At 54.1% G+C, this 256,642-nt stretch overlaps 21 protein-coding genes and 1 long non-coding RNA gene across 83 annotated transcripts; 9 read left to right on the forward strand and 13 right to left on the reverse strand.

Annotated features, from left to right (window-relative positions):
• Window positions 1-732: 732 nt before the first annotated feature.
• LOC117033872 (cysteine and histidine-rich protein 1) lies at window positions 733-13,724 on the reverse strand. Its single transcript, XM_033126333.1, has 4 exons — window positions 13,215-13,724; window positions 5,790-6,028; window positions 4,923-5,134; window positions 733-3,377 (listed from the first exon to the last, which is right to left on the reverse strand). Exons 1-4 carry the CDS (start codon window positions 13,533-13,535, stop codon window positions 2,986-2,988), a joined length of 1,164 nt encoding a protein of 387 aa, XP_032982224.1. The 5' UTR covers window positions 13,536-13,724; the 3' UTR covers window positions 733-2,985.
• Window positions 13,725-14,604: 880 nt separating this feature from the next.
• On the reverse strand, window positions 14,605-16,221 carry TMEM276 (transmembrane protein 276). The gene is made up of 2 exons (XM_033126357.1): window positions 15,539-16,221; window positions 14,605-15,361 (listed from the first exon to the last, which is right to left on the reverse strand). Exons 1-2 carry the CDS (start codon window positions 15,629-15,631, stop codon window positions 14,876-14,878), a joined length of 579 nt encoding a protein of 192 aa, XP_032982248.1. The 5' UTR covers window positions 15,632-16,221; the 3' UTR covers window positions 14,605-14,875.
• A 489-nt stretch (window positions 16,222-16,710) lies between these two features.
• On the forward strand, window positions 16,711-23,797 carry KIFC2 (kinesin family member C2). 5 transcript variants are annotated; one of them, XM_033126238.1, is made up of 18 exons: window positions 16,711-16,893; window positions 17,138-17,219; window positions 17,404-17,555; window positions 17,672-17,810; window positions 17,985-18,109; window positions 18,190-18,255; window positions 18,336-18,464; window positions 18,800-18,877; window positions 18,989-19,103; window positions 19,180-19,289; window positions 19,711-19,819; window positions 19,928-20,085; window positions 21,666-21,770; window positions 21,853-21,974; window positions 22,079-22,202; window positions 22,320-22,449; window positions 22,537-22,793; window positions 22,901-23,797. In XM_033126238.1, the coding sequence occupies exons 1-18, from the start codon at window positions 16,795-16,797 to the stop codon at window positions 23,150-23,152; spliced, it is 2,352 nt and encodes a 783-aa protein (XP_032982129.1). In that variant the 5' UTR covers window positions 16,711-16,794; the 3' UTR covers window positions 23,153-23,797. The 5 variants fall into 5 exon arrangements, with proteins under 5 accessions (XP_032982129.1, XP_032982127.1, XP_032982128.1 ...); XM_033126236.1 differs by having other exon boundaries at window positions 22,320-22,793; XM_033126237.1 differs by having other exon boundaries at window positions 19,040-19,103; window positions 22,320-22,793.
• A 107-nt stretch (window positions 23,798-23,904) lies between these two features.
• On the reverse strand, window positions 23,905-27,100 carry FOXH1 (forkhead box H1). Its single transcript, XM_033126341.1, has 3 exons — window positions 25,271-27,100; window positions 24,838-24,942; window positions 23,905-24,726 (listed from the first exon to the last, which is right to left on the reverse strand). The coding sequence occupies exons 1-3, from the start codon at window positions 25,442-25,444 to the stop codon at window positions 23,935-23,937; spliced, it is 1,071 nt and encodes a 356-aa protein (XP_032982232.1). The 5' UTR covers window positions 25,445-27,100; the 3' UTR covers window positions 23,905-23,934.
• Window positions 27,101-27,461: 361 nt separating this feature from the next.
• PPP1R16A (protein phosphatase 1 regulatory subunit 16A) lies at window positions 27,462-46,463 on the forward strand. Of its 3 annotated transcripts, XM_033126309.1 has the most exons (11): window positions 27,463-27,596; window positions 40,412-41,450; window positions 42,559-42,629; window positions 42,709-42,854; window positions 43,946-44,049; window positions 44,117-44,241; window positions 44,327-44,452; window positions 44,534-44,609; window positions 44,688-44,817; window positions 44,949-45,114; window positions 45,281-46,348. In XM_033126309.1, the coding sequence occupies exons 2-11, from the start codon at window positions 41,192-41,194 to the stop codon at window positions 45,653-45,655; spliced, it is 1,578 nt and encodes a 525-aa protein (XP_032982200.1). In that variant the 5' UTR covers window positions 27,463-27,596; window positions 40,412-41,191; the 3' UTR covers window positions 45,656-46,348. The 3 variants fall into 3 exon arrangements, with proteins under 3 accessions (XP_032982201.1, XP_032982200.1, XP_032982202.1); XM_033126310.1 differs by lacking the exon at window positions 44,534-44,609 and having other exon boundaries at window positions 27,462-27,596; window positions 44,641-44,817; window positions 44,953-45,114; window positions 45,281-46,463; XM_033126311.1 differs by lacking the exons at window positions 27,463-27,596; window positions 40,412-41,450 and adding an exon at window positions 42,053-42,478.
• Window positions 41,458-43,939, reverse strand: LOC117033875 (uncharacterized). Of its 4 annotated transcripts, none has more exons than XM_033126339.1 (3): window positions 43,735-43,939; window positions 43,005-43,191; window positions 41,458-42,055 (listed from the first exon to the last, which is right to left on the reverse strand). In XM_033126339.1, the coding sequence occupies exons 1-3, from the start codon at window positions 43,808-43,810 to the stop codon at window positions 41,467-41,469; spliced, it is 852 nt and encodes a 283-aa protein (XP_032982230.1). In that variant the 5' UTR covers window positions 43,811-43,939; the 3' UTR covers window positions 41,458-41,466. The 4 variants fall into 4 exon arrangements, with proteins under 4 accessions (XP_032982230.1, XP_032982229.1, XP_032982228.1 ...); XM_033126338.1 differs by having other exon boundaries at window positions 43,005-43,211; XM_033126337.1 differs by having other exon boundaries at window positions 43,005-43,313.
• Window positions 46,464-46,487: 24 nt separating the features above from the next.
• GPT (glutamic--pyruvic transaminase) lies at window positions 46,488-50,458 on the forward strand. Of its 2 annotated transcripts, XM_033126325.1 has the most exons (12): window positions 46,488-46,728; window positions 47,746-47,905; window positions 48,033-48,122; window positions 48,194-48,302; window positions 48,445-48,578; window positions 48,724-48,967; window positions 49,111-49,190; window positions 49,262-49,398; window positions 49,486-49,660; window positions 49,771-49,926; window positions 50,024-50,136; window positions 50,207-50,458. In XM_033126325.1, the coding sequence occupies exons 2-12, from the start codon at window positions 47,780-47,782 to the stop codon at window positions 50,295-50,297; spliced, it is 1,455 nt and encodes a 484-aa protein (XP_032982216.1). In that variant the 5' UTR covers window positions 46,488-46,728; window positions 47,746-47,779; the 3' UTR covers window positions 50,298-50,458. The 2 variants fall into 2 exon arrangements, with proteins under 2 accessions (XP_032982216.1, XP_032982217.1); XM_033126326.1 differs by lacking the exon at window positions 46,488-46,728 and having other exon boundaries at window positions 47,764-47,905; window positions 48,232-48,302.
• A 128-nt stretch (window positions 50,459-50,586) lies between these two features.
• MFSD3 (major facilitator superfamily domain containing 3) lies at window positions 50,587-53,969 on the forward strand. Of its 4 annotated transcripts, none has more exons than XM_033126315.1 (5): window positions 50,691-52,743; window positions 52,935-53,166; window positions 53,249-53,373; window positions 53,438-53,547; window positions 53,629-53,893. In XM_033126315.1, the coding sequence occupies exons 1-5, from the start codon at window positions 52,065-52,067 to the stop codon at window positions 53,815-53,817; spliced, it is 1,335 nt and encodes a 444-aa protein (XP_032982206.1). In that variant the 5' UTR covers window positions 50,691-52,064; the 3' UTR covers window positions 53,818-53,893. The 4 variants fall into 4 exon arrangements, with proteins under 4 accessions (XP_032982204.1, XP_032982205.1, XP_032982206.1 ...); XM_033126316.1 differs by having other exon boundaries at window positions 50,700-52,743; window positions 53,019-53,166; window positions 53,629-53,890; XM_033126313.1 differs by having other exon boundaries at window positions 50,587-52,743; window positions 53,249-53,547; window positions 53,629-53,969.
• Window positions 53,970-54,066: 97 nt separating this feature from the next.
• Window positions 54,067-60,213, reverse strand: RECQL4 (RecQ like helicase 4). Its single transcript, XM_033126229.1, has 23 exons — window positions 60,074-60,213; window positions 59,976-60,009; window positions 59,754-59,854; window positions 59,384-59,524; window positions 58,493-59,055; window positions 58,300-58,399; window positions 58,099-58,225; window positions 57,874-57,978; window positions 57,647-57,772; window positions 57,478-57,570; window positions 57,266-57,402; window positions 56,870-56,953; window positions 56,621-56,800; window positions 56,370-56,549; window positions 56,182-56,296; window positions 55,816-56,081; window positions 55,474-55,744; window positions 55,271-55,400; window positions 55,020-55,189; window positions 54,765-54,945; window positions 54,533-54,680; window positions 54,340-54,448; window positions 54,067-54,244 (listed from the first exon to the last, which is right to left on the reverse strand). The coding sequence occupies exons 1-23, from the start codon at window positions 60,155-60,157 to the stop codon at window positions 54,093-54,095; spliced, it is 3,597 nt and encodes a 1,198-aa protein (XP_032982120.1). The 5' UTR covers window positions 60,158-60,213; the 3' UTR covers window positions 54,067-54,092.
• A 146-nt stretch (window positions 60,214-60,359) lies between these two features.
• LRRC14 (leucine rich repeat containing 14) lies at window positions 60,360-64,677 on the forward strand. 4 transcript variants are annotated; one of them, XM_033126280.1, is made up of 5 exons: window positions 60,401-60,441; window positions 60,759-60,789; window positions 61,958-62,311; window positions 62,508-63,092; window positions 63,176-64,537. In XM_033126280.1, the coding sequence occupies exons 3-5, from the start codon at window positions 61,983-61,985 to the stop codon at window positions 63,741-63,743; spliced, it is 1,482 nt and encodes a 493-aa protein (XP_032982171.1). In that variant the 5' UTR covers window positions 60,401-60,441; window positions 60,759-60,789; window positions 61,958-61,982; the 3' UTR covers window positions 63,744-64,537. The 4 variants fall into 4 exon arrangements, with proteins under 4 accessions (XP_032982169.1, XP_032982168.1, XP_032982171.1 ...); XM_033126278.1 differs by lacking the exon at window positions 60,759-60,789 and having other exon boundaries at window positions 60,360-60,441; window positions 63,176-64,677; XM_033126277.1 differs by lacking the exon at window positions 60,759-60,789 and having other exon boundaries at window positions 60,399-60,441; window positions 61,943-62,311.
• A 15-nt stretch (window positions 64,678-64,692) lies between these two features.
• On the reverse strand, window positions 64,693-69,338 carry LRRC24 (leucine rich repeat containing 24). The gene is made up of 5 exons (XM_033126312.1): window positions 69,209-69,338; window positions 67,105-67,367; window positions 66,695-66,973; window positions 66,368-66,536; window positions 64,693-65,703 (listed from the first exon to the last, which is right to left on the reverse strand). Exons 2-5 carry the CDS (start codon window positions 67,270-67,272, stop codon window positions 64,799-64,801), a joined length of 1,521 nt encoding a protein of 506 aa, XP_032982203.1. The 5' UTR covers window positions 67,273-67,367; window positions 69,209-69,338; the 3' UTR covers window positions 64,693-64,798.
• Window positions 69,339-69,497: 159 nt separating this feature from the next.
• On the reverse strand, window positions 69,498-71,532 carry C14H8orf82 (chromosome 14 C8orf82 homolog). Its single transcript, XM_033126355.1, has 3 exons — window positions 70,993-71,532; window positions 70,354-70,402; window positions 69,498-70,088 (listed from the first exon to the last, which is right to left on the reverse strand). The coding sequence occupies exons 1-3, from the start codon at window positions 71,152-71,154 to the stop codon at window positions 69,643-69,645; spliced, it is 657 nt and encodes a 218-aa protein (XP_032982246.1). The 5' UTR covers window positions 71,155-71,532; the 3' UTR covers window positions 69,498-69,642.
• Window positions 71,533-71,939: 407 nt separating this feature from the next.
• ARHGAP39 (Rho GTPase activating protein 39) lies at window positions 71,940-131,169 on the reverse strand. 3 transcript variants are annotated; one of them, XM_033126230.1, is made up of 12 exons: window positions 131,046-131,169; window positions 107,460-107,622; window positions 97,960-98,391; window positions 92,167-92,247; window positions 86,778-88,146; window positions 85,170-85,731; window positions 78,986-79,078; window positions 76,142-76,215; window positions 74,907-75,106; window positions 74,164-74,255; window positions 73,566-73,735; window positions 71,940-73,437 (listed from the first exon to the last, which is right to left on the reverse strand). In XM_033126230.1, the coding sequence occupies exons 2-12, from the start codon at window positions 107,537-107,539 to the stop codon at window positions 73,243-73,245; spliced, it is 3,348 nt and encodes a 1,115-aa protein (XP_032982121.1). In that variant the 5' UTR covers window positions 107,540-107,622; window positions 131,046-131,169; the 3' UTR covers window positions 71,940-73,242. The 3 variants fall into 3 exon arrangements, with proteins under 3 accessions (XP_032982121.1, XP_032982122.1, XP_032982123.1); XM_033126231.1 differs by lacking the exon at window positions 131,046-131,169 and adding an exon at window positions 109,919-109,959; XM_033126232.1 differs by lacking the exon at window positions 78,986-79,078.
• A 2,317-nt stretch (window positions 131,170-133,486) lies between these two features.
• ZNF251 (zinc finger protein 251) lies at window positions 133,487-145,501 on the reverse strand. 13 transcript variants are annotated; one of them, XM_033126245.1, is made up of 6 exons: window positions 145,424-145,496; window positions 144,903-145,328; window positions 143,712-143,759; window positions 143,338-143,509; window positions 142,755-142,868; window positions 133,517-135,863 (listed from the first exon to the last, which is right to left on the reverse strand). In XM_033126245.1, the coding sequence occupies exons 2-6, from the start codon at window positions 145,074-145,076 to the stop codon at window positions 134,404-134,406; spliced, it is 1,968 nt and encodes a 655-aa protein (XP_032982136.1). In that variant the 5' UTR covers window positions 145,077-145,328; window positions 145,424-145,496; the 3' UTR covers window positions 133,517-134,403. The 13 variants fall into 13 exon arrangements, with proteins under 13 accessions (XP_032982133.1, XP_032982134.1, XP_032982136.1 ...); XM_033126254.1 differs by lacking the exons at window positions 144,903-145,328; window positions 145,424-145,496 and adding an exon at window positions 144,484-144,894 and having other exon boundaries at window positions 134,983-135,191; window positions 135,829-135,863; window positions 143,338-143,519; window positions 143,712-143,819; XM_033126255.1 differs by lacking the exons at window positions 144,903-145,328; window positions 145,424-145,496 and adding exons at window positions 140,681-140,759; window positions 144,484-144,894 and having other exon boundaries at window positions 135,740-135,863; window positions 143,338-143,519; window positions 143,712-143,819.
• A 545-nt stretch (window positions 145,502-146,046) lies between these two features.
• Window positions 146,047-148,277, forward strand: COMMD5 (COMM domain containing 5). The gene is made up of 2 exons (XM_033126349.1): window positions 146,047-146,185; window positions 147,384-148,277. Exon 2 carries the CDS (start codon window positions 147,440-147,442, stop codon window positions 148,112-148,114), a length of 675 nt encoding a protein of 224 aa, XP_032982240.1. The 5' UTR covers window positions 146,047-146,185; window positions 147,384-147,439; the 3' UTR covers window positions 148,115-148,277.
• Window positions 148,278-153,487: 5,210 nt separating this feature from the next.
• On the reverse strand, window positions 153,488-162,722 carry ZNF7 (zinc finger protein 7). Of its 9 annotated transcripts, XM_033126260.1 has the most exons (6): window positions 162,595-162,647; window positions 161,489-161,592; window positions 161,276-161,318; window positions 160,775-160,934; window positions 158,970-159,086; window positions 153,488-155,389 (listed from the first exon to the last, which is right to left on the reverse strand). In XM_033126260.1, exons 2-6 carry the CDS (start codon window positions 161,494-161,496, stop codon window positions 153,612-153,614), a joined length of 2,106 nt encoding a protein of 701 aa, XP_032982151.1. In that variant the 5' UTR covers window positions 161,497-161,592; window positions 162,595-162,647; the 3' UTR covers window positions 153,488-153,611. The 9 variants fall into 9 exon arrangements, with proteins under 9 accessions (XP_032982151.1, XP_032982156.1, XP_032982154.1 ...); XM_033126265.1 differs by lacking the exon at window positions 161,489-161,592 and having other exon boundaries at window positions 160,775-160,901; window positions 162,595-162,722; XM_033126263.1 differs by lacking the exon at window positions 161,489-161,592 and having other exon boundaries at window positions 162,595-162,722.
• A 9,549-nt stretch (window positions 162,723-172,271) lies between these two features.
• LOC117033888 (uncharacterized) lies at window positions 172,272-174,847 on the reverse strand. The gene is made up of 3 exons (XR_004424977.1): window positions 174,821-174,847; window positions 174,431-174,510; window positions 172,272-172,330 (listed from the first exon to the last, which is right to left on the reverse strand). It is a non-coding gene; the product is annotated as an uncharacterized LOC117033888 (long non-coding RNA).
• A 61-nt stretch (window positions 174,848-174,908) lies between these two features.
• Window positions 174,909-177,336, forward strand: RPL8 (ribosomal protein L8). The gene is made up of 6 exons (XM_033126344.1): window positions 174,909-175,021; window positions 175,249-175,395; window positions 175,475-175,616; window positions 175,896-176,114; window positions 176,859-176,974; window positions 177,140-177,336. Exons 2-6 carry the CDS (start codon window positions 175,258-175,260, stop codon window positions 177,296-177,298), a joined length of 774 nt encoding a protein of 257 aa, XP_032982235.1. The 5' UTR covers window positions 174,909-175,021; window positions 175,249-175,257; the 3' UTR covers window positions 177,299-177,336.
• An 853-nt stretch (window positions 177,337-178,189) lies between these two features.
• ZNF34 (zinc finger protein 34) lies at window positions 178,190-191,248 on the forward strand. Of its 11 annotated transcripts, XM_033126297.1 has the most exons (7): window positions 178,648-178,676; window positions 181,293-181,417; window positions 182,030-182,079; window positions 182,401-182,486; window positions 182,701-182,827; window positions 183,115-183,234; window positions 184,900-191,248. In XM_033126297.1, exons 4-7 carry the CDS (start codon window positions 182,454-182,456, stop codon window positions 186,258-186,260), a joined length of 1,641 nt encoding a protein of 546 aa, XP_032982188.1. In that variant the 5' UTR covers window positions 178,648-178,676; window positions 181,293-181,417; window positions 182,030-182,079; window positions 182,401-182,453; the 3' UTR covers window positions 186,261-191,248. The 11 variants fall into 11 exon arrangements, with proteins under 11 accessions (XP_032982191.1, XP_032982186.1, XP_032982194.1 ...); XM_033126300.1 differs by lacking the exon at window positions 181,293-181,417 and having other exon boundaries at window positions 178,190-178,676; window positions 182,244-182,486; XM_033126295.1 differs by lacking the exon at window positions 181,293-181,417 and having other exon boundaries at window positions 178,638-178,676.
• A 185-nt stretch (window positions 191,249-191,433) lies between these two features.
• On the reverse strand, window positions 191,434-204,865 carry ZNF250 (zinc finger protein 250). Its single transcript, XM_033126307.1, has 5 exons — window positions 204,805-204,865; window positions 198,981-199,076; window positions 198,612-198,738; window positions 198,317-198,430; window positions 191,434-194,435 (listed from the first exon to the last, which is right to left on the reverse strand). The coding sequence occupies exons 2-5, from the start codon at window positions 199,020-199,022 to the stop codon at window positions 193,114-193,116; spliced, it is 1,605 nt and encodes a 534-aa protein (XP_032982198.1). The 5' UTR covers window positions 199,023-199,076; window positions 204,805-204,865; the 3' UTR covers window positions 191,434-193,113.
• A 2,333-nt stretch (window positions 204,866-207,198) lies between these two features.
• On the reverse strand, window positions 207,199-225,496 carry ZNF16 (zinc finger protein 16). Of its 13 annotated transcripts, none has more exons than XR_004424955.1 (6): window positions 216,325-216,415; window positions 215,993-216,121; window positions 213,399-213,610; window positions 209,606-211,448; window positions 208,834-209,043; window positions 207,258-208,479 (listed from the first exon to the last, which is right to left on the reverse strand). XR_004424955.1 is itself a non-coding variant. In XM_033126149.1 (4 exons), the coding sequence occupies exons 1-4, from the start codon at window positions 225,492-225,494 to the stop codon at window positions 209,031-209,033; spliced, it is 2,382 nt and encodes a 793-aa protein (XP_032982040.1). In that variant the 5' UTR covers window positions 225,495-225,496; the 3' UTR covers window positions 207,199-209,030. The 13 variants fall into 13 exon arrangements, 2 of the variants coding, with proteins under 2 accessions (XP_032982040.1, XP_032982042.1); XR_004424964.1 differs by having other exon boundaries at window positions 207,259-208,479; window positions 216,067-216,121; window positions 216,325-216,405; XR_004424959.1 differs by lacking the exons at window positions 215,993-216,121; window positions 216,325-216,415 and adding exons at window positions 224,681-224,825; window positions 225,181-225,320 and having other exon boundaries at window positions 207,260-208,479.
• On the forward strand, window positions 225,406-227,448 carry C14H8orf33 (chromosome 14 C8orf33 homolog). 2 transcript variants are annotated; one of them, XM_033126153.1, is made up of 6 exons: window positions 225,406-225,498; window positions 225,587-225,632; window positions 225,732-225,913; window positions 226,108-226,192; window positions 226,335-226,481; window positions 226,853-227,448. In XM_033126153.1, exons 1-6 carry the CDS (start codon window positions 225,493-225,495, stop codon window positions 226,987-226,989), a joined length of 603 nt encoding a protein of 200 aa, XP_032982044.1. In that variant the 5' UTR covers window positions 225,406-225,492; the 3' UTR covers window positions 226,990-227,448. The 2 variants fall into 2 exon arrangements, with proteins under 2 accessions (XP_032982044.1, XP_032982043.1); XM_033126152.1 differs by having other exon boundaries at window positions 226,850-227,447.
• Window positions 227,449-256,642: the final 29,194 nt, after the last annotated feature.

The following is a 256,642-nucleotide window of genomic DNA, read 5'->3' on the forward strand; positions in this document are numbered from 1 at the left end:
TGGGAAAGAAGGAGTGCGAGATGGATGCCTTTATTTCCTATGGATATTGAAACAGACCTGATGGGGTAAAACCCTCAGCCAGTAGATGGACAGCAAGGTCTGTTGGGATGGGAGGGATATGGAGGGTGGAGGGTCCTGGGGCCCAAGGAAAGCGGCTCAGGGCCACTGCCTGCCCAGCCCACACAGTGGGGTCAAGGCAAAGCCTGAGGAGCTGCAGGAAGTGGAAAGTTAGACCTGATGGCCCTCCTCCTCTACTCAAGAGTGTGAAGCTTTGTGGGACCCCCAGTATGGTCCGAGGTGTGAGGGGCAGGCTGGTGAGAGTCAAAGTGGAGGTGGGAGCAAGGCCACGCAAGGAAACTGGCTGGCTCAGCTGAACAGGCGAAGGGCAGAGGGCGCCTCCCCAGAGCAGCTGGAAAGGTGTGACCAGCTCCCCCTGCAGCACTTCTCAGTCCTGGGGGCTGACTCCCATTCAGAGAAGACCCAACTTCTCTATGCCTCAGTTTCCCCACTGATCAGACAGGGATGTGTAGATGAGGTGGTGCTGAGCAGGGGCTGGACAGGGAAGCCCATCCATGAGGAAACAGACAAAACACAGTTTGGAATTTTTTTAAAACTATAGTTACATACAGAAAATATCCAAAGAGAACGCAGACCACAAAAGTGACATGTAAGTCATTTCCAACAGCGGGAAAAACACCTCTCGCTCCACTCTTTAAAAAGTTATTTTTATTATTTTTGTAAATGTGTCACTTTGAGTGAACTGAGGATGTAGTGCTCACAGGGGAGTGGGGATGAGAAGGGGACAGAGGAGGGGCCGGCTTGGTCTGTGCCCCCATGCCTCCCCCCACATCTGCAGAGGTTGCACTCCCCCCAGCTGCAGGTCAGGATGCCAATATGGCAGGGGTCCTGGAGATAGACCACTGGTGTCTCTTCATCAACATGGATGACATCCCCCATAAATCAGTGGGCCCCAGTGAGATGCCCACGAGGTTTGTGGTGCCAGGCCCCGGCTGTGGCTGAGACATTACAAATTCCCAGGGTGCCCGGTGGCCACAGGCTGTGACAGTCACAGGGTGGGGGCCGTGCTGGGACAGTGACACTGGGATGTTAGTCTTCTTGGGCACCCAACACACCCCCTCGGCTGCAGGACGCTGTGGGCTGTGTAACCCTGGCACAAGGCGGACACTGGTGCCACAGATCCCAGCCCCGCCTGTCCGCCACCCTTACACGCAGGGCTGCAGCCACACACAGAAATCCGACATCTCCCACCCTGCCCCACCCCAGCAGAGCCAGCAGGGGCTGCTGTCTGCTGACTCAATCTCTCACAGATGCACCCAAACACAAGTGGGAGAGCTACCCCGCCCCTGCCTCGGCTCCACTCACAACACAGTCATTTGGAAACCAGGAACTCCCCAGAGATGCAGTGACAGGGTGCTCTCTCCTCCACACAGACCTGACCTGCAACTACCTGAATGTCATCCTCTGTGCCCGTCCGGTGGGGGACAGCCTGAGGGTAGTGGGGCTGAGTGTGCCCAAGTTGAGATTGCTATGGGGGGCTGGGCTGGGGGTCTTCCTTTGTAGAGGGCAGAACACCAAGCACAGTGCATCTCCTGGTCTCCTCGGTGGCCAGGCCATCAGCCTTGCAGGAAGGGACCCTCCCAAGCCTCATCTCCTGGGATTGGAACAGGAAGCCAAATAAGCTTCTGAGTAACTTAAGGAACCGCCCTGGTGGGAGAACCGACTCCACTGTCTCAGCCCCCAACTCGAGGGCCAGGACAGGGGAGACCCCCCAGAGGCAGGCCAGGCCTGTGGCTGCACTCTTGCTGCCAGGGCTACACTGCTGCCTGCTGAGCCCTGCTTGGCTTGGGCAATGGGGCCAGGCGGCAGGGGCTGCTCCGAGGCTTGGAAAGGGCCTGGCTAGGGGCAAAACGGTTCTTTGGTACTGAAGCAAAGAAAAGCTATCACAGAGGAGCCGTGTCTCCTCAGCAAAGGGGGCCAAGCTCTCCAGTAGCTCCGAGGGTCCTGGGGTCTTCCAGGCTCCTGCTCTCCCGGACCCACACTCTGGGCACGCTCACTGTAGCCCTGGTGCCGTGGCAGCGGGAACAATAGTCAAGGCTAAGAAGAGACCGACTCTCAGGCGAGTAAGCATGCTCGCTGCCCAGGCGCTGACCTCCACAGGGTACCCACGGACACAAGGCCAGCAGCCTATCCCTGAGAGCAGCATGGGGGCGGCTGGCCCACTCGGACCTTCACTAGTCAGACAGTCTCGCTCACCACCAGTGGCCCCCCGAGTTTTCCTCACAGCCTAGGGACTCTGTGCACTTGAGGCTGAATACAGAAAATAGATTCTAACTGAACTTGCATAATTTACAGAGGAGACTGTAAAGAGCTTCATTTTTTTTTCCCCTGGAAAGAGACAGAATTTCACCCTGCATTCCGAAAAGTCTGCTGAGCCCAGTGGCCAAGTCCTGCCGCTTGGAGCAGCTGGGGCAGGGGTGGTGGTGGTCAAGCTGCTGCAAGACCCGGCCCTGCCCACTCCCGAGGGGCGGCATCTCGGAGTGTCTCCTGGGCAGCACACAGAGGGGCAGTAACAGGGATGGGTGGGCTCCGACCCCAGGCCAAACCATAGCTCCAATCACAGCCACACCTTACCCTCGAACAAAACAGAAAGTAGGAAACAAGGGTGCCTTTTTAATTGCAATCAAATATGCCGTCTGAAGCCAGTGCCCCCCCCGAGCCCGGCCCAGGAGCCGCGCGTGGCCCTGGGCAGACGGCGCAGCCCCATCGAGTGACGAATGACGGGGGCCGGGCAGGTCCACTGCGCTGAGCCTCGCGTGTCCCTGGGCTGCGGTAGCCCGGCCTCCGGTGCCCTGGGCAGGGGGCGGGCGGAGGGCGAGGCGCTGAGTGCTCACACCTTCGCACACACATGCACTTTCCCAGGGTTTGCCGGCTCCCCGAGGCGCCCGGCGGCGGCGTGGTGCCCTCCTACTTCTGTATCTGGAACAGGAAGAGCCGCAGGTTGATGTTCTTGGCAGCCAGCAGCTTGTTGCACTCCACGGAGTCGGCGATGGGCAGCGGCACATAGTCCGTCTCGTTGCTGTCGTTGGTGAAGACGAAGTGGTAGATGACGGGGCTGATCTTCACGTCGTCGTAGGGGCCCTTGAGCAGCAGGAAGGAGCACTCCAGCGGCGCAGTGACCTTGCTCTTGAGAAGCAGCTGGAAGGAGAGGGTGCGCTTGCAGGACAGGTTGGGGTTGCGCTCCGAGTCGTTCACGCGCGCCTTCAGGACCCATGTCTGGCTCAGCACCGTGAACCGTGGTGTCTCGTAGTACAGGCGTGTGATGAAGTCGTCCGTGCGGTACGGCCGGAACTGGACCTCTGTGGAGACAGACAGGCCGGAAGAGCCGGCAGTCAGTGTGGGCCGGGCCGGTGGTGGCGCCTTCCAACCAGCCAGCCAGCCGAGGACTCAGTCTCGGCCGGGGGGGAAGGCCACTTACCAGGATGGGGCGCCCTACTCGGCACAAGGCAGACCGAATGCAACTATGGCAAGTGGAGGCGGCGCACACAAGCTTTGGGGAGGTGGCTACAAACAGCGGTGACAGCATCAGCTGCGGGGCATCCTGAGGCTGCGGCCCCCGCTGGCCTCCCCTGGCCCTTGCCCAGGTCCTCCCCAGGGGCGTGGGTAAGCAGACACACAGACAGGATGCAGTTCTGAGAACAAGTACACTTTATTGGTTCCCATACAGAGCTGCCAGAAAGCCGGCGGCAGGCTGGTGCGTGTGCCGGCCAGAGTCAGAGCGTGGTGTGTGGCCCCCTGCTGGGCTCTGCCCAAGGCCTGCAGGGCCATCGTCAGTCAGTGGGTGACTGCCATCACACAGTCCTCTCAGCACAGCCCGTGCACATGGCTCGCTTGTCCCTCCACGGAGGCAGCCAGTCCTTCCTGCATGGATGGGGCTCCCTGCCCCGACACCGCCCAAGTCACGACGCCTTGGCCAGCCTGGACCCGTGAGGCCTGGCCTGGCCTGTCTGTGCCACGGCACCCACAAGGCAGACTCAGGCTGCGACTAACCAGGGGCCGTGGCCTTGTGGCGGAGGCCCTGGGCCCTCAGCCTCTCGAGCCTGTGCAGGCCCACACTGAGCCAGGTCCCGTCCAGGCAGCGTGTTGTGACTGGCTGCCAGGGCCTGCCATGGATGCTCTAGGCCGGCCACCTGGCGTGGGTGGGCAGCAGAGGGCCAGAGTGTCCCTGAGCGGCCCCAGTATCAGCAGGTGCTTCTTGATGTTCACGTCGGGACCAGGCTCTGGCCTGGCTCCTGGTCCCCAGCATGTCCAAAGGCAGCAGTGGCCAGGAGAGCCCATGAGATCCAGTGGGCCTGAGTGTGGTCCAGCCTGCCTGTCCCTGGGCGTCCACTCCCAGCTCTGCCTTTTGAGCTGCACACACTCAGTTTGTTCTGGAGCCCTGGCCCTGAGCCTCTTCTTGCTGGCCTCCCAAGGCCTGTGGCCACTGCAGTGACCGCCTATGGGCAGGACCCAACGTGACGAGTGCTCTTCTTGCCCTGGCTCTGCAGGGCAGGCCCCCAGCTCCCGGCCCCCCAAGACACACGCACTTTCTGGTTAGACCCTGGAATGTCCCAAGGCCGAGCAGCCCCACCTTGCTGAGGTGGCAGGGCTGGCGTGGGGAGGACGGGTGGGAGGGGCCTCAGGGAGAGCCATGCAGGTGTCCTCGGGGTCCTGCCCCGGCCCCCGCACAGCTCAGCCTCTGATCCACCTGCTCCCCCAAGATGCCCTTCCATCCACCAGGAGCTTGTGCAGAGCCTAGCCATCTGGCGCGGCCTGTGCCCACTGCCCAGAGACGGGTGCTCTGCAAACTCCCCGCCGCCAGCCCCTAGCCTGCGTGGTGTGCAGCGGGCGGCGAGGCAGCTCACCTGTGTAGCCAATCTTCTCAAAGCTGAGCAGGCTGAAGATGCTGTTGTACAGCTGCATCTCCTTGCGGTGGCTCTGGTCCATCTCGCCCAGGATCTCCATCAGCTCATTGCCCGTCTTGGTCGGGTGGGCGCACGCGGCCTCGTGCACTGTCAGCTCGTGGAAGGGGCCGTGCCACGGGCAGCCGATGCGTTTGTACTTGCACTGGGTCACCCTGGGGAGGAGGACAGCACCGCAGTCACATTGTGCAACCCGTGGGCCTCCGCTCAGCCCTGGTCACGCACGAGCCACTCCCCAAGGGGCACACTCAGCGTGTGCCAGCCCCAGGAAGAAGCCAGTGTGTGTGTGAGGGACGGAGAGAAGGCGCCATGCAAGCTGTGGACACACCAGCCACCTATACCCACTGCTGTGGGCTGTCTCCTGCTGGACAGTAGCAGCTACCAATCCCCACCTGGTCCTGCACAGCCTAATGCCCCGCCCTGCCCCACATGGTGGCCTGGCATCCCCTGCAGGTGGCAGTGTCGAGCAGCGGGGACTGGGTGCGGAGCCAATGCAGCCTCACACCTAGTCCAGAGCTCGGAGTGGAGCTGGCCAGGGATGCCAAGGACAGCCTCTAAGAGACCCCCACACAGCCAAAGAGAGCCAGGGTGACGTGCAGACAGCCACTGGGTGCAGATCCAACCCGGTGTGGTTGCCCCACACCCACCGCACTGCAGCTCCTGGACCCTGAGCAGCTCCATGCCAGCCCAGGCCAGCAAGGCGTTGATGGGCTGCGTATGCAGGACCCGAGGCCCGGTAATCAGGCCCAGCCAGGGTCCTGCATGCTGGGGCCTTGCCCGCAGCAGGTGGCCCCCGGCCCCAACAGTCACCTGTCTTGGCACTCCTCTTTCTGGTGCCTCTCCAGCAGGGAGCGGGGGAACTGGCGCAGGCAGAAGCCGCACTCGGAGGGCAGCTCGCTCACGGCCTTCTCCACAGCCAGGTTGCGGCAGCAGAGGCTCTTGCTGATCTCACAGCGACAATTGGGGCACGTGGCCTGCTCCTCCTTCAGCCGGGCATCTGCTAGTAGGTGGATAAAACAGCCAGCGCACATCAAGTGACCGTTAGTGCACTGCGAAGAAGCAGAGGGAGACGGAGCTCACAGACCTGCGGGACGCGCACGCCCGCCAGCTCCAGCCAGGGCAGGGCCAGGCGTCCTGAGGGCGAGAGGCGCAGGCGTGCTGGCGCTCAGCACACACAGGCCGCTGCTCAGGAGGGACGGGCAGGCCTCTGCCTGTGGCACAGCTGACAGCTAGCCGTGCTCCTGAGGAGAGGCGGGTGTCTCTGGGTGGCCCTCATTGGATCGCAAGTTATGGTTCTTCACTGTGGCTTGGAGCCTGGCTTTTTCCCATCCCTGGGGTCAGGGACTGTCCTCAGTCCCCTACAGGCTCTGATTTCAGGGTGGCCGAGCGCACCTGTGGCACGTAGCCAGCAGCTGCTGGGGCACAGTAGACGCTGCTCCTGGTGCCGAGGCAAGTATGCCCTGTCCCCGGCCTTCAGAAGGGGCATTCATGCTGGGGGCTGGGGACCTGGCTCAGATCGACCCCCAGCCCGGCCCCTCCCCTCTGGACCTCCCCGACCAGCACAAATGAGAAGGCAGGTGCCACTCACCCAGTGATAGTGGTTACCCGCAGGGGCCTTCCCCAGACCTGGTGGCACAGAGCTGTGGCAGGTGGGGAGGCCGAGTTGGCCTGGGACAAAGGCACGTGGGCGGTGCATGCCTGGAGGAAGGGTCAGGTGGGCGGCGTCGCTGAGTTGGGTCAGTAAGAGCCAGGCCCCCTCCCTTTCTGAACCTGAAGCTCTGAGGCCTACAGGCTGCTGTCAGCAACCTGGCCCTCCTGCTGGGGGTTCCTGCAAGTGTTGATGGCGGGCTGCCAGCTCAGCTCCCATCTTGGGTCTCTCACTGGTTCCACACACACCTGCTGAGCACCCACTTAGTGCTGTCGAGAGGGGCACCCAGTGGACTGTGGGACCGGTCCCCCCAGAGGCTGTGTGGGGGAGGAGAGACCCACACAGGAGCCAAGATGTACAAGAACAAAGCGAGCTGAGTGTCCTCGTGGGACAAACAGCCCCCCTCAGGCCCAGCCCCGGGACAAGTGCAGTGGTCTCAGAGCCCTGGGAATGCTGAGGGAAGTGTGGGGACTGCCAAGGCCTAGCTGGATGTCCATTTGGAGACTCTCCCACAGCTGGCTAAGGGAGAATGGGCAGGCACCAGCTGGCCTGGGTGCACCGGCCGTGGCACGCCTCCAGGAAGCCACCGGGCCACAGGCGCTGTGGGAGGCTGAGGGAGCTCTTAGCACATGGGCCAGGCCAGGGGTCTAGTGTGACAAGACCCAGTGCTGAGGACTGACAGTTGGATGGGGGCTGGGGACAAAGGCCTCATTCAAAGTATCCATGTCCACACGTGTACCACAGATTATGTGCACTTAAGCCTCACGTCCCAAGTCAGGTCAAAAATTAAGATGTGTAGAAGGAGGGAGGGGAGCCGGCTGGGCTCAGGCCTGGAGGAACAGAGTCTGGCAGGGGCCGGCCAGCACCAGCTCTGGACACACGCTGGTCCACAAGTGGTCAGGGTGAGCTGAGGTCTGCCCACAGGAGGAGCAGGGTGGAAAAGCAGGGTGTTCTGACCAAATCCCCAGGGGTCAGTGGAGGAACCAGAGAAGCGGTGAGTTGGGGAGATGGGCATGGGGGCTCGTGGGAGGTGCAGACCCAGGGCCCAGGTCACACCTCTTCTCATAGCCCTCACCCCCCCAGGGCCTGAGCTGACAGCCATGGCCTCAGGAGGGTTGTTATAGCTTCCAGAAAGAGGGGGACAAGCAGCAGACACCCTCTCCAACCAGACCACCTCTCAATGGGGGGAGCTGCAGGCCAAGCCCCATGGCACTGCGCTTGGTGAGGCCTGGCAGGACAGCAATGCCGAGGCCCCCCACCACTGTGTGGCCAGTTCTAGCTGTCTCCCGGTGAGAGGCTGTCCAGGCAGGGCCACCGCCTGAGCAGAATGGACAGCACTGTCCTGCGCCCCACCCACATGGTCTCTCCCTGGGTGGAGTCCTGGGACCTCCTGAGGGACCCCCGAAGCTGCCAAGTGTGTGACTGCTTACCTCCCAGCACTGCCCTGAAAACCCATGGATCTGACCTGCATAACCTTCCCGTCAGGCCTCTCCTAAGATCCTGGGGGGAGGGGTGCTATAGGAACCCCTCTAGGCCAGCCCCCACTCCTTCCTCCCGGAGCCTCCAGACCCAGTAAGGCTCACTCGAGTGACAGTGCCACTCACTGCCCCTTCACCTTGATAGCTCAGCTCTGAGTCAGAACGCGGTAAGACAGCAGACACTCTGAGTGCCGCTGGCCCAGCCAAGGGCAAGCCCACACCCACACGTAGCCAGCCCTCAGCAGCTACACAAGGGACGCTCTCTGCTGGACATCAGCTGGGTGGTGGCCTGGGCCAGCCACCACCCAGCACAGGGGGTCTGTCCACAGCAGGGCAGTCACCGTGCTCCAGGCCCCTCCCCCATCCAAGCCTCCGTAAGCCTCCCAAGCAAGACCCCAATTCTAAACGCAGGCCGGGCCACAGGGTCGCACAGACTCTGCACCTGCCCCAGAGGACTCTGGCCACACACCACACCTCTGACAGACAGTACCAGTCAGGGAAGGCTATGCCTCTAGATCCTGGGGCGCCCCAAGCAGTAGCTCCTCCAGCACTTGGGAAGGGTAACTTCCTACCACCTGCCAGGAAGCCCTTGGTGGTGGGGAAGGGAGGGGGCCACAACCCAGGAAAATTCTCAGCAGCCCCTCCCTCTGCCTGGCCACAGGCAGCTCATGGGCACCCGGGCTGTGCAGGCTGGGGCCTCCATCTGGGCCAGCTTCTCCCTGGGCTAAAGCGGAGCTGAATGGACCGTGTGGACTCACGAGGAGGAATCCTGACCCCTGGGCCTTAGGCTAGAAGCAGGTCTTAGAAAACGTCCCCCACCCCCAACTTCCGGGAACCACACATGGTCAATAAGCTCTTAGGCCCTCTTTCAAGACTGGAGTGCATAGTCCCTCAAATCCTGGGCCCAACCATACTTACTATACTCCTCCTCTAGAGAAGGCTTGACCCAGGTCCACGTGAGCAGCCCTCCCTCAGAAGCACAGCTGGAAGACCCCTCACCCCACACGCTCCACCCAGGGTCTCCTTCTCTTTAACCAAGGAGCCTGGGAGGGACCACACAGCATCCCAGGTACACAGTTGTTTCAGTTGGAAGTCCTGGACCAGTGGCTCCTGATGTTACGCCACCCTGAGAGCCAAGACTTGGGTGGGAGTCTGTCAATCCCGCAGCCAGGCACTTCCTCAGAACCTTAGCACTGCCTGGAGCACAAGGTAACTTTGGTGAGAAACAAACAGCACAAAACACACAACTCATCTATCCAAGTCCAGAAACCCTCGCTTTGCTCTGGTTTGGGACAGCAAAGCAGGTGTATTTTCAAAGCTTTTTCCGCCTTTCTCACCTCAAAGTATGAGCCTGAGCAGCCGGGGAGCTGGGGAAGAGGATCCCGGGCCATGGGGAGGGTGGACCCACTAGCCCTCAAGTGTCACTGCACCAGAGAGCAGTTGCTGAGAGGACGGGTGCACCTGGAGGCTCTCCGAGGCCTGCGTCCACACTGGCTGCAGCCTGGGCAGACATGGAGCCACCTCTCCTCCCTGGCTTTTTACCAATGTGACCACCAATCAGGTAACCAGTCCCCTGGCTGAGCTGAGTCCTGGGGTAGACAGGCAGTACGCACCCTTCCCACGGCACAGTGGCCGGTGCCTATCATCCTGTAGCAGGGAGGGGACAGCCACAGCATAGGGGCGCTGCCTCAGCAGGGCTACAAGGACGAGCAGGACAGGACAGCCAGGTGGAAGAAGCACAGGGCTGAGGCCAGGAGCGGCAGGCCCTGGGGCTCCTTCCCCAGAGGCTCCTTTCCCCTGATGGGTCACAGGGAGCTTTAGTGGCTGAGAACCAGGAGGAGTGGGAGAGCTGTGTGGCCCCTCCCTCCACACGCCAGTCCTCGGCTCAGGGCCTCAGCTGATGCCAGCAGGGTTAGGACCAGATGGAGGGCACACTGGGCTTCATGTGAAGGGCAGGGGACAGCCGGAAGGGAAGGCAGGATCAGGCCATGGCTGCAGCGCTCCAGGCACACTGAGGCTATTTGCCCCAGGGAAGGCACTGTCTTAGCAGAGGAGCTGGGTGACACTGCAGTGACTGCAGGGCTGTGTCTAGCGCAGATGCCAGTGAAGTACCGGTTGCCCACTCCTGAGGGTCCCTGCTGCTCCTGCAGCCCTCCTGCCTCCACCTGACTGCCCGCCTGGGACTCCAGGAGGTGGATGCATCCCTTGCCAGGCCAGTCACCGCGGCCACACCTAACACCCACACGGCGAACATCAAAGCCAGCATCCGCTGTACCTGCTTGGGCCCTGACCTTGCCTAATGCCGGCTGTGATGACAGCCATCTGCATGGGTGCTGTGTTCTGACACTGGAGTGAATTTCCCAACCCAGGCATGTGGCATGATGTGCCAGGGACTCTGACTCCAGCACAGGACAAGCCCACCGATCGGCACACACCCGCTCGAGGTGAGCCCTTGCCACCAGCAAGGCTTCCCCGGTGAAACGGAGGTGGGGTCTGGTGGCCAGTGACCGTGCACCCAGCCAACTCAAGGCCCATGGCGTTGTGGCCCACAGCCCCAGTGCCAGGCACAGCATGCCAGGATTAGCACGACCACCAGCTCTTCCCCTCAGCTCAGAGCTGGCGGCGCCATCTGCGCAGCCCTCCCAGGCATGGTGTGGCTGCCGCCCGCCTCCCGCCACGCTCCTGATGGGGTCGGGCCAGTGTTGCCTGGAGGAACAGACAGCAGAATGTCCCTCGTGCCTGAGACCAGCCCCCAGAGATGGCCAGGCAACACGGCTCACCAAGGACGGCCGGCAGAAGTGAGGGCCTGAGTCCAGGCCCACAGGGGATGGCCAGCAACGGCCTCAACCGGGGACATACAGGAGGCTGTGTGCCCGCCATCTGCGGGCAGCATGTGGAAGCCATGCTGTCTCTGGCCAGACCCTCCTGGGAGCAAATGCAGCCCCACTGCCCACCAGGCAGGCAATGGCCTGTCCCAACCCCAGCCCTCAATGTCCCCATGCAGGGTCACTGTGGAGGTGAAGCGGGATGCTGCATGCAGCAGCAAGCCACCAAGAAGCCTCCCTCCGTCCCCAGCCCCAGCTCGGCACTGCTGGACACCCACCCCATGGCAGCTCTTCCAGCAGCCAAAGTGAGTTCTGACCCACGCCAGGGCTTCAGGCAAGCCTTCCAGAGAACATCAGGCCCTCCTACTGACCGTATGTCCGGAGCTTCCTCCGGGCCTCAAGATGGGAAAGGAACCATTCTGGACCAAGGCCCAGGGGTCACTGGGGAGAACTGGGGTGGGGCGGGGGTCTGGCGCCCTTCCTGCCGCTCAGTGTCAGTGGGCTCTCCCTGCTTTACAGCTTATTCCCCGTGAAGATGCTGAGCAGAGCCCACTGGGCCACGGGAGGGCCATGTCAGGGCTGCCCAGCACCTTCACTCTCCATCACAGCTGCTCAGCTGCCTGCTTCTGGCCTGCCCAGGACAGAGCTCAGCTCCCAGAGCAGTGTGGGCCGGTTTGAACCAGCCAGGCTCAGAGGCCGGTTACCAGCAGCTCCGGCCAGAGGCAGAGCTGCAGCTCTTGGTGCTGAGTGGACCAGAAGCCAGCACCATGTGGCCTATCATCACGCCAGGCCCCCTCACCGGAGGGGGATGAGGAGACCCCTGAATTCCCCTGGGCCTGCTCACCATTGGCTAGGCTTCCTGGGCTCTCACTCAAGTCCCCCAAAGAAGGAAGAGTTCTCCCACCTGGGAGGATCACAAGGTCCCGAGCAAGGAGAAGGCGGCCAGAGAGAGGACACGTCCTGAGAAGCATCCCTAAGGCTGAGGAGGTATGAGAAGTGTTCCACCAACTGGCTCCGGGCAGAAGGCCTGTGGCCAGGACCTTCCCAAAGCCCAAGTGGTTGGGGTGAGAGCCAGTGCCCTCTTCCCGAAGAAGTCAACTCCCTTCCCTACCAATGCCTTTTCTTTCCTGTCTCCATCACAGGCACACTGGGGGCCTCCCAAGCAACCTCAGCACCGCAGAAGGACCTGAAGATTCAGGGGTTGGGGAAATGGCAACCTACATGAGCCCCCATAGGTTACTACAAAAACAGCCCTCTCACCCATGACCCCTAGTTTGAGTAGAAGCTGGGAGACAAGGCCCCATCAGCCATGTTCAGCTCCTTTCAGTGCAAAAAAAAGTGACAAGGAACCTGCTTCATTCCTCGAAGGGACTCTGAGGAGACAGGGTACAGAGGTAGGGGGGTTGAAGTTGAAATAGGCAGACAAAAGAGAAGGCAGGACTCTGGAGCCAAAGAGTGGTCCCTGTTGCCACGTGGTGCATGAGTCAGACCCACTTGGGCCAGGGACCCTCTAACAGCGTGGACCTGGTTAAGGACTCTGAGACCAGCCACCATGCTGGATCCTCAGATGGGTGGTGGCTGAGCAGACCTCCTGGAGCTAATAGCCTAGAAAGCCAGGCCTGGTGTGGGTGAGGCCGGATGGGGTGGGAGCTCAGCCTGGGGCACAGCACCTCCGGAAGGCACAGGGTCAGGTTGGGGATAGAGAAGGGACCAGACTAGGGGGCTTGATGCGGGTGCTTCACCCAGACCAGGGATGAGGGGAAGGGACAGGGGAGGGAAGACAGGCACCCCTTTCCTTCTCCATGTTCTTCCAGAAAGAAAGGGACAAGACTAAGGGGATTCTTCCTCTCAGGATGGAGGAGGGGTACAGAAGGAGCCTGAGGACAGGTTTGGGGGAGGGGCTTGCTGCTACAAACACAGAGGAGCTCTGGAGCGGACAGGGGAGCCAGGGATCCCTGAGCCTAGGCAGCTGGGCAAGGAGAAGAGCAAGCTCTGAAGCGGGGGCGTGGGCATGTCACCAGCTTTCTCTGGGGTCAGCTTGACAGGGTGGGCTGCAGGGGAGTGCTGAGGGGACAGCAGGGGGAGGTGAAAAGAGAAGCAGCATCTAAGTGGGAGACAGATTAGGAGCGCGAAATAAGGGGAGTCAGATCAAGAAAGCAGGGGGTGACAGAATGGGGAGGTTTCGACCAGGCGCCGGGGTCCTGACCGCGGGGCTCGGGCTCGGGCCTGGCCTCAGAGGAGACGCGGTGCCCGGGGGCCGTCGGGGTCGGGCCGGCGGCCCTACCTGGTACACGGAGGCCTTGGGCAGGTCCAGGCAGACGGTGCAGCACAGCACCGAGTAGAGCCGCTCCTCCAGCTTCCCGCTGCCCGCCGCCGCCTCGGCCGCCTCGGCCGCCCGGAGCCGCTTCTTGGGCGGCGCGTCAGGGTCGCCGGCCGCCTCCTGCAGCTGCCGGGCGCCGGCCAGGCCCGCCTCGTCCGGGATCCCGGGCCCTGCCGCCTCGCCCAGCGCCGCCGCTGACCCCGCGGCCGCCCCGGCCCCGGCCGGCACGGCGCCGGTGGGCCCTGTGGCCGGGCCGCCCCCGCCGGCCTCTTCTGCGCCGGACATCCCGGCCAGCCGGCCCGACGGGCGGGTGCGGGCGCGCTCCCGCGGCTGGAGGTTAAGGGCGCCGCGCGCTCCCGCAGCCCTCTCGCCGCCGCCGCGACCCCGCAGCCCCGCTCCCTGTGCCGCAGCTTCAGTGGGTCCGGCCCGCGCGTCGCCCCGCAGCTGCCGCGGACCCCGACCCCGGCGCGGCCGCCATCTTTGTTTTCGCTGCGCTGCCCCCCCGCCACCGCCCCCTGGTTCTCCCAGTCACGTGACACGGGCGGGACCAATGGGAGCTCCGCTCGAAGCTAGACGGCGCGGCGGCCAGAACCAATGGGCGCATGAGGCCCCGCCCCTGCAGAAAGTGGGTAGGCAGAGGGCGGGGCCCAGGAGGGCGCATTTTGAGCGCCGGGACCCAGCGCCGCGTTTTCGTCCGGTCCAGGGCGCGGCCCAATGGGGCTGGAGGGCAGCCCTGGACCCTCACGTCGGGGTGTGTCCGTGACTTTGGACCCCAACACTGGAGCTTGGGTGTGCGGGGCTCTGGCCTGGCTCACCAGAGCGAGAAACACCACTTGCCACCCTTTTCCTGTGCGGCACCAGATGTGCTTTCACAGGACGCAAGCACAGGGACTCCGGACCCGGAATTTAACCCATGCTCTGCCCAATCCCGTTTCCTAATCCTGGGGTAGGGAGCTGAAGAGGGATCCACTGAGGAAAGTGAGGGTCTTAAGAAATCAGGACTTATCTTGCACAGGCCAGAGAGCAAACAGGGAGGTTGAGTCAACCTTGGGAGGGGATGTCCCTTTCTGGGAACAGCTGTGGGACAGCCTTCTCCTATCCTGACCCCAGCTGGCAGCCTGTGAAGGTCACTGCCCCAGAGGGCCACCTGCCAGGCCCGGCAGGGGTGTTCAGAACTCCACCATGTCCCAGGAGAGCAAGGGCCCAGGATGGGGGCCAGCAGGAGGCCAGGCTAGGTGAGGCACCAGGGTGCTTCCAGGGCATCCCCTTCGTTTGTTCAAAGAAACCAGTGGCCGACCTGGGAGCCTTAGGAAGCTCAATCCCTCTCAAGAATGGGCACATTCCATATTCCTGCTGAATCCCTAAGATTTATTAGAGACCAAGCCTCTTTCTGGATCCACAACCATGGCCTACCCAGAATCAGGCCCCAAAACCTGCCTGGACCCTGTTCCCTTCATTCTGGTCTAGGCAGGTCCCCACACTCTGCAAGAGGAGGGGCAGTGTCCAGACTCTGCCCCTGACCAGTCATCCTGAAGCAAACACACTTGGGAAGGAGGCCCCAGGAGAAGGCCCGTGGAAGGGAAGGTGGTGGCCAGGGCAGAGGCCCTGCTTGTTATCTCCAACAATCACTCCCACTGCACGCGCTGTGAGTGCAAGGCCCGATGGTAGGCCCAATTGCCTGCAGCCAGGACCCAGCGACAGACGTCCTCCTTCGGCAGCAGCAGCAGTCTGTCCTCCTCCAACCGGCTCAGGAGCCCTGCAGCACCCAGCATCAGGCCCCCCCACATTCCATAAGTGTTGGTCGTGAAAACAGCCACAATGAGGATGGTCACTGCCACCACCAGCACCACAGCCTGAGCAGCCACAGCACGGCCCTCAGCGCCAAGGTGGCCACCAGCCACTGCCAGCACCATGCCTCCTCCCAGGAGCAGGTTGGCAGAGGAGCGGTCCCCATTCACCCAGTGGAAATCGAAGGCCAGAAGGGGCAGGCCAATGACGGTGGCCACCCAGGCTCCAGCAAGACAGTCTTCATCTGTGTCCAGCCCTGGGGCCAGCACGGTGGCAGCAGCCAAGGCCTGGAGCAGGAAGCCAGCAGCAGCCCCTCGACTTGCCTGTCAAAACAGGGAGGGGAGAATATGTGGGAAAAAGAGACCAGGACCTTCCTTTAAACAGGATATGGTCTAGGAGGTCTCATGGAAGCCTGGCCCCCAGACTCACCTCACACAACCTAGCTAGGTCCTTGGGGTTTGGGGATGGGAAACGCCCCTGCCCAGCCCTGGTGTACTCACCTGGGCAGTCTTCACGGCTGCATGCAGAGACACCATTCCCAGTGCCAGGTGGGACAGGGCCATGCTCCACTCAGCCCATAGCTTGGGTGCCATGGCACCTCAGGTGGTAGTTTCAGGAGATAAGAAGGGGCCCCTCAACTTTGCAGAATAAGAACGCAGAAGCTTGACTTGGAGCCCTAATGTCTGATCTCCAGGACTCCCAGTTTCTAGAGACCCATTTCTTAATGTTAGGGTAGACTCATACGAAACTTTCCGGAGCTCTGAGGCCACTGGACACAACTGTGGGAAAGAAAAACCCAATTTGGCCGAGAAAAGAGAAAGCGATGGGGGACTTGGGCTGGGTGGACGTGAGCCTTAGGGCCTTGGAACCCACGTAGGGGCGCCGAGCATGGGGGAAAGGGATGTGGGGCGCGCGTAGGCCCACTCGGCCTGGTCCCTGTGTTCGGGGAGGCGTTGTCTTCGGAACCTGGCCCCGAGGGAGCGACGGCACAGAATATCAGGGACGGCCCAGCTGCGCGGCCCCAAGAGAGCGGCGAGTAGGAGGCCGGAGCCTGGCTACCGCACGGCCGGCTCACCCCCGGCCGCCCCTTTTTCTGCTCCCAGCTTCTGTCGTTCCGACACGAACCAACGAGAAGAGCGGAAGCTAGAGCGCCCAGGGGCGGGGCCTGGGCAAAGGGGGCGTTCTAGGAGAGCGAGGTGAGGCCGAGGAGGGCGGGGACTGGGAGGAGGGGCCTCTGCATAAGAGTAAGAGTATATTGGTCCAGTGGTTTGCAGGGATCAGTGGTGAGGGGCGGGGCTGTGAGGGAAGAAGTCTGAGGAAGGGGCTGTGAGGGGAGGAGGTGGAGCCGTGAAGGGAGAGGCGGGAGGGGGATTGGGCGGGCCTTGAGGGGAGGGGCTAAAAGAGGGGAGGGCGGGGCTCTGAGGGAGGGGAGGTCGGACGCTGGTGGGCTCTAAGGGGAAAGAGCGGTGGACCTAGAAGGGATTCCGAGAAAAACGGGTGCGGGGGCCGTGGGCAATCTCAGCCCGGGGTCTCCACGAAGTAGGGGTGGGGGCGCGGGGCAGGGGTCCCGGTGCGGCCCGGGGATACCTCTCTTTGGCACCCCTTTCCTCCGGTGCGCGCCCTCCGCCCGTGGGAGCGGGGCCGTGGGGGCGACCGCCCCGAGCATGCGCACCCGTTCTGCTGCGGGTAGGCGCCGAGTCCAGGCGCGGGGACGCGGGGCGGCGCGAAGCGGGGCCTTCTGCCGCCCCGCGCTCCCATGTACGCCTTCTACTCGCTGCTCATCTACATCTTCTACAGCCTCTTTCGCAGAGATGGCGGGGCCGCGGCAGCCGCTGACCCCAGGGACACCGCCCAGGTGAGCGGGGGCGGACGCTGCACGGCCGGCGACCCCCTTCCTGAGAGCGGGTTGTGCAGGCCCGCGCAGCGTACGTCCCCAGGGCGCTGACGATGTGGAGGGGAGCCGTGTTGAGGACCCCGTCTCTGTTTTGGTGTTGAAAGCAGAGACCTCAGCCCCAACTCCTTTGGTTCAGTGTCTGGAGGGAGAGACCCCCCCCAGGCTGCCCGGCGTCTCCTCAAGGGTTCCCCCGCTCCCTCCCTAGAGTGCCCGCAGCAAGCCTGGGGGCCGCCGCCGCCCCGATCAACCCACGGCAGAACTGTGGACCGAGCTGACTGGCCTGGTCGGTAGGTGCTGTCGTGCATCCGGAGCGCTGCGTCCCCGGGGCCGTGAGGGAACTCCTCCGTTGGAGGGGAAGGTGTCCATGACCTCATTGCGATGGAGGGACCCGGCACTTGCCATCTGGTGGTCTAGCCTCCAGCATGTGACCCAGCACGCCCCCGCACCCCCCCTCACTAACTGGCCTCGCAGGCTGCTCCGAGTCTGAGGATGCGCCGACAGCGGGAGCCGAGGGCCGGCCGGCCGAGGTCTCCCTGGAAGAGGCTCTCGTGCGTCTTGCTGAGTTCCTCTCAGTCCAGCTGGGGGCGGAAGAGAGCTGCGGGTATCCTCCGGATCTGAGCAAGGTGAGCCGGGCTGAGGCGTTCTTCTCCAGCGACCCGTCCTTTCTTCTCAGTCCGTGTGGTCTCCACACCCCTGTTCCCGCTCGTCTCCTGCATTCTGATTCTTATCTTCTTCACAGACTGGTGATGTCCCCCCACTGTTGACTGTGACTGGTCAGCTCTTGGCCCTCCTGGCATGGACTCAGAGCCCCAGGGGGAGGCAGGCCCTGCCCCAGGGAACTCAGCCAGCCTCAGGAGTGCAGTCCCCCACTCCTGCTGGTGCGTAAGAAGTAGCGAGTTGAAAAGGGAGTATGTTGAGGTAGTGAAGCCCACCAGAACCTGAGCGGCCTGGAGTGCGGGGGGTGGAGGGGTTCCCCAAGCCTCACCCTCCTCCTGAGTTGCCCCCGCTTCAGGCCAGAGATTTCAGTCCTAACTGGGCCCACCCCACCCCAGGAGCCACATCCCAAGAAGAAAGCCCTTCCCTTTCACCGAGGAGTGAGGCCCAGGGGCAGCAGCCCCCCCAGTTGGAGGAGGACCAGAGAGCTTGGCAGCGGCTGGAGCAGTTCATCCTTGGACAGGTGAGGGGCCCAGGAGGCAGCAGGGAGTGGGGGTGGGCTAGGAGGAGGCGCCCCACCCTGTACCCCTTTCTCCTTCCCAGCTGGAAGAGCTGAAGCAGCAGCTGGAACTGCAGGAGGAGGAGCTGGGCCGACTGCGCCTGGGAGTGGTGAGGCTTTGGGGGCGGGGCTCAAGGAGAGAGAGGGCCTGGGCTTTCAGGTGAGTCCAGAGCCCTTCCCTGTCCTCCAGGGGGCGACAGACTCCGAGAAAAGGGTTCAGCATCTAACCCTGGAAAACGAGGCCCTGAAACACAGCTTGACCCTCACTCGGGACCTCCTGAGACACTGGGGTCCTGGACCACCCGCCAGGGCCCCCCAGGTATTCTGCTTCTTAGCTGCCACGTCCTTGCAGTCTGGGGCTCCTGCCCAGGCTTCCTCAGGACCTCGTGCTCGCTGGAACAGAGGCTGGGGCCCAGACTGCACAGGTCCAGGGATGGTCTATGTAGGTCAGGCCCATCAGGGAGATTGATGCCCGTGGGAAAACCCCTCCCCACACCCTGTGGCTCCTCTGAGTGACCCCAGGAGAGCAAAGGACTTGGGGAAAGAGCCCTGCATGGATTCCTGACTGGCTCAGCCCCATCTGTGAACCAGGGCTGCCAGAGTGCCCTCTCCCCCAGGTCCCCATACCTCATGGGGCCCCTACCCTTCTTGCAGGAGGAGGCAGAAGCACTGGTGGAGCTCCAGGGCCGGCTTCAGGAGGCCCAGGACACCACAGAAGCCCTCCGAGTCCAGGTGGGCCCTGGGCCCAGGGGCAGGGATACTGGGGCGCTGGGTGTTGGGCGTCTGAGGCAGGGTCTGGTAAGGGCCCATGCCCTCAGTGACGGGTGGGGTGGGGCGGGACAGCTGGGGGTGCAGGAGGTGCAGCTGCAGGGCCTTCGGGGGGCCCTCCGGCAGCTCCAGCAGGAGACTGAGCAGAACTGCAGAAGGGAACTGCAGCAGGTGCACGGGCAGCTGGCAGGTGAGGCCTGGGGCCTGGGGCTCATGGGATGGCCACGGGACCTGGGCTTTCCCTCACAACAACCTGCCCCCATCAGGACTTCGGGCACGCATGGCCAGCCTGCGTCAGGGCTGTGGGGACCTCCGAGGCCTGGTCAGCACCTTTACCCAGAGCTGTCAGGGTTCACTGAGCGAGGCCCGCGGCCAGGTCAGGACCACTGCTCCCCTCTATTATGTGCTTTCTATTCTTCCCTGCCTAGACCCAGGGAATTGCCTGCTCTAATGGAGGTAGTAGGCTCTGGAACCAGGACAGCTCCTGTGACTTGGGGTGTGTTCTCACTTTTGTCCCGTGCAAACTGGGGTGACAGTGAACCCCTCGCAGGCGTGGTTGAGAAGCCTAGAGGACACAGATGACGACCTTGCCCGTGGTCCTCCTGATTCCTGGGCTTCTTCTGGGGCGCAGTGAATAATGAATGCCCCTGAGAGTGTCAACCACCACAGCTGGTGGCCACATGGTGGCTCCATAACACCCTCAGTGCCCCACCCCCACTTCACCCCCACCTCACCCCCAGCTCCTTGGCTGCCCCCCACTGCCTTTCTCACATGCGTGCCCCTCCCCGCCCTCCCAGGTATCCTGGGCCTTGGGGGCACTGTCAGCTAGTGGAGGTGGTACTCAGCTCCCCAAGGAGCAGCAGAGGCCCCCAGCTGGATGCCCAGGGCGGCTGCTGGAGCTCAAGGGTATGGCCACCTGGGGAGCAGGAGGTGGGACGGGCACGCTGGAGGAAGTGGGGCCTCTCCATGCTTCAGGGACTGGCAGGTGACCCACTGAGATGATCTCTACCCCAGGAAATATCCGTGTGCTGTGTCGGTTGAGGCCAGGGACACCCTCCAGCCTGGTGAGCTCGGAGCCAGGCCCGGGCGGCACTGTCACTACCTGCTATCGGGGGCGCCGGCACTGCTTCCGCCTGGACTGGGTCTTCCCTCCAGATGCCAGCCAGGAGGAGGTGATGCTCCACCCTGACATCTGTGTTCACCCTCCCTCAGAGTCCCCAGGGGGCTCTGGGTCCCCTTCCCTGTCCTGCCCTCCCAGGAGGGAGAGTGGGTAGGTTCCAGCCAGGAAGGCAGGCAGGCGGTTTGGGAGGTAGGACTGGCAGCTGAGCTAGGCACCTCCTTTCCTTCCAGGGATTTCCCAAGCTCTGCAGGTCCCGGAGAAACAGAGCCGTTGGTTTGGGCAGGAAGGTTAACATTTTCAAAAATAAGTTTTTACCAGGAAAATGAACCTGTCTAATGTGCTCAGTGCTCAGGCAGGGCCTGCTGCAGAGCATGGCTGGGGTGCTGCTGTGGTGGGACAGTGCTGAAGCCCTCCCCCAGGCTTCACTGGCCGCTGACTGCCCTCTGGGGGTGCAGAGCCGGCCCCATGTGAGGGCAAGCACAAGGTGGGCAGAGGGGGGCGCTGGCGAGTAGACAGCCTCCAGCCTCAGGGCTGCTCCCCCTCGCCCTGCACAAACTCTGCCCTCTGGCTGGACCCAGCCCACCATCCCGCTTCACACACACCCTCACCGCTGTTCACAAATGCTGCCACTGCTGCCAGAGTTTGCAGAGCTTTGGCAGGGGAGGTGCAGGTCTGGGAGCTGGTTAGGGAAGGGGCAGAGCTGGTGAAGTCTCACCCCTGTTGGCCTCAGAGGGACCAATGGTGTGATGAGTCTGTCGGGTGGCCAGGTATCCTTTCTCCACTTCCTTGGGTACCACAGCTGTTTTCCACCTCCCTGTGTTAATCCCACATACTACCCCTAGCGTCAGCCCCACCCCAAACTGCAGCCCTGCACAGGGCACCCTTGTATTGGACAGGGCCCTCCAATTCAGCACATGTGAATGAAAGAACCCAAGGTCTCTGTCACCAACCCCATCACTCGAGTCCTGCATCTCTGCAATGGCACCACAGTCACACCCAGTTCTTCCTTCCAGTCATGGGATCTTAATGACCTCGAGAAATTCTGGATTCTGCCCTCACTTCAAGCAGAACTGACAGCCCAGTCAGTTACCAGCACATTATGGGCACGAAAGCTGGCAATGTCGTTGCTCAAAAGGCTGCTGTTGGTGTTCAGTTGCCAACAGGACACAATCCCAGCCCCATCTCCCCCTCAGCCGCCTCTCTGCACCCTCCCAGGGCCCAGGTTCTAGCAATCTTGATGGTCCAGCATCCCACAATGCCCCACCCATAGGCCGTTCTGGGCTCATCCTTTATGTTGCACAGGTTACCCCATAACCCTCACAAATGTCATTACAGCCCCTACCTCACAGAGGGACACCTCCAATCACACCCAGGGCCTTGAACCTGGCAGTCTGGGCTCTTGACTTGCTCCCCAGGTCTCTCAAGTGGTGGTCAATACCCTGCATTGCCTGATCTCGCCTCCTGTCAGGCCCCTTGCCTTTGCCTGGCAAATTCTTGCAAATGCCGTCTTCTCCAGGAGCCTCCTCTGCCTTCCAGGGAGCTCCCCCAGAGCCATCCTCTCAGGGAAATGAAGTCTATTCACACCTTGCCCCAGGCTCCAAAGCTCAGGACCCCCTCCCCCCACACCTCTAGGTCTTCAGGGAGTTGGAGCCCTCTGTGCTGTCCTGCCTCCAAGGCTACAGCGTCTGCATTTTCACCTATGGCCAGACTGGGACCGGGAAGACCTACAGCATGGAGGTGGGAAGAGGGGAATCTGGGTGGCTCCTGGGGCCAGGGGCTGGGACGTGAGCACAGATGTGGCACCCCACCTCGTCCCCAGGGCCCACCTGAGAACCCCGGCATAGCTCCTAGGGCACTGCAGTCACTGTTCCGGGAGATGAGGGCTGGAGGGCAGCACCGCGTGACTCTCAGCATGGTGGAAATCTACAACGAGGCTGTCAGGTCAGCCATTCCTTGCTGCCTCCTACCAGCCTCTGGCCTCTAGCCCTTCTGCACCGCCCTGTCCTGCAAGAACCCCGGAACCAAGTCCTCCCCTTTCTCACCAGGGACCTCTTAGCCCCGGGGCCTCCCCAGCGCCTGGCTGTGAGGCAGGGCCCAGCAGGCCAGGGGGGAATCCAGGTGGCTGGCCTCACCTACTGGGACGTGCCCAACCTGGAGACGCTGCAGCAGGTAAGGCTGCGCAGGGGGCCGCGCAGACCTCCAAGGCTCTGCCCTGTGCTCGCCCCTAGGGGTGTGGACCCTACAGCAGCACCATGCAGCATGCAAGCCCTTTCCTCGCGTCCTCAGATGCTGAGCCTGGGGAGGAGCAACCGAGCCACTGCGGCCACCGCCATGAACCAGCACAGCTCTCGCTCGCACGCGCTGGTCACGCTGACGCTGCGCGCGGCGTCCCCTCCGCGCGGTTCAGGCACCGCAGGTACCACGGTCCGGGCGCTGCCCTGTGGGGGGCGTCCCTACATCAGAGACCGGAGCTCCCTCCACGTGGGCTCCCCCGCCCCTGCAGGCACACTGCACCTGGTGGACCTGGCTGGATCGGAACGTGCCTGGAAGGCGGGGGCCATCTGCAGGGCACAGGGAGACCCTGACAACGCCCAGCGTCTGCGGGAAGCCCGGACCATCAACCGCTCGCTGCTGGCGCTGGGAGGCGTGATGGCTGCGCTGCGAGCCCACCGGCCACACGTGCCCTTCCGCGACTCGCAGCTCACGCGCCTGCTGCAGCCGGCGCTGGGCCCCGGCACCACCGCGCTGCTGCTGCTGCAGGTGGGGACCGCGGCCCCGGCGTGGGGCGGTGCCCAGGGCCACGGGAGGGCGGTGTGCATGCTAGGCGCCACCCACTCGGGCCCGCCCACCAGAGCCGCTCCCCGCAGATATCCACGCGGCCCGAGGATCTCGGCGAGACCGTGTGCTCTCTCAAGTTCGCCGAGCGAGTGAGCAAAGTGGAGCTGGGGCCGGCCCGGCGCCGCAGGGTCCCGCGCTCTGGGACGCCTTCCTCCCTTAGCACCGACACACCATTCACGGGGACACCCTGCACCCCCACACCGTCCCCTGGCAGCCCAAGCCCCGGCCCCGACAGCTGCTCCAGCTCGGCCCTCGTGCACCCAGAGGACCTGCCCTCATAGTTATGCCCAAAGCGTCGGGTAGCGCCTCTGCCGGCAGAGGCAGCAAAGTCCCTGCACCTCCACAACCTCCTTGACTTGAGCTCCCCTCCCCCGCTCCCGGCGACGAGTGTTCCGCCCCGAGGAACAATTGCCGGCCCCCTCAGCCCAGGCCCTCAGTTCCCTCCTTATCACCATTTGCTGTTATCACAGCACCCGGCAGGGGATCCCAGAGCTGCCACAGTCGCCATCAAAAATCAAGACTTGGCATTAAATGTTGTCTGTTCCTTTACTGTTATCTTCCCCACTACCACCACCAAAACCAGGTATGGTCCCTGTTCCCTATGCCCTTTCCCCCAAAAGGTGCTACCTCCTTCCCAGACAGTTGAGGGAAGCCAGGACTTCAGGCTGGAGCCGCCATTAGGTTCTCCCTCCCCCAGCCCGGAGCCAGGGGAGGGGAGGTGACAGATGGTGATGGATGGATGGATGGATGGATGGATGGATGGACGGAGGGCCAGAGAAGGTGAGACCAGGAAGGGCTACTCTAAGTGGAGCCCCAGTCTTGCCTCTGGGAGTAGGAGAGGCATGGCTGACCATCAGGTCCAGGGTGGTGACCAGAGGGTCACCACAACCCTTTGTGGGGTAGTCCAATAAACATTGTGGACTCTTGGCAGGGCTGGTGCCTGGTATTTCAAGGCTGCTGTGGCCACAGACACCTCTTGGTCCTCTTAGCCTTGGTCCCCCCCCGAACAAGCCACTGGTGGCAGGAGGGAGTGGGAGAGCAAAGCAATCCCTGGCCTGCAGCCTCACAGGCTGTACCAGGAGAGCAGCCAGCCTGGGGTGGGAGCAGCCAGCTCCCGGGGGTGGCTCACCCATACATCGTAGATGCTCTTGTTGGGTGGTACCCCCTGGAAGAGGGCATCTAGGTCCCAGAGCAGTCCTGGGGGGCTGTGGGGTTCAGGAGCCCCCCAGTAGGCTGGGCTGGTTGAGGGTGGGCACTGGGGGCAGGAAGTGGGTGGTAGTGGGGCCAAAGGTATTACCACATTGGGGGTGTATATGGGCAAGTAGGAGGTGGGTAACTGCCCCCAAAGTGAGGTCCTGTGACCCCCACCGGACAGTCCCCCAGGGTCTGGGGTACCCTGCAGTAAGTGGAGAGGCCAGGCTCTTGGCTCAGGGGAGAGGGGCGAGGGCCTGCTGGTTCCCACCTGGGAAGTCTCCCCCTCGGCTCTCATGGTCCCCTGGAGGGGGCAGAGGGGCCACAGAGGCCTCTCAGAGGGCAGGGGTGGTGTGGGCACTACCTCTTCCTTCCTTGGCAGGGAACCGGCCCGATCTGGGCTGTTCCTTGGCGCTCCCTCCCCGGGGTCCCCCAGCAGAGACTTTATGCTGAAGCCCTCGCTGGGCGGCCTGGGAGGTCGGTAGGGCCGGCCATGGAGCACGTAGGGGCCCAGGTCCTTGGCGAAGGCCCCCCGGGTACCCCTGCTCTGCCAGCGCCGGCACAGGGCCGTGTTCTGCAGACGCAGTGCCTCGGCGGGAATCAGGCTCACGTCGACGGCCCAGAAGTTGCCCTTGGCCTTGGGCTTCGCAGGATCCTTGGGCACCTAGGGTGTAGGGGTGCAGGCTTGGTGGGGCCTCGCGACCCGGATACTCGAGATTTCCGCCCCCGCCCTGGCCCCGGCTACGCTCCGACCCCGACCCTCGCCCTGCCCCACCTTGCGGAAGCATCGGTTGGAGGAGAGATTGTGGCGGATGGAATCCTTCCAGCCCTCGTAGTCGTCCCTGAAGAAGGGGAACACGGCCTGGACCTGACGGATGATCTGAAACCATGGGGCGGCGGGCAGGCGCCGTCAGCCCGGGCGCCGATGGGGGCAGCGCCGCCCCTCCCCCACAGCCGGGCTTGAGGCGCCCCTGCGCCGCTCCCCCAACACCTTTGCGCCCGGGAGAAGAGGGCACTTCACCGGGAAGGGTCCTGTCTGAGCATCTCAGCTCTCTCTCGGGGTGCCCAGGTCGGGACTGGACCCACTGGCATAGCTGGCGAGGCCAGGTGGGGGTGGAGATCAGAGCCTGAGCGTCGGAGTAGGTAGGGGACAGGTCTGGGAAAAGGTCCCACCAAGGAGTGTGAGGGACAGCGGGGCACCCTCTCACCTGGGCCAGCTTCAGCCTGCGGGAAGGTGCTGCCTGGATCACCAGGGCAATCATGGCCAAGTAGGTGTAGGGGGGCTTGTCGTGCCGAAGGTATCTCTTCTTCCTCCTCTTTGGGGCCTGGGAGGGTGAGTCCCTCCCGGGATGCCCCAGGCTTGGGTTGCTGCAGGGCCCCATGAAGGGGAGGCCGGCAACGTGGACAGGGGGCTGGCCCGGTGGAGGGCACGGGGAAGTGGGGCAGTAATGGGGAGGCAGAGCCTGGGCCTGAGGCCGGGTGGGGGCAGGCCGGCTGGGCCCTTTATCATTCGGATGGAAGGGGGAGGGGAGGAGAGGCAAAGGGAGGGTGGAATACAGCAGTGGGGGAGGGGAGCATGCAGAGGGCTGCCACAATTAGCAGGTTTCGGTTAATCTGGAAGGGAGGGGCAGGAAAGATTCCAGAGGGGGTTGCAGGCAGCCACCCAGGCCTCATTTCTCGCTCCTGGGCTGCCTTTGCCCCGGCACAAGCTGGAAGAGCCCCTGGAAGGGGCCTGTGACCCATGGTTACTTTATCAGTCTGTCTGGGCTGGGTCCCAGGCTCCCATTTAACAGACAGGAAAGTGATTTGCCCTAGCTGCCAAGGAGGGGTGGAGTCTACCCAGAGTTCAAGGCCAAGCAGCTAGAAGGACTTTAGTGGTGGTCTGGGAGGGCTTCCTGGAGGAAACCTCAGGAACAAAAGATGAACACAGTTGATTCAAGGGATTTTCCCAAGGGGGTCACTGGCCACCTCTCTGGGCCAAGCCTCACGGATACAGATCCATGGGTCATGGTCTCTGCCCAGGAGAACCTTCGAGGACCACCTGGCTCCACCCTGGGTGGGAGTGAGTGCAGGTGTGTTGTGTGTGTGCACAGGGAGGGCTTCCCAGGCAGCCACAGGGCCCTGAATCTTAGTCTAGAGGGAGGGAGATGCTCCCCAGACTGGTGGAAGCTGGCCTCAGTGGAAGAGGAGCACTCTAGGAGAGGTAGTGAAGGCTCAGGCTGGGGAAGCCTGAGGGACCAGTGACCCCTGCTCAGGCCTGGTCAGAGCCTCTGAGGACTTTAGCAGGGAAAGCACTGATCTGAAACTGTGGCCCTAGAAAAACACCTCTGGCAGCTGCCCAGAGACTCACCACACCCTCTTCTGTCCCCTCACCTCCTTCCTGGCTATGGGATCGGTGGCTCTGCCCTTGAGGTCAGTCAAGGCCTGTGCTCTGTACCCTGCCTCAAAGCCCAGATTCCGCCCACACACACACTGGGCAAGTTTGTCCAAGGGATATCAGGCCCAGGGCACTAGCAGTGGTGGCTGGTGTTGGTATCAGGGCCCTCAGAACTGAGGGAGGCTACAGGAGCAGAGATACACTTTATATCACTTTACTCCAATAATCCAGCTTTTCTTGTGCAGCTCCCCCACCCTGTTATACTCTTAGAGTGTTGAAAATCTGCAGCATAGAGTGTGTGCCTCCTCATTCTGAGGCACTGAGGAGGGTGGGTACACTGGAGGAAGGAGCCTGGGGCTGAGATAATGTGTGTTTGTGGGGTACCACTGTTCCCCCACTATCTCAGACTGTCCTTTCAGACTTCACCTGGCTTCCTCTGAACTCCTGTCACCTGCTCTACTCCTTTCTATTCCCAGGTTCTCTAGTTCAGGGGTTGTTGTGTCTCACTAGGCTGTTACTACCTATGGCCTCCTAGCCCCCCTTGGTCAGCAAAGAGGTCTTTTTCTCCTACACGTCTTAAGTCACCCTCTCTCCCCACTGGCCCTCCCTAGCTTCCAGGATAATGCCCAGCTCCTTGGTTTGGCGGTCAAGGACCCTTGTGTTCTCACTACTCATCTCTGACCACACTCCTCATCCCCCGCCCCCGCCCTCTTAAACCATCACCTCTGCTTCCCATTTCCCCCATGCACTGGGTCCTTCCACCTTTGCGCTTGCTGTTCCCTCCGCCCGTCATGCCTTTGCTTTGTCGGGTGAACTCCGGCCCTTCCTTAAAAGCCCAGCATAAATAAATGACCTCCCTCCTGGGAGCCTTTGACTACTTGCCCTTCCCGCCCCACCCGGACCCCATCCACGCCAAGGATGCCCCTGCCAGAGAGAGGCTCACAGGGCACGGTCCGCAGAGACCCACTAGTTGCTCCGGGCAGGCCCCGCCCCCAGCTCCCACGGGGCGCCTCGGCTTCCGGTTCTGGGCCGCGCGGGCCGGAAGTGTAGCGTTGCCATGGCGACGGCCGGGCGCGGGGCCCGCCCCTGCGGCGCCCGCAGGAGCGCGGGGCTGACTGACCGGTGGACCGGATCCGATCGACTGCGCGAGGCGGAAGGTGAGGCTCAGACTTCCGGGGCCTGTGGCGGGAGAGAAGGACGGGTCCGGGGGAGCGAGGAGGCCGGGCTCCGGGGAGGAGAAAGGAGGCCGGGCCCCGGGGGAGAGGAGGCTGGGCCCCAGGGGGGAGAGGAGCCGGGCCCCGGGGGAGAGACGAGGCCTGAGGGGAGGCTGAGCTTAGAGAAAGGAAAAGGGGGGAAGACCAGATTGAGACGGGGAGGAGGAAAGCCCAGATGGGGCGTCCTCAGGAAACACCTGGCCAGCGCGGAGAGGCCAGGGCAGCAGTCTCTCCAGGCCCCGCTCGGACGCGGTGGATGAGGCCCAGGGCAGTAGGTGCGAAGGGTGGAGAACGGCTTCTGGCAGTGACAGCCCGTGAAGGCCACCGGAAGGGCTTCTCGTGGTTTACCTGTATGTGGAACGGTTTGCATTCTTGCAGCCTGTTGGTCGGGCCGGCAGCTCTAGAATGCTCTCCATTTCAGCGGGGAAATGAAGGCCCACAGGGAAGTGACTCGCACGGGCTTTGTGTGGGCTTTGGAGGTGGGCCAGCGGAGAAACCGAACCTGTCTGGGACAAGCTCCTTAGCTTTGCGTCGGTTCAGGTGACCTCACCTGCAGTGGGGATCCCGGGCCCCACCTCACAGATGGGGTCAGGAGGAGAAGTACTCAGGCCCCGTGCTGTGTGGGAGGTGCTCCGTGAGTGGGTTGGGCCCCTCGCTGCCCTGAGGCTGTCAGAGGCCGAGGTGACCAAGGGATTAATTTCCATGGCTGCAGAGAGGGGAGGCGTGTGTGGACTCACTCCAGAGAGAGGCTGGCCCTCCCCAAAGCTCTGGGCCTGCCTTTTCTTCCTGGACCCTTAACTCGGGGGTGGAGGTGGCTGTAGAGGCACCACACTGCTCCCATCTCTGCCTTGGCCTAGCAGTGAGCCTTCCTGGGCATCCGGACCGCCAGGCGCCCCCCGGCAGGACTGGGGTTTCCCTGTGGGACATGTGAAGAGGTCTGGTGCTCCTGACCTTGCTGCCTCGTCCACTTCAGGGGCACCGAGAGAGCCCCCACCTGGGGCCGCGTTTCCTGAAGGGCTGGTAGCTGCCTGAAGGAGCCTGCACATTGGCCAGCCCTGTGTTCTTCCTTGTGATGGGTGCGTGTGGCTCTGAGTGGCCAGCTGCCCCCCTCCCCGACCTGAGCTCCTCTCAGAGGCGGGCGAGGAAGCATGAGCAGGTCCCGGCCTCCCTCCTGATGCCCAGGCTGGATTTCCTCCCTGTTGGCTGGAGCCCCTTCCCCTGGCCGGTCCTGGCCAGTCCTGGCCTCTCCCTCACCTGCTTGGGGCATGCCTGAGCTGGCCAGCACCTAGGAAAGAGGTTACCTGTGGGCTCAACGTTGGGGTCTGTGAGGGATTTCTGAACCCCTGGTCCCACTGCATGCAGTTTGGGAATCTGAGTCTTGGGTGAACCCTTGGTGACCCAGCATATTGTGTCTGCCCCAAGAGTGCCCGCCCTGGTGCCTCTGCCAGAGTCCACCCGTTAGCCAGAGCAAGACATCTGGGTGGCACTTCCAAACTTTTCCCTCACCTCCAGGTTCTCCCAAAACTTCCTTCTAAATGTCCCTGATCCGGGCCATTCCTACCCATCCTTCAGCCAAAAAGCCTGGTGGCAGCAGCTGCCCCTGGCTGTCTTCTTGGCTCTTGCCAGCCCATTGCCTTCATCTTCCTCACGTGAGCGAGTGAGTGACCTGAAATGCAAATCTGATTCTCGTATCTCCTCCATGAAATCCTTCCCCACAGATGTGAGGATAACATGTTCCTGTCTTTGCAGAGTAGCCCCCCAAACTCTGTCCCGACCACCTTTGCAGGCGTGACACCACGCACCACCATACTGAACCCCTGCATGGTGGTGGAAGGGAGAGCGAAACTACCCCTACCCTTTCCAGGCTCTGGCCTTGGGCAAGGCCTTGCCAGCACAGCAGGCTGAGAAAGGAGGGCGAAGAGGTGCAGGAAAGCTTAGTTCTACAGACGCCCACCTCGGTGTCAAACATGAGAGAGGGTGGGGAGATAGAGGGTGACGGTAACCACAGAAGACCTCTGAGGAGGTAACACTCAAATTATGATCTGAGTTACAAAGAGGGGAGAGCGATCCTAAGATCTGGTGGGAGAACTTTCCCAACAGAAGAAACGGCCAGTGCCAAGCAGGAGCCGTGCTGAGGACAGCGTCGCACAACCCTGATGGAGCAGGGGTCACACGCGGTCTGTGAAGGGCCACATAGTAAACATATAGACCCCGAAATTTCAATCTCATGTCATTTTCATGTGCCACAAAATATTCTTTTTTGGTTTTTCCTGACAATTAAAACGTGTAGAAGCCATTCTTCACTCATGGGCCACATAAAAACGGGTGGCAGGCCGTAGTTCGCTAACCCCTGTGCTAGACACTGAAAATGCTGCATGTCTAACTCTTCAAATCCTCTAAGACCCGTTTAGGGAAGGTACTGTTATCATTCCATTTGTAGATGAGGAAACTGAGGCCGAAGAGGTAAGAAACTTGACCGATCTCCTCAGCTTCTGCCCCTGCTGGACCTGGAATGACTTCTGCGGGCCAGGGAGTGAGTGCTGGGTGGGACATGGATGGGAGGGCCAGGAGACACAGGCTCGGACCATGCAGGGTATTAGAAGCTAGGGCAAGACTTTGGAATTATATACTGTTACTGTTTTACAGCAAACTTATTTGAGGTATAATTTACATATAATAAAATGTACTTGTTTTAAGTGTATAGTTGGGTGGGTTCTGCTAGATGTGTACACCCTGGTAAACACCAGAATCCTGATGTAGAACCTTCCGGTCACCCCCAGAAGCTTCCTCATTGCCTCGTGGTCGGTCCGTCCTCCCTCCACCCGGCCCCAGCAGGCACTGCTTTCTGTTTCTGTAGATTCAGTGACTCTTTTAGAATTTCACATGAATGAATCCTAAGAATGAACACTTTTTTTTTTTAAGTGTGTTTTTCCAGGACCCATCAGCTCCAAGTCAAGTAGTTGTTTCAGTCTAGTTGTGGAGGGCGCAGCTCACAGTGGCCCATGTGGGCATTGAACTGGCAACCTTGTTGTTAAGAGCACCGTGCTCTAACCAACTGAGCTGACCGGCCTCCCCGAATGAACACTTTTGTGTCTGACTTCTTTCACGTGACAGAGTGTTTTGGAAATTGATATGGTTGCCTTGTTCAGTGGTTCTCTTATTTGCCAAATGGTTCGGTGTTGTGTTGTGTGGGTATCCCACCATTTAATCGATGCACACACCCGTCGGTGGACCCTTCAGTTCTTTCCCATTTTTGGCTGTTATAAGTAAGGCTGCTGTAAACATTCATACACAAACGTCTTTGTGTGGACATATGCTTTGTTTCTCTTGCCTTTATTTCTTGCAATGATAGAAACGATGAAGTGTGTGCTTGACTTCACTAGAAAGTGCCAAACGATTTGCCAAAATGCCTTCGCGTTCATTTTACATGCCCGGTTCCATATTCTCTTTAACTCAGTATTGTCATCTTTTTCAAGTTCAACCATTTTCTCATGTGTGTGGTGTGGCTTACCATGGTTTTAATTTGCATTTTCCAAACGGATGGCGTGAAGCATCTTTTCATGAGCTTATTTTATTGGCCATTTGTATATCTTCTCTGTGAAGTGTCTGTTCAAATCTTTTACCCTTAGAAAAATGTTTTTTTTGTCTAGGAAGTTTTAAGAGTTCCTTGTGGTATGTGTGCGCTCAGGCTGTGGCTGGGCTCGGAATCTGCACCACTGTCTTCAGTAGCAGATGTTTTGGTTGTGACAAAGTCCGTTATGGTTTGTGCTTTCTTGTGTGGTGTGAGTATAGGTCAAGGATCATTGTTTTCATGTGGACATCCAGTCATCCCAGAGCCACCTGTGGAGATCACCCTCTCCCCATTGTTTCAACTCAACACCCTTGTTGAAAATCAATTGACAGTACATGTGGGGGTGTCTTTCTGGACTCTACTTTAAGTAGTCATCGACCGTATGCTAACATCACACAGATTTTGCACTGTAACTGTACGATAAGTCTCAAGATCAAGTACTGTAAATTCTCTAACTTGGTTTCTCTTTTTCAAATCATTTGGACTCTTCAAGATATTATGCAGTTCTATATAAATTTTAGAGTTAGCTTGTCAATTTCCACAAAAAGGCTTACCGGGATTTTGATTGGGATTGTATTGAAGCTAAGCTCTACTTGAGAAGAACTGACATTTTAAGACTATAGAATGTGGTATATGTATTTCTCCATTTATTTAGGTCTCTTTTTTAATTATTTACTCCTTTATAACAGATTGCCCTAAAATGGAGTGGCTTACAATGGTAAACAGTTATTATGTCACAGTTGCTGCTGGAGCTGTGTGGTTCTGGTTGTACTGAGCCTGTGGTTCCAGTGAGGGTGGTCAGCAGGACTGCATATCTGAGGGCTGGACTGGGGCTGGACCGTCGACTTACGGAGTGGCCCTTCTGTAGACGGCTGACCAGCCTCAGCCCGGCAGCGACCTTCCTCCAGCGCCAGCTGTCCAAGAGAGCACAGCAAGAGGCTGCCTTGCCTTTGATGACCGGACCTCTGAGGTTACGCACCACCCCTTTTCCGTGTTTTGCTATTTGTTATGAGTGAGTGAATAAGTCCAACTCAAGGGGAAGGGGATTATTTAGGGGTGTCCAAGTAGTCCATGCTTTTCAAGATTAGATTTGTGTTAAATGGCATTTAACGTGTTGCATTTTGCAAACACAGAGACATACAGTTGATTTTGACATATTGTCCTTGTATCCTATACACTTGCTAAATGTACTTATTTATTTCATTAGCCCTACTGTAGATTCCTAAGGATTTTCTCCATACCTTCTGCATTTGAGGAGTTTTATGGCTTCCTCTCCAATCTGTGTGCTGTTTATTTCTTGCCTTAGTGCACTGGCTAGGACCTCTAGTACAGCGCTAAATAGGAGCAGTGAGAACTCATGCCTTTTCCTTGGTGCCTTTCCAGGGTAAATACTTGTTTTTCCCCGGTAGTCACGATTTAGCTGTAGGGTTTGGGGAGATGTCCTTTATCAGGTTGAGGAGTTTTCCTTCTAGTCCTCATTTTCTAAGTTTTTTGTTTCTGTGGGATATTTTTTTTTTTAAATTTATTTTTTAAAGGATTTTTGCAAGTATTCTTGAAGAAATTGGTCTACAGTATTCTTAATTTGTCATGTCTTTTGTTTTGGGGTCAGGATAATACTGGCTTCATAAAATGAGTTGGGATGTGTTTCTTCCTCTTCTATTTTCAGAAAGGGTTTTGTAGATTTGGTATGATTTCTTTAAATGTTTGATATAACTTACCAATGAAGCCTTCTTGGCCTGGAGTTTCTTTGTGGGAAAGTTTTTAACTGTAAATTTAATTTCTTTCATAGATGTAGGGCTATTTAGGTTTTCTGTTTCTTCTTGAGCTCATTTTGATAATTTGTTTCACTCAGATTATTTGCCCATTTGTCTAAGTCAAACATGGCAATCTTTTTCTATAAAGGGCTAAATGGTAAATATTTTATGCTTTTCGGGCCATATGGTCTCTGTTGCAACTTCTCAACGCTATTATTGCAGTACAAAACAGCCATAGACAATACATAACCAAATGAGCACGGCTGTGTCTTAATAAAACTTTATTTACACAAACATATGGTGGGAAAGATTTGGTCCGTGGCTGTAGTTTGTTGATCTTTGACCTAATTTGTTGAATGTATTGTGCTAAATCATTCAGAGCATTCCTGTTTTTATCCATTAAAGGATGTGTAGGATCAGTGGTGATGTCCCCTTTTTCATTCGTGATATTGGTAATTTTTGTCTTTTTTCTTGATCAGTTTAGTGAGAGTTTAAGTTTTATCAGTATTTTCAAAAGAAGAACTTTCAGTTTCAAGATTTTTCTCTATTTGTCTATTTTCTTTTTCATTATTTTCTTCTTTTATTAATATATATGCTTTTTTACTTTCAGTTTAATTTTCTCCTCTTTTTCTATTTTCTTAAGTTGGAAGCTTTGGCTGTTGATTTGGCCTTTTTCTTACTTCAGTTTTCAAAGGTAGAAATTGCCTTCAAAGCACTACTTTAACTGCATCTCACATATTTTAATATGTTTACATTTTCGTTCAGTTCACAGTGTGTTGTAATTTCCATTTGATCTCTTCCTGGGCCCCCTGATTTCTGGGGAGAGGTCCTTCCAGGTTTTCCAGCCCCATCCTGTGTTGGCTTTGAGATACTGAGAGCCTAGAATGGCAGGTGAATGTTTCCAGCCAGTGGCTGGAGCAGTGAGAGTCACCAGAATCCAGGGCACAAGGAGTGGCTCAGTGGGGTTGGGGACGGGGCTGTGTGGCAGGGGAGTGGCCAGACAGCCCCCGCGCTGGACCCTGCACTGGTTTACTAGTCCTTGCAGTCTCCCAGGGCTTGTCTCTGAAAGTGCATTCTGACTATGCCAAGCAAGCAAGGGTCATGTGACAGCTGACCCCCATTCTGCTGCGGAGTCCTGGTGGTTCCCTACTGCCAGACCAGCTGGGAAGGCCATTCGTACCCCTAATCTCTGAGAATGCATTTCCTGCTGCTTTCACCTGGTGCAGCAAGAAGCCTCAGGGAGCTGGACAGCTAGGGCACTTTAGTTCATAGCTGTCTTAGGAATGTCCTTTACAGCGATGGCCCCCAGAATAGATTCAGTGTAGGACCCCAGCCTGTAGTGGGGTGGCCAATGGGGTCACAGGCTCTGCCTTCCCTCACTCGGTCTCCATTCAGGTGGGTGTGTCCTGGTGTGTCCCTGGTGACTAATGGCCTGGGCACCTTTTGTGATTTAATGATGGGAAGTGGCTGTCAGAGCCTTTGGCCCATTTTCCTATTTGGTGGGGTTTTCAATTTGTTTTTTAGTAGTTCTTTTTATATCACATGTTGGCTGCGTATTGCCAATATTAATTCCTACTCTGTGACTTGCTTTTTCACTCTTTCTATTTTTAAACTTTATTTTGAGATCATTGCAGATTCACAAGCAGCTATAAGAATAGTTGGGAGAGACCCCTGCTCACGTGCCAGCCCCCGAAGGCACATGACTGCAGTGCAGACTCACCCAGGACACTGACGCCGATACACTCCGTTGACCTTGACAAGTGTCACCAGCTTTACATGCACTGTGGCTGTGCACGACTGTGTGTGTGTACTTCTGTGTAGTCTTATCACACGTGTAGATTTGTGTGACCACACAGCCAAGGGTCCTGTGAGAACCGGGTGTTGAATTGAAACGCCTGGGTGGGGGGCGGAGCGGGGGGAGAAATACTGGTGGTGACAGGGTCCAGAGTGTAACTGGGGCAGAGGACGAGGTCATTGGCAGGAGGACGAGGTCGAGACTGGGGCAGGGAGTTGCAGGATGGTCCACGAGAACAGAGACCACCAGGAATTCAGACCTGACACAGTGATGGGGGCGATGCCCAGCGTGGGAGGGTGCGACTGCCTCCCAGGGAGTGGGTGTGGAGAGCGGGTCGGAAGCCACAGCTCAGTGCTGCTTCTCTGACGCCCGTCTTACCTCTTTACATCTCAATCAGGGTTCTCGGGGGTAGGGCCCCCCATCACATCCTTGCCTACTGTGGGTCCCTCCCTCCATGTGGGCTTTGCTGAGTCAATCTTCTAATCCCTTCTTTCTTTCTTTCTTTCTTTTTTTTTTTAAAGACAAACAGGTTTGTTGTTCTTTTGAGAAGGATCACCTGTGCAGGTAGGTGTACCTGCTGTGTGGTATCTTGAAATAGTGTTGGGTCTGAGGCTGGTACATTTCAGTCGAGGCCTGAGGGCCACCCTTAGGGGCTGGCACCCAGGGTGTCTGTGGTCCAGCCACATGTGCTGCCCAGCTCATGTCCAGGTGTGTCCTGCTTCTAATCTGCATTTGTTAATTATTAGGGAATCCAGCGTCCGTCTGCATGTTTTCCATGGGATCTGTCCTTTGTCCTGTGAGTTGTCTTGTCCTTTGCTCGTCATGATTGACCTGAGGACCCCTTTGTCATGTTTATTGTACATGTTTTTGCCCAGTCGACCATCTGTCTCTGACCTTGTAGGTTTTGTTTTGTTCTTACAGCGCTCTTACAGACATTTGGAAAATGTTGTGTAATCGGATTTAGCAGTTTTCTTTTCAGCTTTGGGTTTCGGTCCAGCTTAGAAAGGCTTTTCCCTTTGCTAGGATCGCACGGACTTCCTTCCTGTCCTTTTTATCCTTTGCAGTTTTAGTTTTCCTTACAGCTGTGTCTGTGACATGTGAGTGGATTTTGGTGTGAGGACAGAGCTGGGGCCCCTGCAGCCCGTTCCAGCAGTCGTGCCCCCTTTGGCCCTGTGCGGCCCTTGCTCGTTCCCTGCAGTGGCCACTCTGGTCTTCGTCTCTCACCTCTGCTGACTGCTCTCCCCTGGCCTTCTGGCCCTGGAGCACCCTGGACACTGTGGGTCCCACGTCTCAGGGCCCTTCTAACGCCTGCCCCTCACTGTCCCTTCCTTGCATCGAGTGCCTGTCTACCCCGACCTGGGTGCTCTCGTCCTCTCCCGTCCATTCCCTGCTGGGTGGGTGTGCAGGTCTCAGCGCTGCTCCAGTGAGGTCCCCATCACCGCCCCAGATCTGATCACATCACTCATTTGTCTGAAAGCCTCTGGCTCCCACAGCCTGTTGGGCAGAGGCCAACTGCTTGTCCAGAGACAGAAGACACTCCAGGGAGTGCTATGGCCCTGCCTTCCCAGGCCGACCTGATACCCACAGGTGTGCACATATGCCCTCCCAAGACAGTGCTTCAAGTCGTTTGGAAGAGTTTACCTTCTCGTGGCTCACAAGCCAACAGAAATGACCAGCGTGTGCCCCCTGCCTACCTGCCCCTCCAGCTGTCCTGGGACCACTGTGTCATTTCTCCTGTATCTTTCTGGTGTTTCTCATGTTCCTTATATAGCTATAAATGCATATTCTTGCTTTACTCCTTCTTTTCCATAAAAGGTAGCATATCGTACAGATTCTGTGTACAGATTCTCTGTCCCCTGCGATTCTCAGTAGCCTTTCCATGGGAGTCCGCAGGCAGCATCCTCAGAGACCCACAGTAGTTTATGTAGTCGGTCATCCCAGTGTTTTGTCATCAAGGTGCGGCAGCCAGGGGCCTGGTGGTAGTGCTGTGGAATAGCTTCTAGAACCGTCTACAGAAGGCCTGCGAAGGGCAGGTGCGTGCACCCTTGGGATGTCTGCTCTGCAGTCACCAGCCATCAGTGGAGAGGGTGCCCACGGCAGCACCCCAGATCTGCTTACCCAGTGTCTGCACGCCCGTGCGAGGAGCCACCTGCGTAACCACCTCTCTGTCCTTGCCGCTCACACTTCCTCAGCCCCCTCGGCCATGCCGCCAGCCCCTAGACTGTTCCTGGAACTTGCCAGTGGGGCTGCCCTGGCTTGCAGCTGGGCAGCTTCCTCCCCTCTCTGGGTCTGGGTGCAGAGCCGCCCCCAGGGGCCCTCACCTGACTCACTGATGCACATCCTGCTCTTTTGCCTAAGGCAGGGCCTGTCCCGTCTCCACCTCCAGAGCAGAGCCTGGTAGAGGAGGGGAGCGAGGAGAACTTGTCATGTGCCCAGAGCATGCACATTGGTTGGCCTGTCGTGAGGCATGTACTGCCTTTCCGGGTCGGGGTCAGGCTACCTCTTCGTGGCCTGATGCTGCACTTGGCATGTTTCAGGGTCTCTGGACATCTGGCCCCTTCTCTGGGCGGCGAGAGTCACAGGGCACCTCGGGCCTGAGGTGTTCTGTGCCTGGCCTGCCCCTCGGCCCCTCACAAACACTGACCGAGGGCCCCCCCCATGGACAGGGAGTGTCCTCCAGTAGAACACAGTGCCCTTGGCATCTGGCCTTTGCCCGCCCTGGAAGCCGCTGTGAGGCATGTGCCTGCAGGGGTGGGGATGTTTGCGGGAAGAGTGGAGACACAGTCTTCCAAGCTGAGCCCAGCCAGGGTGGGAGAGGTGCTAGGGGTGGCTCACCCTCTGCTTGCAGGTGTCCCAGTACCCTGCGTTTAGCCAGGATTGCAGGGAACGTGGGCGCCACCTACACTTCTCTCTGTTTTTCTCCAGAATGCCTATACACACTCAACTTTTCTAGAGTGAAAGGCATCCAGCGAGGTTCCTGTTTTTCACTATTACAGACAATGCTACAAAGAAAACCAGCTCTTTTGATCACAAGTTACAGGAACCCTCTCCAACAAGTGAACCGTGTGTGAAGTCCCACGAGCCCGAGGAAGGTGGGTGGGCGCCTCCCCACCCCTTTCACTTCCTCTTGCTCCCGTCTCTGGGAGTAAGGTGACACTTCTGCCTCTCACAGGCTCTGGCTCCTGTTGCATGGGCTCTAATTCTCACAGACGCTGTGCCGTGGGCATGAGAGGCAGCATGGCACTCTGTATTAGGCAGAGCCTCAGTTTCCCCAGGTGGAAAGGGCCTGCACGAAGACTGCTGTGGCAGTGGGTATGCAGGGGGCTGCTGAGACACTCAGGCCAGCGTGGACCTGTCCACACTGGGCCTCCCATCCCGAAGGCCAGGTGTCCATTGGTCCTCTCGGCACAGTCTTGGGGACAGCCCAGTGGTACAGGCCAAGAGGACGGTTTCAGTGATCACTGTCCTCTCAGGGGGCCCCTCCCACCTCGGTCCCACACTCCCAGGCAGTTTGCCGGGCAGAGCTGAGAACTGGAAGAAATCGCACAGATTACCTGTCTGACATTCCAGGGAGCCTTATGTGGGGATGGATTTGTGGATGGAGGCAGGAACTGCCCTGCTTAGCCCCCCTCGGCCTGGGGTGGTGTGGTGGCCATCGGTGGGACTCCACGAGCTGGCCTGGCCTTCCTGGCTCAGCTGAGGGGCGACTCCTTCAGCTCCAGTGCACTGTTCCTAACTGGCTGGGAGGAAGAGGCTGCGTGGGGCTCAGTGAGATGCCCCTCAGTGAAGACAGTGCTGGGGTGGGGTGCCCACTGCAGTGGGGCCTGGCCCTCCCCACGGTCACCTCCTTTCTCTCAGAGGCAGTTGGGCTGCCCAAGGTCACATGGAGACCACCTTCAGGTGGCTTCCAGCAAGAAGTGCTGCCAAAGGGGCCCAGAGAGGGTCTGCGGCTTCATCACAGTGTCGCACCACAGTTGGGGGGCTCAGGACCCGTGTGAGCTGCCACAGCCCAGACCAGGAGCCCTGCGTCCCCTGTGTGTGCTACCACAGTGCCGGGTGCCAGCAGGGCCAGGTGTCAGCCCCAGCCGTGCCCTTTCCCCCTTTGCAGCCTGGACGGGGAGGGAGGCTCTCCGGGTCCTGTTCTGGGATGCAGTTTCACAGATGGCCTTCAAAAAAGAGAATCCCAAGGCAGCATGTGTTCAATTTGAAAAACTAGTTAGTTGCTATTCTAGGTTGTTTTTTGTAGGACATGGGCATCAGACACTTTTTTTGGGTAAAGTGATGGGGTAATTGACATCTCCTAAATCTCGCTAAACTTAAAACCAGGCCATGGCTCTGATGTCGGCGCCCATCTTGTAGAAGTGAAACGAGTCCCCAAGATCCTGGGAGCCCATTTCTGGGAAGCCTTGGCCCATGGAGGGCTCCTTCGTTGTGGACAGGGTGGGGGTAGTCTTCTCTGTGAGTGCTTTCCCACAGGAGGGCGGCCTGCCATGCTCCTCGCTCCTCATCTCCTAGGGTGAGCTGTTCGGGTTGGCTTCCCTGGTGAGCCCAGGGACTGATCACAGAGGTGAAGGTCCCATCTTGCAGCCTCCTGTGTGCATGTGTGTGTGCGCGTGTGTGATCCAGGTCTCTGGTGAGGGCCCGAGGGGGGCTGTGAGCAGCCAGCAGGGAAGGAGAGCCGAGCAGATGGCTCAGAGCTCTCCATGCCCCAGGGCACCTGCAGGACCTGGACCCCAGCCTGTCTCGGTGCGGGGCAGCCGTGTCCCAAAGGGCAAAGGCAGGACGTGGGGCCCGGGCAGGGAGTCTGGACAGCTTGTGTCTGCCCTGACCCCAGCAGTCTGCAGAGGTGGCCGGCTGGGGACAGGCTGCCCAGAGAAGGGGTGCTACCTGGAGAGCTCTCTCCTGGGCCTTGCTGCTCCCCAGTCCCGTCCCCAGGAAGCCTCCAAGGCCTGGCTTTCAGAGGAGATGGGAGGGACTTGATGTGGCCCGGACAGTTCCCTTCCAGAAAGACGGGGGCACTCCCTGAGCCCTGAGTACAGGTGTGTCTAGAGGAAAGTGGGGTCACTGAGTGTGAGAATGGGGTCCTGTGCAGTTGTGCTCAGCACCTTCTGGATGGAGCACGGCCCGGGCCCCGTGACCACACCAATGACCCCATCGGGTCCTGGGCAGGACAGTCGTAGCAAATCCAAGCCAGACGGGCCACTTGGGCCTGTGTCCACATGATCTATTGCAGCCCAGGATGGCACGGCATTGACTAGACTGGCTAGGGAGCCTGGCAAGGAAGAGGCCCAGAGGCTGGGCTGTGAATTGTTGGGGTTGGAGGCAGGGCGTGCCCTTGGGGCCGTTCTGGGAAAGCCCGAGGAGAAGGTGCCTTTACCTGGCCCAGCCTGGGGCAGACAGGTCACGTAGCCCTGGGGACCAGGCCAGAGCCAGGAGTCTGGAGAAGGTGCACAGAACGACTCCCAGAGGCCACCGCCTGGCCCTGGAGGGGCAGCCTCCAGGAGCCCCACCTGCTGTCGCTCAGCTGCCCAGCAGTGCTCGATGTGGGCATGGGCTGGGCCTCACCTGCCAGCCAGCCGCCCGGAGTCCAGCCTGCCCCGCCCGAGCCGGCCTTAATGTGCTTCCTCTTCCTCCTCAGGCCAGTGGGAGCCACCTGATCGCCCGCCCAAGGCTCCTCCAAAGGGGCCACTCTCCTGAAGACCGTTCCAGACTCACTGCGCTTGGTGCCCGGCTGCTCAGAGCCTCATCCCCGGACTCCAGGTCTGGGACCCCAGGACTCAAGCACAGGCCCTGCCTTGGCCTCTCACAGCTGCTGAGCCCGCCCTCCGGCCACACCTCCTCCTCAGCGCTGATACACTGACCCTGGAAGACACACCGAGAAGGGAGAAGGGAAGGACGGCCAGGCCATGGCTGCTCCCAGGCCCCACCCGGGCTCCTGAGGCCCGGAAGGCGAGGGGTCTTGCAGGACTCCCAGGGGCCTCTGCTCACTGCCTGGCCCCCCGGCCCCTTCGGTGAGGTGCCAGGAAGCTGCAACTTTGTTATCTGGTGACTAGCTGCAGAGCTGGGACTGAGGCGGCTGGGTCCCACACTGCTCCCCACAGGCTGTGCACCCTGAACCCAAGAGGGAGGGAGGGAGGCCCTGCCCGGTGAGCTGCCAGGCTCCTGGGAGGCAGGCTGAGGTGCCCTCCCACGCTGCCCTTTCTGCCTTGGTCCTGCACCCCTCAGGGCTGCCTGGGCCTGGTCACGGAGTGGAGCCTCCTGACCCAGCCTTGCCAGGGGCAGAGTGCTCTGAGCCTTGGGGAGGGGATGCCCCCGAGGGTGCCAGTCCAGTCAGCTGCCCCACCCCTCAGCGCCAGCCTGGCCCCTTTGCTGCCCCATCTGGTGCCCCGAGCAGCGCCCCCAGCAGGCAGCCCCCGCCATGGCCGAGCACCTGGAGCTGCTGGCAGAGATGCCCGTGGTGGGCAGGATGAGCACCCAGGAGCGGCTGAAGCACGCCCAGAAGCGCCGTGCCCAGCAGGTGAAGGTGTGGGCCCAGGCTGAGAAGGAGGCCCAGGGCAGAAAGGGCCACAGGGAGCGACTGCGGACGGAGGCGGCCGTGGGCAAGCCCCGGAAGCGGGTCCTCTTTCCTCCCAGCGTCACCCTCCTGGAGGCTGCTGCCCGGAATGACCTGGAGGAAGGTGAGTGTGGCTGACCTCAGGCCAGGGCACGACCAGCAGCCCCGTCAGTCACCCTGGCACAGCCCTCATGAGATTGTCTTCTGGTGTCCTGGGGTCTGGCCAAACCTCTCAGCTTTGGGATCCCAGCGATGGGGCGGCAGGCAGGGAGGGGTCCTGCTGCCGAGGTGGGGCCCACGGCGGGGTTTCCTCGAGCCTGAAGTGCCTGGGGCTCAGCTCCAGTGGCCGGGGCGGGCCCGGAGCCTCTCGCCTGGTGCAGGGGAGCTGGACAATCTGCTGGGGGCCTGTGTCTCAGCCTCTGTAAAGCAGCACAGGGATGCCCAGCTGTGCAGATCAGAGTGTGGGAGCGGGGCCTCCACCCCGGCTGGCCACCGAGACTTCTTCCTCCCCAGGAGAACCTCCTGGTTTGACGACAGGCCTGAGCCTTGGGCAGACTCCCCGTTCTGCCCTGTACTGTACATGCTGTCCCACAGAGGCTCTTGAGGGCTCTTCCTGCCCCCCTCGAGGGTTGGGGCCTCCGGTGTGGAGGGCCTGGAGGCAGGGGGAGTGGATGGTGCGGTGGGTGTGCCACAGGGAAGTGTTGGAAGGAGGGCGTGTCCTCGTGCTGCCTGCTGAGAGAGAGCACGTCTGGGAAGCCCAGGCCACCAAGGAGGTCCCAGGTGACCTTGGCTCTGCTCATGGGGAGGAGACCTGTGGGGGAGAGGGGCATGTGTGGGGGCCCCGTGGTCTGCAGGTGGGGAAGGCTGGGGGGAGCATGGGACAATGTGGGGACAGTCAGGAACCCAGCGGGGGTCTGCTCTCACAGGAGGGGTCCATTCTGGGTCTGAGGGGTGGAGGGCCATGGTTCAGGAAGGGTGGGTCCTGCTGGGCGCTGGAGGCAGAGAGCCGCTGTGTGTGCCCCAGTGGGGCCGGAAGACGCCAAGCAGCTCCTGAGACCTTGGCCTGGTGTCCCTCCTGCACCTGTGCCATCACCTCCCTCGTCCTGCCGTGCTCCCTGCCTGTAGCATAGTAGTCAGCCCAGATGACCTCAGGTACAGGGCGTGACTGGACAGTGCTGGCCAATGGCAGGGCCTCTGCTCCTGCACCCTGACCACACCTCCCCTTCTTTCAGTCCGTCAGTTCCTTGCGGATGGGGTTAGCCCTGACCTGGCCAACGAGGATGGTCTGACAGCCCTGCACCAGGTCAGTTATGTGGGGGTGCTGGGGAGGCACTGGTGGGATGCCCTGCGGGGCTCTGGTGCTCAGGCTGCCCGGTTTGCAGAGCTGCATTGACGACTTCCGGGAGATGGTGCAGCAGCTCCTGGAGGCTGGGGCCAAGGTCAACGCCCGTGACAGTGAGTGCTGGACACCCCTGCACGCCGCAGCCACTTGCGGCCACCTACACCTGGTGGAGCTGCTCATTGCCCGGTAGGGCCTGCTAGGAGCAGGTGGCCAGAGTGGACACCTGTGTGGGAGGGGCTGCAGCCCGGTAGGCCAGGCAGGAAGGTTAGGCTTTCCCTGCAGAGCCAGGCGTCTCGTCCACACTGGCCTCTCAGGATCCCACTCACCCTTGCTTACCGCCTGTGTCCTGGCACGGACCGCAGGGCCTGGGCAGGGGTTGCAGGTGCTGCGACCCTGCGACCGCAGGAAATGATCCTCTGCTGCTCACTTGGGTGTGTCCTCTTGCCAGGCACCGTTAGGAATTTGGGAAGTCCTTGGGGGTAGGCCTTGACCTCCAGCCTCGGCCTCCGGGCCTCCCCAGAGTCTGTACAGAGAAATGCCATCCTGGTCAGTGATGGAAGTGGAGTTGGCAAGGAGGCAGTGGGTACCTGGACACAGGTGGGGCCTTCAACAAGGAGGATGAAGCAGGACAGGACTGCTGAACACCTGCCTCGATGAATGGGAAGGTTGTCAGCGCCACCACAACCCAGGAGCCCCCCCGCCAGCGTCCCTCAACTCTGACCCCTTCAGTAGGATAGTGGGTTAGGGGCTCTGGCAGTCTGGAGTGGTGCAGGCATTGGTGGGGCTTTCAGGGTCCCGAGGCAGTGGGTACGCACAGGCGGTCCCAGGCCTCACCCACGCCTTTCATAGCGGGCGCCCACCCTGTGTTCTGAGCCCCTCTCACCTCCCACTGGAGCCCTGCTCCCTTCAGCTCTGGGTTCTCTCGGCGCCCAGGCTCTCCTCCCACACCTGCTCCCGGAGGCCTCCAGCTTCCCGGCACCCTCTGGCAGGTGGGCCCACTGTGCACACTCATGGGGGCACATGGGTGCCGAGAACCTGGAGACAGGTGAGACTGCAGGACACCTACCTAGCTTGAAGACAGGATCCAGGGCTGAGGGGCAACCAGATGGGCCGAGGGTCAGCTGGGACCCAGGCTTCCTCATTGACGGCTCCAGTGTCCTGGAGGGCAGCCCTAGGCTGAGGGCTTCCGCAAAGGGAGGACCTGTGAGGGGGCTGGAGGCCTCCCTGGGAGAAGGTGAAAGAGGTCCTGTGGCCAGCACCGTCCATCCTCCCTGCAGTGGTGCTGACCTCTTGGCAGTCAACACTGATGGGAACATGCCCTACGACCTGTGTGAGGATGAGCAGACGCTGGACTTCCTTGAGACAGCCATGGCCAACCGCGGTGAGTGTGACCCCACATGCCGGCTGGGGGTGGGGTGGGGCTGGAGCCTGAGCCTGTGGCCCTGCAGGCATCACGCAGGACAGCATCGAGGCGGCCCGGGCCTTGCCGGAGCGGCACATGCTGGAAGACTTCCAGAGTCTGCTGCAGTCGGGGGCCGACCTTGACGCCCCAGGGGACCACGGGGCCACGCTGGTGAGGATGCGGCCGATGGGACACAGGTGCGGGAGGTTGCTGCTGGAGGGATGGTGGGACTCAGGGCTGGGCGGTTTGCCTGCAGCTACACATCGCTGCTGCCAATGGGTTCAGCGAGGCGGCTGCCCTGCTGCTGGAGCACGGGGCCAGCCTGAGTGCCAAGGACCGCGACGGCTGGGAGCCACTGCATGCAGCGGCCTACTGGGGCCAGGTAAGTGTGGGGCTGGCGCAGCTGGGGCTGGGGCAGCTGCAGAGCCGGAGTCTTCAGCAGCCTGGGCTCGCTGGCCCGCAGGTACACCTGGTGGAGCTGCTCGTGGCACATGGGGCAGACCTCAACGGGAAGTCCCTGATGGAGGAGACGCCTCTTGGTGAGCTGGGGGCTGCCTCCTCCCTGTGCAGGGGACCAGCGGGAGGGCTCCTGTGACCCTCCGCCCACTTCGCTGCAGACCTGTGCGGGGACGAGGAGGTGCGGGCCAAGCTGCTGGAGCTGAAACACAAGCACGATGCGCTCCTGCGCGCCCAAGGTCGCCAGCGCTCTCTGCTTCGCCGCCGCACTTCCAGTGCCGGCAGCCGGGGGTGAGTGCCCTGCTCCCTGCCCCGCCCCCAGGCCTTTACTCTGCCAGAGGCCGAAGTGCCAGCTGGAGCCCTGGGCAGAGTCCACAGGGCGGGTGGTGTCCTCCCCCCACCCTCACCCTGCCCTCCCCCAGGAAGGTGGTGAGGCGGGTGAGTCTGACCCAGCGCACCAGCCTGTACCGAAAAGAGCACGCCCAAGAGGCCATTGTGTGGCAGCAGCCACCACCCACCAGCCCGGAGCCACCCGAAGTGGATGACGACCGCCAGACAGACGCGGAGCTCAGGCCCCCACCCCTGGAGGTGAGCTCTGCCCTCACTGTGGGGCAAGCATGTGACCCTGTGCCCATGGAACAGGCTAGTGCCCTGGATGGGTCACCCTTGTACTGACTACCCGCAGTGGGGGGCTCAAGGCCAGGGGAGACCAGTGAGTGCCCTCCTAATAGCCTCTGTGGTCCACACCTCACAGGAAGAGGACCCTGAGGTGTCCAGGCCGCACAATGGCCGAGTGGGGCCTCCTCCGGGGCGACACCTGTACTCCAAGAGGCTGGACCGCAGTGTCTCCTACCAGCTGAGCCCCCTGGAGAGCACCACCCCCGATGCCCTGGGCCGGGCCAAGGCCCACCACACTCTGGCAGAGCTCAAGCGCCAGCGAGCTGCTGCTAAGCTGCAACGTCCCGTGCCCGAGGGCCCTGAGGCCCCCGAGTCTGGCCTGCCTTTGGACACTGAGACACCCCAGCCCGAGTGCAGCCCCAGGGCTGGTGGAGACCCGCCCCTGCTCAAGCTCACAGCCCCCTCGGAGGAGGCCCCCATAGATAAGAGGCCGTGCTGTGTGCTCATGTGAGGGTCCCGCTGCCAGGCCCAGCCAGCAAGGGGCCTCCCCGCCTCCCCACTCAGAAATGGACCTGTGGCAGAAGCCATACCTGGGGGGCACCTGGCTGCACAGACCAAGTTTCATCCTGTGACTTGATAAAGGACCCTTCTGCCACCTGCATTGTGTATCTCAGCTGGGCCACCATCCCTGTGGTGGGGAGCTATTGTTACTGGGCCAGGGTGCACCGTCCCTGTGAGCACCTGTCTGGGGCCTGTAGGTGCGCTCTGGGGCTCGCTGGTGGTGGCCCAGCCCCTGTGTGGCAGTGAGGCCCGTAGCCACTGGGCAAGAAGTCTGGCGCTCACCGCCCCCTGCCTGCCCAGCCTCCTGGAGATTCCTCTGTAACTCTTTGCTTTCCTGAGGGGAGCAGGGAGCTTTGGAAGGACACTCCTTGGGGACCAGGACTGGGGGAGTCTATCCCAGAGCAGGGATCCTGGTTTGGAAAGGGGGGTCTGGAGGTAGGGGGTGAAGCCTTTACAAGGCTAGTGTCAGAAACCGCCCTGGGGGGGTGGGTCTCCCCTTTCTGGCATGCAGCCTGATCCTGGGGCCTGGCTGCCAGCTTTTGCCTGGGCTGGCAAAGGGGGCGAGCAGTTGGCCACTCAGGCTCTGAGCTGGCTGGGCACCATGTGTCAGGATGACAGGGGCCTCGAGTGGGAGGGCTGAGGGCACTGCCAGCTCATCTGTCCATGGTGGGCAGCTTTGCGTGGCCAGCAGCCCTGGGTGGCATGGGTTCAGGTCACCTTCTGCTCCTGTCAGTCCCAAGTCTGCAGGGCCCTAAGCATCAGTGGTTGGAGGGGTGTCCAACCTGGGGGAGGGCCAGAGGTAGGCTGCTTGTTAAATTTAGTGTGTGGGGCGGTGCAGCTGCCCACGGTCCACCTGCCACCACACTGCCACTTGGGCCCTGCTGCCAGGAGGCGGGCCAGGCTGGCTCCGCCTGGGGCTGGGCCCTTATTAACCGGTGCTCTTGCCTGGGGGCCAGAGGGGCTGTCCAGCGTGCAGGGAGGCCGGAGTGGCAGAGAAGTGGCAGCGGAGTGGACAGGTGTGAGGTGAGAAGCCAGCTGCCTGGGCTCTTGGCCGGCAGGAGCAAGGCTCCCCTCAGGCCACAGCCCAGCGAGAGGGCCAGCCGACCCTCTGATGCCTGCCTGTCCTGCCTGCGGGCAGCTGGCTGCCACTCCTGGGAAGGCCCTGTGGAGGTGGGGCCCTGAGGACCTATCACTGCTGGCTTCCCACTCTCCCCACCAATCAGGAGCAAGTGGGAAGCAGAGCTTAGGTCACCCTGTCTGCCATGTGGTGCTGCCCCAAGGGCAGCCCCAGGTTGGCCTGGTGAAAGGGCAGAGCAGCAGAGGTGTCCAGGGGCCCTCCGCCAACACCCCAGCCCAGGGACTCGGGCCCCAGGGCCAGCCATAGGGCTCTCCCAGACCATGGGCCTTGGCCACCAGCCCAGGAGGGGCCGGATGGAGCCCCCCTGTCGGAGCGCCTCACTCCCCTCCCCCGACACCCCCAGGATTCCTGAGGCCTTGTTCAGTTACCTGGGAGACTGGCCCAAGCAAAGATGGGGGCCTGAAAGGGCTGTCTGCACTGAGCCCTGCTGGGGTAAATCTGAGGCCCCAGGCTCCATTCTCCCCTGGAGCGCAGCCTGCCCACCTCTTCCAACCACCGGAGAGACGCTCAGCCCATCTCCCCTCCCACGGACACAGTCCCTCGGAGCTTCTTGAACTTTCCGTGCGTCCCTACCCCCCATGTGGGTCTCCTGCTCCCAACATGGGGACACTGGGCCTTGCCCCAAGCCCCGCCTGCCTACTCATCCAGTCCCTGTGGCTCCCTGGGGCAGAGCTGTACCGACGGGTGGGGCGGAGCCCGCTGGCCCCAGCTCCTCCTTCAGCCTTTGCTGTTCCTTTCAGTGGGGCCAGCAGGCTGCCGTGCAGAGGGTGCCCTCTTCCCTTGAACTCGCTCCCCACACTCCTCCTTCCCAGCCCCGTCCACTGAGCCTGGACCCAGCTGCCCTCATCCCCACTTCTGAATCCCGCCATCTCCTAAGCCTCCTTCCTGCCTGGTCTGAGCAGGGCCTTGAGAGCAGGTGACCACAGCCAGGCTGCAATGAACGACGTGAGGGAAAAGGTGCTGACGCTGAACACCATGAACCTATGTGTTCGGAGGGTGGAGTATGCCGTTCGTGGCCCCATCGTGTTGCGGGCCCTGGAGCTGGAACAGGAGCTGCGCCAGGTATGGCCCTGGGCCCCCCACTGCCCTCCAGGTGACACCTGAGCAATCCAGTCAGCCCCATCCCCAGTGTCGCATGGGACAAGGAGTGATAAGGCCCGTTGTCACTGTCCTGCCTCCACTCTCCCAGGGCATAAAGAAACCTTTCACTGAGGTTGTCCGCGCCAACATCGGGGATGCACAGGCCATGGGGCAAAAGCCCATTACCTTCCTGCGCCAGGTGAGGCTCGTACTGCTCCTGGGCCCCTCCCGTCAGCCCAGTGCCCTGGCCTCAGCACTCACTCTTCCCAGGTCTTGGCCCTCTGCGTCCACCCGGACCTCCTGAACAGCCCCGATTTCCCTGCGGACGCCAAGAGAAGGGCGGAGCGCATCCTGCAGGCCTGCGGGGGCCACAGCCTAGGTGAGAGCCAGAACCCGGGGGAGGGGCAGGAACTGCAGGGAGGCTGAGCGGGAGAGGGGTGGGCCAGCCTGCTGGAAGGGGAGGATCTCGTCGGGAGGGCTGCTAGAGCACCTCACGTGTCCTCCCCCGCCCCCTGGCCCAGGGGCTTACAGCGTCAGCTCCGGCATCCAGGTGATCCGCGAGGATGTGGCGCGGTACATCCAGCGGCGCGACGGAGGTATTCCCGCGGACCCCAACAACATCTTCCTGTCCACGGGGGCCAGCGACGCCATAGTGGTAGGCCGGGGCCAGGGCAAAGGGACACCGTGGCTGTTTGTATGCAGCAGGGCGAGCCTGGCTCCTCTTGGCACAGCGGCGCGGGGGAGCGGGGGGCGATGCAGCCCCTGGCCCCGCCAACGCCACCTCCCCATCCCGCCCGCAGACAGTGCTGAAGTTGTTGGTGTCCGGCGAGGGTCGCACGCGCACGGGCGTGCTCATCCCCATCCCTCAGTACCCGCTCTACTCGGCCGCGCTGGCTGAGCTCAACGCTGTACAGGTGGACTACTACCTGGACGAGCAGCGAGCCTGGGCGCTCGACGTGGCGGAGCTGAGGCGCGCGCTGCGCCAGGCGCGTGACCACTGCCGCCCGCGCGCGCTCTGCGTTATCAACCCCGGCAACCCCACTGGTGCGCCGCCCGCCCCTGCCCCGCCCCCTCCCGGCCCCGCCCCCCGCCCCGCGGCACCTGGGTCAGCCTGCCCCCCGCCGCCCGGCGGAGAGCAGTGCGAGCTCTCGACTGACCGCAGACGTGCCGCGTCCCCTGCGCCCCAGGGCAGGTGCAGACCCGCGAGTGCATCGAGGCCGTGATCCGCTTCGCCTTCGAGGAGCGCCTCTTCCTCATGGCTGATGAGGTGCTGGCAGGGGAGCATGGGGTGGGCGGGGGCAGCAGCGGGCGCCTCCCGTGACGCCGTCGCCCGTCCAGGTATACCAGGACAACGTGTATGCCGAAGGCTCGCAGTTCCACTCGTTCAAGAAGGTGCTCATGGAGATGGGGCCGCCGTACGCGGCGCAGCAGGAGCTAGCCTCCTTCCACTCGATCTCCAAGGGCTACATGGGCGAGTGCGTGTGGGCCCGGAGGGCGGGTGCTCGCAGACCCCGGCTGGCCGCCTCTTCCGGCCCTGCCCCGACGCCCGCCCGTGTCCGCAGGTGCGGGTTCCGCGGTGGCTACGTGGAGGTGGTGAACATGGACGCCGCGGTGCAGCAGCAGATGCAAAAGCTGATGAGTGTGCGGCTGTGCCCACCTCTGCCCGGCCAGGTCCTGCTCCACGTGGCGGTCAGCCCGCCCGAGCCCTCGGACCCCTCCTTCGCGCAGTTCCAGACGGTAACCAGGAGGGGGTGTGGAGGGGCGGCTGGGGCGGTGAGCGGGCGAGGAGTGGGGGAGGGCGCGGCGCCCCCCGGCCCGGCCTGGCCTGACGGGCCTTCGGTCCGCAGGAGAGGCAGGCGGTGTTGGCCGAGCTGGCGGCCAAGGCCAAACTCACGGAGCAGGTCTTCAACGAGGCTCCTGGCATCCGCTGTAACCCGGTGCAGGGCGCCATGTACTCCTTCCCGTGCATGCAGCTGCCCCCGCGCGCTGTGCAGCGCGCTCAGGTGTGGTGTGGATGGGCGGGGCGAGGCCCGCGGGGGTGAGGGGCGGGGCTGGGGAGCCCGGTTCTGACCGCTGGGCCCGCCCCTCGCCCGACCCCAGGAGCTGGGCCTGGCCCCTGACATGTTCTTCTGCATGAGCCTCCTGGAGGAGACTGGCATCTGCGTGGTGCCTGGCAGCGGCTTCGGGCAGCGCGAAGGCACCTACCACTTCCGGTGAGGCCCGACCCGCACAGCCCCGCCCCGGCGGCCCCCAATCCTCCGCTTACCTGCCTCCCCCTTTTAGAATGACGATTCTGCCCCCCATGGAGAAGCTGCGGCCCCTTCTGGAGAAGCTGAGCCAGTTCCACACCAAGTTCACCCGCGAGTACTCCTAAATACTGCCGGGGACAAGGCTGGGCAACCCTGGACTGACAGTGCCCTGGGCCTCTGGAACCCTCCAGACTTGCTGCCTGTGGGGCTGGGCCCCTGCCTCTCTGCAGGCCTCTAATAAAGCTCTGGCGCCGCCTGACTGCTCGGTGGCCTGCCCACCGCCTCCGCCTTTGTCTCCTGATTGTCCTTCTGTGCTGGGGTTCAGTGCTGGCTTGGGGACCCAGCCTTAAGTGGAACACTGGTCTGCCATCAGGAGTGGTCAAGGAGTGCTTCCAGAAGACGTGACCTGCTCCAGTTCCAGCGCGCCTTCCGTGGGCTCAAGGATGAAATCTTGGTTCTCCTAACTGCTATCTGGGGCCCCTGCTGGTGCAGCCCCACCAAGAGAAGGGATGGGAACAGGACAAGTGGGTCTCGCTCTGTCTGTGTTGTTTGAAGTGTAGTGTGTGTGTGACATCCCAGTGCAAACATAGCCCTTGGGCTGGGGCCAGGGAGGAGAAGCCCCCCCCAAGCTGGAGCAGCGAGGGCAGGTGTGGGTGAAAAGCAGGTAGAGGCTGGGGAGAACTGGACTGGAGGCCCCAGGTGGGGCAGGTGGTCATCCCTGTGTCCTTGCCCCTGGAACACAGATGAGCACCTACTGTGCGCACGCCAGACACTGTTGTGGGTCAGTGCACAAATGATCCGTGGAGGTAGGCAGGGTAGTCCCCATTTTATAGACTTGGGCCTCCAAACTATGTAGAAATGATAGGAAACCATGGCCGCAGCACAGCTGAAGGAGTCATTGGATCAAATGCCTGCAGGTGGGCACAGGGTTGGAGCAGCTTTAAGGACCCAGCCTTGGAGACAGTGCTGGCAGAGGCTCCAGCAGTTTCTCCACTCAGGAGGTCGTTCTCACCCACGGGCCATGCCCCACGGGCACAGCTTTGGACAGGACGGGCCGCAGGAGACCCCACAATCAGCTTCCCTTTTGGATAGGCCTCTCTTGGCAGGGCCTGCCTGGCCAGGCTCTCCTGGCCCTTGTCACTGGACACTAGAGGGCATCAAAGGCAGCAGCTGGCTGAGGCTGGGCCCTGACCTTTCCACAAACCTGCCTTCCATGGCCTGGGGAAGCGACTCAGCAGAGATGAGGGGCTAGGGGCAGACGTATTCTGTAGTAGTAGGCAGTGAACCTTAAGAGGCCAGCTCCACCAAGAAGATTGCTGGGGAGACTCCCAGGAAGCGCTTCTGGAGAGTTAGGGTCTGGGTTCAGGTGGTCTGGGGGCCGGATCTGATAACCCAGGGAGGGACCAGTATGGGTCCCGGTTGGCCACTTCCTGTGTTCGAGGCCAGCCCTCCCTGGCACCACAGCTGCCCATGGCGGCCCCGCGAAGCACTCCGGCCTATGTCTGCGATTCACTGGCAGCACCCAGGTGGGCCACCGGGGGCGCCCGAGGACTGCCGGCGCTCTGGCCCGCTCGGGTGCTCTATGGCCCCGCGTACTCCGCTGAGCGGTACCGGCAGCTGAGGGCAGCCTGCGGTCCCGCGGAGGACGAGCGCCCCCAGGATCCGAGGGCGCGAGTGCGGACGCCAGCCAGTACAACCCTAACCCCGCCTGGTACAGTCCAAAGGCCATGCTGCCGTGTGATCCCTGACCTCACCCTGACCGGACCAGACCACACGTGGAACCGCTCTGCACCGCTTGGGTGCCACTTCCGGATCCCACCCCAGGTCCGGCATTGATCTCAGTCAGCTCCGGCTACCAGGGCCTGGGCCCGGGCCGAGCCGGAGAGCTGACCATGCGCCGGAAGCTGCTGCCACTGGCCGGCCTCTACCTGGTGCAGGGCCTGCCCTACGGGCTGCAGTCTGGCCTGCTGCCCATGCTGCTGCGCGCTGGTGGCCTCTCCCTGACACGTGTGGGCCTGGCCAAAGTGCTGTACGCGCCGTGGCTGTTCAAGTTGGTGTGGGCCCCACTGGTGGACACGCGGGGCTCCCCGAGGGCCTGGCTGACGCTCAGCACAGCTGCCCTGGGCCTGGTGTGTGGGCTGCTGGCAGCCCTGCCTCCTGTTGAAGCTGGCCAGGCCGGGCTGCCTGTCACAGTGGCGGGGCTGCTTCTGTTGCTGAACCTGGGTGCAGCCGTGCAGGACGTAGCCTTGGACACGCTGGCCGTGCAGCTGCTGGAGCCCGCTGAGCTGGGGCCTGGCAACACCGTGCAGGTGGTCGCTTACAAGCTGGGGGCGGTGGTGGCAGGGGGAGGGCTGCTGGCTCTTGTGCCGGCTCTCTCCTGGTCCCTGCTCTTTCTGCTCCTCGCTGCCACCTACTGGCTGGCTGCTGTCCTGGCCTGGGCAGCGCCTGTCTTGCAACAGCTTCCCAAGCCTCCGGCCTCAGAACCACCCCCCCACACCCTGCACCTTGGAGACTTGCTGGCCGTGTCTGGGACCCTGTGGACGGCAGGCTTCGTGATCACTTACAAGCTTGGTGAGGCTTTTGAGTTCGGCAACAGCAGGGGTGGGGGTCTGCCCTCTTCCTGGGTATGATCTGCAGGCTGGAGCCCAGCCTGGCTCTGCCTCAGCACCTTGCTCCTTGTCCTCCAGCTCTAGCTCCTCGCCCAGTCTGAGCTCCAGCCACACCCCCCGAGCTTGGTTGACGCCCTTAACGCTGTCTCCCAGGACAGGAAGGGCAGTGGCCTGGCTGGGGAGCAGGAGGCCCCAGGTGGAGGCATGAGGGTTGCGCTGCTCACGTTCTCCCAACAGGAGAGCAGGGTGCTGGCAGCCTGTTCCCACTCGTCTTGCTGGATCAAGGCTTCTCCACCCCGGAGCTGGGGCTGTGGAACGGTGTGGGCACTGTGGCCTGCTCCATTGCGGGCTCGTCCCTGGGCGGGGCCCTGCTGGCCAAGCACTGGTGAGCCTTCCTGAGCCTGCCCGGCCCACCTGCTCAGCCTCTGATCTGCCCCACACCCTGACCTGCCATCTCCCCATGCCAGGCAGCTGCTGCCCCTGCTGAGGTCAGTGCTTCGGTTCCGTCTCGGGGGCCTGGCCTGCCAGACTACCCTACTTTTCTATCTGGACACCCCAGGGGCCAGGCTGGGCCCTGGCACAGTTCTGAGAGGTGAGGGGCTGGCCATGGGGGGAGGAGCATGGGCCCTGCGCCCTGCTGACGTCAGTCCCCGCAGGGGCAGCCTTGTTGAGCCTGTGCCTGCAGCACTTCCTGGGTGGCCTGGTCACGACTGCCACCTTCACACTGATGATGCGTTGCAGCCAGCTGGCACCCAGTGCCCTGCAGGTGAGAGGTGGGGCTGGGACGCCAGGGGCTGCAGGGCTGGGCTTCCAGCAGGTCCTCACCTGTTTGCTCCCCCCACCCCAGGCCACACACTACAGCCTCCTGGCCACACTGGAGCTGCTGGGCAAGCTGATGCTGAGTGCGCTGGCAGGAGCCCTGGCCGACAGCCTGGGGCTGCCCCTCTGCTTCTCCCTCTTCCTTGCTCTCTCAGCCACACCCATCGTGTACCTGGGCCTGGCGCCCAACATCCTGGCCTCCAGCACCCTGGCCTGAGCTGGGTGGCTAGACTGATCAATAAAGCCAAGCGCAAGTGGCCTAGCTGTGTCTGTTTGGGACATGTGGTGTCCTCAGGCTGTGGGCACTGGAAAGGAGGGTCCCTAAAAACAAGTTGAGCATCTTTTATTCTGCATGTTGCGGCCTCCGCATCCCCACATTCCTGGCGGTGGGCTTTGCCCAGGGTGGTTCACTGTCCTGGCCATCAGTCGCCCCTTTGTCTTTGCCTCGATAAGCAGCTGCACCTGACGCTGTCCACTGTGACGCAGCCCTGCTCATGCCTGTGACGTGGAGGCAGGGCAGTCAGTGACCCCCAGCAGGACCTCCTCGGTGGCCAGGCGCTGCAGGGCATGGAAGCTGAGGTGCAGGTACCTCCTCCAGAAACGCTGGTCCCGCCCATACACATGGGCCGGGTAGCAGGGGCTTCCTGCAGTGAAACAGAGACCCGTGCTTGAGGACCATCGCCTGGAACCCAGAGGGCACCCAGCCCACACCGGTCGGGGCTGGGCCTCCCAGCCTCACCGATGCCGTGGAAGACGCGGGCCACGGCCCTGCCTGAGAACCGCTGCTCTGGCCACAAGGACAGGAAGTGACGGATGTCCCTGCGGATCTGGGGCTCCCAGTCCTGGAACTACATGTGGGGAGGGGGTGCAGTCAGGCGGAACTGAGCTTCATGGCCCAGGCCCTTTGCCGCTCCCGCAGGGCTGGCACGCACCATGGCCTGCCCCGGCTCTGGGTCCCGCTGGTCCTCCATGTCCCCCGGCCCCTCCTCCTGGAAGTAGTGGCCAAGCAGGGCCTTGAGGCGGGCGCTGCGCTCCTCGTCCGGCTGCTCCAGGCACGGCCCGCAGCTGGGGAAGGCAACACTGTGGAGGACGAACAGTCAGAACTGCGAGTTGCCCCGGGGGGGGGGGGGACGAGGGACCCCACGCTGTGCTGTGCCCCTGCACCTGTGGAAGGCCTGGGAGATGCGGCGCAGGCGGGCCAGACCCTCGCGCTCTCGGGCCTGCACACGGCTGTACAGGAAGTCGCAGATCTGATCCTTGTCCTGGGCTGTCAGGTCCCCGGGGCTGTGCAGGTGGAAGGCCGGTTCCCTGAACTCCAGCAGCACCCCTGAACCCCGACGCACACCTGCCAGAGAGCATGTCAGGTGGGCAGAAGGGTGGACGGGCAGGTGGTGACATGCAGAGTGGGGGTGGGTGCACCTGTCCTGGGCTCCTGGTCCCACTGCAGCTGCTGGAGGGCCCGCCTCACAGGTGCCAGCTCCCAGCCCCGAGAATCCACCAGCTCAGCCATGTCCAACTCCACTGTGCTGCTTCCCCGACCTGTGTTCTCAGGCGGCTGCCGGGCCAAGTATACAGCCAGGGGGGGACACCTATGCCAGGGGAAGGGACGAGTGACTGGCAGCCCGGGGCCTCTGTCCCTGTCCCCAGCCTGGGGTAGGATGCGTCCTCACCTGCGGGCCAGGGCCTGGAGCTGGGTGGGGCCCCCAGGGTAGCGCAGGTGGCAGTGGGTGTAGGTGGGTGGCAGCAACTCCAGCCAGCGCTGTGGGTGCAGCTCCAGGTAGCACAGCAGGGTCTCAATAGCTGGGAGCAGAACACGGCTCAGGGGTCGTGGGATGTGGGATGCCCCGCCCCCACTATCCTCTGGGATTCTCACCCTCTTCAGTCATATCTAGGGCCTGCACTGTCGGCTGCACGGGGAGGACTCGCTCGTGGCCTGGGCACCGGGCTGTGTGCTCGCGGCTGGGTTGCTGGGCCTCCTGCGGGGACTTCGCAGAGCACCTCTGGGGGCTCCCTCCTCCCGCCTGCTCCGAGATCCGCTGGGAGCAGGTGCAGGGCGGGAACACACGCTGCACCAGCTTCTTCACAGCCAGGAAGTCGGTGGCATGGGCGTGCACGTGCCTGCGCAGCTCCCGCAGGTCCTCGCCCTGCATAAGACAGTCGTGAGCGCCGGGCCCAGCGCTAGGGGGCGGGGGAGCTGGGCGGGGCGGGCACACACCTGAGGCTGCAGGAACAGGTGGCAGTGTGCAGGCTGCCCGTCACGCCCGGCACGGCCCACGGCCTGCACGTAGCTCTCGAAGCTCGGGGGCAGCCCTAGGTGCAGCACAGCCCGCACGTCTGGCCGATCAAGCCCCATCCCGAAGGCTACCGTGGCCACCACTACCCTCAGCTGGCCCTCCATGAATGCTCTGTGCACCCGCCGCCGCTCCTGGCTGCACATGCCTGCGTGGTAGGCTTCCACCAAGGCCTCCTGGGCGCCGCGCCCTGTAGGTAAAGACAGCCAGTGGAGGCGGAGCCTCGGGGGCGGGTCTGAGGCATAGCCACGCCCCCACCTCCTGGCCCCACCCCCGGGCCCAGGCCTCACGCAGGCAGGTGCGGAGCAGGGCAGAAATACGCTCAGTGTCCTGTCGTCTGTTGCAATAGATGATGACAGAATCCAGGGTGCGAAAACGGTCACTCTGCAGCAGTGTCACCAAAGCCTGGAGGCAGACAGTGGTCAGTGTGGGCAATCGGGAGGCAGGGCCTCTACCAGGCCCTGGTGTGCATATTTACCTGGTCTGGGTCTCTGTCCATGGACACAGAGAGGTGCAGGTTGGTGGGGATGGTGACTGATCCTCTGAGAACAGCCTCTGCAGCTATGCCCAGGTGCTGGGCCACTTCCAGGGCAGTGCTGTGAGTGGCCGTTGCCGTGAGACCCAGGAAGCAGCGCACACCCAGCTGTTCCCGCAGCACCTGCATACAAGGGGCAGTGAGGATGTGCCTGCCTGCCTGGCCTGTGCCACAGTGCCCTGGACCAGGCTCACCTTGCAGACACGCAGGTAGCAGGGCCGGAAGTTGTGGGACCACTGGGAGAGACAGTGGGCTTCGTCGATGCAGACAAAAGCGACCGGGGGCAGCCGAGAGAGACAGGCAGGGCCTCCTGCCCCAGCCCCAACCAGAGCTTCGGGTGACAGCATCAGCACATGCACCTGGGCTGTGCGAGCCTGGGGAGGGCAAGGTCAGGACCACAGCCCAGGGATCCGCCCGCCACCCCACCCCGGGAGGCCCCTCACCTTCTGCAGGGCCGAGTCCCTCTGCTTCCTGGTCAGGCCTGAGTGCACACACACCGCCTTCAGGCCGGCTGGCAGGCCGGACACCTGCAGATACAGCACAGCCTGTTGCAGGCCACCTGGCATGGCTCTTCCCCAAATGCCTGTCCAAGTTGCTCAGCACGACGGCTACCGCCGCGTCCACCCAGGCCCCCAAATCCTGTACCCCAGCCCTGAGAGCTGAACCACCTATGGGCCTGGGCCCAGGAGCAAGGGGAGCAGACAGGACCCACTGGGGGTATGCCCCTCCCAGTGCTGCTCCTCTTGGGGGAGGACCGGAGTCTGGCCAGCCACATCCCTGCTGCCCTCATGGGTGCCTATTCCTGCTTTCCACCTGTGCCGAGGGTCCTGTCCACACACCTGGTCGTCCATGAGTGAGACAAGAGGAGAGATGACCAGTGCGAGGCAGGGGCTTCGCCGGGCGTACAGTAGCGCAGGGAGCTGATAACACAAGGACTTGCCAGCACCCGTGGGCAGCACCAGCAGCGTGGACATGCCTAGGTGGGCCTGAGGTCAGCAGCGCCGCTCTGTGACCCTGCCTTACCCCCCCACCCCACGGCAGCAACGCTTACCAGACAGGATGCGCATGACCGTGCACTCCTGTCCAGGGCGGAAGGCTCGGTGGCCCAGCTGCTCCAGGGCTTGCAACACCTCAGCTGGCGTCTCTGTGGACACAGAGGTTGGTCAGGATGGCCCCGAGTCACCCCACCCCTTAGGAAAGGCTAATACATGTCTGCTTACTTGCCACCTGTCCTGAAGGCCCTGGCAGGTAGAGTGGTGGCACAGCTAGGGGCGGGCAAGGTGGCGCAGGCTGTTCCACAGGCTCCAGCAATTCAGGTTGAGCAGGTTCTGTGTTTTTCTCACCTGCTTGGGGCAGACAGGAGAGGGTGGTGTGGGAGCTCCAGGCTGGGCTGGTATCATTCCAGCAAGAAGGCCGCTGGTCACCTCTCCTCCACCCCTCCACTCACCAGGCAGCTGGCAGTGGGCAGTGTCCGTCCTCTGGACTATTTCCTCCAACGTGGGCAGGCTTTGCCCGTCCCTGTCTCCGTCCTTCTTGGGGGCCACGGTAGGTTCTGGGCCAGGAGTAGGGAGTTAGTGGGGCCTTTTTCTGAAGCCTCACTGTCCCCATCCCAAAGAGCATAATACCTCTAAGCAGTGTCAGCCCAACCCCCTACCCAGGGCTGAGGGCTCACCTGACTGGGGGCACTGGGGTGCCCAGTGGCCAAGTTGCCCACACTGGAAACAAGCATCCTTGCTTGTGGTTCTGGGCTGACCACCCCTAAAACATTCCTGTTTTTTCTGCCACTTCTGTTTCCACACCTGGGGGAGGCCACAAAGCAGTGTCACAAGGCCAGACCTGGGAGGGGTGAGGGATGCGCCTGCCACCATCTCACCTGCTTGCGGAGAAGCCTGCCACGCAGGATCGGGCCCCGCACATAGCGTTTCTGCTTCATGTTGAGCCGGACGTAATTACCTCTGTCCCAAGAGGCTGGCCTAGAAGGTACACACAGGTGGGGACATGACCAAAGCCCTCCCTGCCCTGGCCCCACTCAAGGCCACCTTGCTGGGAGGCTGAGGCTGTGGTACCTGGAGACGGCAAGGCCGCGGGGGGCCTGTGCCTGCACAAGCGCCGCATCCCCAGGGCTCTCAGGCAGGGGTCCCAGTTGGCTGCTGTCCTCCTGGGCCTGGGCAGGGCTCCCCTTTAGCTCCCCACTCCGGCTCCGCTTCTTGCCTTGACTGTTGCCATGGGGGGGGCTCCCTGCACTGGCTGCAGCTCCCTGCACTGATTCCGGAGCCTCTGAGCCCTGTAAAGGTGCCTCGAGGCCAGCGCTGGGACCAAGAACACACGGGACACCTGAAGTCAGAGGCTGTGGTTCCTCTGCACCCACAATGGGCTGGCAGGCCTCTGGGGTCCCACTGTCACATCGCTGCAGCCAGCCAGGGTCTAGGGAGCCCAGCCGCAGGCTGAGTGATGCCCGCAGCTGCTGCAGCCGGCCTTGCCTCAGCTGGGGCCTGGGAGGCTGGGGGAGCCCCTCACTGACTTCTTCTGGAGAGATGGTGGGAGTCCGTGCACTTGGTGGCCCCAGGGAAGGCATCTTTGGGGAGGGTCTTCGTGAAGGCCGGGGTATGCGACTCAGTGCTGGCCCAGCCTGCAAGGGGGAGGACAGACAAACCAGCAAGCAGGAACTCAGGCCCTGGGCAGACCCAGACTCTGAAACCTCCCCGAGTCCCCACCCTCAACAGTGGGGTAGGGTGAGAAGCATGAGGCTGGAAGAGAAAGGAAGCTGAGAGCAGACACTGCCCTGAACCCTTTTCAGAAGTTGCGCCCTAGTTAATGCTGGAAGCACACACGTGGGCTAATGCAAGCATGTGCACGTGCAGAGAGACTGACAGGAAGGGGTGTCTGGGGATCCTGACCCTGGGCTGAAGGCAATACTGGACCCAGGCTGGACCACCAACCCGGCCCTTACCGCTCACCTGCAGAGTGCTCTTTAAATTGGCCTTCAGCCTCTCCCCGTAGTCCTGCCCAGACACCCGAGGACTTGGCCCTGCAGCAGGATGGCGACTCAGGGTTGCAGCCCGATTCAGGTGGGACCCCCAGCAGCTAGGCTCCAGCACCTGCAGGAGAAGTGGGGCTCAGACCAAGCAAAGGCTGCTGTGGAGCAGAGGGATCTTCAGCACCTCGCCCCAGCCACTCGGACACCTGGAGGGGGGCCTGGCCCTCCTTCACCCTATGCAGTCCTTCCCCCAGGCTCAGTGCTCCATCGAGGCTTGGCCACGACTCCTCTTGGCTCTGCCATACAAAAGGAAGCTAAACCGGAGGGTTGGGGTATCGGGGCCCGGGTACCTCCTCCGCTGCCGCCGGAAGCGACTGCACGGTGCCGCAGGGCCCAACGCCGCCGGCCTGGCCCAGGGTCTCCTTCAGGGCGCGGTACTCCCGGTAGAGCGCTAGGGGCGGGGTCAGGGGTCAGGATTAGGGGGTCGGGTGGGTCCCGCTCGGCTCCCTCACTCCTCCGGCCCTGCTCCTGGTCCCCCCGCCGCTCCCTCCGCCCAGCGCCCACGCGCTCACCGCGGGTCTCCTCGGGCGCCGCCTCCACGTCCTCCTGTGAAGGGAGCGCGTCAGCTGGGGTCCGCACCCTCAGCCCCCGCCCCCCGAGCAGCCCGCACCTGGCCCGGCCGCCGCCCGTGCAGCCGCCGGAAAGCGCGTTCCCACGCCTGCAGCTGCAACCGCACGTCCCGCAGCCGTTCCATGGCGCGCGCCCGTCCGACCGGCTTGGCGCCCGCGCCCCGTGAATCTCCCGCCGCGAGGGTGACGCCGGTCGCCAGCCAATGGGGGCACTCAGCGCGGTTGGAGGTGGGGCGTCGCTGCGGCCGCCAGGCCGGGACAGCCAATCAGCGGGGTCCTGGCGGGGCAGCCAATTGGGGGTGAAACGTCATCGCGGCGCGCGGCGCGCGGCGGCGCTGGGCGGGGCGCGGCGGACGGCGAGGCGGGGCCGTCGGCGGTGGAGGCGGCTGCGGGGGAAGGAGGCCCCCGGGTGAGCGCGGGCCGCCTGCTGGGGACGGAGCGGGGCGGCGCGAACTCTTGACCCTGCCGAGAGCCCGGGCGGTGTAGCTGCGGGGCGGGGAAGTACCCGGATCGCCGGCTGAGCGGCCTCGTTCCCGGGGGGCGACTCACTGGGAGGCAGAGGGCTACGGATTGAGTGCCTCTCGCGGCTGGGAGCCGGGAGGAGCCGTGCGGGGGCGTCTTCGGAAACGCAGGGAGCCGCGGGCCGGTGGGAGGGGGCGGCGGCCACCGCATCGAGGCTCCTCCCCCAGTGACCACACTGGCTGCTTTCGTTTCCTCTCGTGACAGGTGCTCGGTTGGTCTGTCTTGTCACAGCGAGGTATGAATCGTCCTCGCGAGATTTGTCCCCAGGCAGAGCGAGGCTGAGGCTTGGCGTCCGGGGCTTCTCAGGAACCGGTGCTCTAAGGGCTTAATGTTGTGTGTGAGGCCTGGAGCCAGACTGCCCGCTACCCTGAGCTCATCACCCAGGCTGCGACTCTAGTCGGGGAAGGTGTAGGTCTTAGTTTTCTAATCTGTTTTCAGGAGGATGACCGGGAGGCAGTTTTGGGGATGAGGTGCCTGGCGCACAGTAAGTCGCCTAACTCTTGCTGTTACTGAAATCAGCAGAGCTGACACCGGGTATTCTGTGTGCACTTTCTCAACTTGGATGCCCCGTTGGCAGCTGCTTCTAACCATCTGAGCAGTCTCTGGCTTGGGATCTTCTGAACCCATGGGTTTGAAACTTGGTCTCTCAACATGGTTTTTCAGGGAGGAGGGAGACATTTAGATAGGTGACAAGGCCCTCAGTGGGTGAGGGTTGTTTTTTCTCTATCTCTATGCTTGGCAACGCTACTTGACATAGTAATTAGGACTGGGGCTCATGTTGAGGGCTTGGGTTATTCAGGCCATGTGGGCTCTGTCCCTGGGTCCTGGTCCTTTTTACCTGCCCTGGTGTTAAGGTGCATTTGTGCTTCCACCCACTCTCTGCAGTGCTGCATGGGATCCAGGGGCCGATGGCCTGCAAGAGCCTCTGAGGAGGGCAGGGGAGGGAATTGTGATGCAGCTTCCAGGCCCCTCCCCGGTATCTCCTCCCCTAGTGCCTTGGGGGGAGGGGCTGGAGCCTTATTCTACTTTTGAGGAAGAGAGGATCTCTAATTAAAGCCGCTTTGTGACTCGGGAGGCGTGAGGTATAAGATGGGGGGCACTGCAGAGCATCAGCGGTCAAAAGCACATCCTGGTGGGCTGGTCCTCTGCTGCCATGCTATCGTGTGCTGCTCTCATGGCTTTGTTTCCCTCAAGGGGCCCCAGTGCTTCTGGAGGGTGGGAACTAGGGGGTGGCCTTGTCCCCCTTTCCACTCCGCCCAAGCCATTGCTAGACATCTAGCTCTTGCTCTTCGGAGTAGTGGCAGCCACTGTAATGGGCTGTCCCACCACCAGTGTGTAGAGGGGTCTGTGACCAGATGGTGACCTGGGGTCTGTCCTTCCCGCTGAAGGTCCCTTCCCTGCAGGTGGCCTCGTGCCTGGCCCAGCGCCATGCACACACTTGTGTTCCTGAGCACGCGGCAGGTGCTGCAGTGCCAGCCAGCTGCCTGCCAGGCGCTACCCCTGCTGCCACGCGAGCTCTTCCCCCTGCTGTTCAAGGTGGCCTTCATGGACAAGAAGACTGTCGTGCTGCGCGAGCTGGTGCACACGTGGCCCTTCCCACTGCTCAGCTTCCAACAGCTGCTGCAGGAGTGTACGCACTGCAGCCGGGCCCTGTTGCAGGAGCGGCCTAGCACAGAGAGCATGCAGGCCGTGATCCTGGGGCTCACAGCCCGGCTCCACACCCCAGAAACTGAGGCCGGCACGCAGCCCCTCTGCAGGTATGAGCTCACCGAGGAGCCCTCAGGCCTGGGGGACAGGGGTGGTGATGGTGGTGCAAACAGGGTTCCCTGAGAAGTTCTAGGCTGATGTCAGAGCTCAGTGCAGGAAGAGGGATGTTGCTTCTGTGCCAAGGTGGCTGGGAATGGTGTGGGCTCTGCCCGCTCTTCACCTGCCTCAGCCCATCTGTGCTCCCAGGAAGCACGCACTGCGGGTGCTGGACCTGACGGGCCTCCTGGATGACGGTGTGGAGCAGGACCCCGGCACCATGAGCATGTGGGACTGCACTGCAGCCGTGGCCCGCACGTGCATCGCACAGCAGCAGGGTGGCGCTGTGGAGCCCGGGCTGGCCCCCGTGCCAGTGGAGGTGCGTGTGGACCTGCGGGTGAACCGGGCCTCTTACGCGTTCCTGCGGGAGGCGCTCCGCAGCAGCGTGGGCAGCCCACTGCGGCTGTGCTGCCGGGACCTGCGCGCAGAGGACCTGCCCATGCGCAACACCGTGGCCCTGCTGCAGCTCCTGGACGCGGGCTGCCTGCGCCGCGTGGACCTGCGCTTCAACAACCTGGGCCTGCGCGGTCTGTCTGTCATCATCCCTCATGTGGCCCGCTTTCAGCACTTGGCCAGCCTGCGGCTGCATTACGTGCATGGGGACTCGCGGCAGCCCTCCGTGGACGGTGAGGACAACTTCCGCTACTTCCTGGCCCAGATGGGCCGCTTCACCCGCCTGCGGGAGCTCAGCATGGGCTCCTCTCTCCTCTCCGGACGGCTGGACCAACTGCTCAGGTGGGCGGGCCCCACTGCTGCTCTGCCCCTCCCCCCAGACCCGCCCCTGGCCCTGCCTGTCTGTGACCCCGTCTCCCCTGCAGCACCCTGCAGAGCCCGCTGGAGAGCCTGGAGCTGGCCTTCTGCGCTCTGCTTCCTGAGGACCTGCGCTTCCTGGCACGCAGCCCCCATGCTGTCCACCTTAAGAAGCTGGACCTGAGTGGCAACGACCTGTCCGGCAGCCAGCTGGAGCCCTTCCAGGGTCTGCTGCAGGCGGCAGCAGCCACACTGCTGCACCTCGAGCTGACCGAGTGCCAGCTCGCCGACACCCAGCTGCTGGCCACACTCCCTGTGCTGACGCGCTGCGCCAGCCTCCGCTACCTCGGCCTATACGGCAACCCACTGTCCATGGCGGGCCTCAAAGAGCTCCTGCGGGACTCAGCGGCCCAGGCAGAGCTGCGCACAGTAGTGCACCCCTTCCCTGTGGACTGTTACGAGGGCCTGCCCTGGCCACCACCTGCCTCCGTCCTGCTGGAGGCCTCCATCAACGAGGAGAAGTTCGCCCGTGTGGAGGCCGAGTTGCACCAGTTGCTGCTGACCTCAGGCCGTGCCCATGTGCTCTGGACCACGGACATCTACGGGCGCCTGGCTGCAGACTACTTCAGCCTGTGACCTCGGGCTATGGGTGAGAAACAGGCTGTCCCGGGGGCCAGGGCTGCTGGAGGCCCCCCCTTGGGTAGGCAGAGCCTCGGCTGGGACCCTGGCACGAAGGCACTGGTCTCTCCTTTCCTTGTTCCTGGGCGCACCTTGAGCTCCTCCTTGTGCTTTCTGCAGTGTCCTGTGCAGCTTGTCCTGCACCTGCTCCCCTGACTGGCCGGCTGTCTGTGGGCCTGGGCTCCAGATTCCAGGCCTGCATAGCCCTGCTTAGTTTGGCTGCCCTCTGGTACCCTGGCCCTCTCTTCAGACTGTTCCCGGGGTCTCAGCTCTGAGCTGAGGGAGGGTGTTCTCTTGGGGCCCTTACCGAGAGCAAATTGTTCTGGGGTTGAAGTTGGGACAGGGGCCTGCTTCAAGCAGGGTTGGGTCCTCAAGCACTCTGTCCGGAGCCTGTCACGGTTTTCCCTGCCCTGGCACCCGGGAGACTCAGTCGGCCATGCTTTGGGGCCAGAGGGTGTCATTAGGGCACAAACGTGCAGTGTGTTTGCAACTTAAATCTGTGACTCCTTTTTCTGTCCTAATGGATCAGAGTGCCTCATCCTGGCTGTGCTGTCGCCCAAGTACCGGCCGCTGGCTAACATGTCTTTCGGTCTGCTGCCCCTTCTCCTCCCCCGCTGAGGACCCTCCAGCAGCACAGCCCTTCTGGGCATTTCCACAGTCTGGCGCCCAAGCTCCTCCAGCGGGCTTGCAGAGCCAGAGGCAGGCCCCGCAGAGCTAGCGTTCGGGGTGATTCTAGGAGGGGTCTTTTCTGGAGGGTCTCAGTGGGGTTGTCAGCAGCCTCCCTGGCCATCCTCCGTTTGCACCCCAGGGTTTCTGTCTGCATAGCTGGGGGTCTGCAGACACTCGCGCCCCGCCCCACCCCTGAAGCCCCCAGAGCCCACACACTGTTCGCCGCACGCACACTGCGCAGCTTCCACCCTTTACTGACCGCGCCGGAGCGTGCGCGAGGCGAACCCATCGGCCGGCCAATCCGCGGGGCTTACGTCATCAGCACGCGCCGCCCGCCCCGCCCCTCAACAGTGGATCTCGTAGGCGGCCGGTGGCTGCAGCGGCAGACCCTGTGCGAGCCCCGGCGCGGTTCCCTCGGCCGACTCGGCCGGACCCTCGGTGAAGAGCGGCTTGGAGCGGTCGATGACGAACATCTCGTGGCCCCGCTCGTCGCGGAGCTCCTCGAGCTGCGCGAAGGTGCAGGGCCCGTCCGAGTAGTCGTTGACGAACAGCGCGCCCTCCCCTGGTGGCCCCGGCGCCTTTTTCCGCCTGCGGCGCCTGCGGCAAATCAGACTCGCCAGCAGCAGCGCCGTGAAGGCGAGGAGCGCGATGGCTGCAACGACGGTCGTCTGCGTGGCCAGGCCCAGGGCGCGGAAAGCCATGCTGCCCGCCTCGTGCAGGGGCTCCGGGGGCGGCGGCGGTGCCAGCTGCAGCTGCTGCTGCCGGGACAGGTTGACCAGGAGCTGGAAGGGCACGCGGGCGGCGCCGCCAGCATTGGAGGCCTCGCACTCGTACTTGCCGGCGTGCGCCAGGGTGATGTTGGTGAGGAACAGCATGCCGCTGCCCGTGTCGGAGGCCCCGTGTCCGCCTGGGCCCCGCGCCCGGCCTTCTGGCTGGGCCTGGGCCGGTGGGTGTCCCTCGCGAGGCTGGGCCACCTTTCTCCAGGTTACCAAAGGCTGCGGGTAGCCTGAAGCCTGGCAGGCAACCCGCAGATCCTCACCCAGGTTGGCTGTCACCTCCAACGGCTCAACGTGCACAGAAGGCGGGATGCAGATGAGGCTACCACCAGACACATCCAGGAGACTCCGAAGTGCCAGGCGTGGGGGCTCTGCACACATAACCTTGTCCCTGGGACTGAGCAGCCTCTGGCCTCCCTCCTTGATCCAGGCCCCTAGCCAGAGCAGGGCACAGTCACAGCGCCATGGGTTCTCTGTGGGCAGAGAGTGGTGGGCAGGTAGCGCGGGTGGCCCCAGATCACAGCCTGTAAGTTGGGGTTCTGTTGCCCAGAGCAGGAGCTCCTTTGCCACCTCCCACAGAGCGGGGGACCTCTGCACCCTACTGGTGTGGGCAGGCTCTTCCTTCACCCTTTAGCTCTGTGATGCACGTTCAGTTCACTTTAGCCATCTCCAAGGAAGCTGCTGCCTCTGAAGTCTCTCCCTGCAGGTTCTCCCCCTAGGTTGGGGGAAGCTTGGTAACCGCCTGGACACCTCGCCAGCCCTGAAACCTTGCAAATCTTGTCAGATTTGTCTTCAGGTGCGGTCCTCCGGACACGCCCCTAGTCCTGGTCTCGTCTTGCCACTTTCTGCCTGCCTGCCCTCTGATGGCCTCCAAAGGATGCAAGCCCCTTAACTCTGTATTGTCTGTTCAGGGACTTCTACCTTTTTTGTCTTCCTTACACAGGGTCCCCAAGCTGTGCTCTTACCAGCACCCCGGTGCCTAGCAGGGTTCTATCATGGTTCCTGCTGGTGTAGCCTTCCAGAATGCTCAGAGCCCCTGTCATCGGAGGCCCCTCCACACCTGGGCCTACTCCCTACTGCCACCTCTGTGGCCAAGGAAGATACGTGCATGAGACCCCTTGTCCCCGAAAGAGGTACCTGTGAGTCGCAGGACCTGCAGGCTGGCCAGGGGCTGCAGGGCCTCACGGCTGATGGTGCCCAGCTGGTTCCTGCTGAGGTCCAGCAGTGCCAGGGATGAGAGCCCAGCCAGGGCCTGGTCCTCCAGCAGCTCAATGCTGTTTTCCTGCAGGTGCAGCTCCTGTAGTCGCTGAAATAAGGACAGCAGATCATCAGGAAAAGGGGCCCTCCGGGACACGTCCCCTTACCAGGCTAGGGTGGGCTGACTTTTGTCCCCTTCACTACTGCAGCCCTGCAGAGCATTGTAGTACCACAACACCCCTCCCCTTTTCCCCGTTACCCCCTCACCGGCAGGTGCAGGAAGGTGAAATCCAGCAGCTGCACCAGCTGGTTACCAGCTAGGTAGAGTATGCGCAGCTGGGCCAGGCCGGAGAAGGCACCCACACGCAAGCCACGCAGCCGGTTGCCTGTGAGTGCCAGCTCCAGCAGGCGTGACTGCGCACCAAAGGCGCCTGGCTCCAGGGCGCGCAGGCTGTTGTTGTGCAGGTAGAGACGGCGCAGGGCGGCAAGAGGCGCCAGGATGCCTGGCTCCAGGCGCGCGATGCTGTTGTCCTGCAGGAATAGCGTCTGCAGGCCAGAGGGAGGGAGGGCGGTTGTTCCAGCCACCGAGGGAGTCTCCCTCTAGCCTAGGGGCCCCGTCCACCCACAGGACGTTCACACACACCCCTCCTGTCGTGGCGGCCCCTCCCAGTGCCCACCTGCGTCCCGGGCGGGATTCCAGGCGGGACGACACGAAGCCGCAGGGCCCCGCACTCCACCGTGGCGCTGTAGCAGCGGCAGGCCGCCGGGCAGCCAGTGGCGCCGGGCGAGAGACTAGGCAGTGAGAGCAGCGACAGCAGCAGCAGTGCTGGTGACCCCGGGGCCATCTCCCGTGGGTCCAGCTGCGGACCAAGAAGCTGCAGCCTCCTCACCAACTTCAGTATAGTCGGCCCGGGTGGGGTGTGTCTCCTGAAGCCTGCCCCTAATGTTTGAGAGCCAGGGAAGGGCATGGATGGAGGCTCACCTCATGTCTAATGTTTGAAAGTTTACAAATCAGTTTAAGAGACTGATAAATAAAACGTTCGTTTCCTTTACAAAACCAGGCCAATGCTCTGCTCTTCCTGCCCCTGCCCCTGCCAGATACTGAGGCTTCCTGCTCAGGCACGTGGACGTCTGGGCAGCACGGCTGTCTACCCTCTAGCAACCAGTCACTGCGGGGATCTGGGGTGCAGAGGCTGATGCAAGATATAGACGAGACCATGTGGGTGGTGAGGTCCGGGTCAGCAGGGAAAGAGCAGGCTTGGGCTCACATGTCCCCTTGTGCACGTGGACTCCTCACTCTGGGGCGGGGCACGAGATCTCGTAAGGCACAGACTCCAGAGCAGAAGGCCCTTTTGTGCTCCCAGGACAAGGCCTGAGGCCCCACACTCAGTGTCCCTGCCCTCGCCTTACCTTCACCCAGTGTTGTCTAGTCCTTTGATCCCTACATCTCATGCTGTGTCCCCCACCATGGGATTCACCTATTGAGACTTGATGGGGGACAAGGGCAGGACTGACCATAGGGGAGCCACCAGCCACATCAAGGCACAGCTTTGTGCAGCCCCTGCCCTGCTGGGAGGGAACACCTTAGTGGGAATGAGGGCTTTTTCTCAGGGAACTTGTTAGAGAATTGGGAGAATGAAGCAAACAGTAGGAAAGTCCTTTCAGGGGCTATGGGCATGTTATTCATGCTGGCCCCCCCACAAGTGCCTGTCTTTGGGGCTTGGTTGGGCCAGGGAATGGCTGGGGTGTGAAAGAAGAGTCTTGAACCACCAACTGGTTTCCTAGTGTAGTTTCAACAGTGACCTTCCGGACTGTACAGGAAGGTGTAGTGTGTGGGGGATTATGCACATGCAACTGTGATCCTAGAGACATGGGAAGACCCGGGTCTAGTTCTAGGTATAATGAATCCAGTTTTAAAGGTGGGGACCTGGGCTGAGGGTGTGCTGTCACCCAGCCTCAAGCCCCACCTGAAATGGTCCCCACTCTGAACACCCGCCTGTTCGTCAGGTCTCCCCACTAGTGAGTCATGGGGAAAGGTACCAAGTAACTTTGGTGTTTGTTTAAATCTTGCCCTAAGGTGTAACTCATGATTATTTAAAGTCACTAGAGATGAGGTAGGCACAGCAAAAGTTTTAATGGAATAGCTTTGGCCCAGGCAGAGGCAATTCCCAGGTGTCTCAGGATGTGTGTGAACCCCAAGAAGCTGGGGGATTTCTCTGGACCCTTGGCATCCATTTTTTGAGCAAAAGGGCTGTCCCGGGGTCCGCCCACCCAGCCTCCGGGCCTCTCAAGTAGAGAAGGTGCTTGGCTTCTTCCTCAGGACTCAGGGCACTGCAGCTCACAGGACACCCCTAGATGCCAGTCCGTGTCGAAAGGCAGGCCTGGGCAGGGATGAGGGCCCAGGCAGGAAGAGCAGGGGAGGCCTGCCCAGAAATCCTTTTACCCAGCGGATAACCCCTTAATCCGATGGGGCAGGGGGCGGGGCGTCAAACACGGGCTTCAGCGATGGCTGTCACTGTCTCCGGGGCGCCCATCTGTGAGGGGGATGGAGTGGAGAGGGAGGAAGCCATGCGGCGCCCTCGGGCGCAGGGCCAGGCCCAAGCCGGGTGCCTAGGTCCCCCACGGAGTTCCCTGCAACACGGGTCTATCGCGGAACATTCAGGGCAGGGCGTGGTCCCCGCTAGGTCGCACGGCCTTCTCGGTATGCGCTGAGCAAAGACCCAGGAAGGTGCCCCGATACCGCCCCCACACTCGCTGACCTTGTGTCGGGCGCCCCCTCACCTGACGCTCCCGCGGCGCGGCTCCCCCGCAGAGCCCGCGGCGCCCCGGCCGACCGAGCAGCGCCGGGAGGGGGAGGGGCAGGCGCCCCTCGCGCACGCGCACTGGAGTTCCCGCGCCTCCTGCCCGGCCGCCCGGGCCTTCCGTCCTGAGCGCGGACGGAACCAGAGGGCGCCCCAGGCCCAGGGTGTGGGGAGTACAAGTGCCCGTGACCCCGCCTCTCCGCGCCGTCTGTAGGTGCCCCCGGGCAGCGGCAGCACCTCGGACAGCGCCGGGCGGGGCGGGGCTGAGGTGGCCCTCAGCTGCGCACGCGCACTGGGCCAGCGCGCTCTCCGAGTGGCGCGTGCGCAACGACGTGGGCAGGAGATGCGGGAGCAGCGGCGGGGTCGCGGGATGGGCGGTGGGTCCGGGGGTGCCCGCAGCCGTTCGTCTGACGCTTAGGGCTGCGGGGAGGCGAGAAGCAGTGGGGCCAGGTCCATGGTGAGGGCGAGGCGGCGGCCCTCCCAGCGAACGTGCGAGGGCAGCGCGGACACGCCGGGGGCGTACTCAAAGCAAGCACTGAGCTCGAAGGCCAGGGCGGAGCGCACCAGACCCACGCCGCCCGCGCGCTCTGGCGCGGGGTGGTAGAGGCGCCCATTGGCGGCCAGGGGCAGCAGGCGCGCAGGCTCGAAGGGCACGGCCAGGGCCTCCCCGCCGCCGCAGTAGGAGAGGCGCGGGGCCCCGGGGCCCGCCGCCAGCAGATGAGTGAAGACCACTGGCTGGTCCTCGCAGCGCAGGAAGTTGCGCTCCCTGCCGCAGGGCGAGAGGAAGGGGAAAGAGGCCTCGTAGCGCCCGCTGCGGTTTCGTCTCAGACGGGAGAAGAAGGTGACCAGGAACTGTGGGTCTGTGGGAGTAAGGGTGGACAAGGGCGCTCACAATGCCAGGAGCCCGAGATCCTCGGGCCCTGTTCCTCCAGACAAACGGCTCGCCCTTGGCCACGCCAAGGGCCGGCACCGGCTGTCGGAGGGCCGCCCTGGTTTCCCCTAGATAGCGGGGTTCTTGAGCTTAGGATACCCATTCCCCTGCTGCGGGTGGGGTTGGGGAGCGGAGTCCTCCAGGGCCTTCTCGGAAGGGATAAGGAAGGTGAGGGAAGGAGGGCGCAATAGTACCTTTGAAACAGGTGATGAAATTCTTCATTTTGGAGTCATCCAGGAAAAGCTGTAGACAGGGATAAGCCGTGGCCCCATGAGTCCTAGCTGGAAGCGCCCCAAGGCGGGGCGGTCCAGGTAGGCCTGAGCTCGGGCCAGTGTCCGTTTTCCTTGTTCGTCTGCACATCGTGCCGAGAGAGGCGTGCAGAAGGTAAACCTGGGTGCCCTGCCGACACGCCCGTATCTGCTCCCAACCCCTGGCTGTGCTTCCTCGTGCACAGTTTCACTGAGGTGCCATGCCATTCCCGTGCCTCTTCCTTCTTTTTAAGTTTATAATCTGATTGCCACCTCCTTTGTGGAGGCTATCTGACTTGCTTCTTTTAGAAATGGCGGTTGCCCCCGCCAGGGCTTCCAAAGCAGGCGGGGCATCCCAGGGCTGGTGGCCGAAGGGTGGGCGAAGAACTGGGGATGCAGAGCGCGCGGGGCGTGTGTAAGGTAGACAGCTGGGGGAACCGACCCTCTTGAGCTGCGGACGGGCGCCACAGTCTCCTGAGCGCTCCCCTAGCTCAGCAGAGCCAGGTCCACTTACCTTGGAGACCCAGCCCACCCTTCCGGCCCGCCCCTCCGCAGGGGCCCTCTCCAGCCCCGCCCCCAACCCACCTGGCCCTGATGATCCACGTAATAAAAGTACTCGCGTGTGCGGGACTCGGGGCTCTGGCCCTGAGTATAGGAGACGCCCCTGATCCCACCGCAGGCCCGGACCCTGGGGGACCTCGCCAAGGGCAGTGCCCAGGCCCGGAGCGCTCCGCACGCCGGCCACATACTTGTCTGGCGCCGGAAGCGGCCGTTAGGTCACGTGACGGAGGTGTTGCGCGAACACGCGTCCCCCTGCAGTGGAGCCCTTGCACTTTGGGTTCCGGCGACGGCCGTGGAGTTTGCCCCGGCTTTTCCGCGCCGGTTTCCCGGATTCCCGGGGGCCCACCCTGCCGTCGGGCTGGGGATAGGGCCGCCTGACGGCGGAGTGCGTGAGACGTGGGTGCAGGTGGGTTCATGAAGTTGGAGACGGGCTGGGGACGGGGCTCGGGAGCGCGCGGACTCTGTCCCTCTGCCTTCAGAGGCTGGTCACCAGCACGTCGGCGAGGTACTTGCACTTGCCTGTCTCCTCCCCCATCCGCTGGGCAGACAGCTCGTTGCGGCAGTTGCGGGTCCAACTATGTGCTGAATAAAGTGGTGAATAAATACTGCCTCGATGCTTATGCCAGGCTGGGGTAAGGGCGGGTCAGAAAAAGCCCACCTCCCCGGGCAATCAGGGTCATATCCAATACCCCAGGTGGCGGCAGACGGCCCGGAGCGGCCTCGCAGCTTGCGCACCTACCTGGAGCCTCCTTCCTGGCCCAGCACCTCCGGAAGCAGCCTTTGTCTTTTACTCCACCCCACCTTCGCCCCTCTCTCTTCTCCGTCCTAACTCCTGCTGGCCGCTTTTCACGTTCTCCCCTGACCGATCCATCCAGATGTCCGTATCAGCAACCGGTTACCCACTGTGGTAAGTGGCCCAACCCCCGACTAGACTCCTGTAGCCATGGGAGAAAACAGGCAGCGACCATGGCTCGAAAGTTTCCATATGTACTTTATTCACACAAAGAGTTGTCACCTGTCAGTCTGTGGCCAGGCCTTCCTGGGCCAGGCCCTGAGACCACCTGACTAGGACGCACCCCCAGGGTCACCTGGGGCCTCTGCACGGCTGGGCTTTTTTTTTTTAATAAATAAAAACTCAACTCTAAAAAATATATATATATAAAAACTGGGGAGAAATTAAGTTTTATAATTGGAACTCAAAATTCCAAAGTGGAAAATGTACAAACTGAGAGTCTTGGTACCCCCTCCCCCAGTTCTGGCCTGCAGGAAGGGCAGTCCTGGACGCCCTCTGGCCCCCCAGCTCGGCTCCTTCCTGCTCATCTGCTGCAGTTCCTGAGTGGGGATGGAGCAAGGTTCGGTTTTTGGTCGGACGCCAAGAAAGTGGAGAAGAAAATAAAGGAATGATAGCAACTCGCTCTGCACAGAGGACGGGCTAGTACGGCTCGGAGATAAATAGCATTTGGGTTAAAACTATGTCATTAGCAAATTTAGTTCTTATATCTTTCACTATTTATATGTCTATACACAGGCGGGTTAGGGTGCAGGACAGATTCTGAATTTATAGTCACACCAAGAAAAAATACTCTCGCCCCTCCCCCACCCTGCCCCAAGAATGCCTGCCCAACCCTGACCCCCAGAGGACTTTGGTTTGGGGGCCCCTCCCCACCCAGATAGTCCGCCGGGCCCTGGACCAGCTGGGCCTGGCTCTGGTGGAGGACAGCCCAGTGACCTGGAGCCCCCAAACTCCTGTGCAGTGACTACGATGGAGGCCACAGGTGGCGGGGGAATGGGAGGGCAGGGGCTGGAGAGGGTGGAAGCTGCAGGCCGCGAGGCCGAGGGAGAGATGGGCAGCCTGGCAGGGCCCAGGCCAGAGCCAGGCTGAGCGCAGGAGCCCCTGGGAGGCAGCTCACCCTGGGGAGGTTGGCGTGTGCTCTCGGGTGCCCGGGAGGGGCAGTGTCACTTGGCTCCAGGAAACAGAAGGCACTTTCTCGGGGCTGACCTACGGCCGGCGGTGGGGAGGCAATGCCCACGGAACTGGCCACGAGGCGGGGGTCCAGAGGCACCCTTCCTGTAGCCCCTCTGCCCTGGCTGCGCCCTCAGGCCGAAGGCCTGGGTGGGGGAGATGGGGGGTTCCAGGGCTGGGGCGGGCATGGGCGGAGCCTGGCATGCTACCTCCGCGGCTGGGGCGTTCCCTCCCCCCTCCCCGCGTGCTCCCCTGCCCGGGCGCACCCGAGCTTCGGCTCTGTCCCCACCCTCGGTCCCTCGGCCCACGTGCTATAGCACGCCCTCCATGAAGCTGGTGTCCAGGTGCTGGATGAGCACGCGCAGGAATGACATCTCCTTGCGAGTGTTCTCGAAGATGACACGCGGGTCGTCCGATCGGCAGCGCAGGCAGTTGGGCGCCATCACCATGGCCAGGTTGCTGACGTCCATTTTGGTGATGGCCACGTTGGCGGGCTGCACGAACACCTGAGAGGGGCAGCGGCTGGTGGGCTCGGGCGCGGCGTAGGGAGCGCCCCGGATTGGGTGGGACGTGGGCGGGGCGAGAGGCGGGGCCAGGGTCCGGGGACGGGGTCGGGGCGGGACCCTCAGCGCACCTGGAGAAAGCGGATGAGGTAGCACAGCACCAGGCGATTGATACGCGGCAGCGCGTGCACCACGGCCACGGCGGCCTCGGGGCTCTCATAGTGCGCGATGCACTGCTCGTAGAACTCGTGCGGGATCAGGGGCTCCTCCAGCTCCCGGTACCACAGCTTCAGCAGCGACGCTGCGGGCACAGCACGGGGGTTCAGCCAGGCCCGGGGGCATAGAACACGGTGCGGTGGAGCACTCGCCTGAACCGCGCGGAGGGCGTGAAAGGGGCAACAGGCGGCCTGAAGGGCCGGTGGCCGGAACCAGACTGGACAGGGTCCTTCTGGTCAAGGTGGGCTGCGCGGGCCCAAAGGCTAGCGAGCTCCTGGACCTGAGGGGGTGGGCTGCTCCTGGAGGCCTGGGGGATTATGCCGGGATTGATGCGCAAAAGGACTTTTCCGAAGGGCTGTGCAGCTGCTGTGAGTAGGCAAGAATGGTGGGAGGACCCCGGGGGCGGCTGTCCAGTGGACAGGGGGACGTCTGTGCCGGAAATAGGCTGGGAACAGAACGTCTGAACTATACGGATCAGGCCTGCTCCTGCTACCCAGGGATCTGGGGGCTCACCAGGGACATGGGGGTCCTCCAGGCCTGTAGGAACCTTCCACTGGTCCACCTGTAGTTTCAGGGCGTTCACTTCATCAATGTCCCCAGGAACTCTGCGGAACACAGGGCGGGCATCAGGGAGGAACCCGAGTTCCTCCAGTCTGGGCTGCTCATCCCCTTCCGACCTGACTGGCTTCCCTCTCACCAGGGAGGTATGTCTTGGGGCCCCTGCCCCAAGCAGATGCATTCCTCTGCAGGGCCACGGAGGCCCAGACACACCAGCCTGTTTCCCCAGTTGTCCTTCTAAGGCCTGTGTAGGTGAGTCATGACAGCAGGTGACTGGCCATGTGCCACCCCCCAATGGGGCAGGGACTGTCATCCCCACTCACAGGTGACTGGTGGAGTTGGTACATCTCTCCAGGTCATATCGCAGGCCCTACCCACGGTTGGTGTCCCCGTGCTCTCCGGGCCCCTGGTGACTATTTCTGCAGTGACACTGTCCCTAGCCAGTCGTCCTGCCTGGGTTTGGGCGTGCTGCCATTCAGGGGGACAACCCTGCTGAACTGCCTCCTAAGGGCAGGCCCTTGCCTGTCCTGCCTCTCCTGGCCACACAGTGGCCTGGCTCTTCCACTAGCTCCAGGGCGCCTCTTCTCACCCACACGCTAGCCGTTCAGGGCCGTACTGGCTGACTCCGCTACCCAGGCCTGGAGCCCAATGGCCTGTCTGCCCGAGGCCCCACACCCAGGGCCCAGGTGGCGGGGCACCTGAAGATGCCTTCCGTCTGGTCGCCGTTCAGTGCCAGCACCTCCTCAGACAGCCGCGTCTGCACCCAGGGCAGCTGGCGGTCGGGGTAGCGCTCCTTCTGCATGTTCATGATGTCCTGCAGTGCGCTGCCGAACATGGACGGGCTGAACACGGCGTTCTTGGCATGCCGGATCTCCTCCACGTTGGGCTTCCTCAGCCCCTGTGGAGACAGCCGCTGTGCTGGTGGCCCCACTGCCCGCCTCTGCCCACACCCCTTTGAGGGCCGCCCTTGTCTCCCTTCATCCCTGAGCTCCAGGTTGCTGACCCGCCAGAGCTCCCTGTTGGGCCACCACCAGCATCCTGATGTTTCAAGGGAGCCAGGTGGGAGTGACTCCTAGGTAGGCCAGTCTGGGAGCTGCCTAGGGCCAGAGGGATCACGTGAGGTGGCCTTGGGGTGGGTGCAGTCTGCTTGTGGCAGGGCTGGGGCAACGCACTCTGGGGTGAGGCGGTGGGGAGGGGGCGCCAAGCTCGGGGACAGTGAGGCAGCTGTCTTCCAGGAGTGCAGGAGGGTCCAGGGGCTTCCTGGATGGGCAGCGGGTCGAAAGGTGTGTGTGTGGGGGGCAGATGCTGCACTGTCCAGGCAGCAGGAGGGGAGGATGGCCGCAGGTCCCAACGGACCAGGGGAAAAGGCCCAGCCGTGTGGTGTACTGAGGCCTCCCGTCCTCTATGGGGCCAAGGAGGATGGGATGGGCTGTGGGAGGGGGTGGCTGCCACGCTGCCAGGTGTCAGAGCAGCAGTGGAAGGTGCTGCTGGAACCATCTGCCTGTCTACCTACCTGGGACCGGCTCACCTGTCTGTAGGGTGGTGCCCATCCCTGGCAGGTCTGTGATGCGTCTGGGCCCAGTGTGAGCAGAGGAGCACGTGCTGGTCTTCTGAGCCCACCTGCCAGGGGTGAGGGTCCCCTCTGGGAGCCGGGCCTGCCCTCTGCACCTAGCCACACCAGCCAGATGGTGGGAGTCCTGGGGCAGCTGGGGTCGCTGCCGTCCTCACTAGGTCGGGACCTGGTGCCCTGGCCTGGCACACCCCTTGGCCTGCACTGGTGCTTGAGCTGGGGGTGTGCCCCTGCCCGAGGCCATCCCTGCCAGCCTGCCAGGTGGGCTCCCACAGCACTGCCCCCACCTCCCTTTAGACCCTGCTAGGCGTCACCAGAACAGCCCACCCTCTCCTGCCTGGCTGTCCTGGGAGAAGCTGGTACCTTCTTGGCCCCAGTCAGGGCCGCCTTCTGCAGCTTGTGGTAGCAGTACTTGGCATACGTGCTGATCGCTACCCCTAGAAAAGAATGGATGCTGGTCGGCCTGTTGTGTGTGTGGGGGGCACAGGGGCTGCAGGCCAGCCGTGGCTGGGGCAGGAAGCAGCAAAGGGATGAGGAGAGGCAGCTCCTGCCAGCCCCTTGCCAGGGCAGTGGGCCATCATTCCCCAGGACTGTCCTTTGGAGCAGAAACCCACATAGAGAAGGGGGCACTTCTGTCACCTCCGGAAAAGCCAGGCTGGAGAAGGAACCCCTCTGCCAGCACTGCCCACCCCCCACATCCAGGAAAGGCAGTTTGGGGATGAGACTGTCAACACTGAGGAACCACAGGCAGGACGGGGCTGGGCCTGGGTCGCAGGGGCTCAGAACACCAGGCTTCCTCCCCCAGCTGGCCCTGGGTGCCTGAGAAGGGTCATTTCCACGTGCAGAAGGCCTGGAGGCATTCAGAGGCCAGTCTGGGCCAGCACATGGTCCTGCTTGGTTGAGGACTGCCTGAAGCGGGGGAGAGGGGAAGGGAGGCCCTGGGCCTGGCCCACGGTGGAAAGGGACAAGTGTGGACAGGTGTCCTGTGTCCTGAGCTTGGGTGTCACTGGGAGGGCAATACCTTTGGGCTCTGCCTGAGGCTGGGGGCTTTTGAAGACTTCACCCCTGGCAGAAGTTCAGTCGGTGGTCATGGCAGACGGCTGTGCCAGAATTCTGAGGCCAAGGACCTCACGGACCTTGGCCAGGGGGCTGTCCAGATACAGGGATGAGGGGAGAGGAGACGCCACAGGGCGGGGTCTGAAATGTATGGAGCATTTTTGCTGGCCCAGGGAAAGGAAGGGAAGAGGAAGCAACAACAAGCCAGAGAATACACTGAGGCCAAACATAGAGGAGCCATCGGGCCGCATCCATAGACCAAGGGACAGACAGACAGAGGGCTGGACACGTGCAGGCTCAAGACAGACCCTTTCAAGGCTCTGCCCCTGTTGGGCCCGCCTGCCCATGTGCCAGCTGTCTGCCAGGGCGGGGCCGACCCAGGCCTCAAACCCAATTGCACAAATCTTCTCGGAAAGGAAGCAGTTTCTTCTGGATGTCTGAGGACATGGGGATCCTTGGACCCCAGTGTGCAGAACACAAATATGTCTTAGTCTGTGAAAATCTCATTTCTAACTTTCACAAAATAGTTCTGCTGTTATAACTGGTAAGGGGATTTTTTGGAGTAATCAAAATAAAAACCAAACATTTCTCACAGATGTTTAAACCCTGGAAAATGTTTCAGGTCCGTGGAGACCCATAGATACCTGGCAGAGTCCCAGATGCAGCCTCTGATCAACTAGCTGGGAACACAGTACCTGTTACCATCTGCCATAGGCCGACGAGGCCCTTCTGGGGGTGCTCTTGCTTTGGGGAGAATGGATGGTGCTTGAGCAGTGGGACCCAGGCTGTGCTCTGACCCCTGGGAGCCCAGGGAGTACCTTGCAGAAGGACTCGCTCTACCTCACACTGGGGTTGTGCCCACCGACCCCTCGGGCAAGAGCCTCCTGTCCCTCATCGTGGGGACGACTGGGGAGACATGCCCTGACCTGCGTCTCCAGCAGGCTGTAATCTGAAAAGGCTGTGCCTGCAGCCTCCTGGCTGCTAATGGCCAGAGGCAGCCATTCTGGGCCTGAGTTTCCTCCACTGTGGGACAGGGACAGGAACGACACCTGTGTCACAGGTGCTGTAAAGGGCTGACCGTGCAGCCTGGTGCCCATCGAAGGCCCAGCAAAAGCAGCTGCTGGTGTCAGTTTTGTGGGCAGACCAGGGACTGGGGTCACGCGTGCCTGGAGCCCTTTGCACCGTGTGCTGCCATGGGCAGACTCCTGGGCCAGGACCATGGGTGTCTGAATGCCCAGGGGGTCAGGCAGTGCCCATGGGCAGCCCGGGGAAACCCTCAGTGGTGTGGAGTGCTCTGCTCCCAGCCCACTGCCCCATCTGTTTTGACAGGTGGGGAGGCAGTGGCTGAACCTGCCATTTCTTGGCACTGACCTTGGGGGGTCAGGTGTCCAGCGTCCTCTTCCCCACTCAACACCACCTCAAGCTGCAGTGTCCTGCTCGGCCTAGCCCAGGCCGAGAGGAATCTGCCCGCTGTGCCCCCAGCCCCACCTCTCTGCGACAGCCCCACTCTTAGGAATGGGCTCAGGCAGAGGCTCAGAGCGCCTTCCCCATCCCAGACCAGAGTGGCCCAAGGGCAGCTGGGAATCCTGGGTCACAGCTGCCCCTTCTCCTGCCTGCTGAGGTATCGTGGTCTTAGAGGAAGAGGGGCAGAGCCAGGTTGGACGACAGCCATGGGACCACCAGTAGTCCCAGCAGGGAGGGCACAGCCTTCGGTGGGCAGAGCTTCCCTAGAGCTTGGACAGAGTGGGGCTCCTGAGCCAGGGATGTGGGGCTGGCAGGGAAGGCGGAGAATCCTCGGGCAGGTAGTGCCAGGCTCTGCCCCTGCCCCAGTGACACCAGGGCTTAAGGTGAAGCACTTACCTGGGGCGCCCCCAGCAGTCCTCGGCCCCCTCCCCACTGAGAACCAGCATGCAAATTGGACACTGTTCTGAGCACCACAGAGAAAGGCACAGGGCAGGTGTGGCCTCTCCCGGGAACTATATCACTGGTCACTGACCCGGGGCCTCCAGCCAGCTCAGGAGGAGGCCACAGGCCTGTGGGTTAGTGCCCACCCCCAACCCCCAGCCCAGAAGTGGTTAGAGAAGAGGCAGGCGGCCGAGGCCGGAGAGCAGAGCTGTGCAGACGCAGCCCAGGGCTGCAGAAAGGCCCTACCATCCGGCTGCTCAACATAGGGCTTGGGTTTCTTTCTCAACTTGGACTTCTTCTTAGTGTTCCTTTCCAGGAGCTCTTTCATGTGCTGTGTCACTGGGGAGCAAACAGAGCCATGAGGACTACAGAACACAAAGCTAGGAACACACGCCCACAGGAACCCCACAGGTGGCGGAGAGGAGGCCTGCCAGCCCCCAGCCGCAGCCCTGCTGCATTCCACTGGCCAAGGCCCAGCTGGGGGTTGGGGGCCGACCTGGGAGTGCTGGTGCAGGCGAGTGCCCTGTAAGCGGCTGCCTCCTGCTCACACCCGAGGACAGGCAGGGTCCGTGTGTGTACCACGCAGATGTGCGCATGTGTGTGCGAGCATGTCTGGCTGTGTGGCTGGGGGAGGCGCCAGGGGTCCTTCTGCACACAGGAAGTCCGCTCATGACCCTCGAGCCCCAGAAAGGCAGGGGTGCAGCTCCCCTTCTTTAATGAGCTGGTGCTGGAGGCACTGAGAGAGAGGCCCGGGCACACCTCCCAGTCTGCAAAAAGTAACAGCAGTTGATGTGGACCCCTTCGTTACCCCTCCGTTGGGGACTCCACATGGAAGTCACTTTGCACGTACACACGAAGGGTGGAGTGAGTTCTGACTCCTCCAACAGTGGGCCACCTACACAGCGTGCGGGAGATAGCTATGTACCTATGTGTCCATCTATCACCAGACATTTGTCTATTGTCTGTCTATCATCTATCTATCTATATCTATCTATCTATCTATCATCTATCAATCTATCTATCTATCTATCTATCTCTATTATCTATATCCTATTAACCTATCATCTATGTATTTATCTTCTATCATCTATATCCTATTAACCTATCATCTATGTATTTATCTTCTATCATCTATTTATCTACCTATTATCTGTCATCTATCTTCTATTATCATCTATCTTCTATCATCATCTACCTATCATCCGTCCATCTACCTATCTTATCTTTCCTTCCTTCCTTCCTTCTACTATCTGTCTATCTGTCTATCTATCTATCTATCTATCTATCTATCTATCTATCTATCAATCAATCAATCATCATCTAAGCACTCTAACATCGCTATGGAATTACAGACATTGGTTTTACACTTTGGGTCACAATCTAACATAACTTTATATTGTTACTCAAATTGCTCCAGCTCTGGGCACAGTGAGCTCCTGTCACTCGCCCGACATCCCCTCGCCCTCCAGCATGTCTCTCTCAGGCACAGCTCCAGCCCTAGAAGCAGCTGTTTCTCCCAGGAGCTCTGGTTCTTTTAGTAGAAAGAGGGGTTAGAAACCAAGATCTGGGTGTCAGGTGTGCTCACTGCTCCTGGGCTGACAGAGAGCGCCAGGAAAGTCACGTGTGTACTGGCCCCTGCACACACATCGCAAGTGTTTCCATGCTGATGCCTCCCGCTCTAAGCCATCACCACACGGATCCCTCCAGACTCCTCTCCGTGCCTATCTGCTTTATCTTAACTGGCTTATCTTCTCATTCTCTTAGCAGTGCCTTTTTAAGAGCAGATTTAATTTTGACTAAGCCAAATTTATCAGTGTTTTTCTCTTATAGGCAGTGCTTTTAGTATCATATATAAAAACTGCCTAACTCAAGAAAACAATGATTTTCTATGTTTTATTCTAAAAGTTTGTTTTCGGTTTTACATTTTGGTTTTGTCAAATGCTGCTTCTACATTTGAGATGATCATATGGTTTTCCTTTTTTACTCTGTTAATGGTTCAAATTACAACTGACAATTGAATGTTAAACCAACCTTTGACTTAATGAATAAACCCCATCTATTCAAGATGAATTATCTTTTTATATACTGTTGGATTCAATTTGCTAAAATACTGTTAACAATTTTTGCTCTATGTTCATGAAGGATAGGGTCTGCGCTTTTCTTTCTTGTAATGCTCTTTTCTGCTTCTGGAATAGAATGAATTGGGAAATATTCCCTCTACTTCAATTTTCAGGATGAGTTTGTAAAGAATTGCTAAACAAACAATAAAAATGTTTGGTAGAATTCACCATTTGGGCCTTGAATTTTTTGTAGAAAAGTTTTTAAATGTCAAATTTCTTTAATAGATATATGATTCTTCTGGATGTTTGAGTGATCTTTGGTAGTTTGTATCTTTCAAGGAATTTGTCAATTTCCTTTAAATTGTCAAGTTTATTGGCATAAAGTTGTTCATAACATTTTCTTATTATGCTTTTAACATCTGTTGAATCTGTAGTAATAGCGTCTGCCATTCTTGATGTTGGTAATTCTTGTCTTCTCTATTTTTGTCATGATCAGTCTAGCTTGAGGTATATCAATTTTATTGGTCTTCTCAAAGAATCATCATTTTATTTCATTGATTTTTCTATGTTCTCTTTGACTGTTATCTACTCCGATCTTATTCCTTTCTTCTGCTTATTTTTGACATAACTTACTTTTTAAAAAAATTTCTTAAAGTAGAAGCTGAGGTCATTGATTTCAGATCTTATTTTTCTAACACATTTTTCTATGCGCTATAAATGTCCCTCTAAGAACTGCTTTGGCTGCATCCTACAAAGAATGTTTTGTTTTCATATTCTTTCAGTTTAAAATACTTTCTAATTTCCCTTTTGATTTTTATTTGACCCATGGGTCATTCAGCAGTACAAATACTGTGGGATTTTTCAGATATCTTCATGTTACTGATTGCTAATTTAATTCCTTGTAGTTAGAGAACACACTTTCTATGATTTACATTCTTTAACATTTATTGAGATTTCTAAGGCTCAGAATATGGTCTATTTTGAAAATGTGGCTTGGATTTGAGTCCAAATGCCCTGGATTCAGAATCTATGCTTTCCGTCACTCCACTGTAGCTGTTTTTTGTTGTTGTTGTAAACAGATTTTGAACTAGTCCTTTTGCTTTCATCTTCAAGGTCACCTCCTTCCCAAACCATTGTTAGAGGAATAGTAGTGGTTCCACCCACCACTGAGCTTTTAAAGATTTGCTACCTGCTTTGGCTTCTGAGCTTTCCTGCCATCTGCTCCACCTGTCTTGGTCTGCCAAGTCAGTTTTCTGCGACTTGTCCATGGGCTTCTCAGCTTCCAAAACATAGTTCTTCCTCCTCCTTGTCCGTTTCATTTTTTTTAAAATTGTGGTGAAATATACATAACATAAAATTTACCATTTTCATTATATTTGATCATGCAGTTCAGTGGCATTAAGTTCACTTACATTGTTGCACAACAATCACCTCCAACTGTCTCCAGAACTTTTTCAGCATCCCAAGTTGAAATTCTGTAGCATTAAACAACTCTCCATTTCTCCCCGCCCCTAACCCATGGTAAATACAGTTTTACTACATTCTGTCTCTATGAATCTGACTCCTCTGGGGGCGTCAAATGAGTGGATGCACAGAGTATTTGGTTTTCTGTGATGGGTTCTTTCACTCAGCATAATGTCCTCAAGGTTCATCCACGTGGTAGCCTGTGTCAGAATTTCCTCCCTTGTTTAGGCTTGAATGATGTTCCATTGTGCGTAAACACATTTTGTTCATCCATTCACCTTTCGATGGACTGCTTCTACCTCCTGGCTACTATGAATATACTGCTGTGTACATGGGTATGTAAATACCTGTTCATGTCTCTGCTTTCAATTCTTTTGGGTATGCATCCAGAAAAACTGCTGGATCTTATGGTAATTCTATGTCTAATTTTTTAAAGAATTGCCATTGTTTTTCACAGTGGCTGCATTATTTTACATTCCTTTGTGACTTTTGTTTTTTTGCCTTTTATAAATTCCTTCACTGTTCTTTTAGCAGGAGTTCAAGATTAAGTCCGATTAAATGCATGTGTTTGATGTACGGTCTCTACCTGGAAGCCAATAAGTGCTGCTGAGGTGTGAATGCAGGAGACGCACGGCAGTGAATGGAAGCCCCACGGTCTGCAGCCCTCACCATGCTCCTTTGCAGAGCAGATGGCGGAGCTGCTGGCTGCTGTGCCCACCACCAAACAATGTCTGTGAGAGCCTGCTGAGGGGGGTCTGGGGAAGATAAGCAGTGAAGTCACCTTGGGGGCTGGCAGAGCACTGTGACCACGTGTGAGACGAGGCTGAGGGGTGGGGGGCACATGAAGCAGGGTTCACCACGTAACCTTAGTCCTGCAGGGTGGTGACCACACAGATGTCACACACAAGCTGGCAGATGAATCAAAAGCTTTGGAAGCGGAGGCTGGAAGCACGGTTCAGAATGAGGTGCCCGACAGGGCAGGCTCAGCTCTGCCCTCACCGGCATTCCCAAGACAAGCTGCAGTTTCCTTTTCTAAGCACAGGCTCCATCGTCTGGGGCAGAAGGGCCTGCCTTTCTGATCAGCAGCCAGCACCCACGTTCTTGACACGGCCCAGTGGGAGGGAGCACAAGGCCTCTCCTGAGGGCTCAGTGCTGAGCGGGGCCTGCAGCACACGCCCACTTGGGAGCGGGTCTCAGGGCTGGGGACAGGCTTCTGGTTGGGGGGACAGCCCCATGCCACAGATGTGAGACCAGCTACCACAGTCCAGACATGGGTCTTTGCCTGCGTTACCACAGAAACCCATCTTCCTCTATGGTCCCAGATCACACGGCGCTCTGAGACCACCCGGCCTCGGTCAGCCATGGCTGCCTAGGCTGCCCTGAGTCCCTCTTACACGCCGGCCAGGCTCCCACAGCACAAATGCTAGAACAAAGGCACACAAATTTCTGTGCCAAGACAGTGTCCTGCTGGGCCCCGCTTAGGGCCTGCAAGCCAAGATCGCCATAGAAGCCCTGGCCGGTAGGAACGGCTCTGAGAGCCTCCAACCCCAGGACACTGCTCACTCACCTTTTACACTCTGCAAGCTCTCCCTGGGGACCTGCAGGCTGCATGCACACTCTTCCAAGCCTCCAGCTCAAGGCAGTGACATTGCAAGGCCTTAGGAAGAAGCTGAGGTGAACCAGAAGCCATCGGGAGCCTACCTTCTCCTGGAAAGGCCTGAGAAGAGCAGGCAGAGCCAGGCTGCCTGCCAATCTGTGTGTGCATGTGGCAGGAGCTGCCTGGAGAGACCTGTCTGCTGTGGTAGGTGATTCTGCTTCAAAAACTGCATGCATGGCTGAACGTATTATGGCTTTTAAGATCTGCTCCCAAATGGCTGACATACTGGATGGTGCTGTACTCAATGCCCCTTCCCTGGGACCGAACACTGCCCTGCGACCCCATCACTGTGAACACACGCCCTGGCCTACCACACCTGGGCTGGGCAAGGCCCCGCCTGACAGGGTGCATGGTCACTCCTGCAGAGCAGGCTACGGCATGTCTGACCTGCATGGCCGAGGTGAGCATGTGAGTGTGTGTGCGTGTGTGTTTTCACACGTGTGTACAGATGCTGGTTCCACGGCTGTGCTCTATGTATACCCATGACCACTGGTGTGGCAGATGGTGTGCTGCAGACACAGGCGCTCTTTCGGGTCCTGTCCCATGCTTACTTTGCCGGGCCCAGGACTCAGGCAGCTGCTTGGTTGGCACAACCATGGCACTGAGTCCTCCCTCGAGCAGGCCAGGCCTGGGCCCAGATGAACCCGAGGTGTGGCCTTCAGGAGCCCAGGGCAGAAGCTGGTCCTGCACCTGGCGCCAGGAAGTTGTCAGCAGGTGGCCACCTCTGCTGGTCCTAACCTCTGACCCCTTGGGGCAGCTCAGAACCCATGTGGCCTACAGCACCCCGGCAGCCTGTTGGACTTCCCAAACCCACTGCTGGGCCACTCTACGCAGCTGTCACCACGACCTCCCTGCTCTCAGGAACACCCCCAGGCTGCAGGAGAGCTGAAAGCGAGTGCAGTAAGAGCAAATGGGCAGACTGTGGCCTCATTGCCTCGTCAGGCAGGGCAATTGCCCAGTGTCCTTGGAGCAGAGTGGACACTGGCAGGCTGAGACGTGGATGCCATGCGTCCTCGTCCTGGCTCCCACCTGTTGGCCTGTGGCCAGAGACTCAGGGCCTCGGTGCCAAAAGAAAGGCTCCCCAAGGACTCCCACGTCCCAGTGGAGACCCAGGATGTGGCCCTCAAGGGACGCATGTGTCTGCTTGGAGGTGCTGCATCTATCCGCACGTACCTGGTAGCTCTGGCCCGGCCCTTGCTGGCTGGAGGCAGAGCCATGGTGGGGGCCACGGGCCGCGTGCCAGGCTTACCTTTGGTGTCGTTGACCGGGTCCATGTGTCGGTAGATGTAGCCCTCCAGGTAGGAGTGGAACTTCGGCGTGGGTGGGAAGAAGGCCAGGCAGATGGCCATGAGCTCCCAGCCACGGGCCAGGCTCTCCAGGCGGAAGTTCTCGGTGGTCTGCCGGCACAGCTGGATGTAGAGCTCGTCTCGCAGGCCCTGCACGCTCCAGCCCTTGGTGGCGATCTCCAGGGCCACGTGCAGCGGGTCCGCTTTGGCGCGCCGGTCACCCATGTACATCTGGATGAGCTTAAAGATCTCGCAGGCTTCCTTCTTCACGTGGCGGTCGCTGGTCACGATCATGGGCTTCTTGATGGGCTCGCTGCTCCAGGCCAGCATGTTGGCGATGGACACTTTGCGCCGGAACAGGCCCTGCGTGTGCTTGTTGAAGTGCTTGGAGGCCCAGTTTTCGATGTCCGTCTCTGAGGACGGCTTGCGCAGAGTGAACGTCGGGAACACACAGCTGGCGCTGGGCATCACGCTGCGGGTCTGTCGGCCGCTCTCAAACTGGGCACAGGTGCCGAGGTCCTCAGACTGGGGGGGACAGAGGGGCCGTGAGGGGATGGCGGCCCTCCATGACCCAGCCAGGGGACAGGCATGGCTGCCCTGCTGCCCCAGGGTACGGGCAGGGCTGTCAGGCAGGGAAGCGGCACTTGCTGGTCATCCCTGGGTGGGGCCAGGCCTACCTTCCCAGCTCTGTGCCCCATCTTGTTCTGTCTGCCGCACAGACGGGCTAGCACCCTCCTGCAAGGCTGGGTCAGGGACCCAGAGAGGCCCACCTAATCACCTTTGTCCTGGGGGTGCGACCTCCAGGAGGTGCCCTCCTTGCTCCCAAAACCAAGGGTTAGGGGACCTGTGCAGGTCTGGGGGCGGAAGGAAGCCTCTTCCTGTCTGCTGTTCTCCTGTGTTACAAGCCGTGGACAGAAACGTGCTCTGAGCTCTCCAGCCTGGAGGGACACTAAGATGGCCCTGTCATTGGGACAGTGGGTCCTCGTGCACATCTTCCCTGGCAGGGTGGGGAGTGGACAGGAAGAGACTGACACTGGATGCCAGAGCAGAAACTCCGCTGTGGCTTCATAAAGTAGACTAGTGTCAAAGGTCAGGGGTCAAGAGGTGAGAACCAGAGCATCCACCCACACCGAGTCCTGGGCACAATGTTCCTGGCATGCCACCCGGACATAAACGCCTAGCCACTGGCTATGCCTGGTGCTGCCCAGGAAGGGCACATCAGGTGAGCCTCTGCTTCAGCCCCAGCTGCACCCTGAGGTCCTGGGAGCCACTTGGGACCCGCTGAGTGCATTCTGGCCCTCCCTGTGTGTGGGAGCCACCTGAGAGCCCATTCACAGGTGGGAGAAGAGGCTCAGGGGCTGTGGAGGAAAGCTGCCTGCCCACCTCCCCTGCCTCCATGGTGTGGAATCAGGGCACAGCCCGACCCCCAGGTGACTTGCCAGCACCCAGCCGGGCCTCACTGCAGATGCCCTGCCCTGGTGGGGCCCCTGGGGGGGCACTGGCTGCCTGTCGGCACCTCCACTGGGGACCACCGCCTGCCCCACCCCTACGAACAGGCTGCGCACACCTACCTGCGAGGGGTGGAGGTAGGGCTCCGGGGAGGCCAGGTTGGTCTGCACAGAGACGCTCTTCTCGAGCAGGATCTGGGGGAAGGCAAGCCTCTCCAGGGCGCCCCTCTGCCAGTGCTTGCTCTCCTGCTGGGCCAGTGCCTCATCCTCGCTGAAGGCACGCACCACGGGCCCAGGCATGGGGAGCGGCACTGCCCCATCGCTCTCGTAGCCCGAGCCGTCCTGCTGCGAGTCCCAGCTGCCCCGCTGCTTCATGTGGAAGTGGGCCTGCTGCGCCTCCCAGGCCAGCCGCGCATGCGCCAGGAAGGGCTCAGCCCCACCCCGCGCCCCATCTGCCTCGCCGGCCTTGGCCTCGGGGCGCGTTGGGGCCAGGCTGGGCCCACATGCGGGCCGCTCTTCGGCCAGGGACTGCTCCAGCAGGTCGCGGTCCCCAGGGCTGTCGGTGGACGAGGCGCTGGGGGCGTGACACAGGGAGGGGTTCCTGCTCTTCCTCTTGCGGGTGCCAGGCGAGTAGCCTGTCGAGGACATGGTATCCTGCTGGCTGGACCAGGACATGGCGTCGTCCTGAGCCTGGGGGAGCTGCGTGGGCGGAAGGGCGTGCCGCAGCTCGGGCCCCTCCATGCTGCTGTAGTCCCCAGATGTGACCCCCAGGCGTTGGTCCCGCAGCAGGCAGGGGCTAGGCTGCAGGGAGAGCGAGCCACCGCTGGGGTTGGGCGCGTACTTGTGCCGGGGGCCTGCCCGCAGCCTGGGGCTCGAGCCGGCCTGCTCCACGTACACCAGCTGCCGCACGTACTCCTTGCCAGCGGGGCTGTACTCCAGGCTCAGGAAGCGCTCCGGGCACTTCTGCCGGGTGAGCACCAGTTGCTGGAAGGGCGAGGCGGAGGCCTGCTTGGGCGACTGAGGGAAGGCCAGTGGCTTCCGGACTGGAGACCGCTGGGGTGAGCCGGCCTGGCAGGCCCCGCTAGCCTCATACTGCACGTCCATGGGGGGCTCGTCGTAGATGGGGGCCTGGTACTCGATGGGGGGCTCCTCGTACAGGGGGGGTTCATAGGCGTAGCGCGGGGAGGAAGGCTGCGAATCGCTGGCAGGCTTGCGGGGCTGGGCCAGCAGCGGGGAGCAGCTTCCCAGCTCAACCCTCTTCAGGAAGGGTGATGGCCTCCGCTCTGGGAAGAAGATGGGGCCATCTGTGTCGGGAGCAAATGTCTGCAGGCTGGGCGAATGCTGCCCACCTGAGGGTCTGCGGGAGCGGCCTCCAGGCTGGCTGTCCAGGGGGTACCCATTGCCCTGGGGGGAGAGGAAGCTGGGCTCCCTGTCGGCAACTTTGATGAGCACACGCTCCTTGGTGCCCGAGTTCCACCGGAGGGAGGAGGTCCTGGTGGGGGGGGGGTGTGACAGGCACAGGTTACCAGGTGGGGAGGTCCTGGGGGGGGTGGGAACAGGTTACCTGGGGGAGGCAGAAGTCTGACTCCACTGCCAGCCTAGACCCACTACCCCCCTGCCCTGGCCGCAGGGGTGTCTGAAGTCAGGGCCCAGAGGGCCCGGTCATTTCTCCTCTTCCTCAACCCCCCCATGGGGGTTGCAGCCTGTGGGGGGACCTGGAAATGGCCAGAGGGCTCCCGGTAAACGACCTGTGTACCCTTCATTGCAGGGGCCCTGAGTCCTGGGCAGTGCAGCCTGGAGTAGCTGCTCTGCTGCCTTGGGAGCTCCCGTCACATACCTCCTGACTCAGCCCTGTAGCCTTCCCCCCAGGGAGCTCCTCCCAGGCCCCCACCTGGATTGCTGCCCATCATGACACTCCCAGCAAGGGCCTGTCCATGGGTGTCTGCTCTGGTCCCAGCACAGCACGAAGACAGAACTATTTCTACAACGGAGAGCTGGGACCTCCCACGAGAGGCCTCAGACTGGACTCCACAGGCACACTTCCTGCAGGCCTCGCGCCCAGCTCAGACCCTCAGGTGGCCAGCTCCTGCTCCTGTGGCAGGAGACCGCTGTGCCCAGTGCACTTGTATGCATCTCTGAACCAGAGGCTCCCATGAGCTCCAGAAACCCTCTAAGTGCCCTCACAGTTAGCACTCTGCGCCTGGAGGGAGACGACAGGACTGCCCCACACTGCCTGCAAAACCCCGACTCAGACTAAGGGCAGCCAGGACCCTTGGGAATCGAGGGACACGAATCCTGGGCCCCTCCACCCAGCAGGGGGCCATGCTGACCTCTGCCTTTTCTGAGCCTCACTGGCTCAGAGACAACACGGGCAATACTGCCCCTGGGCGCTGCTGGCAAGACACTCAGATTCAAGACCCACACTGCGCTCTGCCTGCCCGAGGGCAGCACAGCATCCCACGTCCCATGACCCACAGCAGCACCACCCACTCAGGGACCAGACCTGGAGTTCAGGAGAGATGAGCAGGGCTCACCTCTTGCCACCTGCTTCCTCCCAATCGACTTCTGGCTGCTTTTATGCTTTTCCTTTTGTGTTTAGCATTTGGCACATGTCCTTACGTGTTTGAGATTCACAGCACTTCCTCAATCTGTGGCTTGACATGTTTTGTGACTTTTGGAAACTCCTGACCATTACCTTTTCAAGTATTACTTTCTCTCATGTCTTCTCTCTTCTGGGAATTAGTTACTGTCCTTTCCATTGTGTGCCTGTGGTCTCATGTATCTCCCATCCCCTGGCCTCGCCATACTTCACAATGGGTATCTTCTCTTGATCTACCTTCCAATTTACTAATTTTCTATTCAGCTATATTTAACCTGCTCTTACAGTTATATGCTGAGTTCTTAGTTTTTGTTATACGAAGGGTGCCCAAAAAAAATGTATAGAAAAATTTTAAGAAAGGAAAAACACTATTAAAATTTTAATAGTCAATACATACCAATAACAAAAGGTGAACACAAGTCACATTTGACTTCTGCAATGACAAGAGGTGCTCGAGTGGTTCCCATCAGTGTCCAGACACTTCTGATTACCACGAACTACTGGTTGAGCAACGGTGACTAAAGTGTCCACTTGTATACCTTTTTTTGGTACCCCCAGTATATTTCAGTTTATCTATTTACTTCTTCCTGTTTTTTAACAGGCATTGTTTCTTAGAGCACTTTTAGATTAATCGAAAGTGGAGTGGAAAGTACAGATTCCCCTGTGCCCCCGCCTTCACTCAAGCCTCCCCATCATCGGCATCCACACAAGAGGTTGCACCGGCTGAACCTACACTGACACGTCATCCTCACCCAGCGTTCTCGTTCGCTCTCGGTGTTGTGTGTTCTGTGGTTTGGACAAATGTACAATGATATGTGTCCACCATTACAGTATCATACAGTATTTTCACTGCCCTGAAAGGCCTCTGTGCTCTACCTGTTTATTCCCCCCTCACTGCCCCCGCGTCTAACCCATGGCAACCACCGATCTTTCTGTCTCCATAGGAGCCAAATCTGAAGCCAAACCAGTGAGCAAATCTTTAGCCTCTAAAGCAGCCAATCTGAAAAGGTTGCAGTCTCACTGTGGGCAGCCGTTATCAGATGGGCTTCTCTCACTTAGTAATAGGCACGCAAAGTCCCGCCATGTCTTTTTGTGTCTCAATAGCTCACTTCTTTTCAGTGCTGAATAATATTCAAAATTTGGGATGGACCACAGTTCATTTGTCCATCACCCACTGAAGGACATCTTGGCAGCTTACAGGTTTTGGTGATTATGAATAAAGCTGCTTAAACAGCCATGTTTTTGTGAGGACATAAGTTTTCAACTACTTTAGGTAAGTACTAAGGAGCACAACTGGTGGTCCCTATAGTAAGAATATGTTGAGTTTTACAAGAAACTGCCAAACTTCCAGAGTGGCGGCACCATTCTGCAGTCCCACCAGCAGTGAACGAGAGTTCCTGTTGCCCCACATCCTCGCCAGTATTGGGTGTTGTCAGTGTTCCAGATTTTGGCCATTCTAATAGGTGTGTCGCGGTATCTCATTGTTTTAATTTGCATCTCCCTGATGACATAAGATGTGGGTCATCTTTTATGTGCTTATTTTCCATGTGTATGTGTTCTTTGGTGACATGTCTGTTTAGGTCTTTAGCCCATTTCAAAATCAGGTTGTTTTCTTATTATGGAGTTTTAAGAGATATTTTTGATAACAGTTCTTTATCAGATGTGTCTTTTGCAAATATTTTCTGTTTCCGACTTGTCTTCTCCTCTTCACATTGTTTTTCACAGAGCAGAAGTATTTTATTTTAATGAGGCCCAGCTTATTAGTTCTTTCTTTCATGGATTGTGCCTTTGGTGTTATATCTAAAAAGTCATGGCCATACCCAAGGTCATCTAGGTTTTCTACTATGTTATATTCGAGAAGTTTTGTGTTCCTGGAGGCCACATGTATTAAGCTGCAGCCCCTCTGGGGTGCAGAGATCCAAGACTTGGCTTCCATCCGTAAGTTCCCTTAATAAACTTTGGCTTAATTCTGGAGTTGTCAACCTCTTCCTTTGGTCTCTCGGCCCCATGCTACTTGCGAGCCTGGTTCCAGTCCACCTCGGGAAATTTTCCCAGCACTGCCACAGGGCAGAGGCCCCACCCAGTCGGCCCCCCACACCCCACTTGACTGATGAGGACACAGGGAGGGGCACAGGGAGGCTGGGCAACACGCCCACAGCCTCACAGCCAGATCGCAGGGCCACGGCAGGCTCAGATTCCCTTCCTGATGTGTTGATGTACAAACCCAATTACCACTTCCAAGCTCAATCGTTAACACTGTTAGAGCAGCAAAGGCCCTCAAGTCTTCAAATCCTCCCCCCCCAGCACTGCCATCACTCCTGGTCTGTGCTGGGGGCACCCAGGCCACCCAGAGGCACACACCCGCCTGGGCCCCCCACAGCAGGGAAAGGAGGTGCCTGTTCCAGCATGGACACACGAGCTGCTCAAGGGATGGCCTGGCCCAGCCTAACTGCTGCTGCACCCCAGGGCCCTGAGGCCCTCCAGAACCTTCCAGCACCCGGCGAGGCCAAACCAGGGCCAAGCAGACCAAAGTCCACTCCCTCCTCCACGACTAAAACCAACAAGGAAGTGCTGGAAGCATGGCTGGAACCCCAGGACGACCACGTGCTGAGAGCCCCAGGCTTCATTCCTCTGCCAGGCTCCAGGGAAGGGCCACAGGCTCTGATTCCCCAAAGTGGCCAGTGACAAGGTTGTCCTAGGACCGAAAGCTGCCACATGAGCCTCGGGGCTGCTCCAGGAGGCCTGTGCCCAGGCGCCAGTGGCCCCAACAGCCGCTCCCCATGCCCCCACACTGTGCTCGGCCAGCGAGTTGCTTCCTGCTGAGCCTGACTCTTTTCCAGCTCACCCAAGAGCTGCCAAGGAAAGCACCCTCGCGAGGGTCAGGAGATGGCCGAGCCTGAGAGCGGGCTGTACCTGTAGTGAAGAAGCTGGCCGTCTGCTGTGTGGCCCCGGTAACCCTCATAGTCCTTGTCAAGGACTCCTGGTGGCGGAGACCTGAAATAGCAAAATGAAAAAGGTGCGACGTGAGTGCAATCATTTACATGCACACTACAGTGAAAATAACATGCCTTGCCCTTTTAGTTTCTTTGGGACAAGTCCCGTGTGCTGGCTCCTGTCCACAAAGCTGCCCCTTTCATCTGCTCAAACAGGTATTTTTCCTGCCCTCAGCACGCCTCCCTGGAACTCGGCCTGGATGGAAGGGACTGCGACCCACTAGCCCTGCAGCAGGGACAGCCCCACTGAGGCCCCATCCAGAGCCAGGGGGGCAGAGAAGGACACCGACTGCCCCGTCCTGGATTTCAGGAGCTTGAATGACGAACTGGGGCTACTATTCTAAGGGCACAGGGAGGGGGTCAGTGAGAATCAAAGCTTCAGCCAGATGTGACCAGATGACCTGAGAAAGAAGCAGGAGTAGGAATCCCCTATGGGGATGGCAGGCTTACGGGCGGGGGCTTGGAACACAGCAGGCACCCAATACCTGGGAAATGAATAAGTGGGTGATTATCTTGGCAGGTGTTCAAAGGCATGTGATCAAATTAATATTTATTTATAATTTTAGAAACTCTAAGTAATTCAGAAGTAAAAGAAAATTTAAACTTCATTGAGAATATCTGTATTAAAACCATGGCTTTCATAATATTCAGTAGTAAAAGGCCAAAAGCAAACTCATTAATGGCAGGAAAGAACATCTCTCACCACTGGTATGTCATAGTTTTGGAAATGCTAGTCAGTGCAATGAAATTTCTTAAAAAGAAAGAAATTTAAGTATTTGAAAGAAAGCGATAAAATTGTCATTAATTGGCAACCCAGAAAAACTAAAAGAATCAACTGAAAAACTACTAGGAGTATTAAGAGAGACTGCTAATGCAGTGTTCAGTTACATAATACTTTTGCCCCATGAACAACGTGGCCTTGAATTCTGAGCCCACAACAAGCTAAGCATCTGAACTACAAACAGGAGTGAGACTTTCAGAACGGACGTGGTGCACCACCAGGTGCTGGGTGGCGCTGATGTAAGAACAGACGCACATGGGGGTGGTGAAGGGACATGTGCTGTGGGGCAAAGGGGCTTTAGGAGATGAGCATGGATCCCTCCTGGCCCCCCAACAAAGGTGGCTCCAGGAAGATTCAGGTCTTAACATGAAAGATAAAAGTATAAAGTTATCACCAGATATGAAAAAGAGTATCTTTGGACTTGCATAGGTTGAGGAGGAACTTTTTAAACAAAACATTAAAAACATCACCTGCAAGGAAAAAAAAAAAAAAAAAAAAGAAAGAAAAGAAAAGAAAGTAATTGGTACACTTGGTTGCATCAAAATCAAAAGACACAAGAGACCAGAGAGCAGGCAGCTGACCCAGTATTAGATCCTTAAAACGTCTGAAACCAGTGAGGAAGTGACATCTGGAATATGCAAGCAACTCTTGCAAACACAGAAAGTAAGCCAGTAAGTCCAGCAGAAAAATGACTAAAAAGTGTAACCACGCAATTCACTTTGGAGAGAACTCAAAACGTAAACTCACGACGAGAGAGTAAGAATCTTGACAAACAAGAAAGGGAAACTAAAGTGCTGGTGATTTCCATCCAACTGATTAGATCAGCTGGGTAAAGCCCAGTGCTGGGGGATTGCCTGCAGCCCACTCCTGGTGGTACCACAAACCCCAGGGACACCCCCAGACCCCCTGGGGAGATAAGGTGCACAGAATGCAGGGATGGAGCTTAAGAGTCGGTGCCAGGAAGAAGGTGGGCTGCACAGGAGCACCTCTGAACAGCATGTCGGCCAGCCTGCGGGCATGGCTGGCTGCAGACAGAGAAGAAAACGATGAAAAGCATGCACATGAATGGATGCAAAGATCATAAACGAAATCGTCCCCCTGTAGCAGCAATCTCCATTGTCACAACCCTCCTGCCAAAATAAAGACAGGCATTCGGAAAAGAAGAAAAAGAAACATTACTTATAAGAAACACACCCAAAATATCAGTGTAAAGGACTAACGTTTAGAAAAGATGGTAAGAGGCAAATACTAACCAAAGAAACAGTGGCATTATGTTAACAAAACAGGCATCGAGGCCAAAAGCATAAGACGAGGGGTCAAAAGGATGACTATGTAATGACAAAAGGAAAAATGCAGCAGGAAGACGTAACAATTCCAAACGTGAGGCTTCCACGTGAAGGAAGCCTCAATGGACCGACTGAAGGAGAAGCTGACAAACTGCCCATTCCAGTGGGAGGCTTCACCTCTCAGGCAAACAAAAGTAGTGAGCAGCTTCATTGCTACAGTTCACAGATGTAATGGGCACAGAGAGAATCCTAGACCTAACAGAGAATGGAAATTAGTTTTGAAGTGATCATAAAATCATTAAAAATTCAGGGGGCCGGCCCGGTGGCTCAGGCAGTTAGAGCTCCATGCTCCTAACTCCGAAGTCTGCCAGTTCAATTCCCACATGGGCCAGTGGGCTCTCAACTACAAGGTTGCCAGTTCGATTCCTCGAGTCCCGCAAGGGATGGTGGGCTCCACCCCCTGCAACTAAGATTGAACACGGCACCTTGAGCTGAGCTGCCTCCCGGATGGCTCAGTTGGTTGGAGCACAGGCTCTCAACCACAAGGTTGCCAGTTCAATTCCTCGACTCCCTCAAGGGATGGTGGGCAGCGTCCCCTGCAACTAAGATTGAACACAGCACCTTGAGCTGAGCTGCCGCTGAGCTCCCAGATGGCTCAGTTGGTTGGAGTGCATCCTCTCAACCACAAGGTTGCCGGTTCAACTCCCGCAAGGGATGGTGGGCTGTGCCCCCTGCAACTAGCAACAGCAACTGGACCTGAAGCAGAGCTGCACCCGACACAACTAAGACTGAAAGGACAACAACCTGAAGCTGAATGGCACCCTCCACAACTAAGATTAAAAGGACAACAACTTGACTTGGAAAACAGGCCTGGAAGTACACACTGTTCCCCAATAAAGTCCTGTTCCCCTTCCCCAATAAAATCTTTAAAGAAAAAAAAAATTCAGGATTTAGATCACAAAGCAAGTTTTAAAAAAAAAAATGCTTTCTGACCAAAATTAAATTAAGTTGGCAATCAAGAACAAGAATGAAAAAATGAAAAATAACCTACAGTTTGGAAATTAAGACATTTCTGAGTTACAAATGAATCAAAGAAGAAATCCTAATTAAAATTAGAAAATATTTAAAATTGCACGACAATTCTACATCCCAAAGTTGTGCAGACAGATGATTACCATCTCCAAGTTCATTTTACAAGAAACAGTGGGAATGAGCTAAGTTTCTGAACAGTGTGTTAGGAAAGGACTGAGAAAATAATGTCAAACAAAGTCAAACAAGAGCAAAGATACAAAAGAGAGGCCCAGAGAAGCCGAAAAGTGGTTCTCTGAACAGACTAGTGAAATAGAATGCTCTACAAAGATGAACAAGAGAGAGAGAGAGAGAAAGAGCGCGCGCGCGCCCAACCTCAGGTGGTACAGGAGGAAATTTCAAAACAGAAGAACACTATGAGTAGCTTTATGCTCACATGTGTATACACAGATAAATGGACTGTTTAATAGAAAAACATTTTACAAAATTTGATTTAAGGTATTAAAAAACCTAAATATTCCTGCAAGCATTAAAGAAACTGACTCAGTAGTTCAACACCTATCCAGACAAGCCACAGAGCTGGACAGTGCACAGGTGCGCTCGTCACACACCCCGAAACAGCTAACGGTTTGGAGGACAAAAAATGGAGGCCATGCTCCCGTGTTGGCATGAAAACCAGCCAAACAGAACAAGGAGGAAAGCACAGGACATCGTTACTTACCAACACGGAAAAATATCCTATGTAAATGTTAGCAACCTGCATCTATTTAAAAAATTACACAAATCGAGTATCCCAGGAATGCGAGAAATACAGAATAACAATTTTTTAAAATGCTAATTGCAGTGGGGTCCTGCAGTGGGGCCGCAGTTACAAGGTTCCACTTGTAAGACTGGGTGTCTTCAAACAACAGAAACTCGTGCTCCCACAGGTCCGGAGGCCAGAAGTCCAGGATCCAGACGCCAACAGGGCTGGATCCTGCTGGAGCCCGTGAGGAGATGCTCTTCCAGGCCTCTCTCCAGCTTCTGCTGGCACTTCTGGGCTTGTAGACGCATCGTTCTAAATAAACTCTGTCTGCGTGGTCACTCAGCCGCTCCCTGTATCTCCCTCTTCTTCTAAGGATGCCAGTCCTACTGGATTAGGGCCCACCCTTCTGCCGGTGACCTCATCTCAACTAATGCCATCTGCAAAGATCCTGTTTCCAAACAAGGTCACAGATGCTAAGGAGGAGGACCTCAGCATACCTTTCAGGGGGACAAAATTCAACCTCAAACACCAGTATCAATAGACTCAGAAAATACACTTGATAAAAGAATACACCCATTCATGATGAAAAGCCTAGCAACAGGAGGGGACTTCCCAAGTCTGAATGACAGTATCACCGAGTTACAGGGACAGCAGGCCTGCAGCCTGAGCATTGGGACAAGATCAGGGTGCTGGCACTTCTTGGTTCAGTCCTTGCCCTCATGGGGCAGCCGACCAGCATCCCAGGAGATGGACGATGAATCTTTAATAAGATTAATGAGAACTCAACAAAACTATAAAAAACAAGACTGACATAAAAATCAATGTCTGTTTACCACTGACAATCAGAAAATATGACTTTAAAAAGAGATATAATTCACAAAAGCCAGAGCTATAAAATTGATAAAGTACCTAGAAATAAGCCTTAAAAATATGCAAGTCCTTTGTGAAGAAGAGTGTGAAACACATCGTTCTCCATTCATGGGACAAGACAATATAATAAAGATATCCATCTCACCCAAACTGGCGCATAAATTCAACACAACTCTAACCCAAATCCAAACAGAGCTTCTTGTGGAAATCTCGACTCCAGTGACCTTGTCCTCTTACTTCCCTCGGAACATCTAAGACACTTCTGGAGAAAGCACACTCCCTTGCCTAGACATCGTGTGGCGAGCCTGGAAGGTACAGGGGACCAGGGAGGGTGGGGCACCGGCTTCTCAGGGCACAGTCCCCAGAGTGTGGGTGACAAACACATTTGCCAACAGAATCCTGAAAGAACCCAATCCCTCCAGTTAATTACACAGATGAGTCAGCAAACATTAAAGAATTCAAAACCATCACAATCTGATAAAAATTAGCCAGGCCTGAGCCCTGAATAAGAGGAAACACAGGACGGACAGCCTGCGGGCTCATGGAGAACACCAGAGGTCACTCACAGCTTTTTCCTGCTCTGGGAAGGTCTGCTTTCTGGGGATAACTTCCAGGTGACCCTCCTGAGCCAGCTCAGAACTGCCTGGCCAATGACACCTTCTTGGCTGGGCCTCTGATCCCTGGTGTGTGTCCAGCGTCCACACTGATCTGAACCCCCGTATGTGTCCCAACCTCCCCATCCCCATGCAGAAACACCACAGCCAGCTGTGCAGTCCCCAGATGCACTGGAATCAGCCTGCGTGCCCACCTATGGCCACACACAATGACACGCCCACTCTCTCAGTGGCTGCCACCCTCCCGTTTCCATGTCCGGCCCTTGCGTGTCATTCCCAGAGAAAGACGGTAAACCCCACAGTGCAAACCAGATCTCAGTGACTCTGTGGTTCCCACTGTCCCTGGTGAAACCTCTCCTGCGCCCCACCCGCCCCTCCAGCGTCTCACCTGCCGCTCTCCTCCCTCACAGCCGCAAACGCAGCCTGCCGGCTTCTTCCAGGCGGCTCCTGAGCTTTCTCGCTGGCATCCAGCTCCGGCTCCAGGGAGGAGCTGGTGCTGCCGTCGCGGCTGACGCTGCTGCCGCGCCCGGGGCTGTTGTCCGCCGAGGCGCGAGGGGACTCGGTGTTCTGCTTCAGGGTCTGCAGCTTGGCCAGGGGGATGATGTCGCAGCCCTGTGGCCGGTGCCACACGGTGCGCTGTGTGGTGGCGCTGTAGTAGTAAAAGCGCGACGTGTTGGGGTCGAAGAGCTCCCACCACTGGTTCTCACTGGTGCGCTTGATGCGGACGCCGGCCGGCGGGTCCCACACGCACTCGCCCGTGACCAGGTTGGCGTACATGCGCTCGCGGGTGCGGGGCTCGATGATCTCCACCCACTCCAGCCTGTGAGAGAGCGGGACAGCGTTAGCGGGTGGGCGGCAGGGACAGTGGCCGCCCGGCAACTCGACCTACACCTCCCGCCCTGCACCCCGACCCTACACTCCCAACCGCTGCACCCGGGGCCCCGCACCCCAACCCTGCACCCCCGCCCTGCACCGAAGCCTCAAGCATCCAACCGCGGGACAAGTCTGCATTGGACACTTTCTCACATCCTCCAGCTTCAAAAGCAAGACACCTGACACATAATAAAACCTTCTTAAAGCTTATTAGCGTCTCATCACTTACAAATTCCACGTTGGGGATGACAGCCAATCCATAACTAAAACAATTTCAGATTTACAAGAAAGCTCGAAAAAAACCTTCTTCCAGATTCCCTACACAACACACGCAGGTCAAATTCAGGCAGGAGGGCAGCGGGCGGGTGGGGCTCGCTCTATGCACAACCCGCCGAGCATCCCGGCCTCCGCACCTCACTGCTGCTTTCTGCTGAGGCTGGAAAGGGTGATGAGCAGAGACGCCGCACGTGGCTGTCCTGTTTCCCACCACACTCTCACCCACTGAATCCTGCCCGCAGCAACCACAGTGCTGCGGGCCAAATGCTGACGACCTGCTTCCGTCACACCCACACGTGTCCGAGCTGGAATTCTGTCCTACGTGTCCATAAGAAAGAGATCGTCGTTTAGCAATGGCAGCGATGTGGCATCACACCTCTTTGCTTTGCTGCAATTTCCAAATTTTCTACAACGTGCACTGACTACTTTTGTAATTGGACAAAAATTGATACATTATCTTCTATAAAATAGTGTATTTTTCCAACTATGGCATACAGTAAGACTGTCAAGAGTCAATTTCTACAGTTTTAAAGATTTAGTGCACAATATTTCCATCAACTATCCACATTCTATTTGACCTGTGCAGCACAACCTTCAGACTGACACTGGTCTCTCCCCTGCGGTGTGGCCAATGGTCTCTTTGGGGATGTTGACCACATTGACCAACCCCCCCCCCTCCCTGGGGTGTGGTCAATGGTCTGGGGGGTGTGGGGGTGTGGTAAATGGTATATCCCGGTGAGGATGTGTGTGGGTTTTTTAAAAAGATTTTATTGGGGAAGGGGAACAGGACTTTATTGGGGAACAGTGTGTACTTACTTCCAGGACTTTTTTTTCCCAAGTCAAGTTGTCCTTTCAATCTTAGTTGTGGAGGGCGCAGCTTAGCTCCAGGTCCAATTGCCGCAGCTAGTTGCAGGGGGCGGAGCCCACGATCCCTTGCGGGACTGGAGGAATTGAACTGGCAACCTTGTGGTTGAGAGCCCACTGGCCCATGTGGGAATTGAACCCGCAGCCTTCGGAGTTAGGAGCACGGAGCTCTAACCACCTGAGCCACTGGGCCGGCCCCAAGGATGTGTGTTTTAATGTCAATCCAAGCTTAATGACAAAATAAGGATTTTGAGTTAATAACTAAACAAAGTTATATAGACTCTTAAAAAAAAGCCACATAAGTGTTTATATGTATATATTTGTGTAGAAAATTGCGTAAAGGGTAAATCCTAGTATTAAAAGTGGTTACATAGTGGGCAGATGGGTGGCTCAGCTGGTTAGAGCACGAGCTGACGGGATTCAATTCCCACAGGAGCGAACCAGCGGCGCCCTCTGCAACTAGAATGAAGTCAATGAGCTGCCACTCAGTTCCTGGGTGGCCAGATAGCTCAGTTGGTTGGAGTGTGGGCTCTCAACCACAAGATTGCCAGCAAGGGATGGTGGGCTGTGCCCCCTGCAACTAACAATGGCAACTGGACCTGGAGCTAAGCTGCGCCCTTCACAACTAAGACTGAAAGGACAACAACTTGACTTGGAAAAGCCCCTGAAGTACACACTGTTCCCCAATAAAGTCTTGTTCCCCTTCCCCAATACAAAAAAACAAACAAAAAAAATCATTTAACTTTAAAAAAGTGGTTACGTAGTAGTAGTGGAATTCAGTACAATTTTACACCCCCCCTTTTTTTTAATAATGGAAAATTTCAAATAGACACAAAAATAATGAATTCACATGTGGTTTAAAATTTTTACTGATTATTAATGAGATCAAGCATCTTTCTCATATTTATGAGCCATTTTTATTTCTCATTTACTAGAAACACGTGACTTCTGCCCATTAGAATTTTTTCCTATAAATTTGCACAAGTTGTATTTTTAAACAATATATATTCTTGATAGCAATCCCTCTTGGTTATCCAAGGTCTGGCAATTAAGTTTGTGAACTTGCCACCATGAGCTCATATTGGCAGCCCTGTACAAACAGCTCAGTAAGGTTTCATAACTTCGGTATATCAGTGTCTCACAGCTGTGTTCATGTTGACGTGTGATGGTGTCTTTCTGAGTGGCGTTCATTATTGTTGCGTGTTTTCGTGTGCTGTCCTGAGAATGTCTGAGCTTGAATTAGAGCAATGAACAAACATTAAATTTCTTGTTAAAATTGGCAAGAGTGGAAGTGAAATCAGGGACATGTTAGTCCACATTTATGGGGATAATGCCATGAATAAAACGCAGTGTACCAACGGATTAAACATTTTTTGAGGGGAGAGAACACGTCGCTGATGAAGAGAGGTCAGGGCGGCTAGTAATGAGCAGAACTGACGAAAACATTGCAAAAATTCGTCAAATTGTGTGTAAAAATCATTGGCTGACTGTGAGCAGCATAGCAGACTACGTAAACATCGATAGATAAACAAGTTAAAAAATTCTTAACTGAAAATCTTGGTATGAGAAACGTGTGTGCAAAAATGGTCCCAAAGGAGCTCATCGATGAACATAAGCAAAGCAGAGGTGAAGTTTGCCAAGACTTTGGAGAGGCAAGATGATGTTTTGGGCCATGTTATCACTGGTGATGAAACATGGGTATACCAATACGACCCTGAAACAAAGCGTCAAAGTGCACAATGGAAGTCAGCCAATTCTCCACAACCAAAAAAAATTCCATCCAAATCCAGAGTCAAAACGATGTTGTTAACCTTTTTGGTATCAGAGGGATTATACATTATGAATTTATACCAGCTGGACAAACAGTGAACCAAGTTTACTATTTGGAAGTGCTGAAAAGGCTGTGTGGAAAAGGTAGACGAAAACTACCTGAACTTTTCACCAACAATTCATGGCTCTTGCATCACAAAAATGCACCAGCTCACAAGGTGCTGTCTGTGAGGGAGTTTTTAGCCAGTAAACAAATAACTGTATCGGAACACCCTCCCTACCCACTTGCTCTGGCCCCCCATGACTTCTTTCTTTACCCGAAGATAAAGGAAATATTGAAAGGAAGACATTTTGATGACATTCAGGACATCAAGGGTAACACGAGCACAGCTCTGATGGCCATTCCAGAAAAAGAGTTCCAAAATTACTTTGAAGGGTGGACTAGCGGCTGGTGTCAGTGCATAGCTTCCCAAGGGGAGTGCTTCAAAGGTGACCGTAGTGATATTCAGCAATGAGGTATGGAGTACTTTTTCTAGGATGAGTTCGCAAACCTAATTGTCAGACCTCATATGTGTTACCAATCTCTCTCCTGCTTGCAGCTTATCTTTTCACTCTCTTTATGGTGTCTTTGTGTTTTGATGAAAAGTTTTAAATTTCACTATAGTTGAATTTATAAATCTTTTCCTTCATGATTCTCTCCTCTTTCTACCTTGCTTAAGAATCTTAAATCTTAAGATTTCCTACTTCTAGGTCAAACATTTTAAGTTGACTTGCAGTTTTATAGCTTTGCCTTTCCTGTTGAAGTTCTTTACATGTAGTGATTTTTGTTTACTGTGTGAAATTTCCTTTTCTCCACATGGACAGCCAGGGGACTGCCTGATGGACAGGGTCAATGCACCTGTGTCTGAGCTCTCCGCAGGCTCTGTTGGTCAAACCGTCTCTGACCGGCACAACACTATCTCAATCATGGTAGCTTTGAACACTGTGCATTTCCCAAGTCCCCACGTCCTCTGCTTCTTCAGTCACATCTTGGCTATTCTTCACCCTGTGCTCCCCTATGAATTGTAGAATCAGCTTGTCAACTTGTACAAACTCTGTTGGCACCTTTGCTGGATCTATTTCAGGAGAAAAGAGAAGCCTTTGTGATGACTTAGTCTTCCACCAAAACCACTGGGTGTGCCCACTCATTTAAGTCTTTAAAGGGTAGGTACATGTTTTGTCAGATTTATTCCTAAGTTTTACACACACACACACTTTCTATTATAAATGGTATTTTTATTGTAAATGTAAATTAATCTTTTAAAAATAAAACCATGACATATATATAGGACATAAAGATAAGTATAATGAATGATTATGCTTTAACACGAGTACAGCAGTTACTAATCAAGAAATTAAAAAACAATGCAGCATCCTCCACACCCTCTCCCCCCACATCACTCTTCTGTTCACTAGGCGACCACTGAATTACTTCCTTGCTTTTTTAGTTTTACCATATTTGAAGATAACTCTCTACAAATTAGTTTGGGTGTGTCTGTTCATGAAGGAAACTATGTATTTCTTGTGTTTTGCTTGTTCCACTTAAAATTGAAACTCATCACTATTGGTCGACCTGTGCAGCTTGCTCACTGCACACAGTGTGGCCACACTTCACCTGTCAATTCGACTGCTGATGGACTTCTGGCTTGTTTGCCTATCGGGGTTATTTCTCACAATCCTGCTGTGAATGTCCTTGTAGGTGGACTTGGCAGTGTGTGCAGAGGTGGGGTATGGATCCCAGGAGTGCAAACCAACTGTGCAGAGGACACTGACAGGTGTCCTGAGCTGTGCAGAGCATTGCTTATTACTCCACATCCTGGTCTATTTGTTATTTCCCAATTCCTGCACTGTTAATTTTATAGATAATTTTCTGACTGCTGTTGGTGTAGAAAAATGCAATTTATTTTGTGTTACTTTTATAAGCAATGTGGCCAGATTTTCTATTGACCAATAATTTACTGTAGATTCACCTGTGAATAAATAAGGAATAAATGACCTATTGTCATTTGCATATGATACAATGTAATTATGATGTAGAAAACACAACCTATTTGGCAGATAAATAGGTAGAATGAATAATTCTCCTTTTCTGTGTTCTGCAGTTTCACTATATTGAAATGAAGGATATTGGGGGACTCCTGGTTCTGAGGGTTGGTATCTTTAAACAATTCTGCAAAATTCCCCACCATTGTCTTTTGAAACACCACCCTGACCCCCTTGCCTCTGTCTGGAACTCCTACAGAAAGCTCGTCCCAGGAGCCCTGAGACTCTGTGTGGCTCCTTCTTCCCATCTCCAGCTGCCTGCCCCATTCTAGATCATTTTAATTTAGTTCCTCTTTCTACTTCATTAATTCTCTCTTTGGCTGTGTTTAGTCTGCCAGCTCTTTTCCAATTCTCCACAGTCATTCTTTAGGGTCTCCTGTCCTCCACTCACATTTGCAAGATTCTCTTTTCCTTAAACAAAGCTATTCTGTGTCTGATAATTCCAATACTAGCGTCTTTATGGGTCTGTTTCTGCTGGGTCTCACCAGCTGAGCCTGTTTCCTGAGTGTTCGTTCCTCTCTGCACCTGCGGCAGGACTGCTACCCCGGGAGGGCAGGGCAGGCCCCACCACACTGCCCACAGCGCAGTGCATTCTTCCCAAGCCTCAGCTCTTCCTCTCGCTCCCTCCTCTCTGTGAATGTCCCAATAATCACCTCACATAGACCACGGAGAGCCATGGGGGTTTCCATAACAACAGCTCCTCACGACCCTAAATCAGTGCATGGTTCAGCCGGTCACCCCAATTCCACTTCCTCTCTGATCCCATCAACGAACCTTTCAGACACCAGGAGACCCGCTGGTGCCCTTGCCGCAGGCTCCCAGGGGACCCTATTTAGGGAACCACTGCTTCCCTGGGAATCGCTGCCCAGACGGCGGCATCCTAAGTGCCTGTCACAGGCTGGTGCTTGACGTGCCCCTGCGAACGAGCCCACTCAGCAGCTGCCCTGCTCCTGCCACCTCCCCCTGCAGTCATTTGGGCTGCTCCAGGGAGCACTGCGCCCACCCGCCCGCCACCACCACCCATCATGCCGGTCATGCTGTAGAAGGAAGAGTAGGATGGAGGGCATCCTGGGGACCAGACGGCATGAGGGACAGAGGCCAGGAGAGGGAGTCCTGGAAGCACAAGGATAAGAGGCAGACCTGTCGGCAGTGCCGTCAGGGTGAGGCTGGCTCTGGGGCCCCTTAGGTCACGCATGGCTTCTGGTCACCAGTGAACCTGCAAGGTTGTGCAGAAGGTGGGGCAGCAGCCCCCAGCGTGTGCCCTGGGGTTGTCACCTCCCAGGCCTGGCCTCCACAGCCATCAACCTGCCACTCCTACTTGCTAGGGTGGTTATAATACTGAGTTTTAAAAACCGTACCAGCATGTACTGCAGAGGGTGTGGAGAAATCCAACCCTTTACATCCTGCGGTCAGGAATGTAAAATGGTGCATCTACATTGGAAAAGTTTACCAGTTCCTCAAAAAGTTAAACATCAAGTGACAACAGGATACTACAACCCACTCTTAGGATCTGCCCAGAGAAACGAAACGTGTCCACACAGAAAACTGGACACGCGTGTTCACAGCAGCATTATCCGTAACTGCCCGAAGCCCTCAGCTGATGAATGGGTCGAGACACTGTGGTCTTTCCACAGATGGGGCATCGCCCAGTCCTAAGCAGGAGTGGAGTGCTGCCATGTGCTGCCACAGGGATGAGCCCTGAGAACACTCCCAGAGTGAAAGAACCCAGACACAAACATCACTACTGTGTGGCTGCATTTATTCAAACTGTCCAGAACAGATGAATCCACGAAGAGGAAGCAGAGGAGTGGTTGCCAAGTAATTCATGAACATAGGACTGGACGCTATGTTCCCGTCCTTGTGTGGACTGTGCTTGAACTTTTAAAAGCATATATACGAATTCGTTTCGTAGTGGAATGGGTGAAGCGACTCTGAAACAATTGTGGACATATCACCAGTGAGCAGACGGGTTAAGTGCACCGACGACGCTCTTGGGAGCAGATTCTCACTGAGGAAGGGGGTATGGCTGGGGAATGGGAGACGCAGGAGAGCGCACTCTGGGAACAGAGTGGAACGGAAGGCCCCCAGTGTAAGTGCAGCAGTCTGATGTGTGTACCTTCTGCGTGCACACGTGTGCATCCGTGCACATGCATGGCTCTGTGTACACACACACACAGCTACCAAGCGCCCACTCTGATCCTCCATGCGTGTCTTCCTTAAAGGAAGCAGGGCTCCTCCGGGGACAGCTGGCTCAGCGGGGCGGGCAGTACACGCTGTGCCTGGAACATCTGTCAAGCCTGAAGGAGGAAGTACTCCAAGAATCACAGGGCAGGAGACAGCCTGAAGGAACCCAACTGGCCCAACCTAGGACAGCATGAGTGTCCAAGTAACTACGTGCAAGAACGAACTACAAATATATAAAACAAAAAGGAAAACCTGGGGGCCGGCCCGGTGGCTCAGGCGGTTAGAGCTCCATGCTCCTAACTCCAAAGGCTGCCGGTTCGATTCCCACATGGGCCAGTGGGCTCTCAACCACAAGGTTGCCTGGTGGGCAGCGCCCCCTGCAGCTAAGATTGAACACGGAACAACTTGAAGTTGAACGGCACCCTCCACAACTAAGAATGAAAGGATAACAACTTGACTTGGAAAAAAGTCCCAGAAGTACACACTGTTCCCCAATAAAGTCCTGTTCCCCTTCCCCAATAAAAGCTTTAAAAAAAAAAAAAAAAAAAGGAAAACCTGAGTCCACACCAGGAACAAACCGGTGAATACAGGAACAAAGAGAAGGGTCCTGGGGCTCTTGTCCCGTTTGGACCCGACTGCCCACCAGTAGGCATGGAAGGGTGCTACGGCTGGGAAGAGGGCGTTCTGCAGCCATCCCAGGAAAGACTGGGTCATGTAAGAAAGGATCAAAACACCCACACTGGGGAAGAGCACAGGGGGCGAAGGCAAAGCAGTCGTCGTACACTGGGAGGGCAGACGAGTGGCCGTGGGCCATGTACCTGCAGAGGGTGGAGCCCGAGAAGGATGCCACACCACTGGGTAGTGTTCTGCTAAGAAACTGTTAGACAAAGCCAAACTGAGTGCTCTATTTAAAAAAGGGCGAATATTAAAAAAAAAAACTTAAAAGAAAAAGGGCGAGTATTATCTTAAAAAGTGTCAATGTTGATTTTCCTGATTACAGAGGTGAATGGACACACAGGCAGATGTGAACCTGGCGGGGAGAGTGTGTGCCCTGTGAGGTGAGTGTGTGCCCAGCAGGGAGAGTGTGTGCCCGGCGGGGCAAATGTGTACCAGGTATGACAAGTGCATGCTGGAGGGGCCAGAAGCACTACCCAGGTCAACAGGGAACCAGCTGCTAAAGAAAAACTGGGTGCAGAGGAGACGGAAGCCTCCCACCGGCACAGGTTCACTCATGGCGACACTGTCCTGGGTGCTGGGAACAAACAATGGCCATGACATCTGTGACCCGCCCACGAGGACGCAGAGAAAATACCATGTGTGGGGGTAGGGGGGGAGCACACAGCGGCCACAAAGGGCGAATGTGGGTAAGGGGACATGGGTGTACAGTGCACCGTTCCTGTTCTTGCAACTTTCCTGTAAGCACGAATTATTTCCAAATAAAATTAAAAATCAGAAAATAAAAAAGATGAAGTATGGCAACTTGCCTTGCTGTAGATCTGTCGATGCCCAGAGAGGGCATAAGGAACTGGGCCCAGCCAGTGGGCTTGCAGGGTGTCTAGCCCGGCCAGCCACCCCCACCTCGATGAGAAGCCCCTTCCTCGGTCCCTCCACATTGTGACTGTGGCAGAAAATGGGGGCCATGCCTGGGGATTGGGCTTCCACGGGAGAACGCCCAATTCAGAAGCAAGGAAAGCGGACCCAGACCTGTTATGTGCAGGCGGACAGCAGCCCAGCCCTCCACAGAGCGGCGGCTGAGCCCCGGTTCCCTCTGTGAGGGAAGGACAGACATGCGTCCCCCTCACTAGTCCGTCACTTCCGCGGCATGATGCGTCTCCTCACCTCGTGCTGGATCCTGGAACCCGAGGCTCCTGCACCGCGGCATTGTGGCTCTCGCATTCATACTCCTGTGCCTGGGACATTGCAGTCTTCTCCTGAGGACCCGGGGACAGTCTCAGAGGGTCGTCAGGATGTCCCCTCCAGCATCAGTCGGGAAGGCGCCGCCCTGCGACAGAGAAGTGTGTCAGCACAGAAATGCAGAAAACACCTTATCACACACTCGGGCTTCAGAACCTGTAACAGTGCAGCCCAGCCCCTCACAGCCCAGCGCTGGGGAGAGCGGGGTACCCAGTCGTGAGCTGTGTTCTGAGACCCCTGGGCCCTGCCCCGAACCCGAGCCGGGATCCCACCCCTGCTAGGCCAGGAAGGCACCCAGACCCCTCGCTAGCTGGCCCCAGCAAACCGCCCACTGATGGCACCACCCAGCTGGCACTCATGTGGCAACGTGGTGAAACCCGGCCGGCCCGACAGGCAGTGCCCAAGAGTAAATGATGGGCAGTGACTTGTGACAATGAGTGGGCTCTCAACAACACTGTTGTGCCGACTGCATGTAAACGGGGGGAAAATGAACCTTGACCCCTCCTCATCCAATACAAGAACTCAATTCTAGACAAACTGCAGATATAAATGTTAAAAGTAAAACAGGAAGACTTTTAGAAAAAACACGGAAGGTAAAATTTGTGGTCTTAATCAGACACAAAAATACACTCACCACAATAGAAAAACTAATAAATTGAACTATGATAAAATTGAGAACCTCTGTTTATCAATACTCCACGATGAGTAAAAAGGCGAGTCCAGAAAAGGAAATATGTGCGACCTAGGATACGCACATTACACACACGTACACGTGTGTGGATGCCTGATCTGACAAAGAACTATTTTCACCATGTAGTAACAATTCCTAGAAACAATGGGGACTAGAATGCCCGCCAATTGGCTGAAATGGAAAAGGAACCATGCGGAGGCCGGTCACCTACTGGGGCCCAGTACGGCACTGCCCAACCTGCAGACACCCCGGCCCCCCAGCCCCTCCCGGGCTCACGGTTCCAAGGACGGAGGCTGGCAGAGGACCCGCCGAGCTCCCAGCAGCCCTGGTCACAACGGCCAAAACAAGAAGGCGCCAACCGTCCATCACAGAGTGGACACGCAGGTGCACGCAGGGTCCTCCCACAAACCTGAGTGAAGCCCCGGCACAGAGGGTGAGACGAGCGGATGAACACAGCAGGTCCGCTATCAGCCCCAAATCTGGAAGGTCGCCCTCCACTGGTAGGAAGCAGCAGCTGCAGCCTCGCCGGCGGGGAGGAGCCCAGGGCGGCGTGCCGCCCCCCAGAGGCGCCAGCGGCGAGTGCGGCTGTAAACCACCATGGAGCCCCACGCCTGCGCTCTCACACTTTTCTGCAGGATGCCTCCCGGCAGTAAGAAGTCTGCACAAATGAGTAACAGGTGCATGGCTGGGGCACTTTCCTCCTTGCTCCCTGTCCCCATCCCAGCTGGCATCAGGATAGGGCCCTCCCCAGAAGAGGCCGGTCCGCAGATCCTAGCGGCTATTCCAGGGGACATTAGTTAAACAGGGTCAGAGCCTGAGGTGAGGGCACAGACAGTCAGCAGAGCACGAGGAGGGCACACTGCAGGCCAGACACGTTCTCTAAGGCCCAGGCCGACTACAGCGCTGTGGGTCGTCCACTAGCCAGAGGACGCCCTCATGCAGGAAAAACTCCCCTTGAACATCCACGCGCCAGTTTGAATGCTGAAGACAACAGTACGTCCTCACCAACATTACCACAGGCTAAGTGATACAAACAAGAGGTAGGCTCCTGCGGCATCACATCAACCGAAACGAACTGAACGAACCCAACTGGATGAAATGCGTAATTGGAGGACCTGCAGTACCAGGAAGGCCAGCTTCAAAAATGAAACTCAAAGGCTTCTAATTTGTTTGTCTGAGAAAAAACAGCTGACCATGTCTTGGTGACCCAAAATGTCCTGGGTCTGAATCAGTGTTAATTTTCCAACTCAGCTCTTCGGTTTTGAAGTTGTTTTAATTATTCTGGGTCCTTTGCACTTGCAGATAAATTTCAGAATCAGCTTCAGTTTCTACAATATAACCTGCTGGGATTTTGATCGAGGTTATGTTGCATCTGTACATCAATATGAGGAAAACTAACATCACAACAATATCGAATCTTCTAATCTGTGAACATGTCGTATCCCTCTGTGAACATGTTGCTTAGGTAGGTCTACCTTCAGCAACATTTGGTAGTTTTCAGTGTACATATCTTGCGCACGTATTTATGCAAATTTATTCGTATTTCATATTTTTGATGCTAGCTAAATATAAAGCAATTTCCGTTTGTTGCTAACACAGGTCTTGTACCTGGTAAACTTACTTTTTAGTTCTAACTGCCCCCCCCCGCCCCCCCCCCCCACGCCCAGCAGATTTCATTACAATTTATACATACATCCAGGGGCAGCTGGATGGCTCAGTTGGTTAGAGCGTGTGCTCTTGACGGCAGGGTTGCCGGTTCAATTCCCAAAAGGGCCAGTGAGCTGCACTGAAGGACACTACTAGACTGAAGGACAACTTGACTTGGAGCTGATGGGCCCTGGAAAAACACACTGTTCCTCAATAAAAAAAAAAAAAAAAAAAAAAAATTTATACATAGATAATCATGTCAACAGTGAACACTGACAATCTTACTTCTTCCTTTCCAATCTGGGGCATTTTATTTCCTTTTCTTGCCTTATTACACTGGCTAGAACATCCAGTATGATGTTTAATAGAATGGGATTGAGGGAACATCCTTGCCTTGTTCCTAATCTTAGGGGAAAGCATCTAATGTTTCACTATTAAGTATGATGCTTGCTGTAGGGTTTGCATAAATGCCCAGCTGGGCTGAAAAATTTCCCTGAATTCCTAATTTTGCTGAATTTTTAAAAAAACAGGAATGGATGTTAGATTTTGTAAAATGCTTTTATGTTATCTATTTGAAATGATCACAATTTTTCTTTAGTTTCATAATAGTTGAATTCCACTGATTAATTTTCTAATGCTAAACCAATCCTACATCCCTTAAACAAATCCCAACTGATCATATTATCGTTTTTACATATCGTTTGATTTGATTTGCTCAAATGTTAAGAATTTTTGCATACATGTTCATGAGGGAGATTAGTCTGTTTGTACTTTTTTCTTCTTGTATTGTCTTTGTCTAGTTTTGGTATCAATAATACATGCATAATAAAATGAGTCGAGAAGTATTCCCTCCTCTCAATTTTCGGAGAGAGTTTGTGTAGAATTGCTATTTCTTCCTTAGATGTTTGGTAGAACACCCCAGTGAAGCCATCTGGACATGTAGTTTTCTTTGTGGGAAGGTTCTTAATTAAAAATTGAATTTATTTAATAGAACTAACCATGTTTTGAATTTCTTCTTGAGTGAGCTTTAGTATTTTTTCTCTTTCAAGGAATTTGTCCATTTCATATAAGTTGCCAAATTTATTAGCATAAAGGTGTTGCACTATTCCTTTAATATCCTTTTAAGATCAGTAGAATCTGTAGTGATGCCTTCACTTTCTCTTTTAATAATGGTAATTCATGTCTTTTCACTTGTTTATCTAATCAGTCTGGCCAGAAGTTTGTCAACTGTATTGATCTTGTTTAAAATAATAATAAGACAGCTTTGACTTCACCAGTTTTCTCTATTGTTTTTCTGCTTTGTTTGATTAATTTCTACTCTGATCTGTATTATTTCTTTTCTTTGCATTCTTTTGGATTTAATTTTTGTAGTTTAAGGTAGAGATTTAATTCAGAGACTTGCAACCTTTTAAAATGTTCATCCAATCTAGGTATTTAGGGTTATCAAATTTCCTTCAGTACAGCTTTCTTGACATCCCACAAATTCTGATATGCTGTATTTTCATTTTCATCCCGTTCAAAAGCTTTTAATTGCCCTTCTGATTCCTCCTTTGACTCATGAATTATATAGCGGTATGATTACTTTCCCAATACCTGACTTTCCAGATATTTTTCTTGGTTTCCAATTTAATTCCACTTTTGTCAGAATACCTATGGTGCAGAAAAATGGTCTATCTTGGTAAATATCTCACATGCACTGGAAAAAGCATGCTGTTGGGTGTTCTATAGATGCCGATCAGGTCAGGCTGGTGGACAGCGCCAATGCTAACCTCCTGTCTGCCTATTCTATTAGTCACTAAGAAAGCTCTGAGGGTAATTGTGGATTTGTCCATTTCTCTTTGAAGTTCTATCGGTTATTGTTTCATGTTTTATAACTCTGGTATTAGATGCATTAAATTTCTGGTGTGTTCTTGATGAATTAACCTCTTTATCATTATGAATAGCTTTACCTGGTATACTTTTCTTTGCTGTGAAATCAGAATGTTTGGTTATTACTATAGCAACTGCAGCTTTCTTCCCCTTAGTGTTAGAATTGTATATCTTTTGCCTTCTTTTTACTTTTAACCTATTTGTGTCTTTATATTTAAGGCGGGTTTTTTGTAGCCAGTATGTAGCAAGTATGTACTGCAATCTGACAATTTCTGCCTTTCAATTGGGGTATTTAAACCATCTTGAATTATGATCATTGACATGGCTAAGTTGAAATCCACCATCTTGCTATGTGTTTCGTTTGTCCCATCTATTCTTTGTTCCCTTTTCCTCTTTACCTGCCTTCTTTTGGATTAACTATTTTATGTGATTCAAATTTTCTCTACTGTTGTCAGTTGTACGTAATCATTGTTTTGCTATTTTAGTAGATGCTTTTGGGTGTGTGGTGTCCATATTAAATTTATCATAGTCTATCTTCAAGTGAAGTTCTACCACTTCAAGTATATGAGTTTAACCTTTCTCCTCTCTGGGCCTTTGTGCCATTTTGGTCATATTTTATTCTATGTATGTTGTAAACCCCCCAACTCTGCTACATTGTTATTACTGTTAAATAATTATCTTTAAAAATTTATTTACACTGGTACAGAACTGTAAGTTGAGTTTTCATTTAGTACTTGCACACGATGCTCCACCATATCCTCACTAGCATTGTTTCCAAAGAAAAATCTGCTGTCGTCTGTATCTTTGTTGCTCTGTGTGTAATGCAGGTTTTTGCTCATTTCTTGAAAGCTTGCTTTACATCACTTCCCTTTTACGAAAGACCTACATTAGTACCTGTTCTTGCTAATGGAAAGAAATCTGAGCTGGCCTGGGGACTCAGGTGGTTGGAGCACCGTGCTCCTGGATTTCTACATGGGCCAGTGAGCTGCGCCCTCTACAGCAAAGACTGTGAACAACGGCTCTCCCTGGAGGTGGGCTGCCACCCGCTGCAGTGCTGCCTGTGTGTATGGTGGGGGGGGGGGGGGAGGGAGGCGGGGAGAGGAGGGAAGAAAAAGAAAAGAAATTCAAAGGGGACTGTCGCTTTTCAAAAAAAAAAAAAAAGCAAAACCAGCATTCAGCGTTTGTTTTGCAGAAATTGTTATAGAGGCAGTGGGCACACAGAGCAGGGAGAGTGGCCCCTTCCAGCTCCTTTCCCGGGAACCCCACTCAGCATCAAGCCCTTAGCTGTGAACTGTCTCTGAGCATCTGTGCCTCACCTAGACTTAAGTTTGTGCAGCTGTCAGCAAGTGGTGTCTTAAGGTTTAACTGCTTCTTTGCTTTATGCCATTTTGGCTTATGGAAGGCTTTATACACACGCTGTACTTTTAGATACCACAGGGAACCTGTGTTTTTTTCTGGCTGCTTTTAAGGCTTTTCTGTTCATCGCTGGTTTTCAGCAGTCTGGTTATGATGTGCCTTATGTAGCCGTGTTCATGTTTCTCGTGCCTAGGGTTTGTTAAGATTGCTCAATCTAGATTTATAGTTTTCATCAAATCTGGAAGCTGTTCAGCTATCATTTCTTCAGTTTTTCTGTGCCTCCCTCCCACTCAGGAACTCCAATGACACTAACATCAGTCCTCTGCCAGCTGTCCCACATCTCAGTCATGCTCTTTTTTACTTTTAAAATTTCCTCTCCTTGTTTTAGTTTGGATTGTTCTTACTGCTTTGTCTTCAAGTTCACTGATCTTTTGTTCTGCGACACCCAATCTGCCAATTATCCCATCCAGTGTGTTTTGCATTCAGACAGTTTAGTTTCAACTCTGGAAGTTTAATTTGGATTTTGGATTTTTTCAGTTAATTGTCTTTATTTCACGATGTCTTTACCTAATGTGACCAATATTTCCCTTAGCTCTTTGAGTATATGGAATGTAATTATAATGACTACGTTAAGGATCTTGTCTGCTCAACCTACAATCTGGGACAGTTTTACATCACTTTTGATTGACTCTTCACTGCAATATGGGTTGTTTCTTTCCATGCCTGGTAATTTTTTAATGGATGCCTGACATTGTGAATTTTGCCCTTTTGGAAGCTGTGTATTTTTGTGTTCCTATAAATAATACTGAGGTGTGTTCTGGGACAGTTACTTAGAAACAGTGTACAACTTTTGGTCAGGACACCAGAGCAACATTTATTCTGGGCTAATTGTTCTCCAGTGCCCTGTGAGATCTGAAGGTTTCAGGCTGCCTGATGACAAGGCCCCATCCATGGCACTGGAGAGCTCTGAGTACTGTTCCCTCTAGTCCTTCTGGGTGACCCTCTCCCTGGCCTCCGGTAGTCTTCTCATAGCTTTATACTGACCAACACTGCTGGAAACTAAGGGAGATCCTCTGCACATCTCCAAGTTCTATTTGCAGCTCTCCACTGTCTGGTACATTCCCTGTAAACTCTAGCCACCTTGGTCACCGTGGACTCGGAGCTCCATCTCCTGGACTCAGGGAGTCTGCCAGGCTCCGACTCCTTACAATGCAACCTGCAAACTCCCTAATGCAGAAAGCTGGGGAAATCATCGGCCTCATCTTGCTTGATTCTCGTCTCTCAGGAATCACTGTACTTCGTCACCTCATACCCAAAGTTAAAAACTAAGGTTTCATATATCTTGTCCAGCTTTTTATTAGTTCCAGGTGTGATGGTAAATCTCATCCCTGTTACTCCATCTTCTGCATAGGTGGAGGTCCAAGTATTTTTGGTTAGTATTGTATAGTTACACAAATAAATCATTATACCTGTGATATTTCATTTGTCTCCCCCACCAGAGAGTAAGCTCCGTGAGGGCTGAGATGATGTTTCTTTTGTTAGCCACTACATCCTTGACACAGACTAAACAGAAATTTACTGAAAAAACACACTCCTATGTCTGCCAGGAATTTATTTTGGTGTACTGTATAACTAAGGATTTGAAGTGTTTGTTCAGTGATTCTGTGCAGGGAGGAAGGATGAATGGGTGAGCAGAGCACATGGTACATTTGTGGGTGGCAAAGATCTTCAGGATGATACTGCCATTGTGGGTACCTACACAGATGGCCATGTGTGTGTACGTAGGTCAACACTCACACACATATGTCCTTGCTCTGGCCGGTGAGAAGGCCTAAAACAGCAGCCCACAGCAACGGGCACACCCAGTGCCCAGATCTTGGCTCTAACACCATTCTGCAATAACAGGAACCAGGAATTCCTGGACAGATAGGCAAAATGACTGGGGCAGAAAACCAGAAGATGTAAAGAACTAAAACAAAAACAAAGCTCCACAAAATGGGATCTGTCAAAGGGACAATGAAGCCAACTGAAAGAGCTTCCAATGACCAGAGCTGGATTAATTTGAGAAAAGGAAAAATTACAATGGAGGGTAAGCCAAAGTATAAAGTAAATACCCAAAAGTCCATACAAATATAAATAAATGACTAAATAAACAAAGTGGGGAGAACACACCTCTCCCCTGCAAGAAAACATCTGTGCAGATACTGTGCCCTCCGGAGAGGGCATGGCTCTCCGCCGTGGCCTTCCTTCCCAAGCTGCAGAGCGGAACGCCTGGCACACACCTCAGCCAGGCGGGGTGCCCATCCTGAGGCCTGGCTCAAGATGAGTTCCTGGACAGCAGCATGCTGCCTCTGCTCTGCAGTGAACGGGGCAGGTGGTGCTTGTACAAAGGATTCAGTGAATTTACCAGGTCCCATCCTGGCTCTCGTCACTTTGCATCCAATTTTTCCAGAAACATGATGCACCCTCTCAACATGCAAAGTCTCCCCACCTGCACTCCAGGGAGGTCCTGCTTTACATGCCTTCTCACAGCCTGGATGCCGCCTGTTTTCTGACCCCAGCACTCACTGCAGCCCCCAGGTCTCCCTGCAGCCTCCCGCTCTGGTCTGCTCTGACCACTGGTCTGCTCTGACCACGTTCCTGTCTGCTTTTCTATGTGCAGCATGTTTTTCTCAAGCAGCCTATCCTCTGGTGACCACTTCTTTTTCAGCAGAATCCATCCTGTTATTTGCTGTTGCTAATTGGGCACTCATGTTCTTAAGGGTTTTTTTGTCTTTAATTTTCTTTCTCAGTTCTGCCAGCTCACTTTCTCTCCTTCTGCTATCTTGTGTTTTCTTTGAGCTCTTTTCTATTTAAGTATATTGAATTTATATTTCCTGGTACACAGAGAAGGTGCTATCTAAAATTTCCTTCTGTTTCCTGGGTTAGTTCTTCCTCTGTGTGTCTTCTTCACCAGCCATTTCATTTTAGTCACTGCCCTTTTCCTTCTCTTTCTCTACGTAAGGGTCTCGTGTTGTCTCCTGATTACGGCTCATCTTTACAGAAGGAAAGGGACAGGAATCAGGGCAGACTCAAGTCACCTGTGTCATTCCAGAATGCTCTATCGCCCACTTTTCTTACCGGCTCTGCTCTGAAAATGAGTTTCTGCTATTAGGACATTTTTGGATTGCAAGTGACAGAAACCTGCCTCAAACTGAAGACAGAGACCTGCACTGTCACCTGACAGGGCTGTCTGCGGTGAGAGCCTGCGGATGCAGGGCTCCCAGGAAGACCCCACAGGCTGCACTTTCGGCCGGCTATCTGTACCACACAGTCCCTTCCCGCTTGCTCCAGCAAGAGGATCTCTTGAAGGTGTCTGAAGGACCACTGGGGCTGCAGTCATGTCTGGTAGGGCGGGAAGGTGGGCTCCATCGGGTACACAGAAGGCCCTCCTGCAGCAACAGCTCTTCAGGGAGACCGTCTGCCTGCAAGGTCGTCTCTGGAAACCGTGTCCCCAGAGAGCAGAGGCCCCCTATTCTTGGCCCATAGTCAGCAGGTAACAAGACCCGAGGAACCACCAGAGGTGGGCAGCTCCATAGCGAGTTGCGATTTCCCTTCTCATCTTTCCCATTTTCCCCCTTAAGCGTTTGGATCTTGTAGAAAATGCAGGTGGAACACCTGAGCTTTCCTCTTTTGGCTCACCTCCCTCGGCAGACATCCACCCACGGCCGGTTTCTCCCAAGGCCCACCCTAACCACAGCCCCCATTCTGTCAAGTCGATGTGGTCACCGGTGTCCCTAAAAGTCCTCTTTGTTCACCCCTCCACCCCGACTGGCTGACATCCTCCTCTGGCTTAAATCTTGTTCCCTATTTTTCATTCTTTTTGTTCATTTCAGTGAGTTTCAGGGAGGGAAACAGAATAAACAAGTCTTGACTCAGCCATCATTTCCAGAAGGCCTAAGTTTCATTCTCAATGCTGTTTTAATAAGTTTTCCAAGTTCTAAACAATGACTGCGTCTCAGTTTCACATCTGAAAGCTTGGCTCTGAGCAGCAGGCACAATGCCCCATTCTCCGGCTGGGCGACCAGGATGGGTTGGCATTTCCGCATCTGCGCCTCTGCAGCAGCTGTTCTCACTGGCTCCCCTCATCCAAAGGACGCGGTTAGAAAGAAGGTCAGCAAGCCACAGCGTCAGCTCGCAGGTCAGGACCAGCTTTCCAAACCTTTCCCCGGAAAGGTGTCAGACCCCAGCCCACAGAGAAAGGACATGTGTTTGGAGCCACATCACACAACGCAAAGTGAATCTGACAGTGGTGTGGCCACTCAGGATGGCACGTGGCTTCTGACTGGCTGCCAGAGGTCACAAGACAGGCAATCAGGACACCAAGATGCCCTGGGCTCACACGGCCACCTCGAGCAAAGCCATGCCCCTGCCCTCCTTGCCTTCCTGGGCGTCTCTCACCAACAACACAGTACCAGGGGCCCCTGTGGGACCATTCAGAGAGGACAAACTATCTATCTGTTCACATGCCAGTGGTCGGAACAGAGAAGCTGGCCCATGACCAGGAACAGCCCGACACCAGGGTCCTGGCTTGTTCCCAAAACCCTCCATGAGCATGGCGCTGCCCCACTGGGCTTGGAGAGAAAGGAAGACAGCCATGACGAGGCTTTGTGATGTAGGGGCCGCAGCCCTCAGTCCTGCAAGGGTGCCCTGACTCAAACAGGAACACTCCTCTCACCCCTTCTTGTACCCACAGGGTCAGAGGGTGTCGGCGAGCCCCACACGGTGGAGACACCACTCGGGTGCCTCAGCCCCACAGGGTGAAAGGGGGGTTCAGCAAGGGGCGTCTGGGAGCAGCACAGTGATCTCAGGTACCAGGACAGAAGGAGACCTGTGTCTCCGCGAAAGAAGGAAGGGGAGCCAGCAGCACTTTGCATCAGAAAATGCTTTTCTTACGACTCTAATGCCATCGCGACTGTTTAGAAATACACTGAACTAGGATACGCCCTCCACTCACTCCTGCACCCCCAGTGCCTAAGCCTTTGCCCAGCGAGTCAGCAAACACTAAATGAACCAAGTGGCTGATTTCTCAATAGCAGTCTCCTTTCGAACGGAAAAAAAATGGCTTAAGGGTGTGACAGGCAGAGGAATGTGGGAAATGCTCAGGCCAAGTGTGTAAGGGTTCCTCTCACCTGTCACTGCTCTCTGGCCAGGGCCAGCCACAGTGACAGGACAAAGGGATGACCCAGGAGGCCGGGCTTGCCTAAGGCCATAGCCATCAAAAGGAGAGGCCCCCAGGAGGAAATGGAGGATGGTGAGGTAAACGAAACTCCTAAAATTACATTGGAAAGCTGGAAATCCAGAAAAGGGCCGTGACAAGCTGCCCTGGACCATCCGCCCCGCGGGCGCCCGCTGCATCTGGTCTCGTGGTCTGAAGTGAGCCTCTGCTTTGAACAGTGGGGTTTGAACCATTTTTCATGTGCCCAGGCCACCTGTCTCACCCTGTTTTTTGACAGTTTCCTTTCTGTACTTTCATGCTCTCCTTTTGTCATCTGAACTTACTTTTAAAATTGTACTTCTGATAAAACACAATGTTTTCATTTTTGTAAGTGTTTACTGCAATTTTGCTCAGAATGTCCCCATAACTGTTTCTCCAGTTCTTAGCTGTTTCTGGTCACCTCTCCCTTGCCCGTGTGTGGAGGGTGCTGCCAGCCTCCAGTGGGGTGGCAGTGTGAAAATGGACGCCTGCCACGGGCCTAGAAGACCATCTACTTCACAATTTCCCACAGTGGACCTGCCACCTGTTTCATGAGTGATTTAATAAAAGGCTGGGAAAGGGAGCTCGTGGCCGACGCCCCCCAGAATGTTCCATTCAGACCCCTCACTTGAAGGAGTATCGTGACCTTGAAAGCTATCCCAGCTAAGACCCCTTGGATGATAGTGGAGCAGCCCTGACCTTCCCGGACCTGAGGGCTCTGCGCCCCTCTGCCATCTGCTGCCCCTTGGGGACCCGGGCCTCTTGGTGACATGCCCCCATCGGGAAGTGGCCAACTCCAGAACCCAGCATGTGTGTGAAGAAATGGGGCTCAGTGCTCACTGAGGGTGCCTAGGATACCCCTCTGGCGCGGGCCTGCTGAGCTCCCGTGAGGTCAGTGCCTCCCCAGCCCCCACAACTGTCTCCTTTCCTCCTGTAGCTCCGATAGCGCCTGGCACACATGGGACAAAGTACAGGTGAACAATTCACTTGACGTGACCACAGCTGCCCTCTGCTGAGCACCCATCACACTCTCAGCAGCTGTACACACCTCCGCCTCCCTGTGGACCCTTACTGCCTGGGCTCGCGTGTGCGGCTGGCCTTCCCCCACCTTAGGCCTCATCCCTCAGATGAGTAGACAGCAACCAAGAGAGGCAAGAGTTGGACAGCCCAGACAGCTGGCAGGCGAGGGACACACCCAGAGCAGGACAAGATGCGGCGCCTACACCCCATGCTATGGGGGGCCATGAACCGCCATCCAATCCTCCCACTGTAGGCAAGTTCCAGTCATGAGTGGGCGAGAAGGTTCCTTATTCCAAGTTCCCACGCGGGTTCTGGAACAGAAGACGCTCTGTGCTGGCTCCTGATGGGGTCTGTTCTCAGAACCAGCCCAGGTAACTGCAATCTGCTCCTGGGCCTGGCACCACTCCTCACGTGCTCCCAGGTGGGTGCTGAGGTGGACCCGCCGTCCTGCACGCAGGGCTGGCAGCTCGGACCATGCATGTGAGCAACAGCACAGGCCTGCTGGGGCCCAGTGGCTGCTCCTGACACCCTTGGGGGACATGCCCCACTGCCCTTGGCCCGGCCCTGACCCTCCAGCAACAACTTCCAGGCCTGTGACCTGGAGGACAGGGTGACTGTATGGACAGGGGAGGGGCCACGGCAATGACTCCCCGTAGCCCACAGTGAGCAGCTGGAACCCGAGCCAGCACCCCGTCAGAGACAGGTCTCGCCCAAGTCTGAGCTCGCGTTCAAAGCTCCTGCTGCTGCCACTGGGCCCACGAGCATCACAGGGGCTGGGGGCCCATCTGTCTAAGCTTCTGTCCCCTCCCCTCCTCTCCAAGACCCACTCCTGGGGCATTCCAGGTGTGTGAGTAGCCCTCCTCACCTACACCCCACCCAGGATGGGCCAGCACTGAGGTGGCACCACTCACCCCTGCCAGCTGGAAGCACCAGCACGGGGCTGGGGCCTGAAGCTGTTGGGCCACTCTGTTCCCACTGGGGGGAAGCTTCTCGAAAAGACACAAGGAGGCAGGAATAAAACATGGGGAAAAGGAGAAACAGCACCTGACACTTGTATCCAGCCACTCCTAAAGCCAGATCCCTCAAGAAGAAGCCACATGAGGGGAGCAATAGGTCTCTCATCACTAAAGCTGGGCTGCTAGGTAGAGCCCTCCGGGGGCTATTCAGGCCCCACCTACTGTGGCAAGAGGAAGTGTGGGGGGGGAATGGAGGGGAGGTGAAGGGGAGGGGAGGTGGATGAGGGAGGAGAGGGGATGTGGAGGAGGGAAGGGAGGGGAGGTGGAGGAGGGAGGGGAGGGGAGGTGGAGGGGGGAGGGGAGGTGGAGGGGAGGGGAGGTGGAGGAGGGAGGGGAGGGGAGGTGGAGGAGGGGAGGGGAGGGGAGGTGGAGGGAAGGGGAGGGGAGGTGGAAGATGGAAGGGAGGTGGAGGAGGGAGGGGAGGGGAGGTGGAGGGAAGGGGAGGGGAGGTAGGGTGGAGGGGAGGTAGAGCGGAGGGGAGGAGAGGGGAGGTGGAGGGGAGGAGAGGTGAAGGAGGGAAGGGAGGGGAGGTGGAGGGGAGGGAGGTAGAGGGGAGGAGGGAAGGGAAGGGAGGTGGAGGGAAGGGGAGGTGGAGGAGGGAGGGGAGGGGAGGTGGGGAGGTGGGGAGGTGGAGGGGAGGGAGGGAAGGGGAGAGGAAAAGGAGGTCTCCAACAGCCAGAGTCTTGAGCAACAAGACTTGTCACAGGCACAAGTGGAGGGACAGCGAACCAGGGTGAGGTGACTGAGGAGGCGTGCAGCCGGTGCTGGTGGCCTGGGCACAGGCAGTGGAGGACAGACTCCACAGAGCCAGCAGGAGGCCAGCGGAGTGGCAGTCGGTGGGAGAGGTCAAGAGCTGTTCTGCTGACACAGCCCAGCAGGTGTGCACTGACCAGCAGAGCCTGTGCAGACGGCAGCCAGCCACCGGCCCAGGGCCTGACTGCAGCTGAAACTCCAAGACGCTGTTTGCTGAGAGGCGCAGGTTGGAGCTGACAGCCTACAGCTTGCGGGGGGTGGGGGGGTGGGGGGGTGGTGGTGATGGAGAGGGGCCCAGAAACTGCTGTGCCACGCTTTGCCCACGCTGGCAGGGACCCCTCTTCACACCAGCCCTCAGAAAGGTCCCACTCCAGCAGCCTGTCCGTTTTCAATGCAGTCTAGGAACCAGCTGGGCTCGTGGAGAACTGTGCTCCAACGCCCCAGACAGCCCAGAAGCCCATGGCATGCAGGCGGCGGCCGGCCAGAGCTCGGGCAGCACGACCAACAAGTGCCCAGCTTGGACCATGTGGAAGCGGCTGAGAACAGGGCCCTCCCAACAAGCCTGTCCCCCCGAGCGAGGTGCCCGTGGGTGCGAGAGCCTTTTCCTGGCTCCCCATTCTTTCTTTTTCCTGAAAAAGGGTAGGTGGGAAGTAAATTTTGAAAGTCCTTTATTCCACTGGACAGTTGGCAGGTTCTTTGGCTGAGTTAGAGTTCATTTTGTCAGCTTGGAAGTGATTCCAGGGTCCCCTGCTCCTGTGCGGCGGCTGACAAGCCACCTGCTGGGGCCCCTTTCCTTCACTACGTTTGGGGGGCTTGCTCTGTGGACAGCAGTCTTCCATCCCCTCGGTCCCCTCCTGCTCCAAGGCTGACCGTCCCAGACCAGCCCCTGCTGTCCTGTTTCCTCCTGATTTTTCACCTCTTTCTTCTGGGCTTCTCCTGGACAGTGCATCTACCGCAGGTAGCTGCTATCCTGCACGTCTGTGGCTCCTGCTCTGAGGCCCTCACTCTGTGCTCTGTTCCTCTCTTCACAGGAACCACCTGTGCATGGCCGTCAGTCTTCTCATCCGAGACACCTCCCCACACAGCCCCCACGTCCTGAGAGCTGGTCTCTGTCATCAGAAGCTTGGCTCCGAATCTGACATAGCAAGGACTGGGCCATAACAGCCCACAGACAAGCCGGACAGCAGCACCTGAGACCAGGTACCTGTCCCATCACCCTCCACACCAAGCCACCGAGCCTCATCGACCCGGTACCTCTGCTGAACACTCCCCTGAACCTGTGTCCATGCGGTAAGTCCTTCCACAGCTGGTGCAGTGGACAGGGTCTGGCCGGCTGCCTGCCCGGCCCAGGCTCCCCACGCCCATCCCACCCCCCCCCCCCGTCTAAACAGGGTGCCCTAGGTTTGCTCTCACAGCCCCATGCCCATCCTTCAGGGGGTACACCACAGCTGTCAACCATGCGGTCTGTTCCCCATACCAGACTCCGAGCTTCAGAGGCCGGGGCTCCACCCCTGCACCACCAGCACCACTGCCCAGCACTCCGGGGAATGGGTGAATGGGAGAGGCACGGCGACCCAATCTGACTCCAGCAATGCTGCCAGCAGTGCCCCCTCACACAGGACACCCTGACCACCAGGCTCACGCTTGGAAGCGTGCAGTGTCATCAAACGTCAGGGCCACCAAGCTTCTCTGAACAGCCATCGGGGCCGTCCACATGCCAAGCGCATGCCAACTCCAGTGTAAATTCCTGCAGCTGGCACTCTTTGAGGACTCCACGGCTAGCAGGGAGTGAGGTCTGTGTCACGTGTCCCATCCTCCGTGGGGGCCACCACACTGGGCTCAGAGGGACACTGATGGAGCCCCTGCCCCACGATTTCCCAGCCAGCTGTGCAGTGCTGCCAACAGGCATCCAGTCCAGACACTTGCAAAGAATTTATTTTATCATTTAAAATAGAATGATCAAATGTGGATGGCATGTCCTTGTGAGTCCTTCCGGAAAGGAAGTGGGAGCTAAGAGAGACTTGCAGAACTGCCTGCTGGGCTTACCTGCACCCTGACCACAACAGGTGGGACCCCAGAAGCGGGGTGCTCCCCGGTAGGAGGCAGTCCGAGTTCTCCGCTTGGCACATGCCCCGCCTACCTCTGCCTCACTGGGCCCCTTCCCACCTGAGGCACTGTTCCTTTGCCTGGTGAACGCTGGAAGACTTGGTCACGGATACCCTCCTGTCTAGACGAGATTTCCCCTCCTCCAGAAAGCCTACCTAAACTCCACACCACCCAACAGGCCAGCAGCCACCCTAGGGGTCTCCCCAAAGCCCAGTGCCTGCCTCCACCCCTGCTGCCCACGGGAGGCCACACAACCCATCCCCGGGTCCCCACCAGGAGCCTGTCTGTCTCAAATGTCGGGATAAACTGGCAAGTGGCTGGCACACAGCAGGTGAAACAGGATGAACAAGGGTGGGCCTGGCAAACACAGCCGCGAATGTCAAGTCCCACCAAAGCGATGGAGAGGGGCCCTGCGCTGCGCCGAGTGACCCCGTCCTGGGCCCCGGCCACCTTGGCAGGAAGGCCGCGCTGTCCCTGGATAGCTGTCTGTGGTTTCCACACATTCCTGTGCGTAAGGGTTTCCGGGACCCGGAGCGTTACACCCTCTCAGCCTTCAGGGACAGCAGGGCTACTTCTTGGGCTTCTCTTGGGTGAGTCAGAAAAAGTAGCACTCTGACTAGCACGGCTGAAGTAGGAATAGAAAACAAAGGCAACACTTTGCAACACTTTTTTTCTGCCATTCAACAGAAAAACGGACTCGAGAGTCCAGAAGCTGTTTTCCTTTCCGAGTGACACAGCGATGTCACGCTCAAGTAACGTGGGACCTGTGTGTACGGACAGACAGTGCGTGAGTCCCATCAGCGCCCTAACTGCCAGGAAGAACACGCTGGCCGCCACAGAAATCCCAGGAAATGGCTGATGGGACCGGAACAGAAGACCACAGCGTCGTAGGGACAGTACGACTGCAAAGCTAACCACTAAGGAAGCATCAGCCACTCTGATTAGTGCCGGGGCCTCTGGGGGCTCCAAGAAAGGAGCAGAGAAGCAGCAGAACCAGAGGGGCGCAGCCAGCAAGGAGAGCAGGCTGGGAGCCGGGCCAGACAAGGGGCTGTCCTGCTTCAGCCCCAGCACCCGGAGCCAGCGAGGGCTTCCAGCCAAGGTGACAGTTCGTTCACCCATCAATTCTGTTCACACTGCAGCCGTCTACACTCGGGATTTGTCTTGTCTTGGACCAGTCAGCAAGAGGACAGAAAACATGCTCTGTGGACTGTCGCTTCTCAGTGTTAAAATTACGTGTTTAAAACTTTAGACACACAGAACACTAATGGCCCGGATCCTGTGAAACCCCGTCACGCTACAGCCTCACAACAGCCCTGGAAAAGAAACAGGCCAGACACAATGTGGCCCACATTGTGCAGCGGAGGCCCAGGTGCCCGGCAGTCTCTGCGACCATCGCACTAGCCAGGGGCTGAGTCGGAGTCTCACGCCCTGTGCTGCACCAGAGCACGGTGCTGTCAGCCACACCGGCAGCTCAGGAACTGGGCAGGGTGCCTTGCTTTGCCCCGGCTGTCCACTGCACTTCTCACCACCACCCAGGACGTGGTCTGCACCCAGGCCTTCCATGGGCCCCCACCCTGGAATGCTCCCTTCTGAAAAATCCCAGTCACTCTCGTTTTTAACCGCTTTACTGAGACACAAGCCACCCATTCAAAGTGAACAATTTTAGTATATTTAGTATTTGCACAACCTTCCCCACTGTCAACCTTAGGACATTTTCATTATCCAAAAAGAAACCCCACACCTCCAAGCTGTCATTCCCCCAGTCCCTGGCAACCACTAATCTGCTTTCTGTCTCTACCGATTTGCCTGTTCTGGGCACTTCACAGAAACGAAGTCATACAGTATGTCGACTTGTATGTCTGGCTTCTGTCACTCAGCATGTCTCAAGGGTCATCCACGTTGCAGCGGGTCAGCACTTCACTTCTTCTTCTTAGCAAATAACATCCCGCTGTAGAGACAGACCACAGTTTGTTTCTCCAGCCATTTGTTCACAGACATTTGGGTTGTTTCCACTTTGGGCTCTCATGCATATTGCTGCTGTGGACATCTGTGTACTAGATTTTGTGCGGATGTGTTTTCCTAGTCAATCTTCCCCATAAGAAGATGTGAAAGGTGAGCCTATTCCAGTTGAGAAACTATTAATCTGACCATACCACAGTCGTTTAGATACAAGTAGGTAGATAATCGGGAGAAGTGAATGAATAAAGGAAGAAAGTGGGGGCTATAAAACATCAAGAGCCGAGCAAACAGTGATCAAATACTAAAGTGTTTAAAGAAAAAGGTGCCATTTCCAGGGGTGAGTCCTACAGGCACGTTCACACATTTGCAAAAACGCTGGACCTGCAGCCTTTCTGTAACTGCAGAAAACACGCCTTTACCACCAGGGGCTCCTTAGATAAATTTAGCGCTTCCACACAGCCCAAGAAGATGCAGCCATGAAAAGAATGAACTGGATAGTGTCCTCACAGGGTGTGACTTCACAAACATATTCAGTTAAAAAAGGCAAGGTTCAGGAACTTTTTAAAAAAAAAAAGGGTAGGAAAAAAGAATACATACACGCATCTGCTTGCATAGTTACAAAGTATCTCTAGGAGGTACAGTGGGTGCCTCGCAGGGGCAGAGACAGGAAGGAGGTGACCCTGAATGTTCTCTGGGCTTTCAAACCCCAAATACATTATCTAGTCATAACTTTTGGGGAAACAAAAAGAAAACGTCCCTATGAGAATAAAGAAGCCGTGCTTAGGAAAGCAAGAGACAAGAAGAGGCCCTGGGGATCCAGAAGCGGCAGGTGTGGGGAAGAGGAAGAGGATCTGCTCCTGGGCCTGTCCCCCCTTCCTGGGGCCACTCGCACCCCAACCCACCCATCTGTACCGATGTTCATGCACCAAGAAAACGGTACAAGGAGACACTGAGAATCCAAATGTGTCTGTCGCCCTCTAGGACTTGCCAGTGCGGTGACAGACAAGTCCTGGTTGTGCAGACACAGGCACGCTGGGGACACCCTGGCAGGCAGGCGGACCTGCTGGGCTACGGGCTCCTGCTGGGGCAGCCCCCAGGGAGGGCCAACAGAGCTGAAGGGGCCACCCGAGCTTTGCTCGTTTTCTGGGAAGGAGGGACTATGGAGCAGGGCCTGGCCTGGTGGCACTGAGCGGGTGTCACCAGAGAGCAGAGCGCGAGTTGGGGCACGCAGGGCCTTGGAGAATGGGGTAAGAGGACACACCCTGGGCCTGCCCTTTGGTCCGGCACACTGGCCATGGCGCCGTCCTGTGTACCAAGGGTGCTGAGCAGCATGTGTGACCTTCCCGCTTTGGCTGCCGGTGGCATCGCTCCTAGTGGGGACAACCAAACGTGTCTGCAGACAAATCACACCTAAGAACCACAGCCATAACGCCAAGGGACGAGGTGCAGGCCCTGCTTGGCCAGTGGCCCTGGTGACAAGGAACGATGGATCTGGCAGCTACTGAGGAGGTATAATGAGCAAGACACGGAGCAACGGGATGTGGTGGTTGGGGGAGGACCCAGTGACAAGCTTCCAGGTAGCAACCAAGCAGGTGACAGTCCCAAAGCTCCAAAGGGCGGAGGCGGAAGTGAAGAGCCGAAGGGTTTCCACACACGGAGGCTGGAGCTGGCCCGGGTCCGAGGTTCAGCAGAAGTCGGCTGGCAGCTGCAGCACGTGATCCCGGACGGAGCACGGAGCACAGAGCAGACCCGTGTCCTCCGTGGGGCGGGGGGGCCACACTACTGTCTCCAATCATTTGCTCACCTCCTCCCCAGAAGTGGGTTGTACATCCCACATCCTGCCCCTGGCCATGGGACAGGGCACACCCTCCATCCCCTCCCCCTGGTGGGCAGGGCCAGGTGTCCTGCTTTGGCCCACGAAACCTGAGCCGTCAGTTCTAAGCTGAAGCTTGAAGAGACACTGAGTTTCTGCCACTCTCTGTCATAAGAATAGCATGATCCAAACAAAGGCTGGTCCCGGGTCCAGGAATGAAGACTCTCAGAAAGAGGCACAGACAGATTTAATGTGAGCAAGAAATAAACCTCTTGTCGTAAGTCACTGAAACGTTGGGGTAATCTGTCGCCTCAACCTTCCCCAGAGAAAGCTGCCCAGAAACTCCGAGTCAGATTTCTTCCTTCTCCAATCCGTCCTGCTCGTCACTGCCATTTAGATGTCCCTACCCCATTTCTTCAGGACTGCCCCTGCTCAGACCGGAAGTGGCTCCCCAACAGCTGGAGAACTGAAACCTAAAGTCTTTATTTACCTGGGACTCAAAGACATTCACATATCATCCCTGTTTCCTCATTCCTTACACAACCTCTAGCCCCCACAAAGCACACACAACCCAACTTCTTACTGTGTCTGTGCTGCAGCCCCTCCTAACGCCTTCCCCCCACTCACCTCCTACTGAGCCAAGTTTAGCTCAGAATCACCTCTTCCTGGAAGCTTTCCCTCACGTGACAACCCCCGCAACCATTTCCCCTCTGAATTTCTAGAGCCTTCTTCTGTGAATGGGCCACACAGTAAATAGTTGAGGCTTTGCGGGCCACAGAGTCTCTATTGCAACTAGTCAGTTCTGCCAAAGCAGCCACAGACAAAACAAAAATGAAAAGGGGGAGGGGTGACTGGGTTTCAATAAAACTTTATTTACAAACGCAGGCAGGGGGCCTGCCCGTGGCTGCAGCTTACAGACCCTGGTCTGGAGCACTCTTTGGCCCTTCATCAGAGAAGGGCTCACAGCCTCAATCAACTTTCTCCTTCTCTAGCTCCTTGAAAGAACAGAGTCTACGAAGCTATAACAACACGTGCACAAATAACTGAGCGTTGATGAGGTGTTCAGTTACAGAGCACGGAGTTAACAACGCTCAGGGCTCAGGAAAACATGCCTTGTGCTGAACCGTAGTGTTTCCACAGACAATTCCAGAGACTTCAAAGAAAGCAGGGAAAAGCCACACCAAATGTTGACCCCCGAAAAACACCACCACGTGGAGCCTAACCATGGCCAGTAAGCTCTTTTCACAGCACAGACTGTGGCAAAGGCCAGGATGAGTTTCTGAGTTCAGTCACAAGCTTACGCATGGGAGGGAGGACAGGGCTGCAACTCCTATTATCAGCACTCTCAGACATGACACATTTTTTTGGGGGGGAGGGGGTCGAACAGGATGGCAGGCACTGCTGAGAAACTCAGGTCCCAGGGAAATACAAGGTCCTGTAAACTGTCGGTCCCAGAAAGCCTGAGACAGGGCACAGCAGAAGCGGCAGTGAGCCAGGCTGTATGCCCAGGGGAGGAGGTCTGTTTCAGCAGGGTGGGACAGTGTGGCCAGCAGACAGGAGTAAGGGTCAGACAGAACCTCAGGAAGCAGGGCAGAGCTGCCAGATACTGTCAGGGTCAAGTCCCAAAGGCTGACGGAAGGCACAGCGCGGCAGGGACAGGAGGTATCAGAGAAGGCCAGTGACTGACAACGTGGACTTCACCTTGGGGAGCAAGAAAGGCAGCGGAAGGAACCTGGAAGCGGGCGGCCAATCCAAGTCCGTGCTGCCCAGGCCCAGAGCGCACACGGCCGTGCGCCGAGGCTGTGGACACTCATGGCTGACGTTGAGAGGGCCACAACAAAGGCTCCAATGACGACAGGTCAGTGAAAAGGCACAGCAAAGGGGTTTTGCTAGTAAACCTAGGTTATCTCAATATGAGAACAGACTTTTCTTTTTTCCCAAAAGCACCACAGAACCAGGTAGAAGCCTAACAACACACTGTGCTTGCTGTTACTAAATTGTTCAAGGATGGGCCACCCAGCACACATGCATGAGAGAAGGATGGGATGAACATTTCAAAATCTATCCTGAGATATTTTAAAATGTGCTCACAGAAGCTGTTTCGTTACCATTTGTTCTGAGCTTCACACCTTCTCAACTTAAACCCCACCAATGCCAAAAGACTCTTCATAAAGTGGAAGGGTTTCCCTCAGTCTCACTGTCACACAGATGACGGGGAAGAGGTGTGGTTGTCCAAGGGAAGTCTGGGACACTTTCCCTAGATCTGGGAAAGAGGATCATGCATCTCCTTGGGAAATGGAATTTTCCACTTCTTTCTCAAATAAATTACAACTTATTTCTTCCAATTTCTTCCAACAGTTTAGCAAGACAGAATGTTACAGCACTGATAACTCCAAGTTCACACTTTCTGTTGCTTAGTTTTCACTGTTACTTAAAGTGTGTTGATAAATTATATTTTCTATTACGAGGATAACACTGTATAACAAACATGGCTTTGGTAGCTTAATTCAAACAGAATTACCCAAGAACTGCTCTAAGTCTCATTTCTGTCAACAACAATCCCAGCTGCACCCCCAGGGACAGCAAGAACTACAGTATTCCAGAGTGGCTCCCTAGCTTTCTTTCCTAAAAATGTTTATAAAAGTAATTCTATGTAATAATTTATCCAAGTCCATGGATGTGTTCCTCATTTACCTTCACGAAGGCTTGTTGCTCCAAATATAACTCCACCTTGCTGTGTAAGAAAAGGGAGCCACAGACTTCACGTTAAGGAAAGCTACGACAGGCTTGCTAGGGGACCAGAAGAGCCGCCCAGCAAATGCACCTGGAAAGTGATGACATCCAAACTTTTTTGAACACTTACAATGTACCATGCACGAAGCGTTTTCCGATCTTGATTCAATGGTTCCTCACAACCACCGTAGGAGGCCAGTATTATTGGCGCTCCCATTTTACAGACGAGGAACCACAGGCCCTGAGCACAAAGCCAGTAAACATAAGAGTCACAACTCACAGGCAGGCAGTCTGGCTCCAGCACCCGCCCTCTGTCCTCCAGCCTCTTGGCAAGACAGCTGACTAGACGAAGTTCGGGCAGGGAGAGCGACCGGCCGCCTCCGTTCATCCACTGAACGAGCGCTTGCGGGTCATCGAGGCTGCCTGGCCGCTTTATGCGACGAGTCTCCTGGCTTCAGTCACACCTCCTATCAAATCTCCTTCCCCTTCCCCCAGGGAGGGAAACACACCTCGCTCATTGTGAATGGGGAGCCGCCGCCGGGAACCACCTGCTGTTTACAGAGGCACCCAGGACACGCAGGGTTCAATTCCCCTCACTGGCTTCAAAGACAAATCTGCTATTGTCTGCACCGGGGAGGAACACGAAGCCCTACACCCGGAGGTTTCTGCAGAGGTCACTGGAGGTTTGGTTGAACCGAACGACGCTGCGGGGGGAGGGGCGCCGCGTTTCTGCTGCCGAAGCAGCGCAGCGCCCACAGCAGCTGCTGGAGGGAGCGGCGGGAGCACGCCCGCAGCTGCCGCGGCCTCGCAGCGGCCGCACGTTTCGAAATGAAAGGCGTCCTGCCTCCCCGGGACGCACAGCCTGCCTCGCTCGCGGCGCTGGGCAAGGAACTCTCCGCCTCCACGCACAGCATCCCGCAACCGACAAGGGGATACCGCCGCCGAGAGGGCGGGGCGCTCAACGTGCCTCGCCGCAGAGGCCAAGGCCGCACCGGGATGCGCGTCCGACGGCCAGCGCCCCGCACAAAGCAGGGCCGGCCCCGCACCGCGCCCCGACGGCGCCCCGGAACCCGCGCCGACGCTCGGCACCCAGGCCTTGCAGTGCGCTCACGCCCACCCCAGGGCCGGGCACACTCACGCCCACTCACGCGCTGCTCCCGCGCGGCCTTGGCCCGCCGGGCCCGGCCGAGGCCCCGCCCGTCCCGTCCCCTCGGTCGCCGCGGCCCGGACCCGCGCTCGGCCGGGCGGGGGCCGCAGCGCCGGCCCCTCCGCCATTTTCCCGGCCCGCGCCGCCCACCGCCCGCGCTCTCACCAGCCGGCTGCCCCTCATCCCGGCCCGCGAGCTCCGCGTGAGCTGCCCGCGGCTCTCCCGCCGCCGCTGTCGCCCGCCGGTCCGCGTCCTCCTCCTCCTCCTCCGCCGCCGCCGCCGCCGCCGCCGGCCCGGTGCGCTGCGGCCGCGCGTCCTCCCGTCACCAGCGCAACCCCCCGCCTCCGGCCCCGCCCCCGCGCCGCGCCCGCCGCCAGGGGGCGCCGCCTTCGGCCCCGTGCGCGTGCGCCGGCGCGCAGCTTGCCGGGAGCCGGAGTCCCGCCTGAGTGTGCGCGGCATGCCGGGAGTCGGGAGCGCCGTCGGGCTGACACCGCCCACAAAGCCGGCATTGGGGGGCGGGGCGGGGCGGGAGCCCTCAGCACAGGTGACGCCGAAGCCCGCCTTCCGGCCGCTCCCTCTCCCTGTGGTTTGGGGGGGCCGTTTCATCCTCCGAGTGTGAATCGGGGGTAATTTTTCCTACTCAAGCCGAATTGCACTTCCTGAATCTGAGATTTCATGTTTCCTCAGTTCGGGAAAGTCAGCCATTCTCTCTTAAAATACTGGCTGTCCTCCGTTCTCGCAGTCTCTGCTGGGACAAGGGAAACATTCTGACCCCGGGCAGAGGGAGAAAGACACGGAACGGTTAGCCTGCTAACGGCGGGGCCAGCAGGGCGGCCCACACTCCTGAGCGCCGGACTTTGAATCCACTCCCGCCGGGTGTGTGCGATTACCCAAGGGCGGGGCCGCCGAACACCTGCAGCCTCCCCCTCTTGTCCACGCTGGAACTTTCCAGACCTTGTCCACAGTCCATCTTGAGGGACTCTGGCCTGTCCCAGAGCTGGCCCCGCTCCACCTTCTCCCACCCCTTCATCCGTACCCCACGTAGTACATTCCTTCTAGAAGCCTTCGTCTTTCTCCCCTCCTGGAGGGATCAAAAAGCCCGTGGACTCCAGGGCGGCAGACGTGCTGCCGGCCCACCTGGTGTGCCGCTGGGTTTAGACTCATCGCCCCAACCTGGTCCTCTCTTTCTCGCTGGCCCAGTAAACCCTGTCTTTCGAAAAGGCTTTCAGCCATGGAAGTTAAAATTGTTTTACACCTGTAATTTGTTAGATAAACTGGACCGTCTGTATCCTCCATGTCTATTATTTGTATTTTCTTGTTTTCATCTTAACTCTTGGTAATTGCTCACCTTCATCTTTACCAGTGCTCTCCTCAGCATTTTGTAATCAGAGTTTAAGCCTGTTCTTCAAGCTTTCTAAAATCATTATTACCTACATTTATTTCTAGAAGGTGTATTTGACTTCCATTTCTAGCAAAATGGAAGCTAAGTTGCATGAAACTCCCACAACAAAGCACATAAGCCCCCAACACTCAGTGCATGGCCACACCCTGCATCCTGTCAGCACAAGGAGCTGCAAAGGGCTGAAAGCTGAATTTCAAGTCCTCCGCTGAGTTCCACTCCTGCCCTGCAGTTCCTTCCTTCGGCACCCCACTGCGGTAATGGGCTATCGGAGCAGTCTTGCCTTCCCTGTGGCCCAGCCTCACACTTCACTCCCAGGGACAAGTGGTCTCTTCTCTTGTGTCTAGCTGCCTCTCTCCATCATACCCACTTGAGAAGCCCGACCTGGCTGGACGGAGCCATTCTCCTTCATCATGACTACTGCAGAACCATCACAGGACCAGGCTGGCTGGTTTCACTTTAAATGAAAACTGAGCACTTTATGGCAATCTTGTGATTTTCTCCAGGAGGATGTCTTCCCCTCTCCAAAGTGACCATCAGAATTCCTCAGGCCTCTGTAGCTGAGGCTCCCAAATGAGACCAACTCAAAGGCCCACCCACATCCATCCCCTGCCCCTTCACCTTTCTTCCTGAAAATCTTCAGGCAGCCTTTTCCTGCCCCTAAAGCAGCTGGAACCCACTCCCTCTATCATTGTGAAAGTTTGTGCTCAGCCACCTCCTCTCCAGCATCATCTGTGTCTTTCTTCTGACAGTACCAAAGCTTCCACCAGACACAAACATCAGATGTGGGTCTTCCAAGGAGAACATTACAGGGCCCTCTAGTAGCTTAGAATGGAAATCGGTTGTAATGCACCCATGTGCTCCAACGAACAAGACTCAAGCAAAAACTCACCGCATCACTGTTCTACATCTATGTCCTGCCTTTGAATGACTGCTTCCATGATGCTGTTTCCCTTCCCTCCTACTTCTCCCTCCCGTCTTCCTTTCTTCCTTCCAATGTGTGTCTGAAGCACCTATCTGTATCACATGCTGGAGATAAAACGGTGCCTCAGAAAAATCTCTGACAGCAGAGAGCGCAAGTTGTAGTGCAGGAGAACCAGGTAGAAAGAGTGAATGAAATAAAACATGAGCTGTGATACGGTGTGGGAATGAAAGCTGTGCGGTAGGACATAAGAGTAGGAGAGCTGCTTTTTCTGAAGAACATACATTGTGTGTGGCAGGTATTTTTATCCTTATTTTAAAAGGTGAGGGAAAAGACCCAGAAAGATAAGATGCATTACCCAAGGTCACAGAATAAGCCCAAGGCAGAAGAAAACACGAGGCCTGCGGACCCTTCCACACTGACCACACTGGGGCTGGCCAAGCCCACACTTAGAAGAGGTTCTGTGCTTAGAGTTTTAATAACATAATGGGAGAAGCAGGACACAAGCACATGAAATTAAGTCAAACCAAATGCATAAGTGATCCCAAACCCCTAAGGAGACCCCGAAGAGGGAGCAGAGGGTGACCAAGTAAGGCTCCGTTAAGGGGCCACATATTTGAGTTGGCTGGCAGGGAATGAAGATTGGAAAAAAGAACCCTCCAGGTGGAGTCTCAGAATTGAAAGAATGGCAGGGTGGTCAGGCCGTGCAGCTTAACTAGTCCAGTGTTTCTCAAACTTCCCAGTGACACTCTCTAAACAGAAGCTTCATGCTCAAATCACAAACAGGGAAATGCAGACTACCACCACTACATTCCCACTAAAATGGTTAGGATAAAAAAATCTGACAATACCAAGTTCTGGTGAGGATTCAAATCAACTAAACTCATACACTGCCAGTGGGAATGTACTTTTAAAAACAGTTTGGCAGTTCCTTAAAAAGTTAAAAATAAGCTTACCCACTCTTATCTGATTTACCCAAGAAAACGGAAAAGCTAGGTTCACAAAAGAGCCTAAATGCTTACAGCAGCTTTACTCATCCTTGCCCCGCACGAGGCAACCCAAGTACCCTTCAGGGGAGAACGGATAAATAAACTGCCACATCCATACAACAGGGTGCTGGTCAGTTGTAAAAAGGAAGGAACTATGAGGACATGCATGGATGAATCGCCAGTACATTAAGTGAAAGAAGCTAGGTCAAAAGGCTACACACCAAATGACTGTGAAAACACAATGCGTTTGTGAATTGTCCAATGCAGAACAAGGTTTGTGCCATGGCTGAGGGCTCGGCTGCGTCCATCACACACACAGCGGTTCCCTCCAGTGTGAATCTGTCCATGTGGCCTAAGGCTGGAGCTGTGAACAAAGGCTAGACCACACTTTCTGCATGCACGAGGGCTCTCACCAGTGTGGATCCTCTGATGCTGAGTGAGGGCTGACCTCCGGCTGAAGGCCTTCCCACAGTCACCACATTCGTAGGGCTTCTCACCAGTGTGCACTCTCTGGTGTAGAGTGAGTTGTGAGCTCTGGCTGAAAGCTTTCCCACATTCAATGCACTGATAAGGTTTCTCCCCAGTGTGAACTCTTCGATGCTGAACAAGAGTTGAGTTCCGGCTAAAGGCTCTGCCGCACGCATGACAAACATAGGGCTTCTCGCCAGTGTGAATCCTCACGTGCTCAGTGAGGTGAGAGTTAAAACCGAAGGCTCTTCCACACGCATGACAAACATAGGGCTTCTCCCCAGTATGAACCCTGTGATGGAGGAAAAGGCTGGAGCTCTGACGGAAGGCTTTCCCACACACATTACATACATGCGGCTTCTCTCCAGTGTGGATCCTATGATGCTGAATGAGGCTTGAACTTCGACTGAAGGCCTTCCCGCACTGGTCACATTCGTGGGGTCTTTCACCAGTGTGGATCCTCTGATGCTGTGTTAACTGTGGGCTCTGACTGAAGGCTTTTCCACATTCATTACACTTGTACGGTTTCTCTCCTGTGTGAATGATACGATGTTGAATAAGAGTGGAGCTTCGACTGAAAGCCTTCCCACATTCATTACACCCAAAAGGTTTTTCTCCAGTATGAATTCTCTGATGGAGAAGGAGGTAGGAATTGAGACCAAAAGTTTTCCCACATTCATTACATTTAAATGGTTTAATTCCAGTGTGAACTCGATGGTGCAGAATAAGGCTTGAGCTGTGAGTAAAGGCTCGCCCACACTGATCACACTTATAAGGCTTTGCCCCACTGTGACTTCTCTGATGTCTACTTAGGTCTGAACTGTATTTGAAGGTTTTGCTGCATGTATCACATTTAAAGGCTCTCTCTCCTGTTTTATTTCTTTGAAATCTAACAACATTTTGGTTCAGATTCAAGTTCCCATCAAATGCACCACACTCCTGGGTTGTTTCTCCTGGAGGTCTTTCCCTATACATGGCAGTTTCTTTCCTAAAAACTCTCTCGTGAAGATGGAGTTTCTTCCAACTCTGCCCAGAATTTTCCAGGTGTGCTTCTAGTTTATCTTCACAGCCCCAAGCTTCCTGCAAGTCAGGAGCCTTGAGATTACACCTCGAGAATCTTCTTGATAGCAATTCTGGGGTTTTTACTTCTTCAGAACATGTCTGGCTTACAGTGGATGGTTCCTTTTCAGTCCCAATCTCAGAACCTGTTACATAAAATATAGGAGTTATCAGAAAACACCATCCCTCAGGGATAATACCCATGATGTGTTAAAAGCTCCTACAAATGGTTCTGCAAAAGGAAAATACTCCAGTAGAAAAATAGGTGACAGGCGGAATTCAGAAGTAAAGATGGCCAATCAACAGAATAAAAATATCTAAGTTCATTAGTAATACAGAAATTTAAATTATAATTTTTCACCTATCAAATTGGCAAATTAATCTATTCCACAAATATTTAGAAGTCCAGGCATAGCTACATAATGAATATAACAGGAAGACAAATACAGACTCTGATCTCACAAGGCTTACATTCTATTCAGGTAGATAGAAAATTAAGTAAAATTTTAACAAGGATGGTAAACCATGTGACATGGAAACGATGCAGAAATGTGGGGAAATACTCAATGGCCTACAAGCCAGTGTATATGGTCAAAGAAGACCTCTGGAAGGAAGTGATGTTTAAGCTAAAACCCGAAGATAACACAATTAGCAATGGCAGATATGAGGGCCTGTATGTGACAAGTGACAGAATCGATCAAGTTCAAGAATTAAAAGAATCTCACTACGGCTAGAGCAAGAAATGTGAGGAGGGGAGAGTGGAAAGACAAGGCATGACAAAAAGCTCAAGAACTTTAGACTTTATTCTAAATACTTAAAAGATGATACACAGTATTGATGAAAATCGAAGAAACAATCACTGTCTTTACTATTGGTGGAACTATACATAAATTATGAGTTTTTAAAGGGAAAGTTGGAAATATGTACCAAAGAATTGACATACTACATATTACTAAAACTGTCACTATTTGTGGATAACATAATTTTATATAGCAAGAACCCTAAAGACTCCACCAAAAAAGCATTAGGAATAATAAACGAATACAGTAAAGCTGCAGGATACAGAACCAACATACAAAAATCTACTGCACTTCTATATATTAACAATGAAATATCGGAAGAAGAAATGAATAAACAATCCCATTTACAATCGCAACAAAAAGAATAAAATACCTAGGAATAAACTTAACAAAGCAGGGGAAAGACCTGTACACTGAAAACCACAGACATTGTTGAAAGAACCTGAAGAAGACACAAAGAAATGAAAAGACATTCTATGTTCATGGATTGGAAGAACCAATATAGTTAAAATGTCCATACTATCCAAAGCCATCTACAGATTCAGTGTAATCCCTATCAAAGTCCCAATGGCATTTTTCACAGAAGTAGAACAGATATTCCTAAAATTTGTATGGAACCACAGAACACCCTAAAATACCAAAGCAATCCTAAGGAAGAAGAGCAAAGCCAGATGTGTCACATTCCCCTATTTCAAATTATACTACAAGGCTACAGTAATCAAAACAGTGTGGCACTGGCAGAAAAACAGACACACAGACCAATGAAACAGAATCAAGAGCCCAAAGATAAACCCACTCATATGTGGGCAACTAATTTTTGACAAAGAAGGCAAGAACATACAATGGAGAAAGGACAGTTTCTTCAGTAAATGGTGCTAAAAAAACTGGACAGCTGCACGCAAAAGAATTTAACTACACCACTTTGTGACTCCATTCTCAAAAAGTAACTTAAGATGGATTAAAGACTTGAACGTAAGACCTGAAACAATAAAATACATGGAATAAAACATAGACACTAAGTTTCCAGACATCGGTCTCAGTGGTGTTTTTGTGAATTTGACTGAAAAGGCCAAGGGGAAAAAAGCAAAAATCAACAAGTAGGACTATGTCATCCTAAAAAGCTTCTGCACAGCAAAGGAAACCATCAACAAAACAAAAAGGCAACCTACTGAATGGGAGAAGTTATTTGCAAATGATGCCTCCAATAAGGGGTTAATACCCAAAACATGTATTACCAGATAATTCATACAATTCAATAAAAACTAACAATAAGATTAAAAAATAAGCAATAGATCTAAAGAGATTTCTCCAAAGAGGGCACACAGATGACCAATAGACATATGAAAAGATGCTCAATGTCACTAATCATCAGAGAAATGCAAATAAAAACCACAATGAGATACCACCTCACACCTGGCAGAATGGCTATCATCAATAAATCAGCAAACAACAAGTGTTGGTGAGGATGTGGAGAAAAGGGAACCCTTGTGCACTGTTGGTACAATTGCAGACTGGTGCAGCCTCTATGGAAAACAGTATGGATGCTCCTCAAAAAATTAAGACTAGGGGCCGGCCCGGTGGCTCAGGCGGTTAGAGCTCCGGGCTCCTAACTCCGAAGGCTGCCGGTTCGATTCCCACCTGGGCCAATTGGGCTCTCAACCACAGGTTGCCAGTTCGATTCCTCGAGTCCCACAAGGGATGGTGGGCTGCGTTCCCTGCAACTAGCAACAGCAACTGAACCTGGAGCTGAGCTGCGCCCTCCACAACTAAGACTGAAAGGACAACAACTTGACTTGGAAAAAAGTCCTGGAAATACACACTGTTCCCCAATAAAGTCCTGTTCCCCTTCCCCAATTAAATCTTTATAAAAAAAACAAACAAACAAACACTAGAGCTACCAAATGACCTGGCAATCCCTCTTCTAGGTATCTACCTGAAATTCTTGAAAATACTTATTTGTAAAGATATATGCACCCTTATGTTCATTGTGTGTTACTGACAGAGTAGCCAAGATATGGAAACAACCTAAAGGTCCTTCGATGGACGGCTGGATAAAGATGTGGTATTTCATCTTTTTATGGAGTATTACTCAGCCATAAAAAGATGAAATACTGCCATTTGCAACACCATGGATGGATCTTGAGGGTATTGTGCTGAGTGAAATAAGTCAGATGGTAAAATAATGCAACCTTAACCAAAAGCCCAACTTATTTATTTTTTTATTGACAAGGTGATTCTAAAATATGGAAAAACAGCGTCAAGAACAGGGAAGAACTCGCTGAGGTCAGACAAGGAAGTAAAAGACTTGCTGTCCTGGATATCAAGACTGACTGGTCAAGGACAAAGGGATGGTGGAGAGAAAATTACATCTGTGTGCGCTCCCAGCTTCACAGGGTCCTCCTCCCCACGACAGACTCCATGGGCTGGTTAAGAGCTCAGACAGTGAGGCCAGGCCCAGCGGGGGCAAATGCTCGAACACTTTAATCCACACTTTCCTCTTCCAGAAATAGGTGATAATCGTGTTCCTTAAAAATATTATGTAAATACAGGGCGGCTGGACGACTCAGTTGGTTGGAGCGTGAGCTCTGAACAACTGGGTTGCTGGTTCAATTCCCACATGGGCCAATGAGCTGCGCCCTCCACAACTAGACTGAAGACAACGAGCTGCTGCTGAGCTGCCGGAGGGACCACCAGAGGGACCACTGGATGGCTCAGTTGGTTAGAGCGCGAGCTCTCAACAACAAGGTTGCCGGTTCAATTCCCACATGGGATCGTGGGCTGTGCCCTCTGCAACTAAAGACTGAAAACAGCGACTGGACTTGGAGCTGAGCTGCACCCTCCACAACTAGACTGAAGGACAATGACTTGGAGCTGATGGGCCCTGACTTGGAGCACACTGTTGGCCACATAATTTTTTAAAAAAATTATGTAAAGAAGGTTTGCATTTTTTGATATGAAATTAAAAATATAGTATAAGAGGAGAAAATGTACAATTTTCAGTTTGAAAAGGTCATTACCTGAAACCAGAGTAAAATAAAATAAATTTCAGTGGAAAATTAAATGCCCTTAAAAGTGACTCTTTTATTATGCCGATGGTAATAGCACCATTACCAGACCATACGAAAATGAAATATAGACATGGCACTTTTTAATCCATGTGAAGACCTGGCCATTTATAACAAAACAGCTGAATCTGGTTATATTTCTTAAACTGGATTTAGTAACAATAACGAGGTGATCCTGGGATTCACTGCACGGAAACGCAGCCTGAATGTGGCACAAAGCTCTAAAATGTGATCAAATTTTAAAAATACAAATCCATGGCCCTTTTGAATGGACTCTTATTACAAAGAAATCCCAACAATATTGTAAAATGCCATACACCACAAAACTCTACTTCATCTGAGTACAATTTAAAGACGTACACAATTGTTAAAAATTTGATCTTTCTTTAATGATTCTTAATGTTAATTTTGCATTTTGCTAATAATTGTGGGCATTCTTTCTGTCATTCTCAAAAGATCTGAGGATGTTAAGACTATTTCAAAAATGAGATAACGAATAACTATATTCATATTAAAGTTTTTTGTTTTTTTTTAAACTGGAGTTCAACCTTAAAGCTCCTTGTTATGAAAGTTGTAAAATAAATTGGGGGGGGGATGGAATAAACATTTTTCATGCCAGTTTTTCTATATTCTTTTAGCAATCATACAAAATTCCTGTTAAATTTCCTCCCTGATGTCTCATATTAATGTAAAAGTGAGTTTAAAAATGGATCTCATGCTTTCCAGCAGCCACAGCCAGGAAGGTCACCATGCAGTTCTGGTGGGTACAGGATATCCCCGCATATGGGTGGCACCACACCGGGACCCACGAGAGGGTTTTCCGATTTCTTAATGCAAAATGCGAGTCAGCATTCCTTTCCCAGAAGAACCCTTGACAGATAAATTGGACTGTCCTCCACAGAAGAAAGCACAAAGAGGGACAGTTGGAAGGAACTCAAAAGAGAAGACGCCACTGTGCAGTCACATCCCAGAGGGCCACCAGTGGGGCATCTCTTGCTGAAATGATGGCCAAGAGAAATCAGAAACCTGACATGAGGAAGGCTCCACAAGAACAAGCTATCGGGGCTGCCAAAAAAGCTGAAAAGGCTAAGCACGCACCTAGGCAGACAGTGATGGTTAGTGCCAAGCAGAGGATGAGGCCTGGGCAGGTTTCTGCTCCCCGAGTTGTTGGAAAACGCTGTTGACAGATGAAAATTTTAAAGATCTGATTATAAAAAAAGAAATAAAAATAGATCTCATGCTGCCATAAACAGTTTACCTCTTTTCTTGGAAACTGCTCCGGTGAAAAATGTTCCACTGTGACATGTTCTCAACTCTGCCGGGGCACAGCTGCTGCCACCGTGGGAGCAGTGTTCCAGGTGGGTGACCCCACCCACAAGAGGACACTCACTGTCCTGGCCTTATGACAGACAGACCCAGCAGAACCTTTGCGTTCACACATCACCAGAATCGGCTGAAATGTGCCAAAATAAAACTCGGAAAACAAAGCAAAAAATGGACAGGCTGAGCTTCCAGGACCTAGACGCTCAGACCACAGCTTAACCGGCTTGGAGGGAGAAAACAGCAGGAGTGAGGCTCTGCTGCCACCCAGGGGTCGCCTACGGTAGGACAGCACATAAAATGACAAATGGCCATAGTGTCACAGATGTGGAAGCCTACAGAAGCCCGCTAAGGCAGTCACTGCCAACTGCTGCCCAGAAAGAGTTCAGTACAGGCACAGCCAAAGCTGCGGGAGGGCACACCTGAAACATGCAGCCCAGATGAGCCCGGAGTCCCCCAGGACACACCACAAGCAGCTCAGAAGCCCCCTCTCTCTGCACTAACGCTCGACAGGTTCAGCCTGGGCACCCTGCCCCCACCAAACTTCGGGGAGTTTGGGGTAATTAGTAATACTTCTAAAGCCAGCACTTGTGCCCAGCCCTGTTCACTGCAAGAGGAAACCCAACACAAATAGAGTCACCTGCCCACGTGGCCTGGACACCGGCCATTCTATGTGAGCTGCCCCTCTGTCAGGGGCACCATGGTACCCACACTGTCTCCTGGCAGCCCTGTTCTTCCTTATGACCTGTTTTTCCAACGTCCCAGACAGGACTTGTGTTCCTAACAGAAGAATCTTCTCGTGAACACTATGGGGAGCCCCTTAATGTCACTTCTCACCTGAGACAATCCATGTGACGACTGCATAGAAGAGGTAAATGCTACATGGGGCATCTTTCCTAAGTGTGGCACTAACCACATGCAATAGCCTGATTCCATTACAAGTTTAGAATAGCTCACTCAACACATTGGTCAGAATTACCACAAACAGTGGGTATGAGAACCATGGTCTTAAAAAACTATTTGGCTCTTAATTTTTCTCTGGCCAAAAAAAGCATACATGTCCTCAGTAAAATGGACTGCACAACCAGGGAACTTTCTGGGTGACAATGACGTCATGTATCTTAATAGAGGTTTGGTTGACACAGACGTGTCTATTTGTTAAAACTCAGCAACTTTACACTTGAAGTTAAACTCCACCTAACCACTTCACGTCAAAGCATACACGCTAGAGAAACTTTTGGTGAAAGGATCGGGATAAGTAATTAATACCCTTAGCTGCAGATCTAGGGCACCAGCAAAGGTGGGATGTGAGTGATTAAGTGTGTATGCTTTGACAAATGACCCAAAGTGGGAGGAAAATGGGGAGAGAACAGTGGAAAGTAGAACAGGTGATTAGTTGTCTCAGTAGCTGGGAGCCCATCATGATGCTCAGATCTGACACGTCAGCTAATAGGAGGATGTTCAACAGAACAAGGTTATTAAAAAAAAAAAAAAAAAAAAGGAATACTATTGACCAAGGAAAAGGAGGAGAAAAAGGATAGAAGTTTAACAGGTGAACCTAGTAGGTAACCAATAGCTATTGAATAAAGAAAGAGGATAAGAAGGGTATTGTGTAAAGAAGGGAATGAGGCTGTTACGCAGGTTTAGCGCAGAGGTGGTCACTACATGCAAATTTCCCTAACGACCAGAAGAACTGTGTAAGAATTTTTACAGGCAAAGCAAACAAATGAGTAAGAGGAGAGCCTTCAAAGCATGCGTGTATGTCTGCAGGAGCACAGTGCTGTGTCTGAGACAGACCCCAGGAGTCCCCGTGAGTCAGCCTCATCTCTTAACAGCTCCCACACGCTCTCACCTGTCCCGCAGCTGCTCAAGGCCTCTGGCTCCTCAGCTCCCACGAGACCCAGGACCCACAGCTCTTCACCTTGCTCCAGCTGGGAGATCAGCTCCGGCTTAGGGAAAGGGGGTCCTGTTGGGATGAGAGCCCTGAGTGAGCTGGTGTGGCCTGGGGAGCTGGAGCAAGGCAGTATCCGCTGGGTCTTTCAGTCCAAATGAGAAGTGTAGTGTCCCAAGAGACCTCTGGGGAGGTGGTAGTGGGGCGGGGCCTCCGTGGGGGCGGGGCCTCCGTGGGGCGGGGCTTCCGTGGGGCAGAATCACAAGTGCCTGTGTCCCCGGGGAGTGGAAGGGATTGGTCACCGGAAGCAAGGTCTGAGACTGAGCCCTGAAGAATTCACTCATCAGTTCTCCCACCACTAGGGAAACACGGGCACAAGAAGAAGTCTGAAATCAGGAACGAAGCAGGCTCTCTATGGGGAATATGCAGAAACCAGACTGCTACCTGGGAACAAGGGGTAGGAAACTCTTCTTTGGGCTCCGAAGTGCAGAATCAGCCCCCGTAAACTCCATAGACACCCCAACCCAAGCCAGGAGAGCCTCACCCAGCGAGGCCACGTGCCCGTAGTTCTCCAGCATCACGTCCCTGTACAGTGCCCGCTGGTCGGGGCCCAGCTGCTGACCCTCCTCGCGAGAGAAGTACACCGCCACGTCTTGGAAGGTCAGCGGCACCACCTCCTGCAAAAACAGGTGGCCGCTGCCCCGGGGCCACGCCCACTGGGCAGACCTGCTGTGGTCAGCCCCAGGACCCGCCACCCTCTTCCACCATGGGGACCCAGCCGAGTTCCCAGAGCCCCTCTCCCTGGGGGAGGGTGTGAGTCCAATCCCAGAACCCTTTTCTTGAGTGCCAGGATTCCCGGCTTCTCCACGTGCTGGGCTCGCAGCTCCAGAAGGAGGGCAGGGAGGAGGGTGAACTCACCTGGGTCGCTGGAGGCCCGAGTGCGGCTGCCATCCTGGGAAACAGGATCTGAAGGAAGAAGACTCAGGACCTGAAGGCTGCCCTGGCCTGGGCTTCCCGCAACTCACCCTCAGAGAGAGAGGACCCACACTTAGACCCATTCGGTGGCATGAAGTCATTCCATTAACTTCCAGGGCCCAAGGGGTATGAAGGGTGGATAGGTGAAGGACGGCATTAATTAGTTCTTGGAGTAGCCTCCTGGGGCCACGAGTAAAGTCGCTTACAGAAGTTGTCGGTCAGAAGCAGGGCACTCTGCAGCACGACCCAAAGCATGCCCGACTGCCCCGAGTTACACGGAAAGTCTCCAAATTGGCAGACCCAGGGCCCAGGTAGGGCCGGGAGCTGAGCGGTGAAAGCTGGCAGGTCCAGCAGGCCAGCTTCCCGGGGCCAGCTGGTGTCGAGCCTCACCTGGGACAGGCTTTGCAGCCCCCACCCTACACCGCACACAGGGCCAGAGGACGTGGGTGGGGGTAGAGGTGGGGAGGGAAGGGCTGAGCTACTGAGGGCGCAGGCAGCCTGTCGACCTTCTCACCCCTTCGTCCCCAGCCTCCTGGGTAGGCCAGTCAAGTCCTCGCTGCCCCCCGGGGCTGAAGACACAGCCCGCCGCTTCCCCCACACCCCCCGGCCGGTCGGGGCCGACCCTCCGCCCGGCAGGTCCCCCTTAAACCTCCGCACCGTCGCTCCTGCCAGTGCGACCTCGGCTGAAACCTCCCGAGGCCCCGCCTGGACGCACCTCGGTCCGCCGGGTGGCCGTGGTCGCCCACTCGGCCAGAACTTCCACCGTCTGCATTCGTCCCTCTGCTGGCCAGACCCGCTGCCCTCAGCCCGCCCCCGGAGAGGCAAGCGCAGCAGGGGCGGAACAGCCCGGTGCAGCGGGTCCGCCGGGCAAGAGGCGGAGCCAGGCGGAAGGGGCGGGGCCGAGCTGCGCCCAGCGGGGGCCCTCCGGCCTGAGCCTGCGCCTCCGCTCAAGACCCGAGGGGCCGGAAACGGCAGCGCAGTCCCGCCCCAGCACTTCCGGGGCTGCTCTAGGACCGCAGAGGACTCGCGCCGTCCGTGCTGTCTGTGGTCAGCTGGGGTTAAGGGACGACTGGGAGGGGGACCGGTCGGCAGGCGGCCAGTCCGGACAGGCTGGACCCGGGGCATCGAGCCCACCTCTCCGCTCCAGGCCCGGGCGCTGCAATCTGAGCATGGTTGGACTGGACTCACGCGCCTCTCGATCCCGGGCCAGGCCCGCAAAACTGTTTCCTTTTCTCTTTCTTGGAAAGAAAATAACCTGTCGGCATTTCTCAGTCTATTGTAGAAACCTCTCGGGTTGTAGGGTGTCATCCAGAGATGTCCAAGAGAGTAATGAGCCTTCTTCAGTGCTTTTAGGTCCCAACTCCTATTGCAGAGTCATCTGTAGACGAGCGAATCAGCTAACAAACGTTAGTTTGTTGTTTTAATTTTCCGCTGTATTTTCTTGCTGTTAAGCCCTGCGGCTGTTACTGGTCGGCTGTTACTGGTCGAACCTGGACATGAGCGGTTTTCAAACCATGCCCTTTCCCTCCACGGTGGACACAACACCCAGAGGATGCCTTCCTGGCATCAAGGGACAAAACGTCCAGTTAGAAAATAAGTAAGTCCTGGGGATGTAATGTACAGCATGCGGACTGTAGTCAACAACACTGTATTACCTTTGTAAGGTGACAGTAACTAGACTTGTTCTGACGATCAATGCGCACTGTATGAAAACGTGGAATCATGATGCACACCTGAAATCAATGTAATATTGCATGTCAGTTATACTTTGATAAAAAAGTAGTGCAGGGGTTGCCGGTTAACTCCTTAGAGCGCGGTGCTCTTAACAAGGTCACAAGTTTGATCCCCGCATGGGCCACTGTGAGCTGTGCCCTCCACAACTAGATTGAAACAACTACTTGACTTGGAGCTGATGGGTCCTGGAAAAACACACTTAAAATAAGTAATAGTTTAAATAAAGAATAGTGCACAACTGAGTGGCTCAGTACATGCACCTCGTGCCGCCACCCCCACGGAGCCGGCCAGGAGGATGCACCGCCCTCCCCTCAGGTGGCCCCGCTGCCCCGGCCCAGGACCCAGGCCCTCTCTCCCTCTCCTCCTGGGCCCTCTACCCACCCCCCAGCCCAGACCAGGGCCCGTGGGCTCCGTGAATGGCTTTGAAACACCCCCAGAACGGTGACTGAAGCGCATCCCGCAGGCTCTGATCCGCACGGCAGGTCTGCTTCCGCCCCTTCAGAATCCTCTCGGCCCCCTGGGCTGTGCCCCTCCGACCCGCGGATCACAGAGGGCCTGGTCCTCCCGGTGTCCTAGAGCTTCCCGGAAGTGTCTCTGAGTCTCCACGGGACCAGCCCCCGCTTCCGGCCGGGCCGCCCCCCCGCTATCCGCCAGGCTGTTCAGCTGCAGGCCGCACACGCCAGGTGGGTGCGGAGGGGCTCGGGCCTGGGGGCGCGGCGGATGGGGTCGCCCCTCCCGGGAGGGGGCAGCAGACCGGGACGCGGCCCGGTGGCCACCGCGTCCGTTGGGTCTGGAAGCCGGAGACTTCGCGACAGCAGAGCGCCAGCCGCCCGATCCCCCTGCGACTTGGGGCGGGGCTGGAGGGTGCTGACCGCGGCGAGCACAACAGGGCAGGACCCGAACCCGGGTCCGCCTCGTCGACTCCTTCCTCCGGGCGGGTGGTCGGGAGAGGGTCGGTGGGGGGGCAGCTCGCTGGCCTCCAGGCAGCAGGGCCTGAGCAGCCGGGTGGCCCTTGGCAGAGAAAGGCCGTTCCTGATACTGGCCAGGCCGTGAGGGACAACCCAAGACGTTTTTGAAAGACCTTGGGTGGTCGTTGACAGCCGGGGAGAATGGGGTACCATGAAGCCGGTGGAGAGTCCCGTTTTCCCGGTCTCCCCCAGCGCTCCACCGCGCCGGCCGCGCTGTGCTGCGAGGACCTGGGCCTGCTGGGCGCCTTGGGAACGGGCTGTGCTCCGTCGCGCTCTGCTCCATCACTTGGCACGGCCGAGACAGGCGGTGTACATTTCTCCCGCATAAGCAGGTGTGTGGGCCGGTCACCTGAGACCTGCCTCGACGTGCTGTCCCTTCAGTTCACGTCACAGCCCTTTCCTCCAGATTCCACACATACCTCTGTTGTCACGTGCCCCTCAGCCGCTCCTGCCTGGGGGGCCTGTGTCTGGTCGCCCCTGTGCCATGATGGAAGCAGTGGGGATTTCTGAGTAGACAGGCCTGGATTCTACCCCTTTTCTCGGTCAGTTGCACTTGAGCGTCGATTTCCTTATTGGTGAGAGTAGTAAGGACTCGAGTTTGAGTAGTTAAGTGATCCCAGCGTGGTTGGTGGCAGTGGCACTGGCTGTTGTGTCCTTGTAGTCTGTGGACCTTTCTCCTTCACGTTTATTGGGAGAATGTGTGTTGGCCCGTTTCCTGGTTCTCTTGCTATCCTGCCTCCCCTCTTCCTGGGACTACGGTGGGCCCCTCCGCCACCTGCTCCCAGGGAGCTTCCTGTCACATGGGCTGTCATCAGTGGTTCACACTGTCAGTGTTCTGAAGGCAGAAACCACGTCAGTCCTCAGTCCCTGGCCCAAAGGACATGGGAGTCACTGGCTTCCTCTCCCTGTCCAGGCAGTTGCAGCTAGGACCTGCCTGTGGGCCGGCTGACCGAAAAAGAGGAAGCAGCCATGTCTGCCGTGGGGACCACAGCACCATACCTGAATCACCCTGGGGACAGTCACCGTGACCGGGTGAGTTTCCTGGGGGCCCAGCTCCCCCCAGAGGTGGCAGCAATGCCCCGCCTCCTGGGGGATCTGGACAGGGGCACATTCAGAAAGTTGCTGAAGCTGGTGGTCAGCAGCCAGCAAGGAGAGGACTGCCGTGAGGCTGTGCAGCGCCTCGGGGCTGGAGCACACCTGCCTGAGGAGCAGCTGGCTGCCCTGCTAGCCGGCACGCACACGCTGCTGCAGCAGGCCCTCCGGCTGCCCCTGGCCAGCCTGAAGCCTGACGCCTTCCAGGACCAGCTCCAGGAGCTCTGCATCCCTCAAGACCTGGCCGTAGACTTGGCCAGTGTGGTGTTTGGGAGCCAGCGGCCTGTCCTGGACTCCATGGCCAGGCAGCAAGGGGCCTGGCTGCCCCATGTCACTGACCTGCACTGGCGGGTGGACGTGGCCATCTCCACCAGCGCCCTGGCCCGCTCCCTGCAGCCGAGCGTCCTGATGCAGCTGAAGCTTTCGGATGGGTCAGCGCACCGCTTTGAAGTCCCCATAGCCAAGTTCCAGGAGCTTCGATACAGCGTGGCTCTGGTCCTGAAGGAGATGGCCAACCTGGAGAAGAGGTGCCAGCGCAAACTGCAGGACTGATGCACTTGCGGGTCCTGCTCCGGTTGCCTGCGGACAGCGCCAAAGCCAAGCCGGCCCTGCCCCGGAGCCACTCCTCAGGGAGTGTCAGCGTGGTCATGTCATTCTGTTTACTGAAAAGGACAGCTGTGTCTTTATTTTGAAGTAAAGTAACTATACAAACGTCTTCCTTGGTGGGCGTCGCTCGGCACACCCACACAGCCGCTGGTGTTGCTGGGTGAGGGTGCCCGTCTGTGGTCCGCTCGCAGTCTGGGGTCCCACCCACGGCTTTTATACAGACTCTGATATTTTGGGGTGGCCCATGTGACATCGGAGCCCTCTGCTCATTTGCTTGGTGTTTCAGGGTGCACGTTTCACTCTCCTGTCTTGAATCTCTGAGCTCATGAAACCAGCCTTCTGGTGGGAGGGGGCGACATTACAAAATGCAAAGTAAAATTGGCTGGCGTAGCTTGTGGGCGATGGCAAGTGACGCAGAGGACCCACAGGTGCTGCTGATGGAGGGCTGGTTAGGGCAGAAATGAGCTGTCGTTTTAAATTGGGTCCTTGAGGACCTGGTATGTGAGCAAAGACTTGAAGGAGGTGACGGAGCAGAGTGATGTGAGGGGGGCACCTCGGGGCACAAGCCGAGACTCCCGCTGAGGGAGGGGGAGGGGAGTGGAGGGTACGGATGGCAGGCGCCATCTGACAGCTGCCTTGAGAGGCTCCCACTGGATGTTGTGGAGAGCAGAGTATAGGGTACAGGGCAGGAGTTGGGCGCCTGCTGGAGTTAGTGGTGGCAGGGATGAGGGGGGCAGCGGCCTGTCCTGGGTGCCTAGAGGTGGGAGTGTGCAGGGCCCAGGACCAGCTTTGCACCCTCCAGCATAGCCATGCCCCAGGGAGGGCTCTTCGGGGTCCTGCCCTCTACAGACCTGTTCGTCATCGGGCTGTGCTCCACGGTCCCCCTGGCCCCACGGTCTGCCCTGCTGGGAACGAGAGCTCTCGGGGGTCTCCCATAAGGCACCGCTCCCAGCCTGGGGGCCACCCTTATGACCAGAGTACCTCCCCAAGGCTCCACCTCCTCAGGCCATCACACTGGGCATTAGGGTTTCACCGTATGAATGTGGGGGGACATTCAGACCACTGCAGCTTGTGTCTCCATTTTATTATTAAATTTGCAGTTATGTTAGTGGTGAAAGCATTTTACACATTAGAACTATTCAGAAGTGGGGACGGCGGCGACCTTGATACTGTTGCGGGCCAGACCCCAAGTACACCCTCGGCTGGTGCTGCTCACACCCCTACAGGCCCGGAACAAAGTCACGGGACACCAGCAGGCGCAGGTGGAGAGCTCACTGCACCGTTTTAACTCAGTGAGGTCTGAGGTCTTCTGCCTCCCAGGCAATGAAGCACAGACCTTAGCGGCTGGCCCAGGGTCACACAGCTGATGGAGGAGCCGATGTTCTCCGTCAGCGTTCCCTCCCCACCGGGGCAGTGTCCTTCCTCGGCTGACTTTTAGGCACCTCATCATGTAGGGTGGCAGGAGGGGCAGTGTGTGTCCCTCAGGGAGCTTCAAGGGGCTCTCTCTGCTGGCTCACGTGTCCTGAGCGGCTGCTGGTGCCAGAGGACCCATGTTTAGGGTTGAAAGCCACTGAGACTTGGGGCATCTGTTGTGCAGGATTACCGCAGTGAAACGGCCAGTGAACCAGAGATGACGATGTGCGGTCTGAGCCGGGCCTATGTGCCCCAGCAGGGTGCTCCAAGATCCCTGCCTCGCAGGGGCCACTGGCTGGGGCCTACGGATCTGAGCTATGCACCAGGTTGCAGTGAGGAGAGGTAACTGCTGTAGTTGGCGTCTTGAAAAAGATGCACAACTCCTTCCTGAGGGGCTGGCCCTCGGAACCCACCGCAAGCCTCTCAGGAGTCCTGCAGGAGGGGCTGGGCAGACGGCGACAGGTTCTTGGAGCTGCCTGCCTCAGCGGGTGCCACCGGGATTTGCACACTTTCGTCTGTGCACCAGGCCTCAGACCCCCTTGTCTCTGTGCGCCTGGCTGGGGCGGCCTGGCTGTCTGCACGAGTGTGTTGGTGTGTCCCCTCTGCGAGCCCCTGGGAGGCGCAGCAGCTGGTCACCTGGTCAGGAACGGCGGGTGGGAACCATTCTCCATCCTCGGGAGATGAGGTGGTGGCCGACTGCACTGCCCCTCGCATGGGGGTGGGGGGCAGAGACCTGTACTTGGATCCCAGGTAAGCCCCTGATGGCCAATGTTGTAAATCCTGGGTTTGCCCCAATTGGAGCCCTACGGGTTTGTCTCGAGGAGGGCCGCACAAGCATATAGGGACACAAGACATGTCAGGGTACAGGTGTTAAGTGGCTTTCATGAGACACGATGGGACTGCTGGCTCCTGGGGCTGGGACAGGGCGAGGGGAGAGGGACAGCTAGCCTCGAGGCTGCTCGCAGGACCGTGGGCCCAGGAGAAGCAGACACCGTCCGACCTGAGAAAACCCCTCCAGCTGTGGTGCAGACCTGCAGGCCAGCATGGTATCCCTTGTCACCCACGTCCTAAAACTCAGGAAGTATGTAATCTTTCCACGATACAACAATTCTGTCAGTTCTGCCACCATAGCCTGAAAGCAGCCAGACAAGGTGTAAACAAATGGGCATGATTATTTTCCAATAAAAACCTTTTACAGGCACTGAACTTTTATTTTCAACCATTTAAAAACCATTCTTCGCTCCAGAGCTGTACAAAACTGCTACGGGCTGTTTTCACCAGGCGGGGGTGGGCAGACTGTGTGCCTGCAGGACTCCCCCAGGCTGCAGAGGGACTGTCCACCCTCATCTGTGCTCGGTTTCTATCAAGGACCTGGACTTGGGGACAGGAGCCAGCCCCATCTGCCTGTCCTCAGGCCTCCACAAGGCCTTGCACAGAGAACGGTCACTTGCACCTGGAAAATTACTTCATTTTTGTTGACTTTATTTAACCTCCATGGAAGCTACTCGTGCCGGGAGTTCCTCTCATCTGTGCGTCTCTGACTTCTTGCCTTCAAAGCCTGGCTGCTCTCCTAATGCATCGTTCATTCACTCACCAAACATTCCTGGCTGAGGGGCAGCCACATGTACTAGGGCGACAGGGACGTGTAACCCAGCAGAGCTCTGTCCCCCACCCTCTTTGCGAAACTTCCAGCAAGCTCACCAGTTCCAATCCAACATCTTAAGTCAAAGCTTAACCTGTGATTCAGAACAAAAGCCATTTCAGATCAAAATCACGGGTTTAATTGACTGACTCCCAAGTATTTTAAAACAGCTGAAACAGAGTTCTGGAAATTCTTAGAACGAGCTTACTGTTGTATTCACTAAAGGCCTAATTGGGAAATACAGCTTGAAAGTAGAATATTGCCAACACTCGCACGACCCCACAAGCAGCCACGACCTGTCCTGTGAGAGCCCCCAGCACAGGTGGTGCAGACGCTTTCCATGCACTCCTGAGATCTCAGACCTGACAGTGTCCCGCCCAGCAGCCCATGGGCCCCAGGCAGCTTTCATGTGGTCGCAGCTAAGGGACCCTCTCCCTATACTTGTACAGCTGGGACTGTCACCTGGCGTGGAGGACCCAGGGTTATTTCCATGGACTTCTCAGTTGTACTGGACATTTTGGTGACCAAATCACACTAACAGTCGAGAGGAAAATAGCTTCTCAAAGGCTGCAGCGCTAGTTTTCCCAAGTTCATGAGGCAACCGTGGCCAGTGTGGTGAACTTGGCTCTTGTAGCGAGAAAGGGGCTGGAGGCAACACGCAAAGTGGGCCAGCTGTGTTCCCGTAAACTTTATTTTCACATACCAAAATCTGATTTCAATATAATTTTCAAACGTCACAAAATAGTCTTTTGCCTATTCCCCCAACCATGTAAAAATGTAAAAACCATTCTTAGGTCTGTTAAAAAGTAAACTGAGGTACATTAAAAATTGGAAGGGTTTATTTGAGCAAACATGGATTGGAAACCGGCGGCGCCAAACCGAAAGTTAGGAGCTCAGGGAAGTTTTCAGACGTAGAAGCGAAGCACAGAGACTGGCCACAGCGCCAGCAGCTGCCTTGTCTGGAAACCCAGCTGGGGTTTGGTGGCTGCGCCTGCAGGAACCAAGTCGCATGGCAACTGGCATCACAGCCACCCCGTCTAGTGTCCTTGGCATTGACGAGCACGCCACACATAAGTGGCCACAGGCTGCGTGTGGCCCACAGGCCGTCTGCCAGCCCCATGCTCTGGGACCACGACGATCCAAAGCAGACTCGGGTGCTGAAGCAGAAGTAAAGTTGAAGCCTCAGGCCCTTCTTGCCTGGCCTGCGGCTACCGCTCGTGGAGAGCCTATCACGCCCAGGCTGGAGCGTGGAAGAGTCCACACACTCTTCCACTCCTTTGTCCCATCATTACCCAGGAGGCAGCGAGGGAGGTGGGATCCAACGGCACGGCCTTCCAGCGACGACAGGACCAAGTGCAGGCAGGTGGCAGGAATGTGGTCTGTCCATGCACCATCCCATTGCTGGGTGGCCTAAAACATTCTTGGTCCATTCAGATACGACACCCCATCCACATGTGCAGGGCTGACAACCTGGGTGACCACCTGGGTAAGCACAGTGGCCAAGGTGGAGACACATGTCCACAGCCTCTGCGCCACTCATGGAAGATCCTGCTCCTCTTGCAGTGACTCTTCCGGACGCAAGTTCTGGGTGGAGGAGGACACGACTGGAGGGGCAGGGCTGCTGCCACTGAAGTGGGCACCAGCTGGCAGTCAGGTGACCTGCTGCAGGGCTGAGATCCCCATCCATGAGCTGGAGACACAGAAACTCACATCGACTTGGCCGTCTTGAATTCAGATGCTCCTGACACTGCCGGAAAGCTCTGGAACCTCCTGGTGCAAACGCTGGGACCATCACTTACTTCACCCAACACAAATCCATAACCTGCTACAGGCTGTCTGTGCATGGCGATTGAGGCTACAAGGTGTTGGGGACCTGCCTGTGGGCGTAACCAAACCAGTAACCAAACAGCTGCTAGATGATTGCAGTCAGACAAATAGGCAGGCTCTGGGTGTGGGGAGCAGAGCAAAGGTGATGTCCCTGGGCCCAGTCACCATTTCTGGACTGCTGGCACTGGCCCGTGCTCAGCACAGGAACAGCACTGACCAGCCTCTCCAGAGAAGCTGCACAGGGCCCGGGACCCCCGGTGGCTCTGATGGGGTGCAGTCCAAGGAGAAGGGGCAGCTGAAGAAGGCACGGCTCGGACTCCCACTAGCACTGCCACCCTTGCTGCTGAGGGGTACAGCAGGCAGCTGCCGTGAGCTCGGGACTCTCCATGTGGCCCCGATGGGGACACAGGCTTTACGGAACGGGCTGAGGTCGAACATTCCAACCAACAGACACTGTGCACTGGGGTCTGCAGCACATTCCAAGTTCACGTCATATAGACGACCCCGTGTGAAGCCGACGGGTTAAGGCTGGGGGTTTACTGCTCACACGAGGTGAGCGGTCTACCCCACGTGAGTCTTCTGATGCTGAGTGAGCCTTGAGCTCCGGTTAAAGGCTTTGCCACACTCATTACATTTATAAGGTTTCTCTCCAGTGTGAATTCTCTGATGTATAATTAGATGCGAGCGCCATCTGAATATTTTCTCACATTCACTACATCTGTGTAGTTTCTTCATGGTGTTGACTTTTTTACGGCTCACTTGGGTAGGACCTCCTAGGGTATTCCCGTACTCGTGATACCACTGGGCTCGTGTGTGTATCCTCTGGTGCTCGATGAGATATGAGCTCCGACTGAAGGCTTTCCCACACTCACCACACCCGTACGGCTTCACCCCGGCGTGGATTATCTGGTGCTGGAAAAGGGTAGAGTTCTGGCTGAAGGCCTTCCCGCACTCACCACATTTGTAGGGCCTCTCTCCCGTGTGGACCCGCTGGTGAATGGTGAGCTGTGTGCTCATGCTGAACGCCTTCCCACACTCCAGGCAGCCGTATGGCTTCTCTCCCTTATGGATCCTCTGGTGGTAGATGAGGCTGGAGCTCTGGCTGAAGGCTTTCCCACAATCACCACACGCATAGGGCTTCTCTCCAGTGTGGATCCTCTGGTGCTGAATCAGGTGTGAGCCCTGGACAAAGCCTTTCCCACATTCCTCACATTTAAATGGTTTTTCTCCAGTGTGAGTTCTCTGGTGGCGAATAAGCCGTGAGCTACAGCCGAAGGCTTTTGCACACTTGTTGCACTTGTAAGGCTTCTCTCCAGTGTGAGTCAGCTGGTGCTGACTGAGGCGGGAGACCCACCTGAAAGCCTTCCCACACTCGTTACACTTAAACGGTTTTTCAGTTGCATGAGTTCTCGGGTGGGCGAGGCTGGTGCTGCCCAGGGTTCTTGGTACTGGGGGGTTCCCCGCTGTGTGCACACGCTGGTGCTGTGCCAGCGTGGAGCTCTGGCTGAAGGCCTTCCCGCATTCCCGGCACAGGTAGGGCCTCTCTCCCGTGTGCGTCCGCTGGTGTCTGACCAGCTGGGACTGCTGGCTGAAGGCCTTCCCACACTCGCGGCAGCCGTAGGGCCTCTCTCCCGTGTGGACCCTCTGATGGTGGATGAGGCTGGAGCTCTGACCAAAGGCCTTCCCACACTCATCACACCTGTAGGGCTTCTCCCCTGTGTGAGTACGCTGATGCTGAATGAGTTTGGAGCTCAGGCGAAAGGCTTTTCCACACTCAATGCACTTGAATGGCTTCTCTCCGGTGTGGATTCTCTGGTGCTGATTGAGCTGTGAGCACAACCGGAAGGCTTTCCCACACTCCTCACACTCGTGAGGCTTCTCTCCACGGCAGGTCCCTCGGTGTTTTCCCTGCAGGCAATTGGGTAACTTTTTCTGGCACTCTTCACATCGGTTAGGTTTCTTCTGTGTGTTAATTTCCTGAGGCAGAGCAACCGCCAACATGGACCCACACGTCCTGCCACACAGATCACATCTTCGGGACACTGCCTCTGCACTGCCCCCCTGGCGTCTATCTGGCTGACTTCCCAGCTCGCCATGTCCCTGCATACCCTCCTCGGCCAAAGTCTTCCTGGGGGCCACCGTCCCCATGTTCAAGCGGTGTTTCTTGAAGAGGGAGCTAGACTCAGTCTCTGTCCAGACCTCAGAATCTGAGGTGTCTCCAGAGCCAGGACTCCGAGGACAAGCCTGTGGGGCACTTCTGAACATCGTCGCAGGGGATTCTGATTGTAGAGCGTCCGCATCCTCTCGGGACTGCTCACCCTCAGTACTAATCATGGAACCTGAAACACACATGCAGGGCAACGCTCCTTATCCCCTGTGCTCAGAGGAAAGACAATGCCCTGGGGTGGGGTGGGGTGGGGTGGGGGTAGGGTCATCCCTGGGAATTGAACTGCCTCCCAGGACACCCCACATGGAAAGACACTATGAGAAATTGACGCTTTTGACAATTTTCAAAATTTGGTTCCACTCAAACTTCTGCTTTACGCATTCCTACAAATATCGTGTGCTTGGCAGAGAGCTCAGAGCCACCCTCCCTCGAGGATGGGACATCTGCAGACAGGTTCATCCTATGGGATGGGGGGGTGGGGTGAGGAAAAGCCCACAAAGTGAGCTTGAGAGGGCGGAAAGTTTAGCAAGAAGGCATTAGGTAGAGCGGGTGGAGGCCACCATATCCAGAGGGGGGCAGTGAGAATTAAAGAGTGACTTCAAAGTACGATTGGGGGGATGGGCAGGTGCTGAGAAAGACGAGGCTGAGAGCTGCTGAGGAGGGGTGCATGGGGGGTGGGCCCCAAAGGATGGGCACTGTGCTGTCCGCTGGCTGGGCTTCTGAGCAGGACCCCAGGCCTGAGCGCAGCTTCCTCCAGATGCCAACAAGCCCCGCCCCCCAACTCACAGCTGACTGTGCGTCCTGCCAGTCTGCCCCTCAGCTTCTGAGTGGCCACACCCACTGGCCCACACAGACTTCTTCCCTTGGGCTTCTGGGGGGTCTTCCTACCCCTGCCTGCCCCCCACAAGGCCTTCCTGTTGTCCACTTTCCCTCTGGACTCTCCAAGTGTCAGCCTCCTCCCCACTCTGCAATCCCAGGAAGCACCTTTGCGTAAGTCAGACCCCATCATCCCTGATCCCATCCAGGGCACAAGCAGGCCACCAGCCCACACTGAAGGCAGGGCCCAGTCACCATGCCCCGCAGGCCCCTGCACCTGTCAGTCCTGGCGTGTGAGGAAGAGCCTGCCGTGTGCTGGGCACTGTGCACAGGACAGTTCCCACTCGTTCTTCCACTAGACTTCACAATAACCCAGATAGGGGGTTTGGGACTCAGAGAGGCTAAGTAACTCACAGTCATACAGCTAACGAGAGATTTGGGAATGGGCCAAAGTCTGTTCCCCCAAACACACACCCGTGCGATGGCTCTGTGCCCTTACGATATGGGACACCTCCCACCTGGTCCTCACCATCTTTCTGCACAAACACAATCTCACAAAGCTGCTCACCAGACGCAAGCAGACACATGGAGTTGAATCACTCGGCCCCACCTGAGCCACCCTCTGTTATGACTGGGAGCTTGGACGCAGAGACCCCCCCATAGATGGCCGCAGAAGCAGGTGAGGACACCTCACTGCTGAACCAGCCACGAGCCCCAGGCTTCCTGCTGCACACAGAGCCAAGTGGCCACAGCACAGCTGCAGGACGAGGCCAGAACAAACCCTCCGGCTGCTCTGGGCAGCCTCCCTCAGGCTCCTGGAACCCAGTGTGTAAGGAGCAGTTACAGAACAAAGGTTCCCACCTCCCTGTATGCCATGCCCAGTGGGAACAGCTTGCCCCACACTCCCTCCCTTTAGGCACACAGCATAGCCCATCTTTTCCTGTCCCAACTGCCAGTGGCGGCCTCCTCTGACAAAGACCCTCTTCTCACCCTTGATCAACGCCACATCCCTAGGATAACCCCAGATGCCCTTAAAGTTCCTACTGAGAAAACACAAGGCTTCCAGGATCTGCTTGTTCCAGCCACGCCTGAGAACAGGCCATCGCGCATCCTGTGGGGGCAAAGGGCCCAACTTCCACAAGCACCGGTCAGCAAGCCCAGGTGTTGTCACACGACTGGCCTCCCACTGCTGGTATCCGTCACACCCGACGTGTGCCGAGCCCCTCAGCCCCAAACGGGTGACACCTGAGTCAGCCCTCAGGAACTCTCCCACTGCAGCCATCACGCTGGCTGTAACACTTCCCATGGAGCCCTCGGGGACTGTGATGAAACCCAGAGGGCTGGGCGCTCTGGGGACCGTGGTGACGGGGGCACAGCTGCAGGCCCTGCCCTCTCTTGCCACTCTGGGCCAATCCCAGGGTACCTGCTGCACCAGCCGGCAAAATCATATCTCCCGGAGTTTGCGTTTTCCTCACATGTCCCACAAAAGCTCGGGCACAAGGCTGTGCCCTGCCCTGCCGTACGCTCAGGCCCGTGAACAGCTCCGGGTCTCACCTGCAGCGACCACTCACGGTACATAAGCCGCTGAGCTAAGGGACTGCTGACTTGAACTTGCTTGTCTGCCAGGGTGCCCGCTCTGAAAGCTCTCCTCCACCTTGGCAATATTTAACAGGGGGCTGGATTTCAGCTGTTCCAGTTTATACCTCAACTCCTTTCCAGGAGAGATCATAAACGGGCAAAACAGAAGGCAGGGCCTTCAGTTCTGGAGGTAAGCACACTGGGGGCTGGGCTCAAGGTTCCCAACACCCTGCACACAGCTGCAGCACCTCCCGCACACGGCGTGTGAACAGGCTCAGACACTCAGTGGCCTGTTTTGAGGACGCCTCTGGACCCTTCCAGGAATGAAAAGCATAACCATTCACTGTCACAGCTCTGGTTCTCCTACTTGATTCCACACAGCCCTAGAGACGCGTGTGGGGACAGGCCCTGTCCTGGGCAGTGACTGGAACGTGGCAGCTGGGGGCAGTGGGGGGTAATCGGGATTTTTCTCCCTGTGGTGAAAATGCGAGCAACCCCACCTCCCTGACTCAACTGGGCGATGTGTCTGCCGGGGAGGCTCAGACAGGCCAGAGGCGACGGCACCCCGGACAGTAGCCCGAAGGGAGCCAACACCATGAGGAGGTGGGTGCCCGTTACGGGCCGACCGTGCCCCAAAAAGGTGTGAAGCTCCAGCCCCAGGAGCTCAGAATACAAACTTGTTTATAATCAGGACCACTGAGCTGGAGTTAGTTAAGATGAGGTCACACCAATCAGGGAGGGCCCTCATCCAATCTGACTGGTGTCCTTGGAAATACAGACCCACAGGGAGAAGGCACTATGACAGTGGAGGAATGGAGGGAAGCGGCCAGAAGCCAAGGAACCCCCAGGCCACCAGAAGCTGGACGGGTTTCAGAGGGGACACGAGTCTGCTGAAGACTTGGTTTCGGACCTCTGGCTATAGGACTGAGACAGTCATCTCTGCTGATTCAGGCCTCCAGTTTGTGGTGCTGTCACAGCAGCCCGGGAGCCTGACCTGAGAGGCTGGGGTCACCGGGGCCCCGAGAAGTTCTGGAGGGAGTGTGATTGTCTTGGTGACGGAGAAGATGCTCAGAACTAAGCTTACCGCTTCCCTTGCACCATGTTTGTACCTCGGCTTAGGAAGAATGTTGGCAAAATTAGAAACTGAACAAAATGTGGCTCTAAAAAGAAGCTCCCTTTTGCCGTAATGCACAGGTGTTTTGCGTCCTTGCCTCTCTGAAGTTCAGTCTCTCCCCAGTCAGCCTACAACTTGTCTCTGCTCCATCCATAGGCCCACCCCGAGAACCTGCACTCCTCCTTCAGCTCCCACCCTCAGCCCTCACTGGGCACAGGATCTGTGCCACAGAGCCAAGCCTCACCTGTCTGGGGGGTCCTTGGTGCCTCTCTCCCTTCCGCTCCCTGCAGGTCGATGACCCACGGCTCCTGCCCCTGCTCCAGTCGGGAGATCAGCTCAGGCTTGAAGACCAGAAATCCTGCTGTCGAGGTGGCAAACAAGGATACCACACTGGCATGGCTAGGGATGCAGCCCAGGGCTCAGCGCCCCTGGCTTCCAGGAGTAAAGGGGTGGGGGCTGCGGGGGCACAGGACAGCTTCTGAAGGGGGCACCCAGGCCTCTCTGTCTGCTCAGTCCAGCTGCTGAGGCAGGACAGCGAAGGAAGCTGTGACTTCCAGCCCATCCCTGTCTGCTGCAGGGCCAGGATCCCCAGGGGACTCTGTCACCAAAGAGTCCGCAAAGAATAGGCTGCTGTACCCCCAGAAGAGAAAAGCCAGGCACTGCCAGCATGTCTTGTCAGTTCAGAGGGCAGATATGCTCCAAGAGATAGGGGTGGTTAAGAAACAAGACAAAACCAACAAAAATCAACAACAAACGGACTTTAAATCCAAAGTCACTAGGGTCCAACCCTCACCCAGCTGCCCCCAGCCTCACGTCCTTGCACAAAGCCCTGGAGACTAGGGAGTGGTGGAGACCTGTGGGTGCCCACCTAGCACCCACCTTCCGGGGCCACCAGCCCCATGCCATGGGACAGTGGTGTGGTGTGCTCCCAGACTCTCCAGGGGCCCCGTGGTTGGAGCATCCCTCAGGTTTCCGGACGAGGGGGCAGGGAGGGCAGATCCCAGGTAGAAGGCCTCAGGTGTGGGCTGGACCCCACACTCAACAGGAAACATGTGTTCCCTCCAAGCACACGTGAGACATTGCCAGAGAAACAGAGGCCATCATGGGGCAGTGCACACGACACCATAGTATGCGCCCAACCAAAACGCCACAGGTAGCTGAGAACTATCAGGGCTTGGGGATTAAGTAACCAATCACCAAGTGGCAACTAGGACGCAGCTAAAGCGGTACCTAAAGACAGAATTTTACATTTTTAAACACATTTACTAGAAATAAGAAAAACACAAACGAAAAAAATTCAAGGGGCAGGATTCTATAAAATAGAGAACAAAGACCCCCACAAAAAAGGTTGAGCAAAACCAAAAGCTGGTTTTGAAAAGCAGAATACAATATTCCTGCAGCAAAACCGATCAGAGCCAACACAGCGAAAAAAACTGTCAAAATGTAAGTAAGGGAAACAACAGAAGCATAATAGAGACTTATCAGAGTACTGTGAACAAATACATGCTGGAAAAACTGAAAATCTAAAGGAATAAGTCAACTTTTAGTAAAACTAGAAATGAGAAAAGTAGCACAAGAAATTCACAAACTGGACAGACCCTTACGGACTACAGAAATATAAGCGTTAGAGCAAGACCTTCCTTCCCTAAGGGCCCAAGGCCCAGATGGTGTTACAGGTGAATTTTACCCAAAACTTAAGAGTTCAATTAATTCCATCTATACGAATGCTTCTAAAAGTTAAAAAAGATAGCAAAGAAGCTATTTCTAACTTGGATTCTATTTCTTACAAGTCAATCTATTAACCCAGACAAAAAGGAGTCTCTAAGACGCCCGGAAGTCCACCTACCCTGTGAGGATTAAACCACGTGATGTGGGTCAAAGCTGAGCCTGCCTGGCTCACCATGACCCCTCCCTGACCCAAAAAAATTCACAGGCCCAAGGCCCCCATTTAGCCTGAGAGGGCCTGACCACACGGCCTCTGACAGAGGCCTGGCTAGTTAGGTGCTGACTGAGGATACAGGCAGGAGGGGGCCCGAGGTACAGCCTCACCTAGTCCGGCCACACTGCTGTGGTTCTCCAGCATCACCTCCTTGTAGAGAGCCCTCTGGCCAGGGTCCAGACACTGCCACTCCTCCCGCGAGAAGTGTACAGCCACATCACCAAACGTCACAGCTTCCTGAAAGGACACACACCAGCACCCCAGGGACCCCTGGGTGCCAGCCCCATTCTGGCGCCGCCTCATGGCATGTCTCAGGCACATACAAGCACCACAGGGCTGAGCGAGACAGTCCCTAGGCCCCTTTGGCTCTAAAATCAAGAGGGGTGGTGCGGTATGGAGGAGGTGGAAGGACCCACACCACGGTGATCTGCAACCCTCCCCTCAGACGGGCCCCAGTCTGGGTAGGGGTTTGCTCACTGCCTTGGGAACAGGCACACCTGAGCCTGGGAAGGGCCACAGGATCTAGGCCCAGGCGCAGGGGGCAGGGTGGGTGCCAAGGAGGAGGCAGGGCCCTCACAGGACCCTGGGGATGGAGGCTGTCAGACTCCTACCATGAGGCTGGGTGGATGAGCATCCATGTGTCCTGGCTGAGACCTGTGGGCAGTTATGAAAAGGGTCAGAGGTCGGGATGCTTGAGGTCCCACCCCTGACATACAGATGACGTATAGACTAATCCAGGGGGTATTATGTTCTCCGATCCTTTACCTCCACCCCCAGGTGTTTTCTGGTGGGGACATGGGGTGGGGCCAGAGTGGCCACAGTACCTGGGCATCTGCCCCTGAGGCTTCACGCATCCTTCAGAGCCTGTGGCGTGTGTGCACCACTCCACAACACCGAGGGGTGGTTGCCACAAGTACCGGGTGCTCAGCTAAGCAGGGGTGCAGGAGTGAGCAAACCACACAGACTCTTGCCTTCATGCAGCACAGTTTAGTGGGGAAAAGTTAAACAGCCACACAAATAAATGCAAAATACAACCATGATGGCACCCTGTACTAACAATGCTGAAAGCACGTAATGAGGAAACCCTGACTTGGTCTGATGGGTCACTTCTCGGAGGAGCTAATTAGGCCACGGTGATGGACATGGGGGAGGCACTCCAGGCAGCAAAGGGCCTGAGCAAGGAAGGAGCCAGTGGGGGCAGGCAGGGGAAGCACGGTGTGACTGGAGGTTGGAGGTTGGAAGACAGAAGCCTGACAATGTAGCGTTGGGCAAAGGCCAGTGGATGTAGGAATTCGCCTCCCCGTACATCTCCCTGGTAGGTCGGAATGACAAGTGGGCTTCCTAGTGGAGCTTCTGCCTCACAAAGCGGCTTGTGGGCACACGCCCCAGGCCGTGTGCACAGCGAGGCTGACCAGGGAAGCAGTGACCACTGCCGGGCGGGCCCCCACCTGGGCCTCGTCAGGAGTGCTGCTGCCAGCGCGGGATCCTGGGTCCCCGGTAGAGACGGGCAGGCCCTGAGCCGCTGCCAGAATTCACAAGGCAAACATCCTACCCCGCCCAAGGCACAGCCCTTGTGGCCACTGTCACTAAGGGGTAGTAAGTGACAGAAAAAGAGGGGCCTGGAAGGGGTGGTTCCGCCGGGAGGAGAAACAAGGATCTCCCAAGAACAGGGTGGAGGGAAGGCCGCGGCCGGGGACTGCGGGCAGCGAGCCTGCCAGGCGGCCGGGCCTGCGGGACAAACGCCTGCCTCCTCCGCCAGCCAATGCAACCGCGGCTCGACCCCCTTCCCCGCCAGGCGCTCACGGCCTTGCCGAGCTTCCTCGCGGAAAAGCCCAGGGAGCGCCGGGCCCGCAGTGCCGGAGGCGGGAAGACGCGGGGATCGACCGCGGCACCTCCGCCTATAGGCGCCGCCGCCGTCGGTCCGACTCACCGTCCCCGAGGACCGCCGAAGGCTCCAAATACGCGACGACGCCGGAAACGGGCCTGGACGCCCGCGCCCGCTCCGTCACGCAGACTTCCGGCCCCTCTGGGCGGCTCGGAGTCTCCGCCGTCTCGGTGGTTCCCAGTTCAGCCGCTTGAGCTTCGGGGAAGGGGCGGGGCCAGAGGCAGAGGGAAAGCAGAGTCCGGGGAGGGCGGAGCAGGACTCGGGTGGGGCGGTGCCCTGTCTTTGCTGGGTTGGGGCCCGATCCCATGGAGGGCGGGGCCGGAGGCCGGGGGAGGGGGAGGGGCCGGATCCGGGCTGGGCACCTGTGTGCCTGGGTAGTCGAGGTCCCGGTGGCCAAAGGGCGGTGTGGACCCCGGTGAAGCTGGCGGGGAGCCAGAGGGTCGCACGGGCTGGGACCCGCGCAACTCCGATCACCAGCCGGTGGGCTGTGGTCCCCCCACTAGATCTGTGCCCGGGCTTTCCTACAGTAGAAGGCACCCGCTGGGCACGTTCAAGGTTCCAGGACTGCGGAGACGTGGGACCCAGGCCGTGCCCCCTGTTGGAGGGGGGTTGGGAGGAACGTCCAGCTGTGGGGCTGAGTGTCAGAGTAGCATTGTGGAAACCGCAGGTGTTCTCCGGGTGACAGGGCCTGTTCCACAGAGGCCTCGTCATCACCAGTCCTGGGCCCACCTCCTGCCATTCCTGACTCCTGTCTGGTATGCGCCTTTTCTCCTACTGAGAGCCTGTGATGTTTCTGTCCTGCCTCTCTCTTCCGTGCTCAAAAAAGACCACAAGTTCTCGATAGATAGAAACTTGTTGGAAAGACTGACTAACCTCTGGGAAAGCAAGCTTATTTTTCTTTAAAGGAAAATAAAAGCTGAAAAAGAAGGTTTTCAGAAATGAAACAGATTTCCTTCACTCAGAATGGAGGTTCAAACTTAACAGGGATGGAGCCCAAATATGGAAAAACATGGCTGAAATGGGATTCAGAGATGCACCTTTTACAAAAGTCACTTTACCAAACATCACTAATAATTTTGGGTTCTATTACAAGAGGGAAGCTGCTTCCCATTAGTGTCCATTTGAACACTGCAAGTTTAAAAACGTCAGAGCTCACATCCATTACGATAGCTACTATTAAAAAAATAAAAACAAAACAAGTGTCAGCAAGCATGTGTTGAAATTGGAACCCTCTTTCACTGTTGGTGGGAATGTAATGGTGCAGCCACTGTGAAAAACTGTATGGAGGATTCTCAAATCATTAAACAGAATTATATGGATGATGTGATACAGAGTTGTACACCTGAAATCTATGTAATTTTGCTGACAATTGTCACCCCAATAAATTAAAAAAAAAAAAGGCGAAAAAAAAAAAGTTAGAGAAAAAAAAAAAAAGCCTTAAGAGCAGAGCTGAGGCTCAGCTCATGCTGGAGAGTTCCAGCGGCCCTTCTTCCTGACCTCTGGCTCTGCAGATTTCTGACTTGTCTTGCCTGGCCCCACAATGGCGTGAGCCAATTACCTGCAATAAATCTCTTCAAAAAAAAAAAAAAAAAAAAAAAAAAAAAAAAAAAAAACAGAATTACCATATGACCCAGCAATTCCTCTATGGGGTGTATACCCAAAAGAATTGAAAGCAGGGTCTCAGAGAGAGATTTACACATCCGTGTTCATGGCAGCATTATTCACGATAGCCAAGAGGTGGAAGCAACCCAAGTGTCCATGGATGGATGAAAGGTTAAACAAAATGTGGTCTGGTCATGCAATGGGATATTACTCAACCTTAAAAAAGAAATTCTGGGCCAGCGCAGGGGCTCAAGTGGTTGGAGCCTAGCTCTGATAACGCTGAGATCTCCCATTGGATTCCCACATGAGCCCGTGAGCTGCGCCCTCTATTGCTAAGATGGTGAACAACAGCTCTGCCTGGAGCTGGGCTGCTCCGAGCATCCGAGGGTGGGCGTGTGCTGCCATAGACTGATGTAGGCTGCCGTTGGCTACCGTGTGCTGCCAGGAGTGGCCGGTGGCCAGCGTGAGTGGCCCGTGGGCTGCCGTTGGCTACCATGTGCTGCCAGGAGTGGCCCGCAGCCGGCGAGAGCCACTGTGAGCTGCTGTGAGCGGCTGACTGGCAACCGACTGCCTCAGCCAGGGGGAGGGCAAGGCTCATAATACCAGCCTGGGCCAGGGAGCTGTGTCCTACACAACTAGACTGAGAACAATGGCTTGAACCGGAGTTGGGGGAAGGGGGAGGTGGAAAAAGGGGAAAAAGAAAAAAAAACAAAGATGAAAAAAAGAAATTCTATCACACGTTACACCATGAATGAACCTTCAGGACATTATGCTAAGTAGAATAAGTCAAAAGGGCAATACTGTATGATTCCACTTATATGAAGTATCTAGAACAGTCAAAATTATAGAGACAGAAAGTAGAATGGTGGTTGCCAGAGGCTGGGAGGGGGTGAATGGGGAGTTATTGTTTAATGGGGACAGAGTTTCAGTTTTGCAAGATGAAAAGAGTTCTGGAAATGATTGGTGGGGATGGTTGCACAACAATGTGAATTTACTTAGTACCATCAAACTGTACACTTAAAGTGGGTAAGATGATTAATATTATGTTATGTGTATTTTACCACAATAAAAAACATTGGGAAAGGGGCGGACGGGTGGCTCAGTTGGTTAGAGCGCGAGCTCTGGGCAAAGGGGCTGCCAGTTCGATTCCCAAATGGGCCAGCGAGCTGCGCCCTCTGCAACTAGAATGAAGTCAATGAGCTGCCGTTCAGCTCCTGGGTGGCCAGATGGCTCAGTTGGTTGGAGCGCGAACTCTCAACCACAAGGTTGCTGGTTCAACTCCTCGACTCCCACAAGAGATGGTGGACTGCGCCCCCTGCAACTAAGACTGAAAGGACAACAACTTGACTTGGAAAAGTCCCAGAAGTACACACTGTTCCCCAATAAAGTTCTGCTCCTATTCCCCAATTTAAAAAAAATTGGGAAAAAATTCAGAGCTGAAAAATAGGCTTTTTTTGTGACCTCATCCATTCCCTCCCACCAGCGCCATTTCTCACCGCTACCTCCTTTCAAACTTTCTGAAACTTAGACACCACTTTTATCGGCTTGCATTCTCCAGCTCCATGTCCTAAGAATAGGATCCATCGACTCTTTGGCTATGTGGTACGTGTGTCCTCAACAGTCCCATGAGATGAGGGTCACCATCACCCAGCTGGCAAGGTGGGAGTAGTAGGATTCCTTTCACCTGGGTCAGACCCCAAATCACTGTACCCTTACTTGTCCCACAGGACGTCCTCAGAGTGTCCAGATCTTCCTCACTGTTTCTGCGAAGGCTGCACCCCTGGCTAAAATGTACTATCATAGAGCCCAGCTTTTCTGTGAGTCCTGTCACACCGCCTTTACTTCCTTACATTATTTTCTTGCTTTCTTTTGCCCTATTTCCCCAAATTAAGGACAACTTGAGAACTTTCAAATTCACAAACATTGATGTAAAACTGAACACTCCCTCATTGCTCCAGTATTTCCTTTAACTCAGAAGAAAGGGTATCTGCCCTTCCCGGTTTTGTCTTGTTTTCCCCAGTGAGGACTGAGGAGGAGAAAACGGCTCTAGACACGCCTGCGCCTGTGTAGCGGGGTGGGAAATGGGTGTAGATGGAGGGAGCGTCTTTGGAGCCTCTCTGCTAAAATGCAGGAACATGAGGTCAGATCCCAGGTGGGGAACCTCCTATAGCAATGCCGGAACCCTTCCCAAGGAGGAAGAGTGATGAAGTAGGAACACACTGACAAGAAGCAAAGTCTGGGACACAGGACACCAGGGAGAATTGAGGTGGGCGTCAATCTTTGTCACACTTTCTACCGTACTGTGGGGACTGGCCCAAGAACATGGTTTGCGGGGCAGCACGTTCCAGGATATTTGGTCCTAAGGAAAATAGAGACTTCTGTCTTCTTTCTGACGCAGAAGAACTGCACACCATCTCAGTGAGGTTCCAATTTTATGGTTCTGTGAGGAACAGGTTCTGAAATCCATTAGTGGCATCCAGAGGCAGAGAAAGGCGAGGAAGTCATGACGGGTTGTAGCTGCACCATAGACAGGCTCGCAGATGAATGTAGGGACAGAGTAATGGAGGCGGGCAGGAGGTGACGCTGGCCACAGCCTCCTTCCCTCCGTGCTGGGGCTCTACGGGTACCACAAGACCACGTGTCAGCACAGGAAAAGCTCAGGAGCACTTCTCTCTGCTCATTCTTCACACAGAATCACCCGAATCCTCTTTACTTCGGACCTTGTAAACAGCCCTGAGAACATAGGCATCTGGCCGCAGCCCCCGGCCACACTACCTTATAGAGCGCATTCTTCACGGCTGCGCCAGGAGGCTTCAGCACCGCGGACAGCGCAGGCAGCCGAATCGGGATTCGGCCCCAATGGGAGGACACGGCGCTCTGCTCAGGCCCCGTGTGGATTGCAGGAACTTGGGGGACACGGGGAGAACGCCAGACAGCCTAAGGGATCTGACATGTGGCATCCCCCAAAAGCAGACTCTACTTTTCTGTCTGGGGTATTCGCCGCAGGACAGCTGACAGAGGAAGGGCCAACTTTCAGAGGCGCAGTCTAAGGAGCCCTGAGCAGTACAGCATGGTGTGTTCAAAGTCAATGAGAGCACAGCAAGCAGCGTTGGAAGAGCACTTCGGTCATGCGTGGCGGTGCCTCCTGCTCACATTTGCTCTCCCAGGTTGGCTTCTCTCCTCCTTCTGCACTCCATCTCTGCCCAGGTCAACTGTCAGTGGACTTCCCTGACTACTGGCTTCCAATTGTGTTTGGCCAATGGAAGCCCCGGCTTGAGCTTGGAGGTTGAGAAGGGAGTGAGGCAGGTGTTGCGACCTGCACAACACAAGCCGTGGAAAACGAGGGAGGCGACGAGGGTTAAACTATAATAAAGAGGCAGAAACTCAAATACAGTTAAATCACAGAGGACCAAGGGACTCGCAGCCTCAAGAGACTGGAGCACCGAATAGGGTCGACTGGGGTATTTATTGATTACAAAAAAAAAGGAATCACATGATTTTAGGCACGGCCTGTGAAACTCTTGCAAAATTTAAAAAATACTTTTTGAGCCCAATTGTAGGTCCCACAGCAACTGAAGCATACAGTCCCATGATATCTAAGGTGCGGTATGCACCTCCCGGGGGGTGGAGAAAGTCTCTCGTGATGAGCCATTCCATGAGCTGAGCAGTAAGAGCGAGATCTTATAGCTCTAATGGACCGCTCTCACAATTAGGTGAGAGGGAGCAGCAAGAGTCAGCAGCTGCTTTTCTCAAGCATGGGGTAAGGGAGACACAGCTCCTTTCCATTTATTTTACAGCAGCTCATCAGGGGTCTCAACGGGGTCTCGTCTGGCTTGAGTTGTTCTTTCCGTAAGGAATCTTACTCATCTTTGACTGTAAACTCTTCTTTCTGGAGACCAGGCGGAGAGACACGAGTCATAAAACTCTAATCCCAAAGAGGCACAGTTCCACAATCCTTCCTTTCTTATGGAAAGGCAGGAGGGGACAAACGGTTAGGTTGCTGTGCGACTACCACATGCAGGGACCTGGAATCGCCCAGACACTGAAGCCTCACAAAACCTTGAGTCCTGTGAAGACAGTGTCTCAACCTTTGAGGCAGCAGCTCTCACGTTTACAGAAAGTGATAACAGCCAGGATTTACGTAAACGCTCTTATGATGGCATTGTGTGCACATGGGGTGGGCAGCGATGCAATGTCTACTCATACAGATACAATTGTCACCAACGGCACATCCACACCACGGAGAATGGGGTAGCTGTGCTTCTCCCCGCATGGAAGGACACTTCTATGTACTTGTGGAAAAGCCAAGGTGCAGAAGGTTGTGGGTCAGTCAGGGTCCAACCGAGAAGCACAACAAGGAGGAAGTAAGCAGCCGGCAGTCGTGGGGGCAGCTAAACAAGCTCAAAGGCCTCAGAGCTGTGACTCAGTAGGGCAAGACCACCAGCTGATGCTTTTCCACAGGCAGGAGTCTCAGGGAAGCCTAAGCTTTGAAAAGCCTTTCAGCTGATTAGGCCAGGCCCACCAGGATCATCTCCCTTTGATTAACATAGTCAATTGATTAGGTACTTTAATCACATCTGCAAAATCCCTTCACAGTAGCACCTAAGTTAGTGTCAGAATACTGGGAAGGTGTGTGACCGACAGTGGCTGCCACCTTCCTTCCTTGTCCAGAACCCACCTGAGAGAGAATTCTGGGGACAATAGTTCAGCCCAGCAAGTAAACACATCAAAAGTCATAGCAAATATATGCACAAGCATCCTGTTTGTAAAACTACAGACACACATATACTGACTGCTTGAAATGTAGAGGGGAAGACAGGAATGAACTACCCAAACTGTTAACGGTGGTGTGTCTGGGAGAAAGGAGGAGATTGGGTGGTAAGGAAGAAGGAAGGGCGCTTTTATTTTCTATTTCTACATTGAGGTTTTGCTGTTGTTTTACTACAAATACATATTACTTTAGTAACTTAACCAAAGTAAAGAAAACGTTTTATAAAATCTTGGGGTGTGGAAGGAAGTCTTTTCTAATCATATCAGGACAGATAATTTTGGCCACAGGGGAATTGTATTTTTTGTATTAAAAACCTCATTATTGGGCCGGCCCGGTGGCTCAGGCGGTTGGAGCTCCATGCTCCTAACTCTGAAGGCTGCCAGTTCGATTCCCACATGGGCCAGTGGGCTCTCAACCACAAGGTTGCCAGTTCGATTCCTCGAGACCCACAAGGGATGGTGGGCAGCACCCCCTGCAACTAAAGATTGAATATGGCACCTTGAGCTGAGCTGCCACTGAGCTCTCAGATGGCTCAGTTGGTTGGAGCGCGTCCTCTCAACCACAAGGTTGCCAGTTCGACTCCCACAAGGGATGGTGGGCTGCGCCCCCTCAACTAGCATCGGCAACTGGACCTGGAGCTGAGCTGCGCCCTCCACAACTCAGACTGAAAGGACAACAACTTGAAGCTGAACGGCACCATCCACAACTAAGATTGAAAGGACAACAACTTGACTTGGAAAAAATGTTCTGGAAGTACACACTGTTCCCCAATAAAGTCCTGTTCCCCTTCCCCAATAAAAAAATCTTAAAAAAACAAAATAAAACAAAACAAACCTCATTATTAAAAGCAAAGAAAGAACTGGGGAAAATATTTATAATATATCACTGCCTCTGTTCTAAGATGCAGCTTACCTCCCACCCCAACCCAAACACCTGTGGTCTGTGTCACAATTGAGGAAATGGGGATATCATGGGAAAGGGATTGGAACTCAACACAGAGGTCTTCCAAATTCAATAAAAATGAATACAAGAGCCTACTGGGAACTCACCCATAAAAAGGCCAAGAAAAGCAAATAAAAACGAGAGTGGCATTTCTCAAGATTAATGAAATTAAAAGCAGGTCGTCCCTACTCCCAGTACCCCTGACCTGGAAGCCCTCCTCAACCCCAAGGAAGCAGTCAGGGACACAGGCAAAAGTGCACATGCCCACTGTGGGCTTAACGGTAACAGCGACACTGTGGGGGAAAAGACAGATGTCTGACAATGAGAGAGCTGCTAAGTAAAGCACATGAGATGGCACACACACGGGCATCATCCAATCAGTAGGTACAAAACTCTAGGCAAAACGTAACTCCAATTTCGAAAACAGTAACTGTGCATTAGAAAGAAAGCACCACAGACATTACAATACCGATTTCTGGAGAGTGAGACAAAGGGCACTTTTTTATGTTGCTTTTCTTAAAGTTTCTGCATTTTCCAAATCCCTCACATCAAGTTTGTATGTAGGAAGAAAACACGTTAATTAAAAACAGGCATTCGCAGGTCAAGCCCTCAGTGTGGCTGAGGCATAACAGCTTCCTTTCTATCTCATGTTTTGGAAACTGCCACAGAAGCCCGTCAGCCTTCTCGCTGTTGGGTGAGGCTGATGGTGACCAGTGGTGGCTAAGACAGTGTGGGGACAGAGCCCCAAAAAGCAGTTTCCAGGCTCTCGGCCTCACATAGAAAGGTGCTGGCTCAGGTAGTGAATGGCCATCGACTGTGATCAAGTGGCCAGCAGCTGTGGCTAGTTGGCCGTCAGCTGTAACCAGTGAGCCATTAGCCATGAATATAACTGCCGTGGCTAGGCTAGTAGCAAAAAGAAAAAGGGGGAGCTAGCAAGAAGATGGTGGCTGAGTCTGCAAGCGGCGCAGTGAGGGTTGAGAATTGTGTGGCTCCTGTTTCCTGTGTCTCCAACCCAGCCGCCAGTGAGAGTATAGTGGTATGACTCCCCTACCTATGGCTCCGTGGGTGTTCCTTTTTGGCCTCACCATGTCCTGTGTTCTTATGTGGGGAGTGGGACCAGAGACCCCACCGGACGCCCTGCACGACAGACAGGCTCCCAGGACAGCAGGCCCTTGGGGGCGTCTCCCAGTGAGCACCTTCCGCCTGAGGCCTGAGGAAGGCAGGGCACAGCCATCCCAGCTGGGGCTCCTGAGGGAGTCTGGGACCCTGCCTGAGTCCTGGAATCGGGTCACCAGCCCCCCAGCCCTGGCTCACTTCCAAACCCCGTGTCCCAGTGACCTCCCAATGTTCCCATGCCAGGCACTGGGATTCTGTGTCCCTCCAGCTCCCGCGGGGTGGCTGGAGCTCTTGCAAACAGGGCCTGATCATGACACTAAGCTATTATTCTTTTTTCTGATCACAAGTCAGTATTTGGAAAATAGATGAGCAAGAAAACAAAACCCAGCGCCACCCCCATTTGGCTTACTGAAGCCGATGCGAGTGTCCAGGCCCACTTAGTGGGCTTCCAGATGCCGCACTCCTGTGGGCACGCGGGCTGGAGGGTGGGGTAGGGACCCACTCCGGCTTGGCCTTCCTCTCCATCCCAGACGAATGCCCTGCTGCACCCACGTGGCCTGCCCCCCGCGGAGCACTGCCTGTCGGGGACTTGCTGTTGCTCGAGGAGGGCAGCCAGCCGGCTGCGAGCCCTCCCCCAGGCCCGGCAGCTGAGCAGCCAGCCTCTGGCCGTTGTGGCGCCGGTAGCGCGCAGCCAGCGTGGAGCTCCTAAGGAAAGCCTTGCCACAGTCTCTGCACTCAAACGTCTTGTCGCCCTCCCATGTGCAGCCTGTGGTGCAGGAGCAGCAGGAACTCGTGTCTGAAGGGCTTCTGGTATACAGAGCTCTGGCGAAGGTGGGCCCCCGCGCGGCCCCTCCGTGCTTCGTCCCGCAGGGCGCGCTGGCGCCCGCCGTCCTTCCGGGGCCTCGCCTCCGCGTGCAGCTGGCGCTGTTTGAGGAGCGAGGCCCCGCGGATGAAGCGCTGCCCGCACTCGCCGCACGCACAGCGCCTCTCCCAGCTGTGGATGCGCGAGTGCTCGCAGCGGGTGAACCTGTGGCTGACCTTGGACGACAAGCAAAGCATTTAGTAGGAAACCTGGCCCTGCTGTGAGGAGCTACAGCGCAGCATGAGCACCCAGGGCCTACAAGGATGCAAGGAGCTGTGTGAAGACCCGGCCTCCCTGCGTCTTGCACTCACCCGGGCACTGGCTGGCCTTGGTCCCTCTATTTTCACCCACCTGCAGAATCAAGGCCCCTGGCTCCTCCACTTGCTCCAGAAGGATCAGTGCTGGTTTGGCAACCAGGAAGCTCGCAGGTCGGGCCGACTCACCCACAGCTCGCGTCTGGGAGGAATGGTGAAAGGCAGGCCCACCACCTGGCGGGAGGCCACGGGGCACATGTGGGTGCTGGGAGCGGTGGGGGAGACCTACTGCCCAGCAGCGGGCAGGTGGGTGGCCACGGGGCGATGGCGGGCCCTCGCTCCCCCTCCCAACGTGTGGGACTCCACGCTGGAAAGGAAGCAAGTCCCCAGTGTGGCTGTGGAGATGCTGGGGGTCTGGGACCGGCGACCCTCACCGACCAAGGCCATGTGCCAGTAGGTCTCCAGCATCATGTCCCTGTACAGTGCCCGCTGGTTGGGTGACAGGCAACACCATTCTATTCTCATGAAGTACATGGCCAGGGCTTTGAACTCAACAGCCTCCTGTGACCACAAATCCTGCTGTCCAGGCAGATGGGGGCCACGTCAGGGATGTTCAGGGATCTGTTTAGCTCTGGGAGTCAAGGCCGCTGTCAGTGAGGTCACTGCTGTATTCTCAAGGGAGGGGGAGCAGCCCTGCTGCCATGAAGCCTCGAGTGGGGTGGGGGTCTCCACCTTGGCCTCAGGTCTCTCTCTGAGTTCACAGGGTCGGGAGGAGTACTCCAGAGGTTCTGGGGCTAAGCCTCCACACTCGCGCGGGGGCGGGGGGGGGGGCGGGGGGAGGGGCATTCTTGTCCTTTGGTCTCAGCAACCAGCAGGGGCCAGAGACTGCACCAACAAAGGGATGACCGAGCACGAAAGGGATGACGGCTGTGGCTGGGGGGGAAATGGATGAGTCAAAAGGTACATGCTCCCAGTTACAAGATAACGAAGTTCTGCGTATATATTTAGCTACTTCAAACATTTATGAAAGAACTGACTCTTGTGTTTGATTTAAATTTGGTTCTGTTTGTCTCAACATGTATATTTTCCATCATTTTTGTTTGGTTTTGGACATACATGAGCATCTCTTTATTCCAATTTTACCTCAAGTATTAGCTGGGTTCCTTTTCTCCTTGGAAATATAGGCTTGGACCCCACCCCTTCCCCAGCTTTTGGAGGTCAAAGACCTCCCAGGAATTTTTACCATTTCCCTGCACACCTTGAAGGAACACCACTTTTAGAAGTAAAATACACAGGAAGGAATTACAAACACCGGCAGCAAGCAGCACGATGAATTTTCACACCCTGAACACCCTGTGAAACTAGCCCCCCTGTCACCAGTTGGTTATACCTTGAAGCCTCCGTGAGCTTCCTTCTGGTCACTCTCTGAGACTACCTCTCCTGTCTGAGCCTGAAAATGGCCACTCCGTGACTTCCTCAGCCCTGGTGATTTTTGTAGGTGCACTTTATGTCCTGTGTGTGTGTATTCACTCATTTAACCCTTACAATAACCCTACGAAAGACAGCGTTACTGTTCCCATGTTAGAGATGAAGGGGGCACAGTGCTCTGTTCCTTGCCTCAGGGCAGCTGACGCTGGGGGTGCGAAGCCAAACCAAACAAGACAGAAGAGGGTCATGGTTTATACCAAATTACTTGCGACAAAAAACATTTAAAGAACAACTTTAAAAGGAAATAAATAATTTCTAAGAATAAAGTTTGCAATGCAGGTGAAGTTGGACTGCATGAGAGAGGGACCTTACTGAGCAGCATGAGCAAAGCCACCCCGTGGGTAGGACCCCTCTCCACAGCCTGAGAGCCCCATCCCCAGTATGGCTGCTCCCACCCATAATGGCCATCATGATCAGGTGACCCAGATGTGCAGAGCCCCTGCTGTGTGCTAGGCTCAGTGGCCTCACAGGGTTGACCTGAGATGGAGTCAATCACAGGTCTCCAGACTGTGGTGGGGGACACGGGTCTTTGCAGAGATAGGGGATCCCCATCTCTGCTAAGACAGATCCAACCAGCACGAGGCAGGAGCGTGGTAAACATTAGATGGGTGTCTGCAGCTCCCAGAGCCCCACCTCTGGCTGCCCTCCCTTGAGTCCACATCCACCACCTCCAGGTAGGCCTCTGGAAGGATCCCACACAAGCCAGCCCTCCAGAGCAGCACCTCGCAGTTTTCTCTTGGTCCAGGGCCCCCAATGGGGGTCTTACAGCCGCCAGACACCCCCTGGGGCTCCTGGGCTGGCACTGCTGTCCCAGTCTCGCCTCAGACTGTGGCACTGACCATCTACCTGTGTCAAGGTCTGATCCCACGTCCTGCAATTGGTCTGGTCAGCTGCCTTCTGGCTGCATCCAGGGCCTTGGCAGCCATCTGCAAGATACAGGGAGGACATGTTTCCCCCCCCCCCCCCAACATACACACTGCATCCTAGGGACTTGTGGGACCATCTCGGGGACCCCACAGTCCATGTGCCCAAGCACTATGCCTAACTCAGTGTCACTCTGTTGGGGGTAGCATGAGCCTGAACAAATCACTCAATCCCTCGGTGACCCCTCAGCTGCTTAGTGGGCGACTCCTGCCCTCCGGGAGACCTCAGTGAGGCTGCGGCACCCCTCCACCCTCCTCCCCGGCCCCGCACACACAACGACCGCGCGGCGGGAGAGCGGCGGGCGGGCCAGACCTGCGGACCTCCTGGGCACCGCGGGCCCGGCCACGCCAGTGCGCCTGCGCGGAGGCCCCGGCGGCGAGGGAGGACTACAAGTCCCGGCGTACACTACCCGCGCGGCACATACCCGGAAGTCAAGTGACTTTCAGCCCGGCCCCGGAAGATAAGGCAGTTCGCGAGCGCTTCATCTCCTTTTTCGGCCGCACTAGGCAGCAGGTGAGACATGTTGGGGCGCTGAGGCCTGGGTGCCATCCGGCGCCATCCGGCGCCCTGATGCTCGCCAAGGACCTAGGCGGGCTCCTGAGAGGACACGGGGGTGCACGGCCGGGGATGGGAGCGCAGAGGGGGCCGGGGACTGGAGGGAGGAGCCTGGGGAAAGGGCCCTGAAGCCGGGTGGCGGGTGTGCCTGGGCCGCGCGGGTGCTGACTGTGAGCTGCCCCCAGATAGCCGCCATGGGCCGCGTGATCCGTGGGCAGAGGAAGGGTGCCGGCTCCGTGTTCCGCGCGCACGTGAAGCACCGCAAGGGCGCCGCGCGTCTGCGCGCCGTGGATTTCGCCGAGCGGCACGGGTACATCAAGGGCATCGTGAAGGTGCGGGGCGCCGGCCGGGGCGGGAAGGGGCGCGGGGTGTCCCACCAGGTCCACACGCTCACGCCGCTTCGGCCCGCAGGATATCATCCATGACCCAGGTCGCGGCGCGCCCCTCGCCAAAGTTGTCTTCCGCGATCCGTACCGGTTTAAGAAGCGGACGGAGCTGTTCATTGCCGCCGAAGGCATCCACACCGGCCAGTTCGTGTACTGTGGCAAGAAGGGTAAGGCGCGCTCCTGGGATGGGAGGTCGGGCTGGGGAGGGGTCGGGGCTGCACCAGGAGGCTCACTCACATCCTAGGTCGGGCCGAGGAGGCATCCAGGAGGAGGCCTCACTGCTTGAGTCCTGCTGGGCCGAACCTACGAGGGGGTTCCTGGAGAGCTGTAGCAGCAGGCAGGACCCTGAGTGGGGTGCTGTGCAGAGGATTTGCGTCACCTCTGTCTAGCAGGCGTTCAGACAACACCTTGCTGTGCTGAATGACCCCTACTGCTTCACCTTACAGCTCAGTTGAATATTGGCAATGTGCTCCCGGTGGGCACCATGCCTGAGGGCACCATCGTGTGCTGTCTGGAGGAGAAGCCTGGTGACCGGGGCAAGCTGGCCCGAGCCTCCGGCAACTATGCCACTGTCATCTCCCACAACCCTGAGACCAAAAAGACCCGAGTGAAGCTGCCCTCCGGCTCCAAGAAGGTCATTTCCTCCGCCAACAGAGCTGTGGTCGGTGAGTGGCAGGCAACTGTGGGCTGTGGGTCACCTGGGTCCTGGAACCTAAGGGCCTGCTCCACTAAAGCTTAGCACGTGCACTGTTTTGGAGTTATAACTGGGAAGTGGGTTCAGTAACACTTGCATGACTGCTGGTCAGGAATGGAGGGAGACGGGGTTAGTGGCAGGACCCGTCCGCACTCTGGCATGACCTCCACCTGTGTGGCCCTTGCTCCTGCCTCCCCTTGTTGACAGCCTTTTGAAAGAGCTGTGATCTCCTTTAAAACCACCCAGTAAGTGTATTAACAAGGATTTGGATCGAGGTTTGTTCACTGCTGTTGGGCAACGACACCTTCAGGTCCTTGTGACAAACTCAGTCTTGCCTAGGGCAGGCTGTCGAGAGTGTTTTCACAGAATAAGCCAAACAGGCTGAGATGTGGCAGGTTGGGTCAGCCTTCCGGTTGGGCTTCAGGGTTGAGGGACCTGCCCAGTGTCAGATGTGGAGGGGCAAGGGCTTCCCTGGATAACCCAGGGTCGAGATGGGCATCCCAGATGACATGGGCAGAGGCCTGGCCTTGCTGCCTCTCGGATCCTGGAGAAACTCGCTGTCAGTTGACTCAGGCTTTTGGGAACCGTGCGATGATATATCCAGAAGTGGTTGGTTTGGGGTGGGGTGCTGACAAGGAACCAGGAGGGGATGTTGGTCTCGCTGAAGGCGAGTCCTGTGCGCTGGGAAGTGCGTGATGCCAGATCTCTCTGATAGGTGTGGTGGCCGGAGGTGGCCGCATTGACAAGCCCATCCTGAAGGCCGGCCGAGCCTACCACAAGTACAAGGCAAAGAGGAATTGTTGGCCCCGTGTGCGGGGTGTGGCCATGAATGTGAGTAGCCTGGAAATGGGCAGTGGGGTGTTCAGGGTACAGGGACAGGCTGGATGGGCCGGTTCCTTCCTGGAATGTGGTGGGAGGTCTGGGGTGTGAGCCTCTGGGTAAAGGTGTGTAGGCACCGGCTGCCCCAACACTGACAACACCTCCCTCTGCCTACAGCCTGTGGAGCATCCGTTTGGAGGTGGCAACCACCAGCACATCGGCAAACCCTCTACCATCCGCAGAGATGCCCCTGCTGGCCGCAAAGTGGGTCTCATCGCTGCCCGCCGGACCGGGCGTCTACGGGGAACTAAGACTGTGCAGGAGAAAGAGAACTAGGGCTGGGGGACTCAATAAAGTCTTTCCCTTTGCCACTATGCTGTTTGCCTGTTTTTGTTGGGAAGGGCCCTGCTGGGAGCACTGCTGGTAAGATCCAGGTATAGGGAGAAGGAACATGGAGCAGGTGTAGCCATGAGCAGAGAAAGCTCTGGTGAAGAGGTGGGGGTGATCGGTCCCTGGAGCCCCACCTGGCACACGGAGCAGAGAAGCCCACCCTACACCTGCATTCGTTAACTTGTCCTGGGTTCCAGGAGAATCTAGGTGAGGTGTGAGTGGTGCACCTGAAGCGGCCCTATGAGGAGAGGTCCAGGGGGTTCTCAACGAATGGGCTTCCTGTTTGGCCACACCCCATGGTACCTTGTACCAAAGTTGGCAACAGTTCTGTCAAAGCTGACAACTGGCACAGACACTGCTGAGCAGGTAACGGGAGTGGAGGCCCATTCGTGTGTTCGCACTCAGACCTGTCCCTGCCGCAGTGGTTTCTTGGGAGCCAATAGCAGAGGAGTTGCAGGCCACTGACCACGCTTGGCAGCACTCCTCGTCACCTACTACACGAGAAGCTGTGTGCTACAGGGTCCCTTCTGGATGATGCCTTCCTGGGGCTCCCTGCTCTCATAGTCCATACCCATCTGTTAAGCGTATGTCATTAACCTGGCCCCCGGCCCTCAGTCTGGCTTCACCTGCCCTTGGCCACCCACTACACCTGGGCAGTGACGCCAGCAGGGCCACAGCCTCGGTCATAGGTAGAGAAGACAGGAAGGCAATGTCTCCTGAAGGAAAACACTAGCCTTGGTGCCTGGACCATAAGGTGCCATTGCTTTGCTGCTTGCTTCTGGCTACAGTGGCCTGCGGTTTTGGCCAAGACACTGGACATTAGGGAGGGTTTGCAGAAGCAGTCAGGCACACGAGGAGGCCCTGTCTAGAGTGGACATGGCCCCATTTACAGGGGGTGGGGCTGGGGGTAGTGGGTCAGGCTCAGAAGGGCTCCTTTGACCAGTAGACACCCTCTTCACTCTGGGGAAGGGTGTGGTTCTGGGAAAGAAAGACCTTCAGCAGCTCACTAGGTAGTTTCTCTGAAAAAAACTGGTCTTCCAAACTGGTCCCCAAAGCCTCACCCGTGCCTGGGTTCTGCAGCCTCGGGAATCACGGTTCCATGCTGCCACCTGGTCGCAGCGTTCCCGATTTGTGGCACCGCATTTACAGTTCTCGTAGGAGACCAACCAACAAGACCTGAAATCCATTTCCCAGAGCGGCCCGAGGGCGCCACCGGCCGGGACGCGAGGGGGCGGGGCTTGTGTCACTTCCGCTGGGCTTCGATTGGCGGGGCCGGTGGGACAGGCGGGGCGTGGTCGGGTGGGCACTGCTCTGCGACGCCGAGGTGAGTGCGGGCCCGACTGGGCGGGGCGGGGCTGGGGTAGCGGAGCTTCCCGGGGGCTGGGTGCGCACTCATCCCCTAGTGTCCGCCGGGATGCTCAGGGCCGGGGTGCGCCCCGCGGTGGGCGACACCTCCCGCCCGGGGTTCCCCGGCAAGCCCAGTCCCCTGGCCCGGCATCCTCCCACCTGACACCCCTTCTCACGTCGTCTCCTCGGGCCGCTTGTGCCTCCCGGAAGGCCCGGGACCGCCCCCTGCCCGTCCCCCATCATCCGGCGCCGGGTAACCAGCCCATGCACACGCACGCCGCCGCCGCAACCCCCAGCCCCCGGTACATACCATCGACTCTGCTTCCGTGCTTTGGACTATTTCATATTCCACATATACGTGACATCATGCGGTATCTGTCTTGCCCTGTCTGGCTTATTTCACTGAGCATAGTGTCATCCAATTCCATGGGTGTTGTTGCAAGCGGTAGGCTTGCCTTTTTTTAGGCTGAATAATGCATTGTATATGTATGCCACATTCTCTTTATCCATCCACCTATCCATGGACACTAAGGTGGTTTCTGTGTCTTGTCGGGTGTATGTAATGCTGCAGTGAACACGGGGGTGCAGGCATCTCCTCCAGCTCCAGATTTCTATTTCTTCGGATAAATACCCAGAAGTGGAAGAAGGTAGCTCTATGTGTAATTTTCTGAGGAACCTCATACTTCTTTCTGTAGTGGGTGCACCGATTTACATTCCCACCATCAGTGCAGAAGGTGCCCTTTGCTCCACAGCCCCGCCAGCACTGATCTCTTGTCTCTTTGATGACAGCCATTATGACGGTTGTGGGCTGGTAGCTCACATTGATTTTGATTTGCATTTCCCTGATGATCAGTGACGCTGAGCACCTGTTCTTGTACCTACTGGCTATTGGGATGTCTTTTGAGGAGAACTGTCTATTCAGGACCTTTGTCCATTTTTAAGTCGGGTCATGTGGTTTTTGTGCAATTAAGTTGTGTGAGTTGCTTATATAGTTTTGATCTTAACGCCTTATCAGATGTATGGTTTGCAAATATTTTCTTCCATCCTTTAGGTACCTTTTCACCCTGTTGATTGTTACTTTGCTGTCAGCAAATTTTCCTATACTTCCACACACCTAATGGTGTTTTTGTATTTTAAAAATCTATGTATATATCATACTATTCATATTCTACACTGTACAGTTTCACTCAGCCTTACAGCATTGTGCCCTGTCCGCGTCACGCTGATGTGGTTCATTCCTTTCCACTGTGGCCTGGCCTGTTCTCTGATGATGGATAGTGAGGTTCCTCTCCTTTTATCTGCACAGACATGCGGTGGCACTCAGTGTGTCGCCTTGTGTGGTTAGAACGAGTTTCTATAGGGCACATGTGTAGAATTGGGCTTCCTGACTGGGGGGTTTGCAGGTCTTAGCTCTACCAGGTGGTGTCACACGGATTTCCAGAGTGGCTGTACCGGTGTACACTCCTATAGAACTCTGATGGTCTCCATGATTCCTCATGTCTTCAGCATTTGATACTGTGAAGCATTTTAAATTTCCCCCAGTCTGTGGGGTGAGAAGTCTTGTTTTAATTTGCATGTCCCTAATTCTTACATTGAAAATCTTTTCAGGGGCAGCCGGTTAGCTCAACTGGCTAGAGCGTGATGCTCCTAACACCAGGGTTGCCAGTTTGGTCCACACATGGGCCACTGTGAGCTGCGCCCTCCAGAAGTAGGTTGAAACAACTACTTGACTTGGAGCTGATGGGTCCTTGAGAAATACACTTAAATTTTTTTAAAAGTTAAAGAAAAAATCTTTTCAGATGTTTATTGGACAGTGTGATTTCTTTATTTGTGATTTACGAGATTATATCTAGAGTTAATTTTTTTAATTGAATGGTCTTAAATTTTGGTATTTTAAAATACATTCTGTATATTTATCTTATGTATGTTTGCAAACATCCTCTTTCACCTTGCAGCTTGTCATTTAATTTTGTGATATACAGAATTTTTTTTAATTCACCCATTTATTTTTTATTTTTACTTTCTAAATTTTATTGGGGAATATTGGGGAACAACGTGCTTTTCCAGGGCCCATCTACTCCAAGTCATTGTCTTTCAATCTAGTTGTGGAGGGCGCAGCTCAGCTCCAGGTCCAGTTGCCCGTTGTTAGTTGCAGGGGGTGCAGCCCACCATTCCTTGCGGGAGTCGAGGAATTGAACTGGCAACCTTGTGTTTGAGAGGCCACTGGGCCATGTGGGAATCCAACCATCAGCCTTCGGCTTTAGGAGTACGGAGCTCCAACTGCCTGAGCTACTGGGTCGGCCCCCCTTTAGTTCTTAAGTGTTTCCTTTTCCATCTCTTCTCTGCGGCCCCACCCCTACATTGGACTGGCCACATGTTTGTATTTTAATTCAAAAGAACTAATGTTAAGATTATTTTGTTTCTTTTAATCACGTTTTCTTTATTTTCTTTCATCTTTCCCTGAATTAATTTCATGTGTCTGATTTCTTGTTGAATGTTTAGACGATTTATTTAAATATCTCTTGTGTTAAAATTAGGATGTTAAGGACACACATTTCTCTTCACATAGCCTTTGTTTCTCTTTCTACCTTAGTTTCTGGTTTTCCCGGAGGGAGTACTTTTTATCAGGTATTTCCAGTATAACAAAAATAGGGTCAGAGAATGTTCTGCTAAATGATATCAGCGTTTGGAATTTGCTGACAGTTTCCTTGTTGCCTGGTATGTGTTGTTTTTTATAATATTCAATGTACATCTTGAAAAATGTGTATTCTTTATGCGTTACATAAAATTCTCTATTGATCCACTCGTTTCTGATGGAAGTATGTTAAGATCTGTCATTCAAGTTCCTTCAGTTAACTTTGGCTTTCTACCTTTTAGGGTTTGTTGGCAGTACACACGTTTGTAATGACAGCTTTTCGATAGTTTTCCTTTTGTAAATATGCAGTGCTTTGGTTCCTATTAGTGATTTTTGCTTTCAGTTCTTTTTTGATTGGTGTAACTATGGCTAAGCCACACTCAGCAGTGCATATGAGCTCACAAGCACCACTGCGAGGGAAGGAGGCCCGCAGAGTGCAGACAGCTTAATTCCTGCGACAGAGGTCGCCAGGGGCACAACGGACCGGTGGGGTGGACATCAGGAAGGTGGCCACCGAGGGAGGTGGGAGAAGGACTGTAGCTGTGCGGTCAGGGTTTGTCGACTCTCCTGTGTGAATGTCACACTTCAATAAAGAGCTTTAAAGATGCAGAAAAGGCATATAGCTAGTAGTGCTTTATTTGGATTGGTGTTTGATTTGTCTTGTGCTCAGACTTTCTGTGTTATGTTTTTTTTAGGTTAGTAGATGCATTTCATGTATCTAATACAAGTTTCGTGCTTCTAGTAGGTGAGTTTAATGCTTTTATTTCTTGCCATGACTCATCCATTGGATTTGTTTCTACTAGTTTTGTATTTTTTACCTTCTATACTTTGTCTTTGCCTTCTATTGACTTTTTTTTTACTTTTCCTCTTCGACCCTTAACATATTGTATTTATTCTCTCATGTAAAAGGCATGAGGACCTCTGTCCTCCTGGATGAGACAACTTAGCAGGCCAAGGACCTGGGGCATCCTGCATGGTCCATGCAGTGGGGGCGGGAAGTCTGCCGGGAGGCCAGCTGTGCCCCTTGGGGATGAGCCTGGCCCTGAAGCCAAGTCTCCTCCCTCAGCACCTGAGTGACTGGTTCCTGCCTGCTACCGGGGACGTCCAGGGAAGCACTCGATGGCGGCTTGGCACCTGTCTGCCCCACCCCAGGTGAGCGTCACCCCCACTTGGGGCTTCCTCCTGCTCCGCCTCAGCAAACACTGTCAGGGCCTCTGGTCGGGGCACCGAAAACAGGAGGGGTTGGCCTTGGGACACCCCCCACCCCCCAGCTTCCTGACATAGCTGGCTCAGTGGCCAACCAGTCAGGCCATCCCTGGGCCACTCTGAGCCACACACAGTTGAGCAGCAGCCCCTGTCTTTCCAGGGTGAGGTGACCTTTGAGGACGTGGCCGTGCTCCTCTCCCGGGAGGAGTGGGGCCGTCTGGGCCCTGCTGAGCGGGGCCTCTACAGGGACGTGATGCTGGAGACCTACGGGCACCTGGTCTCTCTGGGTAAGGCCTCGCACCAGGACGCAGCTCCAGGAACAATCCTGGGCATTGGGGGCCCTGTTGGGTACAGAGGACAGCCCTTCCATCCTCAGAGCTCTTGCCCCAGGCCCAAGGCAGACCCCTCCCCAGGTGCAGTTGTATACCTCATGGTGGAGAGAGCCCCTGTGCTCCCCTGTCATATCTAGAGTGTGCCAACTTCCCGTCAGCCCCGGACCTGTGCTTCCCCCTCCCCCTGCAATTCCCCATCCCTGTGTCCTTGGCACCAAACCCAGGCCCCATCTCCCTCCCAGGAGCTGGACCTGCAGGTCCCAAGCCTGGAGTGATCACACAGTTGGAACGAGGGGACGAACCGTGGGTCCTGGACATGCAGGGTGCCGAGGAGACAGGGCGACTGAGAGTTGATGGCTCAGGTGCGTGAGGGGCTGCTTCCCTAACTCAGTCACTGAGCAAACAGTACTTGGAGTACTAGGTATGTGGCTAATGACTCGGGGTTGGGGGAAGAGGCAGCACGCCAGCCCTGGGCGTGGCCTCTACTGAAACCCATGTCACCTGCATCAGCCTGGGTGCCTGGCTGCCATGATTCATGAGCTGCATCTCCCGGGCGTGTAAGGGGCAGGGTTGGAGAAGGAGAGGGAAGGCGTTTGGGTGTGCACGAGGGGGCTGGGCACCGGGGACCCTCGTGGATCCCTGCCCCTGAGAGCTCATGCACTGTGGTGGGGTCAGTTGAGGCCAATTGCTGCAATCCCCTCTTCTAAGTTGACCCATCGGGCAGTTACCACTGTCCGTGTCACCACCCAGACACACAGGTGTCCCTGTCTGGCCCACAGCTGCATGTGACATGTGACCCTGTCTGCACTGCTGTGCCACCGCTTGTCACTAGCTGCATTTCTACTGCACACACAAGCCTGGTTACTGCTGTCACTACAAGTGCTATCTGGGAGGGTGTTCTCTGGTCTCGTTGCCGTGGACAATGCTGCATATGTCGTGATGGTGTCCTAGGAAGGAACTATTGGCTAAAAGGACTTGAATTTCTCTTTTCTAAATTTATTTGCGTATACATACTTATAGAAATGGGAGAAACCCTGAGTTTATATAGCTCAGTGAAGTCATAAAAAAATACAAAATATTTAGTCCCCAGGAGCCCGTGGGCCCTCCTCTGGCATTTCATGCTGCTCCCACATGTGACCCCTGACCCCTGGCTCATGTCTGTGTGGACCCAGGTGGGCCTTTGAACACTGCATGGTGTTTGTCGTGCTTCATCACCATTGTTGTCATGAATGTGCCACTCATTTTCCGTTCTGCTTGTTCAGCACATTCAGTTGTCCCCACCTTGGAGTTGTGCATGTCTCTCTCTTGGCTCACACAGAACACATTTTTGGTGGGTGTGTTCCTGCCAGTGGGGTTGGTGTGTGAGTGTCTAGTCAAGGAAAGATGGCGTGGGGGCTTGAGGGCACCCAGAAGCATTCTGTGTGGCATCTTGAGTTGAAGGTACTGGTGGCTCGCCTGGCTGTCCTCTCGTGCCCCTGGAAAGAGCCCTGGGAATGGGTGTGACGGCTAGAGAGAGCGGAGGGACCTGGCCTCTGTGCTCCACCCCCTCCACGGCTGGCAGGAGTTTGGCTCTCTGCCCTCCTGCAGCGGTAACTCATTTTCCTCACATGGATCTGGGGCATTTGTTTGGTGGCCTTAGACTCGCTTTGCCTTGATTTCTTTGTCTGTCAGATGCTGTACATGACTTTTGGGGCCCGACCTTTCTCCGGTCCGTCTGGTGCTACAAAGCCGCCATCTTCCTCCCCCTGTAATGAGGACAGGTTTCCTGCAGTCACACTCAGTCAGGTTTTGGAGGCAGAACACAAGTCAAAGGGAGTGAATATGAGAGTTGATCAGATCTGGATTTAAATGCTGGCACTGCCACACGACTGGCCCTGCGTGAGGTTTTTAAGCCTCAGAGCTCCAGGCTCTTATCTTTGACGGCACTGTGACTTTGGAGGTGATGGATTTGGTGTTCGGCAACATCTTCATACCCTCCTTCCAGAATCAGCACAGGTGACCCTGAGATGTTCTGTTTGTTGTTTCAGCTTATAGGACCTGGACTGAGTACATGGAGTTTGCTTCAGGGGAGATGCTGGATGGGGCAGAACTGGACCAACTCAGGGGGGCTGATCCCTGGACTCAAGAGCCAGGAGAAGCCTGTAAGCATGTCGTGGAGCCAGAGGAGAGCCTGGACAAGCCCACGGAGAAGAGGGGCCCCAGGCCAATCACAGTGACCAACAAGGAGAGCAGCCATGAGTCTGGAGGAAGCCTCGGGTTGGGGTCAAGCCCTATCTCTGATCAGAGACCTCACCAATGTGATATATGTGAGCAAAGTTTTGAACAGAGATCATATCTCAATAACCATAAGCGTGTACACAGGTCAAAAAAAACAAATATAGTTCATGATTCTGGGGAAATCGTCAGTGCCAATTTAGTTATCAGAGATCAGAAAATTCTTGCTGGGAAAAAACTGCATTATTGTGGTTACTGTGGGAAAGGCTTCAGGTACAGTGCTAACCTGACCAAGCACCAGCGGCTTCACAGTGAGGAGAAGCCCTACAAGTGCAGTGAGTGTGGGAAAGCCTTCAGCCAGAGCTGCGAGTTTATCAACCACCGTAGGGTGCACTCGGGCGAGATTCCCTACCGCTGTGCTGAGTGTGGGAAGACATTCAACCGGAGGCCCAACCTCATGAAGCACCAGCGGATCCACACCGGGGAGAAGCCCTACAAGTGTGGTGAGTGTGGGAAACACTTCAGCGCCTACTCATCCCTCATTTATCACCAGAGAATCCACACAGGAGAGAAACCCTACAAATGCAACGAGTGTGGGAAGGCGTTCAGTGACAGCTCAATCCTTATCCGACATCGTCGCACTCACACTGGAGAGAAGCCATTTGAGTGTAAGGAATGTGGCAAAGGCTTTACCCAAAGTTCTAACCTTATCCAACACCAAAGGATTCACACTGGAGAGAAACCCTACAAATGTAACGAATGTGAGAAAGCCTTCATCCAAAAAACTAAACTTGTCGAACATCAGAGAAGCCACACTGGCGAGAAGCCCTACGAGTGCAATGACTGCGGCAAAGTCTTCAGCCAGAGCACACACCTCCTCCAGCACTGGCGGGTCCACACTGGGGAGAAGCCCTACGTGTGTGGCGAGTGTGACAAGGCCTTTCACAACAGCTCCAGACTCATCCAGCATCAGCGATCGCACCATGGAGAGAAGCCATACAAATGCAGTGACTGCAAGAAGGCCTTTAGCCAGGGCGCTCACCTCGCCCAGCATCGGCGGGTCCACACCGGGGAGAAGCCCTATGCATGCGGCCAGTGCGGCAAGGCCTTCCGGCACAGCTCCAATGTGTTCCAGCACCAGCGGCTGCACCTCCGGGAAGGCGCCTGCACGTGACGGTAGAGGGCCCACCCCACCCGTGAAGTATGGTCCACGCAGCATAGTCACAGGTGAAAGGCATTTCTGTCTAATAAAAACACTCTTTTCTTAAACCAAGAGCAGGGAGTGCATGATCATTTTAGAGGAACTGAGAGAGAGGAGCACAAAAAGGAGAGGCTCTGATAGTCCCTCCCATTTACAAGAGAGTTCACTGCTGCCGTTCAGTATGTTTCCTTTCAGACATGCTGAAGAGCTCTTCAACAGGAAAGCACTGTTATGCTTATTGCAGCACCCAGGATTTCCATCTTCACTTTTCCTCAATACCAGAGAAGTCACACTGGAAAGAATTCCACACATTTACATAATTCTAAATTTTGTAAATTTAAAAGCATATCTTTCATGCTTTTCTTGGTCACTCCATATGCCTTTTTTATTGTGGTAAAGTACACCTAACATAAAGTTTACCATTTTAACCATTTTGAAGTGTACAATTGAATGGCATTAGTACATTCACGAAGTTGTGTGACCATCACCACCATCTATAAAGGGTTTATTATCCCAAACAAACGATCCCCATTCTCCCCTCTCCCAGCCGCTGGCAACCCCTGTTGTACTTTCTGTCTGTATGAATCCAACAATGCTAGGGACCTCAAGTAAGTGCAGTTGCACAGTATTTGCCCTTTGTGACTGGCTTATCTCACTCAGCATAATAAATGTCCTCAAGGTTCATCCACACTGTAGCCAGTGTCAGAACACTATTCTTTTTCATGGCTGAGTAATACTCCATTGTTTGGAGGTATCACATGTGTTTATCCATCATTGTTGATTGACACTTCGTTGTTTTCACTTTGTGACTATTGTGGATAAGGTGCTGTGAACACAGATGTACAAGTATCTGTTTGAATCCCTACTCACAATACTTTTGGGTATAATCTTAGAAGTGAAATTGCTGGATTATATGGTAATTCTATGTTAACTTGTTGAGAAACAGCCAAACTTTTCTGCAGCAGCTGCTTCACTATTACATCCACTAGCAGTGCATGAGGACTCCAATTTCTCGACATCCTTGCTAACACTTTTTATTTTTTATTTTGGTAATAGCCGTCCTAACGGGTGTGAGGTGGTATCACATTGTGGTTTTGATTTGCATTTATCTGATGACTAACGATGCTGAGTACCTTTTCAGGTGCTTATTGTCCGTCCATATCATATATTTTCTGTGGTGAAATTCTATTCAGGTCCTTTGCCCGTTTTGGAATTGGGTTATTTTGTGTTTTGTTGTTGAGGTGTAGGAGTTCTGTATATTTGCATAGTAATTTTTAGAGGTATGATTTGCAAATATTTTCTCTCTTTCTGTGAGTTATCTGTTTACTGTCTTGATAAGTGTCCTTTGATGGACAAAAGGTTTTTAATTCTATGAACTTCAATTTATCTATGTTTTCTTTGGTTCCTGTGCTCTGGGTACCATACCCAAGGAATCATTGCTAAATCTGAGATTCTTTTCTTCTAAGAGTTTTATAGTTTTACGTCTTAGTTTAAGGACTTAATCCATTTTGAGCTAACTTTTTTCTGTAGTATAAGGTCGGGTCTAACTTCATTATTTTTCATGTTGAAATGTTCATTTCTCTTCATGCTTATTTTCAAGTTCATTGACCCTTCTGCCTGCTCAGATCCATTGTTGAACCACTCTAGTGAGTTTTTTATTTCAGTTATTGTACTTTTCAGCTCCAGAATTTCTGTTTGTTTCATTTTTATAAGTTCTGTCTCTTTGTTGTCATTGTTCATAACAGTATTTTCTTGTTTTCCTTTAGGTTTTTGTCTATAGTTTCCTTTAGATCATTGAACATATTTAAGACCATTGATTTTAACACCCTTGATGAATAATTCCATTCTCTGGGCATCCTCACGGATGGTTTCTGTCAAATTCCTTTTTTTCCCTGTGAATGGGATGCATTTTCCTGTTTCTTTGTGTAGTTTGTGTTTGATTGTTGCTGAGCGGACATTTTGAGTATTTTGTATGGTGACTCTAGAATATTAAGCTTCCTACCCCTCAAAGCTGAATCTTGCTTGTTGAGTGCTGGCACCATCTATCTGTCACTTTTCCCAACTTTTTTGCAAAGTGTGTATTCTTCAGTGCCTGTGGTCCCTGAAGTTTCTGTTCCATTATCTGTCAGGTCATCCAGTGACTTGAAAAAGATTTCCTTAAATGTCTGGCTCCAGAAAGGGGAAGAAACAAGGATGTTCTATTTAATTTCCCCAGGAAACTGCTTCAGCAGTTAAAACAATGGCCACAACCTTGTGCCAGTGATCCAAAGTGGCAACCAACCATCAAAACCCACGACGCTGACGTGGGAGATAAGGCCCTCTTTACCCTCCCTGGCTCCAGCAAGCTGCACCATGAATGCAGGCTATTGTCCCCTCTGTTGCACGCCACAGGGCTAGGGGCTGGTCATGGTAGGTGGTACGCTAAACGCTGGAAGTTCACTGAACTGGCTGAAGTTTAATGCCCCCTCTTCAATCTCTCTCCTGCCTGCAAGTGGTTGACAGACTCAAGTAGTTTCAAAACAGCTACTTCAGACCACTCCTGCGGCTCCGTGGTTGTGTAGGTGGAGGGCGGATTCCTGAGGCTTCCTACTCTCCTGTCTTCCATGATTCCCGTGATTGCTTTCACGATAGCAGCAAAATTTCTATTTCATTGACATATTTCATTTATACAACTTATCATTTGGACATATTCCACAGTGACTGATTTCAAGTTTTTTAGTCTTTTGAATCATATGTTTAGGATACATTCCTAGGAACAACATGTAATTTTTAAAGGACATTGATGTATATATGCAAATGCTTTCCAGAGTTGTTGTATCCAATATGTAATGTCACCAGCACTGAATCACTGGAACACCACTGTCCTGCTTTGCAGGATGCATCCTGATCTCCACACAGCCTCCCTGCACTGGACACTGAAATTGTAACCTCCACTTGCTAATTAGATAGGCATGACTGCCTGCTGCTGCGTTTGCCCGATCACGCAGGAATCCTTCATGGCTTTGTGGTGGCTTCAGTGGGAACCATCTCTCCTTTACAGCCTTTGCCTCATCACTGCTTACGGCCCAGGTGGTCTTCCACTGGTTGTTAAGGACCCCTACTCTGCAGTCTCTTCATCCCCTCAGCCAGCATGTCCCTGCGCCAGTGGCACCCCAAGGGAGCAATAAAGCCCTGGGTGGGAGGGCTGGAGAGGCAGGTAGGGGTGGTGGATAAGAAGCATCTTTTACAGAATAGTGTACCTGGAAGGAGGATATGCTGTTGTCATTGTGCAAAACTAGAGAAATGTTTTAACGTTTTCTTGGCTGTTTTGTTTTTGGCTCAAGAGGGCTCATAACATGAATTGGTGACACACTTTCACAAGAGTCAAGTGTCAAGACCGTGTATGTGTGTGTGTGTGTGTGTGGGTGCAGCATGGACAAAGGGACCACTGGTTCTAGATGTTTCCACTGAGCCTTCTTGGGTAGTCACTCCTGGGAGTCTGGTGGGCTAACTCCTTGCAGCTGTCCTATGGTTTCCTCAACTCACAAGATGAAAAACAGTGGTCAGCCTGCTAATGAAAGGGCCTTTGGAGGTCGTCTAAGACCGTGTGCTGTTTGTTAATCAGTAATTGTGAAGAGCTCTGGGCAGCCAGCTATGAGTCAGATCGTCCACTGTGGGTTCAGAGGGCCCGACAGCTGAGGCCCTTGGCTATCTCGAGTCAGCATTCCGGGTAAAATAGGTAACAGCACCCACCCGATGGACATGGAGAGGCCAGTGGGGTCATGCTCACAGTGTGCTGTCCCTGGGCACATTCCGAGGGCACAGACCCGAGCAGGACATCAGATCTGAGTCACTGGAAGCTGGATCTGGCTGCTCCCGCCCGTCCTCAGGAGCTGGGCTAGTCCAAGTGTCTCTCCGGGCTGGTGGCCTCTAGGCTCTCTGGTCCCTGCTGGAGGTGGCTGTGGCCTCCACGCCCGGCCCGGCCCAACCTGTCCCAGTTTCCTGCATGCATCCTGTACTGTTTACCTGCAGCTGTGGGCCATGCCTGATTGTCTACACCAACCGTATGATTTAGGCCAGGGGCTTTGGGTCAGGAGGCATCAGCTCGGCCTCTGGAGGGGCTGGAGACTGATGCCAGTCATGCAGGTGGTCAGCTCTGTTGACGTCACCAAGCCAATAAAAACTCTGGGTGCCAAGACTCAGATGAGCTTCTCTTATTGGGACTGCCCTGTGCACAGCATCACACATCAGTGCCAGGAAAGAACTGCTGTCCGTGACTTCCAGGGGAGGACAACAGAAGCTCCACATTTGGTAGTCTTCCTGGGTTGTGCCCCATGCAACCCCTGGCAGGGTGACATCCCTATAACACACAGCATGTGTTCATCAGCCTGCAAGGTGAGTTCTGAGTCCTTGTAGCCAATTATTGAACTTGAGGATCATCTTGGTGACCTCTAAACTTGTGATTGCTGTTAGAAGTGAGTGCAAGTCTTGGGGACAGCTGAACTCCATTCCACCTCATCTGCACTTTTCCGCTCAGGAACTTTTATGCAGAAATCAAGTGTTTCCCAAACATACCCAGGTGGGCCGTAGCAGAGACCACAGTGTGGCTCGAACTGCCACCCACGTTGGCCCTCTACCCCAGGGCAGAGCCAGCGCCTGCCAAAGACCCTCCTGAGCCTCCACCCACTAGGCCCTGTATATGGAGCGGCCTGAGCTGCCCCTGCCTCCCTGAGGGCTGCCTTGCACTGCCTTGCATCTGCCATACCGAGTCCTGGAGTGCCATCATGTTCCTCCTGAGGTGGGTCCCGTCCCCACACCTGGAGTGGACTGCGTTAACAGCGTTAGCCATGCATAAAAACAGCCTGTCCCCACACCATCACAGCTCTGTGAGTTCCAGAATATCCTTCCCTAACTGACCAGGAGGGCTGGCATGTCCTCGTTTGTTTGGAACGGGCACACCTGAGCCTTTTCCAGGCTCTCCAGGTTGTATGGCCCCTTCTCACGAACTGCGGCTCGTGCCCTATGCACGCTGATTTGTGGATCCTTCTCCAAAGTCTCTGCTTTCCCTTCAGCCACAAATGTGTTCCAGTCATTGCTTTTTTTATTGGAAGATGTCACGTTATACAGTTACACAGAAATAATTTTCAGGTGGACTAAATGTTTTCCAAATAATAGAAAATTTGAAGAGAACTGTCATTCTTGCTAGCTTCAAAGAGAAATAGTATAAATAGAAAGATTTAAATACATAAAATGTAAAGGCTTCAAAGTAAAATTAGAAAATCCAAAGGAATTGTGAATGCTGCTGACAAGTCACTTGGAAGATAATGGCTGTGGAGACTATTATCAGGGTGAGCGAGACCCCAGAAGTCACCTTGGCTTCTGATGCCACTTCCAAGGGCAGATGGCCGTGTTCCAGGAGGCTTGGGGCTACCGCCTGCTTCTTGGGGAGCCAATGGCAAAAATGCTGGGCCCAAGGCGCCTCCCCAGAAAACGCTGTACTCACCTCCCAGCTCCATGGACACGGAGCCTGACACTCACCGAGACAGTGGCAGTCAATAGCAAGAAAAGCCACAGTGACATTCTGTACTCTGAACAGTACAATCTAACCAGACTATTCTCATCCTGATGGGAAAATGGCTATTTCTTGCTTTAACTTCCACATGATGAGGAATTGTGCCCTCAGTGGTGGTGGGCTATGTATGGGCGGCAGCCACTGAGTCAGATGCCAGCTGTGGGCTCCATCGGCGAGGGTTGGTGGTGCCCCTTTGTGGGGATTTATGAGCACACCTCGGTGATCAGCTCCTCACCGGTGTCTGCATAGAGGGGAAAACAAGCTTTCACCTGCGTCACAGTGGACTGCTGTGGGCTTAAGGATCAACAGCCAGTGCTTAGCTTCTCCTGAGAAGCCGATAACGTTTTTGAGAACTGTAAAAATATTTTAAATAAACCAGACTCATCACAGTACATGACAATGGTAATGGATTCTGGGAATCAGGAATCAAAACAGGAAACAAAACCAAACCCTTCAAACTTAGGGAAAGAAATATTTGAGATAGAAAAACAGAGATCTTTGAATTTGAGAACTTTGTTTTAAAAATATGCATCGAAGAAGTCTTTTCAGTATCATTTTGTGGAAACACGAATTGGTGCATCAGGTATGAAATCTGGGCATGGTTGCGGAGCTCCCCTACTCTGCTCCAACGGAACTCAGAGGCCCAAGACAACCCATGATTTCTGGGGCACAGGGTCCTTAAGTCATAAGGGTGGGTTTTGAGAAAAAGATCCATCTGTGAGTTGAATTTGTACTGAAAAGTGAAGACGTCACTTCTGATCTTGAAGAGTTCAGGCACTAGATAAACTGTTTTCTAAGATTACATCATTTCTCACTAATCTTGAGACTTTTTTTTTTTTAAATACAAAACACGTGGGTCCACCAATTAGGATTTCCAGCTGTATTACCTGATGCTACTTGATGACCATCTTTTAATAGCATTTTATCCACAGAGCATTTTAGTACTTTAACTGAATACTGAAAACGGCACTCTAATTTTAAGTGCAATAATCCGAATAACCACTGTATTTAGGAAAGCATGCTAATTTTCTAAGAAAAAACTTTATTTGGAACGTAACCAAGTCTTACTGTGACAGTAATCCTTATGCCGTAACTCCCTTTGTTTCCCACGTCAAAGAAACAGTCTGACGTTAAAGAACGAGTTGTGGCCGCTGTACCAAACTCCCTACAGGAGTGCGATTCCTCTACGGATTTCCACGGAATGGCCGCTTAGCGCTCCCTGCCAAGACTCGTTTCCGCACCGCGCGCCTGTCCTGCGTGGGCTCTCAGACAGTGTCACAGCTTCCGGTGCACCTTCTGGTGCTGGATCAGGTGCCCGTGCTGGTTGAAGGCGCGGCCACACTCGCCGCACTCGTAGGGCCGCTCGCCCGTGTGGATGCGCTGGTGCTGGATGAGCACGGAGTACTGGCTGAAGGCCTTGCCGCAGCGGCCGCACTCGTAGGGCCGCTCGCCAGTGTGTGTCCGCAGGTGCACGATCAGCGTGGCCTTGAGGCTGAAGGCCTTGGCGCACTGCGTGCAGCGGAAGGGACGCTCACCCGTGTGGATCCTCTCGTGCTGCACGAGCGAGCGGCGGGCGCTGAAGGCGTGGCCGCACTCACCGCACACATAGGGCTTCTCACCCGTGTGCACGCGCTGGTGCTGGATGAGGTGCGAGTGCTGCACGAAGGCCTTCCCACACGCGTAGCAGCCATAAGGTTTCTCCTCCGTGTGGATGCGCTCGTGGTTCATGAGCGTGGAGCGGTGGCTGAAGGCCTTGCCGCACTCCCCGCACTCGTAGGGCTTCTCCCCAGTGTGCACGTTGTGGTGCTGAATGAGCACGGAGCGGTCGCTGAAGGCGCGGCCACACTGGCCGCACGCGTAGGGCTTCTCGCCAGTGTGCACGCGCTGGTGCTGCAGCAGCGTCCTCTTCACGCTGAAGGCTCGGCCGCAGTCGGCGCACGCGTGTGGCTTCTCCCCGGTGTGCACGCGCTGGTGGCTGCGCAGCACCGTGCTGTGGTTGAAGGCCTTACCGCACAGCGCGCACACGTAGGGCCGCTCGCCCGTGTGGATGCGCTGGTGCTGGATGAGGTGTGACAGCTGCGTGAAGGCCTTGCGGCACTCGGGACACTCGTGCGGCTTCTCGCCTGTGTGGATCTTATGATGCTGTGCCAGGTCGGAGCTCACACGGAAGGCCTTGCCGCACTCGGCGCACGCGTACGGCTTCTCGCCCGTGTGGATCCGCCGGTGCTTGCTGAGCACCGAGCTCTGACTGAAGGCCTTGCCGCACTCGCCGCACACGTAGGGCTTCTCGCCCGTGTGGGTCCTCTGGTGCTGCAGGAGGTGGGAGCTGCGGCCGAAGGCCTTCCCGCACTCGATGCACCTGAAGGGCCTGTCCCCGCTGGGAACGGGCTGCTGCCCAGTGGCAGGGTCAGCAGGGCGCACGATCTGCCCCTCCAGGGGGACAACAGGGCCGGCCCTGAGACAGGAGCTGCGCTCAGGTTCACAGCTCCCGGGACCAATGCACCCCAGAGGTCTTTCCCCTGGAACCAGTATTTCCTCTGAAATGACCGGATTCAGACTCAAATCTCTATTGTGGATTCCTCCCTTGTCCTCACATTCTGAAACAACAAATCCAAAGTGAAAACATTAACGCAGAAGTTAACCCATTCGAAATTGCAGGGCCCGCGCGGTCCTGAAGGTGGTCGGCTGATGAGGGGTGCTGCACGTGGCTGCGTGAGCCGGAGGGACGGAAAAACCAGCGGTGTCACAGGGCAGCAGAGGACAGCCCACTGCCACCTGAGCCCTGCCCTCTCCGGAGTCCCGTGCACTGGGCGACCAGAGGCCACTTGGAGCAGGAATAAATGCAGGACCCACGACTGCACAGAGCCCTGTGGGGCAGACAGCCACTACACACGGCAGCAAAGCCCGGTGAGGTGCTGTGACCTTATCTGTGGAGAATGCACCAGGGGACAAGACCAGATGGACACGATGGGGAGCGGCGAGGACGGCAGAGGAGGCTGGGGTAGATGTTTCTACCACAAGTCCGGCGCTGTGTGGACTGACGGCGCCACTCGGGGAGAGCAGGGGTTGCTGGGGACAATAATTTTTAAATCTCGGACACTGAGCCACAAAGATGACAAGATGCCACTCACGGACCAATACTCCCTGGGGTGAACAGGCATGCTGGGAGTAACAGGTGCATCTGGCCCCACGGTGGGGGAGGGCTAGGGCGGAAGGAGCAAGAGACCAACTTCGCAGGGCAGCAAGAAACATGGCCAGGCCTTCATGTTTTCCTGTCCTGGGCAGCAGGCAAGCCCTTGGTGAAGCGCCCGAGTGCCTACTCTCAGCCCTGGACCTTGGGACGCCAACCCCACCCACCGAGCTGCCACCACCAGCTTCCCAAAGGCCTCTGCCGGGGACAGCGTTAAAAACCGTTGTCCGTGAGCGATGTTCCAGAAAGAGAAGCCTGGCACACATTGAAAGATCTAAGGAGGGAAGGCGGACCGTCTGTTGCCATACAAGGACACACAGGGCTCTGTCACAGGTGCCAGGACCAGCAGCTCTCCGGAAGTCCAGCTTTGAAAACGCCGCGTCTGCACTAGGAAGGCACGTGTGCGCATGCGCGCGCGTGCAGCCTGCTTTTTCCCTCCACCCCTAACCGGGAGGTGGAATCACTTATTTCACTGGTTCGTTTGGGAAGAACTGGGCGCTCTCAGGGTAGGGAGCCCACATTCTGCTCTGCCCACAGGGTGGGCCCCAGGATGGACGCCCCACCCTGTCTGAACCTGGTAGAAAGTGCGTCACTCTGGGATCATAGAGAAGCATAGTGAATAGCAAACAATTCCATTTTCCAACTGTGTTTATCTGTAATAAGGATACTTTCAAGTCCCATCTGCTTATCTTTAAAAAGTTTTATGGGGGGGTGGCCGGGGGGACGGGTGGCACAGTTGGTTACACCACGAGCTCTGGGCAACAGGGTTGCCAGTTCGATTCCTACATGGGCCAGGGGACTGTGCCCTCTGCAACTAGAATGAAGTCAATGAACTGCCACGGAGCTCCCGGGTGGCCAGATGGCTCGGTTGGTTGGAGCACGTGCTCTCAACCACAAGGTTGCCAGATTAGACTCCCGCAAGAGATGGTGGGCTATGCCCCCTGCAACTAACAACAGCGAGTGGACATGGAGCTGAGCTGCGCCCTCTACAACTAAGATTGAAAGGACAACTTGACTTGGATGGAGCTGATGAGTCCTGGGCAAAATACACTACTGTTCCCCAATAAAAAAATGTCCTGAAAATACACTGTTCCCCAATAAAATCTTTAAAAAAAAAAAGTTTTTTGTGTGTGCTAACAGCACTATTGAGCCATAACTTTAACTTTTAATTGGTTCAGAACTTGGTTTGGGAAGACAGGTACTGTGTAAATGGGCCTCCTCAAACCCCAGCAAGGACCCTTGAAAAATAACACATTCAGCATCCAAGGATCCCTCCACAAAGCCCTGGAGACCTTATGAGATGGACTTCTGACAGAAGTTTGGAGAAAGATTTGGGCTGAGGAGACCAATAATAAAACACATGCTAGACTTCATCTGTGATGCCTTTGACATCCAGGGACCGGCTACCTTGGAGGGGCTGAGAGGTGCCAAATGCTAACACTTCTTGCAAAAGGATGGAGGGAGCCAGGAGGCGGCAAACCCTCCATACCAGCTTGGCTGGGAAGAGGCAAGATTGGGCATGGGGGGCTTCACTGGGGTCCCTTCCAGAAATGACAGAGCGTGAGGGGTTCCCAGGGTGCTGTAGAGGCTGGTGTCCCACTCCAGGCCTGATTAAGCTGCTGCCCACACTCACTGCAAACGCCAGCCGCACTCCTGCCCTCCCAACTCCTGCAACTCCAAGCCCTGGTGGTTGCTCTATTTGGATAGCCCACCCGCACACCCCGGTCAAGTCCAAAACAGAACTTAGCTCCTCCCCCTCCTGCAGCTGGTGGACCTTCAAGGTGTGTTTCTCTGATCTCTCATCTTCCTCTTCCTACACCAGTGTCCAAGCCCGTGTCCCTGTGGCCAGACCACCATGTGACAGCTTAATGTTGCCCACCACCCAGTGTCGTCTCCTCCAGCACTGCCTGCTTAACAGAGGCACTAGAGGGCATTTCTGTGCAGAAACTTCTTGTCTCCAACCCTCCATGCTGAGAATTTCAGTGTCTTTGGCATCAAATTCGAAGGGCGCTGGTCTATGATGTCCACCAGCTGAGACCATACCAGCCACCAGGGAGCTCCGGTCAGGCTGTGTTCTCCTGCCCACTACGTTGCAGCCAGCACATGGTTTAGAGTTCTGAGCAAGATTTCCACGTGATGCTATATCTGCCTTTATACTCACTGGGAACCGGAGTTCCCCAGGGGATAGATACCTGGTTTTGCAGGCGACCAGAGGCTAGCTGTCTGCAGCACCCAGAGCCCTGTCCACAGTCCATGGAAACAAGGTGGAGAGCACTGCGCCTGAGACACTGGAGTTGTCCCCACACCCTGAGGGGGTCATGTCCTACAGGACAGGCTGACCGCGACTCTCCCGGGACTCAGCTGTCACTTTCCTTCATCGAAGTCCACCTCATGCAACGGCAGAACGCTGCCATCACGGCCGGACGTATGTGCTGTCATCTTTCTTTCCACAACTCTCTCCATGACAGCCATGCATATCTTTTATTAGATTGACTAATTGGTTCTTCGTATCTCTGCTGCTGTTGTAAATGTTATTTTTTTTACAATCACACCTTAAAAAACCTTTTTTTTCTTTTCCTTTTTGTTGGATCTCTATGAGACAGTGCACGTTAATCGACTAAACTTACTGTGGTCACCATTTCTCAGTATCTGTAAGTCAAATCATTATGCTGTACCCCTAAAACTTACACGTTGCTGTATGTATGTCAATTATGTCACAATGACACTGGGGGAAAAAAAAATCACTCCTGTTGCTGACGAATTGAAAGGAAAATGATGTTTCCAACCACACCAGTGAATGCTAATCAATCTTTTTCCAAGTAGACAATCATCAGAACTGCAAACTGCTTTTCTTTTACCAATTCTTCTAGCTTAGTTTTGTTGTGCTTTGTTAATCTTGCCTTATGTAGTGTGTGAGGACCCCAGGACAAGGCTCGAAAGACATGGGGATGGCGGGCTCCCTGTTCTTCTCAAACAGCGTGCTTTCAGACCTCACCATAATGATCAGGTCAGCTTCCGTTCACATCTAGGATGCTTCGTTCTTTTGTACATCACCAGGTAACCCTTAGAAACTGAATGTCCCATAAAGAGGGGGACCTGGCAGACATTCTCATCACCATGAGAATGCGCTCACTTCTCTGGGCCACGGGCCCGCTCGCCCTCCGGCCCACCAGCTCCTTTGTGAGAAGAGGCCTCAGGTGGAAGCCGTTCCTGCTGTCTCCTGTCCACGCCCACAGCCACTGCGGCTAGCTCAGCATGCAGTGAAGGAGGCTAGCTCCTTCCACTTACCTGAATGGCCACTGCCCAGGCCCCTGCTCTCTGCTGTACCCTGCCCATCCAGGACCCATGGCTCCTCTCCTCGCTCCAGCTGGGAGATCACGTTGGGCTTCGTTCCTGGAAGTCCTGCTCATGGGGAGAAAAGCCCTTTTGTCTGGGGTGTCCCCATCTCACCTGAGCAGCCTGTAGGCGCGACACGAACTGACCTCCTCTGGAGCTGAGAATCCGGGGAGACCCCAGGCCCCACCCTCTGACCCTGTCCCAGGTCGAGCACACAGACACAGACTAGCCTGCTGAGGGGCCATACCCAGAGAAACCACGTTCCCGTAGGTCTCCATCATCACATGTCGGTAGAGGCCCCGCTGAGCAGGGCACAGGTGGTCCCACTCCTCCTGAGAGAGGAACACGGCCACATCCTCAAAGGTCACCTTGACCTGGAATGACAGGGGCTGCAGGTCAGACTGACTTTCCACGTCTGAGGAGAAGTGGATGCAAGCAATATGGGGTGGGGTACACTCTGAAATGGGGGGAAAGCCCTGTGACACACACAGGGGAACCCTGAGAGCTCACTGGGGTGACAGGAAGGAGCCACAGAGTTCAGGGGGTGCACTGACACTCATGCTGCCACCAGGAGCCCTGGGCAGGGAGGACCAAGAGGAAATTCAGGGCAGCTCACCTGGGGTCCCGCTGGAGGCGGCAGGAGCCTGGCCGCTGCCATCGCCCACTCCTCTGGGGTGTCTGAGGAAGATGGGAATTGGAGAAGCCTTTGGGGCTGAGGAAGAGAAGAGAGCACATGAGGGGCCCGGAGAGACCCTGACTTCCGGGGGAGCCCTGCCCATGTGAACTCTGATCCCACAGTTCAGGAGCCACATAAACATGCAGTTCCTGAGCTCTCTGGCCATGGGATCAGGAAGGTCAGGTCTCTGAGATGCCTAGGGACGCTGTGCCTCCCCTGAGGTCTCTGGGCCATGTGTCCGGCTCGCACAGGGGCCCATGTGAGCGCTTTCACATACGTCCAAGCTGCCATCAGTTCTGGTGTGGGTGCCAGGCAGCCCCCAGAGACCACCCCCAATGAGAAGCGGCTGGGAATGGACGGTTCTGCTCGAGGCCCTCCTGTGGGGACCCCACCCCAGGCCCTGCATGCTTGGCTTGACACCAATGACACCTCAGCCATGCCCGGTGTGCCCGGGGGCAGCGGTGCTCCAATGTGTGGGGCTGTCTGCACATGGTGGGGTTGGGTTCTGGCGGCTTGAGTCCACGGTGACCCAAGCATTTGGTCTGAGCATTGGACAGGGAGGTCTGGGGGCAGGTAGGTTCTGGGGACATGACAGGACAAGTTAAGGTGAGGTGTCTGTCACACCAAATTGATGGGAAGAAAAGGGGCACCAGGAGCTGTCCTGAAGGGGGAATAGGGTTCACATCTCAAGTGCCAAGGAGGGTCTGCAACGGGACACAAGGCCAGAAGGCATATCACTCCAGGAAAAATAGCGCAAGAACCACCAAGCTTCACATGTGCTGGAACCGCGGAGGGAGGGCCCGGGGCAGGTGTTGGGGGGCGCCACCCGGTTTTCTCTGTGAATCATCACATGTGTGCATGTTTGTCCAGACAACTTTCTGGAAGACACTGAGCTCACTGCGGCTGCCGGAGGAACAGGACAGGAGACCGGGGAGGAGCAAGACGCTGGCCTGAGCTGCCCTGCCCCTGCTCACCGAAAGTGCCCATTCCCCCAAGATTGTGTATAAGTGCAATGCAACTCCAATCAGAATTCCAACGGAGTCTTTGACGGGAGTGAGTGAAACCACCTTAGCATTCATGTGAATGATGGACGCTGGAGTGCAGGCGAGGGCAGAACTTGACAGAATGGGGGTGCTCCCGCCTCACCAGGTATCAGAACCCATGGTTGGGAAGCTGCTGTCGCGGTGTGCTCTGCCTCCCACCCCACCTTGTCCCTTTCTTGAGTCTCCCGTATCTTCAACCTCAAATGGCCAGTCACTCTCCCCTTGAGTGGTCCGTCCCATCCCCCCACCCTGAAGGGGTCCTGGTCAGGGTCTCCTTTGACCTCCATGTGGCCAAAGCCGTGTCTACTGTTGGTAGTGGGGACATTCTGTCCCCAGCAAGTCCCCTAGACACTGCTCTCTCAGCCGGGGCCTCCATCCATCCTCATCGGCATGAGAATTTGACCTTCACAAAAGATCTAGCTCTGCTGCCCTGGGAACCTGGCAGAGGTGGACGGTCATTCGCACTGGGCTGGGACCCCACAGGGACCCCCACAGTAGGTGCTGGCGTTCAGTCCTGCTGACCCAGGAGGCACTGGCTCATGTGGCCACAAGCCCTGGGCCAGGCTGCCTCCTTCCCCATGTCGTACGTGGCCCTGGCACTGGGTGCAGCCCTCCTACAGGCTCTCCTCCACCTCAGAGGAGCGCAGAGGCAACCCCTTCCTCCATCTGGACGTCTCCTACAGCATCTCAGACACTCGTTGTCCACACTGAGCCCCCAGCTCAGTTTGCATACCTGTACACAGATCTGATCCTGACGCCACCTTTCTTCCTCCTAATCCAACCTCCAAGTTCACCCAGAGCATGGCCTAGTTACAGCAGGGTCCTGCGCCTGTCCCCACTGGGGCACAGTGACTGCCGTGGGCTCCATCCCCTGCCTGTGCTGGCCACACTGCCGGCCCCTCACTGAGGTCCTTTCTGAGCCCCTGGAGGCCTCTGCCTCCCCCAGGTCCCACACTTTCCCTCCCAGTCCCAGCAGAGCAGTCACTGCCCACGGTGTGCTGGAAAAGTGAACGGACTTAAAAGAGCAATGAGACCACACTTCACACCCCTTAGAACAGCAGCCAAGTACCAGGGCACAGAGACCACGGGTGGGCAGCCGAGCTTGTAATTGTAATGCACCTTCTCAGGGAAGTCTCTGGGCAGTGCTCAGCCGAGGCAGCTCCGCCCCTGCACAGTGGATGCCCTCCTGGGATGGACGCTGGCTCAAGGATGGTGTGGCCACCAAGGCCACCGCCGTCCTTCCACACACAGGCCATGCACCTACCAAGAGAAACATGTAGGCTGTGCCAGGCAGGCGGACAGGGAGGCGAAAGCACAGGGTGCAGACAGCATGTCGGTAATACCCCCGTTTCATAAACAATGGCCCCAGGGTGACCTGTGAAATGGGGAGACGAAACCCTCCCCTGAGGGCCTCAGGAGGAGAGCCAGCTTAGCGAGACGGATGCTCAGAACAGTGTGGTGCGGTCAAGTGCTGATGGACAAGGTGTTTCCATCTCATTCAGTTAGATTAACTCAGAAACCTGGCTGTCAACATGTGCAAGGCACCACGGCGGGTGGGGAGGGAGCAGGGGAAGATCTCCACCTGGGTGAGTCCTAGAAAAACACAAAAAGGAAGATCTCTACCTAGGATGACCTCCGCAGGTTTGTGCCCCCCACATTCATCTGGTGAAACCCTAATGCCCAGTGTAATGACTGAAGGTGGGGCCTTTGGGAGGTGCACCGGCCATAAGGGTGGCCTCTCGGCTGGGAGTGGTGCCTTATGGGAGACCCCAGAGAGCCCGCTGCTCCTCCACCCATGAGGACCCAGCAAGAAGTCTGCAGCCAGCAGGGCCCTTGCCTGACCGTGCTGGTACCATGGACTTCCAGCCACCCAACCCCCGAAACTGGCTTGTAACAAGCTGCCCCTTCCTTGTGCCCATGATTCTGATGTCCAACTGCAGGCTGTGCTCTGTGGGCAAAACACAGGAGTTTCCACAGGAAGGGAGAACAGGTGGGAAATGACAGGTCCTATTCAGATGGTCCCCAGAATCACCACCACGGAGTGTGAGAGAGGACTTTGGAGGCTATGCCACCCCCAACACTGGGCTAAGTAACAACAGCACCACTCTCGGATGCCCACACCAGAGACCCATGCACCTTTCAGTCTGTCATTCTTCAGATGCAAGAGGCTTGTTTTTTTGAAATCTCCCTAGGGAAAAACCCAAACACTTAAGAGAAAAAGGGGAAGGAAGCCACCTGCAGTGAGACGCTCTGCCAAGTGGGGTCTCAGTGGTGACTGAGCAGCCGCAAACACAGGCAGGATCTAAAAAAGGGACTGCAGAGACGCAGAGCTTACAAGTTAAATTTTATCATTACTGGTTTGTTTCGCAAGCTAAGCTTTAGGAACTTATCATCCTTGTTGGAATTCAAGCATGCCTGTCTTTCCAAAGACCTCGCCCACGATGACAAACGGAGACAGGCACCCTCAGAATGCCCATCTGGGGTGGCCGGCTCCCAGGATCTCCCTCCATCCTCACCACTGCATCCCCAGGTGTTCCTGTTGGAATACCCTGGCTTCCAGGTGGTCACATGTTCAGAAGAGTCGGCTCTGAGCCACGTGTAAGCAAGCACAAGGCACTACTCTGTAACCTTCCGGAGCAAGTGACCAACAGAGCAGTCCACGACTGAAATCTCTGGGTGAGAGATGATTCAGTAAATGGTGCTACAACAATGGGGTCAATGCTTTGAGAAAAAGAATATCAGACCTTCACACAAAGGTCAACACATCTCCCAAAGAGTAGAGCAAAGGCAAAAGGACAAAAAATAGGACAATGTTTTACAAGACAGTTTGTTATTCAACAATACAAATCAATATGTGCTTTTATCTAGCAAATTTTGCTTCTAGAAATAACCCTATGCCCTATGCAAGACATATGTGTTCATATATATATATAATCACTACAGTGTTTCTAATAAGGATCAAAATACAAAATAAAGAGGACTGGTTAAAAAATTATGGCTTAAAACAAAACAACAACAACAAAAAATAGGACAAAAAGTTTAGATCATCACATACCATGTACCAAACGACTAATGAATCCATTGGGCTAATTAATGAATAAGTTAAAATCTAACATTGCTTCATAAGTATAACTTGAATAAAAATTCAGGTAAATTTTCATTATTTTAGATGAAAGGAAGGGCCTTTTAAAGCAAAATACCAAAAGCAGAAAGCCTGGGGGACAAAGACTCAAGATGTGCTGCATGAAAATCAAAAGCCACCACAAATTCCAGAAATGGGCCCAAACACATGTAAGAATTTCATACACGACAAAGGTGGGTGGTTTTCCAAATCAACGGAAAGATGTATTATTCAATAGGTATTCTTAGTAATAGCATGATTTAGAGGGAAAAAATGAAGCTGGATCCACAACTAACTCCACACCAAAATAAACTCCAGATGGATCCAATATTTTACAAGCATCAGAAAAAAACAAGAGTTTATTTTAAAAATAATGTTGAAGTGGGGAAAGCCTTTTAAAACATAGCACAAAGCACAAAAGCCTTAAGGGTAAATATTTGACCATTAAAAACTTGAAGTCTTCTGTCTCAAAAAACCCCAGACCAGAACAAAACATCATAACGAGAATCAAACGACCATTTGGGAAGAATATTTTCAACATATGTGGAAAATGTGTACTGGCAGATCACAAAGGAAATACAAAGGCTAAAGACACATGATTGGTGAATTAACGACCTCCCCAATCATCGGGGAAGGGAAACTAAGACACTGATCTGGCGAGAACGCGGGACCTCGACGCTGAGGCCCCAGCCTCGACCTCACTCCACCTCAGAGTCGCCCTACAGGGGAACCGGGTGTCAGAGCCCCTCGAACCCGCGGCCAAGACAGTTTGTAGCAGAAAAAACAAAAAAGACCTCGTCGTCCGGCAGATGGACGCGCCCCCGCCCGGAGCTTCCCTTTTAGGGTAAAAACAAAAAAGCGCACGTAAGATCCGGAAAGGACACAAAGCAAAGCAGCCAGTGCCTCCTCTGCGCACACCGGCGGCTTATCACCGAGGGTGACTTTCACTTTTTATATTTTTCTGACATGCCTGTATTCTTTTTTAAAAAATCACTGCATCTTAAAATACTAAAAAGCAAATGACAAACGGGAAATATTTGCAAACCGTTAGGAAAGGTTTGTGTCATTCGTTAAAAAGGGCTCTTAACAAAGTAATAGGGAACAGACAGCAGCGATGGAAAAATGGAGGGAGGGTGTGAAATTCGCAAGAAGCACTTTAGCTAATCAGCCCCCAAAGGAGGTTTCCTGCGAGACGGAGGCGCTCCTGGCGCCGCGAGGTCCGCGTGGGGCCTGGGCCTCTCCGCGCAGGCTCCAAATTTGGGGAAACCTCCGCGCGAGGCCGACCACCCTCCCCTGTCAGCTGCGCCCCGTCCTCTTCGCCGAGTCTCCGACAGGACTCGCCGCCGGCGGGAGAGAGGCCCCGGGGACAAGGCTCGGGTGTGGCAGGCGCAGAGGAGTGGGGTTCCGGACGCGGCAAAGGGTTGGGGGTGGGGTCCGGAAAGGGGGTGCTGAAAGTCCCGGGGGGGGGGAGCAGCGCGAATGGGTGGGACAGTGCGTGCTCTCAGGGAAGCACCGGACCCGTGTGGAGAGCGCGTCGGCCCCCGCGTCCGTGAGGGGAAAGGGTCCCGGCCGCCGGCGCCAACCCGCGCCCCTCACTCACCGTGGACACCGCAGCCTCACAAGCGAAGGGGGGACCGCCTGCTGCGCACTCGGACAAAGGGGACGTCCCGCCTCATCTGCACATTCACCAATCCCGAGGGGCCCCGCCTCCCCTTGCCCCGCCTCCACACCCGAACCACCAATCCTAGGGTGCAACATCTCCCAGGCCGGCCGTGGGCCCCGCCTCCCCCTCCCGGCGCCTTTCGCCTGACTCACGCTCCAGCCGAGCGCTCTGGAGCCGAGAACCGAGGCCTCCGCGCCGCCTAGAGAGGCTACACTGCGCCCTGGCCTCGCGCAGGCCGCACTTCCGGCGGCCTCGGGGAAGCTTCCGTTCCAACTGTTCCCACCAGCTTTGCGAGCAATCGCGACCTCGTCGCACTGGGCGTCGGGCCTTTGCGCTGCCGGGTCCCTTCTCCGCTCTTGGCGGTTGCACTCTCTCCGAAGTGTAGGGTCTGGTTGCTGCCTCGGAACCCGGCAAGGGTCTGGCGGTGGTGGTCATGTGTGACAGTGACCGCCTCTTCGTCAGCCTGCACTGGTGTTACCGATTCTGCAGGGGCGGTTAAGGCGTGCGCCAGGGAGGGCAGTGGGCGTTACAGCGGCGCAGACGCGCCCTCCAGGAGGGGAAAGGTTAGGGCACCCGCTGACTCCCCAAGAACCGGCCAGTGACCTTCCGTCTGGCACGTGCGTTGTGGGGCTCAGAGGCTCTCAGGCAAGACAGGCGGGCCAGACGGCCAGGGAGGGCGTGAGGGCTGAGCCGGTGCCCTGAGAGGTTCCGTCTGCTCGGAGGCTCAAGGCAGACAGGCAGTGGGGAGGATGTGGCAATGATTCCGTGGTTACCGGGCAGCTGGGGGACGCGAGCTAGTGCTTCCACCAGTCAAGGCAGACGTTCCCACTTTGTGGAGAGCGAGGTCGGCTTCCCACAGGGAACTCGGGTTACCACATACTCCCCGGTAGCAGGGTCCCCTCTACCAAGGGACTTTGAAGCTCAGGGCCAAGGTCGTTAGACTTCGGCCCCTTTATTGGGCTGTCCTAGATGGTTTTGCCAGTTGAGTGTTAAAGTAACTAAAGAAGGAGCCCATTAGTCTGGGGTGGCTGTAATACCTGGGTACCTGCTTAAGCAAGCCCCAGCTGGGCTTCGGGACAAGGCAACTGTTGGTGCTGTGGCCAGTTTCTGTGCTTCGCTTCTGCCTCTCTCAAAACCTCCCAGAGCTCCTAACTAATTTCAGTTTGGCGGGGCCGGGATTCCAATCCATGTTTGCTCAAATAAACTTCAAAATTTTAATATGCCTCAGTTTACCTTTAAAAACGGGGAGTGAGCTCTGACCAGCAACCCTGGTCCCAACAGAGAACTGATGCTTCTAGGACCTTCTCAGCATAACCTGCTTTCTCCTCCATAACGTTATATTTAGCAAGTGTTGACATTTCATAAAGGTTGAAAGAACAATAGTCATACCTGTAGGTCCCTCCCTTAGATTTAACAAGTAGCATTTCCCGCAGCAGACTTTCTGTGCCCACCTGTGCTACCTCTTCTCTGGCTCTGCTTCAACAAGCACAGTATTTACTGAGCGCCTATTGTGTGCTGGGCCCTGTTCTCAGTCCTGGGGCTACATCAGTGGACAAAGCGAGCCACATTTCTGGTAAGTCTCTGTCCTCATGGACCCTACAGGAACGGGCAAGCAGGTGGCACCGGAATACAATGTGAGTCACATGTGTCCAGAGGTGGTGAGTGCTGTGAAAGGTCTGGGCAGGTGCCACTGCCGCTCACACGTTTGGCTCACTGTGTGGCATGAGGCAGCCTGCGCCCACACTTTTGTTACTTCCAGGGAAGCCCAGGGACCAGTGAGGATTGTCTGGCTCTGAGAGGCCACTGCTGCCAGAGCTGCTTGGAGTGGCCTGCACCATCAGAACCCTAAGGGTTCCCCTCTCAGACCCCAGATCCCTCTCCAGACCCACTGAGGCTTGAAGACTGCTCTGGGCCCTGGTCCTGCCACTGCCCCCTTTCCTCCCCACACACACTGCACTGCAGTCGCCTTGTTTGCTGTGTGGAGGAAGCCTGCAGATGTTGGGGAGACCATTTCTTCCCCCACATCAATCTTGTCCCTCACTTTTGGGGCATGAGCTGTGGGAGTCCCTAAAGGGTTCTCCCAGGAGTCTACCAAGAACATAAATATCCTGGCACAGTCGGGACTGGGCCAGCTGCTGGGGCTGCCTTTTTGGCTGTTGTCAACGGAGTTGCGGTGTTGGAGGTAGGAACAACATCTGGACTAGGTGGGAGCTAGGTCCCAATCTCCATTTCCAGTAGTACGTGGGGAGGGGGGCTTTGGGGGGACTTGTGGTCAGGAGGCAACCATGTTTTCATTAAAGAAGGAGGAGGGGACTTTCACAGAGGTCACGATACACAGGAATTTGCTGACATCCACACTCCAAAGGGCAGAGTAGAAGGGGTGGGGACCAAGAACGGCTTCTATTTTTCCTGAAGGTGTGAAGTTTATTACTCACATCATGGAGGTCTCTGAGGCAGGAAGGGCAGGACTGGCACAGGTGCAAAGTGGCTTAAGAGCAAGGAAAGGGTCCTGGCCTGGGTGTTGACTGTGAGCTGCTGGGCTGGCGGGAGGGCTCCCAAGCATAGATGAGGGTTTGTGTGGTTTGAACTCCCCTCTGGCATCAAGGAAGGAGCACCCAGCTTCCTTATCAGCTGGTCCCGATGGGGCACGGAGGAGGAGGAGACTTCAAGGTTGTCAGCCAACATGAGAAAAGGTAGTCTGGCTGCTCAGTACACTCCCCCCCTGATCTCTGCTGACTGAAATACGCCACGTTTCACCTAATTGAATTAGGACTTGTTTAAGCCCATGGCACCGTGTAGCATGCATCCTGCGGCTGGTGATTCAGGGCCCAGCATCGTGTGTTCTGAGGGGAGACAGGAGAGCCCTGGCCACTGTCAGTGACGTCTGGAGCTCCAGAGGGGATGAGGGTGTCGTTGGTAGGCCTAGTACCATGGCCTGAGCAGAGGTACAGACATCTGTGACCGTGATATTTTGGGGCATCTGCAAGGCTAGAGACTCCCAGCATCCCTTACCCCAAAGGGGGCAACTCTTAGGTGATGTCACAGTTTATTAAAATGTGCAGATGGGGCCATTTGTTCGTCAGGCCACTGGTGCTAAGAAGCCTGCCCGATCAATTGTGCTGACCCGTGGGTCTGGCACTTATCAGGGATGTCCTGTTTAGGAAATGAGGAGCCACAATTTCTGCCCTTTTGAACAATACCCTCCTAAGATGAGAACAGCACTAGGGCAGGTGGGCTGGGGTCCATGGTCAACCACAAGGAAGGGATGGGTGTTTTAAGATATTTGGGGGGCAGTGTTCAATCCCAAATCCAGGCTGGGCTTTGTGATGGTTCCTCCCTGTCTCCCTCTTCCCATTTTCCCCTTTCTCCTCGCCCCAATGTCTCTTTCTATGTATCCCTACCATATAAACTACTAATTTAAGTAATTAAGCGTCTTTTGATAAAAAATAATTACTGCACCAAAATGACAAAAGAACACAAGGGACTCCCTATTACCTTGGAGTGGCCCCTGCGGCACGGACAGGCTCCGTCCATCGGGCCTAGTGGAGGTGCCCAGACTGCACACCAGAGACAAGAACTTCTCAGGCTGTCACATGGACTCAGGTGTTTTTCCTGAGAAACACATTTTCAAGGACACCATGAAAATCAAAAGAAACAGGCTGTGGTTGACAGAAATTAGCTTCTCTAGACCATTTTTCTTTGGAAACGAAACATCCTAAGTTAAAACCCCTCAGGCTGCAGATGGCATGCCCCTGAATTGGATCAGCTCTGCTGAGACAGCGCCGAGGGACACACTCCTTTCTGTGGATTACATTTTGGGCCTCTCACAGCTGCTGTGCCCACCACATGTCCCCCAACTGTCTCAGCACCCGGGGTGGGGGGGGGGCGCGGTCTCCTAACAGTGTGGAGGCCTGTGGACAGGGAGCACTGACACAACTCTGGGAAACTGAGGAGGGACAGCCCTACCTTCCAGGGGCACCTAGCAGGTGCTTCATAAATGTCTGGTGATGAATGGATCTGGGAATAAACTCCAAGCCTGGGCGTGTGTAGGGAGAACAGGAAGAGCAAGGAGAGAGCTGGCCTCTGTGGGCTGACCGCAAGGCAGAGCTGGAGGCTGGAACAGCCGCAGGTGTAAGTGTGCAGCAGCCCTGAGTGGACCTGAGTCAAAGCAGAGCCCTGAGGAGAAAGCACAACGTCAGACTACATATGGCACAAAGGGAGAAGCAGGGCAGTGTTGTGTCATTACGGAATGGCAAGAAAGGGGGAGGGACTGGTGGTAATGAGTACGCACCACACTGCGGGAGGGTGACAGAAATCAGACCTGATTTTATGTAAACGGAACATGAATTCCCACCATCAATGAAGAATGCACTCCTTGGGACTAATTGCTGAACAAAACAACTACTGTGATCATCTCGAACCAAAGCTGTTTACTTTTTCGGTTATGTCTGATTATAGTAATAAGCTCTATTTGCAAATATGTAGCCTCCATCATCTGTACCCTCCTAAAAAATATGGCAGCCTCATAACAAAATGTGAAAACAAACCAAAGAAACAAGAGTTCACATGAGGTGGGAGCAATGGCAGGAGAAAGGGGAGGGAGCCTATGAAAGATGTCTCAAAGGAGGACCCCAGGCTTTGTGGACAGCAGGTTGTGGGGTGGAGGGCAGGGAGTGTGCCTGGCTTCGAGTGTGGGAGGTGGCCAGAGGAGGCAGACAGGAGCCGTGTTTGGACTCACTCCCTGGTGTGGGTCAGCTGGTGCTTGACCAACTTTGACCGCTGACTGAAGGCTTTCCCACATGCAGTGCAGTCGTAGGGCTTCTCTCCAGTGTGAATCCTCTGGTGCTGGATAAGGACCGAGCGCTGGCTAAAGGATTTCCCACACTCACTGCACTTGTAGGGCCGCTCACCAGTGTGGATGATCTGATGCTGAATGAGGTGGGAGCTCTGGCTGAAGCCCTTACCACACTCAACGCACGTATACGGCTTCTCTCCAGTGTGAACTTTCTGGTGGTGGATGAGGTTTGAGCTTCTGTTGAAAGCTTTCCCACACTGGTTACACTCATGGGGTTTCAATCCATTGTGGATTCTCTGATGCTGAATGAGAGTTGAGCTCTGGCTGAAGGTTTTCCCACATTCGGTACATTCATAGGGCTTCTCTCCGGTGTGAACTCGCTGGTGAAGGATGAGGTTGGAGCTGCGGCCGAATGTCTTCCCACATTCACGACACTCGTAGGGCTTGTCACCAGTGTGCACACCCTGGTGCTGAATGAGGGCCGAGCTGTGGCTGAATGCCTTCCCGCACACGCCACATTCATAGGGCTTCTCTCCCGTATGGATTATCTGGTGCTTTCTGAGCACAGAGCTGTAACTAAAGGCTTTTCCACACACATTACACACATGGGGCTTCTCTCCAGTGTGAATGCGCCGATGTTGAATGAGGCTTGAACTCTGGCTGAAGGCCTTCCCGCAGTCACTGCACTTATAGGGTCTCTCTCCTGTGTGGACCCGGTGGTGCTTAATGAGATTAGAGACCCGGCTGAATGGCTTGCCACACTCATCACACTCGTAAGGTCTCTCGCCTGTGTGCACCCGCTGGTGTTTCCGCAGGTGTGAGCTCTGGCTGAAGGCCTTCCCACACGCATTACACTCGAAAGGTTTCTCGCCTGTGTGGATCCGGTGGTGTTTGATGAGGTTCGAGCTCCGTCTGAAGGCCTTCCCACAATCACTGCACACGTACGGCTTCTCCCCAGAATGAATTCTCTGATGCTGGATGAGGTTGGAGCTCCGCCGGAAGGCTTTCCCACAGTCACTGCACTCATAGGGCTTCTGGCTCATGTGACACTTCTGGTGTTTCTTAAGGCTGGCGTTCTGACGGAAGGCCTTTCCGCACTCGGCACAGATGCAAGTCTTCTCTGCGCTGTGGGTGCCCTGATGCTTAACGAGGTCTGAGTGCACACGGAAGGCCTTCCCACATTCATGGCACACGTAGGGTTTATCGCTCACACGAGCCCTCTGGTGACTTGTAAGAACCAAGTCCTGGCGGAAGGCCTTTCTGCACTCATCACACAGGAAAGACTTCTGTCCAGAGTGGACAATCCGATGCCGAATGAGCTCAGGGTTTCCTCTGAAGGTCTTCCCACACTCGCTACATATGAAGGGGCTTTCAGCTGAGTGAAGCCCCTCATGGCTACTTAGGTCCCTGCTGTGTTGGAGGGTTGGACCACACATATACGCCTGTGGCCTCTCTTCCACAGTGGTTTCCTGGTATGCCACTGTGTGTGGGCTCAGACTGAAGCTTGTCTCAAAATCCTCACAGTCCAGCTCCCTCCCCACTAAGGGGCTCTTACAAAGCACTGCCACTGGTGTGATGTCCTCCTCCTGGCAGAGGGATTGTATCCGTCTCGTGTCGCCAGGTACTCCCCAGTTTGTTCCTAATAGGTCATCACAGAGTTCCCCAAGCTCAGGCACCTGGGAAAAACCACTGGTATCATTTTTTGATGTTTCTACTTCTGATTCCAAATCTTCAGAAATCTTTTCCTTCTGAAGAAACTCCTTGCCCTCAATCCTGGCGTTACAATCTGAAATGACAAACATAAAGTCACTTGGAAGGAAACAGGAAAATACACAGATGACAAGGCTGGGCCTGTGGTAGCCACTGGGGGTGTAGTCCCAGCACTCACACCTCAAGAAGTCACCGGCAGTGCACCTCCTGGGTCAGGCCAAACTCTCAGTGCCCCTGACTGCCTCTGCTGTCACCCAGCAGGTCGTCAGCAAATCCTGTTGGCTATACCCTGGTATGTGTCCCAAACCCACCCCTCCCACTTGTACAAGGAAAACAGTAAGTACATCCCAACACATTCGTGAACATTCCACCTGCTTGTCCAGGAAACATGGTGCCAGCTTCACGGCCCGTCTGTTCATGCAGTGCTAACTAATGTCATTTGGGCTTTGCCAAATGGCATTTGGGAGGCACCATGGGGGCCCAGAGAAGCCCATTCCCTTCGCGGAAGCAAAGGTGGTTCCAACTGCGTGGTGGGCTGAGAACTGTGGGGACACCAGTGCAACATCAGATTCTGTCCTGTTCAACATGGGAGCCTCAGAGATCCTGCCATCCTGTCAAAGCCACCTTTGCCCCTAAAACATGAATTTCTGACTGGTATTAGCTGAATGATTTTTTCCCTGGAACAACAATTAAGCTGTTGGGTATCTTTCTGAAGGCTCCTTGTCACACCAGAAGGGCTTTGGCAACTCTGTTATCTGAAGGAACAAGGAAACCCTCGGTCCCCTGCGTCTCTCACTTGAATGAAGATCCTGAGCTCACCCTTTTCTGCCCCGAGTTCTGAGTTAGACCAAATACATGCGCACCTTTATCCAACCCCACACAGCTTAGAATAAAATAATTTCTGAAGGAGGTCTGCTGTACCCACCCTGGAGCTAGGGACGTAGGCCACTGGCATTAAGACTGCTATTGACCCAGGTTGTGTCTGGGGCATAAGCAAGCAAAACCACCACCAAGCGTTCCAACCAGGTGTAAGTTGCCTTTTCCTTGATTCACCATTGGGTTGGTTGCTGTAAATCTGTTTTCTAGATTTCCGACAAAATTGTTAAAGGCAGTTTCTGCTTGTTTTTTAAAATGTTTATGTGGAAAAAAAAAGGTGTTTGGAAAGGCCTACTCCATCAATTTGCTTCACAGTGGCTCTTTAAACATGAGCTACCATTATCCTGTTTGTTTGTTTTCTTCCTGGAGCAAGCCTCCTAGCTTCCCTCACCATTCTCTGCCTAGCATGTCCTTGGACATCTGGTTAACATTTTGCCTCTACCTGGTGCAGTCTGCAGGCCTATCTTTCAGGGCCACTTCCTGTGACCTTGTCAATTCTCTCTCCTATACCCATCCCCCCCAAAATCCCCCCAACACACAGAAGACTGTCCCACACCATCTCTGCCCTTAGCTTAACCGTCCCCGGCCACCCAGGCTCTGACAAGGGTACTCTGCTGAGGTGTCCTGAGTATAATAATAGGTTCCATGTAGATAAGAGTGTCCTCTTGTACAACAGCCATCATTAGATCCTAGTAAGAAAAGCTAACACTGAATAACCATCCTGACCACTGCTGAGAGGTCCACAGAAGAAGCAAGCTAGTCCTCAGGAAGGACTTTCTGGTAGGGTTCTGAAGGGGATGGGAGCAGGTGGGCAGTGTAACTGCAGGCAGAGGGAGCAGGGTCAAGGCCTGGACTCTGGCCGAGGCCTCAGGGCAGGGACTGCTACCACCTGGAGGTTGGCCAGGCAGTGCTCAGCTGGCAACCACATTGTACCCCTCTACGTCAGGCGGGGGAACCAAGGTGTCCCACTAAGGGCACCAGGGCAGCCATGGGCCAGTCCAGTTTCCTCTCTGACCTCCAGCCTTGGCCCCTCAGGTCCACGAGGAACCCCGCCTTTAACGAGATGAACAACTCCTAATGGTAAATACAGGGTGACATGGACAAAGTACCCCCGGAATGAGGGCACCAATGGGGAGCTCGCTCCCAGTACCTGGCTTCTGATGGTGAGGTGCAGTGGTTCCCAGCTCAGTGTCGCTGCAGCAGAGAGGACCATGGAGTACAGACGCAGGGTGGGTCACGGTGGGAGCACCACTCGTAGGGGCCTGGCCTGCAGCGCTCCCAGGGGATGGTCCAGGAGCTGAGGGCTCCATGTAGGCCTCTTTGGGCTGAGCTCTGAGGCTGGGCATGACTGGGACCTGGAAACTAGAAAGAACACCGGTGAGTGTGCGGGGGGCTATCCTCAGGGGTCCATCCTCCCGCCAGGCCCGGATCCCTTCCTGCCCCTTTGCAGCCCGAGACATGAGGAGTACCTAGTGCTGTGTCTCAGGGACTGTCGCCACATTCCCTGTTCCTGGACCCAAGGGGAGGCTCAGCCAGCCATAAGATCCAGACTTATGCAGAGCCAGAGCCACAGGTGGGAAGGGGTGAGATGCTGACCCTAAGACAAAACGAGCACAGTGCCCTACGGGCACCTCCTGGAAGGGCCCAGGCCTGCCATGACAGGAGAGCAGTCCCACAGGGCCCACCCCTCTACCCTAATCCATGTCACAGGGGCCCCAAGGTGGACCACCAGCCCCACTCATAGGGGGAGCAGCAGGTCCAGAGGCTGGACAGTTAGGGGCAGTCTATGCCACAGACAGGCAAGTGGTCATTATGGTGCCTTTCTAGTGGTCAGTTCCGTCTGAGCTGTGCCTTTCTGGCAACATCCACAGTAGACAGCCTTGTCTCTCCCCTCCTGGGTTGTCCTCCCACTGCACCAGCAGCTCCCTCATCTCCCTCTTTATGTTGCACCAGGGTTCGCTTCTGCATCTATACCAACTTCCTTGGTTAATTTGTCCAGTCTGAGGCATCAACAACCCCTGTCCTGTGAAGACTCCCAAACTTGGACTTATCTGTTTCTAACTGCTCCCTCTGGGCAGGAAGACTGAACATTCCCACCTGGACACATGGTAAGTCACATCACCGTTAGTGATTCCCCCCACCACTCCCACCGCCCAGTCTCTGTGCAAATGCAATATGCCCTGCTCAGTGGCCCACCTGGGAGTGGGGCGACACCACCTGGCCCCTTATTCGCACTGGACCATCAACAGGTACACTGACCCCTCTGCTTTTCAGGGTTGGAGAAGACAAGGTAGGAAATGTTGGCAGAAGCCCATTTTGGTCACTGACTGCCAAACTATGGACTTGATTTTTCCTGTTGGACACGTGTTTTCAGTGTTTCCCAAACACCCACCATATGCCAGGGTCGGTTCAGGACACAGTGTGAAGATACAGCAGTGACTATCGCCCTCACGGACCTCAGTGGGAAGGCAAATCATAGCAAATGGATCAGTGAGGTGGGCAAATGCTCTGGGCAGAGGCAGCGGGGAACGGGCCAAGTCCTGGGGTGGAGGAGCATTTAAACCAGGCCAAGAGAGGGGCTGGGCCACGCCAGGCTAGAAAAGTGGAAGAAGGCAGGTGTGAGATGGAGCAAGGTGCAGACAGAGCTCAGAGGCCGGGTCACAGGGGCACAGACTACAAGAGGCCTGGGCTGCCTGGTGAAAGGGAGGCACCTTTCCACATCAGGAAAGAGAACAAACACACTTCAGGAAGAGTAACCTGGCACAGGTGGTAAGCATGATGGCACAGATGGGATTCAAGGAGGGAGAGCAATGAGTGAAGGAGCCTGTCCCTGAGGCATCAAGGAGCAGATGCTGCTTCTGTGTGTGTGTGTGTGGGGGGGGGGGCTCACTCTCCCTATCCCACAGGGAGACTCAACCATTTCCAGTATTTACTCAGTTCATTGTTTTTTAAAATTATGAAAATTATCACTGGCACTGAACAGGGGCACACTCACATGGCTAAAAATTCAAAACGTAAAAAAGGAGTTTTGGTGAAATATCTGTCAGCTACTCAATTCCCCCTTCCAGTTTCTAATGTACCCTTCAAATTTATTCTAAACTTATACAAGAAGATATGCACATTTTTTCTTTGCCTTTTCACTATAAACGGTAGCAAACTACAGCCGTTTTACCTGTGTTTCTCACCCCAGCATATGTGGCATCTTGCAGGGGTGGGAGGGGCAGTCCGAATCAGTGGTAGATAGACTGCCCCTCCCCACCACGTCCACATCCTAATCCCCAGAACCTGCGGGTATCTACACTGCACCGTAAAACGGGCTTTGCAGGGGAATTAAGGCTATGGGCCTGGATTATCCTACTGGACCCAAAGCAACTGCATGAGTCCTTGCTGACTCTGGGACGCACGGGTCACGTGCAAGGATTGGCACCTCCACGAGCTAAGGACCGTCAGCTAGAAAACATGCAACGACCTCGAGAAACTGGATTCTGCCATTGAGCTTGGAAGCAGTTTCTCCTGGCTAAGGGCTCAACATGGTGCTGAGCAAAGAGACTAGTGTTAGGACTCGTAGCCACCATTCCAGGGCAGGCATCGCAGGATGGGCAGGCCCCACCACCCCTCAGCCCCACTCCCACGGGGGAGAAATATCCCTTCCCCAGAGCCCTTTCTCCACCCGGAGGATGACTCCACCACCGACGGCGCCTCCAGGCAGGACACCTGGTTCTGAGCGACAACCCCCCTTGTCACCGGCTCCGACGTTCACACGGAATTCCTGAGGCCATTCCTCCACTCCACGCGCCAGGACACCACTCACAGCACACCTGCCCCGTCGCTCTGCGGCAGCTTCGCCACGAAGTCCCGCTGCCAAGCTCGGACCTGGGGCAGACGGCGCCACCGTTGTGCCCCCTCCGGAGGGCGCCACCCAACCCTCCAAGGCTCTGATGCCGCCCAGGCCGAGCGGCCCCGGCCCCTCCGTCCACGAACCCCCGCCTGTGCTTGCCTAGACCGCCCTGGGCCGGCACCCACCGCGGGTACATGGGAGTCACGCGGGAGCGCGAAAGGCAATACAGAGGATTTACCCTCGCCAACTCCCCGCCTCTGGGGCTCGCTCCGGGAAGGGCACAGCGGCCCGGCTCCGAAGCGGATCGGCACCGAGACGGACTTCCGAAGTCCCTCCCCTGCTTCCGGCCCAAGGGCCCGCCCCCCGGGCCAGCACAGCCACTCTAGGCGGTGGGAGGCCGAAGAAACTCGGTGGGTCGGCCCCCAACCGGGAGCGGATCGTGGAGCCCACTCCTGGCTGGGGGTTGTGGGACCCCCTCCGTACAACTAACGCAGCTGTAACTAAACATCAAAGGACAACCGATTAGAAATGCAGGGAGATACAAATATATGGTGATGGAAGGAGAACTGACTCTGGGTGGTAAAAACACAAATGGATTTATAGACGATGTAATACAGAATTGTACTCCTGAAATCTATGTAATTTTACTAACAATTGTCACCCCAATAAATTAAAAAAAAAAATGCAGGGAGCTATACCGCTGGAATGGGACTGAGATTCACAGGTAACTAGAACCGCAACAGACTGTAGCTGGTAAGAACAGGAGGATGCAGGTGTAAGACCTGAATCCTCAATCAGATGGAAGACCTCCAATTCCTTAGACAGATATTACACCTTTAGTGGGACTCTTCATGAAACAGTTACAAAAAGAATACAAAGACTTTAAGGTATGCATTTTATAGGAAGATTAAACTATGAAAATCAGGAAAACATAAAAGTTAATTTAAAAAACCTTAAGTATTGTCATTTAAGAAACACTGTTTACATAGCTTTTGAATCAAAAGTAATACCAGCTGGAAAATGACAGACTCTTTAAAAAGCAATAAAAGCAAAACACTTTACTCTCACAATTATGACACCCGGTGTAAAGTGTAAAATATTAATATGTAATAGCTATTGAATATTTTTCTGAGAAAAAGATATATAAATATATCACATCTAATACTTTTTCATCATTAAAGATAAAAGCATTTATCTTAAGAAGTTAGAAAAAGGAACACTATTATTTCTCTGCACCAGCAATAACCTACCTGATAATGTTACAAATAATGAAATGTTTGGGCCGGCCTGGTGGCTCACTCAGGTGGTTGGAGCTCTGTGCTCCTAACGACCTGGTTGGATTCCCACATGGGCCAGTCAGCTGTGCTCTCTACGGCTAAGATTGTGAACAACAGCTCTCCCTGGAGCTGAGCTGCCATGGGCTACCGTGTACCACCATGAGTGGCTGTGGCCCTGGGCTGCTGTGTGCTGCCATGGGGCATGGGTTCTTTGGACCTGAGAACTCCACCATCCCCATAATGTCGAGGGGAAAACAACTGTCCCCAGCCCAGACCACCCTGCCGACAGGATGTGGGGAGCCAGGCCCTACAGGAACTCGCTGAGTTCTTAGAGGAGGTCCTCCAGGCACTTCTTTGACCACAGTAGGTGGAAATCATACCTTACTGCTTGTTCCGTGACCAGCTGTTCTAGTCCCTCCTGTGTTCTATTTTCTTCAGAGCATCCATCAGCAAACAGCTGATTTGGTTTGCATGTTTCTCTCCACCGTAGGATATATGCTCCACGAGGGCATGGGTTCTGTGCTAGTCACTGTTCTATCCCCAGCACCTAGAGCCATGCCCGGAACAGGTTGTCATTGTATGCATGTTGTAGGTTACACGAATCCACTAATCAACTATACTAGTTCTCTAGTAAGAAGGGAAGCGAGTAGCATTTAAGAAAATTATGCCACCACATTATATAGGTTACACACATAATTCTCTGTAATATGAGTTATATTATGTCCTCTTTTACAAATGCCTCAACGGGCCAGGGAGGTGGGGCCAGGACTACTCTCCACAACTGATCTGCTTGCTCTGACCTGCTTTCCTGACAAGAGTGGCAGAGAGGACAGATACCTTTGTGGTGTCTTCTGTGTTCAGTCAGCATATTTGGTTTGCCTGAATCCCTAGAAAGGCCTTTAAGGATTGGTATTTTTACCCCCATTTTGCAGATAAGCAAACTCACTCCGGGACATTAGTTTGTCCAGAGTAGGGTTTCCGGGCGGGAATTCCCACCCATTCTCAGTACTTTTTTTCCACTTTCCCGTTCCCGAATCCCGTGATACAGACTGTTTTCTGTTCTCCACGATGAATTGGTTCCGCAAAGTGACGGCCGATACTACTAACCATCTGGGTTCAAGGAGCTGATTTTCCCGATTTTCTGACCAACTTTTATTGGGATTTGGGAACGGGAAAGTGAAAAAAATTTCACAAGAAAGGGTGGGAATTCCCGCCTGGAAACCCAAGCCCAGAGCAATCCAGACCCAAGGGTGGGGAGCTGCACTCACCTCCAGGCCTGCCTAATCCAAAGGTCCCTGTCATCTCAGCCCTCGCTGAGACAAGGAACTGGCACAAGGATTCTGCACGGTGCAGGGGGCTACACAGACCACAGCTAGGCCACAGTCCAAGTCAACTGAGGCAGAACAGACTGGTCAACTCCAAAGAGAAAGCTCCATTCATAAACACGAAAAATGGAGCAATTTTGTTAGTGAAAAGGATACTAAAAAGGAACAGAATGTCCCATTACTAAATAATTCATGACTCTTATCTTCTCTTTCACTTCTTTCTTACCTTGATTCTTACACAGGAAGCACCATTCCATTTGCACATCTCCCAAATATATATATTTTAACTTTATGTATTTTAAGTGTGTTTTTCCGGGAACCATCAGCTCCAAGTCAAGTAGTTGTTTCAATCTAGTTGTGGAGGGTGCAGCTCACAGTGGCCCATGTGGGGATTGAACTGGCAACCTTGTTTTTAAAGAGTATGGCACTGTAACCAATCGAGCCAACCGGCCGCCCAGCAAATCTTAAAGGGTCAGTCCTTTCTTAAGTTTCTGCATCCAGCTTGTTCATCAGACTCTGTAGCCACTTTCAGTCGCCACATTTATGTGTCATTAACTGCTTCTCACACCCCAAATTTGCTGGATGTCTCATATCTATAACCTTGTTTCAGCCCATCTTGATGCTAATGTTTCCGACAAGAAAAAAGTAGAAAAAGTGGTATCAAAGTTTCTGGAGAAAGAGACTCTGAGGGAATTGAAATGAAACATGAGGGAATGGGACAGGACAGCAGCTCCAAACATTCTATTGAGGACAGCAGAGCTCCTGGAACACTTACCATCCTCTCAAGCATCAGGTGGGAGACCCAAAAACACTGAGACACGCTGATCAACACTGGCCTGGAGACGGACAAAAAAGCACACAGCCAAGAACTCACAGGCTGACACACAACCTGTGCAGCATCTTCCCTACTGAAAGCTGCTGACTTACTGCATGGCCCTGGAGTCCTTGCCTCTGGCAGCAGCAGGACCTGCCCCGGTCTGCTGAGTGTGGTGCTGCCCCGTGCATGGAAAACAGCTGCTACTACTCACCTTCTCTCCCTTGGAAACTGATATGGAATATTCCCCTTGATTTTAAAATCAGAGCCTATGAGCTGTGTCTCATGCCACCATGTGTCAACTTCATGCCTATTTTCCTCCTTTATGCCTAATACCCAAGGTCTCTTTTTTCCAAATTTTGTTATGGAAAACTCCATTTTAGATGTATCCTTTGACCTCTTGGCAGGATCTCAACAGTTTCATTCTGCATACAAGCCTCACCTCACACATTAACAAACTTCACTTACTCTCACGTGGTTACTCTCCTGTGTGGATTATCTGATGCCAAAAAGAGGTAACACTTTTGAAGTAGAAAGTATCATATCCAGCAATAGGACAAAAACATTTTGAAGATGCCCAAAGAAACATACAAGAAAATCCCAAGTTGGTTCCATCACGTGAAAGTACAAGGGTCCCAGTTACTTTTCCTTGAAGCTGAAACAGACGATGAAGAGAAAAGCAAAGCAAAGCAAATGGCCAAATGGAACATGTAACTAGATTGTACACGCTGGTGCTATAAAAAATGACCTAGGGCTGGCCCGGTGGCTCAGGCGGTTGGAGCTCCGTGCTCCTAACTCCAAAGGCTGCCGGTTCGATTCCCACATGGGCCAGTGGGCTCACAACCATAAGGTTGCCAGTTCAATTCCTCAAGTCCCGCAAGGGATGGTGGGCAGCGCCCCCTGCAACTAAGATTGAACACGGCACCTTGAGCTGAGCTGCCGCTGAGCTCCCGGATGGCTCAGTTGGTTGGAGCGCGTACTCTCAACTACAAGGTTGCCGGTTCGACTCCCGCAAGGGATGGTGGGCTGAACCCCCTGCAACTAGGAAATGGCAACTGGACCTGGAGCTGAGCTGTGCCCTCCGCAACTAGGACTGAAAGGACAACAAATTCAAGCTGAACGGCACCCTCCACAACTAAGATTGAAAGGACAACAACTTGACTTGGAAAAAAGTCCTGGAAGTGCACACTGTTCCCCAATAAAGTCCTGTTCCCCTTCCCCCAATAAAATCTTTAAAAAAAAAAAAAAGACCTAAATACACGTATTTGAATTGCACTTGTTTGAAATACTTGAGCAGAGGGCCAGCCTCTGGGTCTGGGAAAGGTGTGTCACCTTGGAGTTTTTTGCATGTAAGTGAGCAGGCAGCCTGCCTTCAGCCAGCAGCTCACTGGGAGCCAGTCCAATCTGTAAGAGTGGAATCTCCCAAAGGAAACTCATAAAGTGATGTTTTCTCCTCAGCATGAGAAAGTCACAGAGCAGTTACACTTCACTGTGGGCTCTGTGAGGCTGAGTGATAGCTGCCTGTGCACTAGAGCTCCCCACACTTCTCACACCTGTAGACTTGCTCTCCAAGGTTGATGGTAAAAATTTTCTCATGACTAATAACAGTTATTCTCTGACTGAAACGATAAGGTGGCTCTCCACTGTGAATTCTCTGATGTTGAATAAGGTAAGAACTCTGTCGGAAGGCTTTCCCACATGCAGTGCATTCATAGGGCTTCTCTCCAGTGTGAATCCTCTGGTACTGAATACACTGTGAATGCTGACTGAAGGCCTTCCCATAGTCACTGCACTCATAAGGTTTCTCACTGGTGTGAATTCTTTGATGGTGGATGAGGTGTGCACTCTGGCTGAAGGCTTTCCCACAGTCACTGCATCCATAGGGCTTCTCTCCATTGTGTTCTCTCATGCTTAATTTGGGTAGAGATCTGTCCAAAGGTTTCCCCACACTCACGACACTCATAGGGCTTTTCACCAGTGTTAGTCTTCTGATGTGAATTAGGTGTGAGCCCTGACTAAAGGCCTTCCCACATTTATGACACTCATTGGGCTTCTCTCCATTATGTACCCTCTGATGCTGGACAAGGGACGAGAGCACGCTGAAGGCTTATTCATACTCGTTACATTGATAGGGCTTCTCACCATTGTGTGTTTTTCGATGGAGAATAAGATTAAAACTATGGCTGAGAGCCTTTCCACACTCCTTACACTCATAGGGCTTCTCTCCAGTGTGATTTCGCTGATGCTGAATAAGATGTCCTTGTTGATGGAAGGTTTTTCCACTCATGACATCCATAAGGTTTTTCTCCAGTATGGATTCTCTGATGCTGAATAAGGGATAGACAAGCACTGAATGACTTTCCACAGTCACTGCAGACATAAGGTTTCTCTCCAGTGTGAATCCTCTTATGTTCAATAACTTGTGGGCGCCGATTAAAGGCTTTTCCACATTCATTACACCTATAGGGTTTCTCTCCACTGTGAATTCTCTGATGAACAGTAAGGCTTCAGTTCAGGCTAAATGATTTTCCACATTCATAACATTCGTAGGGTTTTCCCCATGTGTGTCATAGACCCCAAATGCATGGGCTTGATGAGATAGAAGTTTGTTTTCCTCATGTGGCAGGGTCCCTGTTTGGTGGGTTCTGTTTGACTTGCTTGTTCGGAGGCTGATTTTCTGTCCTGTTCTCTGCTGTCCTCTGGAGCAGTGTGTCTGACACTAGTCTCACGGACATGTCTGTCGTCAGACTCCGAGTGGAGGCTCTGGCCTGGCCACATGGTTCCACTCACATTGCACTGGTGAGAGTTCCATTATGTGGCCACACAGAAACCAACAAGCTGAGTTTAAAATTCATATGGAAATGCAAAGGACCTACAGTAGCCAAAATTACTCTAAGGGTATAGAATAAAGTTGGAGGGAGGCCTAATACTGCCTGATTTTAAGAGTTTTAATAAAGTCTCAGTAGTCAAAACAATGTGGAGTTAAAGACATTGTCCACAGTGTACCAATGGAACAGAACAGAGTCCAGAAATAAACCCACGCAGAGATGGACAACTGATTTTTGACAAAAGCACAAAGACAAGGCAAGTGGAGAAACGATAGTCTTTTTAAGAAATTGTGTTGGAACAACCAGACATCCACCTGTAAAAAAATTAAACTTGAATCCATGCTTTACATTAGATACAAAAGTCAACTCATTACGAATTGCAGACTTAAACATATCACCTAAAACTTTTAAATTATAAAATTTTCTTCTAGAAGAAGAAAATCTTCTGAGTTAGGCAAAGGTTTCCTAGATAGGACACCAAAAGCACAATCCATAAAAGAACAAACTGATAAACTGGCCTTGATCGAATATTAAAACGTCGGGGCAGTCGACTTGCTCAGTTGGTTAGAGCGTGGTGCTCTTAACAACAAGGTTGCTGGTTTGATTCCCACATGGGCCACTGTGAGCTGCACCCTCCACAACTTGACTGAAACAACTACTTGACTTGGAGCTGACGGGTCCTTGAAATACACACTTAAATAAATAAAACTGTTTGGAAAAAAATTAAAACGTCTTCTCTTCAAAAGACACTGTTGAGAGAATAAAAAGACAAAGCACAGAGTGGGAGAAAATCTACACAAACATGTACCTGACAAAAGACCTGTATCTAGAACATTCCTGTATTCAGAAAGGAACTCCTTAAAACTCAGTCAGAAAACAAAAACCCAGCTAAAGAATCAGCAGAGATCTGCACAGACTCTTCACCAATGAAGAGAAAGAAGGAAAATCAGCACATGAAAAGAATTTTAACATCTCCTTGTTTGGGAAATTCAAATCAAAACCACAACAGATGCGACTGCCCCTCTACCAGAGCAGCTAAAATGAAAAGGACTGACCACCCCAAGTGTTTGTGAGGACGTGGAACGTGAAATGGCAAAAGCACTGTGGCAAACAATCAGGCCTTGCTCTAAAAAGGTGAATATGCACCTACCATATAATCCAGCCATTCCACTCCTAGTTATTTATCCAAGAAAAAAGGAAACGTATGGTTATCCAAAGATTTGTACACAGATGTTCACAGCAGCTTTATTTGTGTCAATTAAAAACTGATAGCTATCCAGATGTCAATCAAAGAATGGATAAACAAATAGTGGTATATTCATTCATACAACAGAATACTAATCAGAATTAAAAAAAAAAAAAAAGAATTATCGACACCCAACGCGGATGAATCTGAAAATAATTGTGTCGAATCAAAAAAAGCCAGACAAAAAAGAATCCACACGCTGTAATTCCGGTGAGATGAAACTACAAGATGTAATCTACAGTGATAGAAAGCAGGTCAGTACTTGCTTCAGGACAGAAGAGGGAAGGGGTGAGAGGGAGGGATTATAAAGAGGCAGGAGATTAACCTTTGTAGAAAACACAGCTGGCAGTTCTCTGAGGTTTGTCATTAGAATGTGAGAAGAGCCACACAGCTTTTGCACAAGACTGTTCAAAGAAGTGTGGTTTACTTTGAGAGCTATTGCACCACTTCCGTGTGGCAAACAAATGAGATCTCAACAATTCTTTTTTGTATTTTTTATTTTTATGATGAGTCTTCTTATCAATGTACAGAGACCAGCTAATTTGACAATGAAAAGAAAAATGCATAGACTCAGCTATATGCTTCTCCATTCATGAGTGCTCTTCCCGAGATCTTCTCTAGCTAACTTCACCCGGTCTACAAGATGAAGAAGAGGAGTGAATAAATGATACCCACCCACACACGATAGTGTGCTTGCTTAGAAGTTCCTGTGTGAAATGGAATCATTTGAAAGCACCTGGGATGTCTTATGAGTTTCACAGGATTCTCTTCTTGTTTTCTTTTTAGAGCGATAATAACATAAATTTAAAAGCAATTACAGTTTGAGGCACAGTTATGTGCCTGTATAAGAAAAATCTCTCATCTCTTCTGCATATTATAATTCTTATGTGGGTTAAAAAGAAAAATACTTTTGTAATGTCTTAGAACTCTCTAATAGTAAAAAGTGCAAGAATTTCAAAAAAAAAAAAAAAGAGACACGAGAAAACTTATGGGTAACCGTTTCTATCTTGATTGCAGTGGACAATGTCTCATGAGCATGCACGTGTGAGAATGCGACCGAACTGTACACTTTCGATGTGTACAGAACATTCTCGCTAACCATACCTTAATAGAGTGTTTCTAAAAAGGAAGAAAAGGGCATGGGGAGTCCGGCCAGTTTGCCAGGGACCATCCCAGGTCAGTCCTGGCCAGCAGTGACGCTGGGCCAACACCCAAAGCTCTCTGTGCGCCTGTGTCCCGAGCACCGACTCTGCAGAGACAGTGGGAGGCTGCGTTAGTTCACTGCGCCCGCCACCTCGCTCGGAATAAAAGCACCCAGGGCCCTGCCCCCACCTCCTTCTCGCCGGGGACCAGCCCCACCAGGCCTGCCATCTGTTGCCTCGGGAAGTCCTTTTTTAAAAGTGCCAGGCCGTCTTACTGTGATTTTGGTAAGGATTATATATAGGCTTAGCTTGAGGAAAATCAGTGGTTTTACAATATGAAATCTTCCAATACAGTAATGCAGACTGTCTCTCCCTTTATTCAAACCTCCCTTTAGATTCCATGGTATTTATCATTAAGCTTATCACTCTGGTAGTGCTTGCCCCGGAGGGATGCCGACTCACCGCCTGTGTTCACAGCGCTGCGCGGGGCTGCGTGACAACTTTTCACGTGTCTTCACCTGCCTGTCTCGCTCCACTGGGAGGTGAGCTTTGGGAGCCCGCGCCCTCGTTTCGGGCGCTGCCCTTTCCTCCAGGGCGCGGCCTGCCACGTGGTACACCTGCTCGGGGGTCTCCTTTGCGCCCTCCCGCGTCCCGTCCCGCCCCGCAGCCGCTCGGCCCCGCCCACCGCGCCGGCGGAACGCTGCGACGCGGACGCGCTTCTGGAGGAGCGAACTAGGCCTGGGACCCGCATGAGTTCCGGTGCGGCCGCGGGGCATGGCGGTGAGCGGAGCAGAGTGGGGGCGCGGGTGGCTGGGCCTCCGGGCCTGGGCTGTACCCCGTGACCTTCTTGTTGCCTCCCTCTCTCCAGGCCCTAGGACACCCTGCTTGGGAGACAGCGGCGGCACCAGGTCCAGGTACCGCCCGCGCGCCGCGCAGCCCCCGGGCCTCCCGGCCGCCGTCCGGCGCCCCGAGTCCTTCCACTCTAAGGTCTCATCCGGTCCGTCTCTGCTCAGGGCACCCCACGTGCAGTGACGCCGCCTCCAGGGCGCATCCCGTAGTCGGTGAAGGCGGCGCAGCTTCTAAGAAGCCGAAGAAGAAGAAGAAAACCCGGAACGGGGCCTCCGTGTCGAATGGAGACGGAAAGGCCTCAGAAAAGCATGCCCCGGAGGAAGCTCCTCTAAGCGCAGAGGCCCAGGCAAGGGCAGTGCTCAGTCGGGAAGGGTGGGGTCCCCGGGTGCATTCTAGGTGCGAGTCCTCCAAGCGGTTGTGGTCTCGGATTTGCGGAGTTACGGCAGAGGGATGGGATGGGGGTTTTTGGGTCCCTTGCGATGAGGGTGGAGGCCGCAGTGTCCTAGTACCCTCTCAGCCACTGTCCCCAACCCATCACAGGCGGAGCAGCTGGCTCGAGAACTGGCCTGGTGCGTGGAGCAGTTGGAACTGGGCCTCAAGACGCAGAGACCCAGCCCAAAACAGAGTGAGGAACCCTTCTGTAGAGTTGGGGGAAGGTGAACGGTGACAGTGCTGTGTCCTGCCAGTGCCGCCAAGGGTTGGAATAGGTGGTTTTGCGTTGGAAATGAGGATAGAGGAGGTCCCTAGTCCTTTGTTTTTGTCGGCAGGGGAGCAAGCTATTGGGGCAATCCGAGCCCTGCGCAGCGAAAGAACACCCCTGCCCCGGAAGAGGCAGCTGATGCGCTCCTTGTTTGGGGACTACAGGACTAAGATGGAAGCCGAGTGGCGCGAGGTCCTGCGGGCTCTCAGGACTGGTGAGGAGCTGGGAACTGGTTAATTCAGGGCTGCGTAGTTCAAGGGGGTAGGGAGGAAGAGGTGAGGCAGTTAAAGGAAGACTCCCAGAGCTACAGGGCCGGTGAGGGAAGGAGACCGGCTCAGGAAAGCCTGGGGGAGCAGGGAGAGAAAGCCTGCACCTCAGGAGCACAGAACTCGGGCCTGTGCCAAGGAGGGAGGGATAGGAGAGTTAGTGAATTTCTCTGTGATGTTAAGTGAGGTGTGATAATACCTGCCTTATAATTTTGAGAAGTAGGTCAGTGAATTTATACAAAGAGGTTACCGTCGTAGGGGCATAGTTAACATGAGCTGTTATCACTCAGTTCTGACACGCTCCCCTCCCCCACAGCAGCACACTCAGCCCAGGTGCAGCCTGTAGGTGAGGCCACCAGAAAGAAGAGCCGGAGGGTTTGCAGGCCTCGCCTAGCAGGGGGAGCCAAAGCAACCCTGGACACTCCTGATGAAGAGTTTAAGTTCAATTTCTTTTAGCCTCTCTCTCCATCCTGGTACAGTCCCCTTCCCCAGGTGGTGTGGGGCTTTGTCCCCCGTGCGGAGCATTTCCAGGAATGCTCCGTTGGACGGATGTGGGATTGGCCTCTCCCCGGCTGGTCGGTGAATGTGGTTCCATGGATGGTGGGCAGATGTGAGACCAGTGTATTAAGTAGTGTCATACAAGCACAAGACCCTATTAGTAGGATTTCAGGTGAATGGTTCCTCCCGCCCGAGAGGAAGGTCCATCTAGAGAGATTTCTACAGCAAACTGAAGTGAGTGGCAGTGTGTGGTGGAAAGAACGTCTTACTTAGTTTTCAGGGTTAGATTAAGTGGCTGAGGGTGAGGGGAAGCTGCATAATTGCACTTTGGTGCTCACTTATGAAAGGCCGTCCTGTCAAATGGGGTAGTGCTTTATTCCTTTGTGTCATATTGCCCTAATAAAACTGTTTTGTTGTAAAAATTGATGAATGAGCGTGTGTGCTAATTGCCTGTGTTAGACCAAGTACAGATGATGCAGGTGTCTGGCACTGCTGGGCCCAGGCGCTCAGCCCAGCTGTGGTGCTTGGTCTGTGTTGCCTTCATTCCTGGGCAAGTATCCTCAGGGAGCCAGTGTGGCCCCCCAGCCGGCCAGGCTTTGTTCTTAGAAGCAGAGAGCTGCTAGCCCTAAGGATCCTGGCGAGAAGCCTGGATGGAGCCTCAGTGAACGACCTCTGAATATTGGCTGCTCCACGTGGCCGTACAGGGCTTGTGCTTTATTGAATCGGCTTTCCCAGGTGGCTTAAGCCTCCTGTGGCTTGCAGGCCATATTTGCTGGCATATCCCAGACCAGACAGATAGCTGGAGCCCAGCTGTGCACTGTACAGCTCTACTTTGACGTTTCATAGGCATCGTTGAGAACACGGGATGAGCCCCAAATCCCCCTTCGTTGTCTGCTTTTCAGGGGCCGGTACTACTGCCCAGCCGGTTGGTCAGGCCAAAACCTCAGTCATCCTTGATTGCTCTCTTTCTCCTACACATATGTTCAGTGCTTCAGCTGATGTGCGAGCTCTGTCTTCAAAATAAATCTCCAATCTTCTGTGCTTTATCTTCACTGCTAAACCTTTTATTCCTGCCCCTATGTCTTAACCTGACTGCTGCTTGAACCTCCAGGTTTCAGTGTCCCTTACCCCCGCTCTCACCTCCTGTCTGTTCACTGAACCCAGAGTGTCATGAACCCTTCACGTGTATCATGACCTGCTTCTCTAACCCACTGAATTTATTGCACCTCGGATACAATGTGAAGGCTGGTGAGTGGGGCCTGCACACATTCAGGTTCTGACCCCTTCTCTGACGATGCCCCTTCCCCTGTACCCCCCTTGCTGGTTTCCTGTCTGTTCAGGAAGGAACGAAATTATTCCTGCCTCGAGGTCTTCTGTCCTGCTGCTCTCCCTCCAGATCTTCACACGACTGGCTTCTGGGACAGTAAACAGTTTTGACAAAATGCCCTGCCACTCATTACTTTGAGGCAGGGGGAGGGGCACGAAAGGTGAGTGCTGGGCAGTATTGCCGGCCTTCACAGGAAGTCCACTTGTAGCAGGTTGGAACTTGGGGAAGCAGCACACGGGGACTGGGGAAGAAGCATTTGCAGACCAGAGATGCGAGAGTGCAGCCTGGCCCCTGGGAGAGACATCGGCCCAACAGCCCTCTCCATTCTCAGATTATCCTACCCAGGACGCCCCTCCTTGGGTCCGCACCCAGCCGTGTTCTTGGCGGTGTTCCCTCTGTGGCTGGTGTGCTTGGTGGCCACAGCTCAATCCCATTCCTTCCCCTGGCTTCAGTTCACCCATCCGTAAATGGGGTGGTGAGGAAGCCCTGCCGTACCCGCTGTGCCCGGGGTCTGGTCTGTGCAGCAGGCCCAGTGTGGGGAGGATTCCCAGACAACAGCAGCCCCGGGTTCTGCAGGAGGGACTGGGAGGGGATGTGGCTGTGCAGCTTCCTTGCTGTCCTTCAGGACGCCTTCGCCACCACCAGCCATACCTGCATGTCTGATCACTGAGTGATACTGGTGTCCAGTTTCGCCATGAGCCCCCATACTTTGCCCACAGACCCTATTCAGGGACACAATTTATTCTTTCCTGCGGCTCCCCTCACACTCCTCCCGTCCACCCCACTTGCCACTGGTATCCTGCTGCTCCTTACCCCCCAGGCCCTACTCTTCTCAGTGCCCTCCACACTTTTGGCAGTGCTCTCCCCTTGGGTTCCCTTCACCCCACACTCTACCCAGTATCCCTCTCCTCCCTCTGGAGCCCTCTGCCTCCTACCTGTGTCCCCTTGCCCCCAATGTCCCTTGTCCCTACCCTGGCTCCTACCTAGTCAGCTTTCACCTTCCTTCCATCTTCCAGGTTTGCTACATCTTGGATTTCTTTAATCCCTGTCCTGCACTGGAGAAGGAGCTGGCATGTAGACCCATCCTGTCACCGCACTGGCCCTGGGCAAGGTTAACCACAAGCTTTGTGCTGCTCACTCTCCTCGTGGGGCCAGGAGATGCCATGAAGGCCCAGTCTGTGGGTCACTGTGTCCGTGGCTCTGGCAGGGCCCTTACCTAGGATGGCACCGAGGACTCTGGATAGGCCCCAGGTGCCCCAGGATGGTGGGAGCAGTATGCAGGTTCCACTGCCCACCCCCCGTGCCAGTGAGCACTGGGCTGGGTTCGGGGGTACCTGGGGCAGCCTTGAGTGTTAGAGGATGGACCCTGTCTTCATAGCTCCCTGAGTTAGGAAGGGACCAAGAGGTCAGAATGGATGATGTTTTGTAAAATGTACAGGTTGGTTTTTATTAAAATAGATCATTAGTTTGTTTACAAACTTAGCCCCTGCTCAGTTCCCTGTGGTCCATTCTGAGGCCTATCCCCAGCAAAGGGAGCCTGTCCCCCTTAGTTGAATCTGTCTCCTGAAAAATGGAGGTGTAGCCCCCACCCACTGGATGCCTGGACAGGCCAGCTGCAGGGATACCCCCCTGTCCCTCGCGGTTCCAGAGCCCCAATAATACCCACCTGTAACTGCACACCCCCCAGGTGTCCTGTGGGCTCCAGGAAGCCCACAGCCCACAGCCCAGTGTGTCTACAGTCTGATACAAGAGGGCAGTGTCTCTCGGTCGATTACCAGCAGCAGTTGTGACGACGTCCTTGTGCAGTTGTCACGTCTGAACATGACGCGGTCATTGATAGGGACGTGTGGTAGCATGAATCTCGAGGCCCTGCCGTTGTGTGTTCTTCCCAATGGAGGCTCACAAAGCCGCAAGCCTGCTTGTACAGGCCTCGCCAAAATACTCTCAGCTACCTAGTAGCTCTTATTTTTTAGCAAAGGGAGAGAGAAACTGAAATGATCACGTGGAAACTCTAACCTTCTACCCTTGCTTCTCTGTACCTTCCCACTCCTAGCGTCCACCTCCTGCCATTTATTTAAGTCACGGCACCATTCCAGTTTAAAGATCAAGTGGTTTTAGAGTTGTAAATTACAACCCCCATGCGAAGGAACTTTATAAACCTTACCATTTGCAACATCATGGATGGACCTAGAGGGTAGTATAAATAAGTCAGACTGAGAAAGACAAATAACATATGATCTCACTTATATGTGGTATCTAAGGAGCAGAATAAATGAGGAAAGAAAACAGACTCAGAGATACAGAGAAAAAACTGATGGTTGCTAGACGTGAGAGGGGCTGGGGATGGGGAGAAGGTGAAGGGATTAAAAAGTCACAAAATAGTCATGGGCATGTGAAACACAGTACGGGGAATATAATCAATAATGTAAAGATTATGTAGGATGCCAGATGGAAACTGGACTTATCAGGGGGATCACTTCATAGATTATATAAATGCCTAACCACTGCACTGTCCACCTGAAACTAATGTAATATTGAATAGCAACTATAATTAAATATATATATATATACACACACACACACATATATATATATAGTCACGGGATGTAAAGTACAGCATGGGGAATCTAGTCAATGGTATTGTAATAGCTGTGTACAGTGTTAGAGGGGTAGACTTGGGGGGGGTTATCACTTTGTGAGGGGTGTAAATGTCTAATCATTACGGTGTTTTGTACAACTGAGAGTAATATAAAAAATAAAATTAAAAAAATAAAAGATAAAACTTATTTTGCAGTGGAAAGAAAAATTAAAAAATAAAAGTCAATTGTCTACATACAGCACAGTTTGCTTTAGTGTACACATTCTGTTCATTTCCAAAGTTACTTAGGTTAGCACTTTTGCCCCACCACCTCCAGTAAGTTGTTCTCCCATTCATTTCTAATACAGTTGGATTCTTTGACACATTCTGGAGTCCTTCTGGTGACACTTCCACACCCTATATAACTTAATTTGACTAGATTATTATTTACTCCTTGGACTATAAAAATACATGGGTTTTCATAAATGCATAGCAGCAGACACCATCACTAAAGTGTCATAGGGAATACTTCAAACCTCCATACCGTGATTTACCCTCTCTGTAGTTTTTGCCTTTTCCAGAATGTCATATAAATGGGGTCATGCAGCGGGTAGCCTCTTCAACTCGGATTCTGTCTGTTTGCCACACACATAGGTAAGATTCATCCATGGCTTTGAATGGATTCATGGTTTACTCCCTTCTGTTGTTGAATTGCTTGTGGAGGGGAGGGAATATTATTTTCCCTCTATTCTTCCAGTGTTTTGGCTGAGACCCACTGTAAGGAAGACAAATTACAGGAGAAAAAGAACTTTAATAACATGTACACCTCCCGTATACATGGAAGATACTCAGAAAAACTTAGTAAGTCCCTGAAGTGGCCCAAGTCGTCACATTAGATACCACCTTCAGCTGAAAATAAAGGAAAGCGGTGGGCGAGGGAGGGCCAGTTAATGTAGGTGTTCAGGCAAAGCCCTCAACAGGGCTGTTCTGCTGACTGACGTCCAGGCCTTATCCATTGATGAGGATCTTTTGAGATTTAGCCACCCTTCTTGGTACAGAGAGGGAGAGAACCTTACACATGAAGATCCCTTATAAATGTAAATTTTTCTGACAAAAGGGCAACTTGTACTCTATTGTCCAAGATACCACGTGTGCAAACTCTATTGGCCCATGTTGGCCTATTTCGGCCTCGGTCCTGGACTCAGGACTGTGTTAGAATCAGTCTTCCTTTTTAAATACCTGTGAGATGGAGATAATAATTGTTTCTGTCTGATCTGGAAAATGGGAGCACTAGGTGTCATGAGGTGTGTGAAGGGCCTAAAACAGGATTTATCTCAAAGTGAGCTTAGTCCCAGGGGTCTGGATTCTCATTTTAATGCCAAGCCAGGAAACGCTCTTCTCTGCTGCCATCTCCTGTGAGTTTTAAGAATAACACCAGGTTTTTTGCCTCTCGAGGAAAAGTTGTTCTCTGCTGCCCTCTCTTGTGCACCTTGGGAATAACACCTCAGTGGAGGTCAGGAAAAGGTCTTCATTGGAGCCTAAGTGTCAGATACAGGGCTGTGCCCCAGGTGCAGTCATCTGTGCCCTGGGAGCTGCGCGCTGGAATGTGGAGTCCCCCAGGGGAAACCCAGCACTGGGCTTGGCACAAATGAATTAACTACTTTCTCTCCTTGTTATCGGAGAGTGAGTCCTCCTAGGGGCAATGTCCAGGTTCTTGGCGCCTCAAGCAAAGAATTGAAGGAGACACAGATAAAGTGGTGAAAGAGTAGTTTATTAGAAGCGATAGTACACTATAAAGAAATAGAAGCGGATCTGTGCAGTAGAGAATGGCGCAAGGGCCCAAGGTGACATTATGAGGAGAAAAAGTACACTCCAAAAAGTTTAGAGCGGGCTGAGCAAAAGAAGAGGCTGAAAAGGGTCCTACTGTTGAGGACTTGGAGTTTTTATCCTTTTTACTCTAGAATGGGCTGTTCCTTTGCAGGTGTGGGATCACTTGATTGACAGCGGTAATTGACAAGAGGCTATTACCTCATCTTTTTAGACTGCACAGGTGTGAGTGGCCAGTTTGATCTAGTTGGGTACTTTGTACCCATTTGTTCCTCATAGGGGTAGATAATTACAATGAAAAGGGGAAGTTTTGGATAGAAAGGGGAGGTCTTCTGGCGGTTATGCAGGAATGCAGAGACCCGATGCCTGTCTAACTGCCTGCCTTGTTTTCCCTTTCAGACGTGATCCCCGTAAAATCTGTATGGAAGGTCGGGGGACAGGAGGTCTTTTCTTCTGTATCTGCTTCCTGCTGGACAGGGGCATAGAGCAGTCTCTACCTATTGGGGGATTCATGGAACTCTCGCCCCATCTGCTCTCAGACGAGAGGAAGGGGTCTCAGGACCTGTCTGGAAGACCGTGTTGACTTCTTTGGTTGTGACTGGCAATTTTGTTGGGGTATCCTCTGTATCCCCAAGGCCCCTAAATGAGGAAAAGTAAATTTTAATTAATAAATCCGTGAGCTCCACAGAGCCTGTGGCCATTCAACCAGTCATTCAGCTGGTGTCAATTGTCCAAGAGCTGAGCCCAGAATGTGTTGGAAAAACATTAGGCTTCAATGATTACAATCAATAAGTATACTGGCCTGGGGGAAAGTTAAAATCTATTTGGTCTCTGTGATGGAATTATCCAAGAGTTAGGTCCAGAATGGCTTGGGGGAGTTTGGGAAGTCACAGGCTTTTAAGTAGTTTTCTAAAGCAGGGGTGAGAGACATTCTGTGATTCAGGCTGGGAGAAATCTCTAGTCTAGGATTCAGAAACTGATTAGAAAAGTCATCAAAGCCTGGGGCTAATGAGCTAAGAAACTAGGGAAAAGGAGACTTAAAATTGCTATAGTGAGGGAGGCCTAACAATTTTGTTGTGCGAGCTCTCCCCTGTCATGCTCTTACTGTGCTGCCTTCTGCCACGCCCCCCGTGTCTCCCAACCCTCCCCCCTTGTCTCCCGACCTTCCCCAGAGGCGTTTATTAACTCCCAGTGTGCTCTGTGAGTCACCACAACTGGGGGAAGGGGGGTGCAAATCAAGATTTATTTTTCATGTAAGAGAGGCAGCCCAGGAGGACCACCCAAAAGGAACCCAGGTCTGAGACTCTAAAGCCTGGGTGTATGGAAGACCACAGGGAGGCCTGCAGGGACAAGACTGCATCCCCCAGGGAGAGCTGGGGAGGCAGGCTGTGGTGGGATCCCAGGCTCTGGCCTGGGCGCTGGGGCTGTAGGGGCCTTGAGGCCTTCACTCCAGGTGCAGTATTTGTAGGGGGAGCTGAACACCAGGCTCCTGGGGCAGCTTTGCTGGAACAGCCTCCCCCCTGCACAGCTGTGGTAGCTGAACCTGTCCTATGGCTTGGGGTATAGTCCCTCAGCTTTCCCCTGGCATAAGGGGTCCCGTCCAAGGCTGGGTCCACTCTCAGGTCCACAGGACTGGCCTGGTGTGGGAACTCCAGTCCTGGGGGGTCTAAAGGCTTATATGGAAGACCTGGGAAAATACTGAAGATTCATCCAAGAACACCCCAAGAGATCCCAAACCCATAGGCCACACATCAGTCAGCAACTGTGGGCTGGCAGTAGCTCAGCACCCCATACCCCACGTTCTCCATGTACTTCTGTCACTGTCTGACCTCCTTTAGTCTCTGTCTACATCTGTCAGTCCTGAAACATCTCCTCTTGTCATCACCCTGCAGTGACCCTTTCAAGCCCCAAGGGACCTTACTTCATCCCCAGCTTGGCATGTCTTAGCTACATAGGTTCCCTTTGTATCTCTCTAACAATCCTGTATGTGGGGTCTCTGACTCTCTCCTGTGTGCGGGGTTCCCATGTGTATGTATTAAATCTGCTTATTTTTTCTTGGCTAACCTGTCTCACATCTATTTGATTATTAGAACAGCCAGAAGAACCTTGAGTGTAGAAGACAGTTTGTTCCTTCCCCCACCAAAGCAAGTCATCATGTAGTTAATAAAAGTTGAATTTTGGGAGTGTATAAACATCATTGTGTCATGAAATAAGATTCAACAATTTAACTAAGTTTTTCTCAGGACTGAATGATTAGATCAATGAAATGTGCGACAATCGAACAGTTTAACTTCTGGATGTGAAACTTTTATTAAAGTTACAAAGGCGGGAATGAAGAGGACAAAAAGTTTTGCCTTTGGGCCTATTGACTTACAGCTGGTTGTTGGGATACAGGCTCATAAAGAACCTTTGACCCTCCCCCTTTCCTGCCTTAGAGATTCAGATGAAAAGACCTGGTTTAGGGAGGGAACCTTGGCATAAACTCCTTAGCATAAAGCGGGAAGACGCCCAGTGAAGCCTGCTGACCACCCTTCCCCCATGTCCCATTATGTTCTGGGTAGCCTAACAACAATTTACCTCCCGAGAGTGTGCCACTCTTCCTAAATTACCTGCAAAGCACCCAATCTGACCTCGCTGTCTTTGGAATTTTCACGTGTATATGAATTTCCCTTGTGCATATATTAAAATTACTTTTTATCTTAATAATCTGATTCTGTTAATTAGCTCAGCTACAAGTTGTTATCATAAGCAGAGAAAACAGTGCCTGGGTGAGAGAGGGGAGGAAAGGAAGGAAACTGAGGGGAAACAAGAAAAAGAGAGACCTTCCTTAAAAAAGGTGCAGCTACATCTAATTGTAATGGGTTATAATACTATTAGCATTCCAGGCATGGAAAAATTCCTAAGAAAAGGTGCAGCTACAGCTAATTGTAATTGATTATAACACTGTTAGCATTACAGGCAGAGAAAAATCTCCACCCCTGTGTCCCGTGACAATTCCTACGGGAAACGCCCTGCGATCACCTGTGACTCCACCCCTGAATGTTTCGTGTCCTCATTCAAATATAATCCTAGATTTTCTTTGTTTAGCACAGTCGCTCTCCTCCTGGGCCTATGCAGTCCTGCGTTTTGGGAATATATTTTCTTTGTTTTAAGTAAAAAGGCCTGCTTGCCTTTGTTCACAAGAAGTTGTTCCTACATCCTGGAATGCCTTCCTGTGATGACTCAAGCACCTGCTCTCCGATAACACACAAGGTGGTGATTACAGGAGAGTTAGCATGTCCCTAGGCAGACAGGGTGGTCCCTGGTGGAATAAACAAAGACAGTCATATCCTAAAACTTCAGGTTTTGAAATCACTCCTTTGCTCCAGGACATAATGTAACAAGGCGTTGAGGTTAATCATAAAATTCCTTTTGGCCTGACAAATGGAGCAGATCTGATAGATAAGAGTGGGTTACTTTGCTAATTCCTCCAGGATGGGCAAGCAGAACAAACCTGGTAGACGAATTTCAGTTCCCTTCTTCAAACAGCTCCCCTTCTCCAAGCAGGCAAGGGAAGGTATAAAAGTAAGAGCTTTTGCCTCAGTCATGAGGCACCCCCCATTCGGGACCCCCTCCCTCTCCGGAGCTGCAACCTCTTCTCCTGCCTCTAATAAACTATCCTCTTTTTAAAACTGTTTGCCTCTCCCTGGTCCGTGTTTCCATTCTTCGGCTTCACGAGATAAGATCCCGTCCCACACTCAGAATCTGTTATCAGACTCATCACCAACATCACTGAGAGCAAGAGAATTAGTGTTTTAAGCCCCCACAGTATTGTGGAACCTGCGAGGAGAATTATTGGCCAGGGCACTGATAGATCCTGGAAACCACTGCAGCTGAGGGCTCGGGGACGTCTGCCGGCAGAGGTAAGCGTGGTCACCCTGTCAGCCTTCCTGGTCTATTTCTGTGGTATTTGGGAGAATTTAGAAGTGCTGCATGTCCTTTTCCTCTCTTCTACATGTAAATTGGCAGGAAAATATATTTGTGAACCTAGCTTCTCGGGAGTAGCGACTCACAGGTTTACTTTATTGAATCTCTCCCCCCAGAGGTGGTCATTTTTTGTGTCTATGTCTCTTGTGTCGTTTGTTGTAACAAGGAAATACCACAGGGACCGAAAGCCTTTGGCTTCCTTGGTTAAGCTGTGAAAAGGCTTATCGGTTTGAGTAGCTATTAAAATCCTATCTTCAGTGGTCAGACTATGGATCATTTGAATTGGAAAAACTTCTAAATTGGAAAATGTGTCAGAGAACTCTTATGACAAACAGCTGTTTGACTGGACCCTAGAAAAAGACCCCATTTTCAATACAAATGAATACAAGGAAATTTAACTATTCTTAATCTTTTCAATGAGTATTTAGCTTCTTGAGTAATATCAGATGCTAATATCAATATTAGGTTTAAAAAAGGCAGAAGGGAAAATCAAGAGATATGCAAATGTTAAAAACCTTTCTGGAGATTTAAGATTTAGAGAACTGTTATGTTGAAACAGGTTTTAAAGGATTTAATAACAAATCAGAAACTTGACAAAAAATGGAAGCTGGGGCCAGCCCAGTGGCTCAGGTGGTTGGAGCTCTGTGCTCCTAACTCCAAAGGCTGCCGGTTCAATTCCCACATGGGCCAGCAGGCTCTCAACCACAAGGTTGCCAGTTCGATTCCTCGAGTCCCGCAAGGGATGGTGGGCTCCGTCCCCTGCAACTAAGATTGAACACGGCACCTTAAGCTGAGCTGCCGCTGAGCTTCCGGATGGCTCAGTTGGTTGGAGTGTGCCCTCTCAACCACAAGGTTGCCGGTTCGACTCCCGCAAGGGATGGTGGGCTGCGCACCTTGCAACTGGACCTGGAGCTGAACTGCGCCCTCCACAACTAAGACTGAAAGGACAACAACTTGACTTGGAAAAAGTCCTGGAAATATACACTGTTCCCCAATAAAGTCCTGTTCCCCTTCCCCAATAAAAAATATCTTTAAAAAAAAAAAATAGAAGCTGATTTCTCAGTCTGATAGAAGTGAGAAAGTCTCACCATCACCCCTGGGCTCTCTGCCGAGTAGATCTGAAATGTAAACAGAACCCACAACTGCCCCAGGTCCGCTGAGGTAAAACAACATAAAAATTTCAAAAGGGGCAGTTTTAACCATACAAGCCTCCCTCGTCCAGCCTGTCTCCCCTTTTCCTGCCTCATTAAAGACTGTGAAGCAAAAATAAAACCCTGAGCATAATCCCCTTAGTAGTAGACAGGAAGACTCCATGCAGGAGCCTCACAACTTTACCTGCCACGTGTGTTCAGCTTTTCCTGAATTACCTGTAAATCTCCCATTTTTACAACTAAAATCTAAGCGTCCACTCCCACCCTTGTCTAAAATGTCATATTTACCTGATTTCTTCTCACTGTCTTTGAAAATGTCATGCTTCTGTGAATTCTACGTGCATATGTATTACAATTCCTGGTCTCTGTCTGCAGTTGGGTAGAAGTTAGAAGGGGTGCGAGGTTTTTGTCTCTTCTGATTTTAGATCGGCAGAAAAAAAAATGTCTGTGAACTTCTTGCACCTAGAGACTCTAGGGTTTTTATTCTTTCCTCCCACAGATGTTCACTTTTTCCTTTGTCTATGTCTTGCATATTGTTTGTCCTAAGAAGGCACTACCATGGGGACAGAACACAGGAACAGGAGTGTGTCGTTGGAGCCGGCCCCACAGGCTGGGGAGTTAAGCGGTTCTCTCCAGACTGGCGTCTGCGGAGACAAACTTTGCTCTGGGTCCCTGTCTAGAAACCGCTTGAGGTTTTGCTTTACTTCTCATTCTGTGTCCCAGGAGCTTGGCTTTGTGACCAAGGAAGCTAATCCTCTCTGGTCCCCACCATCAGCCAGGTGCACTTACTCCACTGAGCCTGGCGGCCAGTGGGAGAAGCTGGGGTTCCCACTGTGCCTCTGCCTGGCCGTGTCATCTCCCAGGGGAGTGTGTCCTGAGGGGCCTCTGCCCATAACGGGCATCTGTCCCCCTAACCTTCCTCACCTGTTAGTGCTGGACAGATCCCAGTCCAGTAGCACCTCCCGGGGCCACGAATTAGTGGGTTTTGGGCTGGAGGTGCCTCACATTTTGTGGGAGACCGGAGACTCCCTGTCCAATCCACCATCCCTACTGCTTATGTGACGAAGGTCTGTGCTGTCTCTCATTGTCTTTGTTTACCTTCTGCTCTGGGGGGGTTGCGTCCTGTGCACTCTTTATAGAGGGGCCTCTGGCTTCCTGGCCTGACCCTGAAAAACTTTTTATATAAAACTAGAAACTTTTGGTATAAAGCTAAATGCTTTCTCAAATCACACCTTTTGGTCAAGTAGCTCAACTGAGAATACAGGTAGGGAGTTATTTAAATATGAAACACAACAAAAGAGGTCTGAATACTCAGAATCTTGGCTTATGTCCTAAAGTATCTGATAATACGTAGATAACAAAATATTGCTATTAAGTCTTTTTGCCTTTTATTTCATTTGTATAGTAACCATATTGAGAAAACTCTCCAATTATTGGATTGTAATTTATATACGTTACACTTAGAAAACTAATATTTCTAGTGTTTAAATTCTGGTGATAGAGCACTCTTAAAAGTGTCTTTCTGGGGGTGCCCGGTTAGCTCACTTGTTAGAGCGTGTGGCTGAGAACACCAAGGTGTTCTGTTCAATCCCCACATGGGCCAACGTGAGCTGCACCCTCCTTAAAAGAAAAAAAAGGAAAAGAAAAAATAGAAAAAAATGTCTTTCTGTGTTTTATAAAATAAAGCTGTAAATGACAATGATAAGTAAGTTAAATGCGTATGTTAAAAAAAAAAATCAACTGACTTAGATCGATGGGTCTATTTCTGGGCCCTCAATACAATTCTATTGTATATCTATGTATATCTCTGTGCCAGTGTCACCACGTTTTCCTTACTGTGGCTTTGTACCAAGAATTACATTTGGGAAGGGTGAGCCTCAACTTGATTTGGTTTTTACAGATTGTTATGGCTCTTTGGCCTTTCTTGAAATTTCCTATGAATATTAGGATCAGCTTATGCATTTTCCCCCAAAGGCCTTGGGGCCTTTTCACAGGAATGACAGTGAATCCGCACATCTCATCTGTTCTGTTGCCTCTGAACAATTTCCATCACCAGGGGATGGCCTCACGTTTATTTATGTAGGTTTTCTTTAATTTAAATTTCTTTCAGCAAAGACAGACATTGTTTTGTAATTTTCAGTGTGGAAGTCTTGCACTTTGATTAAAAGTATTCCTAAGTATTTTATCAACGTTCATGTTATTTAAAATGGACTAGTTTTCGTAAACTCCTTTTGAGATTATTCCTTGCTAGTATATACAAATAAAACAGATTTTTGTCTATTGATATTTTAACTATGATATGGAACATTATCACATCTTTATAAGGGTTATAGGTCTGTATATTAAGTTTTTGCGACCTACTTCTGATTTGACTGGTTAGGGGCTATTAGTGCTGTACAGGGCTAAGGTTGGGGCTCAGGTGGAGTGTGGTGCTGAGTTAGGAGTTAAGGTTAAGATTATGGGTTACAGTTTGGTTATGGTTTATGTGTATTGTTTATGGCTACATGTGTGTTATATGGTTTATGGGACTGATTATGAATTACGTTTATGGTTTATTGCTATGTGTTTTTGGTTATGCTTTATGGATTACGGTTTATAGTGACAGTTATGGTTTACGGATATAGTTCCTAGCTTGTGGTTTGTGGTTTCTGGTTATAGTTTGGTATTATGGTGAGGGTTTAGGTTAGGGTTTATAGTGATGGTTATAGTGATGTTTATGGTTGTAAGGTTTTACAGTTTACATTGAGGCTTAGATTTAAGCTTAGGGCTAAGGATTTACTGTTTAGGATTTAAACGTTAGGTTTCAGGTTTGGGGTTAGGGTTAGGGCTCAGTGATGTGGAATCTGTTGCTTTCCTGACCCAGCATCTGTTCTCTGGCCCCCGTCCAGCACCTCACTTCCAGGGAACTCATCTCAGTCGCTTCCGGTCCTACCTGACATCAGAATCGAGACCGCTGGATGGGGAAGATGAGGACACTGGGTGGGGACCGATCTCAGGGAAACTTCCAAACTGGTCTGTCCCCATTCCTTCCCTGTCCCCGGACAGTGAACTCCATAGCAATGTGACGAGAATAAGCAGGAGGAAGAGGTCCTGGATGGCTCATTGGTTAGTATTTTCCTTATTTCAGGGTCCATTTTGTTAATGGAAATCACCCATTTCGATGCAATAGGTTTATCTTATTTTAGTTTCATTTCCTCCTCTCCTTCCAGAATTGTTACACTCAGCGAACAAATGCTGATGCATTACTATTCACCAAAGTCTGTATTTTATTCAGGTTCCTACACTCAGGTTCGGTCTCAGTGCTGGCACCTCTATCTGTTAAAGCCCACAGCAGACAGGTTAATGCTGACAACTGGTGTACCTGGTTAGTGAATTGGGGTGTTATGATAGGAGATGAGACCAGGAGAACATGAGGCCTGATAAGTCTCAACACTGTGCTGATGATGGAGACTTTATTCCCTACCCTAGAAGAAAGCTGTTGGTAGTTCTACACACAGGAAATGATGGGTTCAGATCCTTAACTTAGAAAGATCAAACTGGTCACAGTGTGGAGGTTGCACTGGACGAGAGGGATGGGAAGCAGGGAGACCAGTGAGAAGAGTGGTGAGAGGTGCTCTGGCCTGAGCTGAGGCGGGACCATGAGTTTGAAGAGGAGCGGGGGTGAGAAGACCAGGGAGGGGCTGTGGTGAGCACCACGCTGAGGATGAAGCTGGCACAGATGCCAGAGTCAGCACTCAGGGGACTGTGGCTGTGTGGACACCAACAGGAGAGCTCATTCTGCCACAAGGAGACTATTTGCTAAACTCGAGATCCTTCCGGTCCATAGAGGTAGAGAAAGGACTGAGAAGGGGAGAGGGAGGGGGAGTTAGGGCCCATCACATGTGGGGCAGGAGCCGACCTGCATCACCTCACTGACCTCACAGCCACCTGAGAGGGAGCCGTTATCCCCACCTGAGACTGACTTTCCATGTCTTTGCCTGAAGTCACACACTAGTGTGGAGGGGACAGTCGCCAGCTCTACACCTGTCTGGGGCTCAGGCACCCCTCCCTGCCCCCTGTAAGGAAGGTGTCAACCCAGACTGCATTCTGAGCAGCCTTGAAGCTCTTGTGAGTTGTGACCTCAGAGGAAGCGAACATGGGGAGAAGCAGAGCCGTGCTCTGGGCTGAGGAAGAAGAGATTTTAAAAGTCCCGAGCACAGGCATCACATAGCTGTGGGGGAGTCATTGTCACAGGGATCTGGTGCTGCTTGTCCTCCTGTGAAGGGCCAGGCCACCACCTCCCTCCCCACCTGTCCCCATCCCCAGCTGCCTGCCCTGGTCCCACCCCAAAACCAGCCTGGGTGAGTGCATGGCAAGGTGGACAATTAGTTATCTGCAGATTTTCCTCAATAGAATGACCAAGATCCCACCCAACGCTGCAAGGACTGTTTGGACCACTCTTTGTCCAGAATCCCATGTGTGCAAGGTCTACTGGCCCATGTGGGCCCATTTCGGTCCCGGTTTGGGACTCAGAACTGTTAGAATCACTGTCCTGTTTAATTACCTGTGCATGGAGATATTAATTGTTTCTGCCTTTTCTGGAAAATGAGACCAGTAGGTGAGCTGAGGCCTGTGAAGGGCCTGTAACAGGATTTATCTCAAAGAGAATGTAGTCCCGGGGCCTGGATTCTCAGTTTAAGGCTGGAGGGCAGGGAAATGCTGTCTGCTGCCATCTCGTGTACATATAGGGAATAACACCTGAGTGGAGATCAGGGTAAGCTGTTCTTTCCAAAGGCTTCTGAGCCAATGTGTCAGACCCAGGGCTGTGTCCCAGGTACAGTCATCTGTACCCCGGAAACTGCCCGCTGGAATGTAGAGTCCTGGAGGTGAAACCCAGCAGATGGCTTGGCACACCTGAATTAACTACCTTGTCATCTGGCTCTTACCTATGCTGCCTTATGCCACTCTCCCCTCTTGCCTGCCGACCTTCCCAAAGGCCATTTTTGAAATAACACCGTGCTTAGAGAGCCTCTGTAAGACAGCACATCTGGGGGAAGTGCAGTGCAAACCCAAGATTTATTTTGCATCTTAAAGAGGCAGCTCAGGAGGACCAGACAAAAAGGAACCCAGGTCTGAGAGCCGAAAGCCTGGGTATGGGAAGACCACGGTGAGGCTTGCAGGAGCCAGACTGCAGCCCCCAGGGAGAGCTGGGCAGGCAGGCTGTGGTGGGATCCCAGGCTCTGGCCCAGGTGCTGGGTCTTAAGGGGCCTTGGGGACTCCACCCTAGGTGCAGCATTTGCAGGGAGAGCTGAACACCAGACTCCTCTGGCAGCTTTGCTGGAACAGCCTCCCCCCCTGCACAGCTGTGGTAGCTGGACCTGTCTGGTGGGTTGGGGTAGAGGTCCCTAAGCTTTGCCCTGGCTTAAGGTGTCTCACGCAAGGCTGGGGCCACTCTTGGGTCTGGAGGGCTAGCCTGGTGTGGGAACTTCAGTCTTGGGGGGATTATAAGTATATATAGAAGACCTGGGAAAACAGTGCAGATTCAGAGTAAGATACCCCGAGAGATCCCAAACCCAGTCACCAACTGTGGGCTGGTAGTGAGGCAGGTTAGTTAGCATGTCGTTAGGTTAGACAGGAAGGTCCCTGGTGGAATCAACAAAAAAGCAGCCATATCATGAAACTCCAGGTTCTGGAATGTCTCCTTTACTCAAGGACAAAAATGTGAGACTGCACCTGAGGTTAATAAATTATCTGAAATCCCTTTTGGCCAAACAAAGGAGCAGCAGATCTGATGGATAGGAATGGGTTGGTTAGGTAATCCCTTCAGGACGGGCAAACAGGACCAATCTGACAGATGAATTCAATTAGAAGGCTCCAGCCCCCTTCCCCAAGCAGCCAAGGGAAGGTGTAAGAGTAAGAGCTTTTGCCTCAGTCGCTGGGCACCCCCCCCATTTGGGACCTCCTCCCGCTGGGGAACTGCAACCTCTTCTCCTTTCTCCAATAAACTATCTTGCTTTACAACTCTTTGCCTCTCCCTGGTCCGTGTATCCATTCTTCTGCTTCACGAGACATGAGTCTGGTCCATACCCAGAAACTGTTGACAGATCCAACCTCATTTGGGGACTCACAAAAAAATATTCCTACATCAGTAGCAGCTCAGCACCCCACACCCTACATTCTTTGTCTGTTTCTGTCCTTGTCTGATCTTCTCCTTTAGTCTCTGTCAACATTGTCTGACTAGGTTCAAGATATTCATGAAACATCTGCTATTGTCACCACCCTGCAGTGACCCTTTCAAGCCCCCAAGGGATCTTACTTCATCCCCAGCTTGGCATGTCTTATCTAAGGTACCCATCTTCCCTTTCTAAGTCCCTACCTCTCCTTCATGTGGGGTCTCTGACTCTCCTGTGTGCAGGGTTCCCATATGTGTGTATTAAATCTGCTTTTTTTCTCTTGTTAATCTGTCTATTTGATTATTAGAGCAGACAGAAGAAACTTGAGGGTAGAGGAAAATTTGTCCCTCCCCCACCTAAGCAAGTAATCAAATAGTTAATGAAAGGGTAAGTTTGGGAGTATATCTACATCACCCTGTCATGAAATAAGATTCAGCAATTTAACTGAAGTAACTTATTCTCAGGACTGAATGAACAGATTAATGAAATATGTGACAATCTACCAGTTTAACTTGTGGACGTGAAACTTTTATTACAGTTTCAAAGGCGGGAATGAAGAGGACCAAAAATTCTGCCTGTGGGGATATTGACTTTAAGTTGGTTGTTGGGAGACAAAAGACTTTGAAACAGCCTGTGACCCTCCCTGTTTCCTGCCTAAGAGATTCGAACGGAAGACCTGGTTTAGGAGGGGAACTTGTCATAAACTCCTTAGCATAAGGAGGGAAGACGCCCAGTATAGCCTGTTGACCACCCTTCCCCCGTGTCCCATTATTTTCTGGGTAGCCTAACAATTTACCTTCCACGAGTGTGCCACTCTTCCTAAATTACCTGCAAAGCACCCAATCTGACCTCGCTGCCTTTGCAATTTTTACATGTATGGGAATTCCCCATGTGCATATGTAAAAATTCGATTTTATCTTAATCTGATTCTATTAATTTTATGATTATCTGAGCTAGAAGAAGTTATCACCATAGGCAGAGAGCACAAGGTCACAAGGAGAAGGGGGAAGAAAGGAAGATGTGAGGGGAAACAAAGAAAACAGAAATGCAATCATTCCGAAGAAAAGGTTCAGCTACAGCTAATTGTGAGGGATTATAACATTATCAGAATTCCAGGCAGGGAAGAATTCCTAAGACAAGGTGCAGCTACAGGTAATTGTAATGGATTATAATACTGTTAGCATTACAGGCAGGAAAAATCTCCACCTCTTGTGTCCCCGTGACAGTTCCTACAAGGAATCCCTCCTCCCGGTGGGAAGGAGGCATCAAGAAAGACACGCCCTGGAAACGCCCAGAGATCACCTGTGACTCCACTCTTGAATATTTCGCGCCCTCATTCAAATATAATTGTAAATTTTCTTTGTTTCGGTGCAGTCCCTCTCCTCCTGGTCCAGTGCACTCCAGAATTTTGGGAATATATTTTCTTTCGTTTAGTAAATCCTTGGCCTGCTTGCCTTTTTTCATGAAGTATTGTTCCTACATCCTGGAATGCCTTCCTGTGATGATACAAGGGACTGATCTCAGCTAAGACACAAGATGAGAGCAAAAGAATTTTTTTTAAGCCCTCACAGTTTTTGGGAGCCTGCCAGAATTATTGGGGCACTCCTAGCTCCTGGAAACCGCTGCAGCTGGGAGCTCAAGGACGTCTGCCTGCAGAGGTAAGCAGTGTTTTTGTTCACCTTGTCAGTCTTCCCTGTGTATTTATGCGGTGTTTGGGAGAATGTAGAAGTGCCTCATGTCCTTTTCCTCTCTTCTACAAGTAGATTGGCAGGAAAAAAATGTTTGTGAAGCTAGCTTCTCGGGAGTAGCGACTCACAGGTTTTCTTTATTGATTCTTTCCTTTCAGAAGGGATCATTTTTTTCTGTGTCCATGTCTCTTATGCCGTTTGTCATAAAAAGAAAATACCACAAGGACAGAAAGCCTTTGGCTTCCTTGGTTAAGATGTAAAAAGGCTTATGGGTTTGAGCATCTATTAAAATCCTATCATCAGTGGCCAGACTATGGCTCCTTTGAATTGGAAAAACTGCAAATTTTGAAAATGTGTTAAGAGAACTCTCAGGAAAAACAGCAGTTTTATTGGAATCTAGAGAAAGACCACATGTTGAATACAAACAAATTCAAGGAAATTTAACTTTTGAATTAGTTCTTCAGCTTGTTGGATCTTAAAAATGCTAATATCAACATTAGGTTTAAAAAAGGCAGAAGGGAAAATTAAGAGATGTGCAAATTTTTAAAAACTGTATGGAGATCTAAGATTATGAGAATTGATATGTTGGAACAGGTTTTAAAGATTCTAATACCTGATCAGAAACTTGACAAAAATGGAAGCTGAATTTTTCAGTCTGATCGAAAGTAGAGTCTCAGCACCTCCCCCAGGTCCTCTCCCAAGCAGATCAGAAACGTAAACGCAGCCCACAAGTGCCTGAGGCCACATAGCTAAACAAAGGAAAAGAAATTGCAAAAGGGGCACTTTTAACAATACAAGCCTCCCTCCTGCGGCTCCCCTTTTCCTGCCTCCTTAAAGACTGCGAAGCTCAAATAAAACCGAGTACAATCCCCTTAGCAGAAGACAGGAAGACTCCATGCAGGAGCCTCACAAAACTTTACCTGCCACGGGTATTCAGCTTTTCCTGAATTACCTGTAAATCTCCCATTTTTACATCTAAACTCTAAGAGTCCACTCCCACCCCTGTCTAAATGTCATATTTACCTGATTTCTCCTCGCTGTATTTGGAAATTTCATGGTGATGAGAATTGTAGGTGCGCATGTATTACAATTCGTGGTCTGTGTCTGTTGTGTTGGGTAGAAGTTAGAGGGGTGCGAGGCTTTTGTCTCTTTTCTGAATTTAGATCGGCAGAAAAAAATACTTGTGCAGCTAACTTCTTGCACCTAGAGACTCTAGAGTTTTCTATATTCTTTCCTCCAAGAGGTGTTCGTTTTTTCCTGTGTCTGTGTCTTGCATGTCATTTGTCCTAAGAAGGAACTACCTACCACAGGGACTGAACACAGGCACAGGCTCCCGTAAGCCTGTCGTTGGAGCCGGCCCCACTGGCTGGGGAGTTAAGCGGTTCTGTCCAGGCCGGCGTCTGCGGAGACAAACTTTGCTGTGGGTCCCCGTCTAAAAACCGCTTGAGGTTTTTCTTTCCTTCTTGTTCTGTGTCCCGGGAGCTTGGCTTTGTGACCAAGGAAGCTAATCCTCTCCGGTCCCCACCATCGGCCAGGTGCACTTACTCCATTGCACCTGGTGGCCAGTGAGATAAGCTGGGGTTCCCAGTGCGCCTCTGCCTGGCTGTGCCAGCTTCTGGTGAGTGTGTCCTGAGGGGCTTCTGCCCATAAGGGGCATCTGTCTCCCCAGCCTTCCTTACCCGTTAGTACTGGACAGATCCCTGTCTGGTAGCACTGGCCTGGGACCATGATTTAGTGGGTTTGGGGCTGGAGGTGTCCTCACATTTTGTGTGAGACCAGAGACACCCTGTGCTACGCCTCACCGTCCTACCTGCCTGTGTGACGAAGGTCTGTGCTTTCTCTGGCTGTCTTTGTGGGTGACTCTTTGGCTCTGGGAGGGCTGATTCCTCTGTATTCTGTGTGGAGGGGCCTGTGGCTTCCTGGCCTGAGCTGTAAAGAGGCTGGCTGGTGTCTCACTATTTAGTCCTCACTGTCCTTGGACAGACGATGGATCCTGGAATGGGAAAAACTTCTACATTTAAATTGTGTTACAGAGCTCTTGTGACTACCAGCTGTTTTCTTGGTAAACCATCTTGTGTGTTCTCTAAAGTTATTACTTATTCTGTTAATTTGTGATCCCTGTGTGAAACCAGTTTGTTTTGTGTGTGGTAAGATGTTTTGTATCTGTGGATGGTGATACTGGTTTGTAATATTTGATTGGTTTGAACAAATTAAATGCTTATATCAATTAAGAAATAAAATACAAACTAACCCACACGCTTTTCAGGATCAGATGATGTGGTGAAATATTTGACATTAAAGCTGGTTTTAGCTTGGGTTTATCACAGTCATATCTTTGAAAGTCATTAACATAAATATATATATATATATATTTTAACTGGGTTTCTAAAAATAAGTTTGTTATCTGTGTTACAAAATGTGTCAAGAAAATAGCTTCGGTAATTGATTTTGACATCTCAAATTTTGAACTAATATGTAAGATAGATACAATGAAAACAAAAAATATTTATGTAAACTTTTCAGTGGTAATTATATTGTACATAAGCATTGAAAAGGTTTTCTACGTGTATTAGGTAATTTAAAAATCAACAGTTTTGTTACCTAAATTAATGATGGATATGTATTTAATGTCTGGAGTATTTCCAAATAGGAGGAAATAATGAAACACTGATTACTGAAGATACATTTATCTACTTTTTGGAATTTATTGTAGAGGAACTAAATATGTCGGTGTATTAGTAAACATGTCTTTTGGTACATTAAAATTTTTGTGTGTGCCATGGGGATATATGTTTCTAGAAATTATTAATATGTTCATAATTATACCAATCTAAAGAATCCTGGTATAGCTGCACAATTATTTACTCAGTTTTCACTGCTGATTAAGATGGACATTTGGATTGTTTAGGCCTCCGCTGTTGTGAACAGTTATTCTGTGGATTCAAGTATCAGTGTTTGTTTGAACATCTGTTTTCAATTTTGGGGGGTCTATTTCTAGAAGTGGATTTGTGGTACCACATGGGAATTTTTTTATGGGGTAGAAATTCCCAACTATAGTACACTCAGGCCCCCATTTTACATTTTCAGAAGGAATATTTAAGGGTTCTAATTTCTCCACATTGTTGCTGCCATTTGTTTTATTTTTCTGAATTATAGCCATTCTGTTTCATGTAAAGGGGTTTCACATTGTGGTTTTAATTTGTATTTCCATCATGACTAATGATGTGTAACATTTTAGTGTGCCTGTTGACCATTTGTGTGTTCTATTCAGGTCATTTAAAAATTAAATTCCTATTTCCCCAAGTTGCTCACACACTGAAGTGCAGCAAACTTAGTTACAAGAGCATGAACTGGCCCAGGAGCCCCTGTGACACTGGGAGGGTGACTCCTCAGCATCTTCACCATTCCCTTTTCTACCAATCATATGTTGCAAAGACTTGTTTAGTCATTCAATAAGTAATTTGGGTAAACCTATACACACAATTTTGCTAAGTGTTCTGCAATAAAAGCTTATGTTTGTACACCTCTCCCCATTTCCCAAAGCCCTTTCTGTATTTACTACTCTATTTAATTTTTAATTATGGATTCAATCTCCTTATTTGTTACAGGTCTATTCAGATTTTCTATTTGTTTGTGATTTAGTCTTGGTAGGTGTTGTGTTCCTTGAAATTTATCCAAGACCATTACTACATTTTTAAGAAATTCCACATACATCAAGATTATTTTCCACTGCATAAATATTCTGTGTAAACGTGAGTGTAAATGTTTGCGTATATGCCATCTCATGTATATGTCGTATGCATAGACTTCCTCCTGTTAAATCTAGGTTGACTTAAACTATTTCTCTGCAGTGAATATTCTAACACTGTCCAACAGTTAATATCAGTTCCTCAGGCTATACTCCTAGCTGTAGAGTTTCTGTATAACTGGGTCTGGAAGCATTTTTTATTGCTCTGACCACGTTTTTCTGAGATGATGCCAGGAAGGAGATTAGACTCGAAGTTTAAGTTAGCAGTCGAGCAATGAGAACAATGTATGCACACAATTTTCTCAGTATCTTTCTATTCCAATTCCACTGTCCAGTAACTATCTGCTCATTAGATGTAAACATATGAGTGTAAATATTAGTTTTGTCTAATAGCAATAAGTCTCAAGTACAACTTTATTTAAGGAAGTTTCACCATTATTTTCAATATGTTTACTCATGTGCGTTCTAAGTGTCATCATCAGAACAATGAATGACACCTATTCCAGAGGCCTAATGCTGGAGTTCCTTCTCTCAGAACTCCTGCAGTCTCAGAGGAAGAATTGAAAATTAGAAAAGGAGCCACTCTGGGCAAGTAACTAAAAAGATTTATTTCCCGCATGACTGACAAGAGATTGGGCTGGTGATCAGAGGAGGGGTTGGACTTTGGGCCCAACCAGGGCCCCCCCACCAGTAGTATTCTTTTGTGTGAAATAATCAGGTCAACTAGGAGCTTGTTGTCTCTCATATATAACATATATAAGTTCCCACGAGTTCCAATGAGACTACTGGCTATTCTGGTTTTCAGAAGGCCTGGATTCTAGTACTTCTCTCCCTGAGTATGGGATTTAATGCACAGAGACTAAGGTCTCAAGACCCATTTGGCACAACCCTGCTGCTGTTCTGTGGTCATCAGTGTTTGGTGGTGGCTTGTGTGTGTGCCAAGCCTTGGTTGAATTCATTCAGCCGCTGCTTGTGTAGACTCACCACCACCCCCTTTGGGCCCACTGGCACCCAAGATGCTTTTCTGGAAGCAAAATCTGACCCAGACCTAAGGCAGCCTCCTGCTGCCCCCCTCCCCCTGCTGCTGTGCTGCGTTCACAGGAGTAGCACTAAGCCCCAACTTTGAGAGGTCAGCATGTCTTGGAGTTGGCCTTACTTAGCACAAGTCATGTGTGTGGCTTTTGGAAATATTGGAATTTTGGAAATACCTCCCATTATACTGTTAACATTCCTGGGCTGATCCACTGCCTTGTGAGCCCCTGGTCTCCCAGTTGCTTTGGTCACAGTAAAAGCAGCAGTCATTCTGGGCTTCAGGTCAGGCCTTTTCCTAATCCACCGAACCTTACTTCTACCATGAGCTGGGCTTTCTGGTTGATAAAAAAACGTGAGACACTTAGCTAAACGTAACGAAACGAGGACGGACTGTACAGTGACAAGTATAAAAAGTCGCCCTTATAACTCATAAGTTAGGTAGTAAGGCAAACCAATAAAAAAAAACACAATAAAAATATGTTACTAGATGCTTTACTTAAAAGAATATATAGGACTGACTGTCAATTAAACCCATGTAAAGAGGCTCATCATTCATTAGTCAATAGGGAAATGAAAATGAAAACCCAAGGAGATAGTACTTCACAGCCAGTAGCACAACTAAGATAAAAAATGTAATGATTGGTGAGTACTGCAGCGAATTGAAACCTCATCCATGGCTGGTGGGATTATAAAATAGTGCAGCCTCTATGGAAAACGGTTTGGCATGTCTTTAAAATGCTAACCCTACAGTGATCATATGATCCATCAAGTCCATTTCTTGAATTGAAAACCTATGTCCATGTAAAGAACAGATGTCATGTATAATAATTCACAACATGTGAATGGATAAACAAATTGGGGTATAGCCATATAATGGAATTCTACTCAGCAATGAAATGTAACAAACTAATGATCACTCAACTGCTTGGTTAAATGTCAAAAGCATTCTAAGTAAAAGAAGTCAGACACACAGAGTACACACTCTGTGACTCCCGTATATGCCGTTCTAAAACAGATAATGTATAATGACAACAGGTAAGTCCCTGGTTGTCTGCGGCTGGGGATGGGAGAGCAATGGACTGCAGGCAGGACCACAATGGAGCCAGTGGGAGCGATCTGTCTGTTGATGGTGGTGGTTCCATGAATCTTCATTTGCTAAACACTTTAAACGGACCCAGTTTGCTCTTTGTAAATTGTACCGTCAGTAAAGCTGATTTTAAGAAATACTCAGAAAAACAGAGATTTTGGGGAAACAAATCTTAAGAACCAAGTGAATGCTAATAACAAGTTGTACTCATCATTTCTGATTTTAAAAACTACAGACATCTGACTATGAGGTACCCCATCTGCTGAGCCCTTTACTGTGTTAGGTTATTTCCATCTATAACTGTACGAGGAACATAATATTCTCCCCCCTCTAGGTAAGGGAACTAGAGTTTGGCATTTTTAAGTAATTTGCCCAAATTCACATAACTAGTAATGGTGAAGCTTTAATTAAAAAATAACTAGCTAGTGTGTGGCTGGTCTCAGTACTATAATGCCTGGCACATGGCACAGCGTCTTATAAAATCAGCTATTCTAACTGAAAAAGTAAATATGCTCTACCATCGTTATTGTCTCAGGAGACAAAAATCACTCAGAGCTCCCTCGAATACTGTCCTGTCTCCCTCTGTCATTGTGTTGCTGATGTAATAACTTAAAATGCAATGGCTACTAAGTTGAAATTAGAATTTGAAGGGAAGAAAGTAATTATGTTTCAAACGTCATGGGGCATGTGAGTTACACGCACCATCTCATTTAAATTTCATGGTAAATCTGTTCACATGTACTAACTTCCACTTCATGAGCTCAAAGTGACCTGTGGCAGGTTACACAATAAGAAATAGAGGGGCCAGGGTTCAAACCAAGATCACTGTGGCTCCATAATCCAGAGGCTGCACTATTTTCTGAAACTCCTTGCTGCCTCCACCTCTGGCTAAGGATCTTGGCGGTTTACTAAGAGGAATGGAAAAGCCCCGAGGAATTAAAAAACCGCAGCATCACAGTATCCAAAGCTATAGGCACATGGGGAGTCAAAGTATCTTCTTAACATTCATCCCTTCATTAAGCACACACTGATGAAACCCGTGGCGTTGGCTTTCCTGTTACATGGCAGGAAGTGAAAAAAATTGATTTAGTTAGCTTTGTCCTTAGCTGAGATCCAAACTAACTATGTTGCTAGTGTCTCAGCAGCTGTACAGGAATCAAGTAAAAACAAAGTAATGGTGTATAAAAACAGCTATTGGTTGCAGTTGGCAAGTTACTCCAATAATGAGATGAATTTAAGAGATGGATGGCAAGGGAATAGAGATTCCACAGATTTTGTGCTTCACACAGTTTGAGAGACCAACCGCTTTTGGTTACGTCCATCAGCAATTACATTTTAGAAATTTTTAGTGGCAGAGTTCCCTCAATCACACAGCCCTATGGAAAAAGATTAGATTTAGGGTGTATCACCTTATAAATAAATGAATTCGACCCTGACTGTCTGTTATGCATTGAATTGTGTCCTCTCAAAACTCATGCTTTGAAGTTATATCCCCCAGGACCAGAATGTGGCCTTTTTTGGAGAAAGGGTCTTTACAGAGGTAATCAAGTTTAAGTGAGGTCATTAGATCACCAATCGAATACCTCTGTTGTCCTTATGTTTTAAAAAAGGGGAAATGTGGACACAGACACACATAGGGTAAAGACGATTTGAAGACACAGATAGAAGACAGGTCTACAAGTGAAGGAGACAGGCCTATAAACACATCCTTCGCTCACAGCCTTCAGAAGGAAGCAATGCTACCAACACCCTGATTATGGGCATATAGCTTCCAGAAGTGTGAGACAATACATTTGTTTTTTAAGCCCACACTCTCTGGTAGTTGTTACAGCAGGCCTAGGAAACTAAGGTACTGCTTTATTTAAAATTGCAGCTACACCACTGGCACTGCCAATCCCCTTTACTTGGTCATTTCTATTTTTTTCATAGTATTTGTTACCTTAAAAAAAATCAATATCTATATCATTTATTATGTGTTCCCCTGCCTCAATGAATTTATTACAAGGGATATTACTTACTGATGTATCTTCTGTGCCTAATAATCGGGGCAGGCTCATACCTGGCATTCAAGAAATATCTCTCAAGTGTTGAATGAATCAATGAAGAAATCAACCTTCATCCAGTGAATCACAAATGGGGAGGTGTCATAAATGTATCACCAACCAATAAGTAAGGACATAGTCATCTTTTAGCAAAGAGGAAGGGGAGAGGGTAGTTATTGGATAACGAACACACTGTGCTTGCTTGGCACATGGAGATACATGCTAACAGACAAACCACAAGATACATAAAGTGTGGTGTATGTGGGAAGTGGGAATCAGAGTCTAAAATGTGCACGCAAGACCAAAGGAATGAAAATAACCGAGGCCACTTTGAAGAACAGTAAAAAGTGTTTTGACCTACTACTTGACAAGGGTCACAGTAATGCTGTAAGAACAAGACAGTGATGTATTGGCCTAGCGTAATTCAGCAGGAGTTGGCAAACAATAGATCATAGTCCACATCTGTCCTGATGTCTACTATGTTTCTCCCACAATGTGTTGCTATGAAAAATTTCACCAATACAGAAAAGTTGAAAGAATTTTACAGTTATCACTGATAATCCCCAATTTAAGACATTTGTTGGATTTGCACCGATTATTTGCATTATTGCAGTGGATTTGCAAAAGCTATAGTCGGTAAAACTGTTGCCACTCATTATGCATCAAGGAAATGGTACTAGAGTTGATTAATTAGTAGCTACGTTATTATTCTTCATGACCACATTCACAGTTTTAAGATATGTGACATTTCACTTCATAATGTCTTAATGGGGCATTAAAAAATAATTTTATTCAATCTCAACTTTTGATCACCTGTCTTATAATATCTATGCAACAAATATTCTAAAATTTGTATTTAAATTGTTGTCCCCAGAAAGACTATTTTTGTGATCATTAGAATTGGAAGCTCAACTTTGCTTGAAAGAAAATTCATGCTAAATCAATAACAGCATTTCTTGGCAATATAAAACTAAGTTTCAAATGAAAAATAGAATTTTGGAAAAACTGTACCTGCCACTGTGAATGTCACAGCTTCCAAATACTTAAGACTAATGATGATATCGATGAATATGAATATTCATGTTGTAAAATGAAATGTGTCAACATTCAGGGGATCTGCATAGGTCATTGAACCCGTAGTTTTGCAAATAACCAGTGCATAATGTTAAAAAATCATGCACGAAAGAACGATTTACGTTGCAAGTCAGACCAATGATTTGTAATATAATACAACAAAAAAGGTTTGCTTGTGTAAAAAAATAAAGACCTCGCCCAAGACTCGAATGGGGAGGGCCTGTAGGGGGAGCTCTCACTGCTACACGGATGACAAAGCCTACAGGAAGAGCCCCTTGGTTATAACAGCTCTCCAAATTCCTTCTAGGAAAGAATCTCCACTTTTCTGCTTGTGACTTGTAGCACGGCTCTCCATGGCTGCATGTCCTGGGTAGCAATTATTTCTTTTCCCCCAAATAAACCTTTTTTTTTTTGATTGAAGGAATATCTAGTTGACTTTTTGTTTAAGGTCAACATCTGTATGATCTCAGATTGTACACTGCAACTAAATTATCCCTTGTTCAGCTTGTACTATCTTAAGAGCAATATCCACAGTTACCTGATAAGTATATTAAACTACCTGTGCTTTTCCAACTTCATACTTGGGCGTGTCCATATTTCCTTTATGCATTTCCACAAGTACAAGATGTAGATTGAATGCAGAAGATACTATGAGAATCCAGCTGGTTTCTATTAAGCCTGGCATTTAAAAGATTGTCTTCCAGTGCAATGGAAATGTTGTAAATCTTGATGAGATGATTGTTGAAAAACTCAAATGACTCAAAATCTTTGATATTAAAAAATTGCTCTCTTTTTAGTAGCCTTACTGAGGTATAATATCTATATTCCATAAAATTCATCATTTAAAAGTGTATCATTGTGTCATTTTCAGCATAATCAATCCCCTTTAATCACGGATGATGCATTTCAAGACCCCCAATGGATGCCTCAAACCTCAGAGAGTACTGAAGCATACATATATATTTACTTAAAGGAAGAACTTTATGGCTTTTCTTTGGTGTATCCAAATTCACAGCATCTCTATTCTTTTACTTTGGAGCCATAATTAAGTAAAACTTGAACAAAAGCACTGCAGTACTACTACAGTCTGCCTGAAAACCCAGGTGACCAACATGCAGGGAGTATATGTAGAATGTGTACACTGGAGAAAGGTATGATTTTTTGTCCTGGGTGAAAACGTGTGTAATGTCACAAGATTTCATCATGCTTCTCAGAACCTTGTGCATTTTGAAACTTACAATTTATTTTGTTGAATTTTCAATGTAATATTTTTGGACCGAAATTGACCATGGAAAGTGAGCAAACATGGACAAAAGGGACTCCAGTATTCACACAGTTGTGCAAATATCACCACTGTAAAGTTCTAGAACATTATCATCTCTTCAAAGTGAAACCCTGTTCCCATTCAAAGTAACTCCATTCCTTTCCCTATCCCCTGGCTACCATTATTCTACTTTGTATTTTTAGGACTCTACCTAATCTGGACATCTATATAAATCCATATAAAGAGAATCATTCTATCGGTGGCCTTTTCTATCTGGCTGTCATTTGGTGTTTTTTTTTCAAGGTTGCTTTGTGTTGGTCTGAGCTTGTCTGTCACGATGCTATATTGCCTATGGATGCCTGGGGTCCTTGTCCGGGCTAGACCGCTTGTGGTGAGCCACTGTAGATAACTCCCTGACCTGAACCAATGTGGCTGGACCTGCCTTTGTTATTACTATGATTGTAAGAATGACCTCAGCAACAACTAGCAGGGAACTTTGTGGGGAAAAAAAACAAGGTTTATAATTTACAGCCCGTGGAAGGTCTATGGCTGTCCCGGGCCACACGGTAAGGTCCTGGGTATAGAGGGAGTGTATGTGCAGACCTGCATTTCTGCCTTTATAGATGCAGATGTTGGGAGTACTTGGGTTTCAGAGCAATTCACTCTTATTGGGTT

Source organism: Rhinolophus ferrumequinum, chromosome 14 (assembly GCF_004115265.2).
Source record: "Rhinolophus ferrumequinum isolate MPI-CBG mRhiFer1 chromosome 14, mRhiFer1_v1.p, whole genome shotgun sequence".
Taxonomy (NCBI): Eukaryota; Metazoa; Chordata; class Mammalia; order Chiroptera; family Rhinolophidae; genus Rhinolophus; species Rhinolophus ferrumequinum.

Coding starts and splice junctions, on each gene's coding strand:
- LOC117033872 (XM_033126333.1), bottom strand. CDS start 13,535: ATGTCCGGCGCAGAAGAGGCCGGCGGGGGCGGCCCGGCCACAGGGCCC. Junction 5,135..5,789: donor AAAGAGGAGTGCCAAGACAG/GTGACTGTTGGG, acceptor CCTCCTCCCCAG/GGTGACCCAGTGCAAGTACA. Junction 3,378..4,922: donor TGAGAAGATTGGCTACACAG/GTGAGCTGCCTC, acceptor CTGTCTCCACAG/AGGTCCAGTTCCGGCCGTAC.
- TMEM276 (XM_033126357.1), bottom strand. CDS start 15,631: ATGGCACCCAAGCTATGGGCTGAGTGGAGCATGGCCCTGTCCCACCTG. Junction 15,362..15,538: donor CAGCCGTGAAGACTGCCCAG/GTGAGTACACCA, acceptor CTGTTTTGACAG/GCAAGTCGAGGGGCTGCTGC.
- KIFC2 (XM_033126236.1), top strand. CDS start 16,795: ATGTACGCCTTCTACTCGCTGCTCATCTACATCTTCTACAGCCTCTTT. Junction 18,256..18,335: donor GCCGACTGCGCCTGGGAGTG/GTGAGGCTTTGG, acceptor CCTGTCCTCCAG/GGGGCGACAGACTCCGAGAA. Junction 18,878..18,988: donor CAGAAGCCCTCCGAGTCCAG/GTGGGCCCTGGG, acceptor GGGGCGGGACAG/CTGGGGGTGCAGGAGGTGCA.
- FOXH1 (XM_033126341.1), bottom strand. CDS start 25,444: ATGGGGCCCTGCAGCAACCCAAGCCTGGGGCATCCCGGGAGGGACTCA. Junction 24,943..25,270: donor GCAGGCTGAAGCTGGCCCAG/GTGAGAGGGTGC, acceptor CCATGGTTTCAG/ATCATCCGTCAGGTCCAGGC. Junction 24,727..24,837: donor CCAACCGATGCTTCCGCAAG/GTGGGGCAGGGC, acceptor CCTACACCCTAG/GTGCCCAAGGATCCTGCGAA.
- PPP1R16A (XM_033126309.1), top strand. CDS start 41,192: ATGGCCGAGCACCTGGAGCTGCTGGCAGAGATGCCCGTGGTGGGCAGG. Junction 41,451..42,558: donor CCGGAATGACCTGGAGGAAG/GTGAGTGTGGCT, acceptor CCCTTCTTTCAG/TCCGTCAGTTCCTTGCGGAT. Junction 42,630..42,708: donor GTCTGACAGCCCTGCACCAG/GTCAGTTATGTG, acceptor CCCGGTTTGCAG/AGCTGCATTGACGACTTCCG.
- LOC117033875 (XM_033126337.1), bottom strand. CDS start 43,934: ATGGACGGTGCTGGCCACAGGACCTCTTTCACCTTCTCCCAGGGAGGC. Junction 43,314..43,734: donor GGATCCTGTCTTCAAGCTAG/GTAGGTGTCCTG, acceptor TCATCGAGGCAG/GTGTTCAGCAGTCCTGTCCT. Junction 42,056..43,004: donor TCCGTGCCAGGACACAGGCG/GTAAGCAAGGGT, acceptor CTCTCTCAGCAG/GCAGCACGAGGACACGCCCT.
- GPT (XM_033126325.1), top strand. CDS start 47,780: ATGAACGACGTGAGGGAAAAGGTGCTGACGCTGAACACCATGAACCTA. Junction 47,906..48,032: donor TGGAACAGGAGCTGCGCCAG/GTATGGCCCTGG, acceptor CCACTCTCCCAG/GGCATAAAGAAACCTTTCAC. Junction 48,303..48,444: donor CTGCGGGGGCCACAGCCTAG/GTGAGAGCCAGA, acceptor CCCCTGGCCCAG/GGGCTTACAGCGTCAGCTCC.
- MFSD3 (XM_033126313.1), top strand. CDS start 52,065: ATGCGCCGGAAGCTGCTGCCACTGGCCGGCCTCTACCTGGTGCAGGGC. Junction 52,744..52,934: donor CGTGATCACTTACAAGCTTG/GTGAGGCTTTTG, acceptor GCTGTCTCCCAG/GACAGGAAGGGCAGTGGCCT. Junction 53,548..53,628: donor TGGCACCCAGTGCCCTGCAG/GTGAGAGGTGGG, acceptor CCCCCACCCCAG/GCCACACACTACAGCCTCCT.
- RECQL4 (XM_033126229.1), bottom strand. CDS start 60,157: ATGGAACGGCTGCGGGACGTGCGGTTGCAGCTGCAGGCGTGGGAACGC. Junction 58,226..58,299: donor GCAGGCTTCTCCGCAAGCAG/GTGAGATGGTGG, acceptor GGCCTCCCCCAG/GTGTGGAAACAGAAGTGGCA. Junction 54,946..55,019: donor GGACCAGGAGCCCAGGACAG/GTGCACCCACCC, acceptor GCTCTCTGGCAG/GTGTGCGTCGGGGTTCAGGG.
- LRRC14 (XM_033126278.1), top strand. CDS start 61,983: ATGCACACACTTGTGTTCCTGAGCACGCGGCAGGTGCTGCAGTGCCAG. Junction 62,312..62,507: donor GGCACGCAGCCCCTCTGCAG/GTATGAGCTCAC, acceptor CTGTGCTCCCAG/GAAGCACGCACTGCGGGTGC. Junction 63,093..63,175: donor CGGCTGGACCAACTGCTCAG/GTGGGCGGGCCC, acceptor TCTCCCCTGCAG/CACCCTGCAGAGCCCGCTGG.
- LRRC24 (XM_033126312.1), bottom strand. CDS start 67,272: ATGGCCCCGGGGTCACCAGCACTGCTGCTGCTGTCGCTGCTCTCACTG. Junction 66,537..66,694: donor TCACCTTCCTGCACCTGCCG/GTGAGGGGGTAA, acceptor TCCTTATTTCAG/CGACTACAGGAGCTGCACCT. Junction 65,704..66,367: donor GCAGGTCCTGCGACTCACAG/GTACCTCTTTCG, acceptor CTCTGCCCACAG/AGAACCCATGGCGCTGTGAC.
- C14H8orf82 (XM_033126355.1), bottom strand. CDS start 71,154: ATGTGGCCGGCGTGCGGAGCGCTCCGGGCCTGGGCACTGCCCTTGGCG. Junction 70,403..70,992: donor ACGTGGATCATCAGGGCCAG/GTGGGTTGGGGG, acceptor CCCTGTCTACAG/CTTTTCCTGGATGACTCCAA. Junction 70,089..70,353: donor TTTCATCACCTGTTTCAAAG/GTACTATTGCGC, acceptor TTACTCCCACAG/ACCCACAGTTCCTGGTCACC.
- ARHGAP39 (XM_033126230.1), bottom strand. CDS start 107,539: ATGTCCCAGGCACAGGAGTATGAATGCGAGAGCCACAATGCCGCGGTG. Junction 98,392..107,459: donor GTTCCAGGATCCAGCACGAG/GTGAGGAGACGC, acceptor GCTCTCTCACAG/GCTGGAGTGGGTGGAGATCA. Junction 74,256..74,906: donor CAGACGGAAGGCATCTTCAG/GTGCCCCGCCAC, acceptor TGTGTTCCGCAG/AGTTCCTGGGGACATTGATG.
- ZNF251 (XM_033126242.1), bottom strand. CDS start 144,893: ATGCCCCGGGTCCAGCCTGTCCGGACTGGCCGCCTGCCGACCGGTCCC. Junction 143,520..143,711: donor TCGGGCCTCCAGCGACCCAG/GTGAGTTCACCC, acceptor TGACCACAGCAG/GTCTGCCCAGTGGGCGTGGC. Junction 142,869..143,337: donor CGGGCACGTGGCCTCGCTGG/GTGAGGCTCTCC, acceptor TCATCCCAACAG/GACCCCCTTTCCCTAAGCCG.
- COMMD5 (XM_033126349.1), top strand. CDS start 147,440: ATGTCTGCCGTGGGGACCACAGCACCATACCTGAATCACCCTGGGGAC.
- ZNF7 (XM_033126259.1), bottom strand. CDS start 160,985: ATGTGCCTGAGACATGCCATGAGGCGGCGCCAGAATGGGGCTGGCACC. Junction 159,087..160,774: donor CAGCAGTGTGGCCGGACTAG/GTGAGGCTGTAC, acceptor CCACCTCGACAG/CAGGATTTCTGGTCTTCAAG. Junction 155,390..158,969: donor ACCAAGGACCCCCCAGACAG/GTGAGGCTTGGC, acceptor TGTGTGTTTCAG/GTTCCATGATTAGTACTGAG.
- RPL8 (XM_033126344.1), top strand. CDS start 175,258: ATGGGCCGCGTGATCCGTGGGCAGAGGAAGGGTGCCGGCTCCGTGTTC. Junction 175,617..175,895: donor CGTGTACTGTGGCAAGAAGG/GTAAGGCGCGCT, acceptor TTCACCTTACAG/CTCAGTTGAATATTGGCAAT. Junction 176,975..177,139: donor TGCGGGGTGTGGCCATGAAT/GTGAGTAGCCTG, acceptor CTCTGCCTACAG/CCTGTGGAGCATCCGTTTGG.
- ZNF34 (XM_033126300.1), top strand. CDS start 182,454: ATGGCGGCTTGGCACCTGTCTGCCCCACCCCAG. Junction 182,828..183,114: donor CGGGCACCTGGTCTCTCTGG/GTAAGGCCTCGC, acceptor TCTCCCTCCCAG/GAGCTGGACCTGCAGGTCCC. Junction 183,235..184,899: donor ACTGAGAGTTGATGGCTCAG/GTGCGTGAGGGG, acceptor TTGTTGTTTCAG/CTTATAGGACCTGGACTGAG.
- ZNF250 (XM_033126307.1), bottom strand. CDS start 199,022: ATGGCAGCGGCCAGGCTCCTGCCGCCTCCAGCGGGACCCCAG. Junction 198,739..198,980: donor CGCCTCCAGCGGGACCCCAG/GTGAGCTGCCCT, acceptor CTGTCATTCCAG/GTCAAGGTGACCTTTGAGGA. Junction 198,431..198,611: donor CGGGAACGTGGTTTCTCTGG/GTATGGCCCCTC, acceptor CCCCATGAGCAG/GACTTCCAGGAACGAAGCCC.
- C14H8orf33 (XM_033126152.1), top strand. Junction 225,633..225,731: donor AGCGGCGGCACCAGGTCCAG/GTACCGCCCGCG, acceptor GTCTCTGCTCAG/GGCACCCCACGTGCAGTGAC. Junction 226,193..226,334: donor GAGACCCAGCCCAAAACAGA/GTGAGGAACCCT, acceptor TTTTGTCGGCAG/GGGAGCAAGCTATTGGGGCA.
- ZNF16 (XM_033126149.1), bottom strand. CDS start 225,494: ATGCCCCGCGGCCGCACCGGAACTCATGCGGGTCCCAGGCCTAGTTCG. Junction 213,611..225,180: donor CAGCGCTGTGAACACAGGCG/GTGAGTCGGCAT, acceptor TGTTCTTTCTAG/TTTCCAGGTCCCAGTCATGC. Junction 211,449..213,398: donor ACCTCACCATCAGAAGCCAG/GTACTGGGAGCG, acceptor TTGTCATTTCAG/ATTGTAACGCCAGGATTGAG.